The sequence below is a fragment of the Callospermophilus lateralis genome, chromosome 9 (genome assembly GCF_048772815.1).
Source record: "Callospermophilus lateralis isolate mCalLat2 chromosome 9, mCalLat2.hap1, whole genome shotgun sequence".
NCBI classification, from domain to species: Eukaryota; Metazoa; Chordata; class Mammalia; order Rodentia; family Sciuridae; genus Callospermophilus; species Callospermophilus lateralis.
The window spans coordinates 28,821,084-29,084,292 of NC_135313.1; the positions used below are offsets into that span (position 1 = coordinate 28,821,084).

Here is a 263,209-nt window from a genome sequence, read left to right on the forward strand (position 1 = left end):
GCTTAGTAGAACAGTGATCTCAAGGAAGATGCTAAGCCTCTCCAAATTGGAGTTTTGTCAACTCTAAAGTGGGTACAAAAGAGGGACAATTAAGTGATGAAATCAGAGAACAGGTTTTAGAGCCTAACAGAGTTGGGTTTCATCCGAGCTCCACTATGAACTGGAGCTCCTGTATTCTCTTCATGAATGTACCTAGAATGTTATGGGAGCACAAGGAAAGATGTTGTGAAGGAGATAATGTTTGAGGTGACATTCAGGGATGCATTTGACAGGGACCAAGGAAAATACAAGAAAGCAGAAGTAGCCTGAACCAATGCAAGAGGCTAAAATGTAATTATTTTTCTAGACATTGACCCATCTTTTTCTGGAGCCTTCAGAACATGAAACATGGCACATGGGCACGCACGCGCGCGCACACACACACACACACACACACAAAATTGGAATGGGAAGGCAGAGCCTTTTGAGGGATCCCCTGGCTGTCTACCTTTGTAGGCTGCTTCTATAATTGTGGGAAAAACTCAAAAAATAAAAATAAAAAAAGATTTAAAGAATGAACAAAATATTCGTGGAGATTGCATCATGATTAGAGTGATTTTAATTTTTTTCCTTAAAATTTTCTTTGTTTTCCAAATTATCTGCAAAATTTAAATATGTTAACTTTCATAATTAATCAGAATATGATACTTTAAAATGAACAGCTGTTCCTTAATACTGTATTTTTCAGCTTATGTGTTGCCCAAGAATCCTTTATTACACAGGGATCCCTGGATTAGCCTGATTGACGGATTTATCCCTGTATCCAATTGGCCTTGAGAGTCAAAGACGGAAAGAAAGACTGTTTTAGGATTGATGTGGATCTAGTCAGGTACTTCTGGTTGCCAGGGAACAGACATCCGTAACCAACTACAGTACTCTGATGGTAGACATGGTTCAGGATTTAGAGAGAGTCACTTAGGATGACTTAGTGAGCACTGAGACAAAGCCTCTGTGAATATTGAGATGAAACTTATTTGCCAATGCGGGTTTAATTTATCTCCAACAAATGATCACATCAAAAGGAACTTGGTATGCAAAGCACCACCAAAATGAACTACCTTCAGGCAGGTGTTCCTTAATATGCTACGGCTTTCGGTAGCTGCTCCTTGTCCATACAAAACAACTATAAATCAGTATTTCACAGGGCAGACACAGGAGACCACCTGTCTGACTCTTCACAGGGCAATCTGTTACCCTGACTAGAAGCAAGGCCATGTCTGCATATTCATTAGAACTATCAGATGATTTCAGGGGATCACACATGAAAATGTCCTATTTCTTTAGACAGAATTTGCCCAAATGGGGCTGATAGGCTCAATGCTATGAAGACAGGTTCTATTTGCACCATCTTGATCCACATAGTATTTTTAAAATATGAATGGGGGGGCTGGAGTTGTAGCTCAATGGTAGAGCACTTGCCTAGCATCTGTGAGGCACTGGGTTCAATTCTCAGCACCAAGTATAAATAAATAAAATAAAGATCCATTGACAACTAAAAAAAATTTTAAAAATATGACTCTTTTAAAAAATATGAATGGGCATTATTATTTAAGAAATAAGAATTTTATACAAAAATCTGGACAGTTTTTGCTTCTGTAGAAAGACAAATGGAACAGGCAATAACAGGCCCCAGTTTTCCGTAGAGTGACAACTGGGTGGAGCTGAGTGGAAGCTACTCCCTCAGAACAAGTGTGTGCTGACCAGGTCAGCTCAGTCACTCTCAGGCCTCTCCTCCACTGACCACCCCTTTCTATTCACCTTGGTAACTGCTTTTCTCCCAAGGACCTTAAGGTTTTGTGATCCTTGCTTTATAGTAATCTCACCTACAATTTAAATGTAAAGCAATTTAAAGCTGTGCACCTGCCATTCAATATCTTTATGGAAATTACAGTGGCTTCACGACTTATGTCTCACTGCAAAACAGAGGCCTCCCCGATGTCATTTACAATCCGAGTTACCTTTTTCTGTCTCTATCTTGGGACCTGGACCTGAAGAATCAAGGCACTCCACTGCAAGCTCATTTACCTCCTGAGGCTAAAAGCTATTTCAAGCTCCAAAGAGATCCGAGGATGTCTGGATTTACTCTTGATCATTCAGGATGAAGAGTTTTTTTGTTTTGTTTTGCCTTGTTTTTATAGGACCAATTGATTTACTTGGCTAGTAAATATTTTCCTGAAGGTGAGCTCCATGGGGTTACAAGTGAGGTCTTTACTGACACATCAGGACTCGTGTGTTTGCACAAGCAATCAATGGGCAGGGCAGCATGGGCAGACCCCAGCAGGACAACTGGGTCCATGTGATGAGGGACCATGGCATTTCCTTTCTCTCCAGAAGTCATACATGGGGCTGAGAACTTGTTCTAGTCAAGGAGGCAGAACTACTGATAGGTTTCTGAAAAGGCTGAGGATAGGCAACCTTCCCTCCAAGGCATAACAGATAGACAACCCTAACTTTGGTGGGCCAGAAGTGAGACTGCACTTGGGAAATGATTTTGACCCTTTGATGATGAAGGGAGTTACTAAATGATGCTTTAAAAGTGTTGGTGATTCTTCTTATCCACCCCCTTATTCCAGTCTGAGATTAGCCAGGAATCTTTATGCTAAGAAAATACTAGAATTTAACAAGCTGGGTCAAGAAGTCCTCTGCTATTACTGACAGCCTCAGGCATAAAGGTCTGACTCATGATGAGCACATTAGTAGGAAAACATCTAAAAATATAAAATCTAACCGAAATCATAATCCTGACCCAAACAAGACACCCAGAGATCTGGAGTAGACAATTAGATCTGAACATGGATAGTTTGTTCTACTTCCACAGTATTCATGAATGGACTGCCCCATCCCCCATCAGAATAAATTAGCCTTGGTTGAATTTAACAATAGGAATCATGGTTTTAGGTTCCACTGCACAGGGTCAAACTTTTGCTCAAACACCACCTCCTCTTTGAAATCTTCCTGCTCCCAAGATCCAGGATGAAGTCTTCCTACTCTCTTCTTATCTAGTCCTTATATCTACTAGGGCAATAATCACATAGCTTTTTTATTTCCTTTTTTTTTTTTTTTTTGGTACGGGGATTAAACTCAGGGGCACTCTATCACTGAGCCACATCCCCAGCCCTATTTTGTATTTAATTTAGAGACAGGGACTCACTGAGTTGCTTAGCGCCTTGCTATTACTGAGTCTGGCTTTGAACCCATGATCCTCCTGCCTTAGCCTCCGGAGCCACTGGGATTACAGGTGTAATCTGGGCTCACATTGCTTTTACGTGTGGATGGAAGGTGTATCGTTGTACCCTTGGGGCATGGCATATGCAGGATCCTTAGAGGTCAAGTGTTTATGGGAGACAGATGAGGGAGGAAACGGTCTGAATGGATCGATGCTTAGCTCTACTTACCCAAGGGTCTGGCTTCTCCTGCTGAGTCTCTGCACATGTCGATTCTTGTACCTTGAATATATTTTCCATTTTATTAGAATGGTGAACTCTTACCATCTTTCAAGGTAGTTTAAAACTCACTTTTTTGTTGTTGTTGTTTGTTTGTTTTTAAGGAATCCTTCCTGTATCCCTCTCTTACCTGCCATCAGTCCTCTTCTTTTTACCCCCAGTTCTCCACTAGTTTACTTTAGTTATTACTTTGGGCTTAGAGACTTAAAATTATAAACACACACACACACACACACACACACACACACACACACACACATTGCTGTTAAACTTCAGGCTGATAGTTTTCTTTTGTTCCTTCTATTTCTAGGAGTCCCTGGCATTAAAGTATATGGCATAATAAATATTTGGCATAAAGTATATGGCATAATGAATATTTGCTGAATAAATAAATGAACAAGAATCCCCTGAATCTTATATATTAAACTAAAGGGTTAAATTTAAGTTTACAAATTCTATCTTCAGCATATAGATTATTCACTTAATTATTCACAGCCAATTTTTAACTCTAGAGTGGCTGTTCTATTATCTAGGGAATTTCTTGTTTTGGGGTCACCTTTCTCAATCAGTTACCAGGAAGCAGAGTAGAACTCATCTCAATATCAACCTCAAAAAGAGAATGATTTAAAGGACAACATATTGAAAACTCAGATCACTCCTTTAAAATTAAATATAAAGGACACTCCAATATGTTTTCTTAAGTATAATATTTGTGCTATTTTAAGTGTTTCTTTATGACTTAAAGTCACTTTATTACATGCAGTGACATTGAAACAAATGGATTATAGATAATGGACATTAAATTTAAAGATTATTCAGGCTTGGTTAGAAAAGACTCTTTTAGGGGAACTTTAAGTGACTGAGAAAGGATGAGCATCAATAAAGCTAGAAAAATTAACTAAAAGGGGCAAGATCACAAAAGGCAGGCAGAACTTGGAATGTATCCTCTGGGAAAAGAGCCCCAGCAGGCTTCCGCTAGTCTGTCAGCACCTCTGGGCGTAAGTGCAGTGTCTCATAGATGCCAGAGGCCAAACCAAGCATGGCAGTGAGGTAGAGGGAGACACACTGCAGACATTCACGAAGAAGGACTATAATGTGGTGACTGTGAGCTGGGAGAAAATATCTTCCTTTGAATGTTTTTGATGTGCAGAACCAGACTTTCTTCTGTTTTTAAAATACCTTGATTTTATTTATTTTAAAAATATTTTTACTTGTAGATGGATACAATTCCTTTATTTTATTTATCCATTTTCTATGTGATACTGAGGATCAAACCTAGTGCCTCACACATGCTAGGCAAGCGTGCTATCACTGAGCTATAACTCCAGCTCCCAAATACCTTGATTTTTAATGTGGTGCCAAGTTGAAATGTGGATATTACTACTAGCCATCACTCTTTCAACTCAGAGGGATACTTAAAAACAAGATAACAGGACTGGGGTTGTGGCTCAGTGGTACAGTGCTAGCCTAGCACCTGTGAGACACTGGGTTAGATCCTCAGCACCTCATAAAAATAAATAAGTAAATAAAGGTATTTGTATTGTGTCCATATACAACTAAAAAAAATTCAACAGAAGTTGATAACAGTATGATCATAAGGTGTTCTTTTTTTCTTTCTGATTTTTAAGAAGCAAAGAATTTCCAACCAATCCAATAAAAATGAATCCTAATCAGGAAAACATTTGTCACTAGTCAGATTTTATTTTGCTCCATTGACTGCTTAAAGTTTCAGTGAGCCTTTGATCTAGATTGGTGTTAAAACTCTGATGATGTCAGGCACATGGTCATTTAATCAACAATGCAAGAGAACACAGAAAAAGGTTTTGGGAATAAGTGATCAAAGCATAAAGCTACAACATTCTACATTAATGAAAGTTTTAATATACACTTGACTGAAAGATGCATACAATAACTGAATCTCCATTCATAGGCAGCCAACAAGATGTGAATGAGTTTATTAACTTCAAACAAAACTTCAGGTTGTGCACTTAAAAAATTACAAATCATTTAAAAATGGAAATTAACAATGGAAGAAACAATGACTGTCAGACATGATGGGATGACTAAAGAAATAATTCAAGTATTGTTTGTAGAGTTCTTCAGACATCAGTCTCTGAAAAGTTTGTGCATTTCCCATCTTTGCATAGTAAAAAAACAAAAACAAAACAAACAAACAACAAAAAAAAAAAAAACCACACACATCACTTGGTAAAACTCCACAGCTCTATGTGATTCATGTTTCATAACATGCACCTATGGGTACTGCTCATTTGTCTAGTAGGAGTAGCTCTAATTCAGTGGGCTCATGCACTGTCCCAGGTGAGCAATGAAGTTAGCGCACGCCTCCTCATCCAGATGTCATTATTTATCGCAGTAAAAGTATAGCAGGTGAAATGGGAACTTGGTCATCACTTAACACTCTTGTTGGGTAACATTAAACAGTGATCTGCTTGTGCTTTGAGCTCAAACTAATAAAAAGGAGAATTCACATCACAGAAATCAGCAAATGAATGGCAGGTGTGAGAGGAAATACAGCAGAGTTTGAAACTACATAACCTAATACCACCAAAAATAATAATTATCCTTTGTTTACAATATGATTGCATTATCTTTCATATTCATACACACAGAGCTTAAAGCTTGTGTATTTTACATATACACACAAATAATTTGACATTGGAGCATAGGTTTGGTTACCCTTGAAATTGCCAGCATAACAAAAAGTTATACTGACATTTGCCATATGTACATAATATCTGGGGACCACTGTGGTCTGATTTAAAACATAACATCGCACATTTACAATGTTGTTTGTGAAATGTTCAAAAGTTAACAATAGAGTTTTTTTTGTAACCATATGGTTTTGTGTCTATTAAGTCACCATGGTACCTCTGGAACAGGAGGGAAATGCATATGGTGTGTTGTTAGCAGCAGTTTGGTATCTCCTAGTGGAGAGGACCCACTAAGCAATGCAGCAACAGGGAGAGATACCAAGTAATCTGAGTTTCCTCCAACCTTCCTCTGAACTTGAAGAGCCATTTCCATTCAGTAAAGGAATACAACCTGTGTCACGTGAAACCAGAAGTAAGGCTGATGAACCTCTTAGATAGCCCTGTTATTACCATATAAACATGTAGCAAGTTCTCGAGAAAGGCTGCATACCTGTGTAGCACCTATTACTCAGGAAGCAATAACAGAATTAGAATGTTCAATTGTGGTCTATGGTAGCATATGGAAATTAAGGTTTTTGCTCTATGATTATGAAATTTCTATAATGAAAGACACCCTAGGGGGAAATCCCAATGTTTTAAGCAGTTCATTTTTAGGACATCACCTTTTCCAAAGTCAAAGAAGAAGTTATAAAACTCATATTAAGAATCTTGCTGAAAAGGGACTTAGCTCTAAATCTAGAAACTAACTGGGTACCATGAAGAAATGAATAGTACAACTGGAATGTCCTGTTCCTAAAACAGAGACATGGAGAATTGGCAGGGTGAGTCTATGAGGACCTTTAGTAGAAACTCGTCTCTAGATGGAGGCTCACTGGTGATGCAAAAGTTTGTGCATCTAAAACAAAGCTGTTTTGACCAAATTTCTTTATTAATTTGTTTGCTTAGCACTTGAATGGAAGCTATACCTTAACCATAAACAGAAAAAAAATCAGTGAAAGTGAAGGAAACTCAGAGGGACTTGGGAACCCCAAGATTTTATCTGCAAATGATCCTGGAGGGAAAAGAAGAACATGAATTTGCATATTGTGGAATCCCATTATAATCCAGCACAACATTCTATGTGTCAACAAAATGCTGTGGGCCAAACGAGGCTTCCAGAAAATACTGCACACAGAATTACAGCCTGTTACAACAATACCAACAAGAAGGTTAATTGCTGCTTCTGTCTACATTCCCACTGTTACAAAGGAGTTCTACCATATATATTTTTGAGAGAGAAAGATGGAGTATAGACAAAATATCAATAAAATGGAAAACTTAACTTTTCCCCAAGCTTTCAACATTTAAAAATTACTGTTTTATTATTATTATTATTTAAGGCTTTAAGTTTATCCTCCTTTCACATTAAGGATAGGGAAAGAAAATTGTCAAAACCAAAAACTAAAATTATGAGCTTGGCACTTCTGTGATTAATTTGAGAGGGTGGCTACTTTCTTACATTATATACATATGTTTATGATGACATCAAAATATTTTAGAGACTTTTCAGTGCATTTCACTTGCATTTACATACTTTTTGTTGTTTTGATATGGGTTATTTTGTTGTTTGTGACCCCTACCCTTTTGTTTATTTTTGGTTTCCAGCATACTAACTTTAAGTTAGACTTGTTTTGTACTCAAACTCCCTGCATCTGTGGCTACATCTGTTTTTTTAGCAAGCCCAACAATCATAGGACATGGTACAAGAGAGGACAGAGACGAAGAAGAAAAGAAAGAAAAGAAACAGAAAAAGATGGGAGCAAGCAACAAACCTGAATTTACAGAGAATCTTGACAAGGAAAAAAAAAATCTCAGTACAGACAAGTGAAAATGATGTGTCAAAATCTCTTATTTCCATATTTACATTTATAAAAGAACTATACAATAGCATCATTGTTCAAATTCCAGCTCCCATTTCCAAAGGATGCTTGGTCCAGAAGGAAAAATAATAGGGAAAGTGAATCAACAAGAGCATGGTCCCTCGAAGTTCGGCCAAGGACTCATCTAGAGGGGATTGGGGGCTCTTAAGGGGCTGGGGAAGGGGCCACAGGAGGTGAGCATGGGTGAGGATGTGTTATGTAGGCCCAGGCAGCTTCTGCGTGGTCATCTGTCATCTTCCCCTTAGGAATTCCATTGCAGGTTTTGCTGAGGATTGGCTTGCTAGCTTCTAGTAATATATGCCATGCAGTTTTTACCCTTTCAAAAATTGAATCTTCATGCCACTGGAGTTTGTCATTGGTAGTAAAAGAAAAAAAAAATCATGCCAAATCATTTAGAAGATATTAAGTGCCAGCAGGCTGAGGGGGGAATAATCATTTGCTATTTTTTAATGGTTCTTTTATTGCACTTAATGTTTTTTGTTCCTTTCTCCTTTAGTTAGGAAAAAAAAAAAAAGGATTCCAAACAGTTCTTTTGATAACATGGTCTTTTGCCCCACTTTTATTGACAGGTTGTGGGAGGGGTTCTTTGAGATTATTTCCAAAAGGGACAGTTTTCTTTTTCCCCATCCCCATCACCTGGACTTCAGCTCTGTAGTCATTACCACCCAGTGTTCTTGCTTACAGATTTAAGAGTTCCTGCATAGTCGCGGCAAGTGTGTCACACCCAGGACCCAGTAGTGCAAGGTGGCATCATCCCATGCAGCTGATTCAGATGGGGCCTTGCTGAGTCGGATCGAACCTCCTCTTCTTGACATTTCTTCCAGAGTGCGTCAAAACAAGATGCAAGCAGAGGGGGGGAAATCCACAATATTAATCAGATGATGATAAGAGAGAGATGATGATGATGATAGCAACGCTAGTTCCAAAGCTAAGCAATCAACTCACACAGAGGCAGTAGCCCCAAATAACTTGAAACACACAAGAGCCAATGCCTTTGAATATCACTGTACCTCCCCACTAGACTATGCACTTGAGTGTAAAGCAAAAGAAACTTCAAATTGTTCATTTGCAATCACAGGCACACTCTGTGGCCCAATTTGCCCCTTATTTCAGAAGTAAATGACATTGCTCATTCACTAGATGAAAATCTTTACTGGGAGGCCTCTTCCATGTAGAGGCTCCTAGGAGAATGAGAAAAACTCTGAAAATCTTAGTGCTGTTTCCCTTCAAGCCTCCAGAGTTCTGGACCAGTGGATTTGGTCTTTGCCAAGGTGGCAAAAAAAAAAAAAAAAAAAAAAAAAGGCCTTGCTCTACTAGTTATCTTCTGCCTTGAGTGTGTGAGCTCCTTCCTCACTATGGAACAAGCATTTTTCATACTAGAAAGTTCAGAAACAGAGTACACAGTTAGGTGGCACACTCAAAGGAGAATGGACACAAGCTCTGGTTAGTTAAGCAAACGCAGCAGTTTAGCTTAGTTGAAAATAAGCAAGTTACATTGCTTTGCTCACAGTGTCCAGTCTCCTAAAAAGTGATTCCTATGTTTAAAAAGAGAAATGAAAAAAAAAAAAAAAAACCAGCAAGACACTACAAGGCAACAACAAAAGTTGGTTGCAACCTCCCCATGGTCTGGCTTCATGTGGGGCATCAAGCAAGGGCTCATGCATTATTTTGCATACTGGCGGGTGCAATGCTGCTGCCACCAAGGCATCATGCAAAACTGGAGACCAAGGAGTCCCCAAGTTCCTCATTCCCTTGCCACTCATCGGCACCAGTGGATACCCTGGCAGGCCCTAAGTACCAAAAAGATGACAACAGATTCCTCCTCTCCCATGAGTAATCCAAAATAAAAACACCACCAAAGATCAAAATATGGAGAAGGCATTCTGCAAAGTTTATATTTTTCCAAAGGACCACCTTGAAGGCAAACCTTCCCTTTCTGTTCTTAAAAATGTTTCCATTAAGACATCAAGAATGGCTAGAGGATGTGGCTCATCAGCCTAACAGATAATCCATTGCAGAGAACTCTATTTGCAACAGACCTACTTAGTTCTCTTCACCATTGCCACCCACTCTTTTGAGTCAATATTCTCAAAAGGAGACAATGCTGATCCTGCCCAGGAAAGAGGAAAAAACAAATGGGAGAGTCTCTCATAATGTATCTTCCACTGAGCTTGTTTGCTGTGGAGCACAGGATCTGTGTCTGCTACCCAAGCTCATGTTCCCTGAAGCAGAAGTTTAAGGAGCTACATTTCCCTTTGTGAGTCAGGTAGGAGAAACACAGACTGCCTGATTTAGAGAAATGACCCTGAAGGACCAGAGACCCCAAACTTGTTAGCTGTGTATTGCTAGAACTCAGAAGAAGGGTTAAACTAATGTCTCCTCAATTAATTTGAATGTAGAGGAAAAAACAAACCAAGTCAGGATTGTGCTTATAAATGACTGTACTGTGCACATCTAAATCCCTTAATTCAAATGCAGGGAATATCAGATAAACTCTCACGTCCCAGGTTGTAACTGTAGTGTGATTTGTTTTTAGAGGAGATATAACATTCTATTTCAGCCTGGCACTTAGGCAATCTACAGTGTTGAAAGGCATGTGCTCCTTTTAAAGGTTGATTTGTGAAGCTTATTTGTACTTTTTATAGAAACAATGCTCTACACTGGGTTCCTTGGTCAGATGAAAAATATTTTCATTGCGGAATATGAATGGGGATTCCAGGACCTTTTCCCTTTCACTGATGTTCCAGCAGGTCAGAGGCAAGCTACAGTATAGGGGAGGATGAGGACAGAGGGGGACAGCCTTGCAGCAAGACACTGCCAGGCCTCCTCACAGAGGAACCACAAATTCACCATGGTCCACCTTACATTGCAAATCATCTGTCCTGCATTTTTTTATATGAAAGCAAAATTCTTTTTGCTCAATTTTAATATGAAAGTATGGTTTTCTTGGGCAGGTCATTGTTGTCTCCCCTCCCAAACGGTTTCCCCTGGTTACCCTCTCCTGAGATTCTGAGGGCAATTACTTTCTAATAGCCATTAAAGTATTTCTGGGTCACTATAAAATATTAGCATGATCCATAACCTTCCAGTGATACAGTTTTTATCAATTTTTACTACTTCTGAAAATTTGGGCTTTAGTCTACAAGCTACATATTATGAACATCTATTTAAAATTTACCACCCAGGTATCAACAGCAATCTTACAGCTATAGATATCTTGCAGGGTCTGTGGTCATTGACTGCTATTATGTTCTTATCTTTCTCTGCTTAGTCCCCTTACCCCTACCTGCCGCCAAGGACTCCTCACTCAAACTTCTGCTAGACCACCTTGGACTGAATTCACATCCTCAGAGTTAAAAGAGTCATGGAAATACAGGGAATACATTGCATCTTCCTGGTCAGCCATCTGCTAAGTATGGATGATGAAGTACCTACCCTGGAAGTCCCAGGCATTAAGGGAATCCAGCTCCCTATTTTGCAGTGGGATATGGTCATGGAATTTAGAAAAGCAGGCATCTGGTTAACGCAGTCATAGGGAGACCAGCTAAAACTAATTCCATTTCCTAATGCTGTAAAAATCAAAATATGCTCCACTCCCACCCCCAATGAGGCACTTTATTTTTTTAATATAGTTAACAAGATATAGCCCTTTCAATTTCATTTTATAGGTGAGCATCAATAATCTTTTCTTTAGCATGTCCAACAAAATGGAACACAGGCCTAAAAGAGTCTCTTAGAGCCAAAGTCAGGCTTGGTATGAACTCATAGACCAAGTAACTTCTCAGAGACAGAAAACTGCATATGATAGTTACTTGCTTAATAAATGAATGCCTTCAGTGTCAGGAGCTGCTCCGGCAAGCCAGTATGGTCTCTGTTGGTAGTGGTTTCTATAGACTAAGATATTATAAGATGGTTGAACAGCTCAGTAATAATCCTAGAATCCGTGTGATTTGAGCTGTCAACAAACTGTCACTCTTACCCTCATGTTTTTTTCTACCATCACTGAGAATTTCTCTGCTCCTATTTCTCTGCACCATCAACCATGGTGTTGATAAATGATGTGTGCATGTAAGTGATCACTTTACTGATATCTAAATTCCTGTATTCAGGGTGGGGGATGTGTACTTGCTTAGCATGTGTGAAGCCCTGGGTATGGTATCCCTATACAGCACCACACACACAAAAAAAGAAAGAAAGAGAAAGAAAGAAAGACAGACAGACAGAAAGAAAGAGAGAGAGAAAAAAGTAATCATAAATTCCTATACCCAAATTTAGAGATTGTATATAATATCCCTGTCCAAGGTAATAAGGCCAAAGAGTCTGCACATAAGAAATTCATGCCTCATTTCTCCTAAGCTTGAGGGAAGATGCTACTGAAATGATCCATCATCTACCTGACGTGTTCCAGTATTGGGCAAAAACAACAGCTTTAATTATCTAGCGGAGCAGCATGTTATTCAGCATTACGTGTCAGGAGCCTCTGTGAGTCAACGAGGACAGAGGTTAGCAATGCTCTGTGCCACTGTTCACGACATTATTCTGTGTGGGTAGGTGATGAAGTGGAAAAGCAGTATAAGGTGAACAGAAATAATAGATATGGGGAAAGGTGGACAAATTGGTGTGCAATGTACCTATGTTCATTTTCCACAGGACTTCTTCTCAGAGTACATTCTGAGACTGTGAACACCTGGGAACCTATAGATTTAATGATCCCTCAGCATCCTCACCTCTGGAGTCCAGAGCAGTTACCAAAATACACCCACCACCTTACTCAACATGTCAGAATGTGTAAATTAACAGTAATAACTCACGTAAGGAAGTACTTTCTTCTTTAGGGGAATTCTCCAATCTTGCTTGCAGAAGTCTTGCTTACATTAACCAAAGCTTTCAGACTCTACCGTTTTACTAAATACGTATTAATTGTAGGATCACAATAATTTTGATAAATATCCATCACCATACACACACAAAGTACATACATTCACAAGTGCAAACACTCATATACTCATGCTTTTTAACACTTATTTCAGAAGAAAAGAATTATTTAAAAAAGGCTATGTGACAGCTCACAGTATAGAGGGATTTCTCACTTATGCTTGTATACTGGAGCAAGACATGGATGGTATGACACTTTCACATCTAAATTATTTAGAGTATTTCACCTAAAGGAATGTGACATTAGGAAAAAGCAATATCGTCCTTGGGCAATTAATACGTTTTCCTTTAATCTGAAAGTTTACACACTCTCAAATTCTTCAGGAGACTTTGCTAATTTCTTTGTTAGTAATACAAAACTAATTTCAGAAAAGATTCCCAGTAGGAATATATTTACAACAATCTTCTTTACAAATTATTTTCAACATCATATTGTAAAGGAATTTCTCTCTCTCTCTCTCTCTCTCTCTCTCTCTCTCTCTTTTTTTTTTTTTTTTTTGGTTTAATTTCTGCTGTGCTCAATGAATCACTCAAAGGTTTTCAGTTCAACTAGCAAATAACTGTACTTCCAAATTATCCCTAGACTAATAGTCTACAAAACTATACAAGTTGGGAGGAAACTTAAACATGATCATTTGGCAACAAAAGTCTTCTATTTCATGGTTAGAAGTCACTGTTTCAGGCTTAAAACAAACTACACAGCTACCACTAGAATCAAAAAGTAAAATCATGTAACATCCAATAGTCCATGTGACTTTCTACAAAATTTTCCCTTAAAGTGATTTTCAGAGTCACAGGGGATGGGAAGGGGCCTTGACTTGCTCAGTACCCACACAGCATGTACCCACACAGCAGTCTCCACCAAGCAAGCAGCAGAGGCTGGTTCTCACTCCCTATGTGACTTAGTATCAACCCCTACCTCTTCTCCTGCTCTTCATCTCTCACAAATAGAAATCATCTGCACAGGGCCTAATATACTTCTATACACAGTGATAAAGGCTTTTCCATTTTTCCCCAAAGAAACATGCAATTCAAGCTGTGAGCTAGGCCAGGCCACTGTTTTGAGGTCCTGCTACAGAATAGTGTGCTCTTATCTCCAAATACTAAAATGGTAAATTTGGCATTATACATGGTTGCATGGCAACAATGAATGGTGGACCGTTTTCCAGGTCTTTGATGGTAAGGTATCTTAATGTCAAGAAGGCATATCCCTGGGCATATTTATGACAAAGGCAGGGAGCATTATAAAATAAGAATGAACTATGGTATTGCTATAATGTAGAATGATGTAAAATTTTTAATAGTAGTAGAAATCAAACCCAGGGATTTGCACATTCTAGGCAAGTGCTCTACCACTGAGCCACAACCCCAACCCTACTATGGGACACTACGATTTAGCTAGAATTTGGCCAGCCCAAACAAAGACACATTTTTATGAGATGCCACATGAGTGACCCCCATCTGGGCAATGCCTTATTAAAGCCACGAGGAGAAATCCATATATCAGTGCCCATTTTGTGTATGTGTTTATGCAAATGTGCTGATACCAAACTACTATTTCACTGAACAAATTCAACTTCATAATATCTCTATAGAAAAGAAGTACCATTTGATACTATCTTTCCAAGCTGAAGCCACTCAAAAACTGTAGGCTTATTTGTTACATCTTGATAACAACAAAAAAAAAAAAATAGAAAATGTTGAATTTATTTAAAATATATTTTGGTGGTTCATCTGTCATAATCAGCTTCTAATAACATTTTAGCTGGCTTAAATACATCAAATTCAGTATCCCAAATATTAATTACAAAAAAGTTCATAATTAAGACAATTATTCCATTAGTTGGAAGAGAAAGCCTCCTATATTGAATAACTGGAAGGAAGCAAAGTGGGTTTTGAATTTGGCTAATGGGTTTTATTTTCCACTTCAAGTTGTTTCAATAGATCTGGTTGAAACCTAATTCATCACAGGGAATATTTGACATGGGAGTCTTACCTACAAATAATAATAATCAAGTCACCATAGGATAAAAAGTGATTATCCAATGAATCTAAGATATAGAAACAATCAAATTAGATAAATCAGGTTTAAAAGTTTTGATCAGAATTAAGGCTTATTTGTGATTATTCACTGTGGTCTATTTTAGCAAAATCTTAGTCAAGTGATCGATATGCAATCCAAAGTAAAAGGTCACTCAGACAACACACCAGGCCTGTCAGTTATGTCAATACTTGCAGTTAATTAGAAAATACTAAGTGTCACAAAGTCATTGATTTCAAATTCCAGCTGGAAACCAATTTAGCTGGTTAAGGAATTAATGAAAATATTTTTTCAATCTTGTTTTACAAACAAGGAAGCTTTTCCAAATCTCATATAATACGTTACATGTGAAAAATAATAACTACCAGGTTACTGAGGTTGTAAAAATTTCACCAGAATATAAGCCAGTTTTATACAGATATTAATAGGGATTTGTATTGATTTATTTCCAATATGCTTCCTTTATTATCTGTGTATACAGGAAAATATCTCAGAAGACTGGCTCTTACAGCCAATGTCTTCTACTGAAGAGCCACTTTGCTCTTAAATGAAAGCATGCAATTTTCTTTTCTTTTTTTTTGAACCAGGGTTTGAACCCAGGGGCACTTAACCACTGAGCCAGCACCCCCTACCCCCAGCTTATATGTATAATTTGGAAACAGAGTCTTGCTGAGTTACTTAGGGCCTGGCTAAATTGCAGAGGCTGGCTTTGAACTTGCGATCCTCCTGCCTCAGCCTCCCGAACCAAGCCAATGGGATTACAGCTATGGGCTACCACGCCCAGCTTCTTTCTACTTTTTAATGTTATCCCACTTGCCTGAGATGGCATTTGAAGCTCCATGTTCCTTCCTTTCTAACCCATTTCTAAAGTAAAAATATTTATTCTTTACAGTTTTACTGTTAAAATCTTGTAGCAGGAACTCAAAACTTGGTTATGTAAGCAGAAAAAAAGAAGTGCCAGAGCCACCAAGAAGACGACATGCGGCGTTGCTTACTTAAATCCCCAGCCTGTGCCCCCAAGGACAATAGCTGCTACCAGGATGGCACCAGCGATGGAGCCTATTATGAGATTGGTGGCACTAGGACCTGTGACAAAGGATCATAGGAAGAAAGTCATATGAGCCGACCACTTTCATCACCACAAGGGAAAAGCAGTTCAGTGGTTTCAGGAAGTAAACACTCTGTTGTACAAGATGGCTAAACATTTAAATTGCTTTTTTTTTTTTAAACTTAGCTTACTTGTACTTTGGATTCCACGGTGATTTATATGCCTTTAAATCTCAAGTTTCTGCACTGTTGACAGTTAAGTTTCATTAAATTCACCTTTCACAGAATTTGAAGCACAGAGGCCCCATTCGCTTTCATTGCACGTCTTGGGTCTCTTCCTTCCCCTTCCCCAATTCCATAAATCAAACAAATAAACGCGCACATAGAAAACGGGACTGCATTAGAATTAGCCCTAGCAGACTGACAAATGAGGGCACGAGAGGAAGGAAATTGATTCTACAAAAGTCTTCAGAGTGCTTTTTTATTCTGCACTTTGGAGACACTTAAAATTCAGAAGTCAGAGAGAGATTATCAATAAAGACCTGACTCTGAAGGCTTGCTCTCAAAGAAAGATATTCTTCACCGTTCTTTCTGTATTAAACACCAAAATGGGGGTCCAAGGGTAAGACATAAAGGAAGCGCAAAACTCATTTGGGTAATTTTGGGTAAGTGGAAAAAGAGATTCAATTGAGACTGTGTTTTAAATTCTCACTTACGAAGAGAAATCGGAGGCTTGGAGATATTAAAAATAAAGGAAGGGAAAGGAGGAGGGAAGGAGGGAGAAGGAAAAGGAAAGGAAGATAAGAAGCTTGAAGGACAGACAACAGGAAAGAAACTAGAAGGTAGAGCTTCTACCAATTGTTGAGTAAGAAATGACACATTGCAGTAACTCTATTACTCTCCTTCACTTGACATTTCAAAATCTAAGCAGTATTAAATTTAGTACAAGAATTGCCTTAAATGTTACATCCTCTAGGATGCCAATATATGCAGGTACCATGCCCCTAACAACAAAATATTAACCATGGAGCCCTTTCCCAGAAGTCACAAGGCAAACCTTGTTATTTTTTCTAAAATCCTCACATCCATATACACATTCATTTCCACATAAAAATTCTCTTTTCTGCTCACACTAGTCCCCCCAGCTGTGTACATAAATGGATAACACTTTCAGCAGCACTAAAATTGTATGCATGATGTTTTTGTCCAGAGAATAGCCAGTGCTTATGGACACCAGCAGGCAGGTGCACGACAGTTTCGTGGAGTCCCAAGGGTGCGGATCTCTTCAGGTCCCTGGGCTTTACTGTGGTTCTACAGAACATGAATCTCAATGGCCTTTAGAGATATGCCAATAATAATAAATAACAAAACCGAGAGCAATAAAAGCAGTTTTGCTGCCATATAATGAGCACTTACAATGTGCCAGGTGCAAATCAGAACATCTGACATATCGTCTCATTTGATCCTCCACATCACATATGAGGTAGGAACTATGACTATCCCTGTTCAATAGAGAAGGGAACAGAAGCTTCTAGAAGTTAGTAAGTGATGAAGGCAAGATCTGACTCTAAAACTTATGCACTAAATCAAGGGTCAGTGAACTATATCTGAATCTAACCTACGATCTGTTTTTCCAGAGACATTTTATTGGAACACAGCCGTGCTTATTAATTTACATATTGTTATCTTTTGCCATGGCTCTTGTTTTGCTAAGACAGCAATGTTGAAAAGTTGCAACAGATACCTTGTACCCCTGCAAGCTGAAACTATCTACTATCTGGGCCTTTACAGAAAGTTTGCTAACTTGTTCTGATGGAACTTTATTCCATTTACATATATTTCCTCCCCGCATTTCAGGAAGGAATCAAAATTTGGAACAAGCACTTAAGAAAATTCACATTTCCACGTACACACTCAAAATGGCAGATAACTTGCATTTTGCTAACTTAGAAAACACAGGTGGGCATCAAACAATACATAATCCATGAGAAATGATCTCTTGATCTCTGATTTACAATTCTAAACTGAGCCGACATGTTTAGGAAACTAAACCTGTGCTTGGAATCCTTAATGACTAGATGAAAAAGACACTATTATTTAAGGTAGAAAGTTTTAAAACAATCTATATTGTACTATGTGAATTTTATTTTGTAAATGCTATATTTACTTGGTATCAGGTTAAAATTTGGAATATGAAGGGAAAAAGTCAGAAAACTGCAAAAACAGTTCATGAAACAATAACAGACCAATTTTTATACACTTATACACACTTACCTGTCACAACCAGAAATAGCAACACTGGAAAGAATGGATGATAGAACAAACTGGGAACAGGACTGTGTTTACTACAAAGGCCATTTTGATTCTATCCATCTCTAAGAATCAAGGGAAGAATTATTAAAATCCATCCCTTCAATTAGTATATTTCAGGATGACAAAATTATGACCAATAAATAATGTAAAAAAATCCACATTTGGGATGATTTTTAGAAAACTACCTTTCTTCACAGAGATCTCTCATATAAACGTATCTATAGAACTGCTCTTGAAAAGGAATGTCACTGGGATGTATAATCCAGTCAACGGATCCAAGGTGAAATTTTACAGGGCAAAGTTCTTGTTTTCTTTAAATATTTTTACCTCTGTTGCATACTTTATTTTCTGACAAGTAAGGAGAAACAAAAATCTCTTTTCCAGTAGTTCAACTTCTCCTGGCCTAACTAGCTTCACAGTCTATACTGATGAAAGATGAGTTAAGATCCAAGGCTGGTCAAAGTCTTTCCATATAGAGGAGAATTCTTGTCACCTTCCACAAAGTGTGAATCTGGGGACCTGCTCTCCTCTTAATGGTATTTCAGTTCTTGGGTTTCCCAACTTTCATAAAAGAACATCCAGGTGGCACCAACTAAGGGGACTAAGGTAGACAGAGGCTGAAATCATCAACATGCCTGTGTTTTGGGCTGGTTGGGTAAAGGGTATCTGGTGATTCCTTAAGACACTAGTAATTTCTTCCTGAGTCACTGTGAAGTGTTACCACAGTAAAAAATAAAAATTAAAAAAAGAAAGTGTGACTGGCTACTTCTGCTATTTGTAAAGGCTCTCTCTGTAACTACACACAGAGAAAAAAATCCCAACGATCTTTTAGTCTACAGATTAACAATCTCATTTGGTAGTATTACATGGAGAATTGACAGCTATTCTGAGGATGTGGATCAAGTGCAGGACAACCTAAATAAAGACACCAGGAGAACTGTGCTTCTGAGAGCTTAATGGGCAAGTGGCACACAACACATTTATTTATACACTGAATACTTTTAACACAAACCCACTAGATGAATTGAAGCTTTTCACTTAAGGTGGTGCAGGTTTGGATTAAATATCTTTTGATTCTTAATGTTCCTTGCTCCCAAATATTTATGTGAACTTCACATTTGAATTTTTAACCTATTTTATAATAAAGAAATAAAAGCAGTCATCAAAATATCCTCTTTAAAAAACATTGTGCTGAAAACTCCTATATCATTCTAAATAAATGGAGAAAACATTCAGTGATTATCATTCTTATTATCTATAAAAAAATGCTCTGTGGATAATTCCTACTTGTTTAGGTGGCTTCATTTAATTGGTGAGGATTAAATTTATGACAGCAATCCTAAGAAAACATTAGCGTGAGAGCATTTTTGCCAATAAATAATGATAAAAAATGTTAAGCTTGTATTTGAAATTACTTTTATAAGTGGAGGAGCAATGGAAGTTTTGGATTAGTGCATTAATTGTAAAAATATAAGCACCCCCAAGGTTGTTTTATGCCCCACATTGTTCCAGACAGGAGAAGGTTCTACATTGCACGAGAAAGATCACAAGACACCAACACATCCAAATCATACCACAAGTTGTACCACCACAGGAAACACAGCCAGCAAGACACAGGTGGAGAAGTCAGGCACCACGCATCACCCGGCACACCAGGCACCGAACAGAAACACTCTGAAATGCACAAGGATGCTTACTCTATTCCCCACCCTGTGCCTCCAAAAATCACCCCCAGGGCCAGAATGGTGCCAGCCACAGCCCCTATGAGCCTGCTTGTGGCCATGTTCACTGTGTGGAGGGAAAATGGACATTTTTTAACAGAAAAATACACACTGATTTCACTCACATACAAAATAATCTATTCAGGAAATACTTCGAAAGTAAGTTAAATCTGGATGTCTTTGTTTGAAGGTTTGAAATTAAGATTGATATCTACGTTGAAAATATTTGAGGATAATTTTGAATTTACCTTCAAATTCTACATACCCTACTTTAAAACATATTCTCTCATAAATACTTTAAAACAAACAGTCCACTTTGAGTTCCAGTTCCTATTAGGTGCAAGGTAAAACTCAAATGTAATTTAAGTTATATAAGGGCAAATCTGTATTTATTAAAAAAGTAGTTATTAATACATATTGTCATAAGTTCTCAAACTGAAAGTATGCCCGACATCTTTTCAAAATTCAGAATATATAACTCAATTTTGCGAAAATCCTTAGAAATTTAAAACAGAGTCGTTTTTACATTAAGCACTTTTTACCTGGGAAGTTATAGAAAGGTATATTTCAAAGAGCTTTGCAAAGTTTGAATTGCTGTCTTAGAATATGGACATTTAGGTTTTTGTTTATAAACTCCAGAGTATGACCATGCACTGAGAGAACATTAAGGTCTCTGGGAAACTTCACTGGCTGCGGCAGATCACCAAGCTAGCCAATTCTGACAGAGCAGAAACTCTCAACACCTGTGCATCACCAAGTCTGTGCCCACAGGTGAGATGAAATCTGGGGTAGAAGTAGGAAGGTGGATTATTTAGGGTATTTTGTGTGTGTGTGTGTGTGTGTGTGTGTGTGTGTGTGTGTGTATGAACTTATAAGTGTATGGGTGTATTTACACTCATGTTTCTGTGTAAATCAAAAGGACTGGCTTCCACTGACCTTGCCAATGAAAACAGAGATCAGCTTCCACAAAGCTGCAATTCACAGAGACTGTGTGCTATGAGAAACAGTGAAATGAAACAAAGAACCAAGACTCAAAGTCATAATTTTTTAAGGCTCCATATTGAGCTGATTCACCTTTTCAGTAAATGTTCTTTCAAAGGAAGAGCAAGAACCTCACTTCTCTAACCCTGTGGACCAACTGCACAATTACTTCATTTTATCACAGGGTAAAAAATAGCAATGAGCAAGTCTAGAGTTATTCACTACACACTACCCAAGTTCTTAAAAAAACAAAACAAAGATGGGGTCACAACAGAAAACAGTCTACTCAGAGCGCTGAAGGGAGTGGAAGAAGACCAACCTATAAGGTGATGGTAATGTTTTTCAAATGTGATGATACATTGTAATCCAAAATAACCTCAACCACAGCTCAGCCTTTCAAATTATGGAGGCAAATACTGGAATGGAAAGGTATCCCAAATATAAAGCTTCATTTTTTAAAGCCCCTTAAAAAATCACTGCTTTCAGAGTACTAACTTAACTAAAGCACATAATTTTATAACTTTTTTTTTTTGAGGGGGGGGCGGGGGGGGAGGCCTTAGGTTTTAAGCTCTGGCTGTCAGAGCTGAAATACAGGAAACAGTCTTATTATCTCTTTAATTTTTATATAAGTCATATCAGATAAATTATATGAAAAACACTGCCCCATAAAATGTGATGCTAAGTGAATATTTGTTAATTTTTAAAACTTATAGTAAGATGAAAAATGAATAAAAATAGCAACTTTGAAAAGCCTTTTGTATTTGGTGTGGAATAATTTATCACTGTAGAAACATCAGAATTAGGCAGCCCATCCTGCCAATGTTAGAAACCCAACCATGGGAACAAGAAATTTCCAGAGGCTTCAAATGTGTATTCCAGATAAAAGGATAGAGTCCATAATCTCCCTTGAGAAAGGATAATCACCCTCAAAGGCTTAACTAATAAGTACTCTTAACACAAGACAAGATAAAAGAAAGTGGGGAGAAAGCTTTTCCAGAACTTTCCTCTACCCCCCTTCTCCTTCCCTCCTGCTCCTTTTAGTTCTGCTGTGCTGAAGATGCCTGTGAAGATCATCGGACTCTGTCATTTGGAGCCATGAGATAACCGATTGGCCCACAGAAGGGTGGATTTTTCCAAGGGTCATGTTTAAAAATGAAGGTTGCTGCAGCTGCTTTCCACAGCTACAAAGAATTTATCTCCTCGTTGAAATTTTTTCCTTTTTCTTGGGCCTATAACACAGCTGTATTTCTATGTTGGTTTATTTATTATCTAACTGCATTTGTTTACTCACTCATTCACTTGTTACCTACTCAAAGCCTCTTTTCTCCTAGGCAATGACACTGTGCACATGACCAGTTGCCTTTTTTACCCACTCACCCTACCAAACCTGAACCGGGAGCTTCCAGCAAACACAGTCTTCATATTACAAGCTTATTTGCTCCCTGAGGGTTGAACCCACTTACCTGTCACTCTCACATGTTTGTGAGTCCTGTTTATTACCTACCAGTATGTTTTCATGTTATTTCTGGGGTTTGTTGGTTTTATTAATTTTAGTCTTAGTCCCTACTCTCTCAGTTCACTTGGGCCAAAAGGCAGAATTTCTGATAAGTGTATTTTGATATTAAGAATCAAACTAAAATTTATCCTTTTTAAGATTATTTTATTTGTAGAATTCCTCTGCAAAGCATGCTTCAGACATTTAGAAATTGTGCTTGTTTGAAACCAAGTGGATGATTTCTTTTAGAGAGTTTCTGAAACAGGAAGGTACACCATTTCACCATGTGATTCCAATGACTCAAAAGGGGCTAAAATACTGCATCCCTGTGTACTTCAAAGGCAGGAAGCAAAAAATGTACTCATCAGTACTCTGTGGACCAAAGTTCTTTCTGCAGAGATTTGTTACTTCACTAAAATTTAGGCTGAGAAGTAAATATTAAATAAACTCTTCATACTTCACAGTATAATATTTCTGTTACATATTCCATCTTACTTAAAATTTCAGTGTAAGACATCCAATCAAATTTTCTTATTCTTTTCTATAGATTAAAAAATAAAGTTCATTTTTTGACATATTGGAACAAGTGCCTGATAGAATACCAAATAAATATTTCATTAAGAATACTATTCCAACTTATGTTTGTCGATGAAAATATGGAGTTTTTATGAACTCAAAATGAACTCATAATTACTAAAATATTTTATTAAAGTTTGGCAAATTCTTAAATTATTGGTGAGGTTATGGTTAATGAGAAAAATACTTAGGTGACATATAATTATACATGAGCATAAACATATATGATAGTGATAACGTCTGCAATCTCATGATCTGAACTATAAAATCAAAGATTTGTATCCACACAAAGAAAGTCATCAAAAGGGCATATGCAAAAGGTAAATGTAAACACTAAATAACACTCCTCAGGGTATTATTAACATTTAGTAACCACTGTTTTCAAAAATTGAATTCTAACAATATGATACTGCCTTTCTCCTCTAATTTCATAATAAGCATCACTGGCAAATAATGGCTCAGCTAATAAGCTTAATTGTTGCTTGGTTATTGTTTTGCCCTTTCTATTTATTATTGTGCTCAAAGAATGAACAGAATAACTTAATACTGTGCTTTAAATGAGGCAGTCTGGAATAACAGAAAAAGTGTTGGACTCAAGCTCAGGTGATCGCATTTTATTTTTGGCTCTACCATTAATGAGCTGTTAACCCTGATAATTAAATTAGTTTTCTCATTTGTAGGACGATAAGACTGGAATGAATTGCCTCTAAGGTCCTTTCTAATTTGATGACGATAGTAGTATTGATTAAGCCCAAGCTTCTTAGTGACAATCTCTGCCCATAAATGTCACTGAAAGTATTTTATATGTGCCAGTTTCTTCTCTTCCCTCTTAGAATGGTGATAACAGATGATTATCAAAGTATAAAAGTCCTCCTGTATAACATAATAAGCATTGTGCAGAAGTGTCTACAAATTGATAGAAATTAAATTAAATTACACTGTCCTTACAGCAAGTGGAAATTTTTTTTAAAGAGTTCAAATGTATTCTATCCTTGTAGAAAAAAATAATAATTTCCTTCAGGGATTTCAGTAGAAACAAGTTGAGAGAAGAGTTTTTGTAAATGGAATAAATGTCTGTATAGGAAAAAATGAAGTAACCTTTGTAATAGAAAATCTTTTTTGAAAATACTTAACTCAGCAAACTGCGGATGTGGTTCGGTGGTGGAGTGCTTTATGTGTGAGGCCCTAGGTATTCCATCCCTAGCACCACACACATACACACACACAAAGAAAAGAAAAATCCTTCCTCACGTGGTTCGTTTGAGAGGTTGGCTAGCATGCTTTAAACTGTGGGTCTACTGTAGACAACTTTAACAAGTACAGTGACTATGATGGCAGTGCTTTCATGCACTTTGAATCCCTACCCAGATGCAGAAGTTGAATTTCTCATTCTTCCAAGAGCTTATAATGAAAAAGGAAGAAATATTTTAAACACATTGATTCATTTCTGACATTGTGAAAAACAATGGAAAGAGAGCCATGGAATCTGCTTATTTTTGCTAATTTTATCTTGATCTACAGGGATGTAGTTGGGTACAATTCATCTTTTTTTGCCCCGATTTCATAATAAAAAGGAATTATTTTCATTTTGCTTCTTGAATTTTCCATATCAAAGAAGACCATTAAAATTAAATAAAACTAAATATTTGTAATACCTTCTCATTGCATTTTTCGAATGACTGTAGCTATTCAGATCATTGCACATGCTATGCATTTGGGGAAGACCCAAACACAGTGCTCAGTACAGCAAGTGCCAGCAAGATACAATGTGAAGCTATGGAGAAAAACTTGGCACCCCAAATGCTGCAGAACCTATAGTTGAGAAAGTACAAATTTAATCAATATCATAATTTCACTACCTATTACTCTTTGGCAAGCCAATACAACAAAAACATACAGATAAAGTGAAAATCAGCACCAACATGCTGCATTTCCCATTTCTTTTACATATTCCCCAAAAAAGGGATGAAATATTTCTGAATGCCTACTATGTGCCAAAAATGTACTCTCTTTTAAACAGTGGAGACTTAATAAATATCTGCTAAATGAACAAAAATAAAAGTAAGATGTATGGTTTCTCTCTTAGCATCTTCTTTTAACAAGAATATCCAGGATAAAGTTATAAATCTATATCAAAGTTTTCAAAAGTTTGGTTTCTGTTAGCATTTTACTACTACATTAATAGGTTTTTCTATACAGAACAAGAAGGTATAAATAGCCAATACTGGGACTGGGATTGTGGCTCAGTGGTAGAGCATTCATCTAGCACGTGCAAGGGTTCCATCCTCAGCACCACATATAAACAAATAAAATAAAGGTAGAAAAATTGGTTTTAAAATAAATAAATAAATAAATAAATAAATAGCCAATACTGATGACGCTATTATTTAGTTGTACTAAAATTGTTCGATTTTTCCAGAAATCTAAAAATGTACAAAAATAACTGATCTTCATTTACACTAATGACTTATTTTCAATTTAATCAAAATTGTTAGAGATTCATAAGGATTCTAACAATATTGGCACCAATGGGTAAATTTTTACTCCAATGGCTCATTGTCTTCATCACAATCGAAAAAGGAAAATAGGCAACAGAAAAGAAATACGACAAAATGTTTATGTTGATCACCTATGAGTTGTGGAATGAAGACTGGTTTTTATGGTCTTTTTGATCCTTTCTCTATTTTTGGCAACAGACATGTATTTGTTACATATTGTCCATTGGAGAAGATTTTTATAACAACCATCTATCATTTGAATGATCAACACAGTTATTTTTTGAAAGATAGTATAGAATATCACCACATTAAGAGAATAAAAAAACAAGAGACAGCTGTGAATTTTCTCTTCTCTGGAATATACCTGTTTGCTCTTTAACTCAAATTTAGCTTTGCTAGGGATGGGTGGGCAAAGGAATAGGGAATAGAACCAGATAATTAATAATCCCCTACTCTGCCTAAAGAAAAGCAATCCAAGTAAGTTTAGCTCTGCTTTTTTTGTTCAGATTTCTTTATGCCTCACTTGAGGATGGATATACATCTATATCTTTTTAAAAATCACAGACATGCTATGGAGAGAAAATTTGGAGAGAATGAACCTCTGCTTCTCTTGTCAGAGCTTAAATCTCTAAATCTAACTTCTGAAGGTGGATCCAAGAATGTTTTGTTCTAGTTTTAAAGTAACAAAAGACAAAATGTGAAAATGGGATAGTTTCACTTTTAGAAATGGAAAAAGAATAGAAATAGACTGTGAGGGTGTGATAATGATTCTTATAGAATTTTAATATCAAGGGCATATTAAGCAAATGCATGAGATGTGTTTTAACACACCCACTATTACAGAACAATTCACATGCATCCAAACTAGATGAAATTTCTTTAGGAACTGCAGACTACAGAGCTTCATCTGCTTTTGGAGTCATATTTTTCCATATAGACTACACTGAAGTTCAGAGAGTTTAAATGAATTTTCATCCAAAATGGAGATGATCAACATCATATTATTCCTATGTGTATTTAGCTACTTGTAGGAGAAAGCAAGGCTATTATTTATAAAATACCGCCAGGAGTACCATGAAAAGGAAGCTGATGTACAATGTCATCTCTGTATGTTAAAATTGGTTCTAGTAGTTAATTTTTTTCTCAGGTATGATGCTATGGATGCTGTAGTAAACCAGTTGTGACTGAAGGTTTTTCTAGATCTTTTAGAATTGAATGGGAAGAATAATGAGAAAATGATTACCATGTTCATGACAACACAGTCTACATTTTAAGAATATGTAATGGAAGAGAGCATGAGTCTGAGATCAAGCAATTGGTTCCTGATTGCAGCTCAGTCTCTTGTTGCCGGGGAAACTATAATATGTCACCTGACCTCAGGAGCTGGGCATCCTCAACTGCAAAATCAGAGGGTGGTTCTGAGCAGCCATGGAGACTACTAATTCTAAAATTCTAATTTCTTTCTTCTTAGGGACTGACTAAAACAAAGGTTCAGATCCTTTGCCTCTTCTTTGAAGAATTAAAGCTGTATTACAAAATTTAACTCCTTCAAAAAATTGAGTTTAAAAAAAGCATGGAATGCAATAACATCCCCCTGGAGGGATTCAAATACTGAGGAAAGATCAGAGTCTCATGTCAGCCCCGAAGACTTTCTCTGTTAGAAAACTGACATAGCTTAGAAAAACTATAAAATAATTTAGCATTTGTGATCATAGAAAAAGGATGAGATTTAAGGGAGAGAAAGGAAACTGGGTTAGAGAACATTGGTATACTTCCTCCTAATGCTGTTCTAGGCTAAGAGGTAATTCAAACACATTTTTATAAATACGATATACATACAGGATGCTTAATTCTGCAGTAAAAATGACTTATACATTTTAATAACAAAAAGAGATGTTCTTATGTGTCTCCTTTCAAATCCATGAGAGTGTTGTGCTGGTGCATTGGGAGAGTGAGAATGAATGAAGTTAGGAAAAGAATAGAAACTGAAATCACACAAACCCTTGGGTCCTTCATCCGTGGGTGGGTGAGGATTTCTAACTGGATCTCGTATACTGCAGTCTGTTCCTGCCCAGGTGAAATTACAGATGCAGGTGGCTTCATTACTACACACCTGTAAAAACAAAAGAACAGAGATGGAGCATTTTCACTGTGCTTCATGGAGTGGTGATAAATGTGAAAGAGACATAGGCAGGAAGAAAGCTTAAAAAATCATTGGGAGCCAGGCGTGGTGGTGCCTGCTGTAATCCCAGTGATTTAGGAAGCTAAGGTAGAAGAATCACAAGTTCAAGGTCAGCCTCAGCAACTTAGTGAGGCCCTAAACAACTTAATGAGACCCTTTCTTAAAATAAAAAGGGCTGGAGATATAGCTCAGTGGTGAAGCACCTCTGGATTCCATTTCCAGTACCATAAAATTCATTGGAATTTTTTTTTTTAAGTTTTCCACACCTTGAGATGGAGATGAGGGAAAACAATGTGTAGAACAAATCATTGAATATATTTTGTTTATTATATAAAAATAAAGACTAAGAAGAAGAAAGCCTTAAGTTTGTACTATTCATGATGATATTATTTAAGTATATAAATATGTACATTAATGTCTACAAGGTAGTTTTTTCACACATACTTGTTTCTAGGAACATATAAGAAAAACACAAGCTTAATTCAGTAAATTAATAGGTAGTGGGCTTAAGAGAAACTGCCCAATATTAAAGACAGTGGCACTGTCTGAGATAAAACTCCAGGAGACACAAATGACTAATGTCCAACAGCAAACTCAGTGGTGGCACTTTCCTGCCTAACAAGCACCCATCCTACCTTCCCTACTGGTCCATGGTATCACTACCTTTCTCAGCCAGCCAGGCTGAAAAACTGGGAGTGATCTTCATCTCCTGTCTCTTTCTCTGGGGACCAAATAGCTAGTTGGAATGAACTTGCAATTTAGATGAAATAAATAACTATCTGAAAACTAGAGACAAGGGTATTGAAACCCTTACCTCCCTATGAAATATATTCAGAGACAGAGTATTAGAGAAGATAAAATCAAACTTAGAAGTATTTGAATCTGAACTGTTATAATACTGATTATGATTAATAAGGCTGAATTTGACCTTTTTAAAAACAAGAGGAAAAGGTAAGAGGATATGAGGAAAGAAATTCAAGCCTTTTTAAGCATTAAGTTTTATGTTCTTAGAGCAGGAACTGAAATACCTGATAAGTCTGGCCATTGACTTTATTTTAACATAGCAATTACTGAACACGTACCATGTGCCAAGTACTTGTGCCCGACACTTTATGTAAAACATTTACACCATTCCAGCACCCGAAGGGCCAAGAGAGTAACTTGTCCAACATCACCAAAATACCAAGAAGCAGAGCTAGGATTCAAACCCATGATTCATTTGAGCCCCCAAATCCAAGTTTTCAAATCACTGGACTATACTATATCCCCATGAGTCTTTCCTCCAACAAAATCCCAATCTCAAGATCACTGGACACAAGTTTCGTGGGCCTTTCCACCTTGTTCTGCTCCAGATCACCTGCCTATCAATTTTGAATTAATTTTACATTCATTTTAGCACCTCCCTTTTAAAATTATTGCCCCCAGTTTTTTCACAGCCCTCTTTTTTCCATTTCTGAAGTCTGTATCAATTTTTTTTTGGGGGGGGGTAGGAGGAAGTACTTGGGATGAAACTCAGGAACACTCGACCACCAAGCCACATCTCCAGCCCTATTTTGTATTTTATTTAGAGATAAGGTCTCACTGAGTTGTTTAGTGCCTTGCTTTTTGCTGAGGTTGGCTTTGAACTTGCGAACCTCCTGCCTCAGCCTCCTTAGCAGCTGGGATTGCAGGTGTGTACCACTATTCCGGACTCTGTGTCAATTTTGAAATGCCTTCCTTTTGATAAGCCCAATTTAAATAATAGTTAATTTTGTGTTTTGGGATCCAGCTTAGATTTACCAATAAAGGTGACTTGCCCAAACACTTTCTTCACAGAATTAAAGACACATGTGGTTGTGAATAAGGATAGCATTTTCTCTTTGGTTGACAACTATCCATGTATAACTGTGTATAACTTTAAACCTGCAAATATCATCTTTGATTCAACCTCTAGCCTAGTGTGAACTGGCACCTAGATACTCAGTTTGTGCATACTGAGTTCATGACAGTGAATTACCCCAATGGTTTAAGTTGTTTTGAATTATACAAAATAGTCACATGCGATCTATAGTTTCTGTGGAACCCATGCCAATTTTCTTCCACCTTTTTAGCTGTTGTAATGATGAATTTTATGTGCCAACTTCACTGGACTAAGGGATGTCCGATACATTATTTCTGGATGTATATGTGAAACTGTTTCTAGGTGAGAGTACCACTTGAATCAGTTGACTACCCCACCTGAGTGGGCATCACCCAATCCATTCAGGGCTTGAACACAGCAAAAAGGAGGAGGAAGGGGGATTCACACATACACACCTTTTTTTTTTTTTTTTTTCCTTCTTAACTACTTGAATGCGGACATCTTCTCTAGTCCTAGGACCAGCAGCTCTTCTAGTTCTTATGCCTTTGAACTCAAGACAATTATAACACTGAGTCTCCATCTTATTGGCAGCAAATTTGGGAATATCTGAGCCTCCATCTCCACATGAGCTAATTGCTCATAATATACCCAGATAGATACATATGTACACATATGCAGACATATATCTATCTTCTACTGGTTCTGTTTCTCTGCAGAATACTCATATGGATATCAAATAATATCTTGGGGATGTGGTGAATAAATAGCCAGAGATAGGAAAAAAAGAACAATAATAAAATCAAATTAATACATGTCACATTCTTAGCAGATAAGAGGACTAAGAAAATAGTCATAATCCATGCCTAGATGCTGGCAATAATCACCTAGGAGGATGGCTGAACTGCAAGTCCAGCCATTGTGCACCCTGAGGGGACCAGACAATGGAGGTTCGAGCTGGAACATGGATGCTTACTTACCCCATGGCCTGAACAGACTTTACCCTTGGAATCAAGTGGGCAGCTGCTCATATTTAGGGCTTGAATCTGTAGGCACTTCCGATCTAAACACATCATGGATGGGCCACATGGTGTTCCATCTTCTACATAGCCCACGTCTGTATCATCATCTAAAACTACATGAGCACCACTAAGAGGAAAAAAAGATCCACACAATCGTTAGCAGCATACTTAGAAATACAGGGTCAGCATGAACTGAAGAGGGTGTCTATGAACAGAAGTTCCTCTTAGTATTTCCCCAATCTTCTCTTTCCTTTTTCCCCTTTCCAGTCCCCCTAATAAAAGAGCATGAAAAAAAAAAACCCTCCCTTTCATTATCATTGTTAAACTGCCCATCATCAGGAAAACCATCATTCACATTATGTACATTCTGAATCTTCACTTGTTTCCCTCACCCAATATTAAGATGAGGGAAGAGGCCTTCATGGAAGAACAAAAGAAGCAAATATGTCAGGAGTTCTCTGAGGCTTTCAGATGTAATAGGGGAGGGAAAAAAAAAAGCAGACGTTGAGCAAAAAGAGCAATGAAAGTATTCTAAAAATTATTATTATTACTTTAGAGGAAGGACTTGATTATTCATAACTGAAAAAATAAACCAGTGCTTTTCTATTGATATTTACTTCCAAAATTTCAAAGTTAGGGACAACATGAATTTAAATGATAATGCTATAATTACTAACAGAGTATCTTGCTAAGTATTTTACAAATATGTTAATTTAGAATGTAACAATGTAATTTAACAAGGCTGTTACAGACATAAAAACATATACAAAGAAAACTTGTGTGCCTCAAAGTAACATGCAAGGGAGACTGCAAATGTATTCCAGGAATGATCTTATTGTCATAGACCAGGCAAGAATTGCCTTTAAATCCACTTAAAAATACAGGAAAAAAAAAAAAAAAACAGCAATCACTTGACCAATATAACATAGTACTCCCTCAATTTACTAAAATTTGTTCAAAATTACTTTGGGATAATTCCTCTATCACTCACATAAGTTGAAGATTTGGTATCTGGGCTACTAAAAACAAAAGTGCAGATGCTAAAGTCTATTCTATAGGGGAAATCCAAAAAGCAGTTCAAGTAACACCAGAAAATTTAAATAAGAGAATGGTGTCTTAGAACTGTGACTACTTGAAGGGAACTCACTTGGAATATATTACAATTTCTTGGCTAAAAAATAAGCCTCATACCTACATTCTATGTATTCTCAAAACAACTGAACATAAAATGTTTGCTTACAATTATGAATAATATTTTAATCAATATTTCTATATTTGATTGGGTATTTGTTTAGCCATATTCTAAACCAGACATATGCTACACAAAGCCTAAGCTCTTTTTTTGATAAAAATATAATAAAAGTGTTCAAATAGTGACATATTCCCTGCTCAAAATTGTAATCTTGGGTTACAAAAGCATACAGGTTGAGCATCCATAATCCAATAATCTGTAATTTGAAACACTCCAAAATTTGAAAATTTCTGAACACTAACGTGATACTGTAAGTGGAAAAGTACACATGTGAGATCACGAGATGAGTCACATTCAAAAGTGAAGTGCACTAAAAATACTACATAAGAATTACTCCTCAAAAGAAGAAATAAAAGTGGTCAATAGATATATGGAAAAAAGATTAAGTTTAATATGAAGGAGAAACAGTAAATGTTAGATATTTTCAACATCCATGAAGCAGATTCTTTCTTTTTCATCAAATGCATTAAGAATATTTGAATGACAATAGATATATATGTTTGTGCTTATAAAAAATAAAGACAGATTCTCTCCAAAAATAAAAAAAAAAATGCATGTGTGGGAAAATGCTCACTATCATTAGCCATTGAAAAAATTCAAATAAAACTACAAAAGATACCACCTTATCCCACTTAGAATAGTTATTATCAAAACAAAACCAAAAACAAATGCTGGCCAGGATGGGGAGAAAAAGGAACTACTACAATCACTGTCGGTGAGAATGTAAATTAGGACAGTCATTATAAAGAATACTAGGTAGGCGCCTCAAAACACTAACTATAATTATCATATGATCCAGCTATTTGACTACTGGCTATTTATCCAAAGGAAATGAAGCTGGCATATAAAAGAGATACCTGCATGCCCATGTTTACTCACAATAGCTAAGATATGAAATCAGCCTAGGGGCCCATGAACAGACAAATAGATAAAGAAAATAGGGCAAATAAACACAATGGAATATCCTTCAGCCATAAAGAAAAATAAAATCCTGTCATTTTCAGCAAAATGGATGGAACTAGGGGACATTTTGTTAAGCAGAATAGCTAGACAGAAAAACAAGTAACATGCTCTTTCTTATATGTAAAAACTAAAAAGAAGTTAACTTGAAAGTAAAATAGTGATTACTGGGCCTGGGCGAGTTGGCGCCCACCTTTAATCCCAGCAGCTCGGGAGGCTCAGACAGGAGGATCTTGAGTTCAAAGCCAGCCTCAGCAAAGGTGAGATGCTAAGTAACTCAGTGAGACCCTGTCTCTAATAAAATACAAAAATTGGGCTGGGGATGTGGCTCAGTGGTTGAATATCCCTGAGTTCAATCCTGGGTACACCCTCCCCCAAATAATAGTGATTACTGTGGATTGGAAAAGATACAGGGATGGAGGAGGGAAGCATGGAAGAAACTTGGTTGGAAATAATCACTGCATGCTGCATGATTTTTTCGGAAACATCACAATGAACCCCATTAAAAATAGATAAATACATACATACACAGAATTTAAAAATTACCTTCAGCCTATGTGTTTAAGGTGTACAAGAAATATGAAAAAATTTCATGTTTAGACTTGGGTCCTAACCCCATGATATCTCTATCTATCTATCTATCTTTCTTTATATATATATATATATAAATATCCCAAAATCCCCAAAAATATGAAATTCAAAACTCATCTTGTCCCAAGCATTTGAGATAAGGGATACTCAAATGATAATTCTACTCTTCAGATCATGATTTAAAAGAATGCTTCACTGGTATTAACTAGTACAATTTGGAGCAAGTGTAATTTGCAAATCAATGTAATACTTTCTTTTTTAAGTGATTTTCCACATGAAAGATGATGATAAAATCTAAGTCAACTTTCCTCTTGTAAGAACATCTTTGAATTTTTTAAAAGAAAATCTTTGATTTTTTAAAATTATTTTTTCAAAATTTTATTTTTTGGAATTTGTAAGTCTCATGCTTCATGAGGCTAACATTTACTGTGTTACCTGCAGTCAATCACTCGGCCTTGATGATAGAAAGAAGTTGGGATGATCTCTCCTTGAAGTTGACCAATACGTGGAGCTCGAGTAAGATTGGTACAAAGTAAAAATCCACAGAACACGTCACTGAATATGGTTTTTAGAAAGAAAGAAAGAACAAGGCAAGAGAAATCAAGCTCAAAAAAAATCAAAAGTATTCAGTGTACATATATTCAAAAAATTTAAATAGTCTCTTTCCTTTAAAATATAAATATTTATTTAGATATTATAGTTGGCTATGATCCCCCCCTTTCTTGCCAGAAGGACCACATTTTTGCCTGGGGCAGTGAAGCAGACAGCCTGAAAGATGGATCATGACAAGTCCCAGTTACCTGTGGCATTCCCCATACCCGCTTTCTTATGCAGCCCTCTATCCCACTCCCTATAGCTAAAAGGGGTTCAGGGCATAGAGATGTGGGGAAGAGAAAGCAAGAGAGTTGCTAGGAGGATTTCTGGATAAACGTTAGAGCCTAACAGGGAAAAGGCTTTACTCCTACCCCTACTTCCTACCTTTGAATGTGCAGTTTTGCACCTACCTTGCGCTCATAAGATCACAGACAGGGAAAAAAAAAAATCAACATGCAAGGATGACAGAGCAGCTGGACAGAAATGATCCAAGTCCTTGGGAACACTGTTATACAACTCATCCACCATGAGGGCACCTACCTCTAGCCCATCTATTAAATAAACCATGACTCTTAAAGAATGGGCAAAGAACTGAAGTGACATCACTAAAAAAAAAAAAAAATCTATATTCAATAAATGTAAGAAAATATGCTAAATGCTATTTAGAATCTGGGAAATGCACATGAAAATCATGATAAGATAGTAATTCACACCCAAATGAATAGATAAAAGCAAAAACTCTGATAAGATCACGTGTTGGTGGGAATATGGTACAACATTCTCATATTCATATTATTAATGGCAGAGCTTACTAGTAAAACTACTTTTAGAAAACAGTTTGACATCATCTGGTGATGCTGAGGATATTCACTTCCTATGACTTAGCAATTTTTCAACTAGGTACCAGGGCCGTGGAGAAATGTGTGCAAAGGTGCTCTAGGCTACATGTACAAGAATATTCATAGCCCAATAGTTCCTAATGGCCAAAACAAAGAAATAACCCAAAAGTCCATCAACATAGAATGGAGACTAAATTATAGTATATTAGTATGTGCATGTACAAAAATGAAACAAACAGTACAGCTATACACACCAGGAAAAGCTCTTAAAATGCTGAACTTCAGAAGCAAACTATCAAACAATGCATGAAGTATTAGGGATTAAAAATTCAGGCAGCAGCCAGGCACGGTGGCACACGCCTGTAATCCCAGCAGCTCGGAAGGCTAAGGCAGAAAGATCATGGGTTCAAAGCCAGCCTCGGCAACAGCAAGGCACTGAGCAACTCAGTGAGACCCTGTCTCTAAATAAAATACAAAATAGGGCTGGGGATGTGGCTCAGTAGTTGAGTGTCCATGAGTTCAATCCCCAGTACTGAAAGGAAAAAAAAAAAAAAAAAAAACTTAGGCAGTAAAACTCTTAACAAGGCAAGAAAACCATTGTCACAAAAGTTGGGTGAAAGGGACTTCCTGAAAAGAGATGGGAAGCTGTTGGGGAAGGAGACATTATTTCTGGGATGCTACAACATTCTATTTCTTGACCCAGGTAGGGGTTACATGGGGGCTCACCTCATAATTATTTGGTAAAAGGCATACCTGGGTTACTTTTCAGTTTACATATTATATGTCACAATTTTTTAAAGTTTAAAAAAAAACAGTAATTTTCCTCAAAAGCTTTCTTTTACAATGATCTAATCCAATGCCTCCCAAACTTTTTAAACTTACAGAGACAGGAGAAATGATCAGATTTGTCTAAGACATGGAGTTAATGATAAAGCTAATCAATTTGGAGATACCCAACCCCATGGGTTTTCACCACATCAGACCTCTCCCTGCTTCTCCCTAGCACCTCAAGAACTGAGGCTCAACATCATAGCATATATATACCTCACTTGTAATCATCAGTTGGGAAACTGTTCCCTGTCATTTTGGTTTAATTTTAAAGAAATGATAGCCAAAGACTCATTGCCTGGTAAGGCCTCATTCACTATCAAACACTATTGGAAATTGCAAACTTTCATGAAGTATAGCATAGATTAGCAGGAGAAACAGAACTTCCCTTGCTCTACTTCAAAACTGGGGAGAGCAGCTATGGTGGCAGACACCTGTAATCCCAGTGGATCAGAAAGCTGAGGCAGGAAGATCACAAGTTCAAAGCAAACCTCAGCAAAAGTGAGGTGCTAAGCAACTCAGTGAGACCCTGTCTCTAAAAAAAATACAAAATAGGGCTGGGGGGTGGCTCAGTGGTCAAGTGTCCTGAGTTCAATCCCTGTTACCAAAAATTAAGAGAAAAATCCTCACTGTTAGGGGAAAGAAATAGAGGAGTTTTGACTTATAGCTAAGTCAACTGACTTGGATCACTGGATTAACCTGAATAAACTATTGAATCACAATTCTAACTTTCGTCAACAAACCCAAGGGAAATATAATCAATGTACTCTAAAAGCCTCTCCCTTCCTGAGTAAGGATGCCTCTAATATGTGCTAACCAGATGCTTTTTAGAAGGGAAAAACCTCTGATATCTGATATAGATATTTAATGGCTAATTAAATCAAAAGGTGATGCACATGTGAAATGACTAAAAATATATTATTAGTATACTTTGAATAGACTCCAAAATATAGTCTATATAATTTACCTCTTCAACTCTGTGTATAATAGCAAATAGCACATTCATAGGTCAAACATTCTAGCTAAAGTAGGAAATTAAAACCTGATATTCATTTGTAATATTTTGGCAAAGTATCACTTCAAAACAAGAATCAGGTAAAATACAGAAATACAGCATATGAGGATTTTCTGAGTTTTATCAAAAGGCTGTAAGTCTGTTGCATAGTATCAGTTTTGCCTATTATCATTTGACACCAGATACACCAATGAATTTTTCAAATGCATGCTTCAATTTTTGAGTAGCCAGACATTTATAAAAATGAGTAACATGGGCTGGGGTTGTGCCTCAGTGGTACAGTGCTTGCCTAGCATGCATGAGGCACTGGGTTCAATCCTCAGCACCACATAAAAATAAAGATATTATGTCCACCTAAAACTAAAAAACAAATATTAAAAAAAAGCGAGTAACATTTGTCTTGTTTTCATTCTGCATTTGCATCAGGACCTCCAAGTGCAGTCATTATGCTCCAAAGCTGAGCACTCACTGTTTGCTGCACTGGATCCACCGGTCTCCATCCTTGCCGCAGTTTCCCTTCTCCGTGCCTTCTGTGTTCAGCTTTTCATAACAGAACTTGTCAGATCCTGCAGCTTCTGTTGGAGATTGGCAAGGGAAGAAAATTAATTTTAGTTCTTTTTTTTTTTTGTTAATCATAACCAATAGTGCATCACTAAATGTTTAACAACTGGTTCTCCAGAAAAAGAAGGAAAAACCTTGATTTGCAGCATCTGCCAATTTCTGTGGTATAAATATTCCAGTACTGATTTTAAGCTAACAAATTCCTGAAGATTTAGCAATGATTCTTTCGGGTTTATTCAAAAAAGCTCCAACACATGCCAGGCACAGTGGCACATGCCTGTCATCCCAGATAATTGGGAGGTTGAGAAGGGAGAACTATACGTTCGTTCAAGGCCAGCTTAGGCAATTAAGCAAAATGCTGACTCAATTTTTTTTAAATATAAAAAGGGGTTGGAGATGTAGCTCAGTAGTAGAATACCATGAGATTCAATCCCTAGTTCTGGGGAAAAAAAAAAAAAAAAGGTCCTAATACAATTTGTTTAATGTGAGAAACAAATTTCTCATTGGTGAGTTTAAGGGTAGGTAGTGGGAAGGATCATCAATAGGAATTAGTGAAATGACATGTGGAAATCTAACATACATTCTTAATTCTGTTCTATATTAATATTGGGAGATTAATTATAAAGTCAGCCCATTGAGATTTTGTACTGGTAGTTGGGTTTTGATATTTCAATCTTTGAAAAGATGATAAGTGTCTATTATCTTTCCTCTATGAAAACTGAAACACTGAACACAAATCTCAGATAAATGATATTTGGTAATAACTGAAATCACTCATGCCAGGGGTTCTGGTTCTGCTTTGCTTTTGTGTCCTTTCTTTTCTTTTGGCCAATGACAGTCAGCAAGGAAGACCCATTTCTTGAGCTTCCTGTCTGTCTCTCATGAACTGAAGCTCATGGGAGAGGCGCTGCAAATGTCATCAAGAGAATATGTGTATGAACATTTGAGAAATGTGCTGAGACAGGACCGTGTGCCTATCTGCTCTTCAGAAATACCTGCGTTTCTTCACTGGAACTGAGATAGTGAGTGACACAAATTTTAAAAAATCAAGGCTGACACTCTTCTGGGGTAAAAAACAGAAAGCTAACTTGCGGGTTCGGGGGTGGTGTGGATACATGTTGGAGCCAAGGTACAAAGTAAACCATGCAAGTGCCAGGACAGTGACTCTGACCTCTGCACTCAAATCGTCTTTGCAAGCAGATGCAATATTCTTCTCTGACAGCCACAATCACTGAATGACACCACTGGGTTCTGAGACAAGACCTCAATTTGTGTAGTTGTTTTCTACATAGTTTGTATTATGTATCTTGTTGTACTATTTGAGGTGGGGATTGAATCTAGGGCCTGTCTCACACTCTAAGCCACACTTCAACCCCTCTATCGTTTTTGTGACTGAGATTCACAAAAATCTCTTTATTCTCACCCTTTTCTAGATTCCTTTCTTTTTAAACATCACTCCAAACCGTGCATCTCTGTCAGCACACGTGGCAGAGAAGAACAATATTAAAAGAAAACTGTGTGTATGACCACCAGGCAGGAAGATGTGACCTACTTGTTCCCCAGATGTACTGACACTGGTTGTCTCTGGTCTTGCACTCGCCATTGTAGCAGCGGCCCTGGGGACATGAGCGCAAATATTGTGAAGCACACACAGCCAGTTTCATTTTACCCCAAATTCCGATGACAAGGTCTCTCTCAGGTTCAGTTAGGTAAGGTTTTTTAAATTTTTTTTCCTATTTCATACCCTAATATTTTCATAGTGACTAATAAGAATCACAGATATCTTAAGAGAATCCCACACACAGTTAAAATTTTAAACTTGAAACAGATCTCATAGTACAGTATTTTAAAATCCAAATTAATTGCCTAAAAATTTAAATTTTATGGAAAACAAAAATTGGCAGTATTTTTGTATCATACAAAATGATATTTAGCTTCTCCAGCATGTACATGGTTATAGTTATAAAATGGTTTCAAAAGCACTGTAAGTCATTTTTCCCATAATGGATAGATTTAAATTATTTAAAAATGGTCACGACTTAAAAAATTAGATTTCTGATTCCTCAGCCATTATGTTGTTGTTGTTTTCTGTTCCCTCAATTTGGACAATTTGTCACCAGAGTTAAGTATATTTAATATTTGGTATGAGGTGAAGCAACTCTGAATTAGAACCTCATTGCAATAATTTTCTTGAATAATTTCCTTTCAAAATTACATTCATCAACAAAACAAAAACCTTTCAAGCTAATTCTTTTAAAATTATATTTAAAATTTATAGACCAGTATACCTGATTTTGATTGCAGGCATATCCATCTTGCTTATGAAGATTTGGCGGGCACTGAAAAAATATCGGCTTTTTAGTTAAAGTCTCGCATGCTAATCACCTTATTTCAAACACTGTGCTCAATATTTAAAAATGCAAAAAAGCAAAAACCTGGTGAATATCTAATTAGGAACATTTAGAAAAACACATGCAACTCCTCAAGTAGGTTATCCAAATTAATTCTATTCGTGGTAAAATAAATAAATAAGGCCCACAAAGTGGCTGTTTTTTTTATAAGCTTCTCTGTTTACCGTGAGGTGGACTAGAATAATATATTCACTTGCCTATGGAGATAAAAGTAGAAGGAATTAAAATGGACAGTGAAGGAAATGAATCAGCTTGTTATGTAGGAGTGGACACACTTGGGAACTAATTTGCAAGACCTTGCTCAGCTCCATGAAAATGTCAAATCTGCATGTGACACCATGACGCTCACCTTTAGGCTGCATTACTGAAACAGAAGAAATACTCTGCTTTTCAACACAATATAAATGCAGCATCACCAGGATCCTTCTGACCTCTCAAGCCACAAACTCTTTACTAGAACAATCTGTGATGTCGAGGCTATTGCATCTTACAGGCCCATTTATCAAACCATTCTTTAAGGTATCCTTTTTTTCCCCCAAAAGTTATTCTGAATAAGTGAACTTAAATTTTGCATGCATTTAAGAGAGCTGAAAAGTCAAAGACCTAAGTATGATAATTTCAAAGAGGCTTTGCCATGCTCTTTAAAGCCCATCTCCCTCCCATGCTGGCATTCTCCACTCCCCATTCTCCACTGTCTCCTATCCATAGCACTTAGCACCAATTGACGGTTCATACATTTTATACTTCTGCATTCATTATTTTTGTTCCTAACAAAAATAAGGAGAGATCCATGTGAGATCAATGCAGGTTTTGTACCCTGCTACCTTCCTGGCACTCAGAACCATATCAGACATATTGTAGGTGTTTAATTATTATCGACTGACTGTGAAAAATAAATGGATGACTCATACAGACACAATTAAGTTATTCTATTCTGCACTTTACCAAGCTGTTTATCAGGTTTATCTCAGAAGGATAATAGAATTAATTTATCATGCGTAAGGAGCAGTACTGAGGAATACTTTGAGCTAAAATACTTTAGTTCTAGATTGTTCTAAAGAATAACTGACTGAAATGCAAGCTTCATTCACCACAGCTTTTCGTTCAACCTGTTTGTAAGTATTTAAAGGATGCAACTATTGGCACTAAAACCTGGAATCCTGAGCCAACTGCACAAAAGCAGGGATCCCTGAGGCCTCTTTCATCTATCTAAACTCACTCTGAACACAATCATTATTTCATCAATCAACCATCATTAATTATTCACTTACCCTAAAACTAATGCAACCATGGTAAACAGAAGTGGGAAAAAAAATGTTGCTACTAGAATAGGCACATGAGGGCCTAAAATTAATTTGCCATGCTTCACTGTTATAATTTTCAAGAAGAAAAATTCTGGGCTGGGGTTGTGGCTCAGAGGTAGAGCACTTGCCTAGCATGCGTGAGGCACTGGGTTCGATTCTCAGCACCACATATAAAAAAAATAGATAATAAAGGTCCATCAATAACAAATAAAAATATTTTTAAAAAAGAAGGAAAATTCTTTTCTTTACTAAAGAAAAAAGTCTTTAGTACAAACCTTATTACAAACTGCCATAGCCTCATGTGAGAAGATTTCTAAACAATTTGCTTTTAGTTTAGGCCAATAAAATCCAGTTGCTTATCACTGAAATGTTTAAGAAGGAAATTATGGGGCTTCTTACATTTTCTAGGGATATTTAAAACAGAAGAATCACAACTCTGGTACCTCTCTCACTAAGAAGAGTATGGGTTCCATCACTAAATGTCACTTTGCCCTGGTTTAATGCTGTATAGGCAGGGTTGCACAAGGCAATCTTCAACAGTACAACAGTATTCAAATGTGTTTAAAATATACTATACTCCCCAGTTAGATGACCTCTTTCCTAGTACCAACAAAAGCATTTCCCAAATTATTAAATATCTTTATTATATCATCTAGTATTTTATTAACCAAAGATTTCTCTCAGTTGTACCGGTATTTATTCTGTCATAAACTGTGAATTTAAAAAGTCACTCAGAGATACTCTGACCTGGTATCAAATTAAGCAAAAACATGAGGCAAAAGAGATAAAGTAATGATACACATAATGAAATATTATTCAGCCATAAAAAGAATGGCTTTATGGCATTTGCCAGTAAATGGAGAAATCTGGAGACTATCATGGTAAGTAAAATAAGCCAATCCCAAAAAACCAAAGGTCAAATGATATGTGGATGCTAAGGACAGCAGTCAACTGAATAGAAGTTCAGCAGATTTGACAAAGGGGAATGAAGGGAAAGAAGGGGAAATAGGAATATGAAAGACTGTGAACTAAATCTAACATGACTTTCCTGTGGACATGAAGGAATACACCACAGTGAATCTCCACATCATGCCCATCCACAACACTAGGATCCTGTTGGAAGCCATGCATAAATTATGGGTTTTCTTGAGCCATCATAAGGCAGGGAGGTTATTTTCCTGGGAATTCTTGGGTAAAGTTCCCCAGTTCAAGAAAGCCCAGTCCCTCCTGGCACCCTGCCTCAACTCACAACCCTAGGTTCAAATGGGGCTACCTGGAGATGGGCGTAACCTGCCAAGCCCCAGATGACTTGTTTTCCCCATTCTTATCCTGTTTTCCCAAAGAAGCTCCTCACTGAATCCCTTTGTGTATTTCACTATAAATAAAGCATTTGCGGGCTTTTCCCTTTGTTAGGATCAGAACCATCAGGTCCTCACCAGTCAGGCCCCAGCTCCAAATATTTTCTTGCATCTTTGGCTTTATTTCTTGATACTATTTTTTTCATACTTTTTTTTTTATTTCCAGGAGGCCCTGTACCTCAGAGGGTTACTTATTCCATCCCTATTCAGGTAGTGGATGACAGTTGGCACCTGGAACAGGGACCCTTGAGAGGAATTCAGATGGAAAAAGTGTCAGGTGGGTGTCAGGCCCTCCCTCATAGAAAAGTGTAGCTAGTCGATTTAAAGAGAGAGAGCGTGGAAGAAAAGAACTCAAACTATCACTATTTGCCAATGACACGATTCTATATTTAGAAGATCCAAAAAATTGCACCAGAAAACTTCTAGAACTAATAAGTGAAGTCAGCAAAGTAGCAGCATATAAAAATCAATATCCATAAATCAAATGCATTTCTATGTATAAGTGATTAATACACTGCAAGAGAAATTAGGAAAACCACCCCATTCACAATAGCCTCGAAAATAAAATAAAATACTTGGAAATCAATCTAACAAAAGAGGTAAAAGACCTCTACAATGAAAAATATAGAACACTAAAGAAAGAAATTGAAGAAGACTTTAGAAGATGGAACGATCTCCCACGCTCTTGGATAGGCAGAATTAATATAGTCAAAATGGCCAGACTACCAACACTGTTACACAGATTTAATGCCATCCTATTAAAATCCCAAGGACATTCTTCATAGAACTAGAAAAAGCAATCATGATCTCATTTGGAAAAATAAGAGACCCAGAATGGCCAAAGCAATCCTCAGCAAGAGGAGTGAAACAAGAGGCATCATAATACCAGATTTTAAACGATACATGCTACAGAGCAATAGTAACAAAAAAGGCAAGGTATTAGTACCAAAATAGACTTGTAGATCAATGGTACAAAATAGAAGACACAGATCCACATAAATATGGTTATCTCATACTAGACAAAGGTGTCAAAAACATACATTAGAGAAAAGATAGCCTGCCTATTCAACAAATGGTGATGGGAAATCTGGAAATCTATATGTAGCAAATGAAATTAAACCTCTCTCACCCTGCTCAAAATCAACTCAAAGACACTATAACAGAAACCCTGTACCTACTAGAAGAAAAAATAGGCCCAAATCTTCATCAAGTTGGCTTAGGACCTGACTTCCTTAACAAGATTCCTAAAGCACAAGAAGTAATATCAAGAATCAATAAATGTGATGGATTCAAACTAAAAATCTTCTTCTCAGCAAAAGAAACAATCAGGGGCTGGGGATGTGGCTCAGCGGTAGAGCACGCGCCCAACATGTGTGAGGCCCTGGGTTCAATCCTCAGCACCATATGTAAGTAAATAAATAAAATAAAGGTATTGTGTCCAATTACAAATAAAAAATAAATAAGAAAAAAAAAGCAAGCAATGAGGTGAAGAGAGGGCTTACATTTTGGGAGCAAATTTTTGCCTTATACACATCAGAGAGAGCACTAATCTCCAGGATATATAAATAAAGAACTAAAAAAACTTAACACCAGAAAATCAAATAACTCAGTCAATAAATGGGCTAAGGAGCTGAACAAAACAAGAAATACAATCGATGAACAAACATATGAAAAAATGTTCATCATCTCTAGCAATTAAAGAAATGCAAATCAAAACTACTCTAAGATTTCATCTCACTCCAGTCAGAATGGCAATTATCAAGAATATAAGCAATAATAAGTGTTGGTGAGGATGTTGGAAAAAAGATACACTCATCCATTGCTGGTGAGACTGCAAATTGGTGCATCCACTTTGGAAAGGAACTTGGAATGGAACAACCATTTGACCCAGCTATCCCACTCCTCGGTCTATACTCAAAGGATTTAAAAACAGCATACTACAGTGACACAGCCACATCAATGTTTGTAGCAGCTCAATTCACAATAACTAAACTATGGGACCAACCTAGATGCCCTTCAAGAGATAAATGGATTTAAAAAATGTGGAATATATCTACAATGGAATATTACTCAGCCTTAAAGATGAATGAAATTATGGCACTTGCAGGTAAGTGGATGGAACTAGAGAACATCATGCTAAGTGAAATAAGCTGAATATTTTCTCTGATAAGTGGATGCTGATCCATAGTGGGACCGGGGAGGGGCGGGGTAGGGAAGAATGAAGGAACTTTGTGTAGAGGGAAGTGAGGGGAGGGGTGGGTCTGTGGGGATGGGAAGGATGGTAAAATAAGACAGATATTATTACCCTATATACATGTATGATTACACTACTGGAGTTATTCTGCACCATGTATAGCCAGAGGAATGAGAAGTTATGCTCCATTTGTGTACAATGTGCCAAAATGCATTCTACTGCCATCTATAACTAATTAGAACAACAACAACAAAAGAGTGCTGTCAGAGGCTACCAGACTTCCTGGCTTCTGAAGCTATTTTGCCTACAGAGAGTGCAGCCCAGGAAAGGAAGAAATTTGGTAAACAGCTATGTGTTAGTTCTCCAGCCCAGAGACCGGATAAAATTCCTGTGGGAGCATTTATCTTGTGGTTTAAAAATTGTCTTTATCCACCTTGCAATATGGAAAATGTTTGGTTTCTGACTCAATTTCTGGTTTTAAAGAATACAAAAAACTAAGGGAGAATCTTCAGCCTCCTGCATTTTTCTCTACCCTCTCCCTTCTCAGTCTTTGCATATGAGAGCAGAAACAGGAAGTGAAGAAAATAGCCGAAACTCTGGCAATGCTTTTTCGAAGAACTTTTCAACCTTCTAGGAGATAAAAACTCCAGAAGGAGATATTTTAACAGTGATTTGGCCACAAACTGCAGGCTGCTGCCTAGTTGTAAAAACAAACCAAAACTATGTCTGTGCTGCCACTGTGATCCTACGGGATTTACAACAACAACATCAAAAAAGTTTACCTTAAAACTCAAACTGTTTCTGATTTGACCACACTTCTTTGTTAACAACCTCTTTTTCTAATTCTACAGCACCGGGAGAGGAAATATGAAAAGATCCTAAACGTACACGTTTTCTTTTCCTTTAAAACAAGGATTTTTTTTACAGGCTTTTGCATTCTTTGGATGTTTCTAAATTCATGTATTTTTTCTAATCAGTTTTATTTAGCCATGCAGGTTTTTTTCACTTTTTGTTCAAAGGCCAGTTCCAGGAGGAATTGATGCTTGGGGTGAATCTAGCAATCATCAGGACAATAAGCCAACAATCTGAAATATTTTATTTTATTTCAATGTCCTCATGATTATCATATTTTAGACCTGCTATTTCCATCCACACAGGCCTGCCTTATAATTAAAGCATATAAAAGTCTGATTGGCTCTAATATCTTAATTTCTAACAGGTCAAATCTAATAAAAGCTTTGATAAAAATCTGTAGTCTCGTTTCCTACCTGTGGAGCCTCACTTATAAAAGTTATGAATCTTTGTTTCTTGTTTTGATTCTTCGTCTATAGTGTTTTTATTGTTGCCTGTCTATATATTATTCACAGGGTACCAAAATTGGCATATAGGTGAAAGAGCATTCATTAATTAAAATTTTTTAAAAATGGATCCAAATACCTTTCATTCATGCGATTTTAAAAAGGTTCAATTTAAATTGGGTACACAGATGAAAATAAAGATGTCTTTAAAATTATTAACACAGGTTTTTCCAGCTGGTCAGATAATTAATAAAGTTGCTAATTCCTCTAATATTTAAATTTTATATCCATTTGCTTCTAACAATTTTCTTCAACAGGAAAGAGATGATTAGCACTGTTATCTACATTTGTTTGATGTCTTGGCTTTTACAGTTAAGAATAAGTTAAATTTAAGATAAATGGGATTAATTATATAAGTCTTTATTTAAGGAGATACTTATTAATTTACAAACAATGCTAAAATATCATCTACTAAATATAGAAACATCAAGCATTCTTAACTAAAATGTATTTAAATGTTAGATGTGTTTGTAATTTGGTTAATATAAAAAAGGTCTATAATTCCTTTGTTCTCCATGTTCTGAGAATGGAGTTGCTGGGACTTAAGCTTCTTTTCTGTCAGATGTGATTTATTTATAAGGGTCTGAGACATTTTTCACCTGGTAAAGTAAAAGGCTGTAAATGTCTAAGCAAATTAAAATAAAATTTGTACAAAATATATTTCAAGGGCTAGGGCTGTAGCTCAGTGGCAGAGTGCTTGCCTAACATGTGTGAGGCACTGGGTTCGATCCTTAGTACCACATAAAAATAAATAAAATAAAGCCATGCTGTCTATGTACAACTATAAAAAATAAATTTTTTAAAAATACATTTCAAAAATTTTACATGTAATTAAATTGATTATATATAATTAACACAATTAACTAAGGTTACTTAAAATGTTTTACTCTTTTAAAAAGAAAAGCTTGGCTTTGTGCTGTTTCTGACATAAGACCTATTTACAAGTACAGATAAGTTCTTCACACAGACCCTTGTTAATTGGGCCTTCTAAATAAAGAATGAGAGAAGAAAGAAACACTTAAAACATTAATCGACTCTCATTCAAATAAAATAATTTCTTATGTCTGTTGAGTTTTATTATTTAGAAAAACTAGTTTTAAAGGAATTAAGATCTGTACAATATTGGTAAAACAATAACTGTTGTTTTAAAGTATCACATTACATTCCAGATTTCAAAATTTTTCTTTAAAAGCTTAATTTGTTTAATATAAAAAAACCAGTGTAATTGTGATACTGTTATTGATTTCTACATCTACTAAATAAATTTTAATTTCCCAAATAAACAAGTCTTTACAAGATTTTACTAAGCTGATGCTCTCCAAACTAAAGCTTTCTACAAGTGGTCTCTTACAAACTTATACAAATATAAAAATTTAGTTGGAAATTTAGTTATGTCATTTAATATTCTGTAATTGAATAAACAAAAGTTATAGAATTTTATGTTACTCTCTACACTGAGAAGTAAACTTAACTATATTTCTAAAGGACAATAAAGAGAGCCTGACTTATTTAAAGGTTAACAATATGAGATATAAAACTTTTGCTACTTTCCCTCAAGAGGTGGTTAAAAGCTCTCTTAACTTGTATGTTTCATGTTACATTATGTTAACCAATTCATATTAATTCAAAAATTATATATATAATGTTATATAAAAGTTTTATAAAATAATATTCAAGTAAGAAACTAAGATTAGTTTCAAATTAAAGCACCTCACCTAAGATTTGCCAAGAGGCCACCTCATTTAAGACTGCCTCTTATCTCATTCAAGATTAAAATAATTATTCAAGTTCATTTAAAATTAAGTTCAAAAGATAGATTTTTGTTATAAAAATTATTATATTCCTAAAATAAACAAAAAATACTATATATAAATAAGTAAAGGTTCAAACTATTATAAAAATTAAATATGTTTTTACTCTTGTTAGTTTCATATTGTATTTTCCTTACAAACTTTACAACTATTATCTGTTAATACCTTACACAAGCAAAAATTCTAATATAACTTAAGTTAATTTAAGATAATAAGGTCATAAAACTGGCTTTCAGTATCTATACTGACCCCATTTCATAATTTTGTTGCTCAGCCCATTAATAGAAAAATATCATAGTCTATTGGTAAAAACTAGGTCTTCTTTTACTGTGGTGCCCTCTTTAGCTCAATAACATTGACTTTGCAATCCTCACATGCCTAACAGGTAACTTCTGCTAATTTTCCTGGCCAAATAAAAATATTTATTAAGTCACTTTGTACTGTTTAAATACTTGTACAGTGCTGGGCCATTCTCTACAATTTAAGGCTAATGATGTTCCAGCTTATATCAACCTTTTCCTACAATTTAAAAAAGGGGGGAGGGCAGAGCCCCCACATAAGCCCACTAAATCTCACAAAATCTTTAAAACAATTTTTAAAATTATGATATTAAAATTCTCACTGCTTCTGAGCAACACATGCAGCAATACAATAAACAAGATTCAGTAATAATATAGGGTAGAAGCTATGCTTGTATATTTCCAGAAAACCCAACCTGTCATCATGGAGACAACTGAAGGATCTGACACTTGAGGCTGAGCAGATGGTTCCACAACAAGGAGGTATTAAGACTCCAATCTCATGTTTGTGGCTATGCTGGCTCTATTGAGCTGTCAGGTAAGTGGAGTCCACGGAGAAACTTATTGGACCCATTTCCCGGATCCACATTTAGGACATCCAGCTGTGTGGACTGAAGAATCCATCCCAGTATTTACTAATGATATTCATATAATGGGAAGTTTCACAGACAAACACATTACACCTATTCATGCCACTGGATTTAATCATATTGGCTACAGTGAGAATCCACCTATATGTTAGTCTCATGATAAATATGCTGGCTGTTTAAAATAACTTTTGAGTAAAAGACATCAAATAAGGGACCTTGGATCAACCAATCATACTGGCCCTTGGTACTTAAGATCATAGGATTAGTATAGGACTTTCCCATAACAGGCCAATTATTCCCAGAGAACATCCACCAGTACGTTGCTGCCCTAATAGTTCTGCAATAGAATTTGGCACCTTCCCTAAATGGTTGGAATGCACAGATGCCTTGACAATGCAACATAAAGTTTCTAGAAATGGTGGACAGATTTTGGATTGGTCTCCAAGAATTGATAAGAGGCAGCTACATCTGGATGCCATGACCCCTGGAGTATTCGTTGGTAATATTCTAACTTTCAATGAAGGTGACATGCAAAAAGATCTGTGACATTTAATAACAGCCTCAGATTTTCTCCATTATACAGATGGCTCTAAAGGCAGGAACTGGAAGGAGGGCTTCTGCTATGGCCTGTAAGCCTATCCAATCTCCTACGCTTTAATTACTAGAAATGTAAGAGTAAAGAAAAAAGATGATAAATGTCATGTAACTTGTAAAAGGTGTAATCTGACTAATTGCATCACTAGGTATAATAGAGGGAAAGGAACTCTGATTCTTCATCAACCCTCCTTTGCCTTACTCCCAGCTAACATTTCAGGGCCATGATATGCTTATGCCGGGATTCAAGTTTTACAACGGATACATGCTCAGCTAACCAGACACAGGTGAGCTTTCAGCCTCATAATTCTTGGGAGGAATTAGGTAAATACTGATGAAAAGATTGAGACTAAATTAAATGCTTTGAAAGCTACTGTCATAAATATAGGAAATAAACTTTCTACTCTCAAATTTGAACAAAGGCTTAGCCATCATGCAAGCTATAAATATGTTTGCAATGCTGCAGACAAAATAATGCTTCCCAGTGGGATTGGGAAAAGGTCAAAAATCATCTAGTGGGCATTTGGCATAGCAATAATAATAACTTGGACCTTATGAAGTTACATCATCACATCCAGAATATTCAGAAAAGCAAAAGTGATCTCATGGTCCCTGCATCTCCAGCTACACAAATACTTCATGAATTAAATGGCTTTACTCCTGGAAATATGTTGAAGCATTCTGCATGGCATATTATTGAAATGATATGTTTGCTACTAATTCTTTTTTGTGTCATGATAATAGTTTGTCCTCCTCTCAGAACAAAGATCCAGGAATTCCAAGAAAGTGCACACTGCTTGCATTTAAAAAATAAATAAGGGGGAAATTTTGGAAGTTGTGTATAAATTATGGACTTGTTTGAATCATCATAAGGTAGGGAGGCTACTTTGGGGAAAACTCCTGGGTGAAATTCCCTGGTCTAAGAAAGCCCAGATCATGCTGGTTCCCTGCCTCAGCTCACAGCACTAGGTTCAAACACAGCCACCTGGAGATGGGCATAACCTGCTAAGCCCCAAACAACTTGTTTTCCCCATCCTTATCCTGTTTTCCTGAAGAAGCTCCTCACTGAATCCCTTTGGTGTGTTTCACTATAAATATAGCATTCCTGAGCTTTTCCCATTGTTAGGATCAGACCCATCAGGTCTCTTCTACCCATCAAGCCTCTTCTTCAAATATTTTCCTGAATCTTTGCTTTCTTTCTTTCTTTTTTTTAAATTTATTTTTTAGTTGTAGTTAGACAAATACCTTTGTTTTATTTATTTATTTTTATGTGGTGCTGAGGATCGAACCCAGGGCCTCGCTCGTGTGAAGCAAGCGCTCTACCCCTGAGCCACAACCTCAGCCCCATGCTTTATTTCTTGATATTACTTTTTCAGACTCTTTATTTCCAGCCAGCCCACACCTCAGAGGGTTACTTATTCCATCCCCACACAGGTTGCAGGTGACAGGATCCTAATTAAAATAAGATACTTCATGTTTGTATAAAATATGTCAAAATATACTCAGCGTCATGTATAACTAAAAATAGCAAATAAAAAATGCCTATAGATACTGATTTACAGAGATTGCAGAGATTCTATTTTCTTAAAAATTATCAGTCTCAATTAGATTCAAAGTTTACTATCTCTGAAAGAAGAAAAGAAAAATTTTGAGAGACTTTAACTCCTACTCCAATTGTCCATTTGGAAAACATTCTGATCATGTTGTATATGATAATAATAAGAAAATATTCTATTCTAATATGCCAATGAGAAATTAATTTAACTGTAAAATTTTTAACTTATGCCAATGTAGTGAAAAGGAAAAAATGTTTTCCTTAGACATTAGACTATCAGGTTGAACAAAGAGGCCCTATTATAAAAGCCTTATATTCAGTAAATTCATGGCAAATCAGGAGTTAAAAATTGGAATGAGAAAACTATACTTCCAAAAAGACTGAATACAAAGAACTAAAACCATCTATGGTGGTTATAAAAATAATATTATTCTACAAAACTAACAATATAATTCAGTGAAATAGTTTATCAGGCTTGTCAGTACATTTGTCAAGAAAAGGAGAACACAGTTCTCATACTCTGTCATTATGTTATAGAAAAACTGCAAAGAAACCTGTTTATATATTTATTTTGTATATTTAAATATAAGAAACAGATATACATGAAAATCAATCTCTCTCTCTCTCTCCACACACACACACACACACACACACACACACACACACACACACACACATATACACAGCCTGAATATACTTCCCTATACCATATCATTGAAAGGGTCCCTTTGAATTAAGCCTTAGATAATACATATACAGACCTTTAAAAATGGTTATGTATATTTCTTTCTCTCCTTGTGTTTTCTTCCAGTGAACAGAGCTCACTCAGTGTAACTCCAGCTGTTCCGCTCCTTGATTCACTTCTACCACATGGAAGTGGAGTGATTGGCAGATAAGTTTGGGAAGACTAGGCATATTCTAGCTCTGTTCTGTCATTCTTCTCTTAGAAGCAAGCCTGCCCACATAAATCATGCATTCTCTACTACTTCTCCATGACAGACCTACCCCTGCTGGGAGAGGTCATAATGGACCTGATTTTATCAGTACCCTGTTAGAGAACCAAGATTTATGAAGAGACTCATTTAGCCCTCACATTGAGCTATGGCCTTCAACCTGCTCTTTTGAACTTAAAATGTGATATTTTGGCCTCCAACTGTATTCTATCTGTTGGGAGCACCTTGGAAGCTACAATACCTTATAAAAGGTAATCCTACTGATGGGAACTTATGCTAAGGAGTTAACCTCAATCAAGAAACACTGTTTAAAATGCACAAAGATATTCACTACCACGCTAATAAAATAATTAAAAAAAAAACTTCCAAAATCTAAATATCCATCACTGGATATAAATCAACAGATAAATCTACAAGAAAATAATAATTATAATAACTGTGCAAAGCATAGGAAAATGTTTTTGAAGGGTTATCAGAATTAAAATGAAGGTATGATGAAATCCAAACTTCTTACCATGGCTGCAAGTTTCTACCTGACCTGATTCCTGACATTTTGTTGAATCTTTTCTACTCTCCTTGCTTTTCTTCCATTTCTGGCAGAAGCCAAGCTTCTTCATTTACTGTTCACAAACTAGTTCCTTCTTATGTGTATCTTTCCTTATCTTTCCCCAGGAAAACACAGCTGATCACCCTGGCTAACGCCCCCACGCCATCCTTTTTTTCCACAGGAGTTTCTTTATGCAATCTAACATGTTTATTTACTTATTTGCCTTTTTATACCGGCAAAAGGTAGGTTCCACAAGAACCTCCCATGTCCTGGTATTTACAGCATTACGGGACACATAATTCAACAAATGTTTATTTGAATAACAAAGACTTATCATAATCAAAAACATTTAAAAAGTATATAAAGAGGGAATTCTAGAAGGCAACATTAATTACAATGTTATAATCACTTAGTGGAGAGAAAATCATATCAAAACTCAAAGGCTTCTCCTAAAAAAGAGAGATCAATAGAGGAAAGGGATCAAGGGATGGGAGGTGCGGAGGGAAAGGGATCAAGGGATGGGAGGTGCGGAGGGAAGCAGGAAGTGCTGGGGAGTGACATTGGTCAAACTGGATTGTTAGATTGTGTGCATTGCATGTACGGATGTATAGCAGCAGATCTCATCATTATGTACAACCATAATGCATCAATTAAAAAAAAGTAGGGGAAAAAAAAGAAAATCATGCTAAAATGTAAAAGCCTTGAAGCCAAGGTTAAGAAGTGGGGTGGAGGCATCAAGAGACTAAGGAAGGCAAACTTCCACACCCAGTCCACTTCAGGACAGTGCTACTTGTCCTTAGTTTTCTACAGTGGGTTCCCATCCAAAAGTTGTTAAAAGACAGAGTTTATAGCAATAAAATATTTGAAACAGTATATTAGTGCCCCATTAATGTACTGTTTAAGATGTGAGGGCCAGGGGAAAAAATCAACTAGTAGGGTATAAATTTTTTTAAAAAGCCTATGAAGGGGAAATTTGGAAGGAAAAAAAAAGTATAGGTCTAAAAATAACATGCCCAACTTTCCTAAAATAAAAGTCTGATGAAGAGTTAAAAATAACCAGAAAACATAACATGCCAAAACATAAAACAAGAAAGAAAACATGTTCACACATGTAATCTACATGGAAATTTTTTTTTTAATTTTAATATTTACTTATTGGCAGACACAACATCTTTGTTTGTATGTGGTGCTGAGGATCGAACCCAGGCCGAACGCATGCCAGGCGAGCGCGCTACCGCTTGAGCCACACAACATGAAAAGTTTTAATATGCACATTGTACAATGTATTACTGAAAACTCAGTCTGCCATACCTGGCCAGAGTCTCCAGTACAATATTCAGTGATATCACACCCGTTCACAGCATCCCGACACTCATAACCTCGTGGCTGAAACTGTAAATCAAAACCCAATATTAGGAGCTAGTACTAATTAATCTTTGAAAAAGTTACTCTTAAATTCACCAATAATCTTCTTGTAACCAACCACCACCAGTTCCTTTTGATGAATTAATACAATAACTACAGGATGATACAAGGCCAGACGAGACTGTCTACACTGAAAATGAGTCATCAGCCAAAGCATTAAGTATTCAGGCTTCAATCGAACTGTCTCCAAATATTATTTTAGGAAAGCAATGTAATGGAAATTATGTAAAGAAGAAACACTGATTTGTCTTGAGACAGAGGAGCAAAACACTGTAATATAAACATTTAAGATCTCTCTAAAGGATTGATATACATTTCCAACCTGCACTAATTTATTTAATTTATATTTAGCTTGAATGTTAATCTTACCTTAACTAAATATATACAATAAAATTACAATGAATCTACATAAATTACCTTCAGTGATGCTAGTGATTGCCTATGATGTACAAAACATTTTGTTTATATGGGAAAGGATGAGTACAACATGAAAAAAAACTCGTTAGCTTTAAGTAATTTATAATCTGGTAGGGGGCATGAAGCAAGTTTAAACTAAGCTAGAATCTTCTAGAATGTAGTACCATAGAACATCCCTCTGTATTGATAAAAATCAGTAAAACTATGCAATTTTATATTTACAGGAAATATCACAGGCCTCATATATTAGGAAAAGGAATATTGAAAATGACTTTTCAAAAACTGTGGATCACTATAAATAGAAGACTGTGTCCACACATATCCACACACAAATTGTGCATACACATATATGAACATATGTAATTATGCTCTTATCTAGCTTTACTGATTGCATAGAGGATTCAAAAAGCAAGTGGAAAGATATGAACACTACCTTTTATACTTGAGGTCTAAAATGAATTAGGGAAAGTTTTGAAGTAAAAGTTATAAGTAGGTCCTATTATCAAAAAGACAACAAGTATTGTCCCTCTTCTATTCAATGACTTGTTTGAGTCTCATCTGTGTTAGTAGGGCAACTCCCAATGTTTATTTTGGAAGCTACATAGGTATATTTTCTTAAGGAGATGATGGAGGATAAGATAGTGGATACAGAGTAACAATAAAGGTAAATGTTGTGAACCACCAAAGTTGGATGGAATTACTGATTCTACAAAATTATTGAGCCAACATGCACACATTTATGACAAGCTACACAAATGCTCAATGCACATACTGAGATATTTGGTTAATCTGTCAATTAAAAGAAAGACGAAGCTGTTGGGTAACTCACAAGGCATGAGGTATTGTTACAGCAGGGCCCATCGCTGCAGTGGGCCCCGTTGGACAGGGAGCACTTCTTACAGCACAATCCATAGCATTCCTAGAGAAAAACATCTTAAATGAGTAAAGCCACTCTTAACATTCTCTCTACATGTGCCTTATGCAAAATCCAAGTGAGCAAACATGTGTAATTATAAGCAAATATTTTAGCAAAGAAAGATCACTTTAAACAATGATGGTCTCCTTCCTGCCACATTTCCTAGCACAGCCTGATCTCCTATGAAAGGGCTTCTCTCTCAAAGATTATCTAATTGTTAAGCAGTGCCCCACCCCTGGTTAGCTCTACTAACATTCTTACTACCCAGTTAAGTTTTACAAAGGCAAAAGCAATGAAGAGCATGGAAAAAAAATGTTTTGTGATTTGGTAAAAGCTATCCAACCTGATATGAGTCATGGATTTTTAAAGAGGTAGGGAATTTGATTAGAACAATCCATTTGTCCTTTTCAGACAAGACCCATAAGGACATGACTAATGCTAGCGTGTCTGAGTTGGGAAGGAGTATTGATCAGAGAGGTCAGAAAGAAAGGCAGTGGGGCGACAATGAACAGCAGAGACACCTCTCACTAACACTGTTCTTATTAGTGCTGGAGGAGCTGTACTGATGATAGAGTCCCCTCTTATACCTACCACGTGGAAACCACAGTCACATTCCTCCCCAGCTTCTACGTATCCATTTCCACATTCTGTGGGCTCAAATAGCTGAAAGAGATTAGGAAGAGAAAAGGAAAATATTTTAATTTATCACAGAAAATCAACACACCAACCAGACCACATACATAGCTCTACACCCAGCTATCATGTGGTATTCTTCTATGACCTGTTATTAAGTCATCTTTTTTTAAATTATTTTTTAGTTGTAGTTGGTCACAATACCTTTACTTTGTTTATTTTTATGTGATGCTGAGGATTGAACCCAGGAGCCCACACATGCTAGGCAAGTGCTCCACCACTGAGCCACAATCCCAGTCCCTTAAGTCATCTTATATAGGATTTCTGGTTGGGAAACACTATTCACTTACTAATAACACTTTTAAAACCATACTTGAAAGATGGGAAATCTCCAAGGGGTTTCACTGGTAGTGGGCTTGAGAGATGACCTCTAGCATTAGAGTACTTTTTAAGGAAATAATCTGTCAAGAGGGATAGATCACTTTTCATATTTGCTAATGGAGCTGAAATGCATTGCTAATAAGAATCACAGATATCTAATTTGCTGACTTATCTCAAGGCAGATCAGAAGACATAAAAATTGTCAAAAAAAGATAAATATGCTTCAGTCACAGCCAAACGTGATACATAAAATCAAGTCAATGCAAACAAACTTAGAAAACAATGTTGTAAGAAACCCAAGCCTATCCTCCTCATTGAAAAGAAACCTGCATCTGTCTGAAACATGTTAGATGAATGTGCAGACACAAGCATGAATCTACAGAAATCTCAATATCTCAGTCATAGCTGGAGTGATAGAACCATCAAATTTCTAGAATAACCCATCCTACTGGTGTCATGAACTTGCTTCTAGATAAATGCTATTAGGGACCAACTGTTGAGGCAGCACATAGCTTAGGAGAAACAGCCCTATTTCCCACTTTCCTGGGGAAGGATTTCTCTGGGCATGATCATTACCTTGGGTGAAGCACATTGTAACACAAAATGCTCAGAACCTTGGATGTGAGAGAGAGAGAAAGAGACTCTGTCCCCAGTAGCTGTATACACCCTGAGGAAAGGTCACCTTCTACCAAGTCTACCCATGAAAGACCTGACCTTCCTTCCACTTCCAGGAAGGCCAAACTATTATAGGAAGCAAGGAAGCTCCCACCCTAGCTGGGTGAGACTCCACTGGGGGAAAGTTCAATGAGTGACATCAACAGTACTAATCTCTGTTAGCACTCTCTTAGGATAAAATGTAAAATGGATGGGCCAGTGAGAATACAATCAGCACTTTCTTTTAGGCCTCTGGTCCTTTCTTTCTTAGGGCTCTTTCTTCATCCTGAGATGTGTCACTACCTCAAACCAGAAGAAAAATACAGCAGATGAGAAGATTCCCAAAGCACACAAAATATGCGCATTAATAATATGAAAACAACACATAACTCATGCATATATATACCCTCATTGACTAAAAACACTTGCAAAAAAATTAGTTATTTGATATATACATATAAACTATTCCACTACAATCCACAGGGCTTTTTAAAAAATTGTTGTAATTTGTAACTTAAGAAGAGAAATAATTCTTTATTTACTAACTTTCAAAATTGAAGATGTATACATAGTTACTTTTATACAGTTTCCAAATTATTGCAATAATTGTCTTCCCACTCATGGGCAATTTGAGAAAAGCAATGACGAATCCTTATAATGCACATATAAGAAACCTTATCCTTTCCAAATCAGTGAGTGTTATTTCCTCAAGCATGATGCTTATAATTTGCTGGTACTCTGCAAGCTAGGTAAAATCAGCCACGTATACAGCAATTTAAAAATGCCAGCATCTTGCATCATTTCTTTATTACCGATTTTACCCATTTCAAACACTTCAAAGCTTTCAGGTTTCTGGTGCACTAAGATCAATGCCATAAAAGATAGGCAGCCTACATTAATGATGTAAGGTCACTTTAAAAGTTCAGTTTCTGTTTTCCACAGCTTTACTGAAATTTTATACAGATATCAGACATGGAGCTACCATCCGCTGACTCCAGCAGTATCACTTAATTTTGGGTATGGAGAGTTACTCTATCAGTTACTCACATTAGCACTGATTTTTTTTTTTTAAAGAAAATCTCACATGATTCCACTGATCTCATTTGCAAAGTATTAAAAACATTTTTATAGTAATGAACTGTATTTGACTTATAAATTAGTATTTTAAAGAAAATATGAAATTTGCTGTGTTAGAATTTCTATACCATCTGATAATTAGCATTGATCCTATCTTTCTGTCTGCTGAGGAACTTTATTTCCAAGCAGATCCTTATCCAAAAGCTCTATAGTGAGAAAGTCTGAGAATTCTGGCTTTGCTGCATTTTATCAAAGTATAATGATTGGCCAAGTTCTATGTAACAGTCCCAAGAGGCCTGGGACACACCCTACGATCAAACAAATTAACATTTCTGCAATAAGACTTGCAAAGTATTCACACTATGGGGGATAAATACAGATTTTAAATGTAGTTGTATTGTTAAATGTGTTTTCTGCAAACTCATAAAAACCACATTTAGGGGCTGGGGATGTGGCTCAAGCGGTAGCACGCTCGCCTGGCATGTGTGCAGCCCGGGTTGGATCCTCAGCACCACATACAAACAAAGATGTTGTGCCCGCCGATAACTAAAAAATAAATATTAAAATTCTCTCTCTCTCTCTGCCTCTCTCTACCTCTCTCTCTCTCTCTAATAAAAAAAAACACATTTAGAAATTTTCAGTTTTTTGAACTCAGGATTTAGGGATGAGGGTTTTTTGACACTGGATACAAGTTCTGATGAAATGCCAGGACAATGTGGACCTCCTCTGGGTGAAGAGACTATGGAGCATAGATATCTATGGTCTTTATGGCAGCCATAAATACCTGAAATATCATGTTTTGGCTGGCTGATATTAGTAATGTTTCCTGCCTGGGAGAGCAGAGAAGTAGAGAGGGGGTTGGAGTTAGGCAGGCCGGCAAAGGGGAAGAAAGGCAAAAAGACAGAAAGATGAAAAAGAGGAGGAAGATGTTGGACACCTAGAACAATGAAAAATGGGTTACTTTCTTAGTCTAATGCACTGTCTCTTAGTAGAGAGGTGCATGAAAATATCAAAGATATTAAGTTGAAGGGGTTTTGCTTTGTAGAGGGTTTGGGGTGCACCTAGAACTGAGCAGTGATTTATAGCTCGGTTATTCATTCAAACAGGATTCAATCTTCCACATGATAAAGACTTTTTGTAACTAAGCATTAATCTGACTGACAAGAAACCTGCTTTCCAAGACAATTATATGCTATCTGGCACTGTTCCATTGTTAAACACTGGAGAGATAATTACACTTCTGAAGTTACTAACCTTTGTTGGTCTATTGAAAAGACAGGCTCCACCTCCTCTCTGTAAAAAGTCTCTGTACTCCAAAATGCTGCACTTTGAGAATTTTCGGGAATGGGATACCCTGAGGAAATAATGCATCAGTGATGTAAATAATATACCAAAAACAGTCATCAGAGAAGATAATCAAAACCCCTAAATGAGAACAAAATGTTCATTCTGAATCCAGATGAATCTACACAAATTTTGACAAGGTACTTATGGTCCCAATTGTAAAATAAGTTTGTGTGAGTTTGTAAAAAATATAAACACAAAGAAAATCACAGAACTGGGGATAAGGTCACAAACTCCTCAGCTTTCAAGGCCTCTTGTGACCTTGCTTGAAACAGTTTTTTTTAAAAGTTCACTACAAAACCTTTCATCTAGGCTGCATTATAAAGTGTGGTCATTTTATTTGCTATGTCTCAATAAAGGCATTCTTTTGACTGTGCCTTGAATAAAAGGAGCTCATAAGCCTATAAGACTCAATTCTGGAGGAAGGATTTGGGAGGACAGATTTTTTTTAAAGACTACAATTCAGCCTTCAACAAAGTGACTCACGTAAACCAGAGAACTGTAAAGAGATGTGCTGGACCATACACCTACGTGCATATGCTTTTAGTGTGTATATACACAGGAAAAACAGAATTAGGATAATTCCCATAAATAACAGCTCCTCATTCTCAATTTCAAATATTATTGGGTGATAGGAAAAATTTAACAGGAATATAAAATGAGCCTCTCTGTGATTTACTTAATCAAATTAATACCTCTATGTCAGCACACAGGGAATATTATATGCTTTAAATGCATATTAATGTGTAATGTGTGTGTGTGTGTGTGTGTGTGTGTGTGTGTTTGTGTGTGTATATATATATATATGCCATTATATGATCAAGGTTAAGGTGAAGCATACATACTGATTTCTCAGAAATTGATTTGAGAGTGACAGTCTACTTATTCCAGGATGTAATACAATAGTATATGAGAGATGAGAGTTATTTATGGAAGTAAATAAAACCTGTCACCGTTGACAGTGATATCTTACAAAAACAATATACTTGAGAAAAAATATATTAGCCTTAAATAGTTTTATTATATTCTATGAATAATCGATTCAAAAATTCATTTAGAAATTAGGAGTTGAAAAATAAAAAAGACATCTCCTTGTAAAACCAATATTAAAAATAGAGCTACCTTCCTACAACAGTCCTCAGAAATGCCTGTATACCTTTAAATTATTAAATTGTGGAACAAGAGTAATGCAACAATGGAAGCTATGAGCTTTGAATATAAACTTCATTTCTAGGAATATGCTGTAAAGTTGCAGGGATGATGGGGGCTGACTGTGCAAACCTCTCTGCCCAGGAATTGGACTCCTGGAAGGGTATGGTAGAATAAAGAAGGGGCCTGCACAGGTGGGTAGGGGCTTCTGGTAATAAGACTCAGAGAGTTGGAAGGAACACCATGTCCTGCCAAATGTGTTGGGCAGGTGTCCAGAATGAGCAAAAGAAGTAGGAGAGGGGCTTAAATAAGGAAATCTCTCCCCTCTACTAGGAGTGGGCTCTAGCTTAGGAGGCCTCAGGGCAGTGACCGGCATGGGGCACAGGTCTCTGGGAAAAAGCCATATTTCCGGGCCTGGATTCATTGACTCAACAGTAGCTATGGGGCAACTGCTCTACTTTCCAAAGTATCCTTAAAAGAAAAGAGAGGACAGGTGAGTGAATGTTCAAACATTTACCACTAGAACATTATCTATTTGACACAGTAAATCTGAGAAGAAAAAAAAAAAGCTTCATTGTAGTACAATTTTTACTAGTGTAAGCATATATATTTATAATTCCTTAAAAGGTAAACTGATGCCTAAATTGATTTTCATTGACTGCATCAGGTACCATTTTTTATTCCAATGTACTAAAAAATTAATGTCTCCCCTAAACCTAGAAGCATATAGAAATGTGCTTCCTTAATAAGAAGCAGAGCAGCTAATACATTTTACTTTTATCACCAAACTTAAATTAAAAATTAAAATATAAAGTGAATTAGTCCTGACCACTTTAAAATATCAGAGAATTAATAATTGAATTTACACTAACTGCTTAGCCTAAAAGACCAGTACCTGAGACAGTGTGTCTCTGATTACATGTAGCAATTTTAGCAAAAGGCCTATGTCAAATGCATATGTAAAAACTTACCCTGTTTCCTCCATGATGCAGCCACCCCAGGATTCTGTGCAGTCACATTCTAGTACAATGGAACAGGAAAAAGGAAACAACAAAGTCACATCTTTAATTTGTATTACAGTGCCTACATAAATCCTTATTACCAATTCCATGTCAAAAGATTGAGAATGGGTAGGTAGTCTCAGGACAAAATTCATTTCACTTAAGCAATATTTCCTTATCCATTCCAGAAGCACAGGTTGCTGCCTAAGATAACACCTGGCAGGAAATCAAACTATGCCCCTCTTTATTTTTCTAACTTGGACGATTCAATTAGGTTCCTAGTTCCAATGTATAGTGAGAAGTACCCGAAGGGCTCTAGAGACTGGAAAGCCTGAGTTCTAGTGTAAGTTCCACCACATGAGAGGGTCCCATAGGCAGGTGACTTAGTCATTCTTGGGTCTCAGCATTTCCACTTCTAAAATGGGAATTATGTCTCTATCAGACTGATTCTGGGGTTCACAGAGATTGTGCGCTTGTATGCTCTCCATGAACACAATGAATTAGCACTGAAGTGCTTCTAACAAAGTCACACTGGTGATTAGAGCAGGGAATTTGATTTGCTTGAGTCAAAGCCAGGATTGGTCAGAGACTTGAGGAACACTGTGCTAAAAGGTCTGGCAGAAGAGATCAGTCTGAACAGACACGCACATAATCACTTAAAGACCAATCATAAGTTTAATAGACATATCAGAAACCCACATGCTGGTACTAAAATGGGCTCTTCCTTTCATTTATTTTTTTCTATTCTCTTTTCTATCGTGATGATATTTTTAAAGAAAGACTTCCAAATGGATTTTTTTTTTTTTAAACTCAAAGCTTAGAACTCAGGAACTAGCTACCTAAACAAACATTTTTCACGAAAGAATCCAGAACTGTAGACAGGAAGGAGCGTGGTGGACATTAGGAATGAACCACTTCCTTGGCCTGTCCACCCCTGTAATACTTCTCAGCTGACCCTGACACCAGCCTCTAGGATTTTAAACAAGGCCATAAATCTAGTTATACACCTTTCTGGTTTTAAGGTCTCCATGACAGCTCATGAAATTCTAAACATTCCTTTAATGTGGAATGAGTGTTTCTTTGGAGAAGCAAATACTTTGAGCAAGATATTAGAAAGTTCATGGGGATTTGCAAAATGCCTCCAGACAGCTGTGATGACTATGATATTTGATATTTAAGATACCTATCAAAGGAGTCAGTAAGCACATGGGTGTATATATTTTGTTTCATTTTTTCATACTATTAGGCATTAATGACCAAAAAAGTATAAAATGTAATATAATTCCACAGTAGATTTTTCCTTTTCTTTTTTTTGTGGGGGGAGATTGGGGTGGAAGGAAGACCTCTTATTCCTGGTATCTCATATTTACCCAGAGGAGTGGGGATTCCACTTAATTTCTAGCTAAGTGAATATGAGTGAACACACTGGTCTCTCTCTTTCCACAAGAGAGACCAATTATGATGTTTGTGGGCCATAGGTACTTGCCTTCTGCCACAAAAAAAAAAAAAAGTATTAAAAGTATATTTTACTATTTTGTTGGTAGAAAAAGGAATATAATTCAGGTTGGGCTTTATTATAATTTTAAAAGACATTAGACATTTTCCTGAGCCCCTAAAATGATGATGGGTCATAGACACTTAGCCCACTGGGTAAGTCAGCCCTGTCTTTCTGTCTTGCATCTGATTGATGAAGAAAGTGATGCCTAACATCATGGTTTTTTAATTGAAAGGATCTGAGACCCTGTATGGACTCTATCTTGGACCTGCCTGCCCAACAGAGAGAATTCTGTTCTATCTCACCCGCCCCAAGCTTAAAAGGCCTGGGACAGGCTGTGTCTAGGGGAGCCTTTTTTCTCCGACTTTTCTGATGTGACTAGGTAGGTAAGTTTATTTCAAGTTTAAATGCGAGATCCTTTTTAACTCCAGATGTAAGCTATTTCCCAATCTAACTATACTATTACCAATCTGGTGATGGATTTTTATTGAGCATCTTGTGTCCATACTCAGCTGGTTAGAACTCAGAATGGGAGTATCCATCACTCCTAATTGTAGCAATTCTGCAATGTGAAAAAGAGCCAACTCAAGTCCTGAGCAACTGAGTATGATTTACGGATTATTAAGAGGAAATTTCTATAACCCAAATAGATTAAGAATTATCTTTTTTAAAATTCTTTTAAAATTAAATTTATTTACTTATTCTAATTAGGTATATATGACAGCAGAATGCATTTTGATTGGTTGTACACAAATGGAACACAACTTTTCATTTCTCTGGTTGTACATGAAGTAGCACTGTACCATATGTGCAGTCATTCGTGTATCTAGGGTAATGATGTCCATCTCATTCCACCATCTTTCCTGCCCCCATGCCTCCTCCCCTCCCCTTCCTCCACCATATTTAGTTGCAGTAGTGTCCATCTTGGAACACCAGCTGGGAACTAGATTAAGAATTATCTTAAGTTGCTTGTTTTAAAAATGTTTTAGAGGAAGGAGATATGATACAGGTAAACTTATAATGGCTTCAGAATGAAAAATATGTATTACCCAGACATGCATTATACAGAAGAATGGCCCACAAAAGTGAGTGAGAAGGTCAATGTACATACTTGGCTTTCTGCTAGAAGGTTCCCATTGGATTCCAAGGTTTTGAGCCAGGCTCTGTGATAATACTTGTGCCACTGCCATTGGAAGACCATACTGTTTTTCAGAGTTGAAAGTGTGTGGGAAACATTTGAGAGAGTGCACAAAGCTAGTTATTATTTCTTAATTGTTACCACATATCATCTCAACTCCCTATGCAGAACCTCACAACATCTAAAGATGGCCTATGCTCCCTCTCACTTCTTCCCTGCAACTAGGCCCAAGAAGCAAAAGGCCCTTCCTCCTAAGAAGGAACTCTCAGGGCATTTAAAACAAGCTCTATCATGGAAATATAATGACAAGTCCCAAAAAACTAGTTTCTGACTCAGCCCATATCAAGCCAAGAATAAATTCAACTTAGTACAACTATGTCGCGAGAGGTCCCCACTGAATGATGGCTATCGGGATAACGTGGTAAAACATATTCTAGTACTGATGAGAATTTAGATATAGTTGGTTAGGCTTTTTGAGGTACTTTGGCCAATTAAGAATCTTCTTTATAAAAATAAAGGTATCAAAATATAAACAATGATATTAAGAAAATATCTGTTTTGATTCATTCTACAGATTGGAAGGTAGAAGGTATAAAGATGAATAAATATGCATAGGGAGAAAAAAAACCTACAATACTATTGTAAATTCTTTGATTTAAATGAATTAAATCTAACATGGACAGAAGAGCATACTGTAACTTTAAAAATTATAAGAAAAGGATTAAAAAGCTCATAAAAATGTAACATCTTCTCTATAGTCACCTAAAACCTCCCAAGCTGGTTTTCAGCTTGCATTTACCTGATAAGTACGCAAAACGATGATTATCATACCCCAAGGATATCATCATGAATCCTACCGTCTATTTTGGATTAATCTAAGCCACTCATGCCACGTTCTCAACACCAGAATTTAAAACAAGCATGAGAAGGAATGTAAACTGGCCCTAAAGAAGAAAGTGAGCATATGCAAAGAAAAATTTTTGCTTAAGGAAAACTGACAAAATTTACCTCATTCACACCAACCCCTCTTGTGCGAGAACAGACACCTCCGAAGTAACTTAGACTGCTTCTCTTATAGTGGAATGTCACGCGCCTTAAGGGAGAAAATGCTGTTAGAAAACCAATGTAATGGCTCCCATATAATGGCTCCCTAAACATGTCTGCTCTCCTATACTGAACACCCCAAAACCACCCTCCTTAGGAAACAAAAACGGTATTTTAAATACACTTTAAACTTATGTTGACAAAATACCTTTATGGTGTATAAAACAATCTCAGTTGAGCCAGCATTAATTGAGCACCAAGCAAGCATCAAGTACCAGCACAGGAATTAAAGATACAGAGATTAACAGACCACAGCTCTGGATTCTTTTCTAGAAGAGAGTATCTAGTAGTTCTACAGAATATTACTGATCATTATGAATTGATAATTAAAGACTGAAAGAAAAGAAAAGAAAGGGTGAAGATGGGGGGAATAAGGAGTACACTGGTTGGTTTGATTCTAGGAAGAATGTTAGAAGACTGTCTTCACTATAAGTAGGAAGGTAACTGCTTGTTACAGGAAGAATGAAAGCATAGTACTCCTCCTCCTTGGTGAGGAAACTCAATTATATTATTTGGTGGTTCATCAAAGACCATTTTTCCTAGCCTTCTTTGGCCATGTGACTAAGATCTAGCAAAAGATTTGCTGGTGAAATTGACACATGCAAACTTTCAGGAAATGTCCTTTACAAAAGTTGCCTCAACTGCCCATAAGGAAGGTTGGAGCACCAGCAGCCATCTTGGGTTGTGACTTGACCTTGAGGATGGAAGTTATATGCTCTGAAGGTAGAGCTTATGGCCATGGAACCAGTACTGGGATCCCAGCACTGGGATCCTACCTCTATGCTTCCTAGATAATGGAGAGGGGCACCAACAGCAGTCCTGTTCAAGTCACTATTTTCTGATACATAATTTAACTGACACCACAAAGGAATAAAGACAAAGGTCAAACTGAAGACTATAACAGAAGCCTAAACAGGTACATACGAGATGAGGTGCACGGCGTCAGCATGCTGCTTGATACGCTGCCGGTATTTGGAGAATTCATGGAGCATCTGCACAGGATTGGTGGTGATGTCAATATGATCCTTCTCAGTCCACGTCTCTACGGCCACCAGGACAACCCTGGTATTGAGCTGCTCCTTGTAAATCTAAGGGTATACAACAGGACAGGTGCAGGAGGAAAACACTGGGTCAAACATGCACTATCAGTGAGTCAGAGTCAGCGGAAGGACAGGAAGGGGGAGGTGAGAGAACACGGGGTCAGAATTAGCTCATCACAGAGAAACTGCTTTTCCTTTCTCTTTCCCAAGAGCAAAAAGAAAGAAAGAATAACTATATAAGTCAGTCCCACATCACCTTATCTCATATAAGGTTATTTCCACCCGATCTGCACATTTGGTGGCCTAGTATTGCACGAGGGTATAGAGAGTCAGGTGTAGGGCTGTCAAGATTCTAAAGTCAGGACATAAATTGAGAACAGGGTTCATAAAAATCCCCTTTCAAACCTCGTAGGAGGCAACAGGCTGAGTGTGACGGAGTGACTCTAAGTGCAATATAACCAGTTACTCCTGCAGGATTGGAACAGGCCAACGAACAGTGGCTGGCTTGTCCTTGGAGCCATGTTATATGAAAAGTAAAATAATACAAGGAAGCAATCACAGAGCTGAGATCAGAAGAGGAAAAAAGCAGATTTATATCAGCCACCTCACCCTCGCCACAGGGAGGATCACTCCCAATATTTAGACTGTCACCCTTCTCCTCTGTTTCTCTATATTTGGCCCCCAAACCCAATAACTCACACAATTAAGCAACTTCAGTGAGTGCTTCCATTTTCTCTTATTTGCCAAGGAATTAAGAAAACAATGGCTGATCTGTGAACACACTGAAGGGGACCCTCATGATGCCATTGTCAAATTGAAGCTATCACGACTCTACACAAAACTGACTTAAGCGTAATGTCTTTTAAAAATTAGAGATCAGCTCCAGAACCTTATATGGCAATGACACTTTGCAAGTTGTGACTCTGTTCAGTCATGCTGAAATGACTAACAAAGACGTGCTACCAAGTAAACAGGTTTTTCAGGGAAAATGATGTGTTTATGATTCTCTTTTTCATTTTCACTTAACAACTTTCCTCTAAGAAGATTGACAAGACCTGAAATTAAAATTAATCGACCAGGTGTACACTGGCTCTCAGAGGTTCAAGCTTAACTTTATATTATACATTCTATGCACATCCATTCATATTATTCATTTCCTCAGTGGCCACCAGGCACATAACATAAGCTAGGTATGCATAATGTATGTTATGAGAATTCATATGGCTGGAGGTTCTTAGTTTGTTTAAAAGGCAGAAAAGAAGGCAGCTCCTTGGAGTCAATAAATATCACTTAGATGCTCGGCAAGTTATAAGAGATTTTTTTTCACTATTAAGAAGGAACATACAATAAATATCAGATAAAAATGCATTTAGCTGAACAAAATAGCATTTTGCATTATAATATATAAAGTAGCATGCTGTATTTAATGTATGCTAGTCAAATTGAATTATTCATTGGAACAGAATGCTTAATATCCAGCTCTACAGAGTTCCTACCCAAAGCAGAAAAAGGAAGAAAATCTTAACAATCACTCTTTGTAACATAAAATGGGGTGGGGGGGACATATCAATAGTAAGGATTTGAAGAATTAGAAGCCTTTCAAGGAATATATATATATATATATATATATATATATATATATATATATATATATATATATTTCAAATTAGTTTTATTTGAGGCTTGCACCTAATTCTGCCATCTAGAAATAAAGTCTGAAACATTACACTAATGAGAATACTAAGGTAATAAATTTGTTCCCATACATTCCTTTTTCTATTATCTATATTTTCCAAACACACTCTGCCTCAATCTATTAGTTCTTCTTTTCTAACGCCACATATTCTAGAAAAACTTCACCTGTTATTAACAAAGTTCTACTTGTCAGTATAATTTTTACTCCTTAGGGTAGCTAATTTTATCCATTGTTTTTTGTCCCTTATAGACTCTGGTGATACTAAGGTTTAGATATTGCTTAGAAGCAAGACTATACATTTATTATATGGTAGAGAAAAAAAAGTTACATGTTTAAGGAGACAGAAATGCTAACTACCCTGATTTGACCATTGCACATTGTAAACATGTAGCATATTATAACACTGCACCATAAATACACACAATTTGAATAATAATGAATAAAAATAAGTAAATAGAGGTTTAAAGGAAGCAATACTAGTGCAGCTTTGGAATTCTGAGAATACTCAGTAACTCCCTGAAACTCTGATAACACTACTGCTTCTGAAGCAGACTATCCTAAAATTTCTTAGCCAGACAAACTTAATGATTGCATTTTTACTTTTGCCCAGGAAATAGCTAAGAAAACAAGTCAGCAAACAGAGATAGAGATAAACTGTGCCATCTCTGTTAAAATAGGTTTAAGAAAACTGGGGTACTTACAGAATCCACAAGGTTGACCACAGATTTTGCAAAGTTGTTGGTATGTGCATGAGAAGAGCGATGCTTCTTATACTGAGGGGGAAAAGAAGACGTCCAAATCAGTCACTGCCTAATTATAATTTGATGATAGATTTCAAAATTCCATGAAAGCAGAAATGTCTTAACAATAGTAAAAATGAGCATCAAAATTACAAAATTTGGTTTGTGCCATGTTGAATATGGTGGTTTCTCTCTCTCTCTCTCTCTCTCTCTCTCTCTCTCTCTGTGTGTGTGTGTGTGTGTGTGTGTGTGTGTGTATGTGTTAGGCAATAAAACTCCAAAACACCCACCAGGATATTCTAGGTGATGGAAAGGTGTGAGAAGCTTTATCCCTGAGAGTAGATTTTTAATTGTCTTAATGTCTACCAATTCAACCCTTTGTTTTCACTGAAATGACATTTCACAGTTTATAAAGGGCATAGACCAAAATATTTAGTCTTCATTGGTCATTTCCCTCACCTAACACTCAAGGCCACACATGAATCAAGAAAATTCCTCATGCAGCACCTCAGACAGTGCCCATGACATGGAAACCAGGATCCCTACAGGAAATGTTACCTCCAAAGGAAACCTTCACCTCTGAGTGCTTGCAGTCAGACAATAGGAGACATAAAAGTAAAGTGCACTGATGGCCGTTTACGATTATTAAAGTAAATAAAGAAAAGCAAATTAATAGAATCATTCTACAACAACATCAGGAGGGCTATGCTTTTAGCCAGGAGTAGTGCACTTTGCTGAACAGGTCATTAAGAGGACACTGGAAAGCTGAGGTCTGCCATGGGAAAACCATGCCCTCTACTGGTCCATGAGGCCATCATAACTTATAACTCTGCGGGGGGTGGGGGGATACATATATTTAATACATATTTTTTAACATATACACATGTTGCACATATACTTAAAAACTCAAATTCAGATTTGTACCACAAGTCTTTTAAACCTGTCTTCGATTATAATGATGAAAATAATGTGTCTTTCATAAAGATTTAAAATATTTTCACATTGGGAAATCATGATATTCTTTTTTCTCCTTTACCCTACAGATTTGCCAGACCCCCTTAATTTCTTTCTCTTTCAACTCCTGTGACTATGGTTTTGAAACAATAACAACCACAAAAAGGTATGGCTAAGTGTTTTTAAATTAAATCTGATGCCTATTTTTAGAACACTGGGAACACAGAGGCTGCATGATAAATGTGTAATAAGTTGATTCATATATTGCTATAGGTAGTGTTCATTAATTCATAACTACTGGTATAATATTCCTACTATTGTTCATGTTATTACTACCACTGTGAATCACAATTGGGCCCAAACTGTCTCATTGCATTCTTTTAAAAATAAGTTTCAATGTATGCACATAAGTGGGTCATAAAATATCACATTCATCTAAAATTTTTCAAACATCTTAGCAGATTTAAACTTCAAATTAGTATAAAGAAATTTTTATAAATAGCTTGCCATTTTAAGTTGCCCAGCAGATTCTACAAGCTGAAATTTTTCAAAAATACCTTTTAAGAGTAAAAGGAAAAGTCTCAATATTAAGTTCCTTTGAGATGATGAAAATGTGTTAGAACTACACAGAGTGATGATTACACACAATGTGAAGTTACTAAAAGCTAACGAATTGCAGACTTCAAAAAATCTTGAGGTTAAATAGCATATGTCACGTAAAGAACAGAAAAATATTAGGTAACACCTATTCTAAAGCAGTGGTGTTACATACCTGTTAAGAAGAATTTTATCTTGCTCTGAATATCAATTTATCCATTTTAGAGATATCTTTTTTATAGCATAATGGTCATAGAAAACATGACTTGCAAGTTTAAAACACTACTAAAGTGTGTGTGTGTGTGTGTATATATAATATTATATATATATATAATTTATTTATTTTTATGTAGTGCTGAGGATCTAACCCAGGGCTTTGCATGTGCTAGGCGAGCTCTCTACAGCTGAGCCACAACTCCAGCCCCAATAAGATCTTTTTAAAATCTACCAAACACCATGTTTTTTCCATTTATTTCTTATTTGTAATTTTAAAGTTTCTGATTTTCTTTTGAGAAAGATCACTCAACCTGCTGTGTGATGAGTGAATTAGAGAAGATCAAGAATGGAAGCAGACAGAGCTTTGGAGAAACCGTCCCCTTTTCACCTGCAATGGTCCAGATAAAAAGTAATTAAAGCAGACAGTAGCAGAGAGAAGTAGATGACCTTGAGAAGCATTATGAAGGTAGAAATGCCAAGACCTGCAGGTCCAAAGGATGTAGAAGGTGAGTCAGGACAGGAAGAAAAGATGGCACAGGCTGTGAACCTGAATAGATGGGAAACTGTGATAGCAAACACCTAGGTGAATCCCACCACTGTGTCCCCACCCACAAGAATGGGTTCCTAATTAGAATAAGACATAACCCATACCTATATAATTTTATCAAAATGAATTCTATTGTCATGCATAACTAAGAAGAACCAATTTAAAAGATTTTTTTTTTTTTTTTTTTTTTTTTTAGATAATGAAAGTAGGAAAGAGAAGTTTAGGATTAGGAAACTGAGTCTATGTTCTGTGGTCCAACTAAATGCCTGAGTTGATATAGAGAGAAGAGAGACTTCCTGAGCACGTGGTTCCTGCACCTGTCCATCATCTGGTGAGGGCCTTGTTGCTACATCATAACAACAGAGGACACCACATGGTGAGAGAGTAAGCACACCAGCTCCAGTCCCTCCACCCCATCTTAGGAAGCCACTAATGCCATTGGGGGAGGGGGCAGCCCTCATGACTTCACTTAACCCCTAATTGCTTCCCAAAGGCCCTACCTCCAAATACCACTGACGCGTGAATATTGGGATTAAGTTTTCCACACACATAAACCCTTCAGGTTTTGGTTGAGAGGTGTTAAATGGGCGATGCCTACTCAAAATATATATATATATATAATTTTTTTAAGAGAGAGAGAACTTTTAATATTTATTTTTTAGTTTTCGGTGGACACAACATCCTTGTTTTTATGTGGTGCTGAGGATCGAACCCTGGGCCGAACGCATGCCAGGCGAGCGCGCTACCGCTTGAGCCACATCCCCAGCCCAATGCCTACTCAGTATTGAAGTACAAATGTCTAGCAGGCAGTTGGACGCAGAAGCATGGAATTCAGAAGGCTAGAAATATAAAGTAGAGAGTTAAGAATTTAAAGTCATGATACTATTTAAAGCCTTGAGGCTAGAAGTTGTCACTCAGGGAGTATGGAATGGGAGCGCTGAACCTAGCCTTGGGGCACTCCCAGGATTCTAGGAGTCAGATTTAAAAGAAATGGCCACTGAGGTAGAAGAGCTGTCATGTCATAGACGACGAGAGAGGAAGAAAATGTTTCAATAAAAGAGAGTAATTTTGTCTAATGTTGCTGAGGGAGTAAAATAAAGATAGAACAGTGACCACTAGATTTATTAACCTGAAGCACTATTTAATTGAGCACCTAGAATTTATTAGGAACTATGATAAGAGTTTCTCCTACAACCATTATTTGCTCCTCAAAACTCTATAAAAGGGGGCTGAAGTTGTGGCTCAGTGGTAGAGCACTCGCCTAGCACGTGCGAGGCCCTGGGTTCGATCCCCAGTACCACATATAAATAAATAAATAGGGTATTGTGTCCAACTACAACTAAAAAAAAATTTTTTAAATAAATTTAAAAAAAAACTCTATGAAATTAATTTTATTATCCCCAAATAACTCATCTAAGATCACATGGTTGAAATTCAAAGCCCACTCCAGGTTAAGAGAGGATAAACTTGTTCAGTTAACAATTATTTTTAAATAGGTTCATATATATTCCCAACAAATCATAATTACTGATGAGAATTTGTAATTTTTAGGTACATATAAATTATGGTGCTTTTAAAGTAGGGGAAACTAAACGAGCTATACATTAAAAAATATTTGAATTATCATCACCCATTTGCACTTATTGGCTCCCACTTAAGAATACAGCAAAAAAAAAAAAAAAAAATGGAAGCAAAACACTTGATTTTCATGCACTTTAAAATATCTCAACCAATTTTCTCTTAGAATAGGGTTTGTAATATTTAGTTTTAGTTTAAGTGGTTCAAAGAGATGTTTATAGACTCTTATCAAAGCTGTAATTGGCACAAATTAGGTTCCGCCATCCAGGTACTAAGATGCTTTCTACGAAATTGATGGATTTTTCTTTCTAATTGAAAGCCTCTGATAGTGTGATGCCTGCTCCAAATAAGATATGTACATTTTTCAGGCAGTCAATATTAGGTTACTGTGAATTAGAGGTAAGCTTGAATGCAAATATAGGCAAAATGTTTCTATTTCCTGCATGAATGAGAACTAATTTCGCAAATAAAGAAAAATGTTCAGTCTCCTATTATGATAAAATGTACCTTTACGTTTTCAGATCACTGAAAACAATTTACATTTAAACTGGTAAATTTGCTTTTACTTCCTGAACAAATGAAACCTTAAGAGATTTGCCTTTTGAAAAAAATTTAAATTCGAACTATTTTCAACCCTAAGGTAAGAGTTATCAGGTAACTGCTGCCTCACACAGTAAACATTGTAAGATGAGTGTTTTCCGTGGGATGATTATTCTAAATCCCAATGGCAAATCTCTAGACATTAAAAAAAATAGATGGATCAGATATTCTGCTTCAATTTCACTTTCAACATGGGAATTTAAGTACTCCAATCCATGTTTTTTAATTTACTACCTCTTTGTGGCAATCATATTTAAAAACTATTTTCACCTCAAAAAGGGATCTTTTTCTAAAAAGAAAAATATTCTTATAAAATGACACACTCATTTGGGACTATCAAATGTGGAATTACAGTAGAATGTAATGTTCTTGAAGAAAAAGAATAATATTTAGTTTTGTTATTCTAGAAGTAATATTTCTTTAAAGACTAGAAAACATCTTAAGTAATTTCTTTCTACCTCAGGCATTATTTCCACCCCAAACCAGAAGCTTTGAAAAAAAATTAACATGTATTTCCTCTATATATCAGTTCACATTACAGTTCTTTATTTCTGGTTTTAAAAACAGATAAAGTGCTTGCCTAGCATGTGTAAGTCCCTGGGTTCGATCCTCAGCACCACATAAAAATAACTAAAACAAAGGTATTGTGTTCATTTACAACTAAGAAAATATTTTTAGAAAATATTCATGAAAATATTCAATTTTCAGCCTTTACCCTTTTAATAATAATTAAAATAAGATGAATTACCAATATTTATTGGTAAAAATTTGAATTTTGAACAAAAAAAAGTGATAGCCGTAAAAGGTAACTTTATCAGAAGTTTTCTATGTATAAAGCAACATTTTAAGAGTGCTATTTCATTACATGTAAGATAAAGATAAGATTATATAGGGGCTGGGGTTGTGATTCAGTGGTAGAGTGCTCGCCTAGCATGTGCAAAGCACTAGGTTCTATCTTCAGCATCACATACAAATAAATAAAATAAAGGTATTGGCTCCAACTACAACTAAAAAAATTATAAATAAAAAAGATGATTATACAAATGTTCAACATTTTAAAAGATGAAAAAAATAAATTCAGGGCAGCTAGGGGCATAGCTCAGTGGCGTAGTGCATCTGAGGGCATGCACTAGGTTCAGGGATCAATTCCCAGAACCTCAAAAACTAAATGAATAAATTTAATATATACAATATCTAATTTTTTTTAAGTTTTCTATGTTGTAGAGTTACTGAAAGCTACTCTCTGATTGACAGCCTTGTGTACTTTTTATACATAGTATGGTAGAACAAGAGATTTGGAATTGCAAGTCAAGGTTTGAGAACCGATTACATAGATTACTGATTATTTAAGAATGTACTTTGTACAATAAAAGGAATTACATACATTTTAATTATTATATACACTGCTTTAAAAGTATTTGCATAATGGGGCTTTAGGGAAAACTTAGGCTTTTTGTTGGCAGGTGGAAGGTAGCAGAAGATTGAGCTACATCCCCAGCTACCCTTTTTATTTTTTATTTTGACACAGGTTCTTGCTATGGTAGGTAGTTTAGGCTCTCACTAAATTACTGAGGCTGGCCTTGAACTTGTGATCCTCCTGCCTCCGTCTCCAGAGTCACTAGAATTATAGGCATGCACTACTGTGGCTGGCAAGCGTAGGCTTCTAAAGCCATAAGTTCAAAAAACATGCCACAGTGCTCAGATTTGAGAAGTTGCTGGAAAAAAAATCTCAGTATTCCAATCAATAAAAATAATTAGATGAGAAGATTACCTTGTTAAGTTCCTACAGAAGCTCATATTTTAGTCTCTATTACCTGAAATCACTGCCTACATATCTGGTTTTCCTTCTCACCAGGGAAGACCACTTCTGAATTGTATGTAAGTCTGATAAATTCTGATTCTCTCTCTTTTTTTAATTTTTTAAGTTGTTGATGGACATTTATTTGTATGTGGTGCTAAGAATCGAACCCAGTTCCTCATGCATGCTAGGCAAGTGCTCTACCACTGAGCCACAATCTCAGGCCCAAATTCTGGTTCTTAACTGTCATATCTCAAGCAATGTATTTAAAGCCTACTGGCATAGAAAATAAATCCACATACAAAACTAAGAGAAATTCTATGGAAAACTTCATATTCAATACAACTGAATTGTTATTTGATAATTAATTTAAACATCCATTAAATAGGAGACCCAAAAGTTTAAATATAAGTCATTTTTTAAAAAATACAAGCTTTAAGGAGTTCTCAAGTAGGGTCTACTAATTGGAACTTCAAGTTGTCACTTTAGCAAGAAACAACATTATCATATAATCGACTAATCTAACATTGGTTTTAGTTAGAGTAAAATAAAGACTTAAAGATATGTGCAAAGCAATCTGAATTTTTGTTCCTACCTTTTACAAGGTTTTTACTCGTATCTGACTTTCAAACATTTTTTAAAAGATTCTCATCTTTATAAAGTCTTTCCATAAAGGCAACTTCATTTTCATAAAAACAAGTACTCTTAACATATGCAATTTTTAGAATTAAATTACATAACTATGACAGAAATAACAGTGGCCTAAACAGTTAGGGGAGTGGAGTAGTGCTGACGCCAGCGCCCAGCAGCACACAAGAGCCACCTGGACCCAACCTCTCCCAGCTCCCTTCAATTAATGATCTCACCTTGATAGCCTGAAGTCAACCAAAGTCTGACTATTTATTTACATTATGGAGATCAGCAAATGTTATGTAAATCAGTGCTTTTTGCCCGGGAACTGGGTATTACAATTTATCACATACCACTGGACATAGGAGCCTAGAGGGTCTTCCTCGAGTCCTGGGCTTTCACCCAGGCATTTTATCAAGGAAATGGTTAGGTAGAGTACAGTTAAGAGTTTTGACTTCAATTTGAAGAGAGGTAAATGGAGGGTGATGGTTGTTTCTCATATTTCCTTTAAGTGTTACTGAAATGACACATCCAAAGATACTCTACTTCCACAGAGCTAACAACAGAGATTATTCAGCTTTCCATTGTTCAGTGAAATAATTCATTGGTTCAGATAGTCTCTTTAGATAGATCTTTATTATACTTGCTTATTTATTACATTTATTCACAAATAATAAGCTAAAAATAACACATTAGCAGAACAAAGGCAAGAAATAGAATAGAAAGCAGTGTTCAAAGGCATAGATGAAGAAAGTAGGAAATGAGACTTTTTTTTTCTTTTTTTTTTTGTACCAGAGATTGAACTCAGGAGCATTCAACCACTGAGCCACATCTCCAACCCTATTTTGTATTTTATTTAGAGTCAGAGTCTCACTGAGTTGCTTAGTTCCTTGCTTTTGCTGAGGCTGGCTTTGAACTCGCCATCCTCCTGCCTCGGCCTCCCTAGCCACTGGGATTATAGGCTTGCACCACCACGCCCAGCAGGAAGGAGACTTTTTAGTAAAGTCAAGTGAAAGATGTCACATAGCTAAATCTATCCATTATAATCACTATTAAATAGAGGAAAAGTTTAGAGTTGTGGAAATTCTATAAAACCCAGTCAGTGTCTCCAAATACCAAGAAATGAAGTCTTTTAATGCTCCAAAAAAGTAAAATGTCTAAATATCTTGGTTTTAGTAATTAACAAATGTACTCAGTCTCAAGTAAGCTATTGGGTATAAAACTTGGTGATTCTATATTCTTACCGTCTTGTGATCATTAACAATCATAAGCTCCAAATATTTCATTTCTTCAAATACACCACGAGAGGGCTGTTAAAAATAAAAATATTTGATAAGAATAATGGTTGACACAAAATTTCTCTAATGCTTAGTTGTAGAGAACTCTATCAGAAATCTGGAAATTGGTCAAGGAAAAAAATTTTTATAGGTGACTATGAAGTATTGTTAAACACTCCAGTATTCAGAAAGGAACCATATTTCACTGTCTCTCCTTATCATGAGCCCATTTTAGTTTTAGATGGCTTTAAATACAAAATTATTCCATACAATAATGTATAGCACAATTCTATCAAAATTAGTAAATTATCAATTTCTTTGGCATTAAAATGTAATCAAAAATATTCAATCTACTTAAAGTTTCAAAGAGAATCAACTTAAAATTCATTTCATATGGATAACAAATTATAATTACCTCCCAGAATATCTGAAACAGTATCTATTTAGATAAACAGAAACATTAGCTTCTCTGGAGTGCGATTCTAATAATAATGTACCAGTTCTGAATGACACAACTTCTGGAAGGAACAAACATTGAAAATCATTGTATTCTAAATTCTTCTAAATTCTAATTATTGCCAGAAAATCTTTTAAGAGTAAGCCCTCGTTTAGACTTATTTATTTTTCATACACAGTCATTGATCAATTAAGTGGTAGACCATAGGGAAAGCAAAGCCTATATAATATGCTACTGCCAACAGCCTCTTCAAGAGTAACTACAAAGAAATTTCTAAGAATAAAAAGTGTGTATCTATAATCACCATAATACCAACACAGGCTCATAAAAGAAAGGCTTTAACCTTGAACTAAGTTTTTGAGGGCTGGTGGTCTAATTTTTTCACAAAAAAAAAATTCATTCAGGAAAACGTTATCTAAAATGTGCAATTTTCACTATAATTACCCATTAAGTTATCTAGTAAATTACCATGCAATCTATAAGCTGTGGAATTAATTCTCGGTTACATGGCACCCACCATGTAATTACTAAACAGTCCCCATCATTATGGCTTTCTAATCTATTATGAAAAAGACGAGGAACATAATTTCAGATACAAAACCCCTCTATATTTATCAATATGTGTGAGGTATACAATAGTTCATCATGTAATTATTTAGTAACTGTCATATCACTAGTGTTTCAAATAGATTCATTCCATTCTTTTCTGAAAAAAACACATCCAGCTTCAAAGTTTGGTATAACTAAGTTCTTAATTTGTAAGAAATACACATAAACATAATTAGACAATGTTTCAAAACCTAACTCTTCCTGCATTTTTGTTGACAAAAATGTTTTATGTGATGCTATATAAGCCATATCACCTCCAGCCCAACCTGCAAGAAATCCTCCTGTACCTTCAACAGAAAAAAAAATACTATGATTTTCCTTAGAAGATACTTTGAAATAGAGCAAAACCAATACATTTATATAACATTGGGGGTTCATAGGACACAAATCAGTTTGAATCACTAACAGGGAGGGATATATAAAAAGCCACATGCTGATAAGGCTTAAGTCATGGGGTTTTCTCCTTCATGTAATGCTTTGAAGAGAAAATTTCCCAAATCAAAACTGTTCTAGGGACACAGCTACTGCACAGGACAGGCGCACAACTTAAGGTAGACAGCCCCACGAGTGGCTCAAAGTCAGACTCACATTCACAGCTCTCCTCCTCCTTTTCAGCCACTGTAATTCAGACAGAAGGGGCCACTGGTCGTTGCCTTCTGTACCTGTGTAAGAGAAAAATGAACACCAAAATTATGCTTGGCTGCATTCCAGTGGATGTTTTCAAAATATGTGAAGGAAGAGCAGCTTGATAAGTCATCACAAAAATGGGATAAACTACGGAGAAAAAGAGTAGACTGTTCATTAAACATTTCACACCCTCATGGCCAAAAAGAGAGTTCAAACATGTGTTTTTTTCCAAACATCATGAAAAACAGGGTGTTCAAGATTCACTAGAAGATGTATATTTGGCCTACAACCACATGATAATATCTGAACATCTGAGAGAATTCTACTATGCTTCATTCATTTTAGAATTAAACATAATGTATGATATAAGCTTTTGCATAAATTATTAAAGACTTCTGACACTAATATACAGGAATAGCACCACGAAACCCCACAAATTCAAAAGCAGCCTCTGCCAACATGAGCACGCTCGCGATGCCTCAGAAGCAGAGCCTAAGAGGGAGGTGATAAGAGTTGGACAAAGAGATGCACATTAGGAAAATTTAAGGATGGGTCTTGGTGTGAATCTCTTTTCTCAGTTCGATCACATTCTCTGGTTCCCAGTGCAGTTTTACCCCAGGGGTTTATATTTCAGTTTTTCTATCAAAATGACTCTCGGTTCACTCCACTGCCTTCCACAGTCTCACCCCGAGAACTCAGAGTAATTCCACTTTCCAGCAAGCCTGCGTGTCTGGCCTGCGTATCTGCAGAGTTCCACCAAGTCACAACTCCAACCACATAAACTAGAATGGCTATTTTAAATAAAACTTACTGAGATTCTTCATTTGCTTGGAATATTGTCCAGCCAAGGTTTTCTGGATGATATGTGGTCGACCTGTGCTTTTCTGAAATGAAAACAATGGTAGGCAATAAAAAAAGCAAGATGTGAACAAGTTATTATGGAATGGTGTGAAAACTTTCTCTGATGTCCATCTTTTCTCTGATGTCAAACTTTAAGCTATCAAAAATGAAAAGTATATGTCTCATTGAAATGGTAATTTTAAATAAAATAAAGCATCTTCCAATATCCCTATTTAGATAAAAGCAGAGCTTTATTAGCTTATTTTTTAGGCCTTACCTTCTTCAAAGCTATGAGAAGGAAATTCTCAAGAAATAAACACAAAGGGTCAATAAACATATGAAAATGCTGAATGTTAAGTATTTTAATATTCTTTTAAAACCTAAATTTAAAATGAATGATATGCCAATTTTTACCATCAAGTTAGTAAAGATTTAAAAATTGTGATATCCATAGTTATTTATTGTTGCAAGGAAAAAGCATTCTTCACACATTGTTTGTGGAAGGAAATTGGTATCATAGTTTCAGAGAAAATTTAACAATGTCTATCAGAAACCTTGAAAATACTCATGTCGTTTGGCCTATAAATTACACTTTTATGAATGATTTATTACCATTACTATTACTATTAGCTTTTGTTATGGCTTGGATATGCAGTGTCCCCCAAAAGCTTGTGCATTAATTGCAGGAATGTCTGGAGGTGAAATAACTGGATTATGAGTGCTGCCACCTAATGGGTCCATCCTAGCTGGCATGAAGTGGGTGGTAACTGTAGGCATGTGGGGTGTGTCTAGAGGAGGTAGGTGAATGGGGCCATGCCCTAGAAGAGTTCAGCTTCCCTGTGGCCCTTCCCTATCCCTCTGCTTTTTGGCTGCCATGAATTGAGCTCTTTTATCGCACCCTTCCGCCATGATGTTCAATCTCATCAGAATAATAGAGTTGGCCAACCATAGACTAAACCTCTAGAACCATGAGCCAAAATAAACTTTCTCTCCCTAAGCTGTTCTTGTTGGGTATTTTGGTCCCAGTGACAAAAAACTGACTAACACAGCTTTCCTTACTGAGAAGATAGTAGATGCCAGGCAATGTTTAAGAACATATTACCTAATTTATTCCTAACAAGAACACATAGTATATATTTTATCCTTATTTAACAAGTAAAGATATTGAGACTCAGAGATACCTCGAGTTAAATTATATTATAAAATAATGATCCAAAGGCTGGGAATGTAGCTCAGTGGCAGAGGGTGAGGCCCAGGGTTGGGTCCCAGAAAGAGCAACAGCAACAAACATCATCATCATCACCATTATCCAATCTATTTATTTTTAAAAGTTTGGAAATATATCATTGAAAAATAGGACAAATCTATACAGAAAAATAAAGGTAAGTTATCTTTGAGGGTGGATAGATACTATTTAGTTAAGTATTCCTTTGCTTTTCCAAATTTCCTATATTAGTTTAATAATCAGAAAAATATTTATAAAGGAGAGCCTTCTTCACAGATTACATAAAAGAAAATAATGAAGAATTTTACTATTTATACTTTCCTTGTGATAGAACATGAATTTCCAATGGAAATATCCTTTCTGTATCACTTATTAAAAAGCATAGTAAAATTAATAAAAATAATATGAACATAAAGAAATCCAAATTCACTGGGTATGGTGGCACATGCCTGTAATCCAGTGGCTTGGCAGGCTGAGGCAGGAGGATGGCAAGTTCAAAGCTAGCCTCAGCAACAGGCAGGCACTAAGCAACTCAGTGAGACCCTGTCTCTAAATAAAATACAAAATAGGGATGAGATGTAGCTCAGTGGTTAAGTACCTCTGAGTTCAATCCCCAGTACCCCCCACCAAAAAATAAAAGAAATCCAAATTCAATATTACTCAGTCATAAAGAAGAATGAAATTATAGCATTTGCCAGCAAATGGATGCAAGTGGACTATCATGCTAAGTGAAATAAGCCAATCCCCCAAAAAACCAAAGGCTGAATGTTCTCTCTGATATATGGATGCTAACACACAATAAGGGCAGGTGGGGAGGAAGAACAGAAGTTCATTGGATTAGACAGAGGGAAATGAAGGGAAGGGAGTGAGAATAGGAATAGGAAGGACAGTAGAATGAATCGGACATAACTTTCCCATGTTCACATATGAATATATGACCTGTGTAACTCCACACCAATACAACCACAAAAATGGGAAGTTATACTCCATGTATATATAATAGGTTAAAATATACTCCACTGCCATGTGTATCTAAAAAGAACAAACAAACAAAAAATGTGGAAAAAAAAAAAGAAATCCAAATTCAAGTAAACACTTGATTCTAATAACAGGTGAAAAGATATCTAGAGTAATGAAATTCACAACTGGATCAGCAACACAATTTTTTAAGCTTCAAACACTGTTCCTCTCCCTCTACCTATGGTGAGGACGAGAACAAACCATTACATGAACAAAAGACAGGCAGTAGGAAGGCAGGCAAAAAGAGAAGATAATAAGCATGTAACAATCAGCTCCTGTATTATATAATTATGGGCCTAACAACATGAAAACAGTTCTTTAAACATTATGATAATCATAGTTTACATACACACAAACCTTTTCAGCAGTTTAACATGCACCATAACATACATTTATTAAATCACCGAATCTGCAAAATTACCCTATTAGGGATGCATTGTAAAATTGCCTCATTTACATATTTTTAAAACTCTAAGGCTTAGAGAATTATTATTTTGGATTGTTTGTTCTTTGGGGTTTTGTTTTTAGGATAAGAGGGCATTAATCAAAGCCAAAAATCAAAGTGATTTTATTTTTCCTGAATGAGTCCAAAAATTTTGCTGCATATGGACTATTTGTCTATAAATGGAGTCAGGGGAATAACACTTTACTTAACCTAAATATCTTAATCTAGGTTCCGTTTTCTTTACTATCTGGCAACTTTGAAAGTAACTAGGTTAAAAAAATGATACAGGTTTATTCAAATAGCAACCATTTACAATTTAGTAACTTTTCTGCCTCAGATTTGGAAGGTATCCCATATTCCCGTGTACTTTAAGTTAAAAAAAAAAAAAAAGTTTTCTGCTCCCCAACAAATGACTGCAATATTCGGACTCTGTCACTCTCAAAATATTATTTTTTTTCCTTTATCAGTCCTCTTCACTGATCTGACTTCCCTACTGTTACCTTTCAGGGCCTCCTGCCACTTCCCCCTATTCAGTCCTCTCCAACCTCACCATGTCCCCCAAAGCTCCCTGAACACATTAGGCTCACTCCTGCTTCACAGCCTTTTGTATTTGCACATCTCCTAGAATGTTCTAATCTCCTTAAGGTCTTTATTCAAAACACCTTCTCCATGTGGTCTTCCCTGCTCGCTGCACATAATGTTTAACTCTCCTCTCTCCCTGGCTTCATTTTCTCTCCTTAGCAAGCATCATTATTTAAAATGCCACACGTAATTACTTGTTCATCCTGTGTGTTCCCATCTGCCCCTGTAGACTAGAAGCTCCATTAGGCTGAGGTTCTATGTCTATTTTATCACTAATGTATCCCTAACACCTAAAATAGTTCCCAGCAAGTAGTAACACCCTCCATACACTATTTGATGTCTTTTAGGTTTGGTCACATTCTATTAGTGAGCCACATGACCAAGATTATGTGATTTCTTATCTAGGTCACACTGGTGTGCCCATGACTAACATTATTTTCTTCCCTATCTTGAAACTTACATTTTGTATCATATAATCAAATTCCCTCATTTCCAGGGAGCAGAAATTAAGTACATGGTTAGAACCACAATTATCTAAAGGAGACTGTGAGAGGGAAGTTGGATACCATTTCATTTTGCAGGAGCAGGGCTACTGCAAAACAAAACGACTCCTGACCTCATGGTGGACTAGAAGAAACTGGCCTGGGCTACAGAAAACCCTAGCTGCATGCCTCTGATTATCCCTTATTGGTATGTTGGCACGGCACATGCAATGTAAGCTTTAAAACTCATGGGACCCTTCTAAGTTAGAAATAAGGTAATATGGATAAGCACACTTTGAAATCTACATTTTCTCTTACTGCTTGAAGGCAAAGATGCTGAAAAAGTGAAACACCACAGGGAAACTGATGCCCCATGGCAATCAGGCTCACCTCGTTGTCATGAGTCAGCTCCAGCGGCTCTATCATGTACACGAAGGTACTGTCTTCAAACATCCCACTGTAACAAGAGAATCCACAGAAGGAGAGAATGAGCGAATACCGCATGGCAAGAAATAAAAAGTCAGTTTCCTAATGGTGCCCTCAAAATAAAGAGTGCATCTAAACCAACACCTTTATAACTGTTCCAAATTCAATTCACATATCTGTATAGAATCCCACTGTGTCCCTCTGCTAGATAGCACACAGGCTACAAGAAGTGGAAAAACGCCCACCAAGAGAAAAAAAAAATTATTCCTGGTAGAATTAGTTTCTAAGAGCAAATGGGCTGATGAGAACATTAATCTAGGATGACTCCTGTGGTGGCAGTATCTCAGGTTATTTTAGAATCGTGTACAACTTGTACAAATTTCTTAGCTTGCAAATCCAGTGTCATCTAGAAGAGAAATGACAGGTCCTCATATAAGAATCATCCAAACATGGTGCAAATAATGACATTTATAGAAAAAAAAAAATAGAATCATCCAGAACCATCTGATTTTGAAGAGGAAAGCAGACGTACACTTATGCTTGTAAATGGTGAGTACATTTCCATCAAGCAGTACAATTGTGTCATTTACATCATAGTTAATTATGACAGACATGAGGTTTTTAATATAAAGTATGAAAAAAAAACACATCTCAAAAGCCTTTCTCATCACATGGTTGAACTAAATGTTCACATGAGGTGCTACTGTGTTTGGGTCCAAAAGTGCTCTCAGATGGTTTTTTAGAGCCTGCCTCTAACTCAAGACACGAGTTCCTCTCTTTATCGTTCCACCCTTGCCTGGCTAACTCCTAGCCATACATAGGTTTGATCCAACGGCTGCTGCATCCTCTGGAATATGCCTCAGGGAACCTGCCTGAACTGAGCTCAGTCACTCTTTATCCCTCCTGCTTGGACCCTGAATATTCCCCAAAGGCCCATATGTCAAAGGCTTGATCCCTAGAATGGTGTCACTGGGAGGGGTACAACCTTTAAGAGGTGTGGCCTAGTGGAAGGTCTGTAGGTCATTGAGAACACGGGGGATCCCAGGACCATTTTCATTCTCTTGTTTTCCTCGTATTCATGTGATAAATAATTTTGTGGTTCCACATGCTCCTACCATGAGATTACCACCTCCAAACAGGCACAAAGCAATAGAGCTAATCAATCTTAGACTGAAACCTCCAAAACTTCGAGCTAAAATGAACCTTTTCTCTTTATAAACTGGTTATCTTGAGGTTTTTGTTATGGCAACAGAAGCTAAAAAAAAAAAAAAAAAAAAAAGAGCTAATGTGCTCCTGTCCTTCCCCTTCATAGCACCTACCAAAATGGTAATTAAATATCATCCTGTGCAATCATTTGTTTAATCTCTGGATCTTCTGCAAACCCTAATTTTTAAAGAGAGAGAAACTCTGTATCCCTGTGAACTACTCCATATCCAGTCCCTAACATGGAACTGGCACAGATGATTACTAAAATAAATATCTGGGGGGAAAAATAGAAAGAGTGAACAATGAAAGCAAACTTAGAGGGAAAGAGGGTCCAAAGAGATCCCCACATACTGAAGTCCATTGCATGTTGACAGAGCCACCTTGGAGTCTTTGACACCTCTGATGCTTCCATGGTAGTAACAGTGCTCTCCACCCTACAAAAGAAGAAAGTTTGACTGATCATATTTTATGCACTGCAAATCACCCTTTGGATGGTTCTATAAAGCAATAACAGACGAACAAAAACAAAGATGGGAATGTGTGGTCACTATGTATTAATCTATGTATTAATAATCTAGAAACTGGTCCTATGTGGAGTCATGAATGAGACTAGACAATTTTTAAACTTTTCCATAAAAGTGTGTGTGCATTAAATTTAATGAAGGAGTCAAGGCTCTAGTGGGAATAAAACCAATGTAAGTGAAAAAATTTATTTACATTTCTTAAGCATGTATTATAGGAGCAGATTCTTACCAGATGCTACACAGCTGTTTCCTTTCTCAACTGCTCCACTACCCCAACCTCCAAGCCAACCATTTTTAACTCTTCAAGTTGTTTCTTCTTGTGTTTACCTATACATTTTTAATGGAATATTTATATAGCTATGTCCTGATGATTTATTTCATTTTAGAATTATCTTCCTAATACAGAATCATGAAAACTCCTCTCACCTTCAATGCATTCCAATACACATCACCAGTTTTTGGTTAAATCCAAATTTAATGTTTATATTATGACTTTGCAAATATCTTTCACAGCTGTGGTACTATAATTACATTTTCTTTCTTGCCTCCATTTAAGTTTTTTTGAAGTTTTGCTTCATTTTCTTGTTTATTTTTTTCATGTAGTTAGCATATATGCATCCCTAGTATCTAAGAGTACTCTAAAACTCCTCTCAATATGGTCAAACATATCAAGTAACACAGCATATCCATTTTGCACCTGGAGACACCCCCCTTGTTTCTTTTCAGCCTCATGCTTTGGTCTCCATTGTACCTTTCTAGGCCCTGTGCACAACCGCCATTCAGGAGTTCTCTGTGCTGTACTGAGATCACCCTTTGCCTGCCTCCTTCCATATTGGGTCCTAGACTCATGTCTTCCCCATCTGAGGCCCCCATTCCCCTCTATAGAGAGGTTCACTTCCTCTGGTACTTTCTTGGAAAAGCATTCATAGAAGATAAATTTAGTGAAAACTTGTGTGAACAAACATTTCTTTTTCAACCCTCGCAGTAGATCCACAGTTTTGGCGGTTAGAGAATGCCAGATAGGACATTATTTTCTCTCCGTATCTCATAGACCTTGTGAATACAGTCTTCTTGTTTCTGAAGGGGCTGTGACAAATGAACATTATTCTATTGTTAGATGTTTCTATAAAGTCTACTGTTTCTCTTTTAAGAAGGCTTCAGGAAATTCTATTTAGTCCCATTCTCATGCAGTCCCATACTGTGCCTTGGTCTGGGTCATTTCTCCTTCAATACACTGAGCACTCTGGTACTTTGTAATCAAGAAGACTCATGCACTCAGTTCTGGGAAACTACCTTTTATTATTTCTCTAGTGATTCCCTCCTTTCCATGTTTCTCCACAGATTAAGCACCTTCACCAGACTAGGTAAGGAATGGCCACCTGTCTAAATCAGAGATTCCTCTTCAAGTAGACCTTCAACCAACTTTCTCTTTTCAAACGCCTTCGATTCCTGAGCCTTTCTGAGTTTAGTGACATGAGTTGTTTTTCTGCTTCCTGTCTCCCACCAAGAGAACTTAGCAGAACAGGAAAGGCCAAAGCCAAAAGAGGGACCCTTCATCCATCTGCTTAATCTCCTGAAATTTTATGGACACTTCTCATCTGCTGACTTCTCTTCTCTTGTCCTTGCCATTGTGCTTTTATATTTTTTTTTACTCCTTAACTGTTTTATATATATATATATAAATATATTTTACAGAAAAGCTATATATATATATATATATATATATATATATATATATATATATATATATATATAGCTTTTCTGTTCTCAAATAGCAAACTTGCCTAGAGTTATTGGTTGCATATGTTAAATTCTCTTTGTGTGTTTAACTCTGAAACCTATGAGGACAAATGATACCACACATCTCAGCAACCTGAGAATTCAGGTCAATATTCAGCAATTTACAATTCAGATTCTTCACATGGTTCTAAAAATGGCCATGGGTAACTGTAAATTCCATCAAATTGGTTATTTAGCACTTTGTATCACTCCAAAAAGTTATCTTAAGTCAAGTGATGGTTAGAAGTAAATGCATAGCAAGCTCTCATATTTACTTGACCTTTCTAAGAAAAGCTATTTCCAGATTTTCCTAAAAATATTCTTTTTTTCCCCATAAAGTATTTCAAAGTCCTTTCTTAGATCTAAGTTTCATTCACCTGCAATGGAAAGTCAAGGTTGATGCTCACTGTCAAGGTCATTGTTACCTTTGGATTAAGGTAGGATATTATCTGAAGAGAACCAAAGTTCTCTGTCTATTGGAATGTGGATAACCATGTTTCCTAAACCTTAAATGAGATCAAAGATAATATTCACCCCTTAATGTTTAGCATAATAAGAAAGATTATTATCTAAATTGTAGTTTTATTAAGCACTATAAACATTTTGGTAGTTTCCAATTATAGTATTAGAAGGTTTTCTGAGTTTCTTAATACTAAATTTACAAGATTTCTTAAAAGTATTGTAGAAAAATACTATTTGGCAACTCCTTCAGATCTTTATAGCACTTTCTAAATGCCACCTCAAAGTAAGTAAGATCTTGAGGTATTCTGTATAAAATAAACTCCCGAGAGAGAAGACGCAACCTTTTTGGGGTAACAAGCATGATGATAGTGGGTCAGTAAAGAGGGGCTACACCCAGAGGGTCTGGTTCCCAGTAACACTGGACAGTCGGCCCAGGAGTGCCTCCCACCCAACAATCCGCCATCTTAAATAATCACAGCATGACTAAAACCACTAACTCCATGTACCAATTGGGAGACAGGCACCAAGTGCTGAAGGCTCTGCCAACAAGAGCAATAGACAAAACTGAATTCCACATCTTCAGGTTCTCGGGCTAATGTCTCTTTTTCCAGTTAGGAAAGCCTCAGACCATTCACAAGGACTGGCCAGCATCAGCTCCTTATGAGTGGTCACAGATGGATTAAGCAAACAGCAGGAAAGAGAACCAAGGAAAGCTAATTAGGCACATGATGCAAGTTATCTGTGTGCCCCCATGGACATCAGCAATTTCACATCCAAACTGTGAGTCAGTTAATTAAATTCAACAAAAAAAAATAGAGCATCTGATAAATGGAACTTACTGGCAGAGGAAATTAAAATCCTGGTAAGCATACTAACTTTCTCAACCCACCACTTCCACTGAAGCAGAACGCTCCACAAGCCAACTAATGTTCAGACCAGAACTCTGCCCCTCCAGGATGGCCAAGCTCCAAACCCAGGCCTGTTCTTCAAATAAGGAAATCCTGAAGCCCACAGGCATCTTTTAAAACACCTCGTAATCAGGTGTGGCTAGGGACAGCAAATTCATAATTCTAGTGATACCAAACTTGGAGGAGAAAAAAATACTTGGTTCTCTGATACTATTGATTTAATAACAGGAATTGTGTGATTCTCCTCCCTTCAGTGAAAACAGTGCCACCAATAACTCCCTTGAATAACAGTTAAGGAACAAAAAGGGACAAAAACCCACAAGGACAAAGACAAGAGAGGAAAAGGCAGCAGATGGGGAGTGCCTATAAAATTTCAGGAGATGGAAAGCAGATGGAAGGGGTGGCTCTCTCAGGTTTGAGCTTCATCTGGCTTGCTAAGTTCTACTGGGGAAAAAACATAAAGGAGCAAGCCAACATTTAATTTTTTTAAATTGTCCCACCCCACCATTGTGTCTGTTTACCTCATCTGCTTAAGTAAAGTTCCACCAGCAGGTTCTTATTATCCCCATAGCCTAAGAAATTCCCATAAACCTGAACATCTATGGTGACCCAGCCTTGACATTTTCAATCAACTCCTGAAGGTCTGCATAAACATTTTAACATAAACTACCCAGATCTTGGCTAGGAAATGTGTATGTTAGGAGATCCAGGTTCTGAATAGACTAAAAATGATGACATCATACTCAAGTTATTATTCTACATACACATTTTTAAATACTTCAAATGATCAACTAACTGGTTATACAATCTATTTTTTAAACCAGAGGTCTGGTAGCAAAAGATAAGTAGGAAAAAAAAAAGATATCTATAATGCGATGCATGTACCTGAATGGGAAGACTGCAGAATGAGAAAAAGGAAAAAAACAATTTCAGAGAATCAGGGAATTTGAAACCCCAGCACCAGTTTAATTATTTACCTTCATTAAATTTGACAGGGAAAAAAACATTCTTGCAGCAGTTTGTTAATAAAGTATCAGAACAATTTGGCTGTACCAATGCTATATAAATGTTCAACACTGCTCAAACTTAATTAACAGCTGGGCACAGTGGCACACACCTGTAACCTCAGCAACTAGAGAGGCTGAGGCAGGAGGATTGTGAGTTCAAAGTCAGTCTCAGCAAAAGCGAGGCACTGAGGAACTCAATGAGACCCTGTCTCTAAATAAAATACAAGATAGGACTGGGGATGGGGCACAGTGGTCGAGTGCCTCTGAGTTCAATCCCCAGCACCAAAAAAACATATAAACAAACAAACAAAAAACCTTAAAATAGCCTTGAATAGTCAGTATTGTCACTATCTTGATTTCCTGAGGCATTTTTTAACCCCATGCTTCTTTCATTTCCTATAATGTGCTCAGAATGTTGCCAAGAAAGGTAATTTTTAAAATAATTAGCAATAATAATTTTGATTTTAAACTCAAATAACCAATAATTCTACATCTAACATAAAAGGTTTCTTTCCTTATTATGACTTAAATTGCTCACGATTTACCAGTGATGAGCAATGTTTTTAAAAGCCAGTTATTAATTCAAAGGCTATGAAAAAATCAAAATGTACACAGTAGTAAAAAGGCCATTTCACTTAAGCTAAAGGGTGGAAAGAAATCACTTAAATCACTTCTTTTTGGTTAGAAAAAGCACACACAAATGTATGTTTAAGTCCAATTATGACAATCTGAGAGGAAAAGGAAAATAGATGAAGAAAAGCAGCCTGAGAAAATTTATTTTAAAAAAATCATAAAAGAAGAAGGAATGGGAACAAAAGAAAAGGAGTGAAGAGAAGAAATAAAAAAGAAAAAGTTAGAGAAGACATGAAGACATGTGACAGAAAAGACCCCTGCCCGGCTCTGAGTAGTCGCAACAGTGCCCACCCCTCCCTCATCCCTGGAGTCGGCCTTTGGTTCAGCATCCACAGACTGAACCACAGTAGGATGAAAATACTCAGAACTCACGGGGCCCTTTTTTCTTATCATATTCCCTAAACCATACAACAGCTATTCACACAGCATTGACATTGTCTTAGGGATGGTAAGTCGTCTAGAGATGATCAACAGTCTACAGGAGGATGTGCAGAGGTTACCTGCAAAGACCACTCCATTTTATATCGGGCACTTGATCATCCTCAGACTGTAATCCAAGTGGCGTCCTGAAACCAACCTCCCACAGAAACTGAGGGACAACTAAGTTGAACAGGGTCTTTGGGACACTCGTTCTTCAAATTTCCTCTGCTCTACACAGAACTCCTTCCTTCCAGGAACCCTGCACACAGGGGTCCACTGATGATCTCTACTCTCCTGCTGCTCAATAGCCTTCACTGATGCCCAAAAGCTTTCACTGATGAAAGCTTAAGCTGAGCCATGAAAAGTTGACAAGAAAAACTCAAAGGACATTCTAAGAGGGTGTTGTGGTTATATGAAAAGAACAAGGGCAAGAACAGAATGTTTTAAATGGTCCATATCTAAAGTATATATATATATATATATATATATATATATACACACACACACACACACACACACATAGATATATAGATATATAGATATTTTTAGACAGATAGATAGATATAGATATGGTTACCATAGTCAAGTAAACTACCATGTCTTATACCACATATTTATTTTCAGTTCCTACAGAACTGAAACTTAGTGCCCTTCGACCTATATCTCCCCATCCTCACCCACAAACCCTGCCTGTTTCTGTGTATTGACTTGTTTTAAATTCCACATGTAAATAAAACCATGTAGTACTTTCCTTTCTGTGTCAGTTGATTTCACTATATGCAAATACAATGGAATATTATTCAACCTTTAAAAGGAGATTCTGCCATTGCGACAGCACAGATGAACCTAGAGGACAGGAATGAGTAAATAAGAAGGTTTTATTCATCAGATCAATCTTAAAGGGTCGTGTGTATTGAATAAGGTGGGTAAATAATCTCCTTCTTCCACCTGAGAGTTTTATTCTTTTGAGATATAATGCACACACATCAAAATTTAGTCTTTAAAGTGTAATTCCATAGTTTCTAGTATACTCACCAAGTTGTGCAAATGTCAACACTAATTTTTGAATACTTTCATCACCCCAAAAAGAAATCTGTGTCCATTAGCATTTATTCTCCATGCTTCTTCCCTTCCACCCCACAGGCCCCTGGAAAACACTAACCCATTTTGTGGTGTCTAAGGATATGACTGACTACTCTGAACATTTTGCATAAAAAGTGTAAAATGTGGTCCTCTACACCTGGTTTCTTTCACTTAGCATAATGTTTACATGGTTCATTTATGTTGTAGCACGTATCAATACTTTGTCCACTGTGTGAATATACTGCATTTTCTTTATTCATTCATCAACTGATGGACATTTGAGTCGTGTGCACTTTGGATCATTATCAATAAGGCTGCTATGAACATTTATGTACAAGTTTCTGTGTGGAAGGTTTGTAATTCACTTGGATATATACCTAGAGGTATATACACTGAGGCATACGGTAACTCTAGGCTAAACTTTTGAGGAACTGACAAATTGTCTGGCGTGAGGATTTCAATTTCTCCATTGTCTCTCTAGCACTTGCCATTCATTGTTCATCTTTTCTATTATAGCCATCAGCTGGGCATGCAGCTGTACCTACCTACGTTTAAAACCAAATGAGTGACACGAAAGTGATGCAGAGATCAAAATATCACCTTCTTATTGACTAGTTGAGAAGATAACCAGCCTGTTAATGCTACCTCCCTGAGTGGGCCAGACTTACCCATAGCCAATAAACACCCCCCACACAGGGACTGTCACTACATGACTGAGAGCATAGATGGACCCCACACAAACAGGGGGTTAGGAGAGTGACTATATAGGCATGTGCACTCTTCCATGCGCAAGAGTGAGAAAAGGGGCTGGAAGAAGCCAAGGTGAAACCAGCATCCAGAAAGCACATTTTCCCCACCGAACAATGACAAAGAGATTATCATAAGGTGGAAGAAATCTGGGAAAGGTGTACTTCATTCATCTATTCAGTCATATACTGCTGGTGGTAGTTTCTTTTATAAGAAGAAGAAAAATTAAAGAATTAGCAAGCACTTAATGGCTCACCTAAAAGAGATTTAACAGGAACATGTTGAAATTGAGAAGTGTTTTATTAAATCATATTGAGGCCCAATCCTTTATTTTTTTTATTTATTTAATTAATTTATTAATTAATTTTTTGGTACCTGGAATTGAACTCAGGGACACTGGATCACTGAGCCACATCCCAGCCCTATTTTACATTTTATTTAGAGACAGGATTTCACTGAGTTGCTTTTTTGCTGAGGCTGCTTTGAACGCACGATCCTCCTGCCTCAGCCTTCCAAGCTGCCTAATACTTTTATAAGAACTGAAATGTTAAAAATTAGCTTATTTGGAATAATCTCATGAGTAAAGCTGATTGACATAGCAATAAAGCAGAAGCTTGCAGCCATTGGTCCTGGCAGTGATTTTTTTTTTTTTTTTTTTTTTTTTTTTTTTTGTGGTGTGGGTCATGACATCAAAAGCACAGGCAACAAAAGCAAAATAGACAAGTGTAACTACATCAAACTAAAAAAAGCAAAGGAAACAATCAACAGAGAGAAGAAACAGCCAATAATAGAATAGGAGTACATACTTATGAACCACATAACTGACAAGGGGTTAGAATCCAAAATATATAAGAAACGGAGCTTAAAAGAAAGAAAACTAATAACCCAAGTTAAAAATGGGCAAATGATTTGAATAGACATTTTTCAAAAGAAGACATAAAAGGGCCAATGGGTACATGAAAAGGTATTCAGCATCCCTAATTATTAGGGAAATGTGAATTTAAATAATAAGATATCATCTAACATCTCTCAGGATGTCTATCATTTAAAAACAAAATTTTTAAAGAAGTGTGGGGAGAATGTAGAGAACAGCAATCTTCATAAACAGTTGGTAGAAATAAGAATTGGCAGAGCCATTGTGGAAAACAGTATAAAGTTTCCTCAAAAAGTTAAAAATAAGAAGAAAATGAAATCTGCATCTCAAAGAGATAACTTCACTGTCATTCACAGGAGCATTGTTCCTAAAAGTTAAAACAGCAAAACAGCCTATCGAGGGCCGAACAAATAACAAAAAATGTACATATAATGGAATATTATTCAATGTTAAAAAAAAAAGAAGGAAATCCTGCCATTTGTGATGACACCGATGAATCTGGGGGACACTGTGGTAACTGAAAGAAGCCAGGCATAGAAAGACAAATACTACACAATCTCTCCTAATGTGGAATCTTAAGTAATCAGAACTCCTAGAAGCAAAGAGTAGAATGTTGGGGAAAAGGAAAAACAAAGACATTGTTCAAAGGGTACAAAGTTTCAGTCATGCAAGGTAAATGGATTCCAGAGATCCCATCTGAAGATGGAGCAGTTTCTAGATGGAGTGAATTTTAGAGATCCCATCGAGAGATGCAATGAGCAGACCGGTTTCTACATTAATCATAGCATCTTGAATGTGCTAGGAGGATAGATTCAAATGTTCTCACTACAAAAATAAATAAATATATAAAGTGATAGATGTGTTAATTAGCTTGAGTGTAGTGATCATTTCACATTGTATATGTATATCAAAACGGTGCTTTGTACAAATTAAACGTATACAACTCATATATAAAATCTAACTTGTGTAACTAATTATATTTGTCCTGTTTTTCAATTACACTTCAATAAAGCTGGAAAAAAAAGGAAGAAATCAATCACAAAACAACACATATTACATAGATTTTGTTTCTATCCAAAAGATGTAATCCATAGACATACAAAAGTGGCTTAGTGGTTACCTAAGGCTGGTGAGAGAGAAGATAGGATATGACTGTTAATAAGTGGAGTATTTCTTTGTTGGGCAAAGAAAATGTTCTAAAATTACATTATGTTGATGGATGCACAGTTTTGTAAATATACTAAAACCAATTTAATGATATACTTAAACACATGTAAATTAGATCTCAATAATTTTATTCAAACAAAAGATAACTAAGTTATTTTTTAAATTCGTAGGAAAAATTGTTTTATTGTAAACCAAGTACAAAGTACTGCAGTGCGAACTCAAATAAAAAGTACTGCTGAGGGACTGGGGTTGTGGTTCTGCGGTAGAGCACTCACCTAGCACGTGCGAGGCCCTGGGTTTGATCCTCAGCACCACATAAAAATAAATAAAACAAAGGTATTGTGTGCAATTAAAGAATAAATATTTTTTAAAAAAGTACTGAGTTGGGAACAGGAAAAATGTTCTTCCATATGCATCAACTGACACCTGGCACTTATATTATGTACTTAATTTTTTTTTTTTTTTTTACCTTTCTAGTTCCTGTATTTGTGTCACTTGGAAAGGGATCTTTTTATCCCACTTTCACTGAATAAAGGTAAAAGCCAAGACATTATCCTCTTCCTAGATACAAGTGGGAAGTAGGGCTTGACAGAGAGGAAATGGGAAAAACTAGACAACCCTCTTCCAAGTATGGATGTGGCATTTGTTTGCAATTAATTCCCAGAATATCCTAAGTGTCTGTGTTTCTATTCTTCTCTCACCTTGTGAACAGTACATGGTGTGTGGGGGTGGGCAGGTGTGCTTTATGTGTGTACACTTTGGAAGGAAGGATTACATAATGTGTACAAGTTGAACCTAGCCATTCTTACATACTAATTTGTCTTTCTGGTACTCTGTACAAAGGTTTTCTTAAACAATATGGAAAATAATCATTATAAAGTTTATTGTAAAATGACTCTAAAAACATGTATGCAATGCTAATGGGAATGTGAATTTCTATAAACTTTCAGGAAGAAAAACTGCCACTTTGTACCAAAGCCTTCCAAAAATTGAACAAACTCTGCGACCCAGAAAATCCAATTCTCAGAATTAATTCTACAGGAAGTATTAAGGATGTGTTCTTTCCTTTGGGTTGGAGTGAAAGATTAGCAACAATTTAAATGTCAATGACCATGGGATTTTCAAACAAATTATAACAAATTAATTTAAAAGAATGGTATGCAGTTTTAAAAAGTGAAGGTCTACAAGATATTTAATGCATGCCAAAGTATTTATATTATCATTAGAACTTTTAAATCTTGCCACAGAATTGTGTGTACCATATCATCTTGAGGTTTGCAGGGGTATATATAGACACATAAAAAACAGGCATTTACCATTAACTCATTATCCATGAAGCAAGAAGCTTGTGTAATTCTTGAAAAAAGGGAGACAGCAAAAGAACATGCCCCTGAATGCCCCATTCTGTTCCCAAAAAAACTTGCCTGGTTAAGGAAACAATGAGAGGACGTCTGGGCCAGAATGTCAAGATACGTATTATCTTGAAGGATACTGACTTTCTCTAATGTGTGCTGGGAATTAGGGCAAGTTAGTGTTATCTGTGGAAAGCTGCTTTCTTGCATGCAAGCCAAGATAGTTGCTCCTTGGGATGCTGGTCATATAAGGAGCTAAGCAAATTAATATTAAACCCTTCTCCCTACTGGTACTGATCAGAGAACCATGGAGAGGGAAGAATTTATCCAGGCATCAGCTTCCGGACAAAGTATCCTAAGGGATAGGAGGTGATACTTCCAGACAAGGTACTGGATGTACTATGTGGGTCAGAGGTGCAGATGTTCACCCTGTTGCCACTGGACTTCCTGATAAAACATCTGTCCAGCCCATCACCATTGGATCTTACCCAAAGGAATTTTTCAGTAACCTTACATCTCATATTTTATGTCCAGGTATCTTCCTTGGTTTCTCAGCAACCTACCCCACTGCACTAGTACAACTAGGCTGTGAACGTCAGAGAGCTATTTGGAGAAAATGAGTCATAGAGAGAAAAAAGGAATAAACACAAAAACAAACTGCAGTGAACATGTTTTCTTTTGCCATCCTCTGTTTTAAATTTTAGTTACAATCAACAGGAAGCCTGGAGTGTGTTAGTAATGATAAGGCTTCCTTTGAGGACCTCAAATGACTTCTGGAGGCCAATTAGCTATTCTGCTTCTTTAAAATAGGAAAAAAATCGACTGAACTTCTTGGTGAGAAGTTTAGATTAGGTTACTGCAGAATGCAAAGGTTGCTCATTTGCTGAGTCTATAAAGTTCTCATGCAATCTTGTCTACTCCAGACTCATGATTCAGCATCCGCAGTGTTCAGGGCACTGGCACAGCTGACAGAAGCTTTGGTTTGTACAAATGCCAGGAAGCACCATTACTGCGCTTGATTTAGCATTGCTGCTCACTTTCCACAGCATTAACTTTTAGGGCCATTCAACAAACCCCCAAGATGCAGCCTAAGACAAGAACTGATGAATAGTAATAATAATAGAATCTGTGGCATACAATTCAAAGACTAAAACACACTTCAAATTACAAATGTGCCCACTGTTAATTGGACAGTTATAGATCCTAAGAAATAGCATGGCCCCTGGGCAGTATTTACAATTAAGGCCACCCATAAATATTTGCTGAGAGGCTACAGACTGAGGATCCCCATGCTCCCTGCTGCACAGCCTGGCAAGCCCACACATGAAAGATGCCACTTTTATGCTGACACTCATTAGCAGTCTAGAAAAGAGCAAAATCAACGATATTTCCCCACTTTGCTTTGTTCCATTTCCTCTCCTGTGTCAATGATATTGATGGATACTGCTAAGCTCAGTGGCACTACCCAAATCAGAGTCCCTTTCTGTAGCCATTCCACAGACTTTCACCGTGACTGGTGGAGATCACTGTGTTTTTTTACTTACAAATGATCTCTCTCTTGCTTTAATTTAAGCCCTCTTTCGCTTCATTGATCCTCCATGAAGAGAAGGAAGTTTAACCTCCAACTGAAGGAAATCAAATACCTTTATATGACAATGTTTAATGACCTTGAGAAGGTTTCTTTCGCTGCCTCAGTTTCTTCCTCCATACAACAAGAGTAATAATATCCACCCCCGTAGGACTGCTGTGAAGATTATGAAGAGAGTCTCACTTAAGTCTCATTTCCTCTTCTTGTCCTCTCCCCTTCTTGGGCACCAAAGTAACTTGTACTTAACAGTCATTCTAAGAGCCCATCTATTCTTATAATTCAGATTCTGTGACTATAAGAGCCTAATTGAGCATCTCCAATCTCAAAAACTGAAATCCAAAACACTCGAAAAACTTTTTAAGCACTAACATGACACCACAAGTAGAAAATCTTACACTATGAGATTCATGCACAAAATTATTTTAAATGCTATATAAAATTATATTCAGGCTATGTGTATGAAATATAAATGAATTTCATGTTTAGACTTGGGTCCCATCACAAAAATATCTCATTATAATTACAAAAACATTGTGAAACTTTTTTTAAATCCAAACCCCAAAACGCTAAGCATTTGAAATAAGGGATGCCTAATTTGGACTGAGGTGTTGATCTGGAAAGTTCAGCCTTTTATACCATTACATAAGATACTGTATGCATGACTAAAACAATAAACATTTCCATATTGTTCTGGATATATAGAATCTCTAATGTTACCTCAAATATTTGTATGTTGTAATGAATTTCTCCTTGTAACACAGTAACCTTGCATAGGAGGCCAGGTGTTTTCGTTGACAGACACACCAAGCAATCTGAGGTGCAGGGGCCTTTCCTGCGATGGGTGTGCTTTCACAGGCTGTTCCAAAGCTTTAAACCATACCTTTGAGTACTGTGGCTTCCCATTTTCATAGTGAATCTCCACGTAATCAGAAGACAGCAAACCACTATAGAGGAAAGAAAATAGAGTGATTTCTGCATCTGAGACCCCGGAAGCATAAAAATAGCCAGCTCAATAAACGAATGCAAGGGGGCAAACCACCAATGGTCACAGTCCACCGTTAGTATAAAGACAGGTCATCACCAAGTTTCAAACACCATCCAGAAACAAATCCGTCTTCAGTCTGCTTAAAAAGACAAGACACAGACAACTGAAGGGTGATTCATTTGATATGTCAATGAAAATTGAACAAACTAAACTGCAAGAAGTAGGAGGAGACAGGAACCCCCCGGCCCCCAAAAAAAATCCCACAATTATATTCAAATAATTGAAATTTCATAAAACCTAACCAGTGAAGAAGAATATAGAACAAGAACTGGCAAGTTTTTTTTTCAATAAAGGTCAGATAAAAATGATTTTAGGCTTTGCCAGCCACCGGGTATCTCTGACAACCACTCAGCTCTGCCACCATGTCACACAGGTAGCCACAGGCTATACACAAATGAACGGTTGTGACTATATTCCAAAAAAAACTTTATCTGTGGACACTGAAATTTTAATTTCATGCTATTTTTGATATGTAAGGAAATATTCATCTTTAGATTTTTTTCAACCATTTAAAAATTTTTTTTAAATAAAAAAACATTCTTAGAATGCAGACTATAAAAAAAAATAGGTAGGTCTGTATTTGGCCTGTGAGCTGTAGTTTGGCAACTCCTCGTGAAAAATAATGGTAAAGAATATAGACTTTGAAGTGAGAGAGAGCAGGCTTAATTCTCACCCAGCCCCATTATTGGTGGTATGTCCATGGGCAAGTTCCCAACTTGCGTCAAATGGGGAAAGTCAAAAGTGTGAATCTCATAGGACACTGGGAGGATTAAATGAATCCATGAATATTAAGTGCTTAGCCCAGAAATCAACACTAAGTATCCAGTAGTAGGCACTGTGGCTATAACTACTAAGACTTTAACTCAAATTCTAAAAATGTTGTTCCCTGAACAATGTGTGAAATATAAAATTTGTATCTCCTAAAGAGCACTGAATTAGGGCACCTGTGTTCCTTTTTGGGTCTGCCACTAAGAATAATGATAACACATGATACTGGCATTTATTGACCACTTGCTGTGTCCAGGCACTGTTCTGAGGGCTACAGAGGCATTAACTCATTTAATTCTAATGGTAACGATGGAGGTCAGTATGTCCCACTTGGAGCCACTGATGTATCCTAAATTTAGGTCTTTGCTTCCTTTTGCAAAAAACAAAAGAATACAACCGAAGATTCCTCAGGTCCCTCCTGTTCTGAAATTCTGACTTTCTATAATTTTGCCACATTAGGAAACCTTGGCATTCTTCTTTAAACGAAGAATGGGAGGACTCTGGTTTTGCATCGTTTGGGGAGCTGCACCTAATGCATTCTATGAGGATCCAGTGAGGAGGGTTGCAAAGGGGTAGCTTAGAGCCAGTCAGCAGTCAAATGAGAACCTCAAGTGTATGACCAGTACTCTGTGCCAGAGGACAACCTTCGCAACACAGAAATACAGTAGATGCTTATACTCAGTCATATTTTCCTATTGAATTCCCCAATTCCTACTGAATTTGCACAATTCCTATTATAAATCAAATGTGTACTGACTGACAACTGTCTACATTCAAAACTTAAATTATAGTATATCTATTAAATCCCTTTTAAAAATTTAAGTACTGGTAAAAGTAATGACATTACTAACTCTATATACATGGGAATGCCTGACAGGGTACAGAAACTCTTTCATTGCCAGTTACTAAGTCAACTACCAGCATCGTGGATGCACATAAACAGGGCTCTGGATGATAACACCTCTCTGAGGAAAACACTGGCAACAGCAAGAGCAGAGAGGTTTCCCTAACTGGATCTAATTGCATCTCTCTACCAGTAATTTCTTGTTTTCAAAATTCTCAACCACACAATTGCTGGTGCAGGCCTAGGAGTTGGAAACAAAGTTATTTTAGACCACTATTTTTGCTTGTGGTTAGAAGAGTAGATAATGGCAGTCAAAACATTTTTCATCAAATCTGATAAAGGTCATTTTAATAATCCTATTTTACCATTTTAAAGGGATTATTTCACTATGGCCATACCTATGTCTATTAACTCTTGAATTTGAGAAATTTTTTGGACCTTTATTTCATTTATTTCTTTTTATGTGGTGCTGAGGATCAAACCCAGTGCCTCACACATGCTAGACAAGTGCTCTGCCACTGAGCTACAACCCCAGCCTGAATTTAAGAATCTTTTTTTATTTAGTTGATTTTATTTTTTAAAATACACAACAGTGGAATACATTACAATTCTTATTACACATATAAAGCACAATTTTTCATATCTTTGTATGTAAAGTGCATGCCAATTCATGTCTTTATACGTGTACTTTGGTTTTTTTGCATTACAATATTATTACACATATATACCACAGTTTTTCATATCTCTGTTTGTATATAAAGTAGGTTGACACCCAATTCGTGTCTTCATACATGTACTTTGGATAATGATGTCCATCACATTCCACCATCCTTGCTAATCCCCTGCCCCCTTCCTTTCCCTCCCACCCCTCTGCCCTATCTAGAATTCATCTATTCCTCCCATGCTCTCCCCCTCCCTATCCCACTATGAGTCAGCCTCTTTATATCAGAGGAAACATTCAGCATTTGTTTTGCGGGGAGATTGACTAATTTCACTTGGCATTATCTTCTCCAACGCCATCCATTTACCTGCAAATGCCATGACTTTATTCTCTTTTAAAAATCTTAAAGAAGAAAAACAGCTACTTTTCAAGGAACCTGTGACAGACACTGACACCTCAGTAGTTTGCCTCGTACAATCTCCTGCTGGAAACAGAATGTTCTGATGTGGCAATTGTTCTGGGTCAGCTCTGAGATGTCCTCCAAATGTTCATCTGTGAGGCAATGCAAGAATTTTCAGAGGTGAAATGATCAGATTATGAGAGTGGTAACCTAATCAGTGAGTGCACTAACCCATTGATATGGATTAATTGGATGGTAACTGAAGGTAGATAGGGTGTGACTGGAGCTGAAAAGTCACTGGGGGTGTGACTTTGAGGCTTGTATTGTGTCCCTGGTGAGTGGCGCTCCCTCTGCTCCCTGATTGCTGTGCTCTCAGCTGCTTCCCTCTGCTGGGCCTTTTCACCATGGTGTTCTGCCTCCCTCGGGCCCAGAGCAATGGAGTCAGCCATCTAGGGACTAGACCTCTGAACCATGAGTCCAAATAACCTTTTCCTCCTCTAACTGTTCTTGTCAGGTGTTTTGGTCACAGCAAAGAAAAAGCTGGCTGAGGGCTAGGGATATAGCTCAATTGGTAAAGTGCTTGCCTCATGTGCATAAGGTCCTGGGTTCAATCCCCAGCACCACAAAAAAAAAAAATAAAATAAACAAACAAATAAAAACTGACTAAAATACCAGTACTGATATATTTAGTAATTATTGATCTAAACATAAATTGAAATTTTTCATTTACCATTTAAGTGTTTGGTTTAGAAGAGTCAATTAATTTGCAGGAACTTCTGAAAGGGAGTTTCTGAACATGTAAACTTCTAAACACCTTTTCAATTATTTAAGTTACAGAAAATCTATATATGGTGGCTACTACCATACTTCTCATGCAGGGTACTCAGTGAAAAATGGATGACCTTTGGGAGTAAAGGGATAAGTATAGGATGAAAGTTCAAAGCCAAGTGGAAGAGAGTGGAAGAACTGGAACAAAGAAACTCTTGAACCCACTCCCTCTGGACCTTCATGGTCACCCTACACCACCAAATAAGTGAAAAGATCATGAACTCTAAAATAGGGCTGAATGGAATTTTACTCAAAATGTAAGGGCCAAGGATAAATCTTAAAGATGCTGAACTCCTAAGAGCAAGAGAACAGCAAGACTATTGAAAGGTGGTAAAGGAGCCAAGAGTGAGGTCAGAGAAGGGAACTGTGGCAGAAATAATGCTGTGTATCCACCAAAAGCCATTTCATTTTTCCCTTCCTGGTACAGAAGACCACATTTTTCACTTTCCCCCACAGTCAGGTTATAGCCAGGAGACTGGATTATGGCTTATGAGAGAGGGGAAGAGATGTCTGCCCCTCTACTGTAACCATTAAAATCCCTGCATGATTATTCAAGCTCTCTCTCTGTGACAAAGCTGGATGCCACAATACTCCAGATGGCGATGGCATAGCTGCAAGATGGATGAGGCTTAGTTCCTATGACAGGATTTGGAGAAGAGCTGCTTTAGGAGAGCCACTTAACCTGCACTTGACCATAATGTGAAAGAAATGATAATTTAATGATGTTAAGTCTCAGATTTCATGGTTGTTACTGAAACCCTGTCTAAACTATCCTAATTCCAGGATTTATCACAAAGAAACCTTTTGAAAATTTATGTTCAAAGAATTTCATAATCATCAGCAAATATATAAACGGAGCTGCTATTATATCTAATCTTTTGGAAATTCACACAAAGAGAGGGATATGCCTTATGGAGGTTTTGCCTTTATAAATATATACATAGGTTTGTTTGAATCCTTGAGTTTGAGATTCATGTGTTTAACAAAAGCAGGCAAGTGAAGAGCCAAGCCAAAACTCCCAAAAGTATACATCTCCCATTACAAGAAGGTTCAGTGAGGACAAGCCAAGAACCTAAATAACTGGAAAAGTTATCAAGATTCCCTAGTACCTAGAAAAGTTATTAACCAAGAATATCCTTGCATGATTTTCATCCTGTAGAGGATGAAAGGGTAAATGATGTCTAGTTTCTTGGAAACTAACTCAAATCCATTAGTTTTTAAAAAATATTTTTTAGTTGTCAATGGACCTTTATTTTTATTTATTTGTTTATATTTGGGTGCTGAGAATTAAACCCAGTGCCTCACAGGTGCTAGGCAAGTGTTCTACAACTGAGCTACAACCCCAGCCCCATCAAATGCGTTACTTTTTTTAAAAAAGAACCATATGTCTTCTTTGGAGCAATCATGATCATGAAGGTTCAGGAGTGGGCTAATCAAGAAAAATAATTGCTCAGAATGAGACAAGAAGGATAACAGGGCCTTGGCCTATAAAAGACCACTAGGAAAGATATGCAGTAGACCACCAGGGAAACCATTTGTTCTTTCTAAGTTAAAAACTCACTTCCATGTAAATAAACAAACTACAGTCTCTAGAAGTCTTTTCTAGGACTAAAATCTATATTCTCTGAAATTATGTGTTGAGCCCACAGTCTATCTCTAATTAGGAAACTGAGAGAACAAGCTCTTCTGAAGGGACCTGGGGGTGGAGGGCATTCATTCCTTCCCCAGTAAAGCAAGGTGAAATGATGATGAATAGAAGCACCAAGGCTCACCAGCCAGATGTTCATATAATTTATCATCTAAATCAGGACATTTCTTGGAGTGGATAGAGGCATATTAATAACTATGCTCCCAAAAGAGACATATAGAAACCAGGAAGGACTGTCCTCAGGAAACTAGGACACATGATCACCCAACCTTAACAGCCATATTTAAAGTACACATATCAAGTTCTACATGAGAGGACAGTAGAGTGTACAGGTGAAACATAATCAAAGGCTGAGATATTACTAACTGAGCAGTCAGTAAATATGTCTCCTTCACCACTGCTTTGGGGTTCTGTGATTACACTTCACATAGCCCCTATTTTTGGAAGGCCCTAGGTAGGTGGCTTAGGTTCCCTCTCTCAGCATGTAACTTCAGCAGGCAGCAGTCCTAGATGTGGGAGTCAGGAAGCCAGGGGCACCAGTCACTGTAATACACTGGACCTGTCTTTGCCAAACAATGTGGTTGTTCTAGGTACGTAGTAGCACAATATTCAAAGTTAATTCTCAGTAGTAAAATATGTCAGTTATCCCTATGTGTTCAAACTGGTAATGACACAAGTAGAGTGAAAACAGCAGATGACATCTGGAAACGGAGTGCCATGAATGCCCATTTTCAGAATGCAAATTCAGTCACCTGACTGCTGCTTGTTAATGCTTACCTTTTCAATTTTTGAAACCCTGATCACACCCAAATGGCCCCTGACAAATTCTTCCAAGAAGTCCCCTGCCACTCCTTCCCACCAGGTCTCACAATCATTTATTCATTCAGCGATGGCCAATGCTGGTCACCATGGAGACCCTCAACTTTACAGGGCCTCAAGCAGTGACATTGTGCAACGGCATTACACCCACTCCCTTGTCCCACTTGAAGGTTTTCTTTCCCTTTTATACACGGAAGGTAATTTGAATTCATCAAGTAATTACCGTATGTGGTAATGAAGATAGACACATGATTTTAACTCAGTACATTCATATAAGCATAAGCTTCTAACCTGCAATTAGGCTTGAGTCCTTATATTGCTTTTGTTTTTTAGCACAACAGACTTAAAAAGTAAAATTATTTTTCAATTACTACCCTTATAAAGTTTAGGGGAAAAAATTTTGATTCACACTACCTAAAATAGTTTTTATGTCAAAAGTTTTTTGAGCTAGAAAATATGTATTCCTGTGTGTGTAAATAATAAAATAAGGCATTTATGCTGGGCAAAATATCGTAGATACAGAAAGGTTGGGAAATAAGAGTGCAGCAATGATGTATGAAGTGGGTGAAAATAATTACAGGTTGGATAGAAGCTTTGTGTTAAGGTAGACAAAGATGCCATGCGAGGCAAGGGCTGAGGTGTGTGGGCATATTTCATAGGAACAGAGCTGCAGGAAAAGAACAATCCCAGCAAGAACAGGACGTAGGGGTTTAAGCTTCTTTGTGATCACAACAGGAATTTAATGACTACCTAAACTACATGAGAAACTACAGCAGAAAGTTCAATGTGTAGGTGCTTCTACATCCCAGGTGATGAGGCCATGCACCATAACACAGTTTAGAAAGCCCTAGTAAAAGGAGCACAAGAAACACGGGGCTGCAAGTTAGTTGTGGAGTGAAGAAAGGAGGAGTTAGAAGAGAAATATGGGATGAACTTGAGGTGGTAATACAGGCTGAGAACCTCCACTCAACTGGTTTGATCCTTCAGCAAGTCAAGTGAGAGTTCCCTTCTAAGCAGGTCAAATGAAGTGGCTAAATAGTCATTGTTATGGATACCAGTGTCTCTAAAAGTAAACCAGATTTCTGAGATTTCTCTGACAGAATCACAAGCTCACAAAATTAGTTTTAACCCAATGGGTTATGAAAAATAAATTTTAAACAGAAAAACTGAATCCAAATAGAGAGGACACATCTTTTGAATCCAGTTACACATGACTGAAATGCTTTCATGCACAAATTTCAAAGCAAATAATGAATATTACAGTCTGTTGAACATTGCTAATCCAGCTTCTTTTCTAACATACCCAATATTTATTATCACAACTACTAAACCAGGCATTACACATAGTGAAAATGCAGAGAATGGAGGAGAATCCATTATTAACCTTGACCTCTCATAACCTTGTCCAGAAGAAACAGCTCTCCTCCAAGTCCAGTTCTTATCACTCCTAGGAAAGAGGTCCATATTTCTTTCATTTTTTAGTCTATTCAGAAAAACTGCACATTTGTTTATACAATATTCTGTTCTTCTCAGGCTTATAGGAAATGTTCAAAGAATAAAAAAAACAATGAAAAAACAATAGAAATAGTAAGAGTTGAGTAAGAAGACCAGTTATGAGATAAATATGCAAAAATAAAATACATTTATATGTAAATAAGTAAAAACAATCTACAAATAATCTGGAGGAAAAATTTCTAGCAATGTCAACAAGTTTTGCATATGTATATATGTAGATAAAATATATGTTCATAAGTATGAGACAGATATATATTCACATACATAGGCATAAATAATCTAAGAATAAATGTAGGTTTAAATAAATGTGAAGAAATGTGCATGTGAAATTAACTGCAAATTGTTAGTTTAAAAAAATAAAACATAAAAGAAGTCATTACTGAATGAATCATAGCCCCTGATTCTCCATGGCAACACTCAATATTATAAAGACATCTATTACCCTCAGCCCACTCTGTAGTTTTAATGTAATTCCAAATAAAATGTCAGGCAGCTTTTTATTTTAACTTGACAAAATGATTCTAAAATTCATCTTTAAAAAAGAATGCTTAAGTCTAGTTCAAACATTTTTCAAATAAAAAAAGAGTAACCAAGAGGACCTTATATTACTCTTACAGTAACTAAAGATAAAGAACACTAGCCTAATTAGACAGTCAGTTCAGGGGGCAGGACAGAAAGACAGTCAAGTTCATATCAAAAACTCAATATATAATAATAACAACATTTTAAACCTATAAAGAATAAAATAAAGAAAAAATGTTTCAGACAAATGACTAAATATTTGGAGACAGTTGGATCCCTACATTACCCCTTACGCCAAACTAAGAATATATGTATGGAAGCTAAATATGTTCTGAAACAAAGCAATATATTTACCATAAAAAACACAGCTGAACATTAAGGAACAGAGGTCTTTTAACATATGACCTTAAACCCAGAAGTCATAAAACAAAACATAGATAAGACTGTAAAAATGTGCAGGCTTCCATAAATAACGAAAGATATACATACCATAAACAAAATTTTTAAACAAATTGAGAAAAAAATGATAAATGTATGAGTGCTGGAGATAAAGCTCGGTGATAGAGTGCTTGCCTAGCGTGCACAAGACCCTGAGTTCAGTTCCCACCACTGCAAAAAGAAAGATATTACGGAAAATATATGAAAAACAAAGTGTTACTATCTATAACATAAAGAGCCCTTAAAAAACAAAACCAAATAAGAACAGTCCAATAGAAAACTGAGTAAAAGACTTTGACAAAATAGAACATAAAAAGTGTAATTCATGGGGGAAAAAAAAAAGAAAACAAGAAGTACCAGTGGAGATCAATCATATATGAATGTACAACTTTACTAACAATAAAAGACCTTAAATCAAAATAACATAAAAGATTATTTTCCTCCTTCAATTTATAAAATAAAAATGAATGATAGTGGCAAAAGCTAGCAAGGACATAGGTAAACCGGTACTTTAGGGGGCATTTGGCAATGCTATCACCCTGGAAGCATGTTCGCCTTTGAGTCCACAAGATCTACTTACAAGAAAATAACTAGACAAATGCAGACACACATTATGTAGATGTGAGTACCTTTATACATACTTTTATAGACACTTCTTCTATTGTTCAAAACATCACTCAAGAAAAAGAACAAATGAGAAAATATGGCTCGTTGGTTTTTTAAAATATGTGTATATTCACGTATTTTTAATAAATGTGAATAATTTTTTAATATAGGTGTATATTACGTATAGGAAAAAGTCTGAAAAAACATACCCAAAAATGTAAAATGAATTACTGCTTCCTGTACAACTTTTATTTTCTTTCCTTTGTTTACTTATGTTCTTTAAAGTATTTACAATGAATATATAAATCACTTTTTAATAACAAAGCACAGTACAAGCTATATTTCTTTAAAGAAAGAAAGGCAAAGTTCCTTTAATAAAGGAATTATTAAAACAGTGAGTAATTCTAGAACCAGGAAAGACACAGGACCGCAGACATTCATAATGTCACCACCAGCCACAAAGAGAGCAGCAGCTGGGCTAGACTGCCTCTGTGTCCCCTGACTCAATTAGATGGACATTCCCTGAACACATGGAGGCGTCCGTGCTATAGGGAGTGGGCAAGGACAGAAAGGGAAAGAAAATGCAGTCCCTACTCTCAAGGTGAATATAAGCTCAGAGATAAAATAAGACGAGGTAGCCCATACCCTAATAAGATAAAAAAACAAATCGTGAAGCAGCCCTCAAAGAAGAAATGAATTTCACCAACTGTTATCAGGAACACTTTAGTAAAGAAGTAGAGCTCAGGCAGGTTCCAAGACACAATCTGAACAAGGAAGTGTGCACAAAGAGCAGACCCTCTAGACTGAAATAGCATGGATGAACACAAGAAGTCAGGCAGGCATATTAAGGAAAAGCTAAAAGGTCTGTTTGACCAGGGCATCCATGACAAGGAGGGATCATTTGAAAAGGCAGATTTGGGACCAGACAGTACACAGGCTTAAGCAAGGACTTGGAACTTTCAAAGGAAAGGGCGCTCTAGGACAGTGCCCTTGGACGTGCAAGGCTATTTATAAAAAGCTGAAAGCAAGCAATGCGGTCTGTGTCCACAGAGGCTGCAAAGACTTTAGGGCCTGGGAAGGCTGCACGCAGATAAGGTTCTTTTACTGGGTCAATTAGAGCCATCAGCAAAGTAATTAATGTCAGCAGCAGGAGAGAGCGACAAGCAACCAGCAAAGACAACAGGAAGAGGCCTTTTCACATATGAAACCTGTAGCTTTAACTTTCCTTCACTCATCCAATTAATGATTGAAGACAGAATAAAAGGAGGAAAAATAAAGGATGAGAATTAAAGAAATTATTAACAAAGATTAATCTTATCAAAATGTTTCTATTTCTTCACTTTGACTATAAATTATAGATACATGCCCTAAAATTTGTTATGCACATGCTAACACATAGTTTGTAGCTTTATGCTGCTTACTAGTTAGGATTTTCGAAGACCTAAAATTGTCTTTTGTGTGCTGTCTTCTCTCTTTTTGCCCTACCTAGGTGTTGTCTAGTCCTTTATGGACACTGCACTGCCACAAGCGGAGCCTGCAGGCACCATATCTTTGCAGAGGAAGACCTTGAGACATACAGGTTAAGGGTGAGTCTTCACAGCCCAATAAAGGAAGAGGCATTTGAGGCTGCCACCCTAGATTTCTCTGTACTGTGCAGAAAATGACATTCTGTGCGATCAAGGTACTGCTCGTACACACACCACAGGGATACTTAGGGACAACACTGGGGTCTTTCCTAAATAGCAGATATGTTATGTTTAAGAAATTGTCACGAAGTGGCAATTGCAAACATTCTTCTGCAGTAATATCAAATCTTTAAGGCAAACAGGAACACAACATAGTAAGAAGGAGTGCAGGAGGAGGAAGGGAAAGGAAGAGAATTTTTTATTGGTTTCTTCATTCAGACCCAAAATAACTATCATACAAAACAGCACCTATTGTTTTAGTTAGGATTTAGGAAAAAAAAATGTTTTCAAAAAAGCCCACCTTCTGAGCACATTTTAAGGCATAAAAAAAAATTATTCACTGGATCTTTGATGGTTAAAAACAACAACAAAAAAAGGTCATGATTTACCTAATGCACAACTAATTTTTTTAAAGACAATTTTCATTCTCCCAAATGATGTGCCATTTCAAGTTAATACCAGATAAGAGACTTGTGAAAATTACAGAATTTATTAGAAGAAGTACCATTCATTTGTGGCTTTTCAAAAACAAAAAAGGGAATCTTCCAGCTGGCATGGACTTGGGATTCAGTGTGGCTCACCAGCCTGCTGGCTAAACCCTGTCCTGTTTGCTCACAGTCACATCCTCGGTCAAGGAAGGATGTCCCAATTCAGTAGGCATCCAGAAGCTGATCATCTCAGATCTGGGAGGAGCCCCTAGCACTGGGGAGCTAGCTGTCACCCTTATATAGAACAAGAATGTTGGATTACAGCTAAGGAAACTTTCCAGTGAATCTGAGTGTGGCTGTCATCAACTCCTGCCCTAAATATAAACCTGTGCTCTGGGTAGCACAACCTAGGAGTTGGGCATTGGCAACACACACACACCCCATCTATTTGGTAAATGCTTTGTCAAATAGTCAGCTGTCAATACACCGAGATGACTTCAGGCCAGTCTTTTCCAGAAGGTGGTGAAAGAAGAGTTCCACTCGTGTTACCTCTATGTTGTAAAGAGTTGTCTACATTTTGTTCTAATTCTACATATTTTATGTGCCTCCATCAAAAGAGTGTACTTCAATTTCCAAAACGTAAAGAGATAGACTCTTTCTACAGATTAGATTAATAACTAACAAGAAACTTTTATGTAGAAACTAATCTAAGAGATAATGATCTAGATCTGCTAAAGCTACATTTGTATCAACTTCAAAAGTGGTCTGCTGAAACACAGACAACACGATTACAAAGCCATTACTTAACTGTGACTAAAATTAATCAAAATCTTAGCGTCATATTAACATGCTTTATCAGAGACATGAAAAACCAAGTGTAACAGGGAAAAATTAGTACTCATCCTGAAAAAGTATTTTATGATAAGCAAAGCTGATGACAATTAATGTCACTTTGAAAGATGTGTATAAAATAGTGATTAGAGGTGAGTAATTTCATCTACTCCAGTCTCCAGTCTAATTATAGAGTCTAGACATTCTGCATAATACTAAAACTGAATTTTTATATTTCAAAAGCTATTCAGATCATTATTCGCACTTGGTGCTCTACAAATGAATCTTTAAAATCATCAAAAATAAGTTATAGAAGGATATGTTCCTTCTGTTAATGTATATGTGATGTACCAGGGATGATATCAAATCGATGATAATTAAAAAAAAAAAAACAGAACAACAGATCTCTAAATCAGAGTTTTAAGAAAACTTCTATAAATTGCCTTTTTTCCTACAGTCGGACAACTTTCATTAAACAGTCTTTAAATTTCTGTCTAGGTAGACAATCCCACATTCATAAAGTGCCTCTCAATATTTGGATCAAAAGCAAAACCTTTATAAGATTCCAGAAGCAGTCAAATCCCAGAAAGACTGACACAGAAAAAAGGAGAAACTATTCTATTTAGGTCTTCCAGGGGGTCTATTTTTAGTTTAATCTTAAAACCAGACATTTTTAGAACACTGGTAGAAATTCCAACATTAACTGTATATGATCCATAGCAGCAAATAAGTATCAATATAAGTTTCAGGACCATGAGTGGTCAGGATTGGAAGTGACAGTAAAAGAGAAGGATCCAAAATGACCTGAATCATATCCAGTAAAGCCATAGCCAAACTACTAACTCATGACAGGGGTCAGAAAACAGTGAACTACTTCAGGAAAAATCCAGAAGCTACCAACCTGGTAGTGAAAACCCTGGGTCAGGAGAAGAGTCAGGAGTTGAAGTGCCTATTGCAGCTACAGATCACACCAGCCCATGCTTAAGTAAGTTTTGCCGAACTACCATCTCAGAGAAAGGGCAGCCACTGCGTTGCAGCCATGGTTCTAGGTACAGGTGCGCCTACACAGAATAGGCATTCCTAACAATGTTCTCTTGATGACAAGTTAGCAAATCAAAACGCTAAAAAATATAAAAATAAAAAAAAGATATGACAAGATGTGACACATCACACTATAGACTGAGGAATCCACCACGGGAACATAAGAGTCCTACAGACTGAGCTCAGGATCCAGATAAGCAATGAAGGACCTCAGATAGCTCATAACAGTGGTAGCAAAGAAGTCAAAGACATTGTTCACCCTCAAACTGAAAGGACAAAATAGGAAATTTCTAATTATTCCTTATAACAGCAGGTGAATATACTGGGGTCAGCCCATGGAATATTTGGATTATATATGTTTGACTCTTTTTACATTAATTCTAATTTTAATAAGAGTATTAATCAGTTTTGTGTTGCTACAGTGAAGTAACTGAGGCAGCTAACTATATAAAGAGAGAAGCCCTGATGTGAGGAAGAGCTTACTCTGCCAAACAGGAGGTCAGAAAGAAGGAGAATGGGGTCCAACACTCCAAGACTCCCAATGGCCTAAGGACATCCCAGTAGGTCTCCCCTCCCAATAGCATAACCTGGGGACCAAAGCTTTAATCACAATGGACTCCTGGGGGACCCAATTAAACAACTAAACTACATCAGTAAGACAGCTGAAACCCTTCAAAAGAAAATTCAGGACCCTTCTAGAATTCATATATTGAAGCCCTGTTCCCCAAGGAAATGGCATTAGGAAGTGGGGTCTTGGGGAGCTTTAGGTTTAGATGAAATCATGGCAGTAGTCTCCATGGTGGGGTTAGTGTCCTTATAAGACGAGATCAGCATGCACGAAGACCTTGGTTTGATCCCCAGCAACACAAAACAAAAACAAGAGAAGAGAGCTTTCCCTCTCTCTTCCTGATCCCCACAACTAGGACACAGAAACACAGCCATGTGCAAGCCAGGAAGGGGCCTTCACCGCACCTGCACCTGCAGGCATCTAGACGTCAGGCTTCTCAGCCTCCAGAGCTCTAAGGAATAAACGTCAGTCGTTCCAATCATCCTGTTTGCGGTATTTTGTTATAGCAACCTAAGCAGACCAGGACAACTGATGTGCTTCCTCTCAATTCTAAACAAAAATTTGTTATGGATATCAGAAATAAACATGTGTTTATTCTATTGTTATCACTGAAAACTCTATTCCATTTCATTATTTTGTGGTTCTTGTTTTGGTTTGGTTTTTAGGATTTTTGTTGTTGTTGTTGTTTCATTTTGTTGTTGTTGTTGTTGTTATTGTTGTTTTGTTTTGTTTTTTTAATTCCCAAATCTCCTACCTAAGCTGCAGGATGAGAAGTCACCACAATTTGGAGGTTGGGGGGGAGGACATGTGACAATGAGGGACACACAGACAGCTTCTAGTGTTCTATTTGTCAACAGGGATGCTGTGTATAAAGGAAAGTTCATTTTATTCTTCTCCTTCTTTAAACTGTACAAATATACTTTCCACTCCTCTATGTATAGATTTTGTACTTTTAATAAATCAGGGGAAAGGAACCCAAAAATATCTACAGAAAAAAAGAAACAGACGAGCCTACTCCCATTCTGACATTAAGAATTTCGAGTGTAAGACAAATACAGCCAGAAAGAGACCACGGAAAAAGCATTTGGAATTAGAAAGCTGTCACTATAAGACCAGAGGGGGAAAAACTAAAGAACACGTGGGAGGTGAAAAGCAGACAACAAAAGGCAACTTTCTCCTTCCCTAAAAATAGCAGGACTGTCAGGGCTTGGAGATGCCAGTGTGCATGTGGGAGTCCATTTCTATTAAAAGAGTAAAACTTAGAAAGAGACGAGAAGTTCTTGGAGGACAGGAAAGTAAGGCAAAGAAAAGTTCAGAAATTGCACAGAATAACAGTCCTGACGGAGTTCGAATGACTCCTGTGACCTGATTGCCAAACTAGTTAACTCTCAAACTCGAGGGCCAACCAGCAAAAAAGCAAAAGGAGAGCCAGGCGTGGTGGCGCACACCTGTAATCCCAGCAGCTCAGGAGGCTGAGGCAGGAGGATGGCGAGTTCAAAGCCAGCCTCAGCAAAAGCAAGGCACTAAGGAACTCAGTGAGACCCTGTCTCTAAATAAAATACAAAATAGGGCTGGGGATGGGGCTCAGTGGCCAAGTGCCCTTGAGTTCAATCCTCGGTACCAAAAAAAAGAAAACAAAAAAAAAGGAGGGAGACAAAAAGAATCTTCCCCGCACTGGCTTTCCATGGAAGTCCACAGAAGATCGAGGACTAAAGATCACAGAGAGCACAGCTATGACAAAATGGGTTTCGAAATAAAATGGCAAGTGGGCTGGTGTTGTAGCTCAGTGGTAGAGCCCTTGCCTAGTATGTGTGAAGCACTGGGTTCAATTCTCAGGACCACATAAAAATAAATTAATTAAATAAAGTTCCATCAACAACTAAAAATATTTTAAAAAATAAAATGGCAAGTGATGCTATCCTTTACCATTGCCTGGAAGACTCTAGAAACCTAAATTTGATTTTTTTTTTCAATTTTGTTTTCAATCACCAAAACCGCCATAATGGGAAAATATCTATCTCAATTGTTTTGATGATCATTGAAAACCACATTTCTGAATTCACTATGACAACAATTGTCTTCCCTTTCACACTCCACTTTCTCTCAGAGATGTGTCTGTACTCAGAAAGGTGAAATTCACGGATAGAACACCAGCGGTGGGTCTAGGGAAAAGCAAGACCATGACCATGCTGAAGTATGCTCACTTACGCTGTCCAAGCCACTTCCGGGTATTTTTTGCTCAACAAGTCTTCTTCAGAGTTCCTACTTTTTCATCAAAGACAATATATCATGGAGTGAGAATACTTAGAACATCCCGTAATTCTCAAGAGGGTTCTTCTAGGAGTGCTTTTCGCATGTGTAATCAAAGGTTCAGATCAGTTTTATAAATTGCTCTGCTTTTATACATAATTTTTTAAATCCTAAGGCCATGTAGTGGCACTTAATAGCCTTTTCAGATGATTAATCATATCTAAAACCAGAAGACATTTTTGAAATGGCTAATAATTTAAACACCCACACTAAAATACAATCCAAAATCAGAAAAGATGAGTGAAAATTGCATAATGGGGCTTTTTTTTTTCCTTCTTTTTTCCGTGCTTCGTGCCTGATCGGTCCTATAATTCTTAACTAGAAGAGAATTCTAGTTCACTCTTCTGGTATGAGGATATTTAACAGCTTCTTTATAAATTTGAAAGATATCTCTAAATTTTTATATTAATTTTAAATGACATATAAATACACATATTTGTGGGGTACAATGTGATAATTAGCTATATCTTTGTAATGGGTGGTCAGTATTTCTCTCTCCTTAAGCTTCCAGCATTTCTTTGTGTTGGGAACCCCTAAATCCCCCCCACCTTTTTTTTTTTTTGGTATTGGGGATTGAACTCAGAGGCACTTAATCACTGCCACATCCCCTGACCTTTTTGTGTTTTATTCAGAGACACTGAGTTGCTTATGGCCTCTCTAAGTTGCTAAGGCTGGCTTTGAACTTGTGATCCTCCTGACTCAGCCCCCCGAGCTGCTGCAATTACAGGCGTGTGCCACCACACCTAGCTCTTCTGGTTCTTCACAAAATTCAGAATAAATTGTTGTGAATTGTGGTCACCCTACTGTGCTGGAGAACATTAGAGCTTATTCCTCCCAGGTTAACTGTTTGGGCACCCTTATCCAACTTCCCTTCATCTTCCTAGCCTCTAGTGACCACTCTTCTACTCTCATACTCCTATGAAATCATCTTTCTTAACTTCCACATGAGTGAGATAGTAACTCTGATTTTTTTATCCTATAACCACAGGTAAAAAGCAGCTAGATATCAGTTCTCTTTAGATCTTTTATCTGGATACTGACATTGCATCCCTTCCTAGAGGTGCCTGAGCTTCACCACATGTGCCATTGAAGCTATGTTCTGAACTCCCAGAATCACAGTCCTGTCCACGCAGTGATGGGTAACTCAGTGAATGTTCCCAGTCAACAGACCCCCACTGATACGGAGTCATTCATTCTGGAAGTCCAAGGCTACAGCCACTATAACACATGCAAGAGAAATACATAATGGTCAAAACACTTCCAAGGGGTCTGGGGTTGTGGCTCAGTGGTAAAGTGCTTGCCTAGCATGTGTGAGGTACTGGGTTTGATCCTCAGCACCACCTAAAAATAAATAAATAAAGACATTGTATCCATTTACACCTAAAAAAAAAAAAAAAAAAAAAAAACTTCTACTGATTTTTTTCCATATTCAGATTCTTACACAGATAAGTTCCTTATAAATAACAAAGGATTAAAAAGAAGAACAAAAAAATAAATAAACCTACCCATTTCCTATAAAAAGAAATGACTTCCAATTTCAAGCTACTAAAAGGTCTGTGAAGCTAAAAACTGTGAAGTCTGAGCCAACACCTACCTCCCCAGGATCTGAACAGGCCAGGGGACCTTTCAGGGGTGTCCTGAAGGACAGTGGGAGTGCAAACACCCGCTCACCACACAGAGCCCCAAGGCCTGCCTTGACTCCCCTGACCCAGAGAGGTGCTCCTCTCCAAGGAGGAGGACAAACCCCTGGAGAACAAGCAAAGAACACACCCCAGTGAGCTGAGGAGCCGTACCTTCTCCTTCTCCCCCCCACTTGCCTTCCCAAACTGTGCTTCCACAAATGGTTGTCCTCATGCACAGACGAACCATACAAAAAAGATGGAGAGAGACCTGGCATAGACTCGGAAGAAGAAAGAAGGAAAAAAAAAGGAAGGAAAACTGCCCAAGTCCAGGGGAGATGAAGGATTTGCAGCACAAAAAAAAAAAAAAAAGGAAATGTTCAGGTACTAAGGCCTCAAAGAAATTATAGAAATAACCTTATTTTAAAAAGGAGTTCAAAGAAATATCATAAAAGAAGATGAAAAGGTAGCTGGTAAACTCAGAGGGGAAAAGTGAAATAAAAAATGAATATTTCAAGGAAGCAAATCAAATCAGAAACAGAAACAGGAATAAGAATGAAAATCTAGTCAGGAATCAATGATAGAATGATATAGAAATGACAGACAAATAAGATAATATATACACACACTCTGGATGCCCCCAAATAAAACATTAAAACACATGAAAGAGAAAAGTTAGACAAAAATAGAACATGACTTTCCTAAAAATCAAAGAAGATTTGAATTTGCTGCTCAAAGAGGCAAACCATGCATGATGCTAGAAAAATTGATAAAGCATCATTAACATAAATGGTGTTACTGATCCTGTCAAAGATACTGATAAGGAAAAATCATATGATCATCTAAGGTGAAAAAAGCGAGCTCTCACAGAGGGGAGAAAGCAAACTCATTCACGGCAGTTCTCAAGCTCAAGGACGGTGGAGCCATTTCTATAAAGTGCCAAGGGAAGAGGGGCTCAAAAAATTTCATAACTAGCCAAGTTATTCTTCAAGTATAAGGATAATAAAAATAAACATTTACTAAAAAAAAAAAAAAAAAAAAAAAAAAAAAAAAAAAAAAAAAAAAACCTTCATGAAATACAATACAAAAGAAAAAAATTCTATCTCAGGTAATCTACTTTTCAATTAGTTCCAGACAAGCAAAACACAAATAACCCAGGAAGAATGCAATAATCATAATAAAAGGAACTATGTTAGGTCTTTGAAGTTATTTTAGGTAAAAATGAACATTAATGCTGTGAATTGTAGCTACTGAATGGAAATCTTATGAACCTTACAAGGTAAGGAGTATAAGTGAAGATGAAGGAAAGTAGAAGAAGTATTGGTGTATTAAGTCCCTCTTTTAAATATATAATCTACTTGAGAATTTTCTCATTAAACAACTTCAAACCAAGATCTTCATAACTTTAATGGAATTTTCTTAGAAAGTAATATCTTTCATTGAAAATAAATATCCCTCAGTGATTCCTTTGATTTGTTATTTGTTCTTTTAAATTTAATACTTAGGAAGTTCAAATTTTGTTTTTTATGTTTAAAATAGTTTTCAAGAAGGGATTATTCTATGATAATATTCTAACTATCTACCAAGTCTCCCATCAACATGCAAAGAGAGTGCTCTTGGTTAAGTTTACAAATATAAATAATGATTATTTCCCAATAACAATCAGTTTTTTACTTTTTCTTTGCACTTTTTATTTATATCTTGAAATTTTATGATGAGCAGTAGTAGCATTTTTATAAAAACAATAGGATATTTCTTTCAAAAAAATTGCTTTTGATTTAACAGCTATTCTGCTATACCTCAGAAGTACAAAGATTAATGACAAAAAGAAAACTCATCCAAACATCTGCCATGAGCTGCTTCTTACAGGATGCTTCAGTAACAGCAGGTCTGCAGCTTCAATATCGAGGATGAACAAATAATGGGAGAGACATTGCTCCATCAAGTCAAACTGCTATTTTAATGAGCCCCCACGTTTGGATGGAAATCAATAAGACTGACCTTTGCTGGTGATCTCAAAAAGAAACAGTGAAAGAATTATCTATCCATAGAGCTACTTACCCTGTTTCAAGTTTTATGTTATTGTTGACTTTTTCAGAAATAAGACAAGGTTTTTGTTATTCAAAAATAATTTTATTTTTATTTTCTACTTCAACACCTAGAACTTGGTGGGTACTTGATGCATGCTAACAATTCACTGCATTGATATCTGAAAGGCAGAGTAGGCTTAACTAAGCCCTTTGCATTTCTAAGGCCTATTAGTAGGCTAAGGTGAACAAAGAAATTTTTTAAAAGGAGGAAAGCCACCTCTTTATCTCTCCCCAACACCAACCCATAATACACTTACCTCAAAGGTAAAAGTATTAGAAATAAAGGAAACCCAAGCAGGCTGCATGAGGGTCACTGGAATGCAGAGCTGTGTTCTAAAATCATAATCTGCACCCAGCTCATACATATAAGGGCTAGAATAAAGTCCACTGGGAAGAAAGAGCACTCCTGCCAAGTTTAAAGACACGTAGGAACTTAAAAATCATATTTGCATTTTTTTTACATCAGTGAGACTGAATACAAACAAAAAACTATGACTTGAAAATACTCAGCACTGGACATTCAGACAAAATTTCATTAAGAAAAGTTTCCTTTTTGAATGAAACAAATTAGGAAAATCCATACGCTAAATCCTACCATGCAAGGATCTCACTGCAACTTATACAAAATGCCATGACTTTATTAACTGTCAAAACTTTAAATACACTTTCTTATAGAAAAACAAATAGCCCAATATCCACCATGAATGTTGAAAGTCCAAGATCCCTTAAAATAGATGTGAGTCTTTTTTTATTGCAAGATAAAATCCAATCCCACAATGTCTTTTGGATCTTATGATCACCTTTTATATTTTAGAAAATTGATTTCAGCCTTCTCACTCTTTTTCATTTATACATCTCAGTTTATACAACCATTAATTTTGACAAATGCCCACTGTTCAATGTCAAAATACAAGTATAATTAACTGGAAAACTAGATTTTTCTCATTCCACTTAGATAAAACTAAAGGATGTAACTATACCCCTGTTTAAGAAACAGACTATTTTGTGAAAATGAAATAAATTATTTTTTTAACAAATGGTGATAAAGCATATAGTTTTATCCTTCAGAAAGCACATATCCAAACCAAACAAAAAGACTGAATCTGCAATGCTAGAAGGTAAAATGCAGTTGACTGTTATCTGTTGACCTGAACATGCAAATACAGACTTCAAGCTATAAGTGAGGAAATGTCTGGAAGAGTAAAAGCCAGAGAACCTAGGAATAGGATGGTACGTCAGAGCTGGTATTGTGAGTAGGTAGTGCAGCCCTGGGGAAAGGCTCCTAATTGGAAGTTCTCTGCTGAGCAAAACACCAGCTATCCCCTGAGGTCTGAGGTCAGGAATGGAGACAAAGACCATCACCTCTCACTTTTTACTCACCACTATCTGCACTCCCCAGAGCTCTCACTTTGTTTCTCACACCACCCCACAGGTTCAAGAATCCCTTTGCATAAACCCTGTCCTCTATAAAACTAGTTAAAATATGGCAAAAAATAACTATGTAGAAAAAGACTAGCTTTTATTGGTGAGAGAAAAACAAAAAGCTTGCTTAGGGTTTGGGTAAGAAAGTCCTTGGCACCCGGTGACCTCTGAGAAGCAAAATTTAATTTAAGGGAAAAGAAATTGTTTCTTTTTGTATGAGATCTCTAAACTTAAAATCTAACCCTTCTTAACATGTTGATTCATTTTATAAAGTGTCGACACACCCTGAAGAAAGGCTGGACCTTCCAAGGAATATCAATGAATTGATATTGAATTCATTGTAGAATCCATGTTGCCCCCATGATATCAATCTGTCTGTGTCCATCTGTCTCTCTCTGTCTCTCCTCTCCTCTCTCTCTCTCTCTCTCTCTCTCTCTCTCTCTCTCTCTGGAAAGTGCTGGTTAAAGAGCCACATTTCCTGTGCACTCACAGCTAGATGGCTGCCTTTTTAAAGAGTCAGAATGTTCATCAAATCCCAGGGCTACACTCTATGTAAACTTATGGGAAGCCTTAACTCCTCCAAGCCTTGGTTTCATCAGATGTAAACAGGGATGATAATAATAGAAACTGTCCCCTGGGTTCTTGGGAGGATAAAAGAGTCTGTTCACATAAGGAACTTCAGACACCACAGCACGCCCTGGAAATGCTCAGAAATTCTATTATTTTTGCCTGAATTCCAAATCCTGCTAATTTAGTCTAAGCTGAATTTTTTTATCCTCTCACTGATAATTTTGGAGGTGAAAACCAGATCTAAACCATCATTGTTAAAAACTTGAGATGGAATATACATATCCGCTTGCAAATCTGATAACTGGTAGGCTTGATAGTCCCCCTGTCACTGCAAGCCAGCTGGCTCTACCAAAGTTGGGAGAGGAAATCATATAGGAATTCAGTCTCGAATTTAACCTCCCCACCCACATTCTCAGTCCCAGAAACCCCATCCAAAGTCTGACACATTCATTCTACTTTCTACTCCATCTTTACTATTTAAATACTCTGAATTACTTAAGTAGAGTGCACGGTTTAACAATTCCATGTACATAATCTGTAGCCCACATACCTGAGTGCCCTATTGGCCATACTCCCTAGTCTGAAAAGAGAATGACAAGAGCTGCGAGCTGCAGGTCTATAGAATCCTGGGTTCCAGAACTCAACACATCTCAGGATGACCTTGAGCAAAAGAGTCTTTAACTGCTGGGCACAGCAGGCACACCTGTAATCCCAGCGTCCCAGGAGGCTAAGGCAGGAGGATCCGTGTTCAAAGCCAGCCTCAGCAATAGCGAAGTGCTAAGCAATTCAATGAGACCCTGTCTCTAAATAAAATACAAAATAGGGATGTGGTTATGTGGTTCAGTGGTTCAGTGGTCAAGTGTTCCTGAGTTTAATACCTGGTACCAAAAAAAAAAAAAAGAAGAAGAATTTATTACTAACTTTAGAGTCTTCACCTGCAAATGACGGGATTCAATGCAAGCGCTATGATTACAAAGCCCATGTCAAATCAGTAGCTACCGGAGTTATTCTGCTATAAAATTTAAAATTAAACCCCTTGTTTAATTTAGATTAGATTCCTTAAGCAGGTGGAACATGGCCAGTATCAAATGCACAAAGCAAAAACATTTATCAAACCTCAAGATCCCTATTTTAAAGATGGGGCATCTCTTACACTTGGACAGAGAGACCTCAAATCTTTATTCAAGGTTACTAACCCTTGACTTACATAAAATGCTAAAAATTTGGTTATTTTTTATTCTTGCTCTAACATATTAAAATGGAACAAATTAATAAAACCTAAGCTGAAACAACAATTTTACTGGCACCAAAAGTGATAAAACCCTACTCTGTTGCTGGTCAAACAGGCAAAACAATAACTTTGTATAGAAAAAAAAAAAAAAAAAGTAAAATTGTAGCTAATATATTCTGCCCAAAAAACAAGAAAGAATTTAACAGATTTTAAAGTAATCTTAAAAAGTTTAGCATGTTAAGGCATAAATTTTAGTTACCCAAAAAACCCATTTAATGTGAAACAATTCATCCCAGTGACCCTGACTAAATGAGGCTTCACAGTATATCTTTAAAAATAGTCCTTCATGTGTTTTTAGGTGATGGAAAAAAATAGGCCAAATTTTACATAGTCACAGCATATACAATTGTAAACGAAGCCGTGATCATTTTGAGTGGTTTTTAAATATTTTCAATCAAGTGCTTCCATGAATAGCAAAACAGGAAATAAAAGACTACTTATAAACCATTTACCAACTATCAAAAAGGCCAAGACCAGAATCAACTTTTGATGGAATATTTGCAAAACAAATTGATTGCTGGTCAGGGAATGGAAAGTTGCCAAAGGAACAGAACACCTGTTAAGTGCCTATTATGTATGCAGGTCCTTTTCTCATGCTGTTTCTCAGTTAGCCCTCCCACCAGTCTTGGTTTATAGTTTAATAAACAGAAGCTCAGCATGGTCTCATGATTTCCCTAAGCACCAGAATAAAAATGCAAATCAAAATATTTTGCTACAAATCTAAAGAATACTGTCCACCACACCGCACTACCAATGCACTTACTGCACAAATACTGACCGAGCCTCTACATATGTTCAGCAGAGTTTTAGGTGCTGATGGGTGATGTGTTCTTTCTTTCCTCTTCTTTTTTTTACCTCATATCCCTTCTCATCTAACTTTCAGACTGGTGCCTTCTTAACCTATCCACTGTAAGAAATCAGTCACTCAAATTCATATTCTTGTTCCACATGTATTGGGAGGGGGCTCTTTGGGCACATGGAATGACACAGGACTTTAAGTAAATGTAAATCCAATCCTATAAAATGGAAAAAGTGAATATGCTTCTCTTTTTTAATTATTCTAACTTTTCAAATCAACACCATGACAGTACCAGAAACATAGTGCCAAGGAGAGCAAAATCTTACTCTCCAAAAGATCATCATGACCTGACCAAATCAATACAATCCCACAGGAGCTAATTTACACTAAAGGAGATGCTGCTTCAACACATAAGGCTGAATCTTATATTTCTGAAATCATTATCCAATAAAAATAAGCAATTAGCCTCTCAACATACCTAGAATAACTATGTCTAAAAAAAATAAATAAATCACTTGGTTATCCCACAAGTGAATGTGGAATTCAAACACTCTGAGCAACATGTTTTGCTGAAGAACAGACCAGTGCAGACTTTCTAGAGGACAATCCTGTAGTACATCATCAAATTAAGTGTATGCCAGTAATCCTGCTCTTAACTATATGCATCAGAGACATTCTTACACAGCACATGGGCTGCATTTATACTGACTCATACATATACATTATAATATGGCTTGTGATCATAGAGAGCCAATAGAATCTAGATTTCTGCCCCAGGAGAATGAAAAAGTGTTGGATACACTCTGTAAAATACTCTGCCACAAATTAGACATAATGGAAATGATACACACAGTTAACAGTCAAAGGTCTTAAAATACTGTGTGAGCAGAGGTCTATATAGCATAATACCATTTATATGAAAAACAATTTATGCTCACAAAATTATGATATAGATTTTTATAAGATCACATATAAATAAAAAGATCATGTAAAATGCATTAGGATAGTTACCTTATTGGGATGTGGGCAGGGAAAATAAGAAGAGTCTAGAGATAGACAAGAAGGAAAACATTTAAAAATATTGAGGGCTTGCCCATACCAATAGCACAGCATACCATGAATGAGAAGGATGATTAATGCAACCCTTTGAGCCTGAAATTCATTTGAAACTGAAAAGGGTTCAAGTTATAACCACCAAAACATGCTATTTATGAGTGCTTGACCTCTTTTCTACTGTTCTTCAAAATCAGTGGAAACTACTGATTTTTACCACCAATATTTGTATTATATATGAAAGATTTCAATAAACAGCATGTTATAATTACAAAATTAAGAAAAAAGAAAATTAAAAAGCCTTTTAAATGCCTAAATGCTGCAGTCTGGCTGGGCACAAAAGCCTTGTAGATTCAAACAGCAACTCTTTATTAGATTCAAACAGCAACTCTTTATTCCCGAACTCTCACCGACACTCTTCCCACACTTCCCGCGAACACCCTGCCTCCACCTGGCTCTGCACACCAATTCTCTCAGAGCCCTGCGAGAACTCAATGGGAACTCCAAAGGAGCGGGCGCCTGAAGCAGCAGGATACGCCCTAATCCCAGCAGGATCCACCCTAATCCTGGAGCCACCCTATTCCCAGCAGGATCCACCCTAAACCCCAAGCCACCCTAATCCCTGAGCAGGGTCACCTTTCAACCCAAAATGCCATGCATCATTCCAACTTGGCTATGGCTCTCAGGGAAAGTTTCTGCTGGTTCGTAAGTAACATAGGAGAAAATCACTACAGTTATTAATAAAATGCTTTTATATAAAGTCATCAAAGAGTGACTTGTTTGGAACAAAGACAATGGCCAAACAGCCCAGTTAAACAGCATACCCTAATACATAAAAACTGGTATGTGCATGCAAAAAGGAGACTTTCCAATCAGAGTTGGATAGCAGACGTGTAAAGAATAATAAACAATAAATACAAAAGTATGACAAATCATACTATGTTTTCTACATTATTTTTCTATGCAACATCATCACTACCCAAACTAAGACCAAGGAAATCAGTGTGTTTTGTATACTATTTTTCCCAATCGATCAGGTCAGGTACAGATTAATTTTTAGCACTGAATGTGATTTTTGCAATAGCCTAATGTTTTGTTTGAAGAAGAAACCAAAACCATATTTAAGTTACTATGTTTCAGCTCACCAAAATGCAATATATTTTATCACATTTCCATGCAATTTATCATATATTTAACACATTGGGTCTTCTAACTGATGGTTAGTTATCAACTGTTCTTTTAATGAACTGCATTAAATTCAGTTCATCTGAAAAACATTAAGGCAGCAAAATTCTGGCAGAATTCAACTGGAGATGGCTTTCACCTTACAGAAAATTCTCAAGGACTTCAAAATACCATTTTTTAGACTACAAAAATCTCCCGCTGTTCACTAGTACTGAACACTTGCAGGGAGAAACTATAAATAGCTTCTTACATGTTTGAAATATAGTATTTTTCAAGTATTAGAAAAAAATCTTTTTTAAAAAACTTTCTAATCTTTTCTTCTTGGAAAATAGCCTGCATTCTTATTTTGTATTCTACGTGAACATATATGAACAGAATTTTGGCTATTTTCTTTGGGACAATAGCAATCTCAGGAACCAATTTCCAAAAGATGTGGTTAAGTGCCTAAAGTAGACTAGTATTCAGTGTCCATGAGTGTGTGGCTTTTAAGTACAAAAACTGGGAACAAAGGACCAAAAAAAAATTACAGAAAGACAAAGAAAAAGGGCTTTCTGGCAGTCCCCATAGTCTAAAAATCAGTTACATCAGGCTTCAATGTGTTCTGAAATACACCAGAAGACTTCTCAGTGGGGATAAGAAGGGACAGCAGAATCAACTGCAGAGCAGCCTGCATGGCCCGTATAGATTTATCTAACCCCGATGTTTCATGATAGAAAGGAAATCTATATTTTTTTCTTAAAGCCACAAGTTGTTCTTGGAAACAGGAAACAAGTACGCAAGTAATTTTTTTTTCCACTGGGGTGTCCTAATTAAAGCTCTTTTCATCAATTCAGCAGCCATTATAAACCCATCCAACTTCCAAGTGAAGATTCAAAAATTACACACTTAGCCAAGTCGTTAAAAGGGCAGCCTAACAGCCCTTCCCACCTAACAGCCCCTGTTCATACAAAAAGCAAGACCTTCCAGAGGAAATTTATATCTTGACTTTAAAACTTAGAAGAACACCAAAGCAGGAAATATTCTGAGATTAAATCCAACTCACAAAGGACAAGTTGAATCATGTTTTCTTCAATAGTGAAAAAACTACATCTTCTACTTAAGAAAATAAGTGTGCGGTTGGTACATTCCAAGCCCTTACCAGAGATGACTGATGACAGAGGGGTCAACAGGGGAAGGGGAAGGTGGCAGGAAAGCATCCCGCTGTTAACCATGGACTCCCCTCCCAGGCGGAAGCAGATGGCAGGAGACTCAGCTCAAAGACACACACCCTGAGCCTCCTGGACTTCCCTTGATGCCAAGAGCAGAGCAAGGACGAGTCTGCCCCTCTGGATTAGGTACAAAGGAGAGAAGATGGCATCTATGCTGTTCTAAGGAAAACATTGCTTACAGAGTTGTTAGTCAAATTAAACGAAGAAACACATTTTTTTTATTCCAGATCATCTATCATCCCCTGCTGAGGTAGAGTTAAATCTTACCAACATAAAAGGGTTTTTTTCTTCCTAAAAGCCACATTTGAGCACCCATTCTTCATGAGTGTGCTTGCACATCCGTGCCACACACATGTTAAATAATATCTAAAGATTTGTGTTCTTTTTGTACTCTAAGAGCCATGAAATTTAATTATTACTTACCAGGAAGTAGCCTTCAAAGAAACAGGCAAAAATACTGGTTTCTTTTGACTTTCTATATGGCTTGGCTATACGACAATGGGTACAACATGTGACACCTGAGTATGAGATGTTCCACACTGATCACTACAACCCAGCATTAAACAAGCTTTACATCCTGAGCCTTAAAGGAAGAAAGAAGAAATCCCTGCTTAATGAACAGCTAAGATAAAATTTCAAACAAGTCATGCAATATTTTAATCATAAAAAAATTCTTCCAAACAGCATATCTTAAGGAGAGATACAAATTCAAAGCAAGGAAAATGCAGTATGAGCATTTCATTCACGATGCCAGGTGCAGGAACAGTTTGCTGCCTTTAATCCACAGACCTGGAAACCTTGCCTCAAACTGCCTTTGTGAGAAAGACTTTCTAATAGTTTCTTGCAATTTGCTCATTTTTCACAGCTTACAAAATCAAAAGCACACAAAGAATCCAGGAGTTAAAGATGGATGAAAAAGTAGAAATATGACTTCCTTCTGAAGGTACTGCTGTCACCAAATGTTTAAATTCACTCATGTATACATTAATGATCTTATAAGGATGAGAGTAAATTAACCTTCTAAAGGAATAAAAGCACATAGATCTTCCTAACTTCAGCTGAAATATCAGTACTTCATTTCTGAGGCTTATAAAACCTCTAGCTGTTAAAGTTTATCAAGTTAAAGGTACTAGTGAGAGGGAAAAAAAAAAGATGCAAAATAGCTACCCCGTGTCAACAGTCCATCTCCTGTATAGATCTAGCAAACACTGCATATTAAACACTGACTCATCTGTGAAAATGAGTTATTGTCCTTCATCACATCCAAAAATATTAAATTAGTCATGCTTGAATTCCTCAGCCTAAATACTCAGCTCAACCATCCTCTCCTCTGTGTATCCCTTCTTGATCCCACCCTAAATTATGGGTTTCTTAAAAGGACTACCTCTAATTCTTGTCTCCCCCTAACCCAGCCCAGTGCAAAAAGCAGAAGAAAAGGGGAGTCGGTGGGCAAGTGCTAGGAGCCACATAAGGAAGCCCCTTAGCATTGTCTGAATAGCTCTGAAGAGCAAAGCATCTTCTTAGGGCCAAATACCAGGTCAGTGCCTAATAAATTAATACTAACTGACATTTTAAGAAGAGCACTTTTAAAATAAATCATAATGAACCACAGTTAGGACTCTAATATTGGGGACTGTAATTTACAATTAATTTTCAAAGAGTAGGGGAAATGACTCTCCACGATGATTCTAGTCTATGAATCATCAAAACAATTCTTACTGGAAACAGAACACCGCCAAGAATCTTAATGAGCCATTTCATCTAATGTCAAGCCCTAACTTTATATAAATCTACACTGAATCAAGAGGAAAATTTAATAAATTATGATTTGAGGCTAGATTTATTCAAGGAATAGAATTAGTAAGAATAAAGCAAGTGATAAAAGACAAAAAAATATATAAACTTTTTTTTATTTCTCCAAGTTTCTCCTTTGATAGAGGTTTTCAAATGCAACATCAGATTTCTGTATCACTGAAAAAATATCTGCTATGGTTTAAATGTATGTGTACCTCTAAAACTCAGGTTGGAACTTAGACCCCAAGGTGATACAGTATTAAGAGGTGGGGCCTCTGGACAGTGATTAGGTCCTAAAGGCTTTAGCCTCCTGAATGAGATTAATGCCCTCACAAAAGAGGCTTCAGAGAGCTTCCTGGGTCTCCCATCTCTCCTATTATGTGAGGGACACCTTGCCCTTCTTCTCTGTGAGGATGCAGCAACAACGGAAGCAGATATTCCTCGCCAGACCTCAGTCTTTGACTTTCCAACCTCCAGAACCCTGCAGAGTAAATTTTGATTGTTTGTAAGCTATGGGGTCTGGGGTATTTTGTTACTGAAGCACAAATGGACTAAGGTACTGATTCAGCTCTCCAGGTTTTGATGGTAAACAATGCTGGGTTCTGATCCCTGCTCTGTCACCTAGTAGGTGAAGTTTTGTCATTTCTCTAAGCCTTCTTCCCTCCCCCTCCCCCCTCCTCACTGCATGCAGGAGGTCTCTTGCTTGTCCCCGGGTCTCCACCTTCTCTTTCCCTTCAAAACTCTTTTTCTGCTGTTGGCAGTACTGGAGATTGAAGCTAGGGGCACTCTACCACTAGGCTACATCCCCAGCCATTTTTATTTTATTTTATTTTATTATTTTTTTTTTTTTTGAGAGAGAGAGAGAGAATTTTTTAATATTTATTTTTTCAGTTTTCGGTGGACACAACATCTTTATTTTATTTTTATGTGATGCTGAGGATCGAACCCAGGGCCCCGCGCTTGCCAGGCGAGCACACTACCACTTGAGCCACATCCCCAGCCCTATTTTTATTTTATTTTTGAAACAGAGTCTCACTAAGTTGCCCAGGCCAGCCTAAGATTGTGATCCTCCTACCTCAGCCTCCTCAGTAGCTGAGATTACAGCATGTGCTACCAGGTCCAGCTATCTTGGCAACTTAGGTCTGAGTTGAAACATGTATTCCGTAAACTGTTAGCTCCCTATCCACTCCCACCCCTACCCTGAGTCAGGTGCCCCTCCTATATGAAGTAGAAGCATCCTGTATTTTCCCCATCCATTGTACTCCTTGGATTTTCATTAATTACCTGTGGACTTGTCTTTCCCCCAGCGGCTCTGTGAGCTTCATAAGAGGAAGACTTGTCTCTGGTGCCTCTGACAAAGCCTGGCACTTCACAGGCACTAATTAAACATTTGTGAAGTAAAAGTACTAAGAATGATTCATTAAAGACTTCCATCAATGGAAATCTATTGATCAACCACTGAGCATAGAAAAAACTTTATGTACTTGGCTAATACAGAGTCAGTATGAGAAATCCATTTAAGTATTATTTCTAGTCATTTGCAAAACCATGGTTGTACATATTAACCATTATGCTACTGAGTGTCCTACTATATCCAAAGGGATAAACTCCTCCTTGATAGGGAAACATTCATATCTGTGAACAAACTTTTTTATCAGATAATGAAAATTATACAACCTAATATGTTGCCTTTCTCATTTAGTTGTCAGAAAAGTAAAATCTAAATTCTACAGTAATTAACTCATTTCAAATGCCTAGTCACATCTAATCCTCTGTGCTTTTCACTTTTTTGTTATGATTAATTTCTGATAGAATTTTTATGCATTATTTAGTCTTCAAAAACCAAGAAGTACTCTGAAGAATGAACCAAGTTCAGGATTTATTTGCCTACATTCTGCATGGGAGTGAACATTTATAAAGGATCTCCTTTTATCCATCAGTCAAGAAATAGTCTCTTAGCCTGGCACAGCCAGGCACACCTGTAATACCAGTGGCACAAGAAACTGAGTCAGGAGGATCGCAAGTTCAAAGCCAGCATCAGCAAAAGCAAGGTGCTAAGCAACTCAGTGAGACCCTTTCTCAAAATAAAATGCAAAATAGGGCTGAGGATGTGACTCAGTGGTTAAGTGCACCGAGTTCAATCCCCAGTATACACATACACAAAAAATAAGTAGTCTATTGATGCTCTAGGTCATCTTTTATATCCTATACTACACAAAACAGTTAAATGTAATCCCACTAAAAATTAAGTCCTTTTGATTCTACCAGAAATTCTTACTGGCCATATTTTTTCTCCTGGGTGCTAATGACTGTAGTCTGGCTCTTCTCTTCTGGGCATTCACAATCTTCTCATCTCCTGGAACCTAGAAAATCTAAATCTAGCTCCTGTGGCCCTCCTGATTTCCCCAGTCTGATGTTTGATCTTTCTGAGTCCATTTACCCATAATTATTATTGCCAATAGGAAGAAGGTGTAAGAAAGCATCTTCTTACAGACAGAGGGTGACATCCCTGCACTTTACCACCAGAGAGCTACAGTAGAGCTTGTCCATCTGTGGAAATCATGAATCACCATATAAATACCAATGGTCTTACTTTAATGCCCTTGTTATTATTATGCTTAATTGTGAAAGTCATTCTCAAACCATTTCTGGAAGAAAGGAGGGATACACATCTTAAATAGAACTAGAGCATACTAAAAATTAAACAATATTTATCTTACTTTAAAATTTTTCAAGAGTTTCTGGACCTGTTCTACCAACACAAAGATGAGTTATCAAGAGCAAATGATGATGATAATATCAAAGTATTCAATATAGGTTTAGCTTTTCAATCCAAAATGCTGAGGTAAGACCTGATAGGTATTCACCTGATCATAGACTATGTGGCAAAAATAAGAGCTACCTGGCACTCTATAGTCAAAATGCTCATAATTAAGCAGGAAAAGATATCTGCAGGAAAGAAAACCCCAGTGCAATTCATTTCTACCTGCAGTGGAAAGTTCAGAATAACTACCATACGTCGTATGGCACAGCGGCCATACGACTCTGGGGCTCTTTGGCTCTTAAGATTCCTTATTATGGCAGAAACTTTTTTCAAAACTACCAAAATAGTTCCAACCTTCCTAAAGTATCTAAATGCAAGAGAACACACTCTCTCAAAGCAACACTAGGAAATGACAGTAGGGTGATCCGCTAAGAGAGACAAACAGATTTACCCATTAAAGAGCATCACGTAACGCTGAATGAATGTCTCACTGCAGTGGACTAGAATGATGGGCTTGTTTGCTGAAGGTGCCATAACAAAGCTCCATGACTAGTGACTTCAACCACAGAAATGTATTTTCTCACCTCCTGAGAAGTCTGCCATCAATCAAGCGTCGGTAGGGCTGGTTTCATGCTGAGGCCCCCTCCTCGGCTTCCAGATGGGCACCTTCTCACTATGTCTTCACATGACCTTGTCTCTGTGCACATATCCAAATGTCCTCTTCCTGGTGTCTAAGGACACCAGTCATTGAATTTTGGTCCACACTAAAGACTTCATTTTACCTTAATGATCTCTTTAAAGATCTCATCCCAAACACAGTTACCTTTTAAGATACTGTGGTTTAAGATTTTAGCATATTAATGGGCGGGGGGCGTGGGAGATACAGTTCAGCCTATAACAACAGTCCACCTTAAAGATTTCTGCATTTTCTTCATATTATTAAAAACTGACCAAAATTATTTCATTTTTCCTCAGTTAACAGGAACAGGTGTGCATCGGTAGAATGATATCTCGCTCACCTACTAAACTGATAATCCAAAGCTGTGACCACAGCAGCTACGGTGAAGGAGGCTCCAGGCAGACAGCCCTGCTGGAGGCCTAGCATGTGACTGACATTTGGTTTATAAGAAGAAACATGGAGAATAACTTTTAATGAGCAAATTACTGCATCGAATTTTTTCTGAAAATCAGCATTTTCTAGATGTTCATCTTAAATCAAACACCTCTTATTCCTAAATCTTTTTCTATATCCAGAACTACCTTACTGGTTGTATCACATCAAGATTTTTATCCTACCTTTATTTCTTACTTGATTCTTCATTTAGGGTGTCCCTGACCATGCAGAGACACTGAGATCACCACGGTCATCTGGACCCAGCCCCCACCATGCCTGGGCACTGACCCTCATCACTGGGTACCTCAAACACCATGCTGAGGGAAAAGAAATGTCACTGTGAATCAGTGTGATGGTCTTTGCATGGGAGAAGGCCAGCACTGAGGCTGGTGCACTCATGTAACTGGGAATATGACATCCAATCTTCTTTCTTGAGATGCCTGCTGATCCAGGACAACTTTTAGCATTTCCCCCTCTGGTCCAATATAAGTTTTTTTTCCTCTTAGCCTTTGGTTCTTACCAAAGTAAATACCTTACTCTCCGAATTTCAGGCCCACTCCCCAGTTACAGGTTACAGCCACTTGCTCTTGAATTTGTACATAGTTCTCCCTGAACACTGTGAAAGTCAATGTACAAGAGAGGCTGATAAGAACCTCCACTTTCTCTCACTGGAGCAATGTTATCATAGGAACACACTGCTGTCTTTTTAACATAGGAGGTTTTACACTTGGGGCACTCTGAGAATTCTTCCTTCTCTGACCTGGCAGAAGTCAGAGGTGCAGGGATTTATTTCACTTCCTTCTCTGACCAAGCAGAGATCAGAGGACTTATTTCACTTCAAATAAATAGGAGAGCATGCTGGGGACCTGGGCAGTTATCTCAGAGCCAATCAGATGGCCTGGAGATTTAAATAATGAAATATTCATTAACCACCTCTTGCCATGTTTTTAAATTTTTAACGAATGTCTGGCAAGCTGCTGTGGGACAACAGAAGTAAAAATGTTATCACAAATATTTTGAATTCAATGAAAAAATGGCATCTGAAAAAAAAAATGTTCACTCCCTTGGATGCACATCAACCAAGGGCCTGCCAAATCATCTCCAATGTTTTCTTCAGTTTGCATTCAAGAGGGAAAAGATCACATGGTACACCCACCCCCACCTCATTTACTAAAGTCAGAGGGAAAAAAAATATATTGACTGAAACCAAAGAGAAAACCAGCAGGCCTTTATATAAGACTTGTGCTTTACTCACTAGATGGTAAACTTTAGATATCCAACAACTGTTCTTCGATGCTCAGTTCCCCAATACCAAGTCCAGTGACTATCTTGCTGTGGTAATAATAATGAATTATAAATACAAATTTTGAACACACTCTTCCAATTAAGAACCACGCAAAAGTACCCACACATCATTGCATTTAATCCTTACAACAATCTACAATTAAGAAGGAAAGTAAAGATTAGAAAGTTAAAAATATACCCATATCGTGGGTATTATCCAGCTACAACATGGAGGAACCTTGAAAACATTATGCTACATAACAGAGACCAGTCACAAAAGGCCATACATAGTATGGGTTCATTTATATGAAATGTCCAGAATAGGCAAATCCGTAGAGAAGGAAACAAATTAGAGGTTGCTAGAGGCTTGGGAGAAGGGAATGGAGTGGTTTCTACTAGGTGCAGTTATTCTTTGGGGGTGAAGAAAATGATGTAGAATTATACCACAATGATAATTGTACAATTCTATAAATATACTTTAAAGGTGTGAATTTTCTGGCATGGGTGCCAGTGATGGTGATGGTGGTAGAAAAGAAGGAGGAGGAGGAGGAGGAGGAAAAAAAGATTGGAAGAAGTTTGGAAATTTCCCCAAAATCATATAGCTAAGTAAATGGCAGACCTCAGATTCAAACCCAGCTCTGTTAGACTCCAGAACCTGTGCCCTCACTGTGTAGCTCTTATTTGGTTTTTTCCCAAAAAAACATTTGTTGAAGACATCAGCAAATATAATAGTAGGCAACAGAGACTTTGCAGACCCATTGGACCTCTAAGGACTGAGGAACATTAAAAATTGTTCATCCAATGTCCATTAGAAGGGGGCGCTATAGTGCATGCCTGTATTCCCAGCAGCTCAGAAATCTGAGGCTGGAGGATCATAAATTCAGCCACAGCAATTTAGCAAGGCCCTAAGCAACTTAGTGAGACTATGTTTCTAAATAAAGTATTTTAAAAAGGGCTGGGGATGTGGCTTAATGATTAAGCACCCCTGGGTTCAATCCCCAGTACCAAAAAAAGAAAAAAAGAAAAAAGTCAGTGAGATGTGGCCAACATCATCATTGGCGAAATTTTATCTAAAATCCTCTGTAACTAGAAACAATGGTTGTTCTAGACAAAAAAAAAAAAAAAAAAATTTAAAGAGAGTATCCTGAGAGCAATGTATCTAAAAGTCTCCTAAGGCCACAACCAGAACTTTCTGGGCTAAGTGAAATGTAGACCTAACCACTCCACTTCCAAGCCTTCCATGGATTCCCACCCAAACCACCCAAACCCCTCACCATGGGCCACAGTCCTATGTGACCTGGCTATGTGGCCGCCTCTCTGAGCTTTACAACAGAAGTAAAAATGTTATCACAAATATTGTCTTCCATCATTCCCCACTATCCCCCCTACACTCGAGTCACAGCAGCCTCCATCCCTCTTGAATATTCCATGTCCCCCTCATGCTGTGGAACCTTCCCTTGGTATCACAGGTGACTCATCTTTAACAATCATGCCTCAGTTCAAGGTTCCTCCTCAGATCAGCCTGCTGCTTCCTCACCATCACATTGGGCATTCCCACGGCTCCATCACACAGCCCTGTTACATTTTCTTCCACATACTTTTTATGTACTGGGTCACTGTCTGCTTCCTGCCCCAGAATGAACCTCTCATGTTGGGAGGCAAGGATCTCATTTGTCTTAGTCCCAGCAACATTAGCACCTACCAATATCACAGGCATGTAGCAGATGCTCACTCAACATTTGCTGAACAAATGAATAAAACAGCACCACCATGAGATGCCTCAGCAAGCCAAAGCCTCCCTGTGCAATCTGTGAGAGCAGGGGCTCAGAAAAGCTCTCCCAACTGAAACTCCCTGCAGGGCAGGCCTCGTGAGCTGGACTTCCAGTCCTGGTGAGGTCACTCACCATTCACATTCTGCATCCACCGCCTGGATTAGTTGGTAGTGACATCTTTATGCTCTCATTCCTTCCTTCACACACTGAGCCAGGTACTTACCACAAGACTTTTCCCCTTTTCCTCCTCTGATAATTTAAAACTGCTGCATGCAATGTGGCAACCATCACCCTATGCTAGAAAGGAGATCTCTTTCCTCAGAAGCTCTTTTGGTTCCTCCATGTCTGCTTTCAACATTTTTTTAAATTTTCAAGTGTATTCTAATACGTATCTGATTTTTATATTGTTCTCAGCCATTAAAGGTCATTAAAACTAGAACCCCCACCCCCAACACATCTCATGCTCTAAACAGTTCCCCTGCTCCAGGTCATACGCGTTTTGTACTCATGCTGCACTCAGAAGCCTCAGGACTCTGCAGAGAGGAGATCCTGGCCTCCCTCCCACTGCACTGACTCATCCTTTCAGAAACCTCCATTTTCTCCCAGTCCGCAAGCCTCCTGCAGACCTCAGCTCTTCCTTACCCAGGCTAGAGCCTGATGCTTAACCACCCAAGTTATTCTGCAGTGTGCAAAGAGCTCTGCCTCCACTTTTCTTCCTCTGCTACCTCACCGACGGAACCTCTCCACTGTGCTCTTCCTTTTCCATTCAAAATACTGCAGTGATGGAGCCCAGAGATTACAAATCAGAAGAAAAACTAAATTTAACCAACATCATCAGGAAGACACCCACAAGGACTAAACACTTGATATGTGATCTTTAATGAAAGGTGCTCATAAATTCTTTAACTTGACCTTGTTGAGCTTCCTTGCCCGTTCACCTCAGCTGTTAAACTTTGATCATTTTCCTCAAGCCCCAACCACCCTCTGTGCCATCATGAGCCTGCAGCAGACAATGCTGTCTCCAAGATCTTCAGAGTTCCATCTCCTTGATTCCCTTCCCTCCTCTGCAAACCCTCTCCCCCTGCACACACCCTAACACCTCCGTTCCAGTCCAGAAGAGCTGCCTCTCCTGGTTAGAGCTGCACTCTGCCCTTGCTTCTCACCTCACTCCCTCAGTCTCCACCCAATCCTGCTCTGTAGATCACCTCCTCTCTCTTCTGTGTCTTCTACCTCTCATGCTTACCACCCCATCTCTCAGTTGATCAGCTTGTTCCTCTGTCACTAAAAAGCACTGCCTTAATTCCAATGTCTTCCAGCTCTTTTCTTCTCCCCCAAACCTCCTCAATGGGTACTTACTGTCTGTACATCACCTCTCCTCAGTCACTCCCAGCCCACTTCCCACTATACCCTAACCCCTGCCTTCCACCCTCTGGGAGCTTCCCTGAAACTGCTGCCTCTAGACCATAAGTGACAACTTGATTGGAAAATGCAAAGGACAATTTTTGCTCCTTAACTTCCAGATCATTTCACTGCATGTGATGCTGTAAACCACACCTTTCTGTTTTGAAACTGTCAATTTAATCACTCTCCTGATTCTCCGCCGACTTCTCCAATCGCTCGTTCTCAATCTCCTTCTTCCTCTCCCTACCACTGAACAGTCTCTACCTTATGTTCTTATTCCACCTCCCCTTCCTGGGCCACCTCATCTACACCCATATTTGTCATTAATATCTATATGGAAGTGACTCCCAAGCCTACTCTCTCTAGCCCCCACCTCTCCCCTAAGGTTTTCTCCAACTACTCCCTAAATATGAGCCCATGTGTGTCCCAAAGCCCCTCAACTCTGTTGTCTATTCTGACTTCCCTTTCCTTCACCACTTAACCTGTTTATTCCCTGCACATGGCAGCTGGTCCACCTTCTGCCCAGCTGTCCAGTCAAGGCTCCTCTATTGGTTTTATTCTTTTATCTGCTTTGTCATCCAAGTTGAGGCAACTTTAATGCTTTTTATCAACTGAAGATTTATTGAAAATCCTCCTTTCTCCCTGCCTGAGAATAAGACCTTTGTTTGCTTCCCTTGATTTCTTCACAGCCCAAGGGATAACAGCCAAGCACTTGAGCTTGATCTTCCATGCATTGGGTTGTCCCTTTAAAAGGGACTTAGAGGCCAGTGCTTTTATGAAAGGCACTGACTCTTCACAGGCTTGCAGATGTCCAGGGTGTAGACTATAAGCAAAATTAAAAGGTTGGCATCTCTTCTTTCATTTTGTACCTCTCTCTTTCATTATCTTAAACTTTGGTTCAGATTCCTGCTCAGCTCTGTGTGTAGGCATGCTAATCATTTAAGTAGTGTTCATCTAAAGCTGGCAATTTACCCCTTTAAAGCTGAAGACACCAACTAAGGGCAGGGCACAGTGGTACAAGCTTGTAATCCTAGAGACTCGGGGTGAGGCAGGAGAATCACAAATCTAAGGCCTTAGAACCTCAGCAAGACCCAGGCTCAAAATCAAAATAAAAAGGGATAGGGATGTGACACAGTGGTAGAGTTCCCTTGGGGTTAGTATACACACACACACACACACACACACACACACACACACACACATACAGAGTGTTATGGGCTGATTTGAAAGTTAAGTCAGGCTGACTCCATTCTGCTCAGACATCTCACCCTGTGCAGAATTGCCTGACCCTTTCCTCACGAGTCCACTTGCATAGAAGCTGGCCCCCACTTGCACCCTGACCACAAAAATTATGGAGCTGTTTTGAATAGATATGAGAAATATGAATTCTAAGAATGTTCTGTTAGTTGGTACTTTCCACTTCTATGATTTACGTACGTGCTTCACCCTCCTGCTCCTTTGTGGTTTGGGGTTCTTAAAGCTTGATTCTCCACCTGCACCCTTTGTCCTGGACTGCAGAACTGTCTACTTTCTGCTTCCTTGGCCCTGACCAGAATAAATCCTCTGTCGTTTCTTCAAAAAGACCCAGAGTTTTATTTGAAATTTTAGAATCAAGCCTTAACAAGAGTAACTAAGGTATTTTCCAAATTTGCTTCTTTTTAAAATATTTCTAGTCATAGATGGACATAATACTTATTTATTTATTTCTATGTGGTGCTGAGGATCAAACCCATACCCTCGCACATGCTAGGCAAGCGCTCTACCACTGAGTGACAACACAGCCTTATTTTCCAGATTTGAAGGGACATCATAATCAACACAGCCAAATGCCAACTTTTACAACATCCTGTCTCCAAACCTGAAGGAACTCATGTCATCTTGATTTCTTGACCTGACCTTTTCTCTGAGTCATTCCCTCCTTCAGTCCCCTTGGAGACCAGCAACATTAGGTCTGATCAGTGAACATCCTGCGATGAGTGGAAACTACCCCAGACAACAGCAAACTCCAATCTTGAGAGAATGATCAAGCAGTCCACAGTTTGACCAAGACTGCTTGACTATGCACATTTCTGGTTCTGCTTCTCTATATAATGGGGGAACTCATAAAATTACCCCTGAGGACAGGGCTGAGCATGCTTGATTCCCCTTGTCTTCCTGGTAAAACCATACTGAATAAATTCCTTTCCTTCCTTTCTCCATCCTTTTTCCATTTAGTTTCAGGTAGGTGGCCAGATTTGATTTGCAGGGACTTCCTGAAGAAAGGCTCCCCTCTAGCCCAGGACTCCAGGAACATCCCAGACTTACTTCTCCTGAATCATCTTTTTCTGCCTCAACCTTGTAATTTACAAGGAAGCTCAACAAAAACATCTGAAGCTCCCTCAACCTGCCACATTTCCACATGGCCCTGCCTCCTTAGCAAACACAGCCTCACATGCCTGGACCACATTTCTCCTTTTATTCCCTCTCCCTCCTATTCTCCAACACTTCCCTTCCTGACTATCACTTGTCCTCCAAGATGTGGCTCAAACATCACCTTTTCCAAGATGCCTTTTGACATTTCTCCAGCCCAAGAAGCTGCCTCTCCTTGATGTGACCATTAACTGCTAGGCAGGAACTTTCAGGGACATCACAGGTATTTGCAGTAAAAGGAGCTGCTGCCCTTTCAAATGACTGCTAACATCCTTTCAAGTTGTTTATTTTTGTTGTTGTTGTTGTTGTTGTTTGTTTCAGATAAGGTCCTTCAAAGAAAACCACAAGAAATGGTTTGAACCAGGCAAAATTGCTAAGTCACTCTTCTAAGTGACCTACAATGAACTTTTCTCATTATAATCTTATTATCATGTTAAAATGTCCACCCCAGAGGCATTCCCATCCACCATTTTTGAATGTGCAATGTAGGAAGAAGTGTGATCTTGAACTGAGCATGCTCAGGAATATGCCCACCTCTATTTGGGATAAGTCTTTCCTATACAAATATGCAGGAGTCTTCCCATGTTCAGAGACACGCTGCTTTGGGAGTCATCTCCAGCATGCTCCTTACTTGCTGTGAGTAATAAGACTTTCTTCACTCTTCTGTCTCCTGATTATGCTAGTTGGCTTTGCACTCGCCAAAGAGGGGAACCCTTTGTGTTAAGTTATACTATCATAACATTCCATGTTAACCTCCAGCAAGACACATTTCACACTCTTCTATAAGAATATTCATCTGCCGGGTATGGTGGCACACTCTTGTAATCCCAGCAGCTTGGGAGGCTGAGGCAGGAGGATTGCAAGTTCAAAGCCAGCTTCAGCAAAAGCAAGGTTCTAAGCAACTCAGTGAGACCCTGTCTCTAAATAAAATACAAGACAGAGCTGGGAATGTGACTAAGTAGTCTAGTGCCCCTGAGTTCAATCCCCAGTACAAAAAAAAAAATTAAATTAAAAAAATAAATATATATTCATCTATAAAACTTCCCCTACTCCAAATTCCTCAATGCAAGTACTATTCATAATAGATGTTCAATGTAATTCTTTTGCATTTTAAATATTAGTGATAAATAATTTCTGGTATGTTCCCAGGTTTCTTAAGTACACTGTACATCCCATATGACCCTTTCTCAGTCATCCACTATTTCTTTGGGAGGCTCTGCTATGGTCATAATACTTTAATATTCAAAATACAGCAGTGGTGGTTGCTGTCATCATGCTAATTCTAGAATGACGGTATGCACTGCAGTAAGCATTAAAAGAATAGAGGACCCAAACAAACTAAAATTAGCCATATCTTGCTACTCAACATAGTCTGATTTGGCAAGACAAATCTCTTCAGCAGTCATAGTGCTGATACAGTGTGGTGAAATGGAACTCAACCAAAGAAGAAAACCTGCAATATCTCTAACAGAAATTCTAAGTTCTGCTGATTCATTCTAACTTCAAGCTGCAATAATGCTTGAGTAAGGAGCACCCAAGCTGACTCTGCATTTTTTTTTCTGCAGAGCTCACAGAATTTGGCACGCAAGAAATTTAATAGTTGTTCTTTATAGTCCTTTGTAATTCCTCAGATATTGGCTATAGTCACCTACATTATAGTGTCCAATAACATTAAGTGATCTTTTTTCCTGCAAAAATGCAGTCCCGGTCAAAATACTGATGAGAACTGAAAATACTGATTAAAGTTTCTGAAACTGAAGAAAATTACACAGAAAATCCCTTTCACAAAGAAAGACTCAGCACTAGCTCTATTGGAGCTCTTCAGCCTGGTTAAGATGACATCTCTTATTTACTTTTGTACAAAAACATCTGTACAACTGGTTCCAGATTAGGAAACTGCATTTAAATATCAATATAAACACATGCACGGAGACAACTGGGTAAATTTTCAACAGCACCAAATTTCTAAGAATTTATTTTAGAGCAAATTATGAAGCAAACAGCCTTCTCAAAATAGGAACTTGCAAGTCATTACTTACTTTGTTCTTCCTACAGAGTCATGTGCATTGAATTATAAAAGGTAAAATGAAAGAAATCTCTAGACTGAAGTCTAATTATACTTCAATCAGTAATTTATCATACTTCTTATATATAGTGATGATTCAAGTTAACATTTAATTAAATAGCGTTACTTCAAATATTTATTCTCTTCAAAATCATAATATGTAAGTGCTGTATTTGAGATATTTAATACGTTAAATGTCTTTTCTTTTAGGAAAAGGATATAAAGACAATTCACTTTTCAGACTTTTGTATTTTTCTTTAAGTGCTCTGTGACATATAATCTGGTAGAAAACATCAGTGCTTCAACGGTAACAGACATTATTTTTACTAAACCAGTGTTTTAGAGATGGAGTTTTATGGTACCTGCTTTAGAGGATTATGACTGTATACTTACTTGTTCAGTGTGAGATCAAGAATGAATTTGGAGCCAAAGGCTTCAATCTGGAAGCTTGCCTGGGCCAGATGGACAGCCTGTAGAAGCAAAAAGACAAAAGAACCTTAACTTACTTTCCTGTCTCTAAGATTGATTATTTTCATACCAAGAATGTTATTAAACAAGACAACTTTTTTTATATATCAATTCATTTCTTTAAAAGACTAGGTGTGTTGTCATGGCTTTGCTGGAAAGATATAGATATCTGAGCAGCAAAGAACTAATAAAAGATAACCAGTCCTTTAAAATGAACCCTTTGAGATAAAAATCAAGAACATATTCTGCAAGACTTCCAAAGTGACTATGATGAAATATGCAAAAGTCTAACTAATTTAAAGCTTGATTTCAGCCTGTTTTTCGCACAAAGCTAACTACACCTTTCTGCAAACCTAAGTGAAAAATCCTATCATCACTCTGATCTTCAGTGAGAATTGGAATTTTCTCTGGAACTTTCTCTAAATGATGTATTGGCAGAATATGACAGTAAAATGGGACTGCACAGTCTTCTAACTTCAGAAAGCACTTAGAGCTTGGCCCTCTGGGAACACTCAGAGTTCATGTCCCCCTTTAAAAGTCACACATTTACAAATACTGTCATTATGATGCCTTAATTCAAAATACAAAGATAATTTCATTTCAAATCATATTTATGAGGTGTTAAAGATTAGTGTAGCTCAAAGAAACATCTTGAATAATATGCATTAAAAAATCAATTAAGTGTTATCAAGGATTTCAAGATGAAACTTACCTTCACCGTCCTATCAGAAAGAGAAAAAAAGAGGACAAGGATAAATGCAACATTTACACCCCCTCCCTTGACTCACAAATGTCCTTCCTCTCTGCATTCCAGACGCATCTGTGAAGCGCTCAGTACATGGAAATAGGATACCAGTGTGAACACACTAGGCACACTCCTTCTGGTACTTTATATGCCCACCTTCTCCCATTACCTCTCTGCTCCTCTTTGCCTTTGACTCCATTTTTATTATTAAAACTCCCCCCCCCCATCCTCCAGAGAAGTCCAGTTGGATTATTCCCCGTGAGACCTCCTTCACACACTAGGAATAAACTCTTGGTCCTCAGAGCCTCAGAATCACTGAATTTGTTCTTCCCTCTGTCTGGTGGGATGAGTGCTACCCTCCATTCTTCCCTGGACAGTGAGCTCCACACATGTATCACAGGAGTCTTGCAAACAGATATAGATCAATGACCCTCCTCCATAATATCCAAGCTTCCAATAATTCCCCAATTATTTATTGTCAAGACTGCTTTACCATGCCAAACCCATAAAGCACCATGAATAAACCATGACTTCTACTTCCAGTCAAGCACAACTGTCAATTAAATAGTCACTCAATAAGATCAATAAACAAAAGTTTCAAAGGAAATTAACAAATATTAAATTTTAAATACAAAAGAATGAGAGATTCCTGAATGTTTAACACCATAGGATGTCAAGTGAAACTCCAAATCACCGCATAAAACAAGGCCACAGACTTCTCTTGGGTTTCAGCATCCAAACTACTGCATGAAAAAGAAACATCTATCATATCAAAAGTGGGCTATGTCATCTGCAAATCAACCTTTATTTGGCTAATACAAATATCTTTTCATGCATTTATTTTGCATCTTGAAGTAAATATTTTTGCATGAATATATTTACCTGGATGAATACTTTGTAGGGAAGATTTTTCAGCTCTGGATTCCAAAAGTTAAAAAAAAAAAGTATGTAAAAGTTTCTGAGAATAAGATAGGTCCTTGAGCTGGGGTTGTGGCTCAGCAGTAGAGTGCTCACCTAGTATGTGAAAGGCCCTGGGTTCGATCCTTAGCACCACATAAAAATAAATAAGTAAAATAAAGTATTGTGTTCAACTACAACTAAAAAATAAATTTTTTTTAAAAAAAAGATAGGTCCTCAAGCACGTTTTCTTCTAAGAACACTACACAGCTGAGGAAAAGTTCATCAATGCAACCTTTCTTAAAGGAGCTGATAAATACACCTCCTGGAGCTTCTTTATAAACAGAACTGTCAGTGACCCAGTAAAAGCCTCCTTTTGTAGCAAGTAAGCAACAAGACAAGAACAAATACCAACATCACCCTAATGCAAAATAAGGTAGCCCATGGTAACCACAGTACCCCCATTTTATACAATTGTTAGGACTTACAGTTTGATTAATTGCTAAAACACATTTATGCCAAATCAAGATGACACATTTAAGTTTGACAGAATTTCATGAAGGAGTTAGCAAATAATACTGAGCTTTCCTTTTGCTTTTTCATTCACTCATTCTACACTTTTTACACAAGTTTCATCTTATGTAAAAAGATGTCTGGGACACAGCCCTGGACCTCAAAAAAACAGCGGTGTCCAGGGAAGAAGCCTCAGCATCTAACAGGCCACAGCAACCAAGACTGAGCACATCCAGGGGCAGAGGGGTACAGGACGGCTATTTGAACAAAATTGCAAAAGATGAGCAAGAATCCACATGTCAGGGGAAGAGAGGGCATTCAGGGCGCGGCAGAAAATATTTACTAAACTCGAGTGAAAACGTGAGTGTGGGGATAAAAAAACTTTTTTGATTTAAAAAAAAAAAAGAATGTGGCATGTAGGAAAACAGCCTTCAGAGAAAATGACAATGACTCTGAAAAAGTGGACTGCAGACTGGAGAGCTTTGTATGACGTGCTCAATGACAGAAATGAGGCCAAATATGTACATATACAGAGAGTGAGCTATGTCCATTCCCCCGACTCACTCAACATGTCTGGCATATTTTATCTTCATCATCACCACCATCAACAACATGATCAAACGTGAACAGAACTAAACAATTCACCACGTCAGTCACAACATACGGGTTTCTCCACAGAGGGTGGGGGGGAATCTCACGTTATGAACTTTCATCAGTAAAAGTGTTTGATCATTTTAATTTATTTTAATTCTATGAAGCTGCACGTTTTTCTTTAAGATAATTTCAGATTTCCTCATGCATGTATCTTTCCTATGTATCAAGTGCAAACTGTATATACATTTAATAGAGTTACATTCTTTTTAAGTAATTTCAATACATTATTTATGTTACTTTCCTTGCACTGCTTTTCCTTCCTCTGCTTTACATTGTGCAATTGTGTGCAGAGTACAGATTCTTCTCCACACCAAAACAAATATCTGAAAAGTGCTATTTTTCCCTATCAATCTGTCATTTGTGCCCTGTCCTCGACACATAATAGCTTTTAACTTCTGGACTCCATGTTATTCCATTGCAAGTTATCATGTTTTCTTTAACAAAATAATATACAGTTTTGATAAATATCCATTTTAAATATGTTCTAGAACCAGGTAAGTAAGCCCTCGTTATTATTTTTTAGTAAATTTTTTAAAAAAATTAATAATAAGATTAGCACACCTCTTCCTAACAGTAGGAAATTGAAAGAATGGCTGAGATGAGGTTTTGACAGGACAGCCATATCACTTTGGGTTGATTTAATACAGTGTTATCACTGCCTAACTGACAAGCATTACTGAAAATACAAAGACTACCTACAGTCTTATTCTTCTTTTACAAAGATGGAACTATATATGGTGAGGTTTAAAAATGTGTTCAGCAATACAAAATCAGATTACAGGAATACTTCAGAGAAGGGTTCATGAACCACACATGAGGTCATAGTTATTCTCTCCTTCAGAATATCTGTTAAACAGCCTTGTTTTTATAAGAACATCCACTATTGTAGCACTGGGGAAGAACACAAGGTTTTATAACCAAAAAGCATCATTTCACAAGAAGAATGAGCACATCACTGGGCTCAGAATTACCACCCTGAAGAACTGGGAACAGCTGTTGCCTCAGCACATTGGTATTTTTCTTTTGACTCAGAATCTGGCCCAGGGAAATTACTGGAGTTCTATAAACAAAAACAACTAAACTCAATTATATACACAAACCTCCTTCACTGAAGAACAATTCACACATCTTCACAGTGTGCTTCTGTTTTTCTGGTTTTTTGTTCCTAGTAAATGGCACCTAATGGTATCATGTTAAATAACTGAGAAAACCGTTAGCTTCTTCAGCTAAGCCTTGTTTTGCACCTGATTATCAAGCACTGCTGGGACAGTAAGTAGCTGCATATGCTCAATTTTGTGTCAAGAACACTGGATAAGTTGAAGAAATGTGGCTGTTTTCTAGAACAGTTAAGATGTACATTAAAACAAGAGAAAAATAACCATACCATTATAGAAGTAAAAAGCAGGCAATTGAGAGTTTGCGAGTTTCATGTAACTATACTTCACAGGGGACTCTCTGCCACTTAGCAAGAATCTGTAAGTTCTCTAGCAATGTACCTATAACTGGAACCGAAAATGGGAAATGGAAAGCATCCACTTTCCCAAAATTTAGACAATATTTCCAAACTGAATTTCATAATTCGGGAGAAACTGAGCCACTTGACAAAGTGGGTGTCTATGCTGTCAATCACCACATGCCTACCTTTAGCATGTTCTATATCATACACAGTTTAGGAAGCAGAAGAGAATTTGGAAGTAGCTTTCCAGCTTCTAATCAATGGATAGATGCCTTCTAATTAGGGAGACATTCGTTCAAGTGATGAAGGAAATATGTCCAGAGTAGCAAATCAGTAAGGTAGGAAAATGTTTTCCAAATGAAAGTAAGAGGCCCTGAAGGGCATCGAGCAGGTCCCAGCAAATGCCAGTGCTCTTTAAACAGGGCTGTGGATCTAAGCTTCCAAGAAGGAGGGCGCCAGAGAGAGCAAAATGTGGTCATTAGAGTTAGTCAAGCTTTCTTCTCGTTTGAAAGAATCATAGGAAAGTAAAGCAGCTAAAAGCTGATTACTAATGGAACTGCAGTAATCTTTTTCTTGTTTTTATTTTTTATGTCCCTCACCACTACGATAATTTTTCTCATCCTAAGCTTATTAAAATATTGAATATGTATGCCGTGCATGTATGCAGCAGGTTTGTACCTTTCCAAGAGGCGCTTTCTCTTCCTTTACCTTGTTGCATACGGCTTTCTTTTACACTTACAGTGTTTAAATAGACCCTTCAAGAGTTTCTATTTCATATTCTTCAAATATAGTGGGGAAAGTTTGCAGAATCTCAAACATCATCTTCTTTTGAGATTCAGGACATTTTCTGATGTTCCAGAGAAGACAGATTTGGAAATTCACCGACAGGTAAGAAGGGTTAGGGGTAGGGGGAGAGGAAGCCAGGAAGCTGAGACTAGACTAGGAGCCTGCCTTGCTATAATGAGTTGAGCTGCTGGAGTCAGAGGGCGCTTCCCAGGAAGCCTTTGGACAACTTGGCTGCTCTGTATGATTTCCTTTTACATAATAACAGGAAGCACAGAATCCAATAAATGACAATAATTAAATACCAATAAACTATTGAGTGTAAATTGACACAAGTTGGAGAACAAGAAGTCAGTTTAGATCACAAGGTTTTTCTGCAGATGCTTAGTCAGGCTATCCTGATACTGCAGAAGCAAACATCCACCTTGTAGATCTTTTTCCTATACTATGCAAAACCCAAATATAGTTTTAAAGCCCAAAAGAAAATGTCAACAGACCATTTTTAATTGTAGTCTGGTTCTCATCTCTTATTAGAAGTTAGTACATTGGGGAATGTGCAGATGCGTGTTATAATAAAAATAATAACACCTTGTTTTCTCCCGTTTTAATCATCTCCAGGTATCATCATGTCTAACTAGGACAATTTACCATGTAGGTGATAAGGCTGAGCTTTTGACTACCCTATTATAGAAGAAAAACAATCTTTAAAGGCACAGAAAGGTTAAGTGATGTTTTTGTCCAAGGACATACATCAGACCTATGCAGTGTTAGCTTCAGCTCAGTGAGAAGTGCCAAGTTTATGCCAGAAGTCCTTAAACCTCCAAGCCTCAATGTTTCCTAATCATTAAAATATAAATAACAATAGCTTACCACCAGGATGTCTGTGAGGATTAAATTATACAATAATGTAGCAGAAAGTTTCTGAAAAGGTTGGCCACATCAAAAGAGCTCAATAATTCAGAAGAGACACCAAAGTAGAAGGAGAAAGGGAGAAAAAAAAATTGCATCAACATTTTGGAAAAGGGATCAGTCAGCCCCACCTTAAAATTCTCTTCCAGTCTAGCTGGCCACCTTCTAGTAAATTCCAATATGCATTTATATTCTGCAGAATTTGCAAATGTTATATTTTTAATTACTAATTACCGTTATATATTGTACTTTGACCTTGTTCAAGTTGTCGTGTCTCTAAAGCAATATGAATCATTTTCCTGAGAAGAGAAACAGCTGCAAACGTTACATGAAGGCAGTTTTGCAAATTAAGGTAATTTGCTCAACATTCTTGCCAAGATGCATTTAAATAGGTAGCTCGTGGAAGAGAATATCATCATGTTTTTTTTTTCCTACCATGTTCCAATTCACAGTATTACTGGTTAAGACATTAACGAATTTCCATTGAATACCTACCATGTGTGAAACACTGCAGCAGATGTGAAGATATAGCAGAATTAGGATTCATATCAAAAAGTTTATAATCTTATTGGGGAAATAAAATGAGAAAGCACAAAGAGTGAAAATACAATAAGCCAATTAAAAAATAATATTATGATTTTGTAAAAATGTCACACATAATTTAAGCATGGTTAATTATGAAATTTGGAGTGTGGGCCACAGGCACATTTGAATTTGAAGAGGGAGAATTCTGGGAGCTGGAGAGAGCTGACAATTTTACAGGGAACTTATCCTCAACATTCAACAAATAGAATTCAGATAACTCTAAGATTTAATAGGATAAAATTACCCAGTCTTCCTAAGTGTTTGCTAATAAATAAGTCTACCAGAAACATACTTTTGGAGTAAAACACAGGATGCCTTCCATTCTGGAGTGTTAAAATGCAATTTAGATAATGGTGAGAATTCAACATGACAGTTGCTCATAAAAATACAGCATTTGATGAGATCAATAAATGGTGTGAACATATACACAGTCCAAAAAATGCTCGTGTATTCTGTTAGCAAATGTATCATTTAGCCTTGAGCTAGGAAGCTGAAGCCATGTCCTTTGGAGGACAGTACAAAAAAGACCAAAAGATCAGAAAAGCACACTCAGCCCACAGGCCAGGGACTGGCACCACCTTATAAAGGAAGCGGGTCACTGACTCTGTTGTCTGTGAAACCTAGCCAGGAAGGATTAAACTCCGTCTCTGAAAAAACCGAGCCAATATTCAATTACTGAATCTGACGATACGGAGAAAGGAAAGCATAGGTTTATGGATTTACAAAACTTCTGATCAATCATCTACCAGAGCTCTTTTTTAAATTAATCAATTTTTTAAAGAGATTTCAGTTTTTATCTTTCCCCTACCCTTTTCTTACCCACCATCAGTTTGAGATGCTCTTAAAGTTGATACAGGCAAAAGATAAACACTGAAAAGAAAGAAAGATGACAGGCCTGGATACTCCAGTAAATAAATCGTGGGTTCGCTATATGAAAAGTTTCTTTTCAAATTTTTTAAATGTTAAAGAAGAGAAGCTATATTTCATATAATAGGAGAAGGAAGACAAACCGAGATTTTCCTTAGTGATTATTTAGCAACCCGAGTGGACCCTGTAATGATGTACTTTCACTGTCATCTTCAGACCTTCACATTAAATGTCTTCTATGTATTTACCTTTGGTAATTAATCTTTTTCTGGATATTAAACTGACAATACCAGTTAATGAGAGAGAATGAATCACCAGCCTTCAGACCACTTGCAATGGGAAAATGAGTAAAGCATTACAAGTATCACTACAGCTGTATTCTTTAGCTTTCATATATTTTCTGAAAGACGAGTAAGAATACAACTATGACAACAGTTGCCATGGAAGCAGTTCCTTTCTGCCGCCTTCCTGAATAGTAACATTTAATTTGATGCATTAATCTAGTAGCTAAGGTGTGATTCATTTTGTTCTTTCTCCTCATCAATTCCTACATTGCCGCACCACACAGCTCTGAGGAGGGCTTCTCTCTCTGCTAATAATTCTGTCATAAAGCAAGAACATATTCTGTCTTTCTAGACAGAATTATTGAACACCCACTAAGTAATTTCAATAAAAGAATAGAAGAGGGTATGGAAAGCAAAAACCAGCAAGCTCCATGATTAATGTCTGTGACTCATTACCCGACAGCTTTTTAAATTTGCTTATATAATGTTAATACTATCCTTACAGGGGGGGAAAAAAAGCCCCCTGAAGCCAGAGCTCCATGAGGAGTCCTGGGTTGTTGCCCTGTCCTTGGCATTCTGGCTACGGCAACCCAGTGGACTTATGTCAATTCAAATCTCTCTCCAGGGCCAAATAAGGTTCTTTAACTTGCATGTTACGTCCACAGAAGGATTAGTTAAGAATGAATGAGTCTGAGATACAAAGTGAGAATTATGGTCCAGTAATTACACAGTTCACTTGTGCATTGTTATATTTAGCAAACCATAAATGATATAGAACAGATTCAAGTATTAATTTCCAGTTCTCCCTTACTGAGAAACTATTCAAAACATATATCTAAGGGAGGCTGAACAGACCTGCCCCAGCGAGACCTCTCTTCTCTTGAAATACCTTGATTCTACTGATCCTCAGTAGTGGATCTCATATAATTCTTGTCCAGGGATTTTTATTGGGATAGCTAAACCAGAGCAGTTATTTCTATTTGCAGGACTTTTTCTGGTTCTGTTGATGAGATTGCTCCAAGTTCACACCGAAGAGACAGCTGTGTGACAACGGTATTTCAAAGAGGTATGCTTTCCTTGCCTACCCTCTTCAAGATCCATGTCACAAGTCATGTATTCCTGGGGTACAGCCTCCTTTTGTCTACAGTGATCCACTCTATGGATTAGAGAGAGGTCAGTTTTTCTGGTCCTCAGCGGCTTCTGGCTTTGTCCTTTGCTCTGAATCTTGACCATATCTATGATATTTGATGGGTTGCATTCTACCCCATTGGATGGAAAGAGGAACCTTAAAATTGGGGGTCATGCCAAAGATCAATTTCTCCATTTTCAAATATGCAGGTGCCACTGGACTTCCCTAAGCAATGCCCTTAAGGCTTGTTCCTGACACGAGGCTCAAATCTGTCCTGTTTCACAATTTTATTCAAAACAAATACCATGTGTGACACACATATTTTACCCAAAGCTAGGTGTGGGAAAAGCAAAACCCAAGCACTCTCATATTCTCTAACATGCAACTTCCATAAAGTTCTGCAAAATGTCAACCAAAATGTCAACCCTGTGTTCACCCAATTTTTAAAACTAATTTGTAGAATATTGGACATGATATGTTTTACCTGTTTTTAAAAAGCAAATGTTGGCTCTCACAACATCTATGTCATGTTTTAGGTTTGTTATCAAATGAGAACCTGAGAAACAACATAATGGTTTTTTTTTATTTTCTGAGAACCTATTTCTGTATTTGCAAGTTATCTTGACCACTTTTAATATTTCAAATTTGTCATGCTTTTTGACATACATTATCATATATTTCATTTTAGGAATTTTGGAAGATATACACTTACTGATTTTAATTTACGATCTGTGTCTCCTCTCTGCAGCCTAATCTTATGTCACAGAGATTAAGGCATACATCTGACATCCTACTAAATAATGTAGGTTCATCAAAGTCTCTTATTAGTTTAGCAATTAAGTCTATATTGTGAAACTAGAAACAAAAAACCTCCACAGCACTGTACAAATCTCTCTACTTCTCACACCTGTCCCTTGAGCTACTACTTAAGTTAGCAAACAAAAGGAATACTTTTCTTTAAATCACAGTGCTCCAAAATATTTCAATAGTGCCAACGAATAAGAAACAAATAAAGTTATTTTACAATTTTATATTATTTCAATTATAGTTATTTCAGGTGATTTTTTTAATTATCTGAAATAAGCAGAGAACTATATCAGGGAAGGATTTAGTCATAATTAGAGAGAACAGGATGTTATTAATATTTGATAAATAGTCCAAAATAAAAACTACTTAGAGAACATGAATTTTTTCCAAAAATGGAAAGACTATATAAATTTAATGCTTTTATCTTGGCCAAAAGAGAAAAAAAAATACTATTTAAATGAAACTGCTAGCAAACTTTTCTTTCTGTCCTCTATGCCAGCGAACACTAAATTACCCAGTTTCCCATAAAATAAAGATTATAGAATCTGGAAGAATGTTCTAGTACTTACATCAAGGCAGCAAAAGACTACATCTGCTGGCTTGGTATGTAAATAGTTGTAACATAGGAAATAGTGACAGAAAGATAACAGTTCTCCTAACTTACAGGTTTAGCTTTCTATTGTGAGGTTTCTATTGACAGCACTATTGACATTTCAGGTTGGATGCTTCTTTGATGGGAGACGGGGGATATCAGTGAACTGTGCTATTTGACAGTATCCCTATCCTCTACCCATAATATGCCAGTAGCATATCACCCCCAGCTGTGACAACCCAAAATATCTCCAGACATCACCAAATGTCTTTGGGGCCAACATTGCTCCCGGTTGAGAAGCCCCCTCTCTATATATTCACAGAAGCTATATGAATTTGGGTTCCTCTAGATGCATTGCCTTTACACAAAATTTGTTCAACCTTGTGTTCAAAGTTCATTTGCAGCCATCACCCTTGAAACAAAACAGTAGGAAGCAACTGATGCAAATAGAAAAGGGGAGTATGGTTCTTTCACCAGTGAAATGTAATCCACCTGAAAAGAATCAGATTTTTAAAAAATGTATACCCACAGAGATTCCCCGAAATTAAACTCCAAGTTTAAATCTGTCAAGTTTTATCCTTCAAAAAACAATGAAGAAATAAATTAGGCAGTCCAAAAATTTAATCTCTTTAAAGGATGCTTAATACTGCTTTCTTCCCTCCCAAAGTGGCAGCTTCTTATTATCTTTTGAAATGTCATTTGGTGACTCAAAAGAAAACAACTGTAATTTAAACAGCAAGAAATAAGAGGGAATAAGTCAGTATGTGGCCTCTGTTTGGAAGCTATGAAGTTGCCTTTCCACGATTCATGTAACATCTTTACTCCGTGGGTGAAACTACCAGGTCTGTAAGTGCATTTGCCTGCTGATGGCTCCCACATTTCCATCTCATCCCCACCTGTCCCTGACACAAGACCAAGTCACAGAGATGATCAACCATCTTCCAAAGCAGAACAGGTTCAGTATCCTCTAGGCCTTCTTCCAAGCTTTCTTCCTCAACCTATCCATGTTGAAAAATGATAACGCTGTTCCCCAGGAAAAGGTCTGCCAGTTATTCTTCACCCCGGGTTAGTTTCCTATTGCTACTCTATCAAATTCCCGTACGTGTTATGGCTACAAACAACATAAATTGTTATCTCACAGTTCCAGAGGTCAAAAATCCAAAAAAAGAATCTAGAATCTAACGTGAAGATGTTGGCAGGGCTGGTTCCACTGAGATGCTGTGGGGAAGAACCTGTTTCCTTGTGTTCCCCAGCTTCCGCAGGCTGCTGTCCTCCTGGGCTCAGGCCCCCCACCCCCACACCCCGCAGCATACATCCTCTTCCATCATCACATCTCCTTCTCTGACTCTGACTTTCATAAGGGCCCTTATGATGATGCCCTTGTTCCATCCAGATAACCCAGAATAAGCTCCTCATACTAAGTTCCTTAACTCAATGACATCCTCCAAGTAGCATGAGAAGTAGCATGTACACAGGTTCTAGGGATTCAAATGTGGACATCTTTGAAGAAGGGAAGCATTCTTCTGCCTACCACAGTTTCTCTCCTTTTCTAGTCCACTCTCCAAATCACCAGCAATCTGGAAGCTCTACCTTTAAAATACATCCCAAATCGACCTACTTATCTGCAATTCCTCTGTTACCACTCCAGTACACGTCCACACCAGACAACTGTAAGCCCCTCCTCCCTGGTCTCCCTGCAGCAATATTTGCCCCTCAAAAGTCCATCTTTTGTAGGATTTCCAAAAGGATCTTTTTTAAGGTATTAAACAAATACTGTTTTTTCCTCCCTTAAAAACCATCAGTGGCTTCTAGATGCAACCAGAACAAACAGGCCCTTCATTCTCCAGCCCCTTCTTACCTTTAAAAAAATAATGAAGCACGAAATACGCAATTATTTTTCCCTCTACAAAATGTCTCTGGGTCCCTCACCATGAACTTGCAGAGGTCTAGTAGGCTAAGTAGTTCTTGGCAAACCTGTCTCTGCATCCATGAACTTGCAGAGGCCTTGTGGGCTAAGTAGTTCTTGGCAAACCATCATAGAGGGGTAGCGTGTTCTGGCTGCTCCTCCTGTATTTCCAAGCTCACCTCTTTCCCCAGAGGCAGAAGGCAGCCACTTACCACAATTCTAACCCTAAGTCCCACCCCTCCAAGTCCATGTTAACCATAAAATGCCTGCTAAGCCCACAGAAAATTCAAAATGTGCAAGAAGAAAATATCAGAAGGTCAGGGAAGAAAGGAAGGAGCTTGCCATGGTGTGATAAATTCACTTTTCATAGCAGTAGACCGAAGATAATATCTTAGGTTGATGGATATCTAAAAATAGGGCAGGGATAAATTATTTAGCATGGTAAGAACTAAAAACAGAAATCTAACAGTCTTTGAGGAGTGCTGTTCATTTTATAACTTAATGAACTCTGAATTCTTAGACCATGTAGGTAAATATATCAGAGTAACCACTAATTTTACACAACATATTTACACCAATTTACATCAATTTTACATGGAAGAGTGCACGTTTGTGCAAATGGGTCACCAGTGTTTCATCTGCTGTAATGTTGCTTCAGGTTTGCCAACACTGCTATTTAGAATTTCCTCATCAGAAACTGTCTTGCCAAGGACTTGCTGGTGGCAAATCGGGGGCATATGAGTTTCTATTCAAAACTCTTCCTGAGCCTTCCTCTGCTTTTGCTTTTCAAAAACTCTTTTCTCCTCAAATAACCTCACCCCCCGCACCCTGAGCCTCTTTTCATTTTCAAATAGTAAGTACTCACACTCTTCATCCAACACACCCACATCCAAGGGGGCAGCTACTTCACAAACCAGCTATCTCTGCATAATGAAGGACTCCTAACTCCAGCCAGTACCCATATTTCATCATCTCTGATGATACCCAATCACCTCTTATTGGAGGATAATTCACTGAATTTTAGGATCCCCAGGGGTTCTAGAGAATAAACTCACCCATGTTAAAATGACCTTAGACATAATAATATAAATCACTCGGCCACATTCAGCCCTACAAACTCAAAATCTTTTCAACTATCTCCCCAGATGGTTCCAACACACAGTAAAGTTTGAAATCTTCAAATCTAATTCAATCTCTTTATTTTCTTTAAATGAGGAAATTTAAATCCAAAGAGGTTAAATAGCTTTCCCCAAATTGGCTACCTAATACAGAGCCTATTAATTATTCTACTCCTAGTCCAGACTCCCTTTTAAAGGAATCTGTGAGGTAAAACACATCAAAAAAAAAAAAAGAAGAAGAAGAAGAAGAAGAAAACTAGCTCAATGAAATAAAGCCCATCCATCAGAAATCTACAGCTAACATCATACAGAACAGTGAAAGACTAGAAGCTTTTCCTCTAAGATAAAAGAGAAAATAAAAATGCTTGCTTTGCCTTTTTAGTCAACATAGTGGTGGAAGTCCTAACCAGAACAATTAGGCAAGGGGAAAAAAAGCATCCAATTTGGGAAGAAAGACATAAAATTATCACTGTTCACAGATGACGTGATCTTAAATGTAGAAGACCTAAAGTCTCCACACACACACACACCTAGAACTAATAGGTGAAATCAACAAGAATTGCAAGATATTAAAATCAACACTCAAAAATAAGCTTCACTTCTATACACAACAATGAACAATCCAAAAAGGAGATTAAGAATTCCATTTACAGTAAAAAAATAAATAAAACACTTAGAAATAAACGTAGTCAAGGAGGAAAAAGACTTATGTACTAAAAACTACAAAACACTGAAAGAAATATAAAAAGACACAAATAAATGGAAAGGTATCAGGTGTTCATGGATAAGATCCACCATTGTTAAAATGCCAACACCACATTCAAAGCAACCGGCAGATTCAGTGCAGTTCCTTCCAAAATTCCAGTGGCATTTCCTTTTCGGATTGTTCGTTGTTGTGTATAGAAGTTAAGCTTAATTTTGAGTGTTGATTTTGTTATCTTGCAATTCTTGTTGATTTTACTTATTAGTTCTAGGTGTGTGTGTGTGTGTGTGTGTGTGTGTGTGTGTGTGTGAGAGAGAGAGAGAGAGAGAGAGAGAGAGTCTGTTTTGCAGAAATAGAAAATTTTAAATTTATCCTATAATTCAAATGGAATCCCCAGGGACTCCAATAACCAAACCAGTCCCCCCCCCCAAAAAAAAAAGAACAGGGGCAAGGAGTATAGCTCAGTGGCAGAGCATGTGCTTAGCATGTGTGAAACCCTGTGTTCAATCCCCAGCACACACAGACACACATATACAGACACACACAAAAACAGAAACAGAAAAAGAACAAAAGTAGAGGTCCCACCTTCCTGTTTGAAAACATATTACAAAGTGTGCTAATCTAAATAGTGTGGCATTGACATAAAGAAAGACATGCAGACCAATGGAATAACAGTCAAATTATCTTAAAACAAAACAAAACACACTAGCCCTGACCGATGAAAAGAACCACAAATAATTTATCACAATGATGGATCAGGAACATGCTAAGTCATTATGCATACAGTGTGACAACTAATGACAGACTTTAATTCTCTCCTTTAGAGGCCCCTTCCATGAACATACAGAACCAAAATTTACTTTGCCCACATGTCAAAACCAAATTCAATATCTTTTTAGACACTGTAATGAGCTGCAATTGTTCATTCTGTTGAAGATTAAGCTGAATTTCTGCCCTTTAGTAAAAACTCGTCTAGAAAAAAATTGATCTTCAACATGGGTGCCAAGACTACTCAAAGGAGAAAGGAAAGTCTTTTCAACAAATGGGATTGGGAAAACTGGATAGCTACATACAATAAATAAATAAATAAAGTTGGACCTTTACCTTAAACCAAATACAAAAATTAACTCAAAATGTATCAAAGGCTTAAACATGAGACCTAAAATGACAAAACTCTTGGGAAAACCTCCAGGAGATAGGCCCTGGCAGTGATTTCTTAAGTAGGACACCAAAAACATAAGAAACAAAAGAAAAAAAAATCAGACATCACCAAAATTAAAACAACAAAAAAAAAAACTTTTGTGTAACAAAGGAAATCATCAACAAAATGGGAAATCAACCCACAAAATGGGAGAAAATGTCTGTAAGTCACATCTGATAAGGGAATGATACTCAGAATATATAAAGAAATCCTTCAATCAACAACCAAAAAAAAAAATGGGCAAAGGATAGAATATACATTTCTCCAAAGAAAATATGCATATTACCAACATGAAAAGATGTTCAACCACACTAACAATTAGGGTAATGCATCCAATAAGACACAATAAGACACCATTCCACACTCACTAGGATGGTCAATACAAGAAATAGAAAATAACAAGTATTGGTGAGGATGCAGAACACTTGGGCATTGCTGGTGGAAATGTAAAATGGTGCCACTGCCGTGGGAAATTATATGGTAATTCTGTGATTACTCTAAAATTAAAAATGGAAGTATATATAATCCATCATTCTGCTTCTGGGTACACATTGAAAGGAATCAAGAGCAGAAATTCAAACAGGTATTTGTATATCCATGTTCACAGCAGCATGATTCACACTAGGCAAAAGGCCAAAGCAACTCAAGTGTCAATCAATGAACAAATGGATAAGCAAAATGTGGTATAAACATACAATGGTACATTAGTCAGCCTTGAAAAGGAAAGAAATTCAATACATGTTAGAACATGCATTGAAAAATGAAACAAATTAGTCACAAAAGGACAAATATTTTATGATTCCATTTATATGAGATACCTAGAATGGTCAATTTACAGAGAAAGAAAGAAAAATGGTGGTTACCAGGGGCTGCAGAGAGGGAGGAATGGGGAATCAGTGTTTTATGAGCACAGAGTTTCAGTTGAAGAAGATAAAAATGCTGGGCTGGAGTTGTGGCTCAATGGTAGAGCGTTCACCTAGCACATGCGAGGCCCTGGGTTCAGCACCACATAAAAACAAATAAAAACAAAAATAAAGGTATTATGTCCAACTACAACTAAAAAATAATATTTTTTAAAAAAATAAAAGTTTAAAAAAAGATAAAAATGATATAGAGATGAGTGGTGTCTAATGGTTGAAGGACAGTGAATATATTCAATGCCACAGAAACGTATACTTGAAGAGTTAATATGGTAGATTATGTTATGTAATTTTCTCACAATAAAACAATTTTAATCATGCAAAAACTGAACTATTCATCCTTATTTTTTCAAACATTATTCTCATTTGTGTTGTTCACCTAATCAAATCTCAACTTTTAGCACATCTCCAAATATTCCTTTTGAGCAATTTTTTTTCAGAACCTCAGCCTATACCCAATTTTCTTTGATCATTCTCTTCCTAGGAAGCCCAATATTTGCAGGATAACTTACTTTCCTTTCACATAAGGGTCCCACCCCAAATATTCCATGAAGACTCCTATAACCACTATGAAGCTTCTCTTCTTTGACCTCAAGAAACTTCCCCAGCTACCAGGAAGAAAGCACCCCTCTTCATGGAAATGAGAACCAATCCTCACGCCTACACAGCAATAATACTTCCCTTACTTAGTCCACTGCTGAACTCAGAAGCATCGATTCTATTTCTCTGGTTAGTAAAAAGTACAATCTTCTATCAAGACATTGACACATCAAAAGCATTTCTGGACAGCAAAAGATAACCCTGAATATGTCACAACCTTAATAAGCACATTTAGGTGTTGTTTTTGTTTTGTTTTATGTGTTGCAATTTAAAAAAATCACCTAGTCCATTTAAATTGTATAATCTAGGACTTGAAGATAGAAAAATCAAATTCTTAAACTGGAATGTGTCTCCAGTGGGCATTATGGTTTTGATCTAGAATGTCTCCCAAAGGCTTGCATACTTCAAGGCTTGATTCCCAATTAAATAATTTCCAGAGGTGGGTGGGGCTTTGGGGAAATAACCGAAGGCTCTGACCTCATCAGTGGATCTATTCATTTGATGGATTAACCCATTATGTCCCATCATCTAACATATTGGACACGGATGAAAACGTAAACTTATAAAGTCTTACAAGAAACTTTTAAAGTTGCTCAATTTAAGTTTTTATTGGTGTCCTATAAACAGTTATGATGGGCCATAATGGGTTCATCTTTTAATTAGACTACTGGAGACGATGGAGATGGCAGATGAAGCATGACTGAAAAAAGCAGGTCGCTGGGAGCATTTTCCTCTCCCTCTCTGTACTCAGATGCCATGAGCAGAGCAACTTGCTTCCACTACACCCTTCCACCAATATGTTTCTGCCTTGAAGCCAGTTGGCCACGGGAAACTTCTGAAACCAGGAGCCTAAATAAATCTTTTCTCCTTCAAGTTGTTTATGTCAAGTATTTTGGTCATAGTGACAAAAAAAAAAAAAAAAAATCTGACTAATACAGTAAGTAGGTAAGCCAGTTAGTTTATTATACACTTTTTTTTTCCAGCACTGGATTTTGAACCCAGAGCCCTCTACTACATCCCTGGATGTTTTATTTTTTTATTTTGAGGCAGGGTATCATTAAGCTGCCAAGGCTGATCTCAAATTTGCCATTCTCCTGCCTCAGCTTCCCAAGTTGCAAGAATTACAGGCATGTATCACCATGCCCAAGATAGTTGATTATACTTTTAAACCATCAGTGAACATGATATTTAAATCTTATTAATCTTCTTATGTTATGTGTATAAACATACAAACATAAAGAGTACTTCCTTCTATCCAACTATAATTACTAGTAATAACTTAATTTTCCTCAGTGGCCATGTTATGATTGGAGGGGGGAGAGTCACTCCAAGTAGAGGGGAAGTTCCTGGAGGTTGCTGAGCTGATATGTGACATGATCCCTGTGAGTAAAAGAGACCAAAACCAGAGTGGAGGAGGAAGGACAAGACCAGGAACAAGAGGTGGAAAGACAATATAACAATGGAAGCAAGGGAAAGTGGTGGGTTAGACCAGAGGGGCCAGTGGAGAAGTGCTTAGATTCTCGGCTGCATTTGAAATGAGAATGAGATTTGATGGCTAGAAGTTTGTTTTTAAGAAAAAGAAGGGAAAAGAGTCTCAGCCTGAGCCACTGGAAGATGCGTGGAGGGCCTGGTTAGGGCAGGAGATGTTAGAATTAAGAGCTCCATTTTGGACATGATAAGCTTGAGTTGCCTATTAGACGTACAAATGGAAACCTAAGATAAAGAGTGGGAATAGTAGTCTAGATAACAAGGGAAAGATGGTGCCTCTGTGAAAGCACCAAGATTCTCAAAGCTTACATCACAAACAATGTTTCATACAAACCCATCAAATAAGGTCATAAACCTTTAATACATTAGAGTGTGGAAACATCTCAGGGGAAATCCAAGACCTCTGGAAAACTAAAGTGAAAATATAAATTTAAGACCTCATAGGCAGCCAGGACAATTTATAAACTTAATATTTGGGCAACGGTAACTGCATCAGAGGCCTGAAAAGGATTACTACCCATATAAAAAATATATATATATAAAGAAAACATAGATTTAATTAGAAAGGGAAAGAAAAATGATTAACCATTTCTGAAAACTTTACTACAGACCATTATGAAACCAAAATAAGGACAAGGTAGCATCATTTCAATGTCCCATTGGTTCTGAAAAAAAAAAAAACAACAAGCAATGGTGTTTCTGCAGCCTGACAGTTTGAACATTCTGCAGAGATGCAAGTCCATTATGTCACACAGGACAGCCCACAGTAATTAGCAAGATAATTAGTGAGAGTTCACTGTTTTTAGCAATGATTGATGGTAGGAGAGGAATCAGTGTATGTACTCTTCTCAGTAAAGGCGCACGGCCCAAGATTTTACCCCTTGGTCACAGCCTGAGTAATTATATCCCAGGGTCCAAATCAAAAACAGAATTGTGTATCTGCTATTTTTAACCCTGCTAATTTTTGTCTTATTTGAATGTCTGTATACTATTCTATTTGTTACAGTTTCATCATTGTTACATTTCATTCCAAAGCCAGAAAACTGTCCATGGCAGCTGAAAGTATTTCTTGGGTTTGGTTTGGTTTGGAAAATTGGGGGAGGGGAGGAGAAGTGGATGTCTAATTGGGACATTTCTGGGAGAAATTGTCATAGGAATGCATGCTATTTAGAGTACAAGTATTTGAGGCCACCGCATACACACTCAGCAATTAGCTCCAAGAAGAAAATGGTTCACCTTACTACTCACTGAAATGCCTGATGTCCACACCTTCTCTGAGTGCTTAGATTATTAGCAAAGGTATAGGGACACTTTTCTACTCCCCCAGAGTACAAGCACCAGTTTATCTACTTCACATGGCTCGGGGACTGCAGGCTCTTAGACATACACACATCCTCATGTAGTCACTCCTTGAAGCCACTTCCATCCAACACGGATCAACCAAGCACATGGCAACCACAACACCAGGAAGACTCTGAGAATCACCCTCCCCAGAACTGTCCTCAGAATGACCCTCAAAACCCATCTTCTTGTTTTAATAGAAGAAATCTTTTATTTAGGAAAGAACAGTTCCAGAGGCTGCTCAGTAATTAATACCACTCACTAAGTATTTCCACACACCAGGCAAAGCACATCTTATATGGGTGATCCCATTTAGGCCAGGCACAGTCTCTTTATTATTGTGCATGTTATTGATAAGGACGATGGGGCTTAGAGAGAAGTTAGAGAGACTAAGCAACTTACCCAAGTCTGAATAAATATAACTGCAGATTTCTCAGAACCACCCCCCCATCCCCCAGCAATTCTTCTACGACTTCCTTACAACAGAGGTAGTAAGGCAAGTCCGAGGAATTTCTGATAATCTAAACAGCATAGTACAAATCATAGTTAACCCACCAATAAATGGATACACCAGATCACTAAAATGCCATTTTCCTTGCTCTGAGATGAAACAGCATCAAAAAACTAGTTACCCTGAATTTTACATGCTGACAAAATGTTTAAATTGGGTGTTATGTCATTTCTTCCAAGAGTAACAAAATAAAGCATAGCTTAACCAGTTCTTATTAAATTCAGCTTGTTTCAAAGACCTACTTCTTCAAGCTGGATATCCCTATACGTAAAAGAGAAAAACTACTTCAGAGTTTCTCAAATGGCTGGCATATAATTTGGAAACACCAAACATGACCATCCTTGTTCAGTGTATAAGGAAGGAGAATCTGATGGAGGAAAAGAAAATTAAAGTTAATAAGAAAAGGTAAACAGACAAGCAAAATATCCTACAAATGCCACCAGTTTTAAACAAGATTTTTTTATCTGAAGTATTCAGTTGTGGGGGGTGGGGGGATTAGAAACCTTGCTGGTTGCAGAGAAACACCTGGAGAAATGTGTGGGTGTGAACACATGTGCACGGTTCAGAAGACATTAGCCATAGGTCCTTATCATCAAGAGGAAAAATACCTAAAAGGAACAGAAACCTCCCTATCCAATCCAAAGTTTCAATGAAAAAAAAAAAAAAAGAAAGTGGAAATCCACAGACCAAGGTTCTGATCTTTCTGGTCATAGCAATTATTCTGAAGACCTCAAGCAACTGACCTGACCTCTCAGGATTTAATTTCATCTTTAAGAACACAGAAATACTAATCTTGGTAAGTACACTGTGAGGACCATGTGAGATTATAGATACGACAGTGCCTCAATAAATTGTTTAGGTTTGATACAAAAGCTGCATGTTCTATTTGTATTTTTATCAAGGCATTGGAGAGCTGAGTTGCAAGTTGATTTAAGGCATTCTACTCAGCTGACAGGAGGGGACTTCTCTAAGCTTTGAACGACATGAACTTAATGGAACCCATTGGCAAAACCACTATTGCACATATAGTGTATTAGCAGGTCTGTTAACAGGTAAGAAGAAGCACAAAGAACCCAGTAAAGTGACCTGGACTATAGCTAGATACAGCAAATTCTTAAACGTCCACACCAAGGGAAAGGAAGCTCCAAAACAGACACTGGATCCAGCAGATACTCAAACATCAATTTCTCCATTGTTCTGGGGGGCTTTTTGTATGTCTCTAGCTGTGCTTAGATTTGACTACATCTAGATTTATTCTTGACCCCCAGGAAAGGCAGGAGGAAGCAGTCCAGGAGCACGTGATGATCTTGTTCACACGACCCAACTAGAATTAAAAATATGGCAGGACAATTCCCTCAAGTGGACACTGCCATGCAGATAAGCAAGAGGCGGGTGTCCCCAGCTATATAATTACAGAGCCAAGCTCAGAGCAATGTAGTCACTTGCAATGGGGTCCTATTTATACTTCATTCACTGGTTTATTTGAACTTAATTACTCTGTAATTAGTGTCTATCGGTAGAGGAAATTTGCTTGAATTTCCATCCTTTTCATCTCTAAATAGAAGGCTTAGAAAAACATTTAGTGTTAAGGTAGTTCTTGTTAACAAATAAATTTCTTCTACAATAGAATTAAAAGGAGAATTCAAATTCATTACTCTGTAATTCCAGATAAGGAACGTTTAGCTTCCATCCACCCTTTAGGCAGTGAAGACATCTATATAACAAAAATGTATTTGAAGCACTGAGTTAATTCCCAACTGTGGCAGAACAGGTAGCCAGTGACGGAGAATTCTATTCAAATTTGCCATGAATGAACATGATTGTTTTTTGACTTTTCATTATTCTGAATATAAAATATGGTAACTGGGTCGACCCCCATTTATAATGGAATTCCTAGAATTAAATTCAGTTAAAATTATACTGAATTTATATGAATTCTAAACACAAAGGCGCCCCTGTAATATTGCAGAATTCAGACACTCAGTGGGCTCTGAATGAACGAATTATAGGAATGAAGGAAATTTTCAAAAGGTTAAAGGGCTCCTATAGCAATTGTGAACAGAACACTTTGTAAGAATAAAGCCTTTTGATTATGTATGTTCTCAAAAGGAAAAAAAATTACTTTCATTCAGAAAGCTCATCCTCAATGAGCAATTAATTACTAATATCTTAATGATGGATGGAACAGGGTGTCCTGCAGCAGTAAGGTACGAGAACTTGAACTTAAAAGTCTGGGAATACATTACTGACAGAGTGGGTTATTATCATGGATCACAAGGGTTTTCCACAACTAACCCCAGAACTTGGACAGATATGAATGGAATCACCCAGACAAAATTACTTCCAACCATGGACTGCCTTTGGATAAAGAGCCCTGGGGGAAAAGCTGGAAGAACAAGGGAGAAGCAAATGAGCGTGATGAAGAGGAAAGTGGCAATTCTCGAGAGTCTCCGTCCTCTCCTCCCTCCCCCACCCCCAGGAAAACATGGCTAGCTGAAAGTGAGCTTGTGGAATGTGGAGAACGGGAGTCACATGATGAAATAAGTGTTCCACTAAGATTAATCTGACAGCAGTGAGATGGATGGATTGACAGAGAGAGAGAACAAGAGGGGGGGACAGAACAATGCAGAGAGAGGAGGAGGAAGGGATTCAAGGGAGCAACGTCAAGACTTAATAAGCCACTATTTATAGGCAGGAGATGAAGAAAGAGGAGTCAAAGATGACTCCAAGGTTCATTCTCAGGATGGGAAACCAGCCCCACCGCTGAGAAAAACAGGGTTAGCAAAAGGAGAGCTCCCTTCTTGCCCTATTTACTTTCATATTGGATAAAGCCACTAACCCTGGGCAATGCCACCAGGCACAGGCTCCTGAAAATTTTGTGGTTTGTTTGTTGGTCTGTTTGTTTGTTTGTTTTGGTACTACAGATTGAACCCAGAGGCATTCTACCACTGAGCCACATCCTCAGTTCTTTTTTTTGAAACAGGGTCTTGCAAGGTAGCTGAGGGTCTCCCTAAGTTACTGAGGCTAGCCCAGAACTTGCAATCCTCCTTCCTTGGCCTCCCAAGTCACTAGGATTACAGGTATAAACCATGCCTAGCCTGGGTTATTTTCAACTGGCTACAACTAGAAGGACTCTGGCCCACACTGTCAACTGAACTGAGAACCAGTGAAGACAGTCTAACACCAGTAGTTACATAGCTAGCAAAAATGAGTCAACCCCTGAGCAGAAAGATTATTTAGAGACACACACTGAAGCAAGACTTTCAATAGGACAGCTGTGGACTGTTCAAATCCATCCAGGGTACAATGATCAAAAATGGTCTAGACTTTATGGAAGAAAAGAATCAAAAATTACGGTCCAAACTCGAATGCCTACAGGAGTCAAGCAAGTAACAGAAATGAAGAAGGGTGGGTGTTGGGCAGCAAGGTATCTTAACCTGTCTGGTTTCTGTGACTGTAACTGAATAATACCATAAACTGAGTAATTTATAAAGAAAATCAAGTGTAGTTAGTTCATGGTTCTAGAGGTTGGGAAGTCCACAAGCAGGCCTCTGCTGCCTGGAGAGGGCCTTCCTGCCAATCATAGCATGGCTGAGGACATCATATGACAAGATAGCATATGTGCTAGCTCATGTCCCTCTTCCTCTTCATATGAAGCCACTGAAGCCATCACAAGGGCCCAGCCTCATGACTGCCTCTAATCCTAATTGCCTCCCATTGGCCCCTTCTCCAAAGGCCCCTAACATGGATTTGGAGATTAAGTTTCCAACACACAAACTTTTGGGGGAGACATCAAACCTCAGCGCAAGAAATAGGATGGAGGGCGACAATAAACAGCCTGTGTCCACCCTATCTAAAAAGGAGCCACTTCCTGACAATAGGTGGATTCAGCCTCATTGCTCTGCTCGATCAAGAGTGACCCTGCACCCACCACCATCTACCACGGCTCATTTTTTATGTTCTTCAAGCACTTGTCAATGCCTGGAATCACTGTGTGCTGTTGTTGTTCCTGCTGTGCTGTGGTCTGTCCCCTCCTGTTAGAAGGTGAGCTCCAGGAGGAGCCACGTGCTTGGCATTCAATCAATGCCTGCTCACCTCTAGATTCCCCAGGGCCTACTATGCAATAAGACATGAGCCCCAAACCAAACCCCTCGTGTCGAGACAGCCCTCATCTTCTGCTCCGGTCACTCCCAATGCCTCCTATCTCCCTCCACTATAGATTCTGGAAAGAAAAGACCTGGGTTCAAATCCTGGCTCTGTCTGGCACTCACTAGCAGTTAATCCTTTGTGAAAATATTAAGCAAAAGTCTTGGGGCTGGGGATATAGCTCAGCTGGTAGAGTGCTTGCTTCACATGTACAAGGCCCTGGGTTCAATCCCCAGCACCAATAAATAAATAAATAAATAAAGTTTTTCTAGAGAATAAAGTAGGATTTTTTTTAAAGTCACTACAAATATAACACTAATGCCTGATTCTTTAAAATTCCCCACACTTAGGTTTTCCCTTCTCACACTTAGCCACATCCAAGGTGCTGCTGCTACCCAGCAGGACACATGGTGCAAGTAGAGCCTCTGTTCTGCTGCCCCTGGCTTGTCCTCTCTCCACCTCCTGCACAAATGCATTTCCTAACAGTTCTTGAGGACCAGCCCAGTTCTCTTTTCCCCCGTGATGTTTCCTCTGACTTCCTTGGGCAAAGATCACTCTCCCCTCTGGGTGTCCACAGTCTTCTGTTCTCACCACTGTAACTACACAGACATGAACCACAAGCCACCAGCTCCCTGACACCCCACCAGTGAGCAGAGTAGGGACTAAGTGTTACTCCTTGTCCTATTCCCCAGAGCCTAGCAAAGTGCCTGATTCAAAAGAGGTTTTCAATAAATGTGTGCTGAATCCAACAAACCTGAACACCTAACAGATGTGAATCTGATCTACTAGAAACCATACGAGCAGGGAGACACATCTTGCTGTGCCATCAAGCAACCACCTCATAACAGTGACAAAAGCTATCACATGGTCAGCTCGTGGTTGGCCCATTATGGTCAGTAACAGTGAGGGGGATCATCTAAGAAATGTTAATACATTAGTCACCCCCTAATCTTCAGGGGATTCATGCCAAGACCTTCAGTGGATACTGAAACCAGGTACAGTAACAAACCCTAAACAGATTGTGATTTTTTTTCCTGTACACACATGTATACAATAAAGTTTAATTTATAAATAAGATAATAAGAGATTAATAATAACAAAATAAAACAAGTATAACAACATATTGTGATACAAGTTATATAAATGTTCTCTCTCTCTTAAAATCTTATCATACTAACCCTTTTTCTTACCCACAATCACCCATCACAACTGAAACTGCAAAAAAAAAAAAAAAAAAAAAAAAGCCATGGATAAGGGGTACTACGATATAGGTATTTTTGTTATATTAAACAATAAAACCATAAGGTATAACTTATACAGTGCCCAAAAACTCAAGACCAAAAAATTACCTCTCCCATTGATCCAGCATAGTGTCAAAAACACTAAATCTTTTTTTAATTTTGATTTGATTATATCATGAAATTTTATGGGAACTGCTATACTATACTCTTTCTAACATATGGATGTTCAATCATCAATTCATTTGACTGATATTTACTGAAAGCCTCCTCTAAGCCAGGATTCCAAATAAAAGCACTACAAGTCTGAATTCTACATAATTTTATAATGACTGCTTTAAAAACCTGGAAAATTTGGGAGGGGGCTGTGGAGGACAACATAGATTTTATATTATAATATAATCTAATAGATAGCCACTCTATTAAATCTGAGGAAGGGCCCTGTGACAATTCAGACTTGTCAAACAATTAACTTTATACAATGAGTTAGGAAGAAGCAAGGACATGTCCAAAGTGTAGTCCATAAAATTTTAAACAGCCAGGCATGGTGGTGTTTGCCTTAAGTCCCAGCTACTTGGAAAGCTGAATTCCCACCCTCCCATGGTCCAGAATATGGGACTTTCTGTTGACTTTTAAAAATTGATTCCTGGGGCTGGGACTGTGGCTCCACGGCGGAGCGTTCGCCTAGCACATGCGGAGCCCTGGGTTCGATCCTCAGCAGCACATAAAAATAAATAAATAGGGATATTGTGTCCAACTGCAACTAAGAAATAAAAAAAAAGGAGGGGATAGAGCTCAACATTTAAAAACAATAAAAAATAATAAAAATTAAAATTTATTTCTGATAAGTGTCATAAAAAAACATGTGTTCCAGAATTCTAAAATCGTGTGAGAGTATCTCATATGTAAGACACTTAGGACCATTTACACCACGCCAAGAAAAAGAGAGCTTCTGAAAAGTCAATAAATGTGGAACCAGTCTTGTCCAAAAGTAAAGTAGAAAGCATACATAATCACTGTCATCCAAATTCACTTAGGCTGGGGGAGTAGGTCAGTGTCAGGGCTCACACTTAGTATGCTTAAGACCCTGGATTCAACCCCCAGCACTAATAAATAAATAAATATTGAATTCACTAAACCTCTCGCTCCTCAATCTGGGGTGGTAGAGATTAGAAAAGGCCTGTTTACCCAAATATCATTCCATGACAGGAGGCAGTTTTGTTTGATTTCATTTATATCTGTCCAAACTCTAGGTCACATTTCCCCATGCCCCGTGGAACTCATAATGTACCCCCTTCATCCCTTCCCAACCAGAAGAGAAAAGAATTCTAAGGGAATGGGATAGAGGACAAGTAAATTTTGATCAAAGAAAAATTTCTGGAAAAAGTTTCTGAATTTCCCTAGGAACAGACCTCATAGGATTATCTCAGAATGAATAAATGAATGAGTGAATGAATGAATCTAAGGGTTTCTCCTGCTTTCTAAATGTATGGCTCATAAGAACTGATTTTTTAAAAGTTAAAGATATATATATATATATATATATATATATATATATATTTTTTTTTTTAAGCTAAGTGTTTTTTCCTTCTCCATTTTCACATGATACTCAATACAACACTGGTGGCACCAGAGGTAGAGGGGATATTTCCGCCCCCCACACCAAGCCATTGCATTGAACACAATGCTAGTGTCCTCTGATTCAATTCATAACACCATCCATTTGGAGATTGGGTCAGAGCCCAGAAATTGAAAGCTTAGTCCCACAAGACTTCAGTTACTCATTTCAGATGCCAATCACAAGCCCCAAGTTGGGGGCTTGAGCTTCTAAAAGACATGCTATAAACTGTGGTTCCCATGATGCCCTCCTCAGAATCAATTTAATTTGATAAGAGAGACAGAACTCAAAGACTATATATTTTGCGGGGGGAGAGGGGGAGGGTGCTGGGGATTTGAACCCAGGGACTTCTGCATGTGAGGCAAGCACTCTACCCACTGAGCTATATCCCCAGCTCATTTACTGACTTATTACAAAAGCCATTACAAAAGATACAAAGTAATGGCCATATGGAAGAGATGCTTAGAGCACATTATTGGAGAAGGGGCAAGGAGCTTCCATGCCCTTCCATGCCACCCTCTAGGAACCTCCACATGTTCAGCTATCTGAAACCTTCCAGAAACTAGTTCCTTTGGGTTTTTAAGAAAGCTTCAGTTTATAGACATGACTGATTACATTACTGTCAATGATCAACTTCATCTTCAGTCCCTCTTCTCGGGGATGAGACTAAAAGTCCTAACTCTCCAATCATTCCTCAGTCTTTCTGGTAACCCATCCCACCCTGAAGCACCTAGAGGACCCCAGACACTAGTCTTCATATTATCATACAAGAGATCTTTATCACTCAGGAAATTCCAAGGCTTTTAGGAGAACACAGGATGAAGACCCAATATATATTTCACAATATCACACATGACAAAATTAAATTTTTCCATTTGGGGTATTAACACTGCCACATGATAGTAATATTCACTTTCTAGGTAAAAAATATATATATATATAATCAATTATCAGAAAATATAACTGTCTGTAAAGAAATGAATTTGCATAACCACCAAAAATCAAAGAACATAACCATTTAATTCCGAGTTGTCTATAAATTCCCCATCTGCTCTGGACTATCTTGGTTTATGCCTTTCATCCTGGTACATTTATTAAGTGTGCCCACTCCTCCAAAAAAAAATGGAGATTTGGACAATTGGTAATTCACTACTCTAGCTGGAGAATGAAAGAATTCCTGAACATTCTTTCTTTCTTTTGGTACTAGGGATTGAACTCAGGGGCACTCAACCACTGAGTCACATCCCCAGCCCTATTCTGTATTTTATGTAGAGACAGAGTCTCTGAGTTGCTTAGCACCTGCAATTGCTGAGGCTGGCTTTGAACCCGCAATCTTCCTGTCTCAGCTTCCCCAGCCACTGGGATTACCTGCATGCACCATTATGCCAAGCTCCTGAACACTCTTTGACAATGAAACTAATGTTTTCAATGACAACATATGTTCAGAAGTACTTGACACGATCTGCTTTTAAGCTCTCCAATTTTGAAAGAGTTAATAAACATTTTAACTTTCACAGCTGTTAAGTAATTAGGACCCATCACTACTGAGTACTTATGAAACAGCTTCAGACATAAATGTGGAGCTTGGCCTGGCAACCTATATTTGGGAACTTCCCTCTCCACATCTACCCCCAATCTGGGGATCCAGGAGAGAGGCACAGAGGCACAATGATTCAGCATTTCTAAGGCATTTCTAAGCATTTCATTAAAATGTGCTTCGGTGCAATGGAATTAGGGGAGGAAAAAGTGACCCATAGCACACAGATATTAAAATTGAAACTTTTTTTTATAAAAGCAAAAAATAATGACATTCCATACTTTCTCAATGAAACATTTGTAAAGCAGCCAAACTAACAAGTGTGTCTCCCAGCACTGTTATCAGGCAAGTCATCCTAAAATGTAGCAGGAAGCATATGAACCCTTTTTGTCAACTTGTTCAAGAGATGCTTAAAAACAGAAGCAGAAGGGAAACCACAGAACACAATGGTCAACTTCAAGGCAGCCCCCACATCAGAATGATACTGTTCGTACCTAGAGGGGAACCCTTTTTTAGAATGCTGCTTATGTCACTTGTGTAACTCCTGAAGGGACAGAGCATGTCTTTTCCAACCTCCCACCCTCAGTTCTTATCTGTGAATCCTTCATATACAGCTTGCATACCAACAATGTGCAACAAAATCCACTGAATTAAACAAGAAGAGAAGAAAAATGCTTTCATATATGATTTCTATATAAACATTCTTTCCAAAGTAGAAAAGAAACCCACCACCAGGGTGGGAGTGGAGAGGTTAAATCATTCCAACAGCAAGTGAGTGCTCCCTAGTTGGGATTCTATTTCTCTACCCAAGTGGTGGGCAAAGGTTGAACAACCTTATTATCATAGAAAGTCAGATATATTAGTCAAATCATGTTCCACAAACAAAACAACTATGCAAACTTAGACTATAAGACAAGCATTAGTCATAGCCCCCAATACCTCAGTTATAAAATTCTTCTGAAATTTCTTTCACATTTCAGCTGCATAGGGCTTGAGAAACTTTAAAATAGGCTTTAATGCAGGTTTTTTTTCTCCTCCAGCAGCCTATGCAAGGGCACTGAGAACTAGCCACTTAACCACTGAAGGTCACATTCATAAGGAAAGTTATGGACCTCCATTCATCCTATCAAGGGGACCCTGATGCCTCTTCCTAAAGGCAACACCCACCACTCATTTCAATAAGGCAAATGGGTTTATATGATGTGTTAGTCCATTAAGTAACAGAGAAGCTTCTGGTGGGAAAGACCTGGCAGAGAACAGAGACCCATTATCTCAGTAAAGGTGGGCAACAGCCACTTTATAATAATGTGAAACAAAGTTAACTTCACCAATATTCAATATGGAGGAAGCATCTCTGAGACTTGCCTTCTTTTAAAAAATAATAAAAATTAAATATTCAGCCCTCTTGAACTTTATAGTAGCTGATTTACAGCCTTTGGAGAGTCACCCAAAGTCTTGCATTTTTATCTCTCTGTCTATAAAATGGGGATAAATACTGTTACCACTTATCTGTATTTTAGAAAACAAAATAAAAACAAGAATATAAACCACAGATGGTTTTCTTAAATTCTTGAAGCTTAGACAGTTCCTGTGCTTGTCAATGAACAGATATAGGTCAAAATGAAATATTTAACATGTGGACTTTATTTTCTGCTCCTAATAAAGAACAGAAGCACTGATAATCCATTGTGTAAACTTGCCTGGATCCAAAATATTATTAATTTAAATAAATAATTGGAAGAGTTTAAGTAGATCCCTTAAACTCTTTGACATTAAGCATCTTTTGTCTTCCACTGAATATCCTTTTTAAAATCAGTTCCACTTTCTGAACTAAACTGAAAGTAAAACAACTCCTCCCAATCAATGCAGATGAAGTTTTGAAGCACTATGTCAACCAAAACTGGTGTTCATATTATGTAAATAATTTTTTCTAGTCTTCATAATCTTTTAAAATGTCAAACTGTTGACCTACTAATAATAGAATTTCAATATTTTCTTCCTAATGATCAACTGAAGAAAGAGTAAACTTAAACACTCCAGTTCTAAATGGAAAGATTGATGAGGAAACTGCTGCCAAACAGCCCCTTACAACAATCTTGTGTGTGCAGATTGAATGGAGTTTTTACATCCTGGGAGGTAGAATCCTGCACCCTTACATAAAGGCTCACAGAATCAAGGCGGGACATAAAAACAGTCACGCTATTGCTCAGTGCCCAATGCACCTGAAAGACACATGGACCATGTTTCAACTGCTAAGCTTATAAAGGTATCCAAAACTGCCAATTCCAGTTTAGTCAGAGAAAAGAAACAAACAGTAACCCTATCCCAAGTAGATAGTAACCCAGTAGATCCCAAGTTAATTTCCTCCAGTTTCTCCCCTATAATAATATTAATTTATTTCTTAATAAGAAATGCTGCAGTAGCATTTGTGAAATCAGATTTTGGCAGAAAATCAAAGCAAAGGAAAACTCTTCAATGGCAGGTACTTTGCCTCCTGCCCAGCCTCCTGCCTACCTTATTATGTTTTTGCTGGTGTCTTGCCTTTGTGTCAAGAACATGATAAGGGCTTTCTGAGTCTTGGTTGATATAATATATGAGTCTTGAAGGCAGTGTGATTTCTTTCTGCATTACATTGCTGTAATTGATGTTACTGCTGCTATTCTGTTGCAATGTATTGTCTTCATCTGCCAGGACTCCCAATTTTTTTTCTGCAGTTTCATTCCAGTGCGGAGCTGGGGGGACAGGAAGCACAAACATACACAAACACACACATATACACCCCATAAATACATATGTACTAAAATGCATTTTTTCATTAATTACATTAACAAAGTTTTCTATTTATAAACAGGTAAGAAGTAGAGTCAGAGAAAAGCAAGTTATGGCAACAATGAAATGGCCTGAATAAGTTAACAACCAATAAGGCTTATACAATCATGCACTAGAATCAAGTATACATTTTTTAGCCAGTCTTAAATCTATACATCTAGATATTAGGGGGAGGGGCAGAATGTACTTAGGGAAAAGTCATTAAAAGTACTTGTTCAGGGGTCTTGACCCTCATCTCCACCCCTTCTCTGAGTCTACAGAAGTTCAACTGTACTCTGTTCAATAGTATCCCATCTGAGAACTAAGAACACTCCAATGGTAACTTGAATGCTGACTTCATGGACACGGAATTTTAATTGATTCTTTTAACAAAATGGAAATTTTTCCATTCTTTTAACTTTGAGATGAGCAAAAATCCTTTGCCATAGAGGGATATGGATGTTGCGGCCTTCGATTTATTTTTTTATTTTCCTGCCCAGGCCAACTTTCTGCTTTCAGTGATTTCCAATCATGAATGTATTGGATATTGTGTTGTTTTTAATTGTTCATGACATGCATTTTAAGAAATCACAACCAAAGGTCGTGCACAAAGTATGTCTTCTGCACTTTCATTCTTTGGTCCCTGAAGTATGCCTCCCTCATCTTAATCTCAACTGCAGTGAATAAGCCCAGTGGGAAATTTGAGGAAACAACCCATTGCCACTATTATCATTGCATGCTCCCCGCATTCATATTAAGGCTCCAGCACACAAGAAGCAACTTGCTCCCTTGCTGCATTTCCCAACCACTGGTTTCCCCTTCGCAAGTTGCATGAGATCGCTGAAGGACCCAGGATCCACTAAATACCTCCCAGTGGTACCACAGTAATTGAGATGGGTTTTTTGTGAATGCAACATAAATGGACTTCCAAAAGTGAACTAGAATGAACCAAGGGGTTAGGAATGAGAAGGGTGGAGAGGTAGACAGGGAGGCACGGAAAGGCCAAGCCTGGGACATGTCCAGGGCGCACGGACCCGCGTGCCCTTCGCTTTCCCCTACAGGGCCCCGCGGGGAAAGCAAGGCAAAGGGCACTGGGCCATACCCACCGCTGGGCGCAGGGGCCCCCCAGGCACCGGGCCGGGACGAGGAGGCGAGCGCAGGCAGCAGGAGAAGGACGAGGAGCAGGAGACAGGGCGGCGCGCGGGCCGGGGCGCGGACAGGCACTGGGCCGACGGGGCCGCAGCAAGGGCCGCGAGAGGCGCCGGCAAGGCTGCAGCCTGCCAGGAGCAACCGCCGGGAGCTGCTGCCGGGCGGCTTCATGGCTCATAGCTCCCGGGCGCCGCTCGGTGTGGCCAGCTAGAGCGCCAGGCTGGGCTGCGGGGCGGTTGCGGGCGGAGCCGGTCACGCCGGCTGGGCGCGCATGGTGTCACCGCGGGCAGGGGGCTCAGGGCTGGGGGCTCAGGACTGGGCGGCGCGCCCTCCTCAGCTCTCCTCTCAGCCCCTCCCTGGGCGGATGGCAGAGGAGTTCAGGGGTCCCCGCCGCTCCGCCAACTTGGAGCCTCCTCAGCGGTTGCTCGCTCCCCGAGGCGGGCGCGGCCGCTCAAGAGACTGCGGGGGCTGCTGCCGGGCCTGAGGGTGCTGAGGCGGCGCGCAGGAGCGAGCAGCACGGGGACGCGCGGCTCGGGCGTGCGCCCCTCCCTCGGGAACGCGCCTGAGACGGGTTTCGGGCCCTGGTACTGATGCTGATGCTGATGCTGATGCTGTCGACGGGCATGGGACGCACTGCGCATGCTTTACTGTGGGGAAAGGGGAAACAGCAGAGTGATGCAGCATCCCAGGCAGCATCAGAGGTGACGGTGGCACCTCCAAAGATGGGGGGGGGGGAGCTGGCAGTCAAGGGGGAGTCTGGGGAAAAGAATGAAAAGTGTGGGGACTCCTGGGCCAGAAACAGGCACAATCAGGAGAAAACAGCCCAGGAAATCGACTTTTCTTTTCCACCATCCCAGACCTCACATACCCTGTCCTATTCCAACCCCCATCTGCTTAGGAAAAACTAAGGCCAAGCATTTCCATCTTTATCCTTTATGTATTTTCTTTCTGCAAGTAAACATAAAGGATTGCAGCCAGGGAAGTAAAAATAGCCTTGCTTCTCATTCAGCTTGCTAACAGCGAGTGGGACCATGGCTGGGAAGCACATTGGCCTATGCGGGCCACAGAGCGTCAGGAATCCCCACGCAAGAGTACTCCGCCAGGGCCTGAGTCCTCCCCTGTCTGTGCCCAGGGCCTTTGAGGAAAGCATATGAAGCCTGAAAGTGTTTCCTCAAAAAGTTCAGGAAGTATGACTGGGTGCAATCAGGAGGGGTTTAGACATTCTGGAGAGGAGGAAATACAGAGATTCGGAACTGAGTGTGCGGCGCTATCTTGGGAAATCGCTGTTTGTCAACCATGGGGATGAGCAGGCGTTTAGGAGGACACATTTCTATTTTTGAGATCCAGTGCTAACTTCTACAGAGAAAAGGGGGTGTTTTCTCTCGCTGCTGTAAACAATAAATCCAAGGTTCCTGCTTTTGGCGGGTTCACAGCCACTACATTTGGTGGCTTCAAATTAGAATTGGGGCTTATTTCTGCCCCCAACCTCCCACAGTGCAAACACTCATTCATTCACTCTCCCAATGACAGTCTGAGTAATAATGTTGGGCTGGGATTGTGGCTCAGCTGTAGAGTGCTTGCCTAGCACATGCGAGGCCTTGGGTTCAATCCTCAGCACCACATACGAATAAATAAAATAAAGGTATTGTGTTCAACTACAACTAAAAAAAATATTAAAAAATAATAATGTTGTTCATTTAAAACTGAAATTATACCATCTACGGGGGGGGGGGAGGGGAGGGCAGTGTCAAGAATTACATGATATAAAAAACAAATGTGACTATAAATCACCATAGCCATGAAAGGACAGTGTTAGCCTTATATCCACCTCCACCCAACAAAGAGGAAAATAGGAGAAAGAGACACAGCACATGTTGTTCACATAAGCGGACCTAAGATAACAGAGCTGTTAGGGAAATAGATACTAATTTTAGTGCTTCCTTTCTATATCAGAGCTAGAGTGTTTGCTGACACATATTTATGAATGCAAATTTGTAACTGGTGCTACCTCCCCCACATAAAGGCAGCAATAGTTTTCCTTTTGCTCATCAGTGTGCCCTAGGGTCTAGCATAGTGTCCAAGGCCTAGAATATCTCTTGGAAAATCTGTGATCAATACATAAATGAGGAGGTGGTGCACTTAAGAAGGACACATGCTTGAGGCAGGCTGGTGAACACTCCATCTCCCTGTAGGTTAGTGTGCCTGCAGCCCTCTCCCTCCAGACAAGCATGTGCTTGCTAGATTTTCCCATTTTATTTTTTTTAATTTTTTTTTCAGTTGTAGATGGATGCAATGCCTTTATTTTATTTATTTATTTTTATGTGGTGCTGAGGATCCAACCAGTGCCTCACGTGTGCTAGGCAAGTGCTTTACAGCTGAGCTATAGGCCCAGCCCCCAATTTATCTTTAATACAATGTATATCCTGTAAAAGGACCTGGGAGGAAGGAATTCAGAGAAATGTACATGGAATTAGAAAGGAGACTGAAATGAAAGGAGAAAGGTGCTTACATGCAAGCTATTTAGAAAGCATCTCTTGCCATTGAGTGACAATCTTTCAAAGTTTGTTCTAGTAAATAAACCTTCCAGATGAACTGGACTAATGGAATATCACCAGTGCACATGGTGGTACTGGTAGAGTGTTCAATTTAATTTTTTAAATTTATTTGTCTTTTTAGTCACACATGACAGTAGAATGTATTTCAACATACTATACATACATGGACTATAACTTCCCATTCTTGTGGTTACACATGATGTGGAGTTCTCTCTTTCCTACTCTCATCCCCTCTCCCTTCCCTTCATTTCCCCTTGTCTAATCCAATGAACTTCTATTGTTCCTCCCCACTCCCTTATTGTGTGTTAGCATCCACATATCAGAGAGAATATTCAGCCTTTGTTTGGTGTTTGGGGAATTGGCTTATTTCAATAGCATGATAGTCTCCAGTTCTACCCTTTTACTGGCAAATGCCATAACTTCATTCTTCTTTAAAGCTGAGTAATATTCGTGTGTGTGTGTGTGTGTGTGTGTGTGTGTGTGTGTCACATTTTCTTTACCCATTCATCTGTTACAGGGCACCTAGGCTGGTTCCATAGCTAAGCTATTGATAACCAAGCTGCTATAAACATTAATTCGGCCTCTTCACTACAGTGTGCTGATTTTAAGTCCTTTGGGTATATGCCAAGGAGCAGGATAACTGGGTCAAATGGTGGTTCCATTCCAAGTTTTCTGAGGAATATCCATACTGCTTTCCATAGAGGTTGCACCAATTTGCAGTCCCACCATCGATATAAGAATGTACCTGTTTCCCCACATCCATGCCAACATTTTTTGTTACTTGTACTCTTGATAATTGCCATTCTGACTGGAGTTAGATGAAATATCAGTGTAGTCTTAATTTGCATTTCTCTAATTGCTAGAAATGTCGAACATTTTTTCATATATTTGTTGTCAATTTAATTTTTATCAAGCAGTGGATGCTGTCTTACATTTCATAACCAAAAAAACAGCATTTGTTTATAGAACTTAAAGTATACAGACATAACTGGAGGCAAGATAATGTATCAGCAAATAGAACAGTGAATCAGAGAAAGAGCAAATTACTTCGAAAAAAATTACTGGCAGTCCTTAACCTACAGATTTAAGGGAAGGTGAAAAACAGGATCAAATATTCTTTAATAGGCTACTTTGTTAGATTTACTAATTTTCTCATTAGGTTGTTGGGAATTTTTATTGTTATAGATTTTACTTCTAAATGTTCCTTCTGTTTTTTTTCCTAATATGAGTGACTTTCTTGATAACTTACTACCTATTGCTTTGCTCTGTATTCATGTGCAAGCATGAATAGTACTAAGAGCAAGGCTACATCTTAGTAGGAAAGGGAGGGAATGCAGCAAATGGGACTGGAATGAAGTCTGAGTGGTGGGACAGCTCAGGTTACAATTGCATGTTGGCTCCCGTGGCCATCAGTGGACCATCAGAAGATATGGAAAACTGCTGCGGTTGTAGGTGAAGGTTGGCATCCAGAAGATCATGGGGGAAAAAATCATATAAGGCAATATGGACAACAGGCAAAAATAATGAAGGTACATGCAAGCAATGTCTGGAGGGGAAATGGGATTGTGCCGCTGATCTAGAGAGGAAGGACCCCCAAAGACCTCTCTTGCTAATCTCTTTCAGATGGCAGAACTGGATCCCGTGAGAAAACTGGGCATGGATAGGAGCAAGGAAAAGATAGGAGCAGAGATAGATTTGGAAGATGTATGACACAAAAAGGCTGAGATTCTTGTGGGGGGATAAAAAAGTGTTTCCAGAAGGGCTCTGGAGGATGAAAACAGTTGAAAAAGGAGAAGAGCGTAGCAAAGCAGATTTGTAAGAGCAATTAGAATGGTGCAAACATTTGGCCAAGAAAACAAGGTCAAAGAGGTGTGCCGCAAGTTGGTGGGTGGTGCTGATGCTGAGGAGAGGTGGAGGAGAGAAACAGCACAAAGAGGGGCGAAAGGGCAGCAGCACCGGCCGAAGAGCAGCCTCTGCCCTAGAACAGGGGCAGATTCTGGCAGACTCATCCCCAGGAGTTTTCAAAGTCTCCTTCTGGGATAGCTGTGAAGACTGATTCTACAAGTGGAAACTGATGCTTTGAAGAGAAGACCATAATCAGTTTCTTAGTAAAAGTACAGAGGCTCTGTTGTTGATACTTTCCATGTGGTTCAGAGATCAGCAAGCATTTCTGGAAAAGGCCAGATAGTAAATATTCCAGGCTACATGGGCTTTATATGTTTAAATAGCACTTCAGAAATGCAGAAACTGTGTAGACTGCAGACCCTAGTTTGTCAACCCACCATTTTTAATGACAACGACAAAAAAGTTGTTTTTGTGAGTTGCATATTAATATATGTTAAGGTTAAAATTTTTTATCAACTGCATCAATTCATATGTTTGTGAAAAGAAGAAGAGAAAAAAGTGTGTGCAACAAAAAACAGGGCTCCAATTCCAGAAGAGCTTGCTCTTCCACATAATTTACCTATTGGTTTAATCACTAAGTAGTTACTAAATTCTTCAAAGATGTTCATTGTGTGAAGGGATTCCTAAGCAAAGAAGCATTTCTCCTTTTGGAATTAATTCCCAGGCTTAAATGAGGGAGAAAATATCAGAACTCATTTGCAAAAAAAAAAAAAAAATCTATCAAAGAGATTCCAGACTTTTCCTTTGTTTTGCCAAGCTGCATTTTCTGGTGAGCAGAGAGATATTGAATGGATGCTACAGCCATGACAGTTCAGAGGATGGAGTAACACATGCAGCGACAGTTCTTCCTGGGCCCTGTCACCATCAGTGATCTGCCTGAGCTCCTCAGACTCACTCCCAGAGAAGGGTATTGAGGTCGTGAGTGAACACTCCAGGCACAGAGCCACACACGATGTCACAGGCAACCTGCAGTTCATGAAAAATAAACCTGCCAAGTCTGTATTTGATCTACCACTGTTTATTCTGGAGGACAGACCACAGTTTGACAATTTCAGAAGTCACAGTGTGACTGATTCCAGCACTACAGGGCAAAGAAAAAGTATGCATTACCGAAAGTGCAGTGATCACAGACATTCCTACTTGAGTAGCTGAACACATCAAATGTATCCAAGTGTTAAGTGGGGGGACAGCTAAGAGAGGTAACTACTGGAACTAGAAATGAACTTGTTAAAGGATATGGTGTTAAATCAAATTTAACTAGGAAATTATGATAGAACCAAATAAATTTGAAACAGAGTTATTTTGTCCCACACTTCACAAACATTAGTCTTGTTTCTTCCATACTTCAGTGTATTGAAACTATGGCACAGAGGGCTAAACAAGAATGTTATTAGGAATAATCACTAAATTGACGTGTAATTCTTAAACTCTCACAGAACAGTGTCAGGAGTTTTTGTAGAATGATCACAAATTAAAGTCAGGGGTTGAAGGGTGGAACCTTCTACCTTTAGAGATAGCAACTGAATTTGATCTCCAAGGGTTAGAACTTCAGTTACAAAATTAATATGCTAATTATAATCCTTCCATTTGCATAATAACAATCACTAAGCCCTTTAATAACACCTGCTTTAATAATTACCGTGCATTTACACATTGGAAATGATTTTATCTGTACTATTTTATGTGATGCTCCACCCTGCAACACAGAGAGAGCAGTCACTATTAACTCTTTTCAGGAGCTCCAGCTTGAATGCAAGGGGAGTAAGGTTTGTACAGAGATTCTCTATCCTGGCTGCAAATTCAAATAACCTAAAAAAAAAAAATTTATTTTTATTTATTTATTTTTTTTTGGTACCAAGGATTGAACCCGGGGCACTTAGCCACTGAGCCACATCCCCACCTCCTACCCCTTTTTTAACTCTTTATTTTGAAACAGGGTCTCAGTAGGTTGCTTACAATCTAGCTAAAATGTTGAGGCTGGCTCTGAACCTACAATTCTCCTGCCTCACCTGCCTCAGCCTCCCAAGCCTCTGGGATTATAAACTTGTACCACCGCACCAGGTCTAAAAACATTTTTTTCTTGTAAATATTTCAGGTATACAACATGATATTTTGATAAACATGGTAGTTACTATGGTTGAGCAAATTACCATATCCATCATCTCATATATAATTTCCCCTTTTTTGTACGTGGTAAAAAACACCTAAAATTCACTCTCTTAGCAAATTTTCAGTATATAGTAAAATATTACTAGCTATAGTCCTCATGTTGGACATTATATTTCTAAATGTATTTATTCCACATAACTGCAACTCTACTTTTCAACCTCTTTCAACCCAATTTCCCATCCATCCCCTGCCTCTAGTAACCATCATCATATTGTGCTTCTATATATGTAACATTTTTAGATTCTACATATGAGATCACTAAGTATTCATCTTTCTTTGTCCGACTTACTTCGTTTAAGCATAATGTCCTCCAGTTTCATCCATGGTTTTGCAATTGGAAAGATCTCCATCTAAATAAAACCACTTAATTCTTCTACTTCTTTTATCTTCTGTGTCTTGACTATTTCCAAGAGACAGTTTTATCATCCAGTCCTTAGTATGTATATCTTACAAACTCAACAATTCCAACTTAAATCCTCTTAGGTAGTGCTGAATTTTACTAGAAACAGAAGAGAATTCAGGAAATAATAAGAAAATCAACTAATACAATAAAAATAAGAAGAAAAAGGATGATGCTTCAGACTGAATGTGTCTTGTACCTCAAGGGTTCATGGGTTGGAAACTTGATCCGATGGCAGTGTTAAGAGATGGTGGGACCTTCAGGAGGTGCGGCTTAGTACAGGGTCATTAGATTATTGGAGATGTTGTCCTCAGAGGAAAGTGAAGTAGTCCTCATGGGATCCCGGTGAGCTATTGCAAGAGGGTATAGCAAGACTGAGCACTCCCTTCTCTGGCTTCCTGTCTTGCCATGGGGTCTCTCCATGTCTCCATGATATCTGTCATGATTTGACGTAGCCAAGGGAGGCCCACATCAGAGTGGTACCATACTGCTTGGACTTCCAGTCTTCAAAACCATGAGCCAACTAAACCTTTTTTTTTTTCTATAAAGTAGCCGGTTGCAGATATTTCATTATACTAATGAAATGCTGATTATTACCATTCCTATTTTTACTGATGAGGGAACTGAAATTTGGAGAAGTTAACTTGTCTAAACTCTAAGAATCAGGACTAGGTCAGGAACCCATGTTTGGCTGACTCCAAAGCATAAACTCCCATGTCATAATGATGTCAAAATGATTCTCAAATATTGTCAACCTATCAAAGATAGTAATAAAACAAAATTTTAATGCTAAAAATACTAAAATATGATCCTCTATTTTTTATTCCACATTTAATTAGCAACTAATTGTGTTAAAAGTTAGAGATGAAAAATACTGATATTTTATTATCTGTTTGATATTCTATTGTCTATTTGACCAAAACAAAATGCCTCAAAGTCTCTACAAAGAAACTATAGTATTTGGAAATCATGGTACTCAAACTATATATGCAATTTTAAATTATACTTTTTTTCTATTTAAAACCACTGACATTGATCCACACACAACTACTGTGAATTATGTTCCTAATATTCATTAAAGATTTTTAATACACTCATCATATACAATTATTTGTGTAATTCCAAAACAAAACTCTAATCATGGTCCAAACATTTGTTTCTTATGGTAGAACCACCCCAAGATCCTTACTTATCAGTTAATTCAAGTTTATTTGTTTGTTTATTCATTTGTGTGTTTGTTTTTAGTATTGAATATTCTACCCAGGGGTACTTTACCACTGAGTTACATCCCTAGTCCTTTTTATTATTATTTTTTTAAATGCAGGGTTTCAGTAAGTTGCTGAGGGTCTCCTTAAGTTGCTGAGGAGGTCTTGAACCAGCCTCTTGCCTCAGCTTCCTGAGTCACTGAGATTACAGGTGTACACCACGGTGCCTAACTTTTTTCTAAACTTAAAAATAACCAACATAGTCATCTATTAAATTTAGTTTAATATGTTCAATTATAATTAGCAACCTTTATTAACCTACATTTATAAAATAATAAAATTAGGAGCTGGGGTTGTGGCTCAGGGGCAGAGCACTCACTCACTTAGCATGTGGGAAGAAGCCCTGGCTTTGATCCTCAGCACCACATAAAAAATAAATAAATAAAATAAAGGTATTGTGTCCAATTACAACTAAAAAATAAAATATTTTTAAAAATTTTAAAAATATAATAATAATAAAATTAACTTGTGTCATATTAAGATGTTTAGATTTCTAAAAACATGATTATAAAAGCTTAGCCCCTGGGCAGAATCCATTAAACATCTTTATTCTACAGTTTTAAGGCAAAAAGAATAGCTACCGCTAGAATTCACAACATGCTTTTGCATACCTTGTGTCTTTTAGTGCATAGCCTTTTGTAGGCCAAAGTTGAACTAGCTGCACTATTTCTGTTGGGTTGTCATGGATTAGACTATTCAAGTCATGGATATGGACATGGCTTAGAGACAAAAATTGAGTAGAAACAAACAATCACTTCTCCAGAAGGAAAAGATAAACTCCAGGATTCTCCAGAGTTCAGTCCTAAGACTTTTATTGGCTATTTTGATAAATTATCAGAGGGAAAGAGTGCATGGTGCAATGCCCTGTCTTGCAGAAAACACTAAGTTCTTCCATGTACTAAATGTTTGGGTGAACTGGGATCAACTATAAACAGATTTTCTGAAGCTCTATGACATGGCCCAAAAACCGATAAAAGCGTTTTAATATCAACAAGTTCTGGAAAAAGTAAACTATATATATAAACAGCCATACATCCCTCCTTGAAACATCTCTACATACATATTAACATTCAAATTACCACTGGCAATATCACACACATGCACACACACAAATGGACACACAAACATACACATTCCGTTTCAATGTGGGAAGCAGAATGTGGAGTCTATATTGCCCATTCCTTGAATAAACAACTTAATCTAAAATCCAAATCTATTCTTAATCTAAAATTGCCATTAAGACAATATTGGAAACCAAACTGAAAATTACTGGCCAAACTTTGATGTACAAGTCCACTATAAAGGAACTGGATGCAATCCATGAAAAAGCATTTTAAATGGCCAAGATGAGAACAACCCTATAAGAAAGAACCAAATCATCTGGCAAGATAAAAAATGGATAAAAAAATCCAAATCCTGAAATATTTTAATAAAGGGATAGCATCTGAAAATTGGGAGAATAGAGCATGGCGGTACACACCTGTAATCCCAGTAATTTGGGAGTCTGAGGCAGGAGGATCACAAGTTCAAGTCCAGTCTCAGCAACTTAGCAAGACCCTGTCTCAAAATAAAAATTAAAAAGAACTGGGGATGTAGCTCGGTAGTAGGGCAACCCTAGGTTCCATCCCCAGTACCCAAATTTTGGGCAAATAACAAGTAGAATCATATATCATGCTAACTTAGTTGGTGGTGAACTCCTCTTACAGAACCTTCCCTAGCCAGATATACCCTCACTTTGGAAACATTTTAAGAAGTAGATCCTTAAAGTCATATCTGCATCACATGGTCTTGCTCCCCCACTTCCTTGCTAAACCCAGCCACAGTTCATTCATTCAGTGTCAGGAATCAGACCTAAGCTGGACCACTCAAAGAGCTTCATCTTCCAGCCACACTTGATGGGCTCCATGGGGCCAATGAAAGTCCTTATTTGGGATTTAAAAAAAAAAAAAAAAACTGGAACTGGGACAATAGAGTTGATCCCTCTCTGAGGATATAAAGCTCAGCAGCTTTTTCTCCTAGTCTACAGAACCAAGGTGATGTCTGCCTGCAGTAAGCAGTGAGCAGCCCAGTGAGCCGAGACTTCTGAGAGTGAAAGAGTAAGAATGCCTTGGACAAGTTCAGATGTGGGATTCCTGCAGTCCTTACTGATAAACAAAAACTGCCTCTGATAGCAACCACAGTGGGAAGAACAAGCAATGGTTATGACTATGGGTTTATATGTCTAATATTTGAATACCATAAAGACTGGTGTTGAGAAGGGCAATCTTTAATTATAGTACCAAGGTCAACTTTAAGGATTTTTTAATATTCCTGGTCACTATAGGGAAACACTAAAAACAACAAGGAAGGACCTAGTTCCGCAGCTGCAGAGGGTGGTGTCTGAAGGCAACCCCCAGCTCTCAGCTTTTTTAGGGTTAGCTAGAGGGGTGAAGTTATGGTGCCCAGGAGTGGGGTGATTATATCCAATCACTGCTTCAGGTGAGGATATAAAGTCCTGGCCATTGTGGGTAGGTGCAACACATTTAGCAAATAAAAATACAAGATACCCACTCAAATCTGAATTTCCAGGCAAACCATGAACCATTTTTTAGTATGCCTCCAAAATTCAAAGCAGGTGGACTGTATTTTTATCTGGCAACCCAAGTCTTGCCCTGTGCAATACAACCCTAATGGGTCATGCTCATCCCAGAGCCCTCTGGGGGTTGTGCCAACCTACAGTCTGCTCACCTTCTCCCTTTACCTCCTGAGCTCCCTCCCTTCCTGGGACGAGATCTCAAGGCCATTTCCTAAAGAGCTCCTGTATGTGAAACTGCACCTCGAAGTCTCCTTCCCAGACAACCCAACCTGTCATTAACCTTCTGTTTTGCCCAACTTTTGAAAAATGCAGGTCATAAAAATAATCTCCTAAAAGTTTCTGAAAGTCCAAAATAACAAGAAAATGCTCATGGAGTAATTTTTTAAAGCTTTTTAAAGTTCATTAATTTCAGAATAATACTAATAACCATTTCCTATTAGCAGAAATAATACATGTTACGAAAGAACTATTTTCCAAAATGAAATAGTACGGTGAGATAGTAGATCCTTTTCCACACTCCTTTTTCACAAGTCGTTTCTTGGTCTGTCTTTATTAAAAGACATGGATTTGGGAGCTGGAGGTGTGACTCAGTGGTAGAGCACTTGCCAAGCATTCACAAGGACCTAGTTTCTATCTGCAAAATATAAAGCAATTAAATAATTTATTAATACTACACAAATAGTAGTTCTTAACAGTTAGTTACATTGTCAAACCTAATACTCATCATGGTTGTATTCTGTCACTTAGATGGGTTACATTTATGATCCGATATTGCTCAAATTTTTCTGGGCTTTATGGTATACTTGAGCCCTTATATAATCAACACATACAGACATTCCTCTTCCTTTATGGGACTTAATTTTATTATCGTTTAAAAGAAATATCAGTAGTCAATCTTTTATTTATTTGATATATTTCGTGTTCTAAGTCAAGAAGACAACCTTCAATTATTATGTTGTTCTTTTGGGAATTCACAATCCATTTTTGATGATTTGCTTTCCTAAAGGTTTTACAGGAAATGCATTTTAGCAAAAGTCAAGAGCTGCTGAAAGCCGCAGAAAGACAGTTACCTACCGCGCAGAGACAGGAGCATGTGACTCAGGATCAAAGGATCAAAGGTCAAGTCTCAGCACAGATTTATGAGGAGTTTTGAAATTGATGTCTGTGGAAGCACTCAGTGAACACCACACTGCAAAATTCTCATTTGTTATATTTTTGAACTTACTTTAAATACTTACTAGTCATTGTAAATTATTCAAAAAAATAAAAAACAACAGGCTGGCATATGTTTCTACTCTTTGATGTTTTTGTCATGAAGAAAACGATGCTTTTTTGTAGTGTGGGCTTGGAACAGAGCATGGGTTTTAGTGTTGTGATACCCAAGAGCACATATCCTATTTCATTTCTGGGAGATTTCACAAATAGAGCAACATTTGGGAGCCAAAAAGTCACCCCAATGAAGGAAAGCACTGCATATATAGATGTTATATTAATGGATTTATCACTGCTGACATTTACTCTTTATAGGATAAAGGGTATATGGGGTCCTTTTCCCTTTCAAATAAAAGCAAAGGTCCATCTATTTTATTGACTCCTGTCAATTACTATAAAGGAATGAGATACAAGTCATGCTCAATCAACAAGGTGTGGCAAACACAAAAATTACCCTCCCCATCTCATTACCAAATTATACAAAAAAGGTGACAACAGTGTTTAGAATCCCTAGTTTAAAAAGTTCAACCTATACCTACTCTGTAATGTACCTATGCCATATTGTACTCTCCCTTGCCCTCTCTCTACTCCTCTACCCCCATTGCTCCTGCCCTCTGCATCTCTTCCTAGCTTCTCTAGAATCTTCTGACTCATCTACTCCATTGTGGTTAAGCCATCCTTGGGCTGACTGTGGGTTTAGGATCACTTCTCATAAGTTAAGCCAGGCTAAGCTGTTCAATAGGACCACCAGGAGCTATATAGGGTGCAGTGAAGAAATGTTAAGTAGTGACTAAGGAGGATAAGCTGGGACAATACTCTCCCAGAGCAAGCACTCAAGGGAGCCTCCCTTCCCGGCAAGGCAGTGCTGAGGGAAAGAAGCAATGTCTTCAACAAATTTGGCCACATTCACATCTGGCCTGGGATCAGACCTATCTGCAAATTCCATTGGCCATTTTTTGTGCTTTATTGCCAAATGAAAACCTCACATGGTTGTTCCTGAATAAAACAAAATGTTACTAGAAAAATAAATGAGATATAAAAAACTAAAATAGTATATCCCAAAAGGTACCTGGTCATATTTAAGATGCTTAAAAATCCAGGTAAGACATTCAAAGATTACTGAATCCGAGAAGCTGTGAGTCAAAGCCACTGAATTCATCCTCCCTGTCAAAGCAGGGATTCCCTGTACCACACAGGTGAAAGCATGGAAAACCTACAGAGCACAGGGAGGTGGTGAAAACAGAGGAAGTACCAGACTATGAGGAATGGTGGGAACTGCAGCAAACAGGGGAACATGGTTTGACCATATGGGGCAGCCTCTATACCGCTCTTCGTAATTGTTGTTTTCAGATAAATGGATCCAGTGTTGCTGGATTTTCTAAGTTTGCAAGAGAAACTAGAAATCCAGATTTTTAGTGCCTTTAATTTTTTTTAAATGTTAATTATTCTTTCTATTTTAAACACTACCTGAAATCAAAGAAAACATGAACATGGACAATACATGGCTCATGGTAGTGAATTCTTCTCTACAAAAAAATCCTGCCTATGGCCAATATGTATTTCAGAAGCTCTAATCCTAAACTTCTCCTTAAATTGAACTACAGCCTATATTGGCATAACTTCCACTTTTCATTATGTAACTCTACCCAATGCAGCCACACAGAATAACCCTCTTCCTTTGTTTTTCCTTTTTGCTCTTGAAATATCCTCCAAAAAACAATGTCTAATGCCAAGCGCAGCAGCTCAGGAGGCTGAGGCAGGAGGATCAAGAGTTCAAAGCTGAGCTGGGCTTGTGATTCAGCAGTAGAGCTCTCACCCAACATGTGCAAGGCCCTGGGTTCGATCCTCAGCACCACATAAAAATAAAATAAATTGTATTGTAGTTGTATTGTGTCCAACTACAACTAAAAAATAAATTTAAAAAAATAAAATTAAAGAGTTCAAAGCCAGCCTCAGCAACTGGTAGGCTCTGAGTAACTTAGTGAGACCCTGTCTCTAAATACAAAATAGGCTGGGATGTGGCTCAGTGGTTGAATGCCCCTTAGATCAATCCCCAGAAACCTCCCCCTGCAAAAAAAAAAAAAAAAAACTATGTCTAAGCCTTTAAAACTTCTTACCTTTTTAAACTCCCCACCCAAAAAAACTATGTCTAAGCCTTTGATACTTCTGACCTTTTTAATCCATCTATTTGTTCTTTACCCTCCAAACTATCTTTTTAATTTATTTATTACTAGGTTATAGTTTTCCCTAAATTGTTTTCATTTTGCTCCTTCTTGAGTACCTACAGTGACTCCCTATTGATTTGCATTTGAAATATGTCTGGGTCTGACCCACAGTTAGCTATTTAAATCTTCCAGTTTGTACTTTCTGCTGTAACAAACTGTTAACAAGAAACGATTCTTCCATTCCTGATGTTTCTTTCCGAGAGGGTAGAAGTTTATGCATTCTACTTCAGGCTTTTTTCTGCCCTTTACTCTTCACATTTCTGGGTTCAGATATGATTGATCTGATGACTAAATTGAAGACTAAACTAGACCTGCTCACATTACCTCTGGGATTGAGTCACCCAGAGAGAACAGAATTTTGCTATTAGTAGTATCCATGGGTAATAGAGTGATACTTTGGCCTCCATCTACCTTTTCAATTGTACAGAACCTGATGAAAGAACTGGGGAGCTACTTATGGGGCCCTTTGGAAAATGCAACCTGCCATATTCCTTCCCATCTCAGGAGATTCTGAAATACCACAGATCATTATAACTAAAAGTAATCTCAGAGAACATTTAGTTCAGTTTCACCATGTATTAAAGATAGGAAAAGTGAGTCCCAGAAATGTCAGTGACTTGTTCCCAAACTAGCTGTTAGTAGTAGACTTGAGACCAAAATTTTAAGACAAGATATGGAATTTTGAAAAACTTAAGATAATCAGAAAATTGATGTGTGGCAAAATTTACAATTATCATCATGAATTAAGAATTATAAGTTTTAATTTAATGGTTCTGTTATAATAATTATATGCTCTATTGCTTACAGAAGAAGAAATTAAAGATTCTAAACTTTACCCAGTTTATTTGATTAAAGGTGGTCTCATGACCTAGCATTCTGGCAGTTCTTATTATTCAAAAACCTATCTAAGCCAGGAATAGAGCACATGCCTATAATTACAGTTACTCAGGAGGCTGAGGTAGGAGGATCATAAGTTCAAGGCCAGTCTTGGCAACTTAGCAGGACTTGTCTCAAAATAAAATGAAACAAAGGGATGGGGCTATAGCTCAATGGTAGAGAGCTTACCTAGCATTCATGAGGGCTTGGGTTCAATCCTTAGTATAGAAAAAAAAAAAAAAAGTTATGTCAGAGTCAGTGTTCTCCAGAGAAATAGAACCAATTATAAAGAATTGGCTCACCTGTGTATGGATGCTAAGCAGTGGACCCAGGAGAGAAAATGCATGTTTCTAGCCAAGTCAGAAGACCTGAGACCTAGGAAAGGGAATGGCCTAAGTGTCAGTCTGGAAGCCAGCAGCCTTAAGATGCAAGAAAATCAAACGTTTCTACCTAAGTGGCCTCAAGAGACCAGTGTCCCAGTCCACACAGACAAGCAAACAGAATTACTTCTTATCCAAGAGACATTCACCTGTTTTGTTCTATCTAATCAGCCCTTAGACTGATTGGAAAAGGAACACCAGAGTTAGAAAGAGCAATCTGTTTTGTTTAGTCTACATTCCAACAGCACCCTGAGAATGATGTTTGACCAAATATCTGGGCAACACATGGTCCAGTTGAGTTGATACATAAAATTAACTATCACAAGTCACCCCTCGACAACTTGGCACCATACAAATATCTTTAAATCATACTTAATCTCAAACTAAGGCAATAACAAGATCATACTGCCTCTTAACATGATATGCTCATATTAACATGAGTGCACTAACCCCTTCCTTAAAAGAGCGGGTGAAGTCCTGGAGTATTTATTCTTATTGATATCCATAACTTAAACACTATTATGTACTTTTCACTCATAATCTGGGTAAACAGAGAAGTCTGCTGTCTGCCAGGAGTGGCTAGCCCTGTGGTTCTGGTCACCTCAGGTCCAACCTAGGTGCCCCAAAAGCCAAGAGGCTTAAGATCTTATCACAACATATGCCTATGTATAACATTGACAGTCTATGCATACCAACTGAAAAACTTATCCTAAAGTCAGGGCTCACAGCTTGCTTATCTTTATTTCCCCAGAATCTAATAGAGAGCTGGTGAAACCAAAAATATTTATTGAAAGATAGACATGAACATGTAGCCTCCTTCTGACCACAACAAATGGAAAGCACCAGATTTGAATGGTAGAAAGTCCCCAGAATACTGGACTGATTATTCTGAATCAGTTTGATCAGGAGAAACTTGATATTGACCCTCATCTACTAGTTGCATGTATTTTTTAAATAATAATAATATGTAGAAAACTGCATGAATTAGGTACACATTCACCACTGATAGAAATGTAAACAAGCATCAACCATATATTTATGCCTTTGGACTTTTAGGAATTTTTCCTAAGAAAAAGTTCAAAAATGCAAAAAGGAAAAAAATTATGCCAAAGATACTCTTTATAATATTATTTTGCATACCAACAAAGAATTGATTAATCATGTGACATAATTTTACAGTTTTTAAAACTTCACTCACAGAGAGTTTTGATGACATGAGGAAACACTTATGTTTCATTATTAGGTGATAGAAACAGAACTTGAAATAGCACAGGAGCTATGATTTTATCCATTTTAAATATGTATATACTTATCAATATTCAAAAAATGACCAAATGAACATGGAGTTATGGGATTATGGGCAATTATGAACATGGAGTTATGGGATTATGGGCAATTATTATTTTCTCCTCTTTATCTTTCTGTACTTTCCAAATTTTCTACAGAAATATTGTTTAACTTTAAAAATCATGAAATATTAGTTAAACCATGACTCTGGAATCTGTAATGAGATGAAAAATGTTTATAATAGTAAACAAAAATAAAACCAATATGCATAGTTATATATATATATATATGACTAAAATTATTTAACTTTTCAACTATGTGTGTATATTAAGAAAGAGAAACAAAGTGATAACCATAATTGTCCCTGGGTAATAATTTTGAGTAATTCTCATTTGCCTTTCCACTTTTCTGCGTTTTTCATTTGGGCATAATGAAAATATATTAATTTTATGATGAAAAAAACAATAAAATCCCATGTTTTCAATTTCAAAATTCAACTCTGACTAATCTTGGTAGCATTTCCAAAGTAGAAGATTAAGTAAGGCTAAATTGGAGAGGAGCTAATTATCATGCAAAGAAGAAGCCTTTGGCAAAAACATCAGGGAGAATAAAACAGTTTCATTGTGAACTTTAAAAAGACCCCTTTCAACTCCACTTTCATACCCCAGTCTGCAGTCAGCCTTGAGAACAGCAGCTAAGCAATGACGTTTCCTCTGCTATTACAGTCAGTGACTTTTTCTCTGCAGCCCAGCAACAAATGGCTAACTTCGTTTTTAAATGTAAGGCATTTCCAAAAAACAGATACTCCCCTAAACAGACATAAAGGCAATAAAACCATGATGTCTCCTTATTGCCTTTTTCATCTTCAACATGTTTTACTAAAATTCATTTATCAAGCAGTGACAGATGTACAGAGTTTACCAAAAAAGGGCACAGCCTTTGGCATATGGTCAAGAAGAATATCTTTCTGCTCATCTGTGTTGACAGGAGCTGGTAATATGGTTAACATTTCCTCCTTGGAAGGGAATTTTGCCCCATTTACTGGCATATCTTTCTTATATTTCCGAAATCTGACAATGTGAGCATCTGGAAGCCCTATTTCTGTCCAGCATTACCTCGAAGGGGCTAGAAATTTAGCAGTTCTAAGGACCCAAGAGGGCTACGAGAATGCAAAATCATTCAAATGGAGAAATGTATGTCTTCTGTTCCTCAGACTGTAATCTGCCAATCGTTCTGTATTTAAATAAGATGCATTTGATATATATTTAAATATATTAAATATTTAAAGATGATGGGGGTAAAACAAAGAAATTACTGGAAACAACATTTTAGTTGCTAATAAATTATCACTTTTAAACTAAAGATCTGCCCCTTACCCCCAATAGAGCATTTAGTATCTCAGAGAAAGTATTTACCCAGGATCTTTCCCTCATCTCACCCTGAGGCTATAATCTGGAGCCATGCAATCAAAAATCCAGATTCATTGACAAATTACATTCTTTGAAATTTGTCCAATGTGCTCTATGCTTTCTAAATTACACGTTCTAAAATTAAAGTAAAAAATAAAATGTACATAGAGATAAATAAATTCCAAAAGTTTGTGGAGTAAAATATAATGAACAGAAGAGATGCCATTCTGGGCACACAGCTTAACTACATTTCACAGCCTCCCCTGAAGTTAGGAGAGGCCATGTGACTGATTTCTGGCCAATGAAATGCAAGCAAAAGACACAAGCATCACTTTGAGACCTGACCATAGAAACGCCCCATATATAGCTCTGCCACTCTCACCTCATTTGCCAGTGGAATGGGGAAGCCCTAGAGGACATTTTTTAAAATAATGAAAAAGTAAAGAAACAGAAAAGGATTGATGGTCGAGAGCTACCCAGAACCATTTGTCTATGAACATCCATGTCTAACTATGGCATGAGCCCAAAACTAAACTTTTATATTAAGCCACTGAAGTGTTTGGGTTGTATGTTTCAGCCATCAGCCTCTCTGGCCTGGAACAGGTATAAATATATTAATTATACATATTTAAGCAATTATAGAAGCAAGCTTCTATGTAGAGCACTTCACCTGTGTTATATCCATGATGAAAATCTAAAAGATGGAAAATTCTGTATTTTCTGCCCATAGCTAAAAAATACAAATTACCATTTGATTTAGCAAATCACTATTCCATGGATGTAGTTAAGTACTTAAAATTTATTTTACATAGCCTCATGGCCACAAATCTGAGAACTTGACATTGTTATGCATAGTCATGATTAGATTTGGGGGAAGGCATCACGGAGGCGGTAATATTTCAGCTCTGTCTTGAAAGATGAGGAGGAGTAAAACGTGATTACTGTCCTAGAATTTTCAACAGGAAAGAGTACTTACAGAGGAGGAAATGAAAAGAGAGAGAAGTTGGAACTTGTCCTAGGTCACACTATTGGACTATAGCCATCCTTGGGTAAAGTAAGGAATCCCCTGGCTCCCAGTGTATTATTTCTCGTATTTCCTATGCCCCTATACAATACTTCATGTAGCAATGTGTAAGTGTTCTGTGTTATCTCTCATGGGCAATGATGGTATATATTTTCAAATACCTGGTAATCTGCTTACCAGTTTACACTGGTAAACAGATTTAAATAAATGTGGGAAGGTTCCTTGCTGAACTGGAGCAGAACTTCTAATATAATCATGACCATACTTAAGGTAAACTATCCCATTCTTACTGTCTCCAAATTGCAAATATCTAGCGACATATACTGTGGGGTAGCTAATCTCCAAAGATGGCTCCAAAACCATAGGCCTTATGCTATCCATGTCCTTGTATGGTCCCCTTCTACACAGACTCAAGATTTCCAATAAAATGAAATCAAAGTGCACATTACCAATTGCAGCCTTTCAAAGAACTGACTGCTTCTGCTTCCTCCCTCTTGGAACATTCAATCTGGGGAGTCCAATGTTACAGTGTAAGAAGTCCAGCTATTCAACTAGAAAGACAATACAGAAAGACCATGTGGAGAGGAGAGGCCTGAAACTACATGGAAAGAGAGACCCACTTGCCCCAGGATACCATTCACAGTCATTAGGAGTCAGAGGGTCGACTACGGTAACTAGTCTCCAAAGATGCTCTCCCACCCTGCACTGTACCATGATTGTCAACATTCATGTGTTACTATGGATTATAATATGAAGAGTGTTTGCTCAAGTCCATGTGTTAAAAGTTTTGTAACCTGGTTGCTAAGTTCAGTACTAGGAGGTCATGGAATATTTTAAAAGTGGGACCTAGTGGAACGTCCTTAGACCATTGAGGACATACCCTTAAAAGAGATTGTGGAACTGTTTCATTTACTCTCTCTCTCTCTCTCTCTCTCTCTCTCTCTCCATATACACACACACACACACACACACACACACACGTGTGTGTATCTACATTACATATGTGTATCTATATTTGTATATATATATATATAGAGAGAGAGAGAAAGTATATAGAGAGAGAGTAAAATATGATATATATGGAGTAAAATATTATATATACATATATACATAAGTATATGTATATATATGGGTGTGTGTGTGTGTATATATATGTAGAAAGAGAGAGAGAGAGAGAGAGAGAGAGAGAGAGAGAGAGAGAGAGAGAGTGTGTGTAAGAGAAAGAGCTATTGGATCAAAGCTATTGGGCCACCTGATTTTGGACTAGAACCTCCAAACCAGGTGCAAAATAAGTTATTTATAAGTTATTTTATAAGTTAATTGCCTCTGGTATTTTGTTATAGTAACATGAAGTGGGTCAATACACATGCCCTTGCACTGTGCTCCTCTTTGAATTTGGGCTGACCTATGACTTAACAGGGAGAATGCAGCAGAAATAATATAATACTTTATCCATTCTAGCCTTTTAAAAGACCAACATACTTTGCTTTGGGGAACCCTAGGCTGCCATGTAGGAAGTCCTGCTACAGAGACCACATGGAATAGCCATGAGGCTAAATAGAAAATGAGAAGTCCAGTGATCCCAATTAAATACAGATGACTAAAATGTAGATAGAGCTGCCAACTGACTACAAGAGAGATTCCAAGGGAGATTAGCAGAAAAATTGCCCAGCTAAGCCCAGAAAACCCACAGAACTGTGAAACATGATAAAATAAACTCATAAATCATTATTTTTGAGTGTGTCTGTGAAGGTGTTTTCAGAAGATACATAGTATGTAAGTCTGAGTAGACTGTGTGGAAGAAATTGCCCTCAGTATAGGTGGAAGTTGCCCTCAATAGCTTCTGGCTATTCCATTGTCCAGGGGTCCAGAAAGAACAAAAAGATCCTTTTTCCAGGATCTGATATAGATAAAGATATAGATATATAGGATCTTGGAGAACCCTAATACCAATACAATCACCATATGCCAGACTTTAGAGGAGAGTTTGCCATACTGAACCAGAATTGAGGACAAGTGCTTGTTATGGTTTGAATGTGAGGTATCCCACAAAAGCTCACGTGTGAGAAAATGCAAGAAGGTTTGGAGGAGAAATGATTGGGTTATAGCCTTAACCTAATCAGAGAATTAATCCCTGATGAGATTAACTGGGTGTTAACTGGAGGCAGGTGGGGTGGGGTCAGAGGAAGTGGTTCATTGGAGGCGTGGCTTTGGGGTATACATTTTTTACCTGGAAAGTTAAGTCAGTCTCTCTCTCTCTCTCTCTCTCTCTCTCTCTCTCTCTCTCTCTCTCTCTCTCTCTCCTTCCTCATTACCATGTTTCCGTCTGCCACACTCTTCTGCCATGATGTTCTGCCTCACCTTGAGCCCTGAGGAATAGAGCCTGCTGCCTATGGATTAAGACCTCTGAAACTATAATCCCCCAAATAAACCTTTCCTCCTCTACAATTGTTCTGGTTATGTCTTTTAGTCACAGCAGCAAAAAAGCAGACTAAAACGGTGCTGAATAGATGGATAAACCTAAGCAACTCTACCAGCAGATAACTTTTTTCCTCCCTGACTTCACTCCTATTCCTTATGCCCAGTCCTGCCAAAAGGTGAGGCAAAAAGTTTGCCACCAAGCAGAGAAAGCAGTGAGCCCCAATGGCAAGTCATAGGTTAGTGCCATTGGTTACAGAGTCCCAGTAGAGCAATAGAGAGATTAGGCATCATCAATGTAGATAAGCCAAGAGATAGTTACTAAGGATGAATGAGGGAAACCAGCAAAACTGAAGGATGATGGAGAATGGTTGTTTGACATAAACTCTTTGTAAATTAAATCCAATTTTTGCAGATTCACAGAAAGGAGGAAAGTTGAGATGAGGTGAGGGAGGCTATTAATCTAAACATATACAAACAGCTGAAGTCATTTTATCTATGAACCACAAGCTTATTGGAAAGAGTTCGGTTGCATATGTCAATCTTTTAATAGGAATTATTGCAAATACCTTGTCTTAATCATCTTTGTATCTATGAGTTCCCAGGACCATGCCTGGTACACAGTAGGTCTCATTAAGCATTTGCTTAGAAATACTATAGCAATCAGGAGCTGAGTGCAGTGACACATGCCTATAATTCCAGCGGCTCAGGAGGCTGAGGCAAAGGGATCACAGATTCAAAACCAGCCTCAACAAAAGAGAGAAGCTAAGCAACTAGTGAGACCCTGTCTCTAAATAAAATACAAAATAAGGCTGGGGATGTGGCTCAGTGGTCAAGTGCCCCTGAGTTCAATTCCTGGTACTCCCAAAAAATAAATAAATAAATACTACAGCAATCAGAAATGAATAAAAATTGTAATGACAGCAACTGAAATCAAATATGCATTAAATAGACTTATCCACTGTTGTTTAGAATGACCTTTTATGTTTAAGTGAAACTGAATTGCTGCATGCCAGTTAAAAAGTAATTCATAAATATTAAGGGTAAAATATGAGTCATTCCAACTGACATTGGATCTAATTTTATGCACAGAACCAGTTTTATTTTATTGATTAAATTTATTTCTGAAACCAAAGGGAGGGGCGATATCTGAAAATGCAGACAGTGGGAGACAAATGTGATGAAAGGTCCTTCTGCTACTACAGGAATCAATCCATCTCCTCAATCACCCTCCATGTGCAGACAGCCAAGAAAAATAATACCATGCTTTATGAAGGTGACAGAATAGGAAAAAGAACACAAACATATTAAGAACCAATTTACTCAGTGCAGAAATGTCTTGTAACCACGTGACTTCTCCTGAGACCTTCTATAGCAAGCACCCTGAGGTTGCTAGGATAACAGGTGTCAATATGGAAACTTAAGGACCTTTATTGATCTCATAATATCCAGTTCCAGAACTCATCTTTAATGAAGTGTACAGGAATTATAGCCCTGCCTGGGTCATAACATTTTTCACAGTTCCTGCCCAGGTCAATTCCACCCTCTTATCACCATTCAAGCCACACCCAATAATTATTGGAAGGACCATTATCAGGAGAGAGCGTACAACTGACTCTACACTTCATCTCTTTCAATTCAGTTTTGAGGTGGTTCTTTTTGTGGGGAAGGATATTTATTCAGGTAATGTATTTTTTCCTATTTTATTAAGGTATAATTGACAAATAAAAATTTAATATTTATAGTGTACATGATGTTTTGACATGTATAAACATTGTGAAGTGATTATCAAGCTAATTATTATATAAATCATCTCATATGATTTCTTTGTAGTGAAATCATTTAAGATCTATTCTTAGCAACCTTGTTGACAATAGCTACCATGCTCCACAATTAATTCTCCAGTTTAGGTTCATTCACCTTCTAGAGTCTTATCCACTGTTCTTCTCTTTTAGGGGGCTCTTTTTTTAACCAGGAATCCAAAGTAAAAACTTTGTTATCTGAAAATGAACCCGGGGCACTTAACCACTGACCCACATCTCCAGCCCTTTTTGTTTTATTTTGAGACAGTTTTGCTAAGTTTCTGAGGCTGGTTTCGAATTTGTAATCCTTCTGCCTCAGCCTCCCTAGTCTCTGGGATTATAGGCATGTGCCGCTAAGCCTGGCTTGAGGGGCTCTTGTATATATTAACTATATCCTCTCACATCCTAGGACTGAATCATATTGCATCTTCAACATCCAAAAGCACAAACTTTATCATAAATATTAAAAATATTATTTAACTGCATGCCAAATACACACACACACATACACACACACACACACACACACACACTCACCATGCATTGTTTTGGATACCAAACTCTGTTTTACCTTCCTCTGGTAAGCAAATTCTTCAGGAACCATCTTTCACCTACTTTGAATACACAAGGTTCAAAAGAATTGATCCCACAACTTGGTTTGGGATGGGCATACAACCCAGGCTTAGCCGATTGGTACATGTCTGGTCACTATGATTGACACAATGGCAGATCTATCATCCAGTTAAATCAAGGGCAGCTAATTCTGGACATTTGCTAGAGCAAATGGGGGAGGGACCTCCCTCTCATCTTCCCACCAAGAGAGGAGAGTTTCCCCGAGAAAAGAGACAACCCAGAAGGAAGAAAAGCTGATAAAGACATCTACACTTGAACTTTCCAGGTGGATGAATCAATAAATCTTCCTCAAAATCTGTTTGGATTGTGTTTTCTATAACTCTAACTAAGAGTGTTCTGACATAAGGGAGTTTTGAAACATTCTAAAGATTTAAATGGGATGTGGGACCCACTCAGAACCCCAGAGTGGGTTTGAAGATTATTTTAAGCTAAAGACATTTAAGGTTCAACAGATGCAGAAAGAAGCCTTCTCAGAATATCTGACTGAAAGCAGCAATTTCTGTGAAATGAGGCTACCATAAATTCCTTCTCCGGGGGAGTTTTATAGCCATGAAGAAGGAAGAAAGCCCACAAGAACCAGCATAAACAAACACTATTGAAACTGCCTTATTAAACTTCCACTTATTCCTTAAAAAAATCCATTTGCCTTTCCTAAAGAAACTTAGTTCTCCTCGTAAAAGCTGCTTCTTCCCTCTCCCTTTACCCTAATAGGTTAGGTTCATAAACCCTATCTTACACCAGTTAGCTGCTATATGTATATGAATAAACCTTTTTTCTCCTGTTTATCTGTCTTTCATCAGTTTAGTTTGCAGGTCCCCTAACACTGAAACTAAGAGGGTAGAGGAAAAATGTTTTCCTTCTAAAGAGGACAAAGGGAAGAGAAACAAAGCTAACAACAACACACTGCCAACTCTGGGTGCCCAGCACAGCCTCTATACCAATTCTATCTGCATAGTCACTATTAATCTTAACCCATCAAATTAACGAGGGTAATAAGTAGACTAAACCAAGGAGATATGCACTTTTTAAAAAAAAATGGTTGTAACTTTTACTTTAAAATTTAAAAAATAACTTTAAAGTAGTTATAGTTGAAGAATTTCTTGGCTTGTGATTTCACCTCTTTGCAAACTCCAAAGTAAAAACTTTGTTATCTGAAAACACACTAAGCCGTCTCCCATTCCCGACTGGTTGGCCATCCATGTTTTGCTGGCCTATGGTCATTCCTCAGGCTGAGGCTACAGGCACATAAACCTAAAGTCTAAGAAGAGAACAGATCATCCCCACCATCATGAGCAAGCAATGCCAATAACCAGATGTGTCTTTCCACAATGTCAGAATTGACTGTTATTCAATAACAACATGTTCAGAAGCTCCATCACTTTCACCCACTTTAATTCACCGAATACTTACAGTTCACTCTGTAGCCTTGAGCAGGGCAATCACAGGTTCTTTTATACTGTTTTATTTCTAATTACTAACATCTATCACTTGTCACACTCTACACAATGATATACAGATTACAGAATGGCTAAGAAAGGGTTAAGCAGCCACAGGTTTTCCACAGACTGAGAGCAGAGACACACCCAAAAGAATCCCTGGGGGTGCTGGATAGGATTATAAACCAGCCTAGGAACTTGTCCATGGCACAAAGGTGTTCAGGGCAAAAAAACTTTATAGATCAAGCTGAGCAGAAGCCCTGGGGACTCAGTCTGGAGTTCATGGAGTTGGTGGAGTTCTTGCCTGTCCACCTCATGCGGCATTCACCAGATGGTCTGATGAGAGGTGTGTGTGCCCTGCCAGGGTCTTGGATACCTCTCCTTCATGTGTTTCAAGGAAGGAGACTGCATCATCTCGGGGTCTTGAATGTTTGATATGCTTATGGGCCTCCTTTCTCTGAGTTTGATACGCCCCTGCATCCATATGCTTCTGATTTAATTCAGTAAGTTCACAGGTGGTTGTTTTTTATTAGCACACTTAATTTATTGATTAGTTTGCACATTATGATTGTCCTGTGCAGCTGGGGTTATTCTTTTGGATAGATTCTATATTCCAACATCTGGTGGTAATTACTTGTTCAGACAAGTTACCGAGAGTCATTTTGCCTTAACACTTGCACTCAAAATGGATAAATAGCTCAGGGTTAACTGCTACTTTATTAAGTGGACTAACTGAGAGCTAGACACAGCCTGAAAACCACTGTTATATGCATCATGAAGTGACTCAAGACAGGGCACAGGGGGCTTTCACACCCACTGCACTGTCACTCTCAACTTTCCAATTTCCATATCCCCTAGTGATTGTCTGGGCTGTAAATTTTTCTTTGACTGTCCTGCGACCAACAGAATTAGAGCTATGCTAACAACTATCTTGACACCTTCTCTTGCAAGCTGTAAGGTGAAATACAAAAAATCTTCCCTGGATCTCTAAGGTCTACCATATCTTGATTTCCATAGTAAACATTTTTAAAACCTAGAAAAACAAATGAAGGTAGTATCCATGGATTGATGGTAAATTTTCTTTAATTTTTGCTATGGTTTGAATTTCCCCTCCAAATTTATGTTGAAATGCAAATGCCATTGCCATCATATTGAGAGGTCATGAGAGCTTCCCCCTCAAGAATTGATTAACATTGTTAACACTGGAGATGGTTAGTTATCTCAAGAGTGGCTTTATTATAAAAGTGAGCTTTCTCATGCACATCCCTCCCTTCACACACACACACACACACACACACACACACACCCTTTCTCTCTCCCCACTCTCACCCTCCATCTCTTTGTTTCTCATTCTTTTGATCTCTTGCCATGTGATGATGCCGTCTGCCATGGATGGTAGAACACAGCAAGGAGTTTCTCACCAGATGCAGCCCCTCAATCTTGAAGTTCCCAGCCTCCACAACTATGAACCACTGAACTTCCACAGCTTATAATTTATCCAAGCTGTGGTGTTCTATTACACCAGCAGAAAATGGACTAGTGTAATATTATCTATAAATGTCTGTTGCAGAAACAAAGTATAATATAAAGAAGTTTTTCCTATACACCTTCTTTGGATAATTTCCTACATCCTCTTGGGGGCCAGAAATATTTTATTACAATTCCTCAAGAAAGTGCTTCTCCTGAGCTGTTCTCTATGGGTTTACTTTTGTCTCCTTTATCTACCCCCATTCCCCATTTTTTGCCTGCTCAGCGTCCTTATATCTGTAGACCCTGTTCTTTATTTTCTAAATGAACTTTTAGGTGACACAACTGCATTTCAATGTTGTGATTCTCGAATGAAAAGTGTCTTACTCTGAATGAATGGAAATTTCAGGCAAGATGGAAAAGTCATGCAAAAGCAATCTGGGGACAAAGATGACATCAAGGTGCCTGGCTCTCAAGCTATATCCCAGATGTACACGTATGTTCCTTTATGTGCCTGGCCCTCATCTCCCCCTTTGGCTGTTATCGATCAAGATCTAGCAGGAGGGGAAGCAGCCTGAAGAGGACTGAATCGTCCAACTTCCTGATGGGAATTCTCCTTTTCCTGACCACAGATTAAAAAATCATTTTGCAGATTTCTTTAAAAAAAAACAACAACAAAAAAAAAAAAAAAAAAACTTGCTATCGAGTTGTACCAAAAAGACTATTGTAAATCATTTTTTTTAATAAGAAAGAAATATAAGTGTCAAGGCTAGGGCAAAGCCCTTGAAGAAGCTGCCTTCTTTACCAAAACCCAAGGCCAGAGGCCCCTGTAAGGAGCAGCCACAGTGCTCCTCCCCTTCCCTTTCTTTTTACCCCCCCCCATCTCTGGCTTCCATTCTCTATTTCTAAATCTCTTGGTGTCTTAGGTCTGTGTCTCCCACTTGGACCTTTGCTCTCTGCCTTATCTCCTCAGATTGCCAGCTCAGATGAGACTTCTAGGTTTGTCAGTTCTCAGAACACTGATTTGTGGTTCCTCTGACAAGTCATAAATCCACAGAACTTCAAAAAAATTAGTAAGCCAGATACATATTCTTCTGAAGGCAAAAATGATTTCAGTGGATTTCCTTTCTCAACTGAAAAGCAGAAAAACTTAAAGCCACACTAGTTAGGTAAATACAGCCTACATGCTGAATGGAAATATGGAATTCATTTTTAAATGACATGTTTTGTTTTAAAATATATACATAGCAACTTAAATTGGGCTTAAAATTTTATCAGATATAGCTTATTTAAAGAACCTTTAATGAATAAGACTTTTATTTCTAATCCACCCACTCCACAGTTTCCTCTTATCCTGCTCCGTCTTTTCTTTTTTTAATGTAAATTTTTTATTTATATATGACAGCAGAATGCATTACAATTCTTATTACATATATAGAGCACAATTTTTCATATCTCTGGTTGTATACTCACCCCTGCAATACCCATCACTTTTAGAAATGCTATGTGATTTGATTATTTATTTTTATTATTAATTGTTGTCTTTCCCTTGCTGGATGTAAGCTCATGAGGGCTAATATTCTTTATCCTGTTCACTGGTGTGTCCCACATGCCTCAAATAGTGTTCAGCACCTTACAGGTCAAAACTGAGTATACTGATTTGAATAAATTAGTCCATTATTCTAAATATATACAAAGGACTCAAATTATTTGGTTCTATTTGGTTTTGTTTTCATTTCCTCTTTAATTTTTTTTATTTCACAATGGTAACCAATCCCTTTGTTGCCAAAGTCCCAAGTCCAGATAACCACTTCTTGTTCTTTTTCTTTTTTTCCTCTTTGGTACTGGGGTTTGAACTAGGGGTGTTTAACCACAGTCATATTCCCAGCCCCTTTTTATTTTTTATTGGAGACAAGGTCTCAGTAAGTTACTTAGGGTTTCACTAAGTTGTTGAGGCTGACTTGCGATCCACCTGCCTCAGGCTCCTGAATTATTGGGATTACAGGAGTATGCCACTGCACCCGGCTTCTTGTTCTTCTTTCTTTCTTTTTTCTTTTCTTTTTTTTTTTTTTTTTTTTTTTTTAGTGCTGGGGATCAAACCTACACCCTCTCACATGCTAGGCAAGCTCTCTACCATTGAGCTACATCCCCAACCCTGAAACATAATTTTTAAATCACTTGATTATTTTCCTCTTCTTTAGTGTTTCACTGGGAGTCCATTCATCTCCTGATTCTGATTTTGTTGACTTTTTCATTCCCATTTTCCTAAGAGTGGTTTTACGTTTGGGATGGTGGGCTCCTCTTGGGTCGGGTGGGGTTTGTGGTTATTTTGTCTGGTGTCGCTTCCTCTGTGTTCTGCCTTCACTGTGCAGTCCCCAGGGACAGCTACCACTCAGATCCAAAAGCCACTCTTGCTTTGGAGGGAGGGTGCTCCTGGCCCAGAGGGATGGGGCTACTGTGGAACTAGTTACTGGGCAAAAAATAATAGGTCCTGCCGCACAGCTTGTTCTACTTCCTCCCGTCCCCTACAGGGATTCAGCTTTAGAAAGTCACAGCTTCAAGTAGTGATCAGAGCCGTTTCAACCTCCTTTCATGGTCAGGGCAGTCCCACCCAGCCTTTGGTTTTGCACAGTGATGCTGGCTCTGGTGCCCCACACCTGCCGGCCACTTTGGTTTTCATTGTCCTGTGGGAGTCATGCTCCTAGCCCTACCTATTTCTGGACCCACAGCCCAGCGGGCCTCACTGCAATCCCCATGTACTGTGGAGTGTTTCTATTTCTAGGCCACGAAAATATTTAGTTTTGGTGTTTTTTTGTTTTGTATGTGTGTGTTGTTGTTGTTTGTTTGTTTGTTTAACAGCTACGTGTTTTAAGTTTGGAACATAGAAGAACATTTTGAGGATACGTGTGCTGCACCACTAATGGAGAAGTCTGAAAAGAAGCTAAGAAGAGTATAGTTAGAGATAAACCTGTAAATCAGGGGTCAGAAATTAAAGGACATCAGTTTTGCTTCAGGATGGCCCTGCTTCCCAAGACAGCAATAATCTAACCAAAGATAGCAGATGTATCAGCTAAGAAATCAGTGATGCTCAAATCTCATTTGCTGTAAGATTCTAATACAGAGATAGGCTAAAGAGGAAAGGAATGGAGAAAGCTTAGCCAGAATGCCAGAAAATTTGTGTTGTTTTCTAGGTTCCATCCTCGCCAACTCCTACGACCTTAAATTCAGGGGGAAAAAAATGATCAAGAGATTGTGATACCAAATTCCAAATTGCATTGAGAAACTCACCACTCCTATAGCCCGGCTCCTCTTCTTACATGACTCAGAAATGAGCAATGAGAATCTCACTAATCCCTGGGGCTGTGTTATTCCTATTTGTATTCATTCTGCATATTAAAAACTTCCTCATTTGCTTTTTTATTTATCTCCATATTCTTGGTGACCAAATGCTAAATTGAGCTGAAACCCCATGTGAAAATTCCAACTCAGCTCTAGCTCAGTGGTAGAGTGTTTGCCTAGTATGCATCATACCCTGGGTTTGATCCTTAAAGCAGAAAATTTTTTGAAAAATTAAAAATTTAAAAAATTTGTTTGAAAGGTACCTCTAAGCATCCCATGTTTCTGACTTTATATTTGCCAGAGTCCCTAATTTCCTGCTCCTCTCCATTTCTCTACCTCCCACCAGATACCATACATTATCATTTGTTTTCAGTCTGGCATCTATGTTGAAGATGCAACTATTTTATACTTTGAAAATTTTCAGTCCTAATAATTCCACTCCCAGAATTACATATCCCTTCTGCCTCCACATTTGTACCAGCTGAAGAATCCATCACCAACAAATTTCTGAGCTAGAATTCCTGTTGAGGTGTTTCTCAAGATTTTAATGGTGTAAGGACAAGCTACATGTTGTCTCCCATGTGTTTCCTAGCTTTCTTGCTGGCCCGCAAAAGTGCTCCTTTCACAACATTTTTCTGTGCTGCAGCACAATCTAATTCCTTACTCATGTTCCATTTCCACTTCCCCAGGGAATCCCTATCTCCTGCAGGTAGATTCATATTTTTTTCCAAACTTTCACCTGTTCCTACGGTAGGCCCAGTCCTCCTCACAACATGGAGGCTAACACGTTTGTCTGATTGATGTCATCCTTCCAATTACATTCTGTTTTCACTTGATCTCAAGAGAAAAAAACAAATCTATTTTTAAAGTCTTGTTCCTCTCCACATCCAGACTGGCCATTTTCAACGGTCAAGGAATATGTTTTTTGTTCCCAGATCAGATTTTGAATCCTTCCTCCTCTTTGTAGTTTTTTCCCTGCTTCTGAGCAAGCATGTATACAATCAGAGCACTCTGGCTCCAAAGGCCTTTATATTTTCTAAGAAGATTATGCATTCCTGCCTAGGAAAGGTCCATTTAGGAAAAAGAAAGATAATATGCATATGAGGTTTTCTTAAAGAAGATGGAAAACAAAAACCATGAAAAGACTGATCAATTTGGCTCCATTAAAAATTTCTTAGGCAACGGTACATGCCTATAACCCCAGAAACTTGGGGGACTGAGGTAGGAGGATTACAAGTTCAAGGCTAGCCTCAGTGATTTAGTGAGACCTGTCAAAAACTAATAAAGTCTAGGATATAACTTAGTAGTAAAGCATCAATAGGTTCAATATTGGGGGGGAAAAATAGGTCTGTTTGACCAAAGACTCTACAAACAAAGCTAAAAGAGGAGCAAAAGTAATTAAGAGAACACACTTAATAAAAAATCATCCTTCAGGGCATGGGGATGTACTGCAGTGGCAAAGCACTCACCTAGCATGAGCAAAGCCCTGGGTTTGATTGCCTGCACTGCAAAAAAATAAATGATAAAATAAATATTGTCCTTTAGATCAATTATAAAAATACAAGAATACAATGGAAATGTGAACAGAGATTATGAACAGATGATTCAAAAAAGATAAAATGCAAATGGCCAATAAACATGAAAAGATGCTCAAGCTCACTAGAAACCAGGAAAATGCAAATTAAACCAAAAAATTACATTCTGTGTCTTTCCATTAGATGGAGAAAAATAGTTTAATGTTATTAAAGTATTTTTGTAAGGTTTTGAGTAAGTGGGTTTTTTGAGATACTATTAGTGAAGTATAAATTAGTTCAGACAATTTACATTCCCTACAACACAGCAGTTCCCCATATAGATTTTTTTATTCAAGAGAAAACTGGCACATAGGCACGAAGAAACACTTATGTGAAGGTCCCATGCAGTAAAATTTATAATAGACAAAAATCAGTAGCATTTTAACTAGCAATAAGACAATTATAGATATACAATAGTGTATTACACAGCAGTCAAAAGTAGATAGTAGATCCATTTGTGTCAACGTGGATAAATCTCAAAACACCATTGCTAATTTTAAAAGGCAAGCTGCAGAATATGTACAATATGGCACCATTCTGTCAATCACACATACAAATGATAGTCAAATTGTATTCTGAAAATTCATAATAGTGATCACCTCTAGGAATTCTAGAGGTAATCTAAGAGAGAAGTATATGTCACAAGTAGTAAGTGGACTTATTGTAGCTACCATTCATTCATTAAGGGCTTACAAGGTGCCATGTGGTGTTTAACATACATTATTATATTTAATCCTCAAAACCATTCTATGACATAGGCATTAAAATCTATTTTCCAGATAAAGACACTTGGGCACAGATAGGGTAAGTAACTTGCTCAAAGTTGCAGAGTTAACTGGTACGGGTAAATTTGCTTGTAGGCAAAGTGGCTACAATCCCTCTCATAGCTATTCTACTACAATGCCTGAGCTACAGCATTGGGGTAATGAGGTGGTGCTCAAAGATAACTTAACAGCAGCTTTAGCTGTTGATTTCCAGATTGGGGGATGGAGAAAGTATTCAGGAATCATTCATATAGTTAAAAATCAATTTTAAATAGGAAAAACAACTATTGAGATGTCTTAGATGGAACCATCTCCAAAAAGAAAAGAATGAATGAACAGAAGGGAGGGAAGGAGGGAACAAGAAGGACAGGGAAGGGCATTTTCCCCTCAGCATCTGTTTAATGATGATGTCACATCTCTGGTTAATCAGATATATATAGTACTCTAAAACCTATGCCACTATCAGGCTTTATCTTGTCCCAGGTTGAGAAAAATGAGATAAAAAGATAGAAAAATTCTGGAATTGTCCCTATTGCCCATGGTTGCAGATACCTCCAGACCAAAACTATCTACAGAGAAGCTCTGTTTTGAGAGAAGCAACTCCTTTGCCCTTGAATGAATTCCTAACCCACAATAAACAGTTCTGGCTCATTACCCAGAGGGTATTCCTGGCCCACAAGTCTGCCTTATCATTTGGCTCTAATGCAAAGAAAAAACAATTCAACTCAAATTGCAATTAAAGCAGGGAGGGAAAGAAGAGTTTTTCTCAGTTCCTGGTAACCGTCCATCTGTTGCCCTGGAAGACCTTCCAGGGGGCAGCAGGGTCCAAGGATCTAAGCAGAACACTTGACTTCTTTTATCACCTCAGCTGTGTGGGAATCCTATTTTCTTAAAAAGCCAGTCAAGGTGAGAAAACCCTACCAAATGAGGTAAAATACAAATTTGCTCCAGCAACTATGTTTAGCCTTTCCTTCAGCCCTAAGTTCCAGCTCCAAGAACAGCGACTTCAATTGTGTTGTTAGACTTGACCAATCCACTATCAGTGGTCAACCTCTTTGTGGGAGGAGTGGTAGCTAAGGGAAGTGAGATGGGAGCTCCCCCTGGTGGTGGGAGCCTTCCACTACCCCTGGTGGGGCTGATGGGTTTTTGCAGACTAGCCTACATTTCTCAAGTCTATCGAGCCTTTCACTTAACCTTCTTTGGATCTAAATTTTCCATGGGATTTCTGAAGTAACATTTTATGATAAGAGATCTTGTTCAATAATATTGAATACTGTGGTGATGATTACTGGGATTAGCTCAGAATATTTTCTCAATAACTGACAGTACAGTCTGCTTATTCTCATCTGATTTTGTCAGTCCACACTACACTTCCAACGTGAACTAATTTTTAAGCAAGTCTTTATCTTCAGGAGCTGTGGTACAACTAACTTGGTAGTATCTGATTTTCCAAATATTCTATGACCAAGGAGAAAATAACTCAAGTGTGTGTGTCATTCACTCTAATGTAGTCCTTCAAGGAGGATTTACATTAGTCCTATGAAGTAGAAAATACATCCTGTTGAGTTTGATATACATTCCTTACCCCCAAATCACCCTCTGAACAAGACCCCTGAACTCTGGCTCATGGTGTTTTCCTTTCTCTTTGGCACTCCTTCCACATATATCATAAGCCTAAAAATTGGCAACTCTTCTCACTAATGCAGCACATTTTTTTCATCCTCAAGTAAAAACTCTTTATAAAGAGTAAAAATTAAAAGGCAAATAAATCACACATTGAAGAAAAAGCTGCATTTATATATGATAAAGCACTTATATGAAACTATTAAAGACTGCCCAGTCCTCAAATCAGAACAACAGAATCAAAATCTCCCTGGTTTAGTAAAAAAAAATATCTGGAGGTAGAATCTGGACATGTATTTTTTAACTCCCCAAGTGATCCTCAGGTGCTTACAAGTTAGGAACGACTGGGCTAAGGAAACTATGATAGCTGTTATGCAATTGAATATTACATAACTAATAAAATGTTTTCTCAATTTGGAAAACAAAACCCACCAAAAAGTTGCAATGTTAGCACAAAGAACACCTTATACTTATCAGTATCCAGAAATACCCCTTTATTTTTAAGCAAAGGATCCAGTTCAAGATTGTATTTTGTTTCAAATTGTTAACAGCCTCTTGAATTTCATGATCTAGACTTTTTTAAGATTATAGGACAACCTTTTCGAATATTATCTTCAAGGCAAAGGTGTCAGGATCCCCCAAGATCACCTCCAGGCTTGACAATTTGCTGTGAGGATTCACAGGACTCAGCATAGTTGAATTCTTGACTATCATTTATTACAGTCAAAAAGTACAAAGCAAAATCATCAAAGGGTGAGATATGATGTGCAAACTCCAGAAAACATCAGGTGCACGCTCCCAGGAGCCCTTGCTCCATGGAGTCACAAAGGACATACTTAGTTCCACCAGCAGTGAGTGGTGATAACACAGGAAATGTTCCCTACCAAGGAAGCTTATTAGAGATCAGTGCCCCCAGGCTTTTATGGGGATGGTCTCATAAGCACACTCTTACAAGTACCCAAATTCCAAATTTCCAAAGGAAAGCAGATTCAGCATAAACCACATTTCTTTTACAAGCAAACAAGGCACAGGGAACCACTCAACTCAGTTAGTATGGTGAGAACATTTCCATACACAAGTTCCCAGCCACCAACCAAGGGTCAGCCTTGCAAGCTGACTCAGACCTGATGTTAACTCTTATCTATACAGTGGATTTGTTTACAGTTTCTATAATTAGTCCCAGATAATGTGTATTTGGCTGGAATATTACAGATGTATTCTTTTCATTGCCACTATTGGGTGAAATATGTCATCTGTTGGTTCCTAATCTGTTCTATTTTGATGTGTGACTGCTGATAGTTGACAGACTCAATCCCTGTTTCTCTCCCTTCTGCCCACAACTGGGTACATGCTGCTTCAAACCTCATAAGCCCTGGCCGAGGCTCAGGAACCCTGACCTCATCCCACCCATTATTTGCAGCCAAAGTCATAGCTCACCATCCCCTTACTCTCCCAGTCATTTTCAGACCTGGCTGGGGGTCTGCCTGACTCTCTCCAGAAAGCCTCAAAATTGAATAATAAATCACACCCATTCTTTTGGTGTGTGCGTGGCCACATCAATCACGACATCAGACCCAGTTGGGTGGGGATGAAGAGAGTCCATCTCACATTTACAGAGTCCATTACTGGCAGTGGTAGCTTCACTTGGTCAAGGATTCTAAATTACAAAGTCATGTTTCACCCTTTTTCAATCAACAATGTTTTGCAGAAAGGTAATTTGAGTCTATGTAAAAATCTCATTCTTCATCGTACCTTCACCCACTGGTTCACATCCATTAAAGTTAATTACTGTGATTGTTGCCAAGTGGAAATTTCCCGATATCATCAATCCTTCTGCATTTATTAGTTGGCATTCTACTCCTAGGGACACTTCTCTTATCTTCCTATTTATTTATTCATTTATTCTTTTGTTTCTTTTGCCACATGTTCATATTTTATTCTATGGGTTATCATCTATAACTGTCCAGTATTTATTTTGATGCTCAAATTGTCAGAGTTGACCAATGAAAGCCTCTCTACACAGGCTTCTGAGAACTTGCTCAAGATCTGTATTTCTGGTTGAGCTTGTTATAACTGGGGTATGACTGTTCCCAGACCCTTTCTGTGAACAGAGGTAGGATATATATGAACGCACACACATCAATATATATGAACCCACACACATCTCTCTATATTTCTATAGATACATACATAAAAAAACCTAAGCTTACATGGATACCACAAATTCCAATCCAATAACTGAGTTCATTCTGTTTTCCTTTTTCTCTATACTTGTACTCATCTCCAACAATGAGAAGTCTGGCTCCTATTATCTCCATGCCTCTGTAAAACCACTTTCCACCCCTCCTTACTTTCAGCCAGCACTCTCATTAAACATGCCTCTACAAGCTACCTAACTCGTCTGGATCTGCCTAGTGGTTTTTTGGTTTATAGCATTATTTGCATATATAATTGATATACAATAAACTGTATCTATTTAAGTGAACAGTATGATGAGTTTTTTTCTAAAATTTGAAAAACAAGTTTATTCAGTATACAACACTAAAATACTTGGACATTTGGTTGAAAAAAAATAGAGCTAATTTGCTATAGTATGCTATTTTGACAAATTAATATATTTATATTCTTATATATAAACATAAATATCAGTTCTCTTTCTTTATTTTTTATTCTAATTTGTTATATATGACAGCAGAATGCATTACAATTCATATTACACATATAGAGCACAATTTTTTATATCTCTGGTTGTACACAAACTATATTGTTCATACATGTACTTAGGGTAATGTTGTCCCTCTCATTCTGCCCTCCCACCCCTCTGCCCTATCTAGAGTTCCTCTATTCCTCCCCTCCTATACTCCCCTTCCCAACCCCACTATGAATCAGCCTCCTTATATCAGAGAAAACATTCAGCATTTGGTTTTTTGGGTTTGGCTAACTTCACTTGGCATTTTATTCTCCAACTTCAAGTATGATGAGTTTTTGGCCTAAGTACATACACCAAAAAAAATCACCATCATCAAAATAATTAATATATCAGTCACCTCAAATAGCATCCCTGTGTCCTTTTGTAAACTCTCTTTCTTGTCCCTCTCCACAATAATTCCCCGTGTTCCCAGACAACAACTGATCTGCTTTCTGTCAGCATAGATTAGTCTGAATTTTCTAGAATTACATGTAAATTTGAATCACACAGTATGCACTCTTCTTTCTTGATGTACCATTATTTTGAGAGGCATCCATTCTATTACCTGGGTGTTACGGTTTGGATGTGAGGTGTCCCCCAAAAACTCATGTGTGAGATAGTGTATGTATCTATATTTAGAGGGGAAATGATTAGGCTATGAGAGCCTTATTAACCCAATCAGTGAATGAATCCCCTGATAGGATTAACTGGGTGGTAAATGAAGGCAGGTAGGGTGTGGCTGAGGAGGTGGGTCATTGGGACTGTGCCTTTGGAATATATATATTTTGTATCTGGCAAGTGGAGTTTCTCTCTGCTTCCTGTTCATTAGGTGAGCTGATTCCCTATGCCACACTTTTCCACCATAATGTTCAGCCTCACCTCGAGCCCCAAGGAATGGAGCTGTCTGTCTATGGACTAAGATCTCTAAAATCGTGAACCCTTAAATAAACTTTCCTTCTCTGCAATTGTTCTGGTCAGGTCTCTTAATCACAGAAGCAAAAAAGCTGACTAAAACACTGGGTGATAACTCATCCCTTTTTATTACTAAAAGTATTTTCTTGTCTGAATGATAAATACTTGACTCATTCACCCATCAAAGACATTTTAGGTTGTTTTTAGCTTTTGCTGATTAGTAACAAACATGCTGTGAACACTCATATACAAATTATTGTGTGAACATGTTTTCTTTTGCCTTAGGTCAATGCTTAGAGGAGACTGGTTGAATTGTATAGTGGGTGCATATCTAAATTTTTCAGAAACCAACAAAATATCTTCCAAATGTACCACTTTACATCAGCAGAGTGTGAGGGTTCCAGTTAATCTACTTCCATATTAGTACTTCATGATTTTACCAGACTTTTATAATTTTAGCCATTCTCTAGTGGGTGCAAAATAGTTTTAATTTGCATTTCCCTAATGACGAAGGCCATGGAGCATCTTTCTATGTGTTTATATAGCATCTTTTTTGTTTGTTTGTTTTAGATGTAGGTGAACACAATACCTTTATTTTATTTATTTAGGTGGTGCTGAGGATCAAATCCAGTGTCTCACACATGCTAGGTAAGCACTCTACCACTGAGCCATAGCCCTAGCCCTTATGTAGCATCTTATATCAACTTTTACACAAGTTTTACCCATTTTTATGAGTTTCTTGGTCACGGTGTTCTTGAATTGTAACAGTTCTTTTAATTCTGTACTCCTTTGTCAGGTATGTTTTGAAAAATACTTTGCCTCCAGCCAGCAACTTGCCTTTTCACCTTCTTAAATTGTCTTATAAAGTACAAAATCTTCTAAATTTGGTACAGTTCAAAGAGTTGAGTTTCTTTTTATATTTCTTCCTTTTCATGGTACATTTTTAAAACTTTGCCAAAACAAAGATCACTAGGATTTTCTCCTATGTTCTAAAAATTTTGTAGTTTGAGTTCTTACATTTAGGGATGTGACCCATTTCAAATTTATTTTCAAATAGGATATGAGATGAGGGTTTTTTTCTTGCTTTTGTTTTGTTTTGCATTTGACCTTCTCATTTTTCCAGCACCATTTGCTGAGAATTTCCTTTCCCCCACTGAACTGCCTTGTCTCCTTCATCAAAAACCAATTGGCCACATCTTCCAATTTTATGCTGGTGCCATACTGTTCTGATTTCATATGTATATTTATATAATACATATATGTTTATTCATATACACACATATATTTATTCATATACACACATATATTTATATATATATATATATATATATATATATATATATATATATATATATGTACAGGGATTTAAACCAGGGGCATCTAGCCACTGAGACACATTCTTTTTAATTAATTTAGTTATTTTTATTTTGAGACAGGGTCTCACTAAGTTGCTGAGGTCCTTACTAAGTTGTTGAGGCTGGCTTTGAACTTGAGATTCTGCTGCTTCAGCCTCCTAAGCTGCTGGAGAACACTAAGTTTTTAAACTTAACCATATAGTATATATCTTCATTTAGGTAAATTTTTAATTTATCTCAGTATAAATAGAATTGAAGTGATCTACAGTTTGACAGGTAAATAACATGAAAATTTTTTTAACCATTCAGCCAAACTTGCAACATTTATCCCACTAAGTTATCATATATTTTCTTTTCATATTATTGAATTCAATTTAATAAAATTTTAAGAATGCATCTGTATTCATGACACATGTTTGTCTAAAGTTTTATTTTCTTAAAATGTCTTTGATTTTTATTTCAGAGTAATGTAGGCCTCAGAATAAATTGTGAAGTATTCCCTCCTCCTCAGTTTTCTGGAAGAGTCATGAAAAATTGGTATTATTTTTTTCCTTAAACGCTTGGTAGACTTGAACAGTGAAGTACCTGAGCCTGAAGTTTCTTAATAGGAAGGCTTTTCAATCACAAGTTTAAATTCGTTTAGTAGATATCTGGCTATTCTGTTTATCTATTTCTTCTATCTCTTTTGAGTGAGTTTCAGTAGTTTGGATCATTCAAGGAATGTGTCTATTTTATCTAAGTTGAATTTATTGGCATAAAGCTATTCAAAATATTTTTATCATGCTTTTATTCTCTGTAGAACCTAAAGCGTTATTGCTTCAGTCATGCTTTGAGTAATCTGTGTCCTCTCTATTCTTTTCCTGATCTTCCTGGATGAAGGTTTATTTATTTTTAATTCTTTTCCTGATCTTCCTGGATGAAGGTTTATTTATTTTATCTATGAGAACCTGTTTTTGGTTTCACTGATTTTTCTCTATCATTTGCTTATTTCTATTTCATTGATTTCTTATTACTTCTTTTCTCCTGCTTACTTTGTGTATATTTTGTGCTTTTTTTTTTTTTTTTTTTTTTTACTTATTTCTGAAATTTCTTGATGGTGTGGATGTCTTACAGAAGGTAGGTTCTTTATTGTGGAGTTGCCTAAAGAATCAGAGAAACTGAATGATTCAGGAGAAGGTAGAGCAGTTGCAGGTATGGCCAATGCCTCAGGACATTGAGATGAATCAGTAGATGCTGTATGTATGAGCTATAAAATGACTCCTATTTCACTTCTTCCCTCCAAACAGCCCTCTCTTACAGTCCAGCATAATCGGAAATATACATGAAAGGGAATTACAGGAGATGCAGTTCTGCCTCTCCATGTCCACCCATGAAGAAACTGTCATGAAACCATTGATGTCTTTGTATTGAAAGTCAGTTTCTTCTAAGCAGCATAGAGCTGGGTCTTGCTTTTTTTTTTTTTTAATCAATTCAATCTGCCTGCATTTCATTGAGGAGTTCAGAACATTTACATTTAATTTAATTATTGATATGGTTGTGTTTGTATCTACCATCTTGCTGTTTGTTTTCAAATTATTCATCTATTCTCTTTATCCCTTTCTTCCTTTTAACTTCCTTCTTTTGAACTAATTATGATTCTGTTATAGGTCCTTTGTTGGCTTACTAGCTATGGCTCCATTTATTGTTTGTATCATGATTCTTTGGGGTTCAAATTATACATATTTAATTTATTGTAGTCCATCTTTTATACCACTTCATGTACAATATTAAACCCGACAACCATATACTTCTATTTTCCCCATCCTTGTATTATTGTTGTCATACATTTTACTCCTACACATATTATAAAGTTCGCTACACATTATTATTTTTGTTTTAAATGGTCAATAATATTTTTAAGAAATTTTCAGATAAGAGAAGAGGATATTTACATTTGATCACATATCTAACACTACTGTGCTTTTCATTCCTTTGTATACATCCAGATTTCCATTTGGTATCATTTCCCTTCTGCTTGAAGTTTTCTGCTAATATTTCCTTCTGCTAATATTTCCTAATTAATCTTTCAGTTTTAGAAAATGTATTTGACCTTTGCTTTATCATAAATTTTTTAAATTATTTTTTATTGATAAATAATCCTAATTCCATAAAATTCACTCTTTAAAGATATGTTTCAATGTTTTTAGTATATTCACAGCATTATGCAACTATTGCCACATTTCTCTCCTCCCCAAAAAAATTCCCAAACCCATTTGTCACTTTCCATTTCCTCCCCTCCTTACCCTAAGCCCTCAGCAACTATTAATCTCCTTTTTGTCATTAAAGATTTGCCTATTGCAGACAGTTCACATAAGTGGAATCATAAAATGTGCAATCCCTTTTCACTGCCTTCTGTTACTTAACATGATGTTTTCAGGATGCATCCATATTGTAGCTTGTATCAGTACTTCATTTATTTGCAATATTCAAATAATTTTTTGTTGTATTGGTATGTAACGTTTTACTTACATATTTGTTAGTTTATAAACATTTGGGTTGCTTTTAGTTTTTAATTATGGACAATGCTGCCATGAACATTTATGGAAATTCTGTGTGAATACATTTTCATTTTTCTTGCATGGAATTACTATGTCATGATAATTGTATGTTCAATGTACCTCTGTTTATGAAAGATACGTTTGCTGGTCATGGAATGCTGTTGATGGGGTGTTGGTTTTATTTTTTAAATACTTTAAAACTGCTTTTCCACTGTCTTACTTCCAGTCAAAAGTCTGTGATAATTCTTATCTTTGTTATTTTTCCCCCCGTTTCTTTTTTTTCTCAGGCCACTTTTATGTTTCTCTTTTTCACCAGCTTTAAGCAATTTGATTAATATGTCTTAGAAAATTTTTCTTTATGTTTCCTATATTTGGAGTTTATCAGACTTCTTAATCTGTGTGTCGAGAGTTTTTACCAAATTTGGAAAAGTTTTAGTCATTATATTTTTTAACAATATCTTGGGAACTCTCATCATATATGTATAAGGCTGCCGAATCTTCAAAGCTTCTGCAGACTGTTTTCACTTTATTTCCATCTTTTTTTCTTTATTTCATTTCGAATAATTTATATTGCTATTAAGTTCACAATCTTTCCTTCTATAGTGACTAAATCAGCTGTTAATTCCATCCAGTATATTTTATTTCATTTATTCGTTGTGTTCTTCATCTCTAGAAATTTTGAGGGTTTTGTTTTGTTTTTTGGGGTTTTTTTTGTACTGGGGATTGAACCCAGGGGTGCTTCACCAATGAGCCACATCCCCAGCCCTCACAACTCAGTGAGACCCTAATTGCCTAGCTAAATTTCTGAGACTGGCTTTGAACTCATGATCCTCCTGCCTCAGCCTCCCAAGCCACTGGGATTACAGGCATGTGCCACTGCACCTGGCTTAGAAGTTTTACTTTCATTATAAAAAATCTTTCACATCTCTCTCTGACATATTAAGTTTCAAGTTTTCAATTCAAATATTTCAATTAAATATTTTAATTAAATTAAATATATTGGAAATCAAATCTAGAGCTTACATGTTATTATTTAATTAATATAATTATATTACTACATAATTGTTTTATTATTATTACAATTATTTGTTATTATTATTACAATTATATTATATATTATATATTTAAGTTTCCATAGGTGTTTCATCTGGGATAATGGGACAAAGTGATTTAACATACTCATGCTTCAAAGTGATTTAACATACTCATTTATCTTCTTTAATATAAGAAATAAAATTATGATATCTGTTTTAATGCCTTGTCTACTAATTCTGTAATTTGTATTGTTTCTAAGTCTTCCAATTGCTTTTTTTTTTTTTTTTTGCATTATGACTGATATTTTCCTGTTTCTGTGCATATCTGGCTTTTTTATTGGATTGCAAACATGATTAATTTTGCCTTGCAAATGCTAGGTTTCTTCTGAATTTCTACAATGATTCTTAAGCTTTCTTCTTGGAGTTAAGTTACTTGGAAACAGTTTGGCCCTTTTAAGGACTGTTTTTATGGTCGTTTTATTCAGGACCTGAGCAGATTTTATCCTCCGACAGATGTCATCCCACTGCTAAGATATCATCCTGAGTACACTACGAGATACACACAAACCACGAGTCTCTCCACTTTAAGTGGTGAGATACAAACTCTTCCAAACCCTTTGCAAACCCTCATGCTTTTTCCTTTTGGTCCTTTTGGGTAGTTCTTTCCCCAAACCTGAGTAGGTTCCTCACATGCATATTCTGTGCAATACTTCCGATGAGAATTCAAAGGGGATGCTCTTCAGATCCTCAGGGCTTCTTTCTGTGCAGACCTCTTCTTTGGTCCTGTGAGTGAACTCGGCCTGCCATGGTCTCCTGGAACACTTCCATCTCCTTATGGGCTACTGGGAAAACCTAATTCCTATTGCTCTGTCTTGTCCCAAAGCAGAAGATTTCTTAATGACATTTTGATGAAGGAAAGAAGGAAGGAAATCAAGATCTTTAAAAGTAAAGCAAAGAAAGGAAGAGAAGATGTAAAATAAGAAGAAAAAATTATGGAATTTTTAATAATATTGGGAAAAATCTAAGAAGTATAATTTTTTTAAAGAAATGAAACTATTCATACAATAGGATCTCAGTATGAAACAAAACAAAAACAAAAACAAACTTGGGCCAAGACTAAGGGAATACTAACAATATTGCCCTTGAGTATAATATTTTTCTAAGTTTTAGTTTTTCTGTATTTTCCAAAGTTTTTTAAAAAATAACATTATGTAGCATTTTCATAATGAAGAAGAAAAATTATACTGAGATAAATTGGATTTACCTTAAAACAAGAAATAAAATAAGGAGAAAAAGAAGACAAATGTCCTAAGCTCTGTGACAATTTCTGAAGGTAGGAATTCCACAAGTGGGATTCCATAATTCTTCATAGTAAGATTGGAAATTCCACTTACCAAAATGTCACACCACCCACTCACCACTACCACTAAAATGTAATCCTCAAAAATCTTGGAGACTGAAATTCCAAATAAGGTGCTACACAATAATAAATTAGACTCTCTTCTCACTTACACTGACCTGAGGACTCTTAAATGAGAGTCAGTGGCCAAAGATCCTCTGGCATTTGACATAGGTGCCAAAAACCTGGCTCTAGCTGTCTAGATTCTTGACTTAAGGCTTTGATGCTACAAATAAGTTTTCAGAGTACACGCTGAACTTTCCACTAACATTTCAAGTCCATAGATTTTTTAAAAAGAGGAGGGCTTATCTTAAACAGTCCAAAGAACAAACAAAAGTGTACGGATTGCTGTACATAAAAACCTCACTGCTTTGCCAGACGTATGTAGCATGCCTTCCACCACTCTTGTTTTCCATCCTGTGATGATAAATTCAGAATTCACAGTCTTTAAAGAGACTCTGTTTAAAGATAGTTTATCTGAATGAATATAAACAAAATAAAAATCATCCCCCCCACCAATGCAAACATTTTGCTTCTTTGTTCATTGATTCCCTAGTGAAATTCAGTGTTTCTTCTTCTGTATAAACCTTTATTTGCTATGGCTAACTCCATTTTCTGCTTTCCTGTTCATACATATTAAAGGACTCAATGACATAATCGGCTTTGCATTTCAGTTGCTTAGGGCTTTCAAAAATAAAACACAAATACCCACAGCTGTTCTAGGCAATCACTCAGCTCTTTGGGAAGAAAATACAGATATAGAGACAGGTGGCTCTGCTCTAAGTACAACATTCAGAATCAAGGGTACAGGGACTGCAGCTGTGTTTCTAGGAGAAAACCAGCAAACTCCCAGGATTTCTATGCTAAAGACAGCTGTATGTGGATACCCAGAATCAAGGCAGTGGCCTTTCTTCAGTCTCGCTTCTCCTGAAAGTTGACCAAATGATATTGAAGGTCTTTCACTATGGGAATAACTCAGAATTTCTGATTGCCCATGGAAGTAGTTCAACCATCAAGAAAATGGGGAGTTAGTTGGGAACATGCTGTCAGATTGGTGAGGTTGATTAAGAACACACTGGTGGGGCCACTTTCCATTCCAACAGCTAGCCTGATTGCAACAACCTGACTTTCTGGGTACGATTCAGCAAAGGCATGCAGATAGAGCAAAGGAAGCTGATAGCCCAAGCACTTTGGAAGAGAATAACTGAGTGGCTAGTACTGTCCTACTTCACCCTTAAAATACTCACAGCTCTCAGCCTAGTCAAAGCTTCTGACTGCTACCCAGAGCAGGTGAGATCACAGAAGCCATGACTCCTGTTTCAAACTGTGACTGTCCCAGCTGTGTCTCGCTCCTTCAGCTGACCCAGACCTTACCTTACAACTTCTTGGATCTCAGCACTCCTGCACAACTTTCATCAGCTTTAGTCACTTCTCAGAATTTAGATTTAATACAGAATTAGGTTGGCAGTCCCTACTCCATCTCTTAGACCCATGAGCCATGGGGCTAGCCAAGTTGACCTTCTCCCAAGTAGGGAGAGAATCAAATAGCAACTTAAATTTATATACACTCTTTCTACCCTATATCACCATAAAGCAAGAACCCCATCCTCCAAATACCAAGGATCTTTGCTCTAATTACTTATGGGTGCTTGTGACCACAGAGGTTCGAAGAAAGAGGCAGGTGACTGTTGTTGAAAGCCCGCCCCCAAGAGTAAGTGACTTCCAGAAGATTTAATGGTATTGTGGTAGTGTATGTCTCTCTCTCTCTCTCTCTCTCTCTCTCTCCCCGCCCCCCCCCTTTTGGGAACTAGATAATGCAGACTGGGACATTCAATAGCAGCTACATATATGAAGGAAATCAGAAAATCACTGCATGTGCTCAGGGAAAGACCCAGACTCAGAACCTGATCTGAGAAGACAATTAGGTTCATACCTCAGGCTGATCCTTGACACAGATACAACCTACAACAAATATGTGAAAAACAATAAACGTCAAACCCTGGGGAAGAATCTGATTTCCACAACTACCATATTATTAGCCTAAAATGTCAGTGTTACACAGAAAATCACAAAGCATACAAAGAAACAGCAAGTATGGCCCGTTCAAAGGAAAATAAATAAATAAACAAAAACTATCCCTGAAAAAGACCTGATGGCAGATCTACTTGACAAAGACTTTAAAACAACTATCTTAATGACACTCAAAAAAACTAAAGGAAGACATAGAGAAAGACAAGAAGATAATCAATGAACAAAATGAAAATATCAGCGGCTGGGGTTGTGGCTCAGCAGTAGAGCACATGCAAGGCCCTGGGTTCAATCCTCAGCACCACATAAAAATAAATAAATAGAATAAAGGTGTTATATCCACTACAACTAAAAAATAAATATTAAAAAATTAAAATATCAGTAAAGAGAATGAAAACCTAAAAGCAAACCAAAAAGAAATTCTGGAATTAACAAATATAATAGCTAAAATGAAAAAAAAATTCACTAAAGAGATTCAAATGCAGATTTGAGCAGATGAGAGGAAGAATCAACAAACTTGAATATAGAACAAGGGAAATTATTGACTGAGGAATAGAAAGAAGTAACACTAAAGAAAACTGAACAGTCCACAAAGTCTGGATGACAAAACAGGAGAAATTTATTCTAGGCTGAAATACAATCAAGCTGAGCGCTTCTACTGTTTTTAATAGAAATAAAATGGAAATTGACATAATAAGAAAATAAAATCAACATATTATGAGTGATTGTATGAGTCATAGAAGAAAAAATTATTAGAATAATGGCCCAAAACTTCCTAAGTGACAAAAGACATGCATGTAAGCATCCAAGAAGCTCAATTAATTCCAAAAAGGGTGAACTCAAAAAGACCAATGTGGAGATTGCTACTGTGTGGATCTGAAATGTCCCCCAGAAGCTCCTGTGTTGAAAATTAAGTCTCTCCAATGCAGCAGTATTTAATGGTGGGGTCTTTAGAGGGTAATTGAATCATGAGAACTCTAGCCCATGGATGAACTAATCAATCCACTGATGGATTAATAGTGTAGTGGGCTATTGAATGGTAGTGTAACCTTTATGAGGCGGGGCTGGTTGGAATAAGTAGGTCACTGGGTGAATGCTCTTAAATGCTATATTTTGTCCCTGGCCCTACCCTTCCCTGCCTCCCTCTCTCTCCCCCCACCCACCTCTCTCTTTCAGCCACCATAATATGAGCAGCTTTACTCCACCACACGTCCCTACTATGGTGCTCTTCCTCATCACAAGCCCAGAAACAATGAAGTCAAGTGACCCTAAACTGAAACTTCTAAAACAGTGAGTCAAAATAAATACTTTCTCCTTTAAGTTGATTTTCTTATGCATTTTGTCACAGCAACAAAAAGCTGACTAATAGAGAGATACATTCTAATCAACCTGTTGAAAGCCAAAAACAAAGAATTTTGAAAGCAGAAACAGAAGCAACTCATTACATACAAGTGATACCCAATAAGATTATCAACAGATTTCCTATAAGAATCTTTGGAGTCTAGAAAGCAGTGGGTTGGTATATTCAAAATGCTACAAAAAAAATTTAATAAACAAAAAAATATGAAACAAGAATCTTATATCTAGAAAAACTGTCCTTCAAAAAATGGAGAATTTAAGATAACCCCAGACAAGCAAAGTTGGTGGAGTTCATTATCACAACATCTGTCCTGTAAGAAATGCTCAAGGGAGTCCTGCAGGATGAAAGGAAAGGCCATTAGATGGTAACTCAAAGCCATAAAAAGTGAAGAAATGAAAATCACAGATAAGATAAATACATAGGCAATTATAAAAGCTGTTACTAAACAAAATAAAAGCTAAAATACTATTGCAAAAGTGGTTTATTTTTAATTTTTTATTTGTTCTTTTTAATTATACATGACAGTAGAATGTATTTTGACATTTTATATATACATAGAATATAACTTCCCAGGAAGTTTCCAGAACAGGAGCAGGTACCCTGTTAAAAGACACCTAGGTTGGTTCCATAGTTTAGCTATTGTGAATTGATATGGATGTGTCACTATAGCATGCTGATTTTAAATCCTTTGGTTATATACCAAGGAGTGGGATGACTGGGTCAAATGGTGGTTCCATTCCAAGTCTTCTTAGGGATCTCCGTACTGCTTTCCATAGTGGTGGCACCAATTTGCAGTTCCACCAATAATGTATGAGTGTGCCTTTTCCCCCACATCCTTGCCAACACTTATTGCTGCTTGTATTTGTGATGATTACCATTCTAACAGGAGTAAGATGAATCTCAGTGTAGTTTTGATTTGCATCTCTTTGTATTGCTAGAGATGTTGAACATTGTTTCATATATTCATTGACCATATTTCTTCTGTGAAATGCCCGTTCAATTCCTTTGCCCATTTATTGATTGGATTATTTTTGGTTTTGTTTCTTTTCTTTTCTTTTCTTTTTTGGTGTTAAGTTTTTTGAGTTCTTTATATACCCTTAAGATTAATGCTCTATCTGAGGTTGCAGGTGGCAAAGATTTTCTCCCATTCTGTAGGCTATCTCTTCACATTCACAAAGTGCTTTATAATTCCACATTTTGTTTTCTACATGATTTAAGAAACTAACACACTGCAAAGTTATTAGCATAAAACCTATTTTATTATAACTTTGGCTTGTAACTCCACATTTTTTTACTATATCCACATTTTTTTACTACATAATTTAATAGTCAAGCATTTTAAAAAGTATTACTTAGGTGCTGGGGATGTGGCTCAAGTGGTAGCGTGCTCGCCTAGCATGTGTGAGGCACTGGGTTCGATCCTCAGCACCACATAAAAATAAAATAAAGATATTGTGTCCATCTAAAAAACTAAAAGCAATAAATATTAAAAAAAAATTCTAAAGTATTACTTATGTTTTTGTAACACAACATATAAAGATATCAATTTGTAACATTAACATCTAAAGGGATGAGAACAGAGACAAAAAGGAGCAGAATTTTTGTATGTTATTAATATTAAACTGGTATAAATTAAATTTGATTGTTTTAATATTAGAATGTTAAATTCCAATGACATTTTCCACAAAAAATGTGGAAAAAAATAATAGTAAAATTTTTATGGAACCACAAATGAACCTAAACAGACAAAGAAATCTTAAGGAAAAAAAGTTAGAGGTACCATATCATCTGATTTTGAAATATGGTACAAGGCTAGAAATCAAAACAGCACAGTACTAACAACAATAACTAAAAAAAAAAAAAAAACAGACATATAGACCAATGGAACAGATTAGAAAACAAAGAAATAAATCCACATATTTATGGTTAGCTGATCTTTGATAAGGGTGCCAAGAATACACAATAGGGAAGGGATATGATCTTCAATAAATAACAGTTGGGGGAAAAACAGGATATCCATCCATGTGCAAAAGAATAAAATTTAACCCTTGTCTTAAAATACATACAAAAATCAATTCAGTGTTTAAAGGCTCAAACATAAGACCTGAAACTGAAAAACTACCAGAAAAAAAAAAAAGCATAGGGGAAAAGCTTCCTTTCCCCTCATATTTATTGGTGCATCATAGTTGAACATATTGACGGGATTTGTTGTTACATATTTGTACACACACAAAATAGAACAATATTAATGTGACCAATTTCACTCCCCAGCACTTCCCCCTCCTTTCCCACCTCCCTCCCCTTGTTCCCTTTCTTCTACTGATCTCCCTTTGATTTTTAGGAGACTCACCCCCACTTTTCTAGGGAAAGCTTCTTAACCTCAGGCTGGGCAATGAGTTTCGGAAACTCATTGGAAAAGCAACAAACAGGACTACATTTCAGTTTAAAAGCTTCTGCACAGCAAGTGATAACATCAACAGAATGAAGAAACAACTTGCGGAATGAGAGAAAATAAACTGCAAATCATATATCCTATAAGAGATTAATACCCAAACTATATAAGGAACTCAATTCAATAACAAGAAAACAAATAATCCAATTTTTTTAAAAAAGGCATTTGAACAGATATCTCAAAAGAAGACATACAAATTATTAACAGGTATATGAAAAAAATACTCAACATCATAAACCATCAGGGAAATGTAAATTAAAACTACAATGACATATCATCTCATACCTTTTTAAATGGCAAATTATCAAAAAGACAAAAAAAAAAAAAAGTGTTTTTTAGGGATGTGGAGAGAACAGGACCCTTCTACACAGTTGTTAGGAATGTAAATCACTGTAGCCTTAAGAAAAATAGTGTGACAATTCCACAAAAAAAAAAAATTAAAATTAAAAATAGAACTACCATATGATCTGGCAATCCTACTCCTGGGTATACATGCAAAGGAAATGAAGTACTGACCTTATAAAGATACCTTCAATGCCATGCTCATTCCAGCATTCATTATTCACAGTAACCAAGATATGGAGACAACTGAAGTTTCTGTTAACAGATAAGTGGGTTAAAAAATGTGGTGCATGAGTGTATGTATAATCATCATATTTTACACCATAAATATGTACAATTTTTATTTGTCAATTGTACCATAATAAAGCGCAAGGGGTGGTGGGACAGGAGATTGTCAGAATTGAATCAAGCAATAGATAAGCCTAAAATAACAATTGAAGACTTTAATACTCTATTCTCCATAATGAATAGAAAAGTACATAGAAGATAAGGAAATAGAATATGAACAACACAATAAATAACTATAAGATAGACATACATAGCAACAATAAACATTTTTCTCAGGTGCCCGTGGGACATTTTCCAGATTAGACCATATTTTTCGCCACAAATTACATCTCAAAAGATTAGAAAACATTGCTATCACATAAACTATTTTCTCCTATCACAATGAGATAAAGTTAAAAATCAATAACAGGGAAAAAGAAAATTCACAATTTATAGAAATGAAACAACACACTCTGTTTTAACCAGCTTTTTCATTGCTGTGACCAAAAGAACTGACAAGAACAATTAGAGGAGGAAAAGTTGGTGCCCACGGTTTCAGAGGTCTCAGTCCATAGATGGCCAACTCCATTGCTCTGGGCCAGAGATGCGAAGAACTAATCTCACAATGGAAGGGCCAAGCAGAGAAAAGCAGCTCAGGATATGGCACCAAGAAGCAGAGAGAGAAAGTGAGAGAGAGAGACTCCACTCACCAAGAACAAAATCTACACCGGAAGGCACACCCCCTAATGACCCATCTCCTCCAGCCACACCCTAACTGCCTTCAGTTATCACCCAGTTAATGCTTATCATCGAATTAATGCACTGATTAAGTGAAGGCTCTCATAACCCAATCATTTCACCTCTAACCCTTCTCGCATTGTCTCACACGTGAGCTTTTGGGGGACACCTCACATCCAAACCACCTCACACTCTAAAGCAACCAATGGATGAAAGAAGAAATCACAAAAGAATTTTTTTTTTTTTAGAAAAATACTTGGAGATAAATGAACATGAAGAACATGAAAATGCCACATACCAAAATTTACTGTACCCTTGTACACAGTGAAAACAGTGCTGAGGAGGAAGTTTATTGCTATAAATGATGTATTCACCTGTTTTTCATTAATATTATGAAAACCCGAGCAAGGCTAATTTTAGGAAGAAAAGATATAGTTAACTCACAGTTTTGGAGGCTGAAGTTCAAACACCATGCTGCAGACTCTGGTAAGACATCCCCCCGCCCTTTAGTTGTATACCACTTCATGGCAGATGATCTTCTTGTTAGCAGACTCCCAAGGAGGCACATGGCATCACATGGCAAGAGACAGGGTGAGTTCTTCTGGCTCTGTCCCTCTCTCTCTTCTTTTAAAACCACCAGAATTTCCCCAATAAACTTATCTAAATCTAACACCTTCCCAAAGGCCCCTTTATAAATATCATAATCAGATTAAATTTCCACCCTCTTAATATCTCAAAATGGACATTAAACTTCTACACATGAAACCTTGGGGAACATTCAAACCATAGCAAATGCTTGCAATGAAAAAATACAGATGCTTCTCACTCCGGAGACACTGATCTCTTTGGGGGTTATTTCCTCAAAGAGTGTGGGGCACATGGAACCAGTGACCCAGCAGACCTGCCTTTCTTATTTCCTGTCAGCCTGTTGGTTGCTGGGTAAACTGAGGAGACTGGCCTGTAACCTTGGAAACAGCATGACTGACTTCCATATCATCTTTGAATTTCAGAGATAATTCTAGTTTCAACATTTATTCACTAAAGATCTGGTTTGCTGATTTCCCAAAGTCTGTGGGGGCAGCAACCATTTCCAGAAGTAAACAATGTGTCAGCTGCCTATGAGTGGACTGGGTGGTCCAATGACTCTTTAAAGTATTTATGGAAGAATAGTAAAAGAAAAAAAAAAGTGCATTTCAGCCGGCACAGTGGCACACACCTGTAATCCCAGCAGTTCCAGAGGCTGAGGCAGGAGGATCACAAGTTCAAAGCCAGTCTTGGCAACTGCGAGGCACTCAGCAACTCAGTGAGATCATGTCTCTAAATAAAATACAAAATAGGGCTGGGAATGTGGCTCAGTGGTTGAGTGCCCCTGAGTTCAATTCCCGCCCCCCCCCCAAAAAAAAAAGAAAGGAAGCAAGGAAGGTGCACTTCAAGAAGCAACTCCAATGCCATTGGGATTTTTGCACAGAAAAAGAAGATAGTTCTGATAAGCACCTGTAATCCCACTGACTCAGGAGGCTGAGGCAGGAGGATTACAAGTTTAAAGCCAGCCACAGCAACCTAGTGAGGTCCTAAGCAACTCAGCAAGATTGTGTCTCAAAATAAAAAAATTTAAAAAAAAAAGGGGGGCGCTGGGGATGAGGCTCAGTGGTTGAGTGTGACTGGAGTCAATCCTTGGTAGCAAAAACAAAAAGTACTGAATATATGAGTGATACAATTCTAACATATTTCTTTTTTTGGAGGGAGGGTACCAGGAATTGAACTCAGAGGCATACAACCACTAAGCCACATCCCCAGCCCTATTTTGTCTTTTATTTAGAGGCAGGATTTTACTGAGTTGCTTAGTGCCTTGCTTTTGCTGGGGCTGGCTTTGTTTTTTTTTTTTTTAATTTTTTAATATTTATTTTTTAGTTTTTCGGCAGGCACAACATCTTTGTTTGTATGTGGTGCTGAGGATCGAACCCGGGCCGCACGCATGCCAGGCAAGCGTGCTACCGCTTGAGCCACATCCCCAGCCCCTGGGGCTGGCTTTGAACGCATGATCCTCCTGTCTCAACTTCCTGAGCTGCTGAGATTATAGGCATGTGCCATGGTGCCCAGCTCTAGCTGTTTATTTCCTTTATTTCTTTCTTTCTTTTATTTATTTTTTTTTTTTTTTTGTGATGCCAGGGATTGAATCCAGGGTCTTGTGCATGTGAGGCAAGCACTCTACCAACTGAGCTATATTCCCAGCCCTCTTTAGGAGTTTCTTACATTATCTTTGTTTACCTATCTACTTTATACATAATATCTGAGTTATTTTTACTACTGCAGTAGTAAAAATAATCTACTTATGATCAGAGTTTTATTCTGTATGGACAGAGGAATCACATCAATAGGAGGAGAAATAGGAACAATTCATTGTGATATTGGCCCCCAAATTGACTCTCATTGAATACTTACTACAGGTTTTGATATGTGAATGAAATGTTTCTTTATAATTATGTGCTGCCTCCTATTCATTGTGACTTCAGTTTCATCTTTTTCTACTCTCAGACTCTGTAGATGCCTCCTTTTTGCTTGAACAAGTTTTTGGCATTGAAATATGATTACCATGTTTTTTTCAGTTTAAAACTAAGAATTCCATCTTCATAAATAGACCTTTGGTTCAGTTACTGTTCCATCCTAGGTTATCTTCCCTGATCAAGATTAGGATAAGGGCTGGGGTTATGCATCAGTGGTAGAGTGCTCGCCTAGCATGTGCAAGGCGCTGGGTTCGATTCTCAGCACCACATGAAAATAAATAAATAAATAAAGGTATAAAATATTATTAAAAAAAGAATAAAATAATTTCTAGGCTGGGGCTATGACTCTGTGGTTGAGCGCTTGCCTTGCACATGTAAGGCCCTAGGTTCGATTCTCAGCATCACATAAAAATAAGTAAATAAAAAAAGGTATGTGTCCAACTACAACTAAAAAATAAATATTCTTAAAAAAGAATAGAATAATTTCCATTCCTTTCCAAAAAATAAATAAATAAATTTAAATGAATAAATAAGACAAAAGCTCTCAAATCAACAGCTTAGCTTTATAATTTAAAGAACTAGAAAAAGAACAATCCAAAACAAGAACTAGCAGAGGAAGAAAATAATAAATATTTGAGCAGAGATAAATGAAATAGGGAATAGAAAAATAATAGCAACAATCTAAGAAGTTAAATATTGGTTCTTTGTCAAAAAGAAAAAAGAAAAAAATCTGGGCTGGAGATATAGCTCAGTTGATAGAGGGCTTGGCTTGCATGCACAAGGCCCTGGGTTCAATCCCCAGGACCCAAAATAACAACAACAACAACAACAAAAATTCTAAATAGACAAATCTTTAGCTAAATGGACTAATTGAAAAAAATAGAATATTCAAATTTTAAAAATCAGAAATGAAAGTGGGAACATTATTGCTAATCTGTAAAAATAAAACATATCATAAACTGGAAATCCATATGCAGCAAAATGAAACTAAACCCCTATCTCTCACCATGCACAAAACTCAACTCAAAATGGATCAAGGACCTAGGAATTAAACCAGAGACCCTGTACCTAGTAGAGGAAAAAATAGGCCCAAATCTTCATCATGTTGGATTAGGCTCTGACTTCCCTAACAAGACTCCTAAAGCCCAAGAAATAAAATCAAGAATCAATAAATGGGATGGATTTCAACTAAAAAGCTTCTCAGCAAAAGAAACAATCAATGAGATGAACAGAGAGCCTACATTTTGGTAGCAAAATTTTGCCACATGCACGTCAGATAGAGTACTAATCTCCAAAGATATATAAAGAACTCAAAAAATTTAACACCAAAAAAACAAACAAAACACACACAAAAAAAACAATCAATAAATGGGCTAAGGAGTTGAACAGACACTTCTTAGAAAAAGACATACATTCGATCAACAAATATTTGAAAAAATATTTAACATCTCTAGTAACTAGAGAAATGCAAATCATCTCATGCCATTCAGAATGGTAATCATCAAGAATACAAACAACAATAGTGTTGGCGAGGATATGGGGGGGAGGCACATTCATACATTGCTAGTGGGGACTGCAAATTGGTGCAACCTCTCTAGAAAGCAGTATGGAGATTCCTTTAAAAACTTGGAATGGAAAAAGGACTGGGGATGTGGCTCAAGTGTTAGTGTGCTTGCCTGGCATGCGTGAGGGCACTAGGTTTAATCCTCAGCACCACATAAAAATAAAGATATTGTGTCCAGGAGCTGGGGATGTGGCTCAAGCGGTAGCGCGCTTGCCTGGTATGCATGCGGCCCAGGTTCAATCCTCAGCACCACATACAAACAAAGATGTTGTGTCTGCCGAAAAATAAAAATAAATAAATATTAAAAATTCTCTCTCTCTCTCTCTCTCTCTCTCTCTCTCACACACACACACACACACACACACACACACATCTTTAAAAAAAAAAAAAAGATATTGTGTCCACCTAAAACTAAAAAATAAATATTTAAATTAAAAAAAAAAAAAAAAAAAAACTTGGGGCTGGGGATGTGGCTCAAGCGGTAGCTCGCTCGCCTGGCATGCGTGCAGCCTGGGTTCGATCCTCAGCACCACATACAAACAAAGATGTTGTGTTCGCCAAAAACCAAAAAATAAATTAAAAAAAAAAAACTTGGAATGGAACCACCATTTGACCCAGCTATCCCACTCCTATGTCTATCCCCAAAGGACTTAAAATCAGCATACTATAGTAATGCAGCCACATCAATGTTTATAGCAGCTCATCACAATAGCTAAACTGTGGAAGCAACCTAGATGCCCTTCAATAGAAGAATGGATAAAGAAACTGTGGTATATATACACAATGGAATATTAGTCAGCATTAAAAGAGAATAAAATTATGGCATTTGCAGATAAATGAATGGAGTTAGAGAATATCATGCTAAGCAAAGTAAGCCAATCCCAAAAATCCAAAGGCCGAATGTTTTCTCTGATAAGTGGATACTAATCCATGGTGGGGAGGGAGGGGCATAGGATGAGTGGAGGAAATTTGGATGGGACAAAGGGGAGAGGGGAGAGGGCATGGGGGTAGAAAGATGGTGGAATGAGATGGACATCATTACCCTAGGAACATGTATGATTGCACAAATGGTGTGACCCTACTTTGGTTACAACCAGAGAAGTCAAAAACTGTGCTCCATTTGTGTACAATGAATAGAAGAGCATTCTGCTGTCATGTATAATTGATTAGAATAAATAAATAAGCTTTAAAAAATAAATAAAAATCACTTTTAAAAAATAAAATGTATCATAAGAAAGTACTATATTATACGCCAACAACTTGGATAATGAAGGTGAAATGGATAAGTTCCTAGAAACACAAAACCTAACAGGACTAAATCACAAAGAAATAGAAAATCTAAATAGACCTGTTAGTAGTTAGGAAATTAAATCAGTAATAAAAAAATAAAAAAACAATTCTGACAAAGAAAAGTCCTAGACCCTGATTCTACGAGGGCAATATTACACTGATACCAAATCCAAAAAATAAATATGACAAAAGAAAAAGCAGTTCCATGTACCTTATGAATATTGAGGCAAAAATTTTCAGCAAAGTATTAACAAACAAAATCCAGCAACATATTAATACAATTACATACCATGACCAAGTGGAATTCATTGCTGGAATGCAAACAAGGTTCAACATTCTAAAATTGATCAATGTAACACACCACAGTATCAGAATAAAGAATGAAAACCACATGATGATCTTAGTGATAAAGAGCATTTGACAAAATTCAATATTCTTTCATGATAAAAGCACTTACAAAACTATAAATGTAGAGAAACTAATAAAAGCCATATATGAAAAAACCTCAAATTAAATACATACTCAACGGTAAAAGATTGAAAATGTTTCCTCTAAGATCAGGAACAAAACAAGGATAGACATTGCTTTCCTCACTTCCATTCAATACAACACTGAAAGTTCTAGCTACAGTAATGAGGCAAGAAAAAAAATAGACATCCAATTTGGAAATGAATAAATAAAAGACATCTAATTTGGAAAAAAATAAGTAAAATTATCTCTACCTACTGATGATAGTATTATCTGTGCCATGACATAATAGAGCCTTTGGCAAAAAGAAACTCAGCATTACTGATCCTATCTTGTATTTTAAATCTTTTTTTTTTTGGTGGCACTGAGGATTGAACCAAGGGATGCTTAACCATTGAGCCACATCCCAGCTCTTTTTATTTCTTATTTTGAGACAGGGTCTTATTAAATTGCTTAAGGCCTAGCTGAGTTGCTGAGGCTGGATTCGAACTTGCAATCCTCCTACCTCAGCCTCCCAAGTAACTGTATATTTTGCTCATTATTGATTTTTTGCATTTAAAATATGCTTTCTTTGGGCTGGGGGGAGGGCGTAAACCCAGGATTGAACCTGGGGCACTTAACCACTGAGCCACATCTCTGCCCTTTCTATTTTATATTTTGAGATAAGGTCTTGCTAAGTTGCTGAGGGCCTCAATGAATTGCTAAGGTTGTCTTTGAACTTGTGATCCTCCTGCATCAGCCTCCTAAAATGCTAGAATTACAGTCATGTATCACTGTGCCCAGCAAAACAATCTCTCTCTTAATTACTGACTTTTTGTGGCTTCCTTTTAAATGCTGCATCTAGGGTAAATGCCTTGTTTGCTTTATACTAATCTGGGCCTAATTTAATATTCAGCAAATTTCCAGTAGGTCTTAAACATATCTGAAAATTATGTCATTTGCTTCTTAGAAGGAAAATCCTAATGTCTGTGGAGAACTTTCAAATACATCTGGAGACTTACCTATCTAGGGCCTTTGCACTTTCTGGTCTTTAAGCCTAGATTACTCTTCCCATCTTCACACGATTCGATACTTTTAATCATTCTCAAATAGAGTATCTTGTCAAGGAAACCTTCACCAAACCACTCCTAGGTGTTCTTTATATTTTCAACCACAGAATCCTATTTTTAATATTTAAGAATCTTAAATATTTTATAATATTTAAAATCTTATTTTATTTTAGTTTATTTTCTGTTGCTGTAACAAAATACTTGAGATGGAGTAACTTATAAAGATCAGAAGTTCAATTGGCTCATGATTCTAGAGGCTGGGAGGTTCAAGAGCATGATGGTGCCAGCATCTGCTCAGCATCTGGTGAGGGACTTGCTATATCCTAACATGGCAGAGAGCACCACACAGTGAGAAAGAGAAAGTGTGCTAGCTTAGGTCTGTCTTATAAAGCCACTACTCTTAATTACCACCTACTCTTAATTACCACCCAAGAGCCCCACTTCTAAATAACGTTAACGTATGAACTGGTGATTATGTTTCCAACACATGAACTTTGAGAGGACACACTCAAACCATAATATATTGTGTTGAATTGTTTTCTGACCTCTTTATCACGTAACCCCTGTGGGGCAGGGACTGAGGCTCAGGAAACAGATTCAGGGTCCCTTCAGGTGGAAGATGCTAGACGCAGCTGGGATCGCAGACATGTTTTTTGTTTTTTTGGTTTTTTTTTTTGTTGTTTGTTTTTGTTTTTTTAAGAGAGAGGGAGAGAAAGAGAATTTTTTAATATTTATTTATTTATTTTTAGTTTTTGGCGGACACAACATCTTTGTATGTGGTGCTGAGGATCGAACCCGGGCCGCACGCATGCCAGGCGAGCGCGCTACCACTTGAGCCACATCCCCAGCCCTAGCAGACATGTTTTATTCAGAGGTGGCAACAGCCTCTAGCCAGCCCCCAGCTCCAGCTTCAGCCCCCAGACAGGTTCATTTAGTCCCCTGAGTCTTCTCCATGAGCTTTTTTATATGTAGGCCAGATAAAGAAGGCACACTGCCAACAGGGTACATCAGTGGGCACATGCTCACAAGCAAATGTTATAACCCCCACAGTAACATATTCATGACCTTGGTGACATACTAAAAACATAGCCCACCAGAAGACTCCAGTGAGGGAGCCTAACTATAGCCATTTTGGATGAGCCCCAACACCCCATTCCCATTGCTCTGTGAGATACATGAAGACAGGAACACTGTCTTGTTCACCATTATGTCATTATCACCTAGAAAAAAAGCTAGAACCATAGTAAATTCTCCATATATATTTGTCAAATAAAAAGCACTAAGGGAGCAACACAGATAAGTTGAGAACTGTCATGGGCAGGAAGCTTTTGTTCTGATTTTGTGTTGCATATCTGGAATGTCAGTTAGTTGCCCACCATCTACTTGGGACATAAGCTCTCCCAGCAAATAAAATGGTGAACATGGTTTGGGAGATGTGGTGTGGATAACACTCAGATATGGTGGAAAGCCTAGTGGTGATTTGTAAGAGAAAGTGCTGGTGGGAAAAAGAGTTATATAGGAAGGAGTTTTCTTTGCCCAGGGCCAAATGGAAGTAATAATCAGACCTCAGGGAGTTTCCACAGTGTCCATCAGGATGGGGATGAGACCCAGCAGACTGGGTCTCATCCCCAGAAACCACTGGCCTCTGCTCAAGCTGACAGAAGCCAAAACACAAATCATAATATGCAATGGCTTCCCTGAATGCCTGATAGCAAATAAGTGGACAACTGATGTCATTAAAAATCCAGAAGATGCTGTGAGAACACAAGCATTTTCCCCTCAGTTCTGCAATTTACATAAATCAATATATCAAGACACCATCTTAGAGTATAGCAAAAGGGAAAGAGGGGTAAAAAACTAAAAGAACAAGATATAGTTTTTAAAAAAACCAACTATTTAAATCATTCAACTGGGTTAAATTTCTTTTTTCTTCTTTCTTTTACCTTCCAGTCATTTGCAGAAATAAGATCATTTCCTTTTATAGAATTAATGGAATATACATTTTCTTAATAGGTTCAAGTGGCAAAACATTCACAGCAAATGAATGAAAAAACTCTGGTGGCTTGTGGTTTGGGAAACTAAACCATAAACCAGCAGTCTGTATGACTCATTTGTTCTGATTTTTGTGTTCATTTGAATACAACTTATTACTGCCTTATTTTCTGGTCTCAGAATGATTGGACTTACAGACCACTAGCGCTGGGAGACACTTCAATGCACCGTGCTTCATCCTTCCTCATTTTATAAATGATAAACATATTATTTGTTCATCCCACTTTGGTTCTTTTAAAAAGCCATCCTCACCTCATCAAGACAGGCCTACATTTACATGGAAGAAATCGTCCACCAGAGTACATGATCCCCAGCCCTCTCCTGCCCTGCTCCCTAATGCTGGCTCCAGGCTCTCAGTTTCTGTCAATTACTCATCCAGACCCTCCATCTGACGCACAACAGTGCATTATCTCCCTCTTCACTGTGCAGACTGCAGAGCCTGCTCCATTTCTAAACAGTTGCTCTTGTTCCAGCTCCATGGTGATATAATCTAATGAGCAGCTTTCCAGGTAATCTTCCTCCTGGTTTAACCTGGCCCTCAGGATATCACATCAGTGTATTGATCTGTCGGCAACATTCTCAGGTCTTCCCTGACTGTGGCAAATGAAAAGAGCTATCTTTTTATTTTTATATGTCTTGACCTCTTCAACTAGATTACAAATTCTTGAAATAAGGATTATTAATCTTCATATTCATCTGTACACTACCTAATACAATTCCTGGTGAAAAAAAATGTTAGTGAATTGATTTAAATCGTTCTCTGATCACCAATACAAACCCCACATCATATTCTGAATAAGCAGAGTAGGCAGCTGCTAGCTTGATATAAATTTAGAGTTTAGGAAAGCTCTCCTAGCCCAAGGACTATCTCCCTCTGCCAAGATACCTAAAATAACCACATTACTCACTCCTTTGAGTCAAGGCCTTGAAAACTCTTGTTAAAATGCAAATGTCATGGAGGGGATAGCATGAAGCTATCAATGCCTATTAATAACAGTGAATATTATTAGCTTATTAGGGAATAAGAAAGATCCAGAGTATAGAAGGGCAAACAAGTCAGCCTAGAAATTTAAGATCTGGAGAAAGTGGGAGTAGCATTTTGGCAATAAGTGGATGCATATTGAAAGGGACAAGGGTCTAAGAAAATTCAAATGAGATGATAATAAAAACAAAAACCACCTGATATGTCACAAAAAAGATTATTAATAATAATAATACAACAATAGGGCTAGCATGCACAAGACCCTGGGTTCAGCACCATGAGAAAGGAAAGAAAGAAAGAAAGAAAGAATTGACGTGATGAAGTACAGAGTCTCTGCTAGATAGTGTCCTAGGCATTTTACATGTATTGCCTCACTTTTCATTTCTTCATTGATGAGACAGGTATAAGGATTATTCTTCACTTTCCAGTGAAGAAACCAAAGTAGGGAGACATTAAATGATTTGCTTTATGTTATAGAGCAGTACGGGGTCTGGCTGGAATTTGGAACAAGTGTCTGGTTTCAGGTCTCTGTTGAACTTCCATGCCCCACAGTCATTGTGTTTGATTGCTGCTTTCATTATTATGCACTTGATTTTACAAGAAGAAACTAAAGCATAGGAAGTCTAATTACCATCCCTACCTGCAAAAGTCTCTCTGTAAATACTGGTCCTGGAATTTGAACCTACAAAGTCTGATTCCAGAACCCTGATTCATATTTCCCATGAGATTCAACCACCTGGCTACCTTTTTTAAAGCTTACTAACTCTACTGCTTGCTGTTCTTGTCCCCACCCTTACCCCTATTGTCACAAACAATAAGTTCTGCTTTCCCCCCACTAACTCCAAATCTATCAATCAAAGCTATAGACGCTGATGTATCCACTTCACACCACTGAAGACTTCAGAAAAGCCACTGTACATTTGACCACATAACAAAAAGAAAAAGTTGAACATTTCTAGGAAGGAATATAAGGCCCAAAATAGTACAACAAGTAAGAGGCAAGCTGTGGAAAATATTTAAGGTATATGTGACCAAAGGCTGATTTTCTCAATTTACAAAGAACCCTCAGAGATGTCTCCCAAAATGAAAGAATCGACATGAGCTGTAAACAGGCAATTCAGCAGTGTAAATCCAATTAAAGATGTTGAATTTAATCATAATTAAAGAACTGCTGTTTGAAACCACAATATAATATTATTTCTTATTTGTTAGATGGAATAAAAAATTTAAGATTGATACCTAGTCTTAGAGAGAGTGAGTAAAGAAACCTTAATAGACTGTAGTTCAGGAAACAAATTGGTGCAAATTTCCAAAAGACATGTACAAATTTACAGCCTTACCAGGAACATATGAGACTGGATGTGGGTGGTTTTTAAACAACAAAAAAAACAAAAAGGCATAATTAGATCTGCATGTTAAAAAGTAAGTCTAGTTTCATGTCTAGGCTTAGTTGGATGGGGTTTATGGTAGGCCAGGTACAAATGGGAAGGGCCTGCTCAAAACTAGAGGGAGATCTTAGCCTTTGGACAACCAGGGAAGAAGCAAGGCCAATATGAAAGCTGAAGGGAACCTGGAGAGGTATTTCCCCTCTATGTCACACTTAAGGCATCATATGTTCCCTGTTCTGTTTGCTTGGGAGATTGCTACAGCAACAGAGGACCCTCGAGGATGTTTTCTGTTTACATATAACAGTTACATGGTGTAAAAATATCATGTACATAGATAATCAAAGTAGGAGGAAACATTTGAATGCTCAGACATTTTTTATATCCAAGCTTCCATTCTCTAAAACAAAACACTTTCCTTACATCAATTCTGATTGCAAAAATGAGACATGCTCCCTTTCCTACTTCTAATTATCCTGCTGATTCTAAAGAGCTTAAATGTCTTTTTGATAGTTCGTATAGCCTCAGAATAAATTTCCCTCAAGACCATTTTTAAGACCTAAAAATAATAGCTATTGCACCAGAGTTACCTCTCACTTGAGTAAGAAAAGTAATTTTTACAAATCGTTTCAAATCATCCATTTACAACTAACTAGAATTTAAATGCCTATTTTAAAGTTGCTAAAGCTTGCCTTTTAAATCCAAATACACCAAGTTTACTGATATAAACTTTGATGCTTGGATATATTAACTCCAATTACCTACCATAGCAACAATTTATTGAACCAAAGAGGATACCAAGAAGTAGGAGAAGGATGAGGAAGTAGCTTATTTCATATAGTTTGGCCTGATTTGGTTTCGCCTTCATATTTATGGAAATTTTCCTGAAGACTAAAAAATCAAAGTTGTTTAAGGGGAAAACATGCAATAAGCTTTTGTCAGGATATATCTTAGTGCACTTCCTATTCATCTCTTATCTCTCTAAATTAGTTTCTGCACATTCGATGCTTTTATAAACATTGAAAATTATCATTTTCACAACCAGCTCTCTCATTCTTGCCTTGCCCTAGCAACCACAGAATCTGCTCCATGTACTTAATATTCAGACCCAGTGACACCTGGAAAGCCCACTGGGATTAACTGAACAAAAGTAAAGGTTCGTTCATAGACTATGCAGATGATGCTGCCAACCAGCATACTTGATGGAGCTTGGTGAAATGTTGCTGCTTTCCATCCCTTACCCAAGATGACCATAATAAAAGATGGAACCCAACAAATAGCACACGTAGCCAAACTTCTAGCAGTCATCTTAGTACCAAATATCCTGTTGAAAAATGATTCCAAATTCACATTTATTATAAATATACTGTCATTACCTAAAAAGTATCTCTTCTAAGGTAAAAAATAAATAAAAATTTTAAAACTCTGGAAATTTCTTGCCTCCCAGACATCAAATGAATCAAAATCACACACATCTCCACACACACAGAGACGACAACAAAAGGCCTTGCCAAGACCGTCCTTATTCCCCCACAGTTCCAGGAATTACTGACAGCAATCAAGACACACATTTCACTTCTTAAAAGACATAATGCTGGGTTCTTGAAAAAGGCATTCACTAGGACTTTCATGCGCCTAATCACTCCCCGATAACCAGTTTAACTGAGAGGCAAAATGGTCTCCTCAAATAAGTTCTTTCAAATTCCAAGCCAACAAATAAACCTCCAAATACATTTCTATTTTGCTCCAGGTCTTAATTTATTCTTATAAATTTCTTGTCCTGCCCCCATCACATAAGGACTGGAGGCCAGATAGAGGGAGTATACACTCGAGAGCAGGACTCATTAACCATAGATTGTCCCACAGGCCAGGCAGCTGCTTCTCCCAAATGGGATCTACTTGAACCTAAACTTCCACTCAAAGCAGAGTGCAGCTACACACTATTCTATTAATTCTTGTTCTTGCTATTACTGATTTGAGTGCCTTAATTAGTTTGCATTCAGAGGTTCAATTCCTCCAAGTAATCTGTTGTTTTTGATTGAACATGGAAAATGCTAAGGTCCACACGGGGCCAAGTGGGTACAATGAAATACAGAGCAGAGAAACTTTTTTTTCTATAATGTGTGGTGGTTCTGCTGACATTCTCAAAGAGTTAAAAATTTTTTTTTTTTTAGAAAGTCCATATGGAGTCTTGCTTGTCATTAGCAGAATTTTGAGACCTAAGTGAACTCAGCTCAGGGATCCAAGAAGTGGAGAACATAACTTTATTCACAATAGTGCTTTATATTCAATGACCATACTATTTTCAACTGTGCTTTTTAGAACTAAGTATGTCCTTGGGAATTAAAAAGAAAATTCACAGCTTTCATAAGAAGCCTCTCATTGGTCTCTAATGTCTGTTCAGAGAGATAAAAATTGTGAGGCATACTTTTTCATAAAACACCCAATATTGACAGACGATGATTTTTATGAGATAATTTCTATGAGCTTTAGGATGCAGAACTATCAAATCTTAAACAAAAAATATTATTCTGGTCTCTCCCCATAGCCACATTAATGTTGCCTCTCTCTATCTTGCTTCTGAATGCTCCAGACATTCCCATTGTTTGGGAAATTAGTCAAAGCATATCTCTCCGTGTGTCTCTCTCTTTCTCCTTTCCCGCTCTCATTACACAATGCTTATACAGAGTTCAAAATGTCTCAATGTGAATTTGAAGATGAGCAGTTGCCCAGAATAATAACAATCAAAAAAATCACATTACAAGGCTTTCAAATTTTTATTGAGTATGGTCTTATTACCTCTGTAAATTTTATCTACTACAAACATCTCAGTATATTCTGAGATCCTTAAAAATTATGTACAATGCCTCTGTTTTGTTCTTGGACATTTGTCCACATGAAGCTATTATTCTGAGCAATGCTGCTGTGGACCTCAGGCACATGCTTTCATTTGTCATGCTGCATCACTTTGTTCCTGCTCATAATTTAAGATAGCCACTAAGTTTTATTCTCAGTCATCTTCCCACTTTGATTACAAACAGACTGTGAATGCAGAAAAAATATTCCTGAGCATGAAGGGGACAAATGTAATCTAATGATGAGAGAAACATCATCCCATAAAAAGCCACCAGGATTTCTATTTGGGGGAAGAATCATGAGGGGTTTGGGGACTGGAAGAGAAGGAGTCCCCACAGATGTCTCTCTCACATACACACAAAGTCTTCTGACCCAAACCTAAGGCCCCATGTTTCTAGTTCCTTGAGAATATAAGCTAAAAGAGAGTGTTAATGATCCAGGGGAAGGGCCATAATGCTGGTGATGAAATCACCCTTTGCCATCTCAATAGAAATGGGAAACAAAGGCAATGTCAACAGCAGTACGTGAAAGTGGCAGCAGAAATGGAAGTTACACCTGCTAGCTGTGGCCTCACTGCAACCAAGCAGATTGCAGGTGACACTGGTGCTACAGAAGCAGCAAGAGAGCTGAAACAGCCTCTCATGAGAAAACACAAGCCACCAATGGACAACATCAGGGAACAAAGTGAGTCTACTTAAGATGAGACATTCTGCTTTACCTCCATTGCCCCAACATTTCTAGAATGTTCCAGAGTATTGATAAGGAATATGACTTATCAATTACTTCCTAGTACTAACAATAATCATCCAGAAGAGGAGAGTGGCTCACACACTGTGCTATGTGCTGGGCACCATTCTAAGGACTTCACATGTATATTAACTCATCCTATGGCTTAATCCCCTTCCTCCTAGACCTCCCAAAGCCACTATTAGCCACTTTCAACTTCTCAAGATCAGGAGAGCAGAGACGAGTGTGGGGGAGGAGAAATCAATCATGGAGCATGAGTGGGCAGATTAGGTCTTTCTTCCTCTGAATCTATTCTTTCTGCTAAATTTTGAAACTAACAAGAAAACTATTTTACTTCAATTTTTTTCTCTTTATCCTAAATTACAAAAAAGAAATAGTTTTCATCCTAAATTACAAAAAAGAAATAGTTGTGACTAGCATTAATGAATCTCAGTAGGGAGCAAACTGGGTGAAAGAAAAGTGTTGGGCATTCTACACTTTATGGATCCATGGTTTTGAGAAGGGCAGTGGGTTAGACAAGGTCTGAAAAGGGTACAGACAAATTATGCTTTTAGGATTGTAGATAGTTTTCAATGGGAGCTGACCATTTCTCCATCTATTCTTGTCTTAGGAAAAAATGTTTGGTTTTTGCTGGGTTTTTTTTTTATTTTTGTTTTTGTTGTGGTATTGCTGTTCTTTTGTTTTGCAATAATATTAAAGATGGGTCTCCCCTCTTGCACTTTGCTAAGCCAATACTGACCCTGTATCCACCCAATAGCCCTCGGTGGAAATTACCCCTCCTGCCCTAATAACAAGCCTAAGCAAGGCCTCAACAGTCAATTTCTCTGTAACCAGTCCTTCCTCTTCCAGGGAGTGATAGAACAATGGTTGTCCCTCCTGCCCTGTTAAGGCTGGCAACTGGTAAGTCTCGAGAAGGATTGGGACTCTCTAGGACCCATCCAATTTAGAAAAGGAAGTTTTGGCAGCACTTGACAAAGACAACAGGAAGCAGTATACACAGTATGGACCCATATCAGCAACCCATGGCGCCTTTCCTAGGGGTGTTAGCCACATAGGAGATCCAGTTAGTAAACCAAGAACAATCTAGAGACATTTTGTTGAGCCTCTTGTAGTAGTGATCACATACCCTACTCACTACGCCAACTCTTGTATTTTCTTCTACTTTGGTCCTGAGAAAAGTCTTTCTCGGGACAGTGGTTATAAATTCTAATCCTGCCTTGTCAGGACTCCAGGGAAGGTGTCCTGGACATTACAGCCAGCCTTTCACAGGATACTCGTTTATCCTAGCCTAACACCTAAATGCTCAACCTGCAATCAAGTTCCTCTTACAGGAGACTTGTTTGTACTGGCAGTCACCCCTGTGGCTCTAGTCTGACTTGAGTCCCTTTTATTCCTACAAAGATAGCCACTCTCTAGGAGAGCCCTGTCTGGAAAGAGAGTTGGGTTCAGGTGTCAGTCAGAGACATGGAGAGGAGGCTACACAACAAAACACGCAAAACAACAGAAACATTTAGTTTACTCATAGATCCATAGAGAAGAGTGGTACCCACAAGAGCTGGTGGGAAGTCTAGAAACAGCAGAGTACTCAACCAGGGATGGGACAGGGAGGACCTGTAGTATGATTTGATTTGAGTGCCTTAATTAGTTTGAATTCAGAGGTTCAATTCCTCCAACTAATCCATTGTTTTTGATTGAACATGGAAAATGCTAAGGTCCACACAGAGCCAAGTGGATACAATGAAATACAGAGCAGAGAAACTTTTTTTACTGTAATGTGTGGTGGTTCTGCTGACATTCCCAAAGAGTTAAAAAAAAATTTTTTTTAGAAAGTCCATATGGAGTCTTGCTTGTCATTAGCAGAACTTTTGAGACCTAAGTGAATAGCTCAGGGATCCAAGAAGTGGAGAACATAACTTTATACACAATAGTGCTTTATATTCAATGACCATACTAATTTTCAACTGTGCTTTTTAGAACTAAGTGTGTCCTTGGGAATTAAAAAGAAAATTCACAAGCTTTCATAAGAAGCCTCTCAATGGTCTCTAATGTCTGTTCAGAGAGATAAAAAATGTGAGGCATACTTCCCTTCTCTGTATGAAGTAGGTAGTCTTTTTAGGAACACAAAGAATCACCAGATACTGCTTCAAGGTTTATTGAGGCCATAACAGGCAGAGGCTAAATATACAAGGTGCCTCAGAAGTTCTAAGGAAGGAGGTGTGGAAGGTTTGAACTGTGAAGTGAGTCATACCAAGAAGAGTGAACAGTTTTACTGGAGAGATAAATGACCTCTGCAAGAAGATATCTACTTGCAGAGGTACTAATATTAGTTTATCCTTCCAGAGAGACCATCCAGAGAATGACTTAATTCTGTGTAATGGCTATCATGGTGAGGATTTCAGGCGCTGTGTCCAACTGTAATGGCAAAACTTGGGAAGAGTGTTGCAGTGGACTTTTCAATATTTCTTAAGTCATTATATACACTGATGACAGATAAATAAAGTGAGGTTAACAAGGAAATTCCTCTAGGTCAGCCATATATTTAATGAATACTTACTATGCATTCAAAGATGAATAAAAATAGATCCCAGTTTCAAGAACCTCATATTATATATCTATACTATTTCACTTTGTTTTATTCTCACAAAATAGTGTTGTTGCTAAAAAACCTTGAAAGCTCTCAAATGTGACCAAATTGTTATGCTCTAAAACAGGCCAGTCTCTTAGCTAAATTATAACAAAGTTCCTTTTAGCTCTGAAGATCTGTGATCTAATCATGATCTGAACAGCTTGTATGCCCAAAAGATGATTACAGTAATTGCATTTACTGTAAAAGTAGTTATATCCTGCCAAAGTTCATTTAATTCTGAATCATAATCCAGCCATTTAAATCACTTCCAAAACAGAGGAAATAGCAGTCCAATTCCCTATAGCTCAGCAAGGAAGATAATGAATTAAACCAGAATAGTGAGCAAAGGTAGAAAAGATAGTTTCAGGAAGCTCTCATTTAAAATGGAAATTAGATGTTAAGCTGAGGATAAGGGGAGGAGAATTGGTTCAAAAGACAACATTTGAGTTATGATAGCTCCAATGTGGTACCATAGTGACAAACTTCTAACCCATGATTATTTTAACCAATCACATGAGTCAACCTGCCAGTTATGTCAAAATGACTTGGCCTGAACAATGAATACCGAAAATAGTTTCAGCAGATGTAAAAGCAACAGGAGAAGAGGGTGGAGAAAAAGAAGAAGGGAGGAGAAAGGAGTTGAAAGAGGAGGAGAGATGGGTTGAGGGAAGGGTCCTGCATGTGAAGGAGAATCCCATTCACATACCAATTTGCTGGCTTGACTTCAGCTCCATGAATTCAATAGCTCAATTCAATGTATTTTAAGTAAGATGTATTTCTTTTATTTTTTAATATTTAATTTTTAGTTGTAGTTGAAAACCATACCTTTATTTATTTATTTTTATGTGGTGCTGAGGATGGAACCCATGGAACTCATGCTAGGTGAGCACTCTACCGCTGAGCCACAGCCCAGCCCCTCAAGTAAGATGTATTTTTAACTCCTAGTAAGAAACTGCTTGTACAGATTTGGAATGAATTATTCATAAATGCACAATAAGCCATCATCTATCTATCTGGTATAATTTAAAAGACACTGGAAGGTCCATTTACCCCCAAATTTTTCACTTCCAGTTTGACGTAGAGCCTGAAATCTTCACTATTATTACCCTCCCATTAAATTATATCATTCTGTAATTAAGCATGGTGGCACACATCTGTAACCCCAGAGACTCAGGAGGCAGAGGCAGAAGGATCACAAGTTTGGGGCCAGCCTCAGCAATGTAGCAAGACCTTCAGCAACTTAGCAAGAGACCCTGCTTCAAACTTTTAAAAAGGATTGGGAATGTAGTTCAGTAGCTGGGTTCAATCCCCAGCACTGCTAAAAACATTTAAAAAAGAAATCAAATTATATTATTCTCTGGAAAGTCTCTGAAAAAAATACTTACCAGTACTACTTCTTGGTATCTACTGCCAGGCCACAGTGTTACATCCATCTACTGAGCATGGATGAGACTTTCCCTGTTACCTGGGATAACTGTAAATTTGAGAAGATTACCAAATCTGGCTGATTTGCAAATAACTTGCCAAAATTAATATGCATGTTGTTAAATATGTGACTTTATTTAAAGATATAAGTAAAAGAGCTGGGTGCTGTGGTGCACACTTGTAACTTAGTTACTTGGGAGCCTTTAATTAAACAAAGTTCCTCATTCCCCTAGCTCTTTTAAAACTTAGAGGTAAGACTGCTTGTGAATAATCAAGTCTTGCAGTAGTATCAAAAATGAAAGAACGGAACACAGTGGTACATGCTTGTAATCCCAATGGTTCGGGAGGCTAAGGCAGGAGGATCATAAATTCAAAGCCAGCCACAACAAAAGCAAGGTACTGAGCAACTCAGTGAGACCTGTCTCTAAATAAAATACTAAACAGGGGTGGGGATGTGGCCAGTGGCTGAGTGTCTCTGAGTTCAATCCCCAGTACCATCCCCCCCAAAAAATGAAGGGACTGCCAGGGCAATGGTGACACCTGTAATCCCAGCAACTCCATAGGCTGAGGCAGGAGGATTGTGAGTTTAAAGCCAGCCATGGCAATTTATCAAGGCCTTAGGCAACTCAGCAAGACTCTGTTTCTAAATAAAACATCAAAAGCGGTAGGGATGTAGCTCAGTGGTTAAACGCCCTTGGGTTCGATCCCCAGTACCAAAAAAGAAAATGAAATGACTATAGTCACATGTGAACACATGGGTGATTCCTACAAACAAATGTTGAGCAAAAGAAGCAAGAAATAAAGAGTGCCTGCTAAGGCTGGGGTTGTGGCTCAGAGAAAGAGCGCTTGCTTAGCATGCACGAGGCACTGGTTCAATCCTCAGCACCACATAAAACTAAAAAATAAAAATTATATATATATATATATATATATATATATATATAGAGAGAGAGAGAGAGAGAGAGAGAGAGAGAGAGCCTGCTATACAATCCATGAATATGAAGTTCAGGCATAAGCAAAAGAAAACTATAGCAGTGGAAGGCAAGACAATACCCAATACCTTTGGAGAGGTAAAGAAATAGGAAGTGGGGGGAAGGAGACAAAGGGGAAGTTCTGGTGTGCTCTGTTGTTTGAACTAAGTGTTGGTTACACAGGTATTTGCTTTCTTATAATTTGTGGATAATTTACTTCTATTTTGTGTACTTACTTTTACATGAATGTACTTACATTTATTATAATTTTTTAAAAGAAAAAACATTGAACTCAACTACAGAAATGCAATCTCAAGGGGCCCCAAAATAGCCCAAACAATCTTGAGAAATGAGAACAAAGTTGGAGGTCTCAAACTTTCTGATTTGAGAACTCACTACAAAACATAATAATCAAAATAGTGTGGTATCGACATATAGACACATACACCAATGCAACAGAAAATAGATCCCAATAACAAATTTTCATAGAGAGTCAAATAATGTTCAACAAGGATGCCAAGACCATTAAGTGGGAGAGAGACGGTCTTTTCAACAGTGTCATATTTGAAAATTAGATAGGCGAATGCAGGAGGAGGAGAAGGAGAACAAGAAGCAACAGAAGGATAAAAAGAAGAGGAGGAGGAGGAGAACCATAACCAAAAATTATTTTAAAATCTATCAAAGGCCTACATGTAAGAGTTTAAACTATTAAATCTTGGAAGAAAACATAAGGGAAAATCTTCATGACATTGAATTCAAAAATAATTTTTTGGATATGACACTAAAAATATAGGCCACAAAAGAATAAGTAGATTAAGATAAGCTCAAAATTTAAAACTTTTGTTCATCAAAGGACATTATTAACAGACTGAAAAGGCAACCCATGAATGGGAGAAATTATCTGTAAATCATATATCTGACAAGGAATTGATATCCAGAATACATAAGGGACTCCTACAACTCAACCACAACAAAATAAGCACCTGATTTCCTTAAAAAAAAAAAAAAAAGGGCAGTAAGCACATGTAGAAATTAACATCACTAATATGGAGATAACAACCAAAATCACAATGGGATACAATTGCACACACATTAGGATGGCTATTAGAAAGAGAAAGGGAAAGAGGAAGGAAAGGAATAAGTATTGGTGAGGCTGTGGAAAAACCAGAACCCTTGGACATTGCTAGCAGGTACCACGATGCAGCTGCTGTAGAAAATGGTATGGTGATTTCTCAAAAAATTAAAAACAGGGATGGGACTGTGGCTCAGGGATAGAGCACTTGCCTAGCATGTGTGAGGCACTGGGTTCAATTCTCAGCACTGCACATAAATAAATAAGTGTCCCTCAACAACTAAAAAAAATAATTTTTTTTTTTTAAAAACTGACTATGTGATCAAACACTCTACATCTCGATATACAGCCAAAAGACCTAGGAGCAAGGATTTGAACAGATGTTTGTATACCCATGTTCATGGTAGTATTATTAAAATTAGCTTAAAGCAGGAAGCAAGTCAAGTGTCCATCTCCATGCCAATAAATGAGGCACTAGGCTACTACCTGGTAGCTGCATTGGGATTGCTTTGTGTGCTTTGCTAAAATACAAATTTAAGGACCCACATCAAGACTCTATCAAAATGGCCAGGGTGGGGCTTGAGAATCTTATGTTCCCCAGACAATTCTAATGTTTATATCAATTTGAAGGCTGCTATTCTGCAATTTCACCATGTCAGATTATAAAAGTACTAATTTTATATATGATGAAATGTATATTTTGTGTTATTATTTTACATAATACTATGATATTCAAGAAAGTCCAAAATTGATGAAATCAAAGACTGAACTTTGGTTTTAGACATATTTTTTACTTGATTGTTGTGAATCTTTTAAAACTATTTTTAGACATAGTTTTTCAACTTCTGTGAATTTTGTGTTAAATTTCTTAGAAGTCCATGGAATACTTCCTATCAGAGAAATGACATTTCACATCTTGGCCAACAGTGGCATTCTAGAAATGTCTGGTTCTTTGTTCATGGGCTTAATACAGTTAGTTTTGAAAGTCAGCTTCCACCCGAGATAATCAGTGCTCTTTCAATGAAAGCATTACATAGTAATGATATGCCATTTGCATCTACAGATTCATTCATTATTAACAACTTTATGAATTTACATTATCAATCAGTATCTTTCTAGAGTCAGGAAGGTTTTGTTGTTGTTGTTTTGTTTCATTTATTTTTTAGTTGTAGTTGGACACAATACCTTTATTTTATTTATTTTTATGTGGTGCTGAGGATTGAACTCAGTGCCTCGCATGTGCTAGGTGAGCACCCTACTGCAGAGGCACAACCCCAGCCCCATAAAGCTAGGAAGTTTTTTAAGTAACACATTAAATCAAGAAGTTGGAATATTTACCAGCTATTCTTGACAAATGGTGACACCAGGTACAGTGGCAATATTGAACTGAAACCCAAAGACTTGGTATGCTAGACTGTGTGCCACTCAACTCCCCTTTTGTGGACTTGTATGGTCAACTCTCCATATCCATGGGGTCCACATCCATGGATTCAACCAATCATGAATTGAAAATATTTTGGGGGAAAAATTGTACTGAACTTGTAAAGACTTTTTTCTTGCTATTATTCCCTAAACAATATAGCATGACAAAAATGTATGTAGCTTTTACATTGTATTAAGTATTATAAGTAACCTAGAGATGATTTAAAGTATACAGGAGGATTGTGTAGGTTATATGCAACTACAATGTCATTTTCTACAAGGGACTTGATCATCACAGAATTTGGTATCCATGTGGAAACGGGGGTCCTAGAAACAATTCCCCGTGACTACCAAAGGACAACTGTAATTATTCCCTCAGCTGAATGAATGAACATGCCCTCAGCCATGAGGTTATGCTTACTACCTAGGGAGAGGGGGTAAGTCTGCATATAATGAGACAGACAGACCCAACCCTCTTTGTCTCCATCTGCACATCTCTGAAGGTCCACTCCAGCTTTAGAGTTTCCAGGCTAAGGCTACATCACAGTTCAACTTCTCTCTGCTAATCCTGCTTTCCTCACTCCCAAGAGCAAGCTATAATAAATCATCTGCAATAGAATCTCCATCTCAGAGTCTGTTACCAAGGAAACCAGACCTGCATCATCTCTACTCTCAACCGGAGATGTGATTATAGAAAAGTCACTTAATCACAGCTCCCTCTGTAATTGAAGAAATTTTACTAGGCTTGGAGCCACCAGAAATTTCCAGTGCCATGCCAAACAGTATCCTGAAGAGGCAGAGACTGCCCTTAAGCCTCACCTGCTATGGCCAAGTTCATAGATTTCCTAACCTATCCATTTAGATGGCAAGGAGGGGGGATTCTGTATCACTAAATCACATTAATTTCAAAGGAGCCTAGAGCATTTTGCCAAATAGGAAATTTCCTGAGACAGGGTCAGCTAGGAGTAATCAATTCATATTCCCCAGACTCCCCACCCCTAATTTTAGCACTAAAAGCCCAGGAGGCCCCTCAGTTCCAGAAAAGCCTGGATGGTTAGTAACCATAGTGTGATTTCTTGTGTCTCCTTCTCCTTTGGGTTTGTAAAAATAGTTATTAGCTTAGGAAATCTGGTTTCCTGCCCTCCTTATGAGACAGTATACAGGTCCCAACCCACTAGAGTAGGTCAGATATCTGCTGGACCCCTTCATAGCCCTCTCTATTTTTCCTTTGTAAGACTTATCACAACTGTAATTATTAGTTATACAATTATTTGTTTAATTGTTTTATTCTCAACTGGAATGCAAGTGTCAAATGAATGTATGTGCCTCCTTCGTGATTGTATCCTTAGTGCTTAGCAGGGGTCTAGGATACAAGCAATGAAAAATAAAGATTTGTTGAATGAGTAAAAAAGGAAGGGGAAAAGCATAACATGTGGGAACAATGGAGAGGATGAAAGACTAAGACAAAGGTCAAGTGCAAGTTAGTCAGAGCCAAGTAGATAAATAAGGAATGGAAGACTCTGGATATTCGACTTTGTACCATGTTTCCATTTTCTTGTACATCACTGTGGTGCTGAATTATTTTTAAGCTTTTGTTTAATTCTGACATCCAGATTTGACACATTCATAATATTCTGTAAGATCAATCATTCTGTGCCTGGAATATAGTAAGCCCTCAATTTTTTTAAGCGTTGTTTAAATGAACACAACATGTCACCACATCAGGGAACTTCACATAAGTTCCCTGACAAGGGAATTTTAAATTCTTAGGATCATAGCACTTTACCCCAGCAGAGATTTGATCAAACCTTCCATTTATTCTATATATCAAAGCAACTGCATATCACATCCTGGTTCCCTTAACATAGTGATATCTACAATTTCTATTTTTTCTCACTGACTACTGCTAATGAATAAAGCAAGTCCCTTCATATCACAAGAGGACATACTGAAATTCTCTTTTTGCATATCCTCACCATTCTGAAAACCTTTTTAGTATAACTCTCCACCCACATAACAGCTTTTTTATCTTCTTGTTGCTTAAACTGCAAGTGTTCTAAATTGAAACATGTGCTTTAAAAAATCGTTCTTCTGTGTTCTGGGAAGTTACTTATCAATAAATGTTACCTGTTTTTAACAACTCGTGGAGACAGAATTCATATTGATAACACTATCCTTTTAGATTCTGGTATAATGATAATTAATTTGGGGATATGAAAAATGCACTTTCTCAGTCTGAGATACCAATATTGATTTCTACTTTTTTCTCTATTTTTTTAAATGTTTTTAGTTGTAAATGGACACAATACCTTTGTTTGGTTTATTTATTTTTATGTGGTGCTGAGGACCGAACCCAGTGCCTCACACATGCCAGGCACACACTCTACCACAGAGCCCCAGCCCCTCTATTCTTTTTTATTATTATTTTATTTTTTGTAGTTATAGATGAACAGCATGCCTTTATTTTATTTGTTTATTTTTATGTGGTGCTAAGGATCGAACCCAGTCCCTCACATATGCTAGGCAAGTGCTCTGCCAATGAGCTACAATCCTAGCCCAGCTCCTCTATTCTTATAACTTTTATCCTTGAACCATCTAGAGTTCTCTGGAAACTGAACAGCTTCATTTATCAAGCTGGAAGATTTTCTTCCGTCTCTATTCTATACCAATACAAAACACTTCTAAAATTTCATTGATGAGTCTATTGTTTAGCTTATAACATAAACCATATGGACCAAGTAAATAAACAAGGTAGATGATAAATAGATAATTAGTAGATTAATCAGTTCAAAGCCTGTTTGTCTATGGCTAACATAAGCAAAACTGCCACGTTTGCAGCTTCCCACAACTCAGGGCTCCCTGACTGGAATTTAGAGCTCTGAGGAATATCATACATGGGCGGGAGAGGCTCCAAAGCATCGAAGCATGACCAGTGCACCACCGGGGATCTAGGAGGTCCTTTCAGGAGATACATAAGATTAAAAAATTAATTTCATAATACTACTAAGACATTATTTTGAAATCCCTTCCCCCAATATATTAACATTCCTACTGATAGCACAAAGCAAGAGTGAATGAAACTGTTGGTACTTAAACATGTACTAAGACAGTGACACCCAACTGTGCTAGTGGTCATTCTGTACTTTACCCAAATGCACTTGTGGGACAGAGGGAAACAATTTCACTTGATAAAGCCCTGATGAAGCACTAAAAATTATTAATCTTGTTAAATCTGGACTGTTGAATACCTTTTGTTTGCTTGCTTTGTTTTGGGTTTGTTTTGTTGTTGTGTTAGTTTGTTTGCTTTTTGTTGTTGTTTTGCAATCCTATGAATTAAACCCAGGTACATAGAAATACTAAGCAAGTGCTCTACCACTGAGATACATACATCCCCAGCCACTTTTTTTTTCTTTTTTTTTTTTTTTTGGAGACAGAAGCTCACTAAGTTGCCCTGGCTATCTTGAACTTGTGATCCTCCTTCCTCAGCCTCTTGAGTAGCTGGGATTACAAGTGTGTAGCACCACAGTTAGAAGAATACATGTTTTTAAATATTCTATAAGATGAAAAAGTACTGAGTGCATGAAGAGCTTCTACTATACACTAAAAACAGCCTTTTCTAGGAAGCACATTTGTGCAGCTGATTTCCAAGATGAACAAGTTAATTTTTCATGTGAAATAATTTCATTTGAAAGAACAACTGACAGGCAAAATATGCTCATTCAGATTAGGATATCTGGCAGACATGTTACTGAAAAATGAACAAAGTGTGCCCTTAACCTCAAGGAGAACATGACAATATTGTTGCTAATGATAAAATGCAAAATTCTGAGAGAAAAATTAGGATTTTGGAAAACTTGTATTTACAACATTGCAAGCTTAACAGTTTACTAATACTTAAAAGGCTTTTCTGTAGATATTGTTAGTAACAAACAAATGTGATTTTTTAAAATTGTATCATGAAATGTGTCAATATTTGGAAGATCTGCAAAACCACTGAACCCATATTTTCCTAATGATCAATATGGATTGTTACAAAATCATGCATAGACAGATGAAAGAATCAAAGTGCAAGATGCACAGAAAGATTTTCATATAACAAAGCATACAAACATCATGGGTATGATTTTAGATGTCATGCTGCCACTAACCTTTAAAAAACTACCCCTTGTCAAGTTTGGATGTAATTTCAAAGAACAAAATCCATAATTACTTCACATGGCTACTGAAATACTTCTCATTCATTTCAAATTATCTCTCTGATGCCAGATTTTCTTCATAATTCAATCAAAGCCACATAGAACAAGATTGAATGAGGAAAGAGATATGAGAATGCAACGGTCTTCTATTAAACACTACACTCAGAAAAATGTAAAACAGTGCCACTCTTCTAATTTTTTGTTTTTGAAAATATAGTTGTGTTTCAATAAAATGGGCTATTTAGATTAACACATGATGGGACCACTATTGCTACTTCAATTGAATTAAATAAAAATTTCAAGCAGAGTTTTAATTTCTAGTACAATAATTATAGATCTGTATTATCCATATAAACAAGGGATTTGAGAGCCTGAATAATTTTTAAAAGTGTGAAGCCCCAAAAGCTTGAGGAACACTGTTCAAGATGCTACATACTTATTTTGCCTGAGCCGATTTTTCATTTTTCATCACTTTTAACTAAAGTTAGAAATTATATAGGGGAAAAGGAAAGAAGTTGAGTTCCAATACTGGAGGCATACCAATACCTATATTTTAAAAATTAGCTTCAATATTCAGAGCAAAGAATGAGAATTCAATGATTGCAGGAAAATAGGACCAAATGTTAACCGTGATAATTTAAGCCTTCCTTACTCACCCCACTTAAGGATCCATAGAAATATTTGAGTACACTTTGGATTTTCCACCAGATTTGGAATTGTGACTTATTCAAAATATTAAGAGGAAGGATGACCATATTCACATCTGAGTAACACTGGTCTACATACAAAATTCCCCTATAGAATATTTTTTGCTGTGGGGGGGGGGGCTTATATTGAGGATTGAACTCAGGGGCACTTGAACACTGAGCGACATCCCCAGCCCTATTTTGTATTTTGTTTAGAGACAGAGTCTCACTGACTTACTTAGCACTCTCTATAGAAATTTTATTTCAAGAAATTACTAAGATGTACCAATGGCTAACAGGTATCTGAAAAATGCTTACCATCACTAATTATAAGGGAAATGCAAATCAAAACCACAATATGATTTCATCTCATCTCAGTAAGAATGGCCATTAATCAAAAAGACAATAGAGTGCATGCTTGTAATCCCAGCTACTTGAGAGATTGAGGTAGGAGGATCATAAGTTCCAAGACCAGACTCAGCAATTTAGTAAGACTCTGTCTCAAAATAAACATATAAAAAGCATTGGGGATGCAGCTCAGTGGTACTGGGGATTGAATCCAGGGATAATTCAATCTCTAGTATAAAACACACACACACACACACACACACACACACACACACACACCCCACATACATACACAGACAAAAGGTAGCAAGTGCAGGTGAGGATGTGAAGAAAAGGAAACTCTTAACCTCATTATTGGGAATGTAAACTAATATAAAGCCACTACAGGAAATGATATGGAGGTTCCTCAAAAAATTAAAAATAGAACTAACAAATGATCCAACAATTCCACTATTGGATATATATTCAAAAGAAATGAAATAGGTGTACCAAACAAACATCCCATATTCCCTACAGAATTATTTACAAAGCAGAGGAAACAACCTAAGTGTTCATCAGCTGATGGGTGGATTAAGAAAATGTGGTAAAAATATAAAGTATGAAATACTATTCAGCTAAAAAAAAAATGAATGAAATCCTGTCATTTGCAAAAACATGAGTGAATCTAGATCATTATGAAATCATCCAGGAATAGAAGAACAATCTTAAAAAGGTGATGTCATAGAAGCTGAGAGCAAAATAGTGTTACCAGAGCCTGTGATAGTAGGGAGGTAGGGAGGCATAGGACAAGGTTGATGGAAGGGTAGGTACTTAGTGAGTTAAAAAGGAATCAGAAGTTCTAGTGTGCTATTTATCACACTAGGGTAACTATACATAATGATTATGCACTGTATGTATCTCAAAAAATTAAAAAAGGTTTTGAGTGTCTTCACTCTAAAGAAATTATAAGCCAGATGTTGAGGCAGGAGGATTGCAAGTTCAAAGCCAGCCTGAGCAATTCAGAGACACTCAGTCTCAAATTTTTAAAAAATGGCAATGGACTCAATCCCTACTACTGCAAGAAAAGGAGGAGGAGGAGGAAAAGGAGAAGGGAGGAGGAGGAGGAGGAGGAGAAGAAGAAGAAATAATTACAGATTTTTGAGTGGATATGTTTAACCTGATTTAACACACTGTGTGTGTGTGTGTGTGTGTGTGTGTGTGTGTGTGTGTGTTGCTGGGAGTCAAACCCAGGATCTTGTGCATACTAGGTGAGTACTCTACCACTGAGCTACACCCCCCAGTCCTGTTTAATTCAATTAAACATTACACAATGTGTACATGTATTAAAATATCACATAGTACCCAATTAATATATATAATTTATACTTTTATGTATCTATTAAAGATAAATTTTAAAATATACCAAATGTCTGTCACTTATAAATTATAAACAAAGTAGCATATCCATAAATGTAATAATATTGGACCATGAGAAAAAAATGAGGTGCTGATTCATACTACAACATAGATGAACCTTGAAAACATTATGCTAGAAACTAGAAAGCCACATGATTCTGTTTATATGAAAGTGTCAAATCTGACAAAGCCATAGAGACATAAACTGAATTAGTGATTGCTAGTGAATGGGATGAGAGAGAATGGGGAGTGATCATGGGTATAAGGCTTTGGGGGGAACAATAAAAATATTCTGGAATTAAATAGTGGTAATGGTTTTATGACTTGTGACTATACCAAAAATCACCTAATTATATACTTTAAAAGGGTGAATGTTATGATAAATAAATTATATCTCAATTTAAAAGTTATATCAGCCAGGTGTGTTAATCCCAGCTGTTGAGAGGCTGTGACAGGAAGATCATGAGTTCAAGACCAGCATGGGAAATAGAAAGATCTCATCTCAAAAATAAGCAAACAGGTCTGGGGTTGTAGCTCAGTGATGGAGTGTTTGCCTAACATGTGTGAGGCACTGGGTTCAATCTTCAGCACCGCGTAAAAATAAATACATAAAATAAAGAGATTGTGTTCATCTACAACTAAAAAATATTTTTAAAAAAGAAAGATAATTTTATCTCAATGTTCTTTGCTTATTCATGCCTAATAACACCCATTTTGTATGTAAGGCACTTACCATAGATTCAGAAGACTAAGAGGTAGACATATTCTTGAAAGTTATTATCAACCAACCACACCTAGGTTTACATATAGATGTGTACCACTTGGATTTTTCTTCAAGAAAGAATTTGTCAGACAGGATAAAGTTGTGCTATTTGCTGGGTGAAGTGGCACATGCCTGTAATCCCAGGAGACTGAGGGAGAAGGATCACAAATTCAAGGTGAGCCTAGGCAACATCGTAAGATCCTGCCTCAAAGTTTTAAAAAGGGCTAGGGATATAGTTCAGTGGTAAAGCACCCCTGGTTTAATTCTCAGTACCAGGAAAAAAAAAAAAAAGATGTGCAATTAGCTAACAACAACCAGCTACAACACCTTCAGGATCTGCCACATCATTTGAGCTGAAGCCACACTCTACCTGGGCAGCCCAAAGCCAAAGACTTGAGTGTAGCAGGTATGTAAAGAGCTAGGCATTTGCTGAAGATGGGACCACTCTACTTTATTTATACCAGAGCTCCCCATTGGCTGAAATTTAGCTCTTCCTATCTTATCTATCTTCCTTTTCTCTCTCCTTAGCTGCCCATTTTCTTCAGTCTTCTGTTTCATAGGATTACTCCAATGAATCTCTTGCATTGCCAACTTGGGCTTGGCATCTTTGACCCAGAGGATCCAAACTCAATCCATTGATCCTGGGAATGGTTCCAAAGTGGCAGGTAGCAAGATGAATTTGGGAGATTAGCTTATTCACTCCTCAGCTGGAAAGGATGATCCCAAGCCCCAGCAACACATAGAGGTGGCATGACGTACTCTGGTAGAGGCAACTAAAATACAAAATATACTAAATACAAAATAGGGCTGGGTTTGTGGCTCAGTGATTGAGTGCCCCTGAGCTTAATCCCAGTACCAAAAAAATAAATAACATAAAATAAAAAACAAACATAAGAGCCAAAAGACCTCTCTGGCAGCTTACAAAGAGAACTTTATCTCTTGCAGTGAGAAACAGGCATGGCTGTGGAACAAGTTCAGGGTTGCCTAACTTCAGGGACTATTGAATACTCAGTGGAGGCAAAATCCTTTATGAAATAATCAAGGCTGAAACATGGGACAGGGATGAACCTTCAAAGTCTAAGGTTCTCAGAGTTAGTCCATGAGGCCCAATTTTGAGAAAGCACTTCCTCCAAGCAAAAAGATGCTGCTAAGACCTATCACCAGCAAGACAATTTATTGGTAGGGTGGCTTTAAAATCTGGAGGAAAACGATAGCCTTTACTGAGCAAAGTTGAAACCCTTGAGTTTCCCTGGGAGGCAGGGGAAAAGACAATTAGAAGGCTCAAGGAATTGGGTATGCTAAGATGTATAAATTATTTGGAGTCACAAGATTAATCAGAGAACTGTGCTTCATCAGAAAACCTAGACGACATCCTATTTACAGAAGGCCATCAGAAATGCAATGGTGAGGGGACCCCAACATTGCTGAAGAATTCAATGTTGGTCCTCGTTTACTGTCAGGGCTGACAGTAGGAGAGGCAGTCATAGCGAGTGGCTCATTATTAGCAACAATGATGAGTCCCTGAAGTAGTAGAGATCAGGTAATACATAATTTTGTCCAGCAGAAGTCTATCATAACTCAGGAGAGGTTGAGGAAAAAGGATTGCAAGTTCAAGGCCAGCCCCGGCATCTTCACAAGACCCTATCTCAAAATAAAAAATAAAAAGGGCTGGGAAATATAGTTATGTGATAGAGTGCCCCAGAGCCACAAAAGTAAATAAAGTTTAAAAACAAAAAGTCCTTTCCTGATGGAGAGGGCACATCTGATCTCAAGCCCAGGTAGGAACTAAGTGTGTGTACAAGCTACATGAGGGAGACAGTCCAGATTTCTACTTCAATGCCCTCCTTTCACTTACACCTACTATTCATACGGAGTCCCATATGACCTTCTGAAGCAAAAGGAGAAAGCCTCAACTTGGCTTACAAATGGTTGTCTCCACATGTTAAGTGAAAGCTGAAAATAAATGGAGACTGCATTGCCACCCAATTAAAGGGAAACCCTGAAAGTCAGAGTTGAGAGAAAACCATTACAATGGCAAGAGCTTTGGTACATTTTGTCTTGGCTTTGTGGAGAATGAGAAGTGGTCCAAGGTGATAAGATGTACAGATTCATGTATATGGTGACCTGGTATGCTGGTCAAGGGTCTAGAAGGAAATTTCTGGGAGACTGGTATAGGACTTGTAGAGTAGAGGGAAGTGGATGGACATAGGGGAAATGAACATGAAATGTAAATATTTGTATCACACATTAATGCCAACTAGAAAGCATCTACACAGAAGAGGCAATAAATAACCAAGCAGATGAAATGGGTCTGTCAGTTGATATTAGCAAGCCTTCATCATCAGTCATGTAAGGATCAGAAAAAAGGGCAAACAGAGTATTCACCATGGCAGAGATGGAGGCAATATCCATCTCTGGATATTGTATACTAGATGGATATTGCCTAGTGTACAATATTATAGTATATTACAATATTGTAACTGTAATATTACAACAACAGCATGAACTTTAACTTAACCTGCCAACAAGAGACCAGAATTGATCCCAGGATATAGCACTGTTCCTTGAGAAGACCAACCATATAATGTCAAGATGGCTACATTGGACTCCTTATGTCAAGGAAGGGCCAATGATTTATTCTCTCAGGAACAGGCATTTATTTTAAGAAAGGCTTGTCCTTTCTGCTTATGACTTTCCTGCCAGCCGCACAATCTAGAACTTTGGAGTGGCTAATTGGCAGTCATGACATCACACACAACATAGCATCCAATCTCAGCAAAGGAAATACATAACCCTATGATCATGGGATTCCATTATCATATTCTACACAATATCATTCAAAAAGCAACCAGCCTGCCAAAGTGCAAGCTTAGAGGAAATACTCTGTAATGGACCCTGGAGTAACTCTCCCCAAATAAGTATGGAGAAGTATACAGATCTGCATGGCACAAGGAGAGGACTATGGCCACTATGGAGGTGCACTTATTGGATCTCCCATCAAGATGAACTTGCTCTTAGCATCCAGGATACAGTTAACTTAGTCTCCAGGTGCATCACCTTTGGAATCCACCAAGTGTTTATGCTGAGTCTATCCTCCTCCTGGATAGTCCCTAGCCAGTGACTGAGCCATTGCTGCCAGTGTGGAGCTCTTTAATGGGTAATCTTTACACTGAAGCTCCCTTATGGGCTAGCCGAGTCTAACACTGGCACCACAGTCTGTGACTCTTCCCACTCAACACTCTTTCATTCCCTATCTTCTTTCACAGGTATTTAACCTGCACTGCATCTAATGACTTTCTCTGCCTACTCTTGATCCTCTCTTTACAGTTCACAGATACTTTTTTTTCTTTCTTTTTTTTTTTTTTTTTTAGTACTAGGGATTAAGCCTGGGACACTGAACCACTGAGCCACATCCCCAACAGGGTCTCGCTAAATTTCTGAGGCTGGCTTTGAACTTGCAATCCTCCTGCCTCAGCCTCCTGAGCCACTGGGATTACAGGTGTGTACCACCATGCCCAGCTTCACAGGCACTTTTGATGGGTATCTTTCAAAGTATATCCCTTGCATTTTTAACTCCATCCCAGGGTCTGCTTCCTGCAGGATCTAAACTGATACATGTATTAATTACATTTTCTTACCAATCAATATAACTTATATTTCTTATGTCACCACCATCCCACCAGTGGATCTCTATTTAAAACAATGCAATTAAAGTGCCCATAAATTATCTCAAAGTGTACTGTTAACAACACCTATAAAAAGCCTAGAGTCATTAATTAATTCAACTAGTATTTATCAGTACTTACTTTATTCTAGATACTCTGTAGGCACTAGGAATATTGCAGTAAACAAAACAAAAAGCCCTTCCTTACTGAAATTATATCTAATGGAAAAGATAGAAAATTTTAAAAAGTTAAAATACCAGAAAAAAAAAATACATATCTGTGCTATATTGCTTTCCTCAATTGAACTGCCTTTTATGACAGCACAAACTTCAGCCTCAGATTATTATGGACAAATATAGGAATCAAATGTTAATTTTATGCTGCTTTTTTTTGGTAGAACTAAAATGGAAAATTGTTAAAGGACTTTTAAATAAAATTCAGTGAAAGATTAATAAAAAATCTCCTCTGCATAATAAGAAACTTAAAACTGTATAGAAACTGATAAGAGATAAATCAGAATCTCAGTGCTAGGTGTTTGAATTTTAATATTTATGAATTATATATACAAATGCATTTATGCACATCAATATATATGTATGTATATAATTTATATATATACTATATATACAATTTTAGTTATATATGCATATATATATGCATATATATATATGCATATATAACTAAAATTGTCTTCAAGGTCAAACATGAAAAAAAAAAAAAAAGAAACAAGCTACCATTCCAAGTCTACAGCCCTCAGTGAATTTTCCCCTTTCCATTGGAAGATGCAAGTTTGGAAACTAAAAACAAAACAACAAAAAAAGATCAACTCACATCCCATTCCAAAGTCTTGGAAATTAAATGGTATCTAGGAGATAACTAGGATCTAGACTTCAAAGTCTTTAAGGGGAATCTCAGCCTGAAACTCTACAGATTTGTATTGTAAAGACTCCCACTTTGGATCATGGGCCTGTAAAGCACACAGCAGCAACAAGAAAAGTCATGACCAAAGACCTGTCCAACAGCTTCCACACATACAAGCTTTTTTAATATTTAGTCAATTTATTACAGTTGCCATTAGCCCCAGCTCCTTGGGGACCTTGCCCCACAAAATAAAATGTTTGACTCAAGGGCTGGGTTATGGCTCAGAGGTAGAGCGCTCATTTAGTATGCATGAGGCACTGAGTTCAATCCTCAGCACCACATAAAAATAAAGGTATTGTGTCCACCCATAACTAAAAAAAAATATTTAAAAAAAAAGTATGACTCAAAACAAATGGGTCTAGCTGATAGCAAAATGAACAGTGGGGAACCCATTGTTGAGAAGCTAACTCTAGACTTCAGCCAGGCAGTTTTAAGGTCTGCAGTTGTATTTCAAAGTAAGGCAGAAAATGTTATACCTCATCAGCACCTGGGAGACCATGAGAAGCTTGTGAAAGATGGCCTCAAAGAAGCTGTCACAGACTTCCCATCCTTTAAAGCTCTAGGAGAATGCAATGCTCTGTGTGCTAGCTTTCCATTGCTATAACAAAATACCTTAAAGGAGAAAAAGTCTATTTTGGCTCATGGTTTCAAAGGTTTCAATCAATGGTCAGCTGGTGCCATTGCTTTTAGGCTTATGGTGAGACCAAACATCATGACATAAGGGCATGGCAGAGGAAAGTTGCTCACCACATGGCTACCAGGAAGTTCAGAGAGAGAAAGGGCCTAGGTTCCCAATATGCCTTTTCAAAGACATGCCCCCAGTGACCTACTTCCTCTAAGCCCCACCTCCTAGTTTCCACTATCTCCCAAGAGTCCATTCAGCTATGAATGCATCAGTGGATTAATCCATTAATGAGGATAGAACCCTCATGATCCAATCATTCCCAAAAGCCTCACCTCTGAACACTGCTACGTTGGGGACCAAGCCTTCAACACAGAGCCTCTTGGAAGCATTGCAGACCCAAACCATAACACTCTGCCAAGACTCAGATTAGCCTTTCATGGTCTATGAGGATATGTGCAAAGCTGTCAGTGTGCTTGAGTGGAGCCATACCCCTAAGGGCCTCACATGAATTCTACCTTATAAATCTGATGGGAAAACAAATTTTGGAGTCATGTACCTGTTCACTTGCAGAAGATAAAAAGAGACCATTTGCTCAACCAGTAGAGGGAACCAGGGAGGTTAGAAATTCCGGCCTACAGGGCTGGGGCTGGGGCTCAGTGGTAAAGTACTTGCCTAGCAGGTGTGAGGCACTGGGTTTGATCCTCAGCACCACATAAATAAATAAAATAAAGTTATTGTATCCATCTATATAACTAAAAATATATTTTTTTAAAAAAAAATTCTGGTCTACCAATCATCTGCTTATTAGCCTAAAAACAGTATGGTAACCAACCCAGTGTAATCAGTACTCTTTCCCACCTCCAAGATAGGGAAATCAATGTATGGACTATAGAAATAATGGATACCTAATAATAATAGCATAGAGTGGTTGTGAACACTAACTTAAATATTAATCTATCATAGAGTCTGAAATGAGGCAGATGTTCATCAAGTTCATTATTTTGTTTGAGATTTCCTTATCCAACATATATTTTTTGAAAATTTACTATCAAATATAAATTCAGATGCTGAATAGTGGTAAGTAGACAAGGTCCATACTCATGAAGTCTCCATGTTAGTAGTGAAGACAGACACACAAGAGATATATATTCACCAATTATGATAAATGCTAACAAGGAAAATCACTTATTACACTAGACAAAATGAAAAAAAAGTAATGTACTTATATAACTAATGCATCTCTGAAGATCACAAGTAGCAAAGAGGACAAGTTGTATTTATTTTTACAGAAAAATATATCAAAAAGATTTTTTAACTCCAGGATACCTATTTGACTTCTTTTCCTACTTTTTGTTTATTGATATTCCCTGCTGAAATGTTCTCATACTCTAACTCTTTAGACATGGTTTTTTTCTTTGTTTTTATATTTTCTTGATATTAATACTTATATATTACATATGTATTATATTAAATCAGCATCATAGCTGGTTTAAAGTCTTTGTCTAGTAAATCCAACATTTAGACACCTCAGGGACATTTTCTATTGACTGGGTTTTTTAAATATTTATTTTTTAGTTTTAGGTAAGTTTTCAGTATCTTTTTTATTTTTATGTGGTATTGAGAATAAAACCCAGTGCCTCATTCAGGCCAGGCAAGCACTCTACCACTAAGCCACAACCCCAGTCTCTCTATTGTTTTTTGTTTTCCTGTATATGGTTATACTTTCGTTTATTTCAAAATTTATTAGAAACTGGGAGTCAGATTTACCCCACCCTCAGGGGTTGTTATTATTGCTGTTTGGTTGTTGCTATTTTTTTAACCAAACAGAATTTTACTTTTTATTTATATACCAGCAATGTGTTTTTTATTGATCAGTAAGTGGGTGGCTTTTAAGGACTCATACTCTTTTCTTATATATAGGGGATTCTCAATTAGATATTAGGTGTTGCTGCTGAGGGTCACTTTCATGAACTAATTCTATAAAGCCTTTATTCCCCACACTGTGCAGCCACTGAAGTCTCTGTTTATTTTGCTTAGTAGTCAGCTAATAGTCAGAGATATCTTTAAATGCCTTGAATCAATAAACATTCTATTATTTGCTAAGGAGTTCTGTGTATGAGGACATGCCCTCAACACAACTCAGCTTTTCTGCTTGTGCAAGGCTTTTAGTCAATCAGGAGTGAGACACTGAGGCCCTCTCAAGTTCCCCTGAGCATGCTTTCAACTTTACTAGTGCACATTTGTGCAAACTTTTAGATTCCCCAGAAATACATCAGAGCTTTTCAAAGTCCCTGTGGACAGATTTTCCACTTTCATTTTGACCAGGCTCTTGTCTGCCCTACTTGCTGTCATAGTTGTTGGCAGCTATGATATTAAACAAATGCCACCAAAAAAAAAAAAAAAAAAAAAAAGTCAAAAATCCATAGAGTTTTCAGTAGAGTTAACTCCACCTAAGGATTTAGAAAAAAAAAAAAAATCCCCTTCAAATGGGACTTGCAGGTCAAATATTTTCAACATTCTGGAGATAGAAATTTTTCAGGAGCCCCAGAGAGTCTAATGCCTCTGGTGACTGAATGCCCACTGGTTTTCACAGCTACTGTGATTCCAAGATTGCTGGTTTTCAAGGATACAGTACGGGTGGACAATGTAGTGAGAGCAGCACAAGTTAAAATGCCACAAAGCCCACTATTGTGAGACTCAGCAATTTTCTCACATCAACACTCCTTAGATTATTGGTCTAGAAATTAACTTTGGTTAAGTTTGGTTAATTCCTAGAGTTCTAAAATGTTGGTTTCAACCATTGTTGCTAGTTTTGATGTTTTGGAGAGGTAGACTCACAGAGGTCCTCATCCTATCATTTTGGAGGCCCCAGCGTTTTGGGAAATACATTAGGCATGAAATGGTGTTTAAGACTAATTTAATGGCCACAGGAATGGAGACAACCAATGTGGGAGAAATTTTTTTCTTTTTTACAGCTTTATCAAGGTACTGTTGACATACCACAAAACTTACCCATTTTAAATGTAGTTTAATGAGGTTTAGTACTTTAATGATTAAATTTTTGGGGGTACAAAGTGTTATTTTGATTCCATATATACATTGTGGAATGATCTGACTAAGTGGCATAACCATCATCTCAAGTATTCATTCTTTCTGAAATATTTTGAAATAAACAGTGAACTTGCTGTGATAGGAACACCAGAACTTATTCCTAATTATGCCTTTGTACCTGTTGATCAATGTCTCCCCTTTTCCTTCCAATCAGACTAAAGGAAGTATGGTAGTACTCTTGAGTTCAACTTAAGATTCCACACATGGTAAGATCGTGCAGTGATTTGTCTCTGTGCCTGCCTTATTTCATGTAATGTTCTCTGGGTTCACTCATGTTACAAATGACAGAATTTCCTGGTTTGTTTTCTAACTGAACAGTATTACATTGGGTGTATATGCCACATTTTAAAATTCATTTGTTGGTTGATGGACTCTTAAGCTGTTTCACTGTAGCAGAAATTTTAAGTAAATATTCTGTATAACTTTGTGCTAGAATATGGTGCCAAGAATTAAGGCAGAAATGATGCCACGCCTACTGTTATTTTCTTCCTGACTAAACTGCATTGTGTTCATTTGGAGGATGAGGCGATTCCTTTTCAGATTCACCTATATTTCCAGTTCAAAGGAGCTCACAAAAATCTCAACTGAAAAACTAAATTTCTGATCAATGTACCACTGGTCCTCAGGAAGTCATTTTTGTATTGTGGCAAGATGGATAAG

The 263,209-nt window shown here is 37.5% G+C and overlaps 1 protein-coding gene across 1 annotated transcript; it reads right to left on the reverse strand.

Annotated features, from left to right (window-relative positions):
- Positions 1–8,581: 8,581 nt before the first annotated feature.
- On the reverse strand, positions 8,582–173,146 carry Adam23 (ADAM metallopeptidase domain 23). Its single transcript, XM_076866096.2, has 26 exons — positions 172,933–173,146; positions 171,533–171,750; positions 140,396–140,472; positions 98,086–98,149; positions 85,013–85,095; positions 83,420–83,486; positions 79,247–79,319; positions 78,397–78,470; positions 76,710–76,775; positions 68,507–68,578; positions 65,994–66,157; positions 64,974–65,058; positions 63,939–64,029; positions 61,303–61,351; positions 59,093–59,192; positions 55,685–55,756; positions 55,007–55,096; positions 53,647–53,727; positions 39,650–39,700; positions 38,914–38,977; positions 37,270–37,375; positions 33,960–34,079; positions 30,680–30,848; positions 27,682–27,793; positions 16,045–16,135; positions 8,582–8,890 (listed from the first exon to the last, which is right to left on the reverse strand). The coding sequence occupies exons 1-26, from the start codon at positions 173,144–173,146 to the stop codon at positions 8,842–8,844; spliced, it is 2,502 nt and encodes an 833-aa protein (XP_076722211.1). The 3' UTR covers positions 8,582–8,841.
- Between the last annotated feature and the right edge of the window lie 90,063 nt (positions 173,147–263,209).

What these genes read in the sequence shown, in the direction of transcription:
- Adam23 (XM_076866096.2), bottom strand. Translation starts at nt 173,146, where the DNA reads ATGAAGCCGCCCGGCAGCAGCTCCCGGCGGTTGCTCCTGGCAGGCTGC. An exon ending in ACCAGCAAAAACATAATAAG is followed by an intron (nt 140,473 to 171,532) that starts GTAGGCAGGAGG and finishes TTGCTTCTACAG; the next exon opens with GCTGTCCATCTGGCCCAGGC. An exon ending in TCAACATGCAATGGACTTCA is followed by an intron (nt 83,487 to 85,012) that starts GTATGTGGGGAT and finishes CTCTTGTTACAG; the next exon opens with TGGGATGTTTGAAGACAGTA.